Source organism: Salmo trutta, chromosome 22, assembly GCF_901001165.1.
Source record: "Salmo trutta chromosome 22, fSalTru1.1, whole genome shotgun sequence".
Classification (NCBI taxonomy): Eukaryota; Metazoa; Chordata; class Actinopteri; order Salmoniformes; family Salmonidae; genus Salmo; species Salmo trutta.
The window spans coordinates 11140586-11428943 of record NC_042978.1 but is presented as its reverse complement, the minus strand read 5'-3'; the positions used below and the strand labels follow the sequence as shown (position 1 = coordinate 11428943).

The 288358-nt window shown below is 42.5% G+C and overlaps 12 protein-coding genes, 2 long non-coding RNA genes and 2 other non-coding genes across 21 annotated transcripts in view; 6 read left to right on the top strand and 10 right to left on the bottom strand.

Annotated features, from left to right (window-relative positions):
- Positions 1-77278: 77278 nt before the first annotated feature.
- Positions 77279-94719, bottom strand: diras1a (DIRAS family, GTP-binding RAS-like 1a). Its single transcript, XM_029706585.1, has 2 exons — positions 94167-94719; positions 77279-78856 (listed from the first exon to the last, which is right to left on the bottom strand). Exon 2 carries the CDS (start codon positions 78809-78811, stop codon positions 78215-78217), a length of 597 nt encoding a protein of 198 aa, XP_029562445.1. The 5' UTR covers positions 78812-78856; positions 94167-94719; the 3' UTR covers positions 77279-78214.
- Positions 94720-96024: 1305 nt separating this feature from the next.
- On the top strand, positions 96025-130831 carry apc2 (APC regulator of WNT signaling pathway 2). Its single transcript, XM_029706584.1, has 15 exons — positions 96025-96096; positions 108372-108533; positions 110829-110919; positions 111076-111388; positions 111570-111678; positions 112137-112250; positions 112562-112648; positions 119864-119932; positions 120283-120670; positions 120794-120892; positions 121027-121166; positions 121284-121361; positions 121521-121637; positions 121772-121986; positions 123736-130831. Exons 2-15 carry the CDS (start codon positions 108393-108395, stop codon positions 129329-129331), a joined length of 7557 nt encoding a protein of 2518 aa, XP_029562444.1. The 5' UTR covers positions 96025-96096; positions 108372-108392; the 3' UTR covers positions 129332-130831.
- A 1682-nt stretch (positions 130832-132513) lies between these two features.
- c22h19orf25 (chromosome 22 C19orf25 homolog) lies at positions 132514-133991 on the bottom strand. Its single transcript, XM_029706583.1, has 2 exons — positions 133516-133991; positions 132514-132993 (listed from the first exon to the last, which is right to left on the bottom strand). The coding sequence occupies exons 1-2, from the start codon at positions 133661-133663 to the stop codon at positions 132809-132811; spliced, it is 333 nt and encodes a 110-aa protein (XP_029562443.1). The 5' UTR covers positions 133664-133991; the 3' UTR covers positions 132514-132808.
- A 1844-nt stretch (positions 133992-135835) lies between these two features.
- On the bottom strand, positions 135836-146817 carry LOC115158075 (receptor expression-enhancing protein 6-like). 6 transcript variants are annotated; one of them, XM_029706576.1, is made up of 7 exons: positions 146459-146817; positions 145139-145232; positions 144865-145003; positions 144314-144482; positions 141451-141569; positions 137808-137854; positions 135836-136968 (listed from the first exon to the last, which is right to left on the bottom strand). In XM_029706576.1, exons 1-6 carry the CDS (start codon positions 146589-146591, stop codon positions 137810-137812), a joined length of 699 nt encoding a protein of 232 aa, XP_029562436.1. In that variant the 5' UTR covers positions 146592-146817; the 3' UTR covers positions 135836-136968; positions 137808-137809. The 6 variants fall into 6 exon arrangements, with proteins under 6 accessions (XP_029562436.1, XP_029562437.1, XP_029562439.1 ...); XM_029706577.1 differs by having other exon boundaries at positions 137808-137851; XM_029706579.1 differs by lacking the exon at positions 146459-146817 and adding an exon at positions 145554-145713.
- Positions 146818-150037: 3220 nt separating this feature from the next.
- On the bottom strand, positions 150038-152450 carry LOC115158988 (uncharacterized). Its single transcript, XR_003868799.1, has 2 exons — positions 152300-152450; positions 150038-150874 (listed from the first exon to the last, which is right to left on the bottom strand). It is a non-coding gene; the product is annotated as an uncharacterized LOC115158988 (long non-coding RNA).
- Positions 152451-153793: 1343 nt separating this feature from the next.
- nwd1 (NACHT and WD repeat domain containing 1) lies at positions 153794-168914 on the bottom strand. Its single transcript, XM_029708384.1, has 20 exons — positions 168622-168914; positions 165112-165197; positions 164853-164969; positions 164092-164440; positions 162489-163833; positions 161829-162032; positions 161424-161583; positions 160434-160551; positions 160094-160258; positions 159559-159756; positions 159246-159368; positions 158895-159100; positions 158446-158709; positions 158199-158316; positions 156468-156616; positions 155619-155898; positions 154978-155354; positions 154688-154864; positions 154478-154583; positions 153794-154309 (listed from the first exon to the last, which is right to left on the bottom strand). Exons 1-20 carry the CDS (start codon positions 168728-168730, stop codon positions 154002-154004), a joined length of 4959 nt encoding a protein of 1652 aa, XP_029564244.1. The 5' UTR covers positions 168731-168914; the 3' UTR covers positions 153794-154001.
- A 1455-nt stretch (positions 168915-170369) lies between these two features.
- LOC115158073 (thimet oligopeptidase) lies at positions 170370-191634 on the bottom strand. The gene is made up of 14 exons (XM_029706574.1): positions 191544-191634; positions 186578-186784; positions 185783-185931; positions 185324-185431; positions 182083-182185; positions 181356-181513; positions 180944-181079; positions 178284-178426; positions 172713-172939; positions 172237-172438; positions 171617-171803; positions 171309-171437; positions 171020-171156; positions 170370-170768 (listed from the first exon to the last, which is right to left on the bottom strand). The coding sequence occupies exons 1-14, from the start codon at positions 191554-191556 to the stop codon at positions 170607-170609; spliced, it is 2061 nt and encodes a 686-aa protein (XP_029562434.1). The 5' UTR covers positions 191557-191634; the 3' UTR covers positions 170370-170606.
- On the bottom strand, positions 181680-181814 carry LOC115159027 (small nucleolar RNA SNORA16B/SNORA16A family). The gene has a single exon (XR_003868822.1). It is a non-coding gene; the product is annotated as a small nucleolar RNA SNORA16B/SNORA16A family (small nucleolar RNA).
- A 26-nt stretch (positions 191635-191660) lies between the features above and the next one.
- Positions 191661-197392, top strand: LOC115158074 (small glutamine-rich tetratricopeptide repeat-containing protein alpha). The gene is made up of 12 exons (XM_029706575.1): positions 191661-191775; positions 192378-192524; positions 192650-192753; positions 192833-192923; positions 193057-193156; positions 193330-193434; positions 193545-193680; positions 193761-193823; positions 195643-195680; positions 195832-196011; positions 196241-196363; positions 196487-197392. The coding sequence occupies exons 2-11, from the start codon at positions 192425-192427 to the stop codon at positions 196350-196352; spliced, it is 1029 nt and encodes a 342-aa protein (XP_029562435.1). The 5' UTR covers positions 191661-191775; positions 192378-192424; the 3' UTR covers positions 196353-196363; positions 196487-197392.
- Positions 197393-197819: 427 nt separating this feature from the next.
- Positions 197820-201678, top strand: LOC115158072 (zinc transporter ZIP3). The gene is made up of 3 exons (XM_029706573.1): positions 197820-198227; positions 198738-199077; positions 199310-201678. The coding sequence occupies exons 2-3, from the start codon at positions 198868-198870 to the stop codon at positions 200051-200053; spliced, it is 954 nt and encodes a 317-aa protein (XP_029562433.1). The 5' UTR covers positions 197820-198227; positions 198738-198867; the 3' UTR covers positions 200054-201678.
- Positions 201679-207203: 5525 nt separating this feature from the next.
- On the top strand, positions 207204-225062 carry LOC115158070 (excitatory amino acid transporter 5). The gene is made up of 11 exons (XM_029706571.1): positions 207204-207468; positions 209799-209878; positions 210785-211000; positions 215701-215743; positions 217861-218068; positions 219820-219919; positions 221771-222004; positions 222718-222912; positions 223289-223423; positions 223644-223746; positions 224203-225062. The coding sequence occupies exons 1-11, from the start codon at positions 207211-207213 to the stop codon at positions 224353-224355; spliced, it is 1725 nt and encodes a 574-aa protein (XP_029562431.1). The 5' UTR covers positions 207204-207210; the 3' UTR covers positions 224356-225062.
- Positions 214220-216385, bottom strand: LOC115158071 (uncharacterized). The gene is made up of 2 exons (XR_003868616.1): positions 216075-216385; positions 214220-214961 (listed from the first exon to the last, which is right to left on the bottom strand). It is a non-coding gene; the product is annotated as an uncharacterized LOC115158071 (long non-coding RNA).
- Positions 225063-235496: 10434 nt separating the features above from the next.
- Positions 235497-246175, top strand: LOC115158069 (hippocampus abundant transcript 1 protein). The gene is made up of 12 exons (XM_029706570.1): positions 235497-235772; positions 236440-236535; positions 236662-236724; positions 236814-236941; positions 237050-237164; positions 237404-237622; positions 241750-241863; positions 242190-242261; positions 243660-243772; positions 243877-243974; positions 244255-244421; positions 244751-246175. The coding sequence occupies exons 1-12, from the start codon at positions 235692-235694 to the stop codon at positions 244955-244957; spliced, it is 1473 nt and encodes a 490-aa protein (XP_029562430.1). The 5' UTR covers positions 235497-235691; the 3' UTR covers positions 244958-246175.
- A 5575-nt stretch (positions 246176-251750) lies between these two features.
- On the bottom strand, positions 251751-270918 carry dbt (dihydrolipoamide branched chain transacylase E2). The gene is made up of 11 exons (XM_029706569.1): positions 270845-270918; positions 261353-261479; positions 261136-261211; positions 260802-260983; positions 260453-260580; positions 260017-260269; positions 259511-259677; positions 257668-257745; positions 252974-253165; positions 252608-252679; positions 251751-252322 (listed from the first exon to the last, which is right to left on the bottom strand). The coding sequence occupies exons 1-11, from the start codon at positions 270887-270889 to the stop codon at positions 252155-252157; spliced, it is 1488 nt and encodes a 495-aa protein (XP_029562429.1). The 5' UTR covers positions 270890-270918; the 3' UTR covers positions 251751-252154.
- LOC115159033 (small nucleolar RNA SNORD94) lies at positions 252420-252558 on the bottom strand. The gene has a single exon (XR_003868828.1). It is a non-coding gene; the product is annotated as a small nucleolar RNA SNORD94 (small nucleolar RNA).
- Positions 270919-284621: 13703 nt separating the features above from the next.
- Positions 284622-288358, top strand: part of rtca (RNA 3'-terminal phosphate cyclase) — a 5350-nt gene continuing 1613 nt past the window's right edge. Inside the window, exons 1-8 of the mRNA XM_029706568.1 lie at positions 284622-285096; positions 285214-285314; positions 285830-285973; positions 286226-286349; positions 286585-286643; positions 286732-286873; positions 287096-287217; positions 287548-287606. Coding sequence (XP_029562428.1) covers positions 285055-285096; positions 285214-285314; positions 285830-285973; positions 286226-286349; positions 286585-286643; positions 286732-286873; positions 287096-287217; positions 287548-287606 — 793 coding nt within the window. The 5' untranslated portion in view covers positions 284622-285054. The remainder of the gene's footprint in view (positions 285097-285213; positions 285315-285829; positions 285974-286225; positions 286350-286584; positions 286644-286731; positions 286874-287095; positions 287218-287547; positions 287607-288358) is intronic.

Sequence of the window (288358 nt, the reverse complement as noted above, 5' to 3'; positions counted from 1 at the left end):
CTGTACAAGAAATCAGGAACTACAGTGCAATAAAAACAGTTCTGTACTGAGTTACTGTACTGTACTGTAAAAACAGTTCTGTACTGAGTTACTGTACTGTACTGTAAAAACAGTTCTGTACTGAGTTACTCTACAGTACTGTAAAAACAGTTCTGTACTGAGTTACTGTACTGTACTGTAAAAACAGTTCTGTACTGAGTTACTGTACTGTAAAAACAGTTCTGTACTGAGTTACTGTACTGTACTGTAAAAACAGTTCTGTACTGAGTTACTGTACTGTACTGTAAAAACAGTTCTGTACTGAGTTACTGTACTGTAAAAACAGTTCTGTACTGAGTTACTGTGCTGTACTGTAAAAACAGTTCTGTACTGAGTTACTGTACTGTAAAAACAGTTCTGTACTGAGTTACTGTACTGTACTGTAAAAACAGTTCTGTACTGAGTTACTGTACTGTACTGTAAAAACAGTTCTGTACTGAGTTACTGTACTGTAAAAACAGTTCTGTACTGAGTTACTGTACTGTACTGTAAAAACAGTTCTGTACTGAGTTACTGTACTGTAAAAACAGTTCTGTACTGAGTTACTGTACTGTACTGTAAAAACAGTTCTGTACTGAGTTACTGTACTGTAAAAACAGTTCTGTAATGAGTTACTGTACTGTACCCCTGAGACACCCCCAGGGAGTAGGGTAACAGCCAGGGTCACCATTGTACAGCACCCCTGGAGCAATTGGGGTTAAGTGCCTTGCTCCAGGGCACAGGGACAGATTTTTCACCTTGTGGGCTCTGTGATTCGAACGATCTTTCAGTTACTGTCCCAATGCTTTAACCTCAAGGCTCCCTGGGGACAGCTCACGAGAACCGGGGCTAGGGTGACAATGTCAGACGAATGCCAGTGTGGAAATAGAAATGCAACATGAGCGATAAGGGAGGAAGAAAACGTGCGCGGTCTCAACATGCAGCGGCTAAGAACAACAACCATCGGTAGAGAGAGAGGGGGAAAGCCCAACTGAAGCAGGCTCGGGGCTGGTGTGTATGCATGTGTGTGGTCTTTCACGTGTGATATGATGAAAACTCACTTCTACACACAGACACACACACACACACATATTATGCAATTCTTAAAATGCATTGGATAGGCAGAGGTTTGTTGCCAGGGTAACAACTCTAAGCTGTCCAGAACACTCTCTCTCTCTGGTATAGTGAAGGGGTGATTAAAGCCACTACCTGAATTCAAATTGCAGCCATGTCTCCCATTCATATCCATTCCTTTTCCTGGTTCATATGAACCGGTTGACTTATAGGTTAACACTGGCTGCTCATCCATACTGACCACAGATCAGCCTTACCCCCAGGGGCCCAGCAGGTCACAGAAGTCAATGGTCGTTTGAATTGACTGTAGGAGTATGTATTTCCTGGAGATACTTGGCATCCTGACTCTCTTGCATTATTTTTCAACCATTCTCTCATTTTTTTCCCTCTCTCCCCTGCTTTCTGCATGTCCCTCTCCATCTTACTCAATCTGTATCTCTCTCTGCCCCAGGTGTGACTCTCTCTCTAGTTCACACAAACACACACACGCCCACCTCCTCTTCTCTGAGTATGACAGTGAGCTGATGATGACGCTCCGACCCAAAGTCCCTCTCTGATGTAATCAATATTGGACAGAAGCGTTATCTGTATTAACTTGGGGAGCGGGGAGGTGGCCTAACTGCTTTAATACAAAAAAACTCAATAACCCTGTGCAGGCATTGTATGTTGCAGCCTTTTGTGTGATGCTCTTGAACCCATGAAACTGGTATGAATGCGAGTTTCATGAAAAGGTTGACGTCTCATTTTAGTTGTATTTTCAGAGGAACCATTTCATGGGAAATACCACTAGCAAACATTTTTTTTTACAGACTGGTAGAATTCCATTAGGCATAACAGGAAACATCAATCTATTGATAAACTGTTCATAATTTAATTGTAACCAAAAAAATAATAATAATAAAAAAATAATTTAAAAAATAATTTATTGTAACTAGCATTTAAGATGAAAGAATGAGCCCAACATGAAAAAGTGCCATCTGAAATAGATATCAGATAATACGTAGAAGGAACGGTGAGCTACAACACAATAATACTATGGCTCCCTCCTGGTCAGCTGGGACCTTTAAGGCTTTCTCTTAGTTGAATCACTGTGCACTCGAGTCTGAAAAGACGTCAGCGGCTGTGAGTAAATTCCTATCGGCAAAATTGTGGCCCTGAGTCACCGATATTACAACTGTATTGGAGCTCGGGATCTGTTATACCCCCGTATTGTGGGCACGGAGTGATTCAACAGCAATAGAACAGACACAGTGGACATTTGAGTGTGTCTTCAGGCTTGAGAGGAGGCACTGAGGCAGTGATATTGACTTGTAATGATCTGAGGGAGGGGGACTGTATTGACATGGGCTAGTAATAGAAGATGAGCACTTAAGATGGGGAGATGGGGAGGGAGGGAGAAAGAGAGAGAGGGAAACAGAAAGAGAGGGAGGGCTGTGGAGGGAAATTGTTGAAGAATGTGTGTCTTTTCTGCCACTCTGAACTGGCGGGAAGGGAGAGCGAGAGAGAAGGCGAGGGAGATCGAGACTGAGCCAAATTGGAAGTAACGCTTAAACAACAATATTCTTCAAGAGGTACTTGGAGACCACTCAATCAATCAAATCAGTCAAATGTATTTATAAAGCCCTTCTTACATCAGCCGATGTCACAAAGTGCTGTGATATTTACTACTGCTCATATTTACTACGACTGTAAAACATATTTACCACTGCATTTTAAACAAATAGGAGAATAGTTGAAATTAGCATTATTTAGGAGACCCCCCCAAAAGTTTGACTTATGTTGCATTTAGGGGAGCTAATGTCTCATTCAGGGGAGCTCCCCTGTAATTTGCACCATGGTCTGAAGACTCTACACTTTCTCTGCACACTTTGAGTTGAGTTGAATTGTATATTTTGAGTTGAGATTGTTCATTTACTATAAATTGTTAATTTAACATAGCCCTTACATTTCCAAAAGAGTTTTGATTGAAATGAAGCTCTCATTGATTCATTGCACACATAGAAAAAAAATGACCTTCTATCCACTTTCTGATTCTGTCAGACCAAGACAGTGTGATTTCCAGCATACAGACCATGGAAATCCCCTCAGGCTCAAGGTGCAAGGTGTTTAAACAAAAAAGAAGGGCGAGTAGAACTGGACAGATGTTTAGCTCCACGGTGTGAGTCAAAAAGGGAGAGTTACTTAAAGTCCCAATGCCATTTACTGGAATCCCCCCCCCCCCCCACACACACACACACACACACACACACTATAAGAACGACCGCGAGATGATGATTGACAAGTGCGGAAACAGAGCAAGGGACTTCTGCTGTGTGGTAATAATCTCCTTAAAGATGCTATCACTGGAGTAGCAGTTAGCTTTAGTAAAGGACTAGAGCAGGCTCGTTTTACGAGTCGGCCAACGGCCAGGGGGCTAGAGGTTATAGGTCAGGTGGAACAGTAGCCAGAAGGTTACTGGTTCAAGCCCCGGACATTACAATCATCCTATTTACACACACACTCCATGACTTCTGCAACTGGACTATTATTGCACAATCTATTGCAAAATACCCATATCCTACTTCAATTCTCAAGTCTTCTTCTATTATAACCTTTTTTTCTCCATTGAGCTTTTATTGTTTTGTACTCTTTTATTCACTTAAAGTGAAGCTCTATAACTTTTTTATAATTTCAGCCAATAGTTTTGAAAGGGGTGCGCACCATTTTACAAGATGGCGCCGAAGAACATGGCTGACGTTTTACATTCTCCCAACCAATTGTGCTATTTTGTTAGTTTTTTTGTGTAACTTATTTTTTTACTTATTGTGTACATACTGTTGCTGTTACCATCTCTTACGACCGGAAATAATTTCTGTACATCAGAACAGCGAGTACTCACCGCGGACTGGTAGAAACGTTTTCCTTTAACGAGTCCGATGAGAAGGATATCCTGCTTTCACTGGAACAGGCCCAGATCCACGCCTTTTGCGTGAAGAAAAGACGCAGGAAAAGGGGCCGCAGATCGGGCAGCCTTCTGAGAATCCACAGGCGAGCGAGTAAACTCCTACTGTCATCCGTTCTTCTTGCTAACGTGCAATCATTGGACAATAAAATGGATGACCTACGATTAAGATTATCCTACCAAAGGGACATCAAAAACTGTAACATCTTATGTTTCATAGAGATGTGGCTGAATGATGATACAGACAATATAGAGCTAGTGGGATTTTCCATGCACCGGCAGAACAGAGACGCTACCTCTGGTAAGACGAGGGGTGGGAGTGTGTGTCTATTTGTCAATAACAGCTGGTGCGCGATGTCTAATATTGAAGAAGTCTCGAGGTATTGCTCGCCTGAGGTAGAGTACCTTATGATAAGCTGTAGACCACACTATCTACCAAGAGAGTTCTCATCTATATTATTCGTAGCCATCTATTTACCACCACAGAACGAAGCTGGCACTAAGACCACTCTCAACCAACTCTATAAGGCCATAACCAAAGTAGAAAAAGGTCACCCAGAAGCGGCGCCGGGGACTTTAATGCAGGCAAACTTAAATCAGTTTTACCAAATTTTACCAGCATGTCACATGTGCAACCAGAGAAAAAAAAGTCCTAGACTACCTTTACTCCACACACAGAGATACATACAAAGCTCTCCCCCGCCCTACATTTGGCAAATATTACCATAATTCTATCCTCCTGATTCCCGCTTACAAGCTAAAACTAAAGCAGGAAGTACCAGTGACTCGCTCAAAACGGAAGTGGTCAGATGATGTTGATGGTACACTACAGGACTGTTTTGCTAGCACAGACTGGAATATGTTCAGGGATTCTTCCAATGGCATTGAGAGTACACCACCTCAGTCATCGGCTTCATCAATAAGTGCATCAACGACGTCGTCCCCACAGTGACTGTAAATACATATCCCAACCAGAAGCCATGGATTACAGGCAACATCCGCATCGAGCTAAAGGCTAGAACTGCCGCTTTCAAGGAGCGGGAGACTAATCCAGACGCTTATAAGAAATCCCGCTATGCCCTCAGACGAACCATCAAACAAGCACAGCGTCAATACAGGATTAAGATTGAATCCTACTACACCGGCTCTGATGCTCGTCGGATGTGGCAGGGCTTGAAAACTATTACAGACTATAAAGGGAAACCCAGACGCGAGCTGTCCAGTGACGCAAGCCTACCAGACAAGCTAAATGCCTTTTATGCTCGCTTCGAGGCAAGCAACACTGAAGCATGCACGAGAGCACCAGCTGATCTGGATGACTGTGATAATGCTCATCCGTAGTCGATGTCAACAAAACGTATAAACAGGTCAACATTCACAAAGCCGCTGGGCCAGACAGATTACCAGGACGTGTACTCAAAGCATGCGTGGACCAACTGTCAAGTGTCTTCACTGACATTTTCAACCTCTCCCTGACCGAGTCTGTAATACCTACATGTTTCAAGCAGACCTGCCTAAATGACTACCGACCTTTGGCATTCACGTCGGTAGCCATGAAGCCATGAAGTGCTTTGAAAGGCTGGTCATGGCTCATATCAACAGCATCCTCCCGGACAGCCTAAACCCACTCCAACAGATTCACACCAGCCCCAACAGATCCACAGATGACGCAATCTCAATCGCACTCCAGACTGCCCTTTCTCACCTGGACAAAAGGAACACATATGTGAGAATGCTGTTCATTGACTACAGCTCAGTGTTCAACACCATAGTGCCCACGAAGCTCATCACTAAGTTAAGGACTCTGGGACTAAACACCTCCCTCTGCAACTGGATCCTGGACTTCCTGACAGGCCGCCCCCAGGTGGTAAGAGTAGGCAACAACACGTCTTCCACGCTGATCCTTAACACTGGGACCCCTCAGGGGTGTGTACTTAGTTCCCTCCTGTATTCCCTGTTCACCCACGACTGCGTGGCCAAACACGACTCCAACACCATCATTAAGTTTGCTGATGACACAACAGTGGTAGGCCTGATCACCAACAATGATGAGGCGGCCTACAGGGAGGAGGTCAGAGAACTGGCATTGTGGTGCCAGGACAACAACCACTCCCTCAATGTGAGCAAGACAAAGGAGCTGATTGTGGACTACAGGAAAAGGAGGGCCGAACACACCACCATTCATATCGACGGGGCTGTAGTGGAGCGGTTTGAGAGTTTCAAGTTTCTTGGTGTCCACATCACCAACAAACTATCATGGTCCAAACATACCAAGACAGTCGTGAAGAGGGCACGACAAAACCTTTTCCCCCTAAGGAGACTGAAAATATTTGGCATGGGTCCCCAGATCCTCAAAAGGTTCTACAGCTGCACCATCGAGAGCATCCTGACCGGTTGCATCACCGCCTGGTATGGCAACTGCTCGGCATCTGACCGTAATGTGCTACAGAGGGTAGTGCGAACGGCCAAGTACATCACTGGGGCCAAGCTTCCTGCCATCCAGAACCTATACAATAGAGGGTGTCAGAGGAAAGCCCATAAAATTGTCAGAGAGACTCTAGTCACCCAAGTTATAGACTGTTTTCTCTGCTACCGCACGACAAGCGGTACCGGAGCACCAAGTATAGGACCTAAAGGCTCCTCAACAGCGTCTACCCCCAAGCCATCAGACTGCTGAACAAATAATAAAATCGCCACTGGACAATTTACATTGACCCCCCCCCCCCCCCCCCTTTTTGTACAATGCTGCTACTCGCTGTTTATTATCTATGCATAGTCACTTCACACCCACCTTCATGTACAAATTACCTCATCTAACCTGTACCCCCGCACACTGACTCGGTACCGGTGCCCCCTGTATATAGCCTCGTTATTGTTATTCTTATTGTGTTACTTTTTATTTTAGTCTACTTGTTAAATATTTTCTTAACTCTTCTTGAACTGCATTGCTGTTTAAGGGCTTGTAAGTAAGCATTTCACGGTAAAGTCTACACTTGTTGTATTCGGCGCATGTTTATTTTAATTTTATTTATTTCACCTTTATTTAACCAGGTTGGCTAGTTGAGAACAAGTTCTCATTTGCAACTGCGACCTGGCCAAGATAAAGCGTAGCAATTCGACACATACAACAACAAAGAGTTACACATGGAATAAACAAAACATACAGTCAAAAATACAGTAGAACAAAAGAAAACAAAAAGTCTATATACAGTGAGTGCAAATGAGGTAAGTTAAGGCAATAAATAGGCCATGGTGGCGAAGTAATTACAATATAGCAATTAAACACTGGAATGGTAGATGTGCAGAAGATGAATGTGCAGGTAGAGATAGTGGGGTGCAAAGGAGCAAGATAAATAAATAAATACAGTATGGGGATGAGGTAGGTAGATAGATGGGCTGTTTACAGATGGGCTATGTACAGGTGCAGTGATCTGTAGGCTGCTCTGACAGCTGGTGCTTAAAGCTATTGAGGGAGATATGAGTCTCCAGCTTCAGAGAATTTTGCAGTTCGTTCCAGTCATTGGCAGCAGAGAACTGGAAGGAAAGACGACCAAAGGAGGGGGTGGGGGTGACCAGTGAGATATACCTGCTGGAGCGTGTGCTACGAGTGGATGCTGCTATGGTGACCAGTGAGCTGAGATAAGGCGGGGCTTTACCTAGCAGAGACTTGTAGATAACCTGTAGCCAGTGGGTTTGGCGTTGAGTATGAAGCGAGGGCCAACCAATGAGAGCGTACAGGTCGCAATGGTGGGTAGTGTATGGGGCTTTGGTGACAAAACGGATGGCACTGTGATAGACTGCATCCAGTTTGTTGAGTAGAGTGTTGGAGGCTATTTTACAGATGACATCACCGAAGTCGAGGATCGGTAGGATGGTCAGTTTTACGAGGGTGTGTTTGGCAGCATGAGTGAAGGATGCTTTGTTGCGATATAGGAAGCCGATTCTAGATTTAATTTTGGATTGGGGATGCTTAATGTGAGTCTGGAAGGAGAGTTTACAGTCTAACCAGACACCCAGGTATTTCTAGTTGTCCACGTATTCTAAGTCAGAGCCGTCCAGAGTAGTGGTGCTGGACGGGCGAGCAGTGCGGGCAGTGATCGGTTGAAGAGCATGCATTTAGTTTTACCTGCGTTTAAGAGCAGTTGGAGGCCACGGAAGGAGAGTTGTATGGCATTGAAGCTCGTCTGGAGGTTAGTTAACACAGTGTCCAATGAGGGGCCAGAAGCATACAGAATGGTGTCGTCTGCGTAGAGGTGGATCAGAGAATCACCAGAAGCAAGAGCGACATCATTGATGTATACAGAGAAGAGAGTCGGCCCGAGAACTGAACCCTGTGACATGTGACAAATAAAGTTTGATTTGAGAGTTTGTGTTTACTCCTTGTTTTGTGTGTACTATGTCATCCAAGTTACGCCGTTTTTTTTGAGGGGGGGGGGGGTGCAATTTGTATTATATGTTACGAATCCAATTAGTACAAATAACGAATTTGTTGGGCTTAATATCTCAGACTGCATCTTTCATTACTTTTCTATTGCTGTTGCAGTGTCCAGAGGGGATCCTGCAAGTAAGCATTTTGTTGCGCTGCATACTCCACGTATATTATGTGATATGAATAATAAACAAGCTTTAACTAGAGGGCTGCTGGTTTATGATTTCAGGGACAATCCACTGCTGTGCCACTGTGCCCTTGAGAAAGGCACTTAACCCCACAGCTAGGGTGATGCAAGAAGCAAAGTCCTGCCTCATTCCACACACAAACTGACTGCGTCAAGTTGTATGAATCAAAAATGCATTCATTGTAAGAGAAGAATGCCCCCACAAAATAAGAAATATACACCAAAGTGTCTTTACTCTAAACAATATTCTAACCCTTGTTAGAATAAAGACACTCGGAAGTATATATTGCAGATGTGCATAATGTTCTTTGTTAAATATCTAACAGACAGAGTTAGAGTTAGGAGTGCAGTAGGCAAAGCTAACACAGAAAAAAAGATCAAGAGGGATCGGGACATCTTGTGCTCTATGGAATGGGCAACTGTGGGTAGGCACTGACTCATTATTCCAACGGGAGACCTTTAAACTGGGCCTGCAGTCCATACTGACTAGTATTGTTGGCTACAGTTGGGTTGTATGACACAGTTCACTCCTCTCCTCCTCCTCTCTCCCCTATACAATTGCTCTACCCCTCTGCTCTTTTTCACCCTGGCTCTCTGCAAAGAGTAGATGAGTCACACTGCCTGCCCCTGAGATTGGTGTCCTCCTTTACACGTCATCACTGACTGAACACATGAGTGAATACACACACACACACTCACTCTACGCACACACACACTACCTCTTTCCGGCAATCCCCTTTCACCCTCTCTTGCCCTTTCCCTCCACATTATTCTCTCTATCCTGCCTCTCCCCTCTCTTTTTCCTCGACCCACACTGCTCTCCCTTTCTTTCTTTCTTTCTCTTTCTTTCTTTCTTTTCTTCTTGCTCTTTGAATGCCAGACGTGCAGTCCAGTGAGACGTCCTTCTCATCAAGGTTATGGATAGGTTACTGTGTGCGTTTTTATTCCCCTTAAAACACCAGCTTCAGTTGTGACTAAGAACAATAATCTGTAGCCTACTCTGTAATTTAACCTGTTTCTGTTTCTACTCTGTGCATTAGGACCTACGTGTCATTTGTACTTATACTGTGCATTAATTGTATTGTGTACACACATCCAGACGCTCAGCTCGTTTGTGTGGTTTTGGGAGAGGTTCTCGGAATATTAATGTGGACAGGTTGAGGTTACCGGGACAGTATTATGCCCAGTTTTAAATAATCCCATAACCAAATTAGGCTGTAATGATGAGAGCATACAACTATTGACTATGAAAGTGTGCTGTTTTCTGTCGACAAAGACAGCTTGTGTCATAAAGCGGGTTGGATAATTGGCATACAGGGAGAGACCAGGGAATCTGGTCACAATGCAGACGCAGTGGGCGGATAAGAGACACATTTTATTACCGTGTGTAGATGCAACAAATCTGGATCACATACTGATCGGATCATCTTGATCAGATGACGTCAACCACATGTTAATGTAAAGTGTAACCACGGCTTCTGAAGCTTCTGCACTAATTAAGGGCCAAAGGTGAGGAAGTGATAGGTGACCTGTTACCTTTGAACCCCTGTAAATGGATGATGATTCAGGTGGAGAATTCTCGCACCAAAACACTAACCTGTCCTATAGCTAATTGAGGTCTTCTTCATTCAAGAGCATTTCAGAGAACCATGTCAATCTAGTCTTATGAATGATGAAAAAAATTGTAATTGATTGCATAGAAGTAACACATTTCACTGGGTCTCAAAGCACTTTACCTTGCAACAGAGGGCCTATCCTTGCTCACTACAAAGGCACGCCATTTTTAACATTTGAAATATCTAATTCTGTTTCCTACTGCATATGGGTGTGCATTGTGATCTTTCAGGGAGGCCAACATTTGTAGTGGTTATCTAATGTCAAATAAAGGGAGAGGAGGTTGAGATTGTTTGACTTGCACACATTCTGTTCTGATATTGATAATGGTCACATGATGGGGGCAATGACTTCATTCTACGTCCTGGATTGTTTGCTCTTAGTAGCCTATAAAAGGAGGCAGTGATAAATGCTAATTATCAATCCATTAAAGACACATTAGCTTAGAGACCTATGAGAAAGACCAGGCGAAGGGAAACTGTTTGGAAAAGAGCAAAATATGTCAAACCAACCAGTGTCTGTGGTGTATCACAGCTACTTTAAGCAACATAACTTAATCGTGAATAAGGAAGAGAGAGTAACATGTGAATTGCTTAGCTATATAAATAGGACAGGGAAACACAAGTTAAGCATATTAATTCATTATTCATTGCACTCACAGAAAATAAGCACCATTATCATTGAAAAATTAGCATCACCATTCAATTGTCTGCCCACGTGTTCTCGCATACCCCGAGAGCATCTGGCCAGCGGGGTGGTGGCACTGGAATCCTCATCTCTCCCAAGTGGACATTCTCTCTTTCTCCCCTGACCCATCTGTCTAGCGCCTCCTTTGAATTCCATGCTGTCACAGTTACCAGCCCTTTCAAGCTTAACATCCTTATCATTTATCGCCCTCCAGGTTCCCTTGGAGAGTTCATCAATGAGCTTGACGCCTTGATAAGTTCCTTTCCTGAGGATGGCTCACCTCTCACAGTTCTGAGTGACTTTAACCTCCCCACGTCTACCTTTGACTCATTCCTCTCTGCCTCCTTCTTTCCACTCCTCTCCTCTTTTGACCTCACCCTCTTACCTTCTCCCCCTACTCACAAGGCAGGCAATACGCTTGACCTCATCTTTACTAGATGCTGTTCTTCCGCTAATCTCATTGCAACTCCCCTCCAAGTCTCCGACCACTACCTTGTATCCTTTTCCCTCTCGCTCTCCTCCAACACTTCTCACTCTGCCCCTACTCGGATGGTATTGCGCCGTCGCAACCTTCGCTCTCTCTCTCCCGCTACTCTCTCCTCTTCCATCCTATCATCTCTTCCCTCTGCTCAAACCTTCTCCAACCTATCTCCTGATTCTGCCTCCTCAACCCTCCTCTCCTCCCTTTCTGCATCCTTTGACTCTCTATGTCCCCTATCCTCCAGGCCGGCTCGGTCCTCCCCTCCTGCTCCGTGGCTCGACGACTCATTGCGAGCTCACAGAACAGGGTTCCGGGCAGCCGAGCGGAAATGGAGGAAAACTCACCTCCCTGCGGACCTGGCATCCTTTCACTCCCTCCTCTCTACATTTTCCTCTTCTGTTTCTGCTGCTAAAGACACTTTCTACCACTCTAAATTCCAAGCACCTGCCTCTAACCCTAGGAAGCTCTTTGCCACCTTCTCCTCCCTCCTGAATCCTCCTCCCCCTCTCCCCCTCCTTCCTCTCTGCGGATGACTTCGTCAACCATTTTGAAAAGAAGGTCGACGACATCCGATCCTCGTTTGTTAAGTCAAACGACACCGCTGGTCCTGCTTACACTGCCCTACCCTGTGCTTTGACCTCTTTCTCCCCTCTCTCTCCAGATGAAATCTTGCGTCTTGTGACGGCCGGCCGCCCAACAACCTGCCCGCTTGACCCTATCCCCTCCTCTCTTCTCCAGACCATTTCCGGAGACCTTCTCCCTTACCTCACCTCGCTCATCAACTCATCCTTGACCGCTGGCTACGTCCCTTCCGTCTTCAAGAGAGCGAGAGTTGCACCCCTTCTGAAAAAACCTACACTCGATCCCTCCGATGGCAACAACTACAGACCAGTATCCCTTCTTTCTTTTCTCTCCAAAACTCTTGAACGTGCCGTCCTTGGCCAGCTCTCTTGCTATCTCTCTCAGAATGACCTTCTTGATCCAAATCAGTCAGGTTTCAAGACTGGTCATTCAACTGAGACTGCTCTTCTCTGTGTCACAGAAGCTCTCCGCACTGCTAAAGCTAACTCTCTCTCCTCTGCTCTCATCCTTCTAGACCTATCTGCTGCCTTTGATACTGTGAACCACCAGATCCTCCTCTCCACCCTCTCCGAGTTGGGCATCTCCGGCGCAGCCCATGCTTGGATTGCGTCCTACCTGACAGGTCGCTCCTACCAGGTGGCGTGGCGAGAATCTGTCTCCGCACCACGTGCTCTCACCACTGGTGTCCCCCAGGGCTCTGTTCTAGGCCCTCTCCTATTCTCGCTATACACCAAGATACTTGGCTCTGTCATATCCTCACATGGTCTCTCCTATCATTGCTATGCAGACGACACACAATTAATCTTCTCCTTTCCTCCTTCTGATAACCAGGTGGCGAATCGCATCTCTGCATGTCTGGCAGACATATCAGTGTGGATGACGGATCACCACCTCAAGCTGAACCTCGGCAAGACGGAGCTGCTTTTCCTCCCGGGGAAGGACTGCCCGTTCCATGATCTCGCCATCACGGTTGACAACTCCATTGTGTCCTCCTCCCAGAGTGCTAAGAACCTTGGCGTGACCCTGGACAACACCCTGTCGTTCTCCACTAACATCAAGGCGGTGACCCGATCCTGTAGGTTCATGCTCTACAACATTCGCAGAGTACGACCCTGCCTCACACAGGAAGCGGCGCAGGTCTAGATTACTGCAACTCGCTGTTGGCTGGGCTCCCTGCCTGTACCATTAAACCCCTACAACTCATCCAGAACGCCGCAGCCCGTCTGGTGTTCAACCTTCCCAAGTTCTCTCATGTCACCCCGCTCCTCCGCTCTCTCCACTGGCTTCCAGTTGAAGCTCGTATCCGCTACAAGACCACGGTGCTTGCCTACGGAGCCGTGAGGGGAACGGCACCTCCGTACCTTCAGGCTCTGATCAGTCCCTACACCCAAACGAGGGCACTGCGCTCATCCACCTCTGGCCTGCTGGCCCCCCTACCTCTGAGGAAGCACAGTTCCGCTCAGCCCAGTCAAAACTGTTCACTGCTCTGGCACCCCTATGGTGGAACAAGCTCCCTCACGATGCCAGGACAGCGGAGTCAATCACCACCTTCCGGAGACACCTGAAACCCCACCTCTTTAAGGAATACCTAGGATAGGATAAAGTAATCCTTCTAACCCCCCCGCCCCCCCCCCCCCCCCTAAAGATTTAGATGCACTATTGTAAAGTGGTTGTTCCACTGGATATCATAAGGTGAATGCACCAATTTGTAAGTCGCTCTGGATAAGAGCGTCTGCTAAATGACTTAAATGTAAAATGTAAATGTAATTGGGCACTCCGTAACACCACACACAACAAGTGTCTCAGAAGACAGCATAAGGTTTTTCAACAGAAGAGTCTGCAATTCCCATCAAGACAGACCAGCATTTCTCACACTTTTAGAAGTTTATTCACCATCATTTAGTCTAAGGGGTTTTCACACCTCTGCCCTGGAAGAGGCCAAAACACCCGTTCACACACCACGTCCAACCTACTTCTACCCTGAGCCCCTACTCTGACCTCCCTGGCAACCCCCCACCAGCTGCCCAGGTGTAAACATTTTGCACCTCTTCGCTCACTGAAGAATTTACCATTGGAGACATTACTTTTTACTCGGCCTGGGAAAACCCAACTGTAGTTTAACTGAACTTACAAAGGCAAAACAATATTGTCTGAAATAACAGCTTGACAACAACTTGAAAGAAAAGTGACTTTAACTGAAATAATCTAAATGCCTCATTCCTTTTTGTATGTTAGGCATTTAGCAGTAGCTCTTGTGCAGTGGTCATTTAGCTTGTATGAAAACAGGTCTGCTATTAATGCATTGGCTAAATCCAGCAAAAAAATACAAAAATACAAGTAGAATGGTTCTAGATGCGCAAGTGATTAACACAGGGAGTAAATTCAACATTAGGCATCCACGTATGTCTGCCCGGCCGGGGCATATATGTGGATTAGCTTGAAGGAAATAACTAGCGAATTAGCGTTAGCACTGATTAGCATTAGCATTAATATGCTCATTAGGTGATAATATATAGATGACTCTGACACTCTTGAATCCACTAAGGTTAAAGGCCGTAGAAATCCAATTGAGCCTCAAGGAGGGTATGCTAGCCATGCTACAAGGCCCAGGAGTTACACAAGCTAACATGCTGTTTGCACTCGAAAACTGTGAAGAGAAGTTAGGAAACTAGCCAGACCAGTCATTGCGGAGGGCTGTTGTGTTCTTGTGAATATTTTTCATAATTCATAGACATTGTTACTTTTCTCAAACGCCGAAAATACGGTGTTTCTATATCAAAGGGTTATGTTACATTTGAGTATTCTGTTATGTATATAAAGTGTAATACTGGGATGCAAACTCAAAATTGAATACATTTCAACTCTATATGTGACATGGTACAGGTGTCTTTTATTTAAAGACCATAACCATGCGTGTTAAAGTAGATTTGTTTAAGACTACCAAGAAACCCTCTGTGTGACCCTGATTTAGCCCACTACAGTAAAAGGTTAGGAGCTAGTAACTCAAGCATTTTGCTCCACCCGCTATAACATCTGCTAAACTGTGTACGTGACCAATAAACTTTGATTTGATTAGATTTCGAAGGTTATATATATTAATATGGGCTATTCTTAGCCCTTTTCTTGGTAGCTTATCATAGATCGACATAATATGGAGAAAAAAATATATATTTGTGTGTGTGTGTGTGTGTGTGTGTGTGGGTGTGTGTGTGATGTTGGGCTTAAGTTACTGACCCTGTGGCTTGGCTCTCTCATTCGTCCCAGGCTTTTGGGAGGGAGGGTGGACAATGAGCCAGATGTAAGCAATGTTCCCATGAATGAATGCATAAGAATGCATATTCCTACTGTATGCATTCAACCTCCATTCATCTATGCCAGAAGTGACACCAACAACACCCAAATGACACCATTCTAATTTCCTGGCAATGAGCTACGCAATGACTAAAAAGTGAAGTGGCTACATGTATTGCATCAGTAATCAAAGCCATCGTTGGCGAGATAATTTACTAAACATATAGGGGGCACGTAAGGACTAAGGTCGGACTAATACTCAGAAAAAAAGTCAGCTAGTAACATTAAAGAGAAGGCCGACTCCTTTCATCCAGAGCAGTGGTTCCCAAACTTTTTATAGTCCCGTACCCCTTCAAACATTCAACCTCTAGGGTAAGCGCACTCTCAATTTTAGTTTTTTGCCTTCATTGTAAGCCTGCCACACACACACTATACGATACATTTATTAAATATAAGAATGAGTGTGAGTTTGTGTCACAACCCGACTCGTGACAAGAGCTCTTATAGGACCAGGGCACAAATAATAATATAATAATAATCAGTAATTTTGCTCTTTATTTACATATAAAACCTTACTAGTTCATCAACAATTGTGAATAACTCACCACAGGTTAATGAGAAGGGTGTGCTTGAAAGGATGCACATAACTCTTCAATGTTAGGTTGTATTGGAGAGAGTGTCAGTCTTAAATCATTTAAAACACAGTCTGTGCCTGTATTTCATTTTCATGCTAATGAGGGCCGAGAATCCACTCTCACATAGGTACATGGTTGCAAAGGGCATCAGTGTCTTAACAGCACGATTTACCAAGGCAGGATACTCTGAACGCAGCCCTGTCCAGAAATCGGGCAATGGCTTCTGATTAAATTCAATTTTCACAGATCCGCTTGTTGCAATTTTGATGAGGCTCTCTTGTTCAGATATCGGTAAGTGGACTGGAGGCAGGGCATGAAAGGGATAACGAATCCAGTTGTTTGTGTCGTCCGTTTCGGGAAAGTACCTGCGTAATTGCGCACCCAACTCACTCAGGTGCTTCGCTATATCACATTTGACATTGTCCGTAAACTTGAGTTAATTTTCACACAAAAAATCATACAATGATGGAAAGACCTGTGTTGTCCTTGTTAATCCAGACAGAGAAGAGGTCCAACTTCTTAATCATAGCCTCAATTATGTCCCCCACATTGAATATAGTTGCAGAGAGTCCCTGTAATCCTATATTCAGATCATTCAGGTGAAAAAAAACATCACCCAGATAGGCCAGTCGTGTGAGAAACTTGTCATCATGCAAGCGGTCAGACAAGTGAAAAAGATGGTCAGTAAAGAAAACTTTAAGCTCGTCTCTCAATACTTTTCCCCTTGATAACCAGCGCACTTCTGTATGTTGTAAAAGCGTTACATGGTCGCTGCCCATATCATTGCATAATGCAGAAAATACGCGAGAGTTCAGGGGCCTTGCTTCAACAAAGTTAACCATTTTCACTGTAGTGTCCAAAACGTCTTTCAAGCTGTCAGGCATTCCCTTGGCAGTAAGAGCCTCTCATGGATGCTGCAGTGTACCCAAGTGGCGTCGGGAGCAACTGCTTGCACGTGCGTTACCACTCCACTATGTCTCCCTGTCATGGCTTTTGCACCATCAGTACAGATACCAACACATCTTGACCACCAAAGTCCATTTGATGTCACAAAGCTGTCCAGTACTTCAAAAATATCCTCTCCAGTAGTTTGCAGAAGAGGATCTCTTCCTTAATTGACCCCCCATAAACGTAACGGACATATACCAGGAGCTGTGCTTGGCCTGCCACGTCTGTTGATTCATCCAGCTGTAACGCATAGAATTCACTGGCTTGTATGCGAAGCAGTCATTGTTTCAAAACATCTCCTGCCATGTCACTGATGCGTCGTGAAACAGTGTTGTTTGATGAAGACATTGTCTGTATAGTTTTTTGGGCCTTTTCCCCCAGCATTGTACCAGCCATTTCTGAGGCAGCAGGAAGAATGAAGTCCTCCACAATAGTATGAGGCTTGCCTGTCCTAGCCGATCAGTAGCTCCCAATATAAGACGCTTCTAGCCCCTTCTTATTAATGGTATCTGTTGCTTTTATACATGTCTTACTACTCAAAAGTCATTGTAATTCTCGCTCAAAAAACTCCTGTGGCTTAATTTTGAAATTGGCATGTTTCGTTTCTAAATGTCTGCGCAAGAGTGAAGGTTTCATTGAGTTGTGAGATAGTACTTTTGCATATATAACACACTGTGGCTGAGGAAAGGCACTACTCCCAATATAAATGAGCCATAAATCAACGTAGTTCTCATTATATTTGCGCCTCTTCGATGGTCCAACGTCCCTGTCTGTTGTTCGGTGCTTTTCCGGGTAAGGGGTCAGTAGCTCTTTGGCTGCATCAGATTCACAACTGTCAGTGTCCATGCTAGCTGAGCTAGCAACAAATGTAGGATTTCTGATGCTGGCATTGGATGTGCTCGTGGAAGCAGAACAACTTGTGTTGTCGACAGGTGCAGGTGTAGTACTGCTGGTGGTAGCAGTACTACCAGTAGAGCTGGTATGTGTCTCTATGGACGCAGGCATTACCTTTTTTAGCCATTTATCCATTTGTGAGCAAACGGAATGAGCAGCAGCTATGTTTAGCTACACACGGACCGTTAGTGGAATTCCCGCGAGAGACTAACGGTTAATGTGATTAGATGTTAATTATTTGACATTGTGTTGTTATTTCGCTGAACACTAGATGGTTTAATTTTTGGCAGTGAAACGAGGCTACTCAGGCGAGAAGAAAACATCACCCAAATGTATAGCCCCGTTGGAAAATCTATATGGACTGTTTGAAAATGTGAATCACATTTTATTTGGCGTACCCCAGATTGGGAATAGCTGATCCAGAGGTTAGTAGGTGAGCAGCTAAAATGTCACGTTACACAGATGTCTACAGTGACATTTAATTAAGCAATAATGCCTTAGAAACCAGGAAATATTGTGTGATTCGAATTGTTCTAATGATTCGATGTTGCTATGCTAAACAAATCATTGGCATGTAGCTAGTGAGCAGAAACTCAATAATGATGAGACAAAAACTTCAATAAGTAATGATTTGATAAATATCCAATAGGCCTACATAGGCAACAATTATTATGGTTGACGAGTTTGACCTAACCAAGTTAGTCGGTGATGTTAATAGTGACGTTTCCGTTTAAGGCACACGAGTGGAAGAACTGTCCCTTGTCCTGGCACTGTTTGGTGACAGCCAATGCTTTCCTCTTCTTTGCTGTCATGGAAGAGATCGCATTTGTAAAATGATACATTGTTGCACAGGCCTTAGAGGTAGACAGGTATATTTATACAACCCCCAACTGTTGCAAACCAGATAGTAGCATGGAAATGTGTAGATGCTCTTTTCCCGCAAGAATATTAAGTTTATGAATTTCCTGACTTGGTTGCGGAAAAACATTAACACGTCATGGTATTTTGCAGGAGTTGTTGACCCACAACTCCAGCATATCAACCAATCAGCATCCGGGATCCAAACAACCTGTTTTATAATGAGTAACAACCTCCAAGCAATATCATATCGATTCCTCACTGATAATGCAGATGTAGTTCCCATGTACATGCAAACAAACAAGGACACTGGAGCCTAATCATACAGTGATATTGGGAAATGATTTCTGTGACAGTTTTACTGAAAACTTTCCACAATGAGGAGCCTAAAGAGAAAGGTCCTGTTGATATATATGATCTACTGTATTTATTTAATATTCAGGCATCTCTGAAATATCTTTCTGGGGAGATAAACACTTCAACGCTCTCAGGTCCACCACTCTTCTGAAGTCTTTCTTTTGTTTGTGTTCTTTTGTAAGAACATCTCGTACATAGGGGAACTTGAGGGGCCTTGAACATACATAGATACCGCCTGAGCTTCTGCACATTTCTTGAACCTAGAGTATTAGTCCTCGACACACACCATGTTTGTTCACATTGGTGAGAAAAGACTTCACGGAAAACAGGACGATAAAAAAAGCAAGGGCTTTCAGAGTTCAAGATGATAAAATAAGAATCCTTGTGGATGAAGATATCATTTGGATACTAACTTTGAAGCGGTCTTTGGGTAACGTAAAAAGTGCCATTTACAGAATAAGAAGTTCCAAAAATATGAACCTATACGCCGACCACCTCCACCACTAATGGGAGGCCATGAAAGGCCATGCTTTAAATATCAGAGCGAAACCCCTGGCGACTCCACTGTACAAATACCAGTCTGGCTGGAAACTCTGGAGCCCGCGGGGCAGTGATGCACAGACAGCAGTATTATTGGCTAACACCAACAACTGTCAGGCAGGCAGTTGTCAAATGCGGCACTATATTTACTCACACACACACACACACACACACACACACACACACACACACACACACACACACACACACACACACACACACACACACACACACACACACACACACACACACACACACACACACACACACACACACACACAGCCAGTGGTAAGGCCTACTGACTTGCGACCATGTTCGCGCCCGGGTGAAGTCTGCTCTGACGGTTTCCGGCTGCAAGCTTGAATCAGTGATCTACTGTATAAATGACAGCGCTGAATATTTCATGGCACTGTCTTAAACCTCAGGCATTGTAGTGGTAGCTGGACGTTTATCAAACTCTAAATGTTTCAGTGTGAGTTTGACCCTCCCCTCTTTCACTCCTGTTTAATTGGGGCATGGAGCAGGCAGTATCACCCACACACAGTTACCTATACCTACCCCCTAGTGTGTGTGTTTGTGCATGTACCCGTGGTAAAAATGTGTTTGTGTACGGAAGAGAGTGTGTCTATGTAAATAAGGGCAGAGAACACCATGTTAGCTAGTGTGTCATCTGGGAATACTTGGGGACAAACAGCTCTGTTCCATTGTTGATTGTTGGGGACACGATTGCTGCCAGGAAATTTCAACAGGTACACAAACATGAAGGAAGTTAACAAAACTACTACACTATAACTACACTTATCCGGGCCACCAAAGTGAATTGAGTGTTGTTAGTAGAGATCAGAAAAAAGCTGAATTAACTGAAACTTGAGGACACAGTGTTTTGTTGTCATCAACAACATCAGGGAGTATGCACACAGGCATACTCCTACCCACACACCCACACACCTGGTCTGCAGGGGAACCATGTTTTCAGCAAGTAAGGTCAGCTCACCCAGAGTTCACCATAGGGGATGGGGGAGGGGTGTCCACCCTGTGGCCAGTCCTGGGAAAAGTGCCTGCACCCTGGCTAGAGGGCGTCAAAATCAACCAGCCAGAGGCCCCCCTGCCTCCAGAGAGCGGACCCCTCAGGGTTTCACACCTCCAACTCTGGGTCAAGGGAGAGCCAGGGGAACACTACAGACCACCGTGACATCAGGGACTAACCAGGGCCTGTCTGAGAGAAGAAATTAAGTGCACTAACCTGACCTGACCTGAATCAGACAGGAGGGAGCGAGTGGGTGGGAGGGAGCAAGGAGGAGCTAAAGAGGAAGTGAATGATGGAGGGAACGTAGGAGGAGAGATGAAAGAAGGAAGGGAGAGGGGAGGGGAGCAGGGGGGATATTCTGCTAATGATGGAAGTGGGGGGCAGGGCACGCCAGGAGGGGACAGTGGGGGGGTTGAAGTGTGGGAACCAGCACCCCTCGAAGGAGGAGGGTGAAGCTTGACACGGAGGCCTGAGAAGAGACACGGCTTCTTGTTGATCTAGCTGATAGAGGCTATTAAGACTGGTAGCCGGATTTATGAGCAGGCAGGGCTGGACAGGCTTGATTGGGCTTGGCTAGGAAGGGCCCCTGGTCTTCTCATCAATCTCAGAGAAACAGAGAGAGGTACACACGAGACTCAGCAGGTTCAAGCTACTAAGGGTTTTTTCCCAAGCTCACTGATGTAGATTATAGATGTTTAGGGTGTCTCTGGGTGACATTTTCTGTTTGCTTGAATGCTCAAAAAAGAAGGCATTACTCACAATCCTTTCATCGGGATTAGTCATCAAAACTTCTCTTTTTACCATGTCACTGAAATGGTGGCACTGAAATGGTGGTGATAATTTACGCAGTAAATAGTTGAAGTAAATAGTGCAGTAAATAGTGCAGTAAATAGTGGATAAACCATAGGCGATGTGCACAATACAATCGTGAACTGCAACATTCGAAACTCATTTTCCCTTCCCCTCTTTTTAAATATGATGGTTGTTTTCACACAGGAAGGTTGAATGAGAACACATTCTCCGAGGGCGCTTATAGGTGGACATAATAAAGCAGTCTGTTGCACTAGTAACGGTTACAGGCACGGTGTTCTGCATGCCAGAACGCTTTTCAGTTCCACTTGGCATCACCATATGCCAGCTAAGTGGTGCCCACGCTTTGGGAGTGCCAGGCAGGCACTGTAAAGGAGAGTTGACACCTGTGCCATGGCCGTAAGCATTTACATTTTAGTCATTTAGCAGACGCTCTTATCCAGAGTGCATACATTTGAATGCATACATTTCTTTTTTTCATACTGGTCCCCCGTGGCAATCGAAACCACAACCCTGGCGTTGCAAACACCATGCTCTACCAACTGAGCCACACGGGACTATAAGCAGGCAGGAATGTCAGGCGGAGAGACGCGGTGCTCTATGTGCCAAGAGAGAGGGTGGGAAGAAAGTGAAAGACACACACACCCTGTACAGAATGTTCGTATAAAGGTTCCCAGATAAAGGAGCACCTGATACGAGCCTATGAGACTGTGGGTGTGGGTGTGCATGCGTGAGTGTACATAAGAGCATCAATTGAAAGTGGGTCAGAAGTGACTAATGCCCAGCCTGCATATAATTCTAGATCCATCTAAAAATAAAAGCCAATAAATGAGTCCTCGTGGAAATGAGATGCCCCTCTGACAGCTGAGCTGAGGTCAGTTTGGACAGTCTTGGCTGGGAGACGAAGGTCGGTGGGGGAGGATGGTCTGATTTGAGGTAAGTCTGTACACAGAGCCAGCCTCTGTGGGAAAGACGTTCCCAGAACCACCCAACATTGAACATAGAAAAATAGCTGTAAAATCCTGACTTTCTACAAAAAGGCAGGAGAGTAAGTAAGGGAGTATGACATAGACAGACCAACCTGGACTCATTGGTAGACGTAACATAGTATATTCAAAAGCCCCAATTAGTATAATATGTTAGGTTTCGCATGGTATGTATTAATTTGTGGATGTCCATCATCCATTTCGTATGATATGTTACGAATTACAATTCGTACAATATGTTACGAATTGCAATTCATACAATATGTTACAAATTTGCAAAATTATGATATGTCCAATTTGTTGTTGCTAACATTAGCTAGGTGGCTAATGCTAACATTTGCGAGGCTAGGGGTTAGGGTTAGGTGTTAAGGTTAGGAGTTAGGTTAAAGTGTTAGGGTTAGCTAACATGCTAAGTAGTCCCTGATGAGATTCAAACTCCCAACCTTTGGGTTACTAGACGTTCGCCCTTTGGGTTGTCGCATATCGACCCCGATCAACCACCCTACTTTCATTTAGCCGCAAGAAATCTTCTGTCTTATGTAACCATACCAAAAGTAACTGATTTGAGCTTTTCGGGCTTTACGTTTACTATGTTATGTCTAGTGTATGAGACCAGGCTGGACAGACACAGACAGACAGGCAAGCACACACACACAGAAGGGAATGAAGTTGAGTAACAAAAGATTCAAAGATGAGTAAAAACTACTGGAATTCTTCTCACACTGAAACTCCCTGTGGGTCAAGGAGCAGATTTACCGGTTGATACCACCCTCTAACCGACAACATAATTTCCCCCATTTTTTACCCTGCCTCTCTCTCTCCCTCCCTCAAACCCTGCCTTTTACAACCTTCCCTCCCTCCATGCCTCTCTGTCTTGTTCTAAGCTCTCTTTTCCTCCTCCCATCTCCTCTCTCCCCCCTTTCCGTCTCTCGTTGCCCGCCCAGTCCCAGCAGACCTTGCCCTAGCTGGCAGTGTTATGCCGCTCTGGACTTCCCGCGCCTTGCCTTTCCCGCTCCTGACGCTCTCGTGTCAGGTTTCCTTTCAGTCTCTAACCACTCACGTGGTTGGCTGTGCCGGCCGAACGGACGTTTGGAACGAGACAGGAATGAATGACGGGAGGGGAGAGGACTCGTGGAGCCAAGAGGCTAAGCGTCTCCACCGCTAAAATATTTGTCAGGAAGGCCACGCTTGTTAAAGTTCAAGGCCACGCCTGAGAAAGAACGAAACAAGTGAAGCCTGCCTGACAGAAGTTATCAGATCCAATACACCAATCACATACCACAAAACCGTAGTCTTCTGCTCAGGGGAATGCTAGCACCACTCGCAGTACCTGCATTCCGGCATTATCATATAGTCAACGAGATTTCACTTGCTATGACATGGGAAACGCTGTGCATTGTCAAATCTGCACTCTTCTCGTCACAAGACCAAAATAACATTCACAGTTTCAATGAAATGTCATGCAGCGTAATGACATTTCCCTCCAGCAATTTTTCTCCAGCTAGGGTTGATTCGTGACTGCTATTTCCAGTAATCTCACTCTACCTCCTGTTCCCCAAATCTGACCACTGCATCAGCGCTTTTATCTAGCCTACTACATTACTAGTCTGGCTAGCTACCATCCATTCTTTCCTGAAATATTTAACTTACAACTATTCCAGTCTAATGCAGCAGCCATTCTTTGGACAGGAGGTGGTCGCATTCCATTCTCATTAGACAATTCAAACAGCTCAAAACAAGTTGGCTTGCAACTGAACAAGACAATGCAGTCTTTTTTTAAGGCGACTGACTGACTTTGTCTTTCGAACATTATTCCAACAACATTACTCTGTGTCAGCGACATCATGTCACATGTTGCTAATAGCACAGGGTAAATGTCATTGCTTCCTTGGTATGCCAGGGCAGATGAGTGGAAAATGCTGATGTGTTGTTTAGTTCCGTAGAGCTTTGTTTCACTGCGTATGACTTCCTTCTGGGCATTCTATTCAAACCTTGCTAGGTATGCAAGATAGTGAGCTGAATTGACGAATCGGTGCTATGTAAGCAGGATGGCCATATTGTCCTTTAGGTGCACTGTAGATTTTACATTTTAGTTTGATTCTGGAGATACTCTACTGTATACTCTATGTCAACCAACATCATGTGCATATACAGTATAATGTCACTGCTTCTCGCTCTCAGAGCTTGTATGGATGTAGTGAAATCTCTTCCATACATTTTTTCCTTAGATGGACAATAACTTGACATAACAGACATTATAAGCAGACATGATAGCTGATGCTGGGTTTTCAGTATGGCTATGGACTAACCCCAAAGTATATAGACTAATCCTGCAATGACAACACTATGATGGCAGGTTCAAGTCCCTAGGCTCCCTACCATAGATTGGTTGAACAATACTACTTGGAAGTGCATAAGCTGTACTTTTTCACCCAAACCACAGGGGGGCTGAGTACATAGGAGAGGCATGCACAGATCAAGTTCAACCTGCCCCTCCATCCGTGCGAGCCAGGTAAGCGTTCTGCTCGGAATACGGCTCAACACGTGGCATGTAAGGAAAGAGTGAAAGAGAGGGAAAGAAACAAGTGTAGCCTGAAGCGGCTGGGGAGAGGATGTGAATGCAGCCTGCCTGACACCCTCTGGCTCACAACGTCCTCACATTCCCGCCAATAGAACACTAGGAATGCACACGCACTGCCTGTGTGGACCCAGGGCTTGTCAACGGACTCGCTTCATTAGAAACCACCACCACAATCCAAATAACGGTGCCTGGAGCAGGGACACACAGTTCTCTTGCTGATGCACTTAACAATAATGGCTGGAATGCATGCCATTCTTAAATAGGGTCATGTCTCTAGAGATTTCCCAGAGATTTAAAGAACAGTATATCTGTTCATATACACCCCCAGGAAGATGCCTTTTTTAATAGTAATTTTCACATTTTCATACTTTTATAGAATGTTTGGGAATGACGTAGAGTAAGGTATTTGTGAAAATTCTACAGCAATATAGAGTGGGAAAGCGGCCGTGAGGTTGGACAATTAATAGACACTGCAGTAAATAAAACTTAATAAAAATGTGTCAATCTTGTCCAGGACTGGATGCTACACAGACCGGTGCGCCATAGCCAATCAGAGCTACTGTAGGCCTATACGTAAATAAGCCATTTGCCACAAGGGCCTTGCCATCATACACTTTGACCTGGACGGTGTGTTTATAGGCAGTAGCAACAGCGCGACTTTAAACCATTACAATGCATTCGCCAAAAGCCACAAAATGCACCTGAATTGATTTCTGCAAATATATAAATACCACAGGAGACCTTTTACATTTGGGAACTTACAGCCCTATTGATCAACCAAGCATGAAAAGGTAGGCTCTCTCTCCCTCTCTAAGATCGACAATTAATGTTAGCCAGAGCTATTTGAGTTAATATCAAGCGAGGCAAGAGTAGATAAACCCTCAAACTTTTTCAGCTTGTATAGTGAAAACAAATATAAACACAACATGTAAAGTGTTGGTGCCATGTTTCGTGGGCTGAAATAAAAGATCCCCAAAAATGTCTATACACACAAAAAGCTTATTTCGCTCACATTTTGTAAAGAAATGTGTTTACATCCCTGTTAGTGAGCATTTCTCCTTTGTCAAGATAATCCATCCACCTGACAGGTGTGGCATAATAAGAATCTGATTAAACAGCATAATCTTTACACAGGTGCACCTTGTGCTGGGGGCAATAAAAGGCCACACTAAAATGGGCAGTTTTGTCACACAACACAATGCCACAGACCTCTCAGGTTCAGGGAGTGTGCAATTGGCATGCTGACTGCAGGAATTTTACCAGAGCTGTTGAGTGAGAATGTAATGTTAATTGCTCTACCATAAAAAGTTGTTTTAGAGAATTTGGCAATACGTCCAACCTGCCTCACAACTGTAGATGAAGTGTAACCACGCCAGCCCAGGACCTCCACATCCGGCTTCTTCACCTGTGGGATTGTCTGAGACCAGCCACCCAGACAGCTGATGAAACTGTGCACAACCAAAGGATTTCTGCACAAACTGTCAGAAACCGACTCAGGGAAGCTCATCTGCATTCTCGTTGTCCTCACCAGGGTCTTGACCTAACTGCAGTTCGGCATCGTAACCGACTTCAATAGGCAAATGCTCACCTTCGATGGCCACTGACACGCTGGAGAAGTGTGCTCTTCATGGTTGAATCCCGATTTCAACTGTACCGGGCAGATGGCAGACGGGGTGTGTGGCATCATGTGGGCAAGTGGTTTGCTGATGCCAATGTTGTGAAGAGTGTACCCCATAATGGAGGTGGGGTTATGGTATGGGAAGGCATAAGCTACGGACAACGAACACAATTGCATTTTATCAATGGCAATTTCAATGCACAGAGATACCATGACGATATCCTGAGGCCCATTGTCATGCCATTCATCCGCCATCATCACCTGTTTCAGCATGATAATGCACTGCCGCATGTCGCAAGGATCTCTACACAATTCCTGGAAGATGACAATGTCCCAGTTCTTCCATGGCCTGCTATCGCATTTCAAGGTAAGACCCAAATGCAGACTGTGTCGAACTAACAATTATTTACTACAGCAACAGGGGCTGGCAAACGACAGGTCAAGGCAGGCAGGGGTCGATAATCCAGAGTAGTGGGGCAAAGGTACAGGACGGCAGACAGGCTCAGGGTCAGGGCGGGCAGAAAAGGTCAAACCTGGGAAAAAACAGAAACAATCAAGAGACGGGAACAGAGGGGAAAACGCTGGTAGGCTTGACGAAACAGGAGACAAAGAGCTGTGAGACATGGGTTTAACCCTGGACACATGAAAGGTGGCATGTATACGAAGGGTACGGGGCAACAGAAGACGAACAGCAGAGGGGCTAATCATTTTGGAGATGGGGAACGGGCCGATAAACCGGGGGGAGAGTTTGCGGGATTCCTCCCGGAGGGGCAGATCCAGGGTGGATAGCCATACCTCTGCCCGAGGATCCGGGGTCCGATGGCGATCCGCTTGTCATCGATACCTGGAGGTGGTCTTAAGGAGGGCCGACCGGGCTCTCCTCCAGGTACAACGACAGCGACGGACAAACATCTTGGCAGAAGGTATGCCGACCTCTTCCTCCAGCTCAGGGAAGACTGGGGTGGAACCCAGAGGAAAGGCTGGCCGATGACCCAATGAGGGTGCTGAAACCTTTCCAGAACCTGGACGAGAACTGAGGACCCCGGTCGGAGACCATGTCCACGGGCAGTCCATGGATCCGGAAGACGTGCTGCACCATGAGCTGGGCCGTCTCCTTGGCCGAGGGTAGCTTGGGAAGAGGAATGAAGTGGGCGGCTTTGGAAAACCGTTCGACCACAGTCAGGATGGGAGTGTTGCCCTCAGACGAGGGGAGACCCGTGACAAAATCCTGGGATATGTGGGACCAGGGACGGTGAAGGACAGGCAGTGGTTGCAGAAGACCAGCCGGACTTGCTGAGGAGTCTTGTTCTGAGCACAAACCGTGCAGGCGGCGACAAACGCGGTGACATCTGGAACCATATTAGGCTACCAAAAGCGTTGTCGCACGAAGGTCAGGGTCTGACAGGAGCCCGGGTGGCAGGCAAGCCTGGAGGAATGGGCCCACTCCAGGACTGCGGAGTGGACAGCATCAGGCACAAACATCCGGTTATCTGGCCCTCCCAGGTTTTGGCTAGGACCGCTGCGCCTCCCGGACCTGTTTCCCTATACCCCAGCTGAGTGCCATCACCAGGCACGAAGGATGGTCTCGGGCTCCAGGGTGGCTATAGCGGCAAGACAGGGCATCCGGCTTGACGTTCTTGGACCCAGGCCAGTAAGAGAGGGAAAAGTTGAATGGGGCCCATCTCGCTTGCCTGGAGTTGAGGTACTTGGCGATGCGGAACTACTCCAGGTTTTTGTGGTCGGGCCACACAATGAACAGATGTTCCTCCCCTTCCAGCCAGTGCCTCTATTCCTCCAATGCCATCTTCACCGCGAGAAGCTCTCGATTCCCCACATCGTAGTTCCTCTCCGTGGCGTTGAGGCGGTGGGAGAAGAAGACGCAGGGATGCAGCTTAAGGTCCAGGGAAGAACGTTGGGACAGGACAGCCCTCACTCCGACATCCGAAGCATCGGCCTCCACCACAAACTGACAGGAAGGGTCAGGATGAACAAAGATAAGAGCAGTGGTGAAGCGGTGTTTGAGGTCCCGGAACACCCGGTTATTGACACGTGGAGCACGTGTTCTTGGGGGGAGCGGGAGAAGACAAGGATGTCATCAATGTCGACGAAGATGAACTGGTTCAACATGTCGCGGAGAACATCCTTTACCAGAGCCTGGAACACAGCATGGGCGTTGGTGAGGCCAAAAGGCAACACCAGACACTCGTAGTGGCCACTGGCCATGTTGAAGGCGGTCTTACACTCGTCCACCTCTCGTATCCACACCAGGTGGTAGGCGTTCCGTAGATCCAGCTTGGAAAACACAGTGGCCCCCTGCAGCGGTTCGAAGGCCAAGGAAATGAGTGGTAGTGGGTAACGGTTCTTAACAGTAATGTCATTTAGTCCCCGGTCGTTAATGCACAGGCGCAGGGTCTTGTCCTTTTTCTCCATGAAGAAGAACCCTGCGCCGGTGGGAGAGGAAGAGGGACGGATAAATCCTTCAGCTAGTGAGTCCCCAACGTAGGTCTCCATAGCCAGAGTAGCGTCCAAAAAGCTCTCATTGGCCCCAGAGTCAATGGGACCCGAAGAAATCTAGACTGGTTTCCCCACAGCAGAATGGCATGAAAAGGGATGCGAGCAAGGGAAGCAGAAAGGTTCTCCATATGGCCCACCAGAGTACTCGCTGCTACCGGCGAGCCTGGTCTTTTTAAAGGACAAGAGGACACAAAATTACCAAGAGTCCCGCAATACAGACAATTCTTTGTGTTGATCCTGTATTGCCGTTCCGCTGGCGATAGCCCAGCTCTGCCTAGTTGCATAGGCTCGGGAAGCGGTGAAAACCGGAGGTCAGGAAGCCTCGGGTTCTCTCGGCAACGGGACCATCAGGGACTTCCAGGATGACTCGAAGGCAAGGTGGAATCTCTGGATGTGCGAGCGAAATCAAATTTCCTTTCCCTCCATCGTTCCCGTAATCGCCCATTGATACAGATGGTCAACGTGATGAGGGAAGCGAGATCTTGGCCTCCTCTGAGACGCCGTGCAGGAACACATCAAACAGCACTTCCTGGTTCCGAGCACTCTCTGCTGCATAGTCTGCCACACTGCGGGAGTCCTGCCGAAGCTGGATTATCTTCCAGGTGGCTTCTCTCCCGGAGAACGTGGCATCAAAAACCTTCTTCACCTCTCCCACGAACCCCTCCAGACTAACACATATGGCCGGCTGTTGTTCCCATACAGCAGTAGCCCAGGTGAGAGCCCTCCCGGCCATCAGCGTGATGAGGTAGGCTATCTTGGAGTGAACTGAGGGTAAGGAAGAGGGCTGAAAGGGCACACTGAGCTAGAAACACCCGACAGGTGCTCGGCTCTCCGTTGAAGCGTTCCAGGGGAGGTAAGAGGGACTCCCGAGAAGGTGGAGTGACTGATGAAACGGCGATGCTCACAGCTGAGTTACTGAGGGGCTGTGGGGTTACCACCGTGGTAGGCTGCCTCCCAGACAAACAGCGTAATTGCTCCAGCAAAACGTCCAACGCCTGGTAATGGCGTTCAGCCAATGTTTGGACCCCCTCCATAAGATCACGAAGCAATTCCTCGTGCCTACTGATGGTGGCTCCTTGGGAGGAGATGGCGTTGCGCAGCTGGCCCGGGTCTGCTGGGTCAGTCAAGGCCAGTTCGTAGTATCGCATTTCAAGGTAAGACCTTTCTTTTTAAAGGTATCTGTGACCAATAGATGCATATCTGTATTCCCAGTCATGTGAAATCCATAGATTAGGGCCTAATTAATGTATTTAAGTTGACTGATTTCCTTATTGTAACTCAGTACACTTTAACTCAGTAAAATGTTTGAAATGGTTTCATGTTGCATTTATATTTTTGTTCAGTGTAGCTATAAAGGCCAATGTTTTTACTCTGAGTACTGTTTAAATGAGCTACAGTTGATATAAAAAGTCTACACACCCCTGTTAAAATGCCAGGTTTTTGTGATGTAACAGTACTTCTACTTAAGTAAGATATTTCAGTACTCTTTCCACCCCTGACCTTGAGGATTCAACCCTCACGGGATCTTCATGCACCATTGACCTCAAGAAGAAGATGATAAGTCAAGGGCCTATACCGGCCAAAATGGGTCTGGTACAGCCTATAGATCAGCATAATTTAAAAACGTGGTTTTGCCTTTTGGCATATTTAACACTGGTATGGGAGAAGCACACTTTTGAGAACAGCCATTATGATGACACTAAGCTGTCATTGTAATGATGCATCTATTAAGATACCTAAATATGAGCTCTTGCATAGCATGAATGCACGATAAATATGCTATGGATATATTTCATTAACCTTTTAATAATCAGACACAAAAGAGATTTTGTTTAACAAGTAATAACTTTTTATCAAAAAAGATAAGGATCAAAATTATTGGCACCCGTTTTCAATACTTTTTAATACCTCAACTTGCGAGGATCAAGTCACTGAACCTTTTTCTAAAATGTTTTATGAGATTGGAGAAGATATTGGGAGGAATCTTAGACCATTCCTCCATCCAAAATCTTTACAGATCTTTGATATCTTTCCTCTGTGCTCATGGACTGCCCTCTTCAATTCAAACCACAGGTCCAGATAATCAATTAACCATTTATTTGTGGATTTGTATGTGTGCATGCGGTTGTTGTCTTGCTGGAAGATCGACTTGTGCCCAAGTTTCAGCCTCCGTAATTTAACGGAGGGTCTAGCCCATTTCTCCTATTTGTCTGCCTGTTTAGCCCAGGGTGCATTGCATGGTGCCGTTGCCAGAGAAATTTTAGAAAGGAGATAGGAATCCAATGAATAAAGGAACATATGACGCCTCACCCAGCAAACTGTCGACCAACCACATTCACGTTGTCATGCTGCGCCACGCGGTTGATAAGCTAATCGTCACACAATCTCGTCTCAAGGTCAGTGTATCTGTCGAGAAAGGTGCCCATTTTCCTCTAAACTATGTAATTTCATAATTCATAAAATATATGATACTATAAACAGCAAGTTAATTATCTCACATCTTTTTTTGTATTAGCACCCAATAGACTCCCATTCACCCCTTGAAGGAGAACTGTTTGCTAGGTAGCCAGCCAGCCCATAGAGAGAGCATTGCATTGTGGATTTTGTAGTCGACTTGAGCTGCAACAGATTCCACAACGATTTACCATTTTGCTACCAACCTTATCACAGCAAAATTGAACATTTGTTCACAAAAAATATTGTTCTACATATTAGTGTTATTTAACACTGTAAATTAAAGGAATGAGTGGTTTTGAGTGGATTTTTGCTGAAGGGCCCCAGGACCAGTGGAAGCAAAATAGTCCCATAACAAAGATCCACCACCAGATTTTATAGTAGGTATGGGGTTTTTTTGTATTCTCATTTTAATGCCAAACCCACCACTGGTATGTATGGCATAATAGTGCTATGTTCATGTTATCCAACAAAGGTAAATGCCTGCAATTTGCTAAGCGGCATTGGCACTTGGATTGGTACCGGTGCTATAGGTATTTGGCCACACACCAGCGGTGGGTGTGGCCTTCGAAAGAACAATGCATATACAAAAAATACCTCATCCCTACTGTAAAATGTGGTGGATGATCTTCCGGTACAGCTACAAGGCCCTCCCCCACCCTCCCTTCGGCAAATCAGATCATGCCTCCATCCTGCTCTTCCCGCCTATAGGCAGAAAAAGGAAGTATCCATTGGGTAAGGACTGCTCAATGTTGGTCTGATTAATCGGAATCTATGCTTCAAGACTGCTTTGATCAAGAGGCAAAACGACAGTACAAGGGACAAAGTGGAGTTGCAATTCAATGGCTCAGACACGAGACGCATGTGGCAGGGACTCCAGACAATCACAAATTATAAAGAGAAAGCCAGCCACGTCGCGGACACTGATGACTCACTCCTGGTCAAGCTAAACACCTTCTTCACCCGCTTTGAGGAAAACAGAGTCGCCGACGTGGGCCCCTGTCGCTCACAAGGACTGTGTGCTCCCAATCTCCGTGGCCAACTTTCAAGATAGATATATTATTTAAAAATTGTCCACGCACACTACGTTGGAGAACCTGGAGCAGAGCTCCCAATAAGCAGTTTATAGGATTAAGTTCCTTGCTCAAGGGAGCATTAGCGGTAGGTGGCACCTGCGATATTGATGCCAGCAACCTTTCAATTGAGCACCCACCCGTTTGCACTGGGTTTTGAACTAGCAACCCTCTGGCACTGCTAGGGTTGCACATTTTTGGAAATATTCAGGAGGTGGAAACGTTCCGTGGTAATTAATGGAAATATATGCAAATTAATATTAATACCATTTCAATTAGGAAGTTTTTTGCATTATATTTACCATATCATATGGAGACAGAAACATAAACCTTTTACCTTATCATAAGTAGATGATTAAATCCTTCCAAAAAAAAGTAAATGATTAAATCCTTCCAAAATAAATGTTTTAAAAACAATTTAGTTACGAATTGAACTTTAATTAAATTAGATGACTCTTCACATGGGATGATTTCACTGAACAACAAAAGAAAGGGAATATTGAATGATCCCCAATGATCCATCGCATCTCCCAAAAATGTTTTCAACATACATCTGTAAAATGATAGTCTACAAACTAAAGCTTTGTTGTTTCTTCCTCTCAGGCTTCCATGTCTTCTCCCTGGACCTCCTCGATGTCCACCTCTTGAACATCAGACTCTGAGGCCTCATCTTCACGGTCACTTTCCAAACTTGTTGAGGATGGCTCGTTGTCAGGCTCAAAAAGCCTCAAATTTGCCAGGATGGCCACCAATTTTTCAACCCTTGTATTGGTCAGCCTGTTGCGTGCTTTGGTGTGTGCTCCCAAACAAAGACCAGTTGCGCTCTGAGGCAGCTGATGTTGGTGGGATTTGGAGGATGATGGAGGCAACAGGGGAAAGAGCGACAGATCCACAAAGTCCCTTTTACCAGGTGGCTGATGAGATATGTTGGCAAGACTGCCATATTGCATCTCCATCCCAAAGCCCTTGCTTGGAAGTGTACTTTGCCAGACTGCCAATAACCTTGCCCTCATCCAGGCCAAGGTGGCGAGACACGGTAGTGATGACAACATAAGCCTTGTTAATCTCTGCTCCAGACAGGATGCTCTTGCCAGCATACTTGGGGTCCAACATGTACACTGCGGCGTGTATGGGCTTCAGGCAGAAGTCTTCATGCTTTTTTATGTATTTCAGAACTGCAGTTTCCTTTGCTTGGAGCAACAGGGAAGTGGGCAAGGCAGTATGGACTTCTCTTACATCTGCAAGCAGAGTCTGAACATCAGACAGGATGGCATTGTCTCCCGCAATCCGTGCAATGGCTACTGCTATAGGTTTCAGGAGTTTCAGGCTGCCCCAAAATACATCATCCAGGAGGATCCTCTTGATGGGGCTGTCCATATAGGCAGACTGTGATATGGCCATTTCTTGGAGACTCCTTCCCCTTCAGGAGACGGTCAAACAATGGGTGTTGCTGGGCAGCTTCAATGTGGTGCTCTTATTCTTCTCACTTTGCTTGGTGAGGTAGATTGCTGCGATAACTTGATGACCCTTCACATACCTAACCATTTCCTTGGCTCTCTTGTAGAGTGTATCCATTGTTTTCAGTGCCATGATGTCCTTGTGGAGCAGATTCAATGCATGAGCAGCACAGCCAATGGGTGTGATGTGAGGGTAGGACTTCTCCACTTTAGACCAAGCAGCCTTCATGTTCGCAGCATTGTCTGTCACCAGTGCAAATACCTTCTGTGGTCCAAGGTCATTGATGACTGCCTTCAGCTCATCTGCAATGTAGAGACGGGTGTGTCTGTTGTCCCTTGTGTCTGTGCTCTTGTAGAATACTGGTTGAGGGGTGGAGATGATGTAGTTAATTATTCCTTGCCCACGAACATTCGACCACCCATCAGAGATGATTGCAATACAGTCTGCTTTCTCTATGATTTGCTTGACCTTCACTTGAACTCTGTTGAACTCTGCATCCAGCAAATGAGTATATAAATCATGTCTGGTTGGAGGGGTGTGTGCTGGGCAAAGAACATTCAGAAATCTTTTACAAAACACATTGCCTGTGAGTATCAGAGGTGAACCAGTTGCATACACAGCTCAAGCAAGACATTAATCAGCATTTCTCTTACTACGTTCCTCCATTGAGTCAAAAAAACTTTGATTCCAGGAGGACCATGAGCTGCTGCTATCGATAAGGTGTCTGATTATCATTTTAATCTCAAATAGAGGTAGAGTGACTTTTGTCAGAGGTTGCTTGTTGTGAGCGCAGAGGGAACTTCTTTGTTGCATTCTTCACATATGATTTGGCACAGTACTTGCAAATGTACACAGCTTTTCCTTCTACATTAGCTGCAGTGAAATGTCTCCACGTGGCATTTTCTTGTAAAGATGAGAAAAAAATAACAAATACAATTCCATGTACAGATGAATAGATAAGCAGTTAGAATAAACAACTCCTTTGTAAGATAAATGTTTTAAAATGAAACATGTATGGAAACAGGTGAATTAACACTCCTCAGTTAGCAGGCTCAAGCAAGCTAAAACCCACATGGTAGCAAAAACTAACTAGCAGAAATTGTTAACAAGTTAGAAATGAATTAAACACACTTTGCTGTAGGCTACTATTTACTAGTTAACAAAAAATAATGTATGTCATAAAATATATTCACCCCACCCAGTATTGTAATCAAAACTTACCAGAAAGCATGTAGTCTTTGGCTCAGACAGTGTTGTAGTGTGGGCTCAATAGCATTTCACTAGTGTGCAAGATCTTGAGAATCAGCTGTAGATGTAATGGAAGTGCACTGCACATGTGATGGAAGAACGCACTGTGCATGCAGAGGGTTGCAGTTCCATTGAATTGGGGATTGTTTAACCAAAATATGCCACAAGACATAGAATTGCCTTATGTGTATCCCACAAAAAAAGGTTAATGGTTATAAGCTAACTTGTTTGATGAATTTAAGCAAAATCCCCCAAATTCCAAGGCTTAACTTCCCATGGAAAATTTCCGGGAAAGTTTCCGACCCTTTGCAACCCTAGGCTCTGCTCACTGCCCGATCCCACCTGGACAAGAGGAATACCAACGTGAGAATGCTGTTCATCAACTACAGCTCAGTCTTCAACACCATAGTGCCCTCCAAGCTCATCACTAAGCTCGGGGTCCTGGGTCTGAACACCTCCCTGTGCAACTGGGTCCTAGACTTCCTGACGGGCCGACTCTAGTTGGTGAAGGCAGGCAACAACACCTCCGCCACACTGATCCTCAACACATGGGCCCCGCTGTTCACCCATGACTGCGTGGCTATGTACGTCTGCAACACAATGATCAAGTTTGCTGAAGACACAACAGTGATAGGCCTGATTACCAACAGCGATGAGACAGCCTACAGAGAGGAGGTGAGAGCCTTGGTGGAGTGGTGCCAGGAAAATAACCTCTCCCTCAACATCAGCAAAATGAAGGAGCTGACCGTGGACTACGGGAGACAGCAGAGAGAGCACACCCCCATCCACATCAACGGGTCCGCAGTGGAGAGAGTCAAAAGCTTCAAGTTCCTTGGCATGCATTCTGTCGAGCTGTATCCACGCCTGGTACGGCGACTGCACCGCCTGCAATCGCAGGGCTTTCCAGAAGGTGATGTGGTCAGACCAACGCGTCACCAGGGGCACACTGCCTGACTTCCAGGACATCTACAACACCTGGTGCCACATGAAGGCCAATAAGATCAAGGACTAGCCGAGCCATGGCCTGTTCACCCCGTTACCATGTAGAAGGCGGAGACAGTGCAGGTGCATCAAAGCTGGGACAGAGAGCACCAGTACTACCAATTACAAATGTTAATTTAAACCATGGGTGCACTGTAGATTTTCAATTGATTCTGTAGATACTCTATGGCTACACCGTGGTGCTAACCCAGAGAGGGCTACTAAGGCGACTGTAGACCTTCATTGCAAAACAGTGTGTGTTCTAATAAATTCTTTGGTGTGAATATATTTAGTTTAGTTTTATCTCCAAAGGATAACTTTTTCCATGTTTCAATCTTTTTATGAAATTCACGGAGAAGGATGGTCCTCCGAGGAGCCTCCACTGTTGTCAACACACCCGCTTCGTTCGAAACCACCCCCATGGCACATAGCCGTGGGAAGGAAGGGTGCTGAAGGTGCTTCAGAACCACCTGAAAAATGGGAATAAAAAAAGGAATAAAAGGGCACCATCCTAATGTCAGTGCCTGGAGCAGGGATACACATTGTTCTTGCTGATGTACTTAACAGTTATGGCTGGCATGCATGCCGATCTTTAATAGGGTGCTGTCTCAAGAGATTTCCCAGAGGTTTAACTTCCAGATATACACAGGGCTATTAGAATGCCCTTTTCACCGTGCAGTCACTCTCTGCAAATGGGTTGTAATGATTTAGGGTACTTTTCCTGGTAATACTGTTTTTTGAAGTGTGTGTGTGTGTGTGTGTGTGTGTGTGTGTGTGTGTGTGCGTGCGTGCGTGCGTGTGTGTGGAATTAGATTGATTAAGTCATGGTTCATACTAGACCTGCAAATGGTCAATAATACCACATGGTTGGTAGCAGTAGCATGTGGAAAGAGACATCTATAAATAGTTAGCCGTTAGCCACTGTGACTAGTAAAAATGGAAGGTATTTCCGCTAAAGCCCAGTTGCCAGGGAGAATATGTGGAAGCTCTGTGTGTTTGCCAGGTGGTCTGTCTAAGTCAGCTCCAGTCTTCATCTAGTCCCAGGGTAGACCCAAGCTTTGCAGGCTAGCTCAAACAGCATCAAAGCCACTCCAAGCACTGGAGCCGAGGGAACTAGCCTTAGCCTAACCGCTATGCTAATGCTACACAGGATACTATGAGCTCAGTCAAAAATTAGACGAGAGCACTGGCTCAACTGAGTCTAGCCAATTCATGTCAACACACTAAAATGTTTGCTTGGCTTAGCCTTAGCTCAGCTATTTTACTGCCACTAGTTTACTGCTATTCATTAAAACAAATGATGACAGTGTGAGAGTTATGGTTCTCAGGGATTAGACTGTCACACACATGCAATGTGACACGTTCTGGGCATTTATCTAAATAGCATGCCTTATATATGTGTGTAGATGCAGCTAAGTAGGGTACATACTCATCAATATCAGCACGACTCCTTACATGCAAATGGCTTGAGATTGTTAGGAATTATAAATGAAAGCATATAGATATGCAAAGCAAGTAAAAGCTGCATGTATTCGTTTTAATTAGGATTGGATTTTAATTGGGATTGGATATATTACACTGAAAACGGAGTTAGCCCCGTATCAAGGTGAACTGTATTCCTCACAAAGGATGACGATGCACATTTGGCCAAAACGTTAGCATGCTGACTAACAGTTATGCCTAACAACTCAGAAAGGAAACCGAAGCTGATAAGTGCAGCAGGAAGCAAATGACATAGAACAAATAGTTTATTCTGATGTACTTGGACACTTACAGTAAAGCTAATAGTGAATTGCCTTCTGTAGAAGGAAGGGTGTGCTTCCAGGAACTGAAACTGTTTGCTGGAGTGTTGTTGCATAAGACCATATCTTTTTCCTTGCAACCCAGTCTATGATTTGTCATGTCGACAGTCAGTTTCAGCGGCGGAGTGGAAAAATACTGCTGTATGAGGAAAAACAAACTCTGGCTTTTGTATATACATTTTATAATCAGAGTAACTACAGAGAAATAACCAATGTAATTATGCTGGGCTACAATAGAGTAGAAAGAGAGAGGGGATCCCTGTGAGAGTGATGTGTGTGTTCTGCAGGGATGCATTATTTGGCTCAGCAGATACCTAATATGTATGACTCTCTACCTGTGTGGTTGTGTATTGTGGGAGAGAGTGTGAGTGTGAAAGAGTGCGCGTGTAGGTGTGTGTGAGTATGCGCGTTGTAGCGATTAAATGAAAAACCGAAAGGTTAGATTACACATGTGGCTTGCCTCTCTTTCTCAAACACACACTGACCGACAAGCGTGGGCGGAAGTGCGAGCAAAGAACAGAGAGAACCGCGCAAAAGGGTAGAGAGGAGGAGGAGGAGGGAGAGGAGACGGTATCTGTTGCTGCATCCTGTATTCATATTAGTCCATCTTATCCATTATAACACAAGGCGAAGGAAGAAAGTGTCCAGCGCGTCTGTGAAGAATCTTACTTACGGCAATCCAGCACGTCGAATAAAAACAAAGAACCTGACTGATAGCGGAGAGCACACGGCCTCATCCACATCGACAGCACCACAGTGGAGACGGTCAAAAGTTCCTCGGCGTACACATCACTGAGGACCTGAAAATTGTCCCTCCACACTTATATTGTGGTAAAGAAGGTGCAACAGCGCCTCTTCCACCTCAGGAGGCTGAATAAATGTGGCTTGGCCCCTTAAGTCCCTCAAAAACTTCTACAGATGCACCATCAAGAAAATTCTGTCAGACTCTATCACCGCCTAGTACGACAACTCTGGCGCCTGCAGAGAAAAGACAGTACAGGTGCATCAAAGTTGGGACCGAGAGACTGAAATAAAGCGTCTATCTCCAGGCCATCAGAGAGTTGAACATCACTAGCCGGCTACCACCCGGTACTCTACCCTGCACCTTAGAGACTGCTTCTCTATGTACATGGAGTCATTGAACACTTTAATCATGTTTACATATTATTTTACCCACTTTACATGTACATGTATTCTAGTCATGGCTCATCCTATATAACTACTGCTGTGCACACCTTTTCTATTCATATACTGTCTATATTGTTTATACACACTATTTATTTAATATATATTATATATATTCCGGACTGTGACTATTTCTTATTTTGGGGGGTTAATGTATTGGCTAGATAGTACTGCACTGTTGGAGCTAGAGACATAAGCATTTCTCTGCACCTGCGATAACATCTGCAAACCTGTGTACGCGACCAATACAATACGATTCAATATTTTTTGTGATGAGGTAGGAAAATGCTGCCGACATATACGTGTAAACAAGTAGAGCAGAATTTTCAACTTGAAAGTCGTGGAGTCATCTCCTCACCAGGTGGGGTGGGAGGAAGGTGATATAGGTCAGAGCATACCAAGGTAAACAACCCTGGTAGTATCACTACCCAGACTATGAGGCAACTCAAGTGCAATGCACCAGAATCTGCCCTCAGCAACAGCTAGCGAATGAAAGGGGTTTCTCACTTAACCACACAGGAGAGTAATGGGTTTTTCCCCTTGAGAGAGCAAGAGCGGGAGAACTTATCTCCATCTTTCCCTTTCTGTAGTGATGTGACTGTGCAGCTTATTAACTGCTGCCTTCACCCTTTTCAATTCGCTCTCTCTGTGTTAATGTTTGTGTGTTGCGCAGCAGCTGCTGCTTGACAGTTTTTAAGGCTTGTTTGTTTAACCTGAGCGAGTGGTTCCAATTCAAAAGAAGGCTGTTGAAAGTATGCCTCGTTCGCTCTGTCTCTCCCGCTCTCCTGGGGGAATGTGCTTCCAAGAAGGGGTGATAGGGGAGTGTACACCCTACGCGGCTCACGTGCCCTCATTTCCATGAGGCCAGCCAGCCTTGGTAGTATGTGTGGTTCAAGTCAAGTGAAGGGGAGCCAGCCAGCCAGCGACCCTAGTATGTGTGAAAGGGAAAACAACATGCATTAATATGTGAGGAATCTAGATGGTACCTAGCTTGCACATATCATCCTGAGAGCTTTCTAAGAGCGTGGTTGTCCTATGGTTATTTTGCATACAACCTTCCTACAACGTTCTGGGAACCTTCCTACAACCTTCCTACAACGTTCTGGGAACGGCTTTTGAACATTCTCAGCATATTTAAGGAACTTCCCAAAAAAACATGGTTCTCTTGGTATTTCATTACTTTAACAGAATGTTTCCTACAAGTTCAAACGTGGTTACAATTAATTAAAATGTTGGTAATGTTCTAGGAATGTCCTCCAACTGGTTTGACATTGGGAATGTTCTCAAATAGTTCATAACGTTAAGAAACAATGTTCTTCTGTGGGAATTTCAGTACTTTTGCGTAACGTTTCCTACAGGTTTACTCATGGTTCTATTTAAAGTCTCCAGCTAGCACGTAACTTTCTGGTACCATACGTCTCTTAGAGCGTGGTTATCATTTGGTTATTTTGCATACAACCTTCTCAAAACATTCTTGGAATGTTGCAGGATACCCAGCTAGCATATAACGTTCTGAGAACCATATGTTTCTTAGCTGGCAATTTCAGTACTTCGGCATAAGGTTTTCTACAGGTTTCCTCATGGCTCTATTTAGTCATGTTCTCAGAACTTTCCATTAAAAAAACACAAGAAAACAGTAACGTTCTAAGAATGTTATTTATAAACGTAAACATTCCGTTCTCAGGATCAACCAAACTCTCTATAAGGAGTGTGCTCAGGTGTGTTGGCCACGCCCACTAATGGGCCACACTTGAGCTTGTTTCATTTAAAATGGAGTCGGTTTGAATAGACAAATGAACAGCTTTGTATGAGTTAAAGAATCATGGCATGCTAGCTCCATCCTGGTGGTGCAGTGGACTAATTCCATGGAGAGAAAACAGAATATCATACGTCTGAATCTAACCGATGCTGTGCCCCAATAATAATAGAAATGTGTTTGCATGATTAATGCCTAATCAAATTCATTTCCATGTGTCCTATCTGTGTTTGGAGTTCAAAACAGTTAATGTACGCTAGCAGCGTTTTTAAAAGTCTTCTTGAAATATTCAGTGAAAGTTTTAAGGAAGTTATTCAAAAACCTCCAAATAACCTTTATATTTTGTTCAAAACATTCACAACATTTATTGCACATTCTCAGAACGTTTTTAATTACCTTCACCAACCTATAATTTCCATTCTCAGAACGTTAAGAAAACCTCCCAGGGAAACTTTCGGGGAACCATAGTCAGGAAACGTATGGCTTAGTTCCCAGAACCAATGGGAATCCAAAAACATACAACCCCACAACTTCCAAGGAACCAAATGTGCTAGCTGGGTAGCTAAAGTCTCATCGCTAACCAGGCGTCTCCTTCACTCTCTCTCTCTCTCTCTCTCTCTCTGGGGGGATTGTTTCCTGTGGTGGGATTCTAGACGGGACCCCAAACCGTCTGTTAGTTGCCCCCGTTGAGTCACAGTCTACGGGTGAACTGATGTAATAGGGCAGGAATCCGGCCCATACACTGCCAGTCTAGACAGCCTGGCCCGCTCCCTCAACCTGAAGTGGAAAACAATAGTCTGGGAAACAAGCTCGGCCAGGGGGTTGCCATTTTGTGGTCTTATATCGCCCCCCTGTGGCAGCTAGGTGTATTCTGTTGGATGACCTCAGTTCTTGCAAAAACAGGTGAAATCATAAAACAGTCAAATTAATATCACCAATCATAAGGACACAGATCCATACTATAGAAATACAGATATATTCCCCCATTGTGGTTATGCATATTTTACAGTAACATTTGCCTTTTAAGGGAAAACCCATAATAATCCACCCTCCATCGCTCCTTAATTAAGGGGCAGTAGGTAGCCTAGTGGTTAGTGTTTGGGCCAGTATTTGTTCTTAACTGACTTGCCTAGTTAAAAAAATAACTCCAAAGACCTTTAAAAGGCCTATGTTAATGTCAGTAGCTGTGCATTCTGATGAGTCATTGTGACCATTATCCTGCAGCATCTGACTGGAACAGAGCTCTTACTGCAGAGAGAGCATCTCCATGTAATGCTTTCATTAACACCTTCCAGCTAACCCTCCTCCCTAACAGCCTACTGGAAAATTGATAACCCACATGTACAGTTCACACACACACTTCCTGGAAACTCAGAGCTGTCGGGAGAGGGGAGGGTTATGATGCTGGGCATTTCCTCAAATTCTTCCCCGCAATGCAATTGCAGCATCACGGGAGATAGCAGTGCACCATTGTGGAGTAAGCTGATAGGATGGAACCATCTTGTGGCTGGCCAATCCCTGTGCAATGCACAAACAATCAGAGAGCAGCTGATAGAATCCAAATCGGAGAGGGTGAGGAGTTTCCCGGTTATTGATGTCACTTGGCAGTTACTGCAGAGAATGCTGTGTGTTCTGCAGAGGCGGTGTTTGAGTTGAGGTGACAGATCAATATCCGTGTGTGTGTGTGTGTGTGTACTACGCAAGTATGTTTGTGTAGGCGTTTATGTGGGAAGACACTGTTATCACTGATAACAGTCTTGTTTTTTGTTTTGTGTTCCTGTACTAGTAGGGACATCACCTTGTTCTCTGGGTCAGGTCCACATGAACCAGGAACAAAACACACGACAGGCCTAGCAATTACAGTACATAAAAGTCAGCCTCTGCCAAACAAACCAACAGAGGAAAGCACTAAATTACAAAGCACTGGGCTGGAATTCAGGAAGAGTTGGGCAAATAAGGGTTTCACTGACTGAGGACAGAAAGAATAGTCCACGGCTCACAAATTTGGGTTGGTGTCAAATTACAAATTAAAACGAGGGGTGAAATCCTCATGGATAGATAAATGCACTTTTAAATAATTGAAATGGTTGAATTTAAATCAAATTGGCCTCGACTAAGGTTACAAAGAAAAGTATAAAGGGGCGGCAGGTAGCCTACTGGCTAGAACGTTGGGCCATTAACCGAAAGGTTGCTGGATCGAATCCCTGAGCTGACAAGGTAAAAATATGTAGCTCTCAACAGGGCTGTTAACCCACTGTTATGCTGTCATTGTAAAAAATAATTTGTTCTTAACTGACTTGCCTAGTTAAATTGTAAAAAATAAACAAACAATCTGACTTTTGGACAATGCATAGGCCTAATACAACAGCGCAATGCATTGGCCTGAGCCATTTGGATGGAAATGGTGTTAAGGTGTAGTCACCTCCAGCATGTGTACACAAAGCCAGTGGGCCTGCCTTTTACAGGTGGGGCTCCCCAACAAAGAGCCTGGTATATAGCCTCTCCCACCCCCTAACCACACCAACCCACCTCAGGAAAAAGAGCGAGGACAGTGGGCCACCAACAGACAGGGCAGGAGAGCACTTGCTTTGTGAGAAAGAGACAAAAAAGTAGAGGGTCAGAGTATAGTGAGAGGTAGGAGAAGGGGTGTTTTTCGTCCCCACCTCTGTTGTTTTTGAGGACTATCACAGGCTATCACAGGTTTATTCAGAATGTGTAGTATAATGCTATAGTAAAATGGAGAACCTACTGTGAATTGTTCCTAACAATTCCAAAAAACTTCAGTGCTGGGGACATGTAATGGTGTCCTAAATGAGTTGCAATATTTATTTTTTACATTAATCCATTTTCAATGTTTATGGCAATGGAATGCATCATCAATACAGAACTCTTCCAACATAACTTGACTTAGTTGGAGATGAACTTGTATTTTTTCTGCTGCTTTTCTGGACTGGTCTCGGATAGTGTCACATAACATGTGGGTTTTGAACAGCCTGCGAGTTTAAAAATGAGCAAATACGAGTTATGCAATAAGACAGAGGTGCTGTGTCTGACGTTGGAACTAAACTCTGTTGCCATGATACCACAGCCACATCAACACATTTTGAAAAAGGGGCACCTAGGCTTATACAGTAGCCTTAAGTGGTTGGCTTAATCCCAGAGCCTCCCACAAACATTTTAGGGGAAAAAAACACACAATAAACCATTTCTCTGACAGAAATCCTTGCCACACGTTGGGGTTTCTATGGCAAAAGCAACAACAAACTCATTTGCAGAGTTTGCAGTGGTCTCCCAAAATGACACAAAAACCTTTAAGAGTTTCCCCCACACTAAACTCTCCACAAGAGATAAACTCTGAGGTTGGTGGTATGACTCATTTTGCACACAGTAAAAGTGACCTGCATAGTCAGCTGACAGCCACATATTCCTATCATGACCAGAAATACTACACTTTTTCCTCAGCAAAAGCCTCCTTTTTTGGGAGAAACCCCAGTTTGCTAAATCAATTTCTGGGAATAGTGGAACAACCCACCAGAACACTCCCTAAAATGGGATGAGTGGTTTGTCTGGGCATTTGGGAGGGATGAAGGGGGGGGGGGGGGGGGGGGGGGGGCGTTAAAATAGGACCGATGTGTGTGTGTCACACTCATATTTGCCCCTCGTTAGGTCCCGTCTCTTGGCGCATGTCGGTGCCAGTTGATGCCCTGGTGCGACTTCTGGCCAGCGACGGCGAGTGTGTATTGTGACCCTGAGGCTCCTAGGCACGTGTGCTGGGGGGGGGGTCATGTTCACAGTTATCTGACCAGGCAGCAGCAGCCATACTGACGTCGGTGCAAGTCAAGGAGGAAATGGAAAAACACATCATGTACCTAATGGTCAATTCTTCTGAGGACAAACAGCTCTTTGTTACCATTTATGACCAAGATGTTATCAGCCAATGTTTACTCACTCCCATACATTTTGACCTTGTAGTCAGTAAAAATGTATTAAAATAAACTACACACACACACACACACACACACACACACACACACACACACACACACACACACACCCCTCTGAAAGAGCCTGAGTCACTGTATCCTACCTAAAGCTCAGCCTCTATCACCATCGACACACACATCAAAGCTAGAACACTCCAGAACACCAGCTTAGATTACTTACACTAAAGCCAATCCTCACAAACAAATAAACAAACATGGGTGTCTGTCCGGTCTGTCTGTCTTCATGACTCAGCACGGATCCATTAACACGCTGAGCATCGTGTCACTACAGGACACAGGACACTCAACAACACATCAGAAAACCTTGAGCAAGAGTCTAACAGGCTACATCAGCAAGTTCCCAACTGCCAAGAGAGAACGAGAGAGAGAGAAAGAGAGAGCAGGAGAGAAAGAGAAACAGAGGGAGAGCGAGAAAGAGAGGCTGACATGCTACAGACCTCCACCTTTGACATCATCCTCCATAAATTTCCTGGTTCCCTCCCCCTGAGTGACGACCAGCGTGCGCACAGCAACAACAACTCGAATGACAGGCCTCTCTCACGACTTACATACGTAATCTTCATCAAGGCCTGTTTCAAGCTCAAAACCTATTACAGAGACCTACTGGATGTGCAGGTTTTTATTCCAGCCATGCACTAACACACCCATTAGAGGTAATAGAGGTCTATGCGGCTGATTAGTAGAATCAGAGCAGGAATGGAACAAAATCCTGCACAACGGGTTGCGGTCCTTGAGGAGGACCCCCCGTTACAGTAAATGGTTGTAAAGGTCAGCAAAGGTCGAGAAACTCTTATAGATAAACTCTTGTCTCTTGTCTTGCCCTTCCCTTTTTTGTTGGGACTTTTACCCCCTTTCCTCCCCAATTTTCGTGATATCCAATTAATAGTTACAGTCTTGTCCCATCGCTGCAACTCCGCTATAAACTCGGGAGAGTTCGAAGGTCGAGAGCCATGCATCCTCCGAAACACGACCCGGCCAAGCCGCACTGCTTCTTGACACACTGCTTTCTTAACCTGGAAGCCAGCCGCACCAATGGGTCGGAGGAAACACCGTCCAGCTGGCAACCGGAAGTCAGCTTGCAGGCGCCCGGCTCACCACAAGGAGTCGCTAGAGCGTGATGGAACAAGGAAATCCCGGCCGGCCAAACTCTCCCCTAACCCGGACGACGCTGGGCCAATTGTGCACCGATTCATGGGTCTCCCGGTCACGGCGGGCTGTGACACAGCCTGGGATCACACCCAGTGACGCCCCAAGCACTGCGATGCAGTGCCTTAGACCGCTGCACCACTCAGGAGGCAAGAACGTTGTTTCTTAACCTTCTTGGAACAATTTCAGAACATCCCTTTAAATAGAACCATGAGGAAACATGTAGGAAACGTTATGCTGAAGTACTGAAATTCCCACAGAAGAACATTGTTTAACCTTTTCTGAAGTATTTTAGAACATTCCCAATGTCAAATCAGTTGGAGAACGTTCCTAGAACATTAGCAAAATTGAAATGAAATGTAACCACGTTTGAACTTCTGGTAAAGTAATGAAATACGTAGAAAATGATGTTTTTTTTGTCAAGTTTCTTAAATGTGCTGAGAATATTCCAAAGCCAAGCATGTATATATGCAAATGAACCGTAGCACAACCACGTTCTCACCATGTTCTAAGAAGCATGTGGTTCTCAGAACGTCACGTGCTAGCTCGGTTGATTTGCATCTCCGTCCTTATACTTCCAAATATTTCTTGCAGCTTCCTATCCTCATCTCCTTTTCTTTAGAGTTGACCATAAGAGCAGTGCAAAATAAAGGAGTTGCCTTCACCTACATAGCCCTTTGAAACCCACTGAGGAGAGGAGACGCTAAGGGGCCTTTTCAGACAGAGTTTGGAAAGCAGCCGAGCCCCCAGTCTGAGTAGAACTGGAACCCATCATGCTGTAATTGTCTCCGATTGCACACGGCTACTTCTTACGCCACTACCAAACATTAGATAATGCTGAGCAAAGTTAGTGAGGTCATCTCACACAGACACACACAAGCAGTGAGCACACACACACCCAGGGTGGCTAATAGAACAGCTGGCTTCCATTTAGCTCTGGCTTGGCCTCCCTGTACCCCACCCCGGGCTGTTCTACTGTGCCTGGCCCCTGATGGCTCAAAGATGTGGGTAATCACCAACTCCAAAACAGGGGGGGAAACACAATGCAAGACTGTATGTGTGTCGCAGAGAGTAGCTCCTTTCTCATCCTGCTGACACACAAAGCCTGCTCTCACAAGTGGAGAAACAATTTATGGGTTGTTGATTTTTCTTTGTTGCACTGCTCTGATGCAGATGTGTCTCCCAGACTCCCACAATGCAAAGCCCTCCTGGTGTGGAAAAAGAGAGCCTATGCTATAAATTCTAAGACACACACATAGACAGACACAGACAGTGGCGTCATGCCCATTTCAGTGTTGGAGAGTAGTGAACTACATATAGTTCAACTAGTAATTTAGCAACATTTTGCAATAGCTTGGTGGTAGTTGAACTAAATTAAAATCTTTGTAGTGTTTTCAGTAGTTAATTACTTTTTTTGCCATGTAGCGGTGTAGCTAACTACTGGAACTACACACAACTTTTTTTGCTAAAATGAAATATGCAGTGAAGTAGGCAATAACTTCAGACATGCCTAATTCTCACTTGAAACATATTTTGTATGTGTTTTAAAGGTTAAATTACACATTCTGTTAATATCTGACTCTGATCTGATCTACAATTTGTAGTCTATGACATTTCAGATTTAGATATGATAATTTATCGCAAGGTAGTTTGGATGTAGTGAACTACTTTTTAAAAGTAACTTTAGTTAAGTAAACCATATTCTTAAGGCGTTGCTTTAGTGTAGGTTAACTTCTTCCAGTGTGAAGTAATTGGTAGCTTGGTAAACTATATTTTCAGAGTAGTTTCCTCAACACTGGCCCATTTATCCACTCCACTCGTATGCTAAAAACATGTTTATTTTATGCCTAACTACCCAGTGCATGTTTCAGAAATGTTGAGTTTAGTAGCTGCACTATGTGTGTAGCTATGGTCTGCGTATTTCTATCTGTAGTATTTTTTCCAGTCTGTGTGATGGATAGCGAGTGCCTTTACTGAAGGGGGAAAATCATGCACTTGTTGTTTTTTCCTCTTGACAGAACAGCCAGGGCCCAGCCTTGTCTGTATGACATGTCCTTGCGTCACACTACCATCAACCGTGCTACCCTACTGTCACCCGAGTAACCGTGCTTGTATTATGCTGCAACAACAGTTACAGTTCATGAGGAGAAACATCTGAGAAAAATAAAGCCACTTGAAGCCTTCATATTTACTCAAACTGTCCTTACCCTAGGAACTAGCTGTGGATTGGAGCCATGTTTTTATGCGTTATGTAATGAACATGACAGGGAGGTAAACAAACATAAGCCTGTATCTCAATCTGCTTCTGGGAAGCTTTACAGTCCGAGTGGCGGGAGGCTCGTATACTAGGTAAGAATAGAGCAAGTGGAAGAGCACGTACCGTAGACTTAAGCCTTGGCCCTGATGCCAAGAGGTCTGAGACCAGTGATTGTAAAGCGCTTCATTCACGCCTCGTAGTTCATCTTGTTCACAACTAGCCACCACATACTGTATGTGCAGGGGAAGGATATTGATCACATCAAGACCGTTCGCATGGGGCTAAGGCAACGTAATGGTTATGAGTAATGAATTTGACCCTACTAGAGTTGCTGTAGGAATTGTGACGAATGCATTAAGGCACAATATTCAACATTGAAGTGTTGTAACAAGACAACACTTGAAACAATATTGACGTCGCCTGATGTCATTCAATTATTCGTTGCGACACATGATAGGGCAAACTGAAACGAAAGCAGACCAGAAAGTAAAACTGTCATTAATGCGACCCTCTCTTTTCCTGTATTTCCAATCATAGCATTAACGCACTCGTGAGAAGCAGGCACGGGCAACTAAACCCCAATGCTTCAGTTCAGCATTTACAGTAATCATTATCTACCGAGGGATTTCTCTGTGGACAGAGAGCACTTCCCTGAGCTGGGCTTGTATTTACTGCTTACTGTTTCTTTTTGCACCATAAACCCAATTCCCAGGAGTCCAAACCTTGAGCTTTCCCTCAATCAGAACAAACTGTACCAAGCCTCTGAGATAAAACACAACAGCATATCTGCATGGCTGTGTTGTAAGCAGAGGGGGAGAGCCAGTTAAGACGTGAGCTGAAACCGTATGCACTAGCAGGGTTGAGGTCCGTTTCACATTTTAACATCCAGCCTACTAGTTAGAGCTGAACTGAGTACAGAGTCAGCTGATCCTAGAGCTGTGATTGAGGGCAATTTCACACACACACACACACACACACACACACACACACACACACACACACACACACACACCCCTCTGAAAGAGCCTGAGTCACTGTATCCTACCTAAAGCTCAGCCTCTATCACCACCGACACACACATAGGAACTCTTCCTCTTTAATCATTACCACATCCTGGATGAAATGATATTCTCCTTCAACACAACGGGAGATAAGAGGCTACACTACACAATAGGACACACGTGCGCGTGCGCATGTGCGTGTGCGTCTGCACGCTTAAAGGGGCAATCAGCAGCTGCTACCTGCATTTTGGGACTTATAAAATGAATGATATGTACCCATTGATTCTTGAAGATATAACTTAAAAAGAACTGAGTTTAACTGTCGTACCCCATCAGAACCCAAAATATAAGCTTGTTTTGCTCCAATGTTTGTAAACAAAGTAAATGGAAACAAACACTGTGTAGCCTCAAAACATGGTTAAACCCATCCTGTTGACGTCATGGATGGTCAGTCCCTGCATCCATAGCTCTGTCTATGAATTTGAGAGTGGTTACATTTCTCCAGCGCCATCCCTCAGCTTTTTACCGAAACCGTAGTGGGGACGCACTTTGTTATTGTTTCAACTGCTGATTGGCCCTTTAAGTCAAGAGCCCAGGTGTGTGTGAGTTAGGCAATTACCCCTCTCTTCCTGAGCCCACTGGGCCTTTGTTGCCCACCGACACCATGATACCATGTGTTGTGGGATGCGTCAGCTAGACCTGAAAGACTTTATGCAACAGCCCTGGGTCTGAGATGAGTGTTAGCTGGTTAGCCACTTAGCGCCCCGCGCCGCACGCTAGTAGGCTAACTGAGAGATATCCGTCCGGATGTCTGTATTGTTTTGAAGTAGCTCCGAAAACAAGAGGGGCCCCTGTAGTGACGACATGATGAGATCACATGGGCAAGGGACAAGGCCCTGGGCATAGGACCAATTACACTCTCCTCTACAGCTCACTCCTCTACTCTCACTTACGCACACATGCGCACACACACAGACACAAACATGCACTGACACACACACACACACACACACACAGGGATATAGGTCACCTGGCCGAGGGCAATAGGCCAAACTACTAACACACTAATCACCAGAGAGTGAGATGTGACTGACGCCGTGAACCAGGAGAGGTTATGAAATGAAGAAGCTTGAGGCTGTGTGCAGAGGCTAACTGTGTCATTAATCATAGGCTGAGCGGAGATTTACGTAGCGCTGCACGGGAACAGCACAGAAATAATCCCATTACTCTGACTGTGTGCCAGATAATGCTGTGTCATCATCATGCCACGTTTACCATGCACAGCTTCCCTGTCAGAAGACTAGGACACACATGGATCTAGTCTATACCTAATGCAATTAAATTCATTGGGTAATTGCTAAAGTCCATTATTTAGGGTCTTGATCATAGGCCTGCTACGTGTCGTAAAAACCAGAGACAATTCAAACAAACATCACATCAGCAAGGCATACCCGACTCAGACGTAGTCAAACTGTATTGTAAATGAGAACTTGTTCTCAACTTGCCTACCTGGTTAAATAAAGGTGAAATAAAAATAAATAAATAAAAATAAACGCAGCAGAACAGTGGTACTCTGTAGAACAAGTAGACAACAGAATAGATTCAAAATGACAATGGCACCATCTTGTGGGGGCAATAAAAACAAATAGAGGGACGTGTTTATACTGCGTGACGTCTCCCATCAATTTGCATCACAAATGATTTCAAAAGCAAGTCATATTTCTTTTACACCAAGACATACAGTGTTTAAGATCATAAAACAAGCCCTGCTTATTTTACGTCCTAAAGGTGAACTCAAACGATTTGCAACTCGCAAGCTAACAGAAGCTAGTATTCAACCACTGATGGATTGCACTCTGACCTGAGAAGCAGATACCAGTCAGCCTGACTCTGTAGTATACGTCTTCTTGATTCACTTTCCTAAGGCCACATGCACGGAGGAAGAATTGGTGGACCACATAAGTAATTAAATGTCTTATTAAACCATCCCATTCAAGGTAGACTAAACTCTCCATTGGTTTATGTTCACGGTTCAAATCTTCATTTCAGATTCAGAATAAACTCTCAACTCTCAGGAATGATGCTTGTTAGTACTATGTTACTGTACTACTACAGTACAGGCCTTGCTGGGCAAGTTTTACAACATAAGGCAGGAATTATAAGGCAAGTACCACAAATGCAGACATTAAACAGCACAGTAATGTGAAAGTGGAAATGTGACAGATCGCCACAATACCGTGTTCTGGCCTGAAAACAAGGTAACCGTGACTGAAGGCTCCAACCTGTTATGAAACAGCCCTTAGCCGTGGTAAATTGGCCATATACCACACCCCCTCGGGCCTTATTGCTTAAGTAAACCATGCTGAAGTATGGATGCAAAAAACAATATCATCAAGTAAAACCATGCTGAAGAGAGCATGGATGCAAACCACAATATCATCATTTTGTGTTATTCCTACTCAGGGTTGTTGTGCACTGATATAGGTTAGGATGGCATGACACATCAACATCCTGGATCCTTGTGCTAGAGCAAACAATATTGAGAAGGATGTGCAGTGGCGACCCGTCATTCAGGGAAGGTTGCCTGTTTGCATGTTATTTTGCCATTAATACATGTCACATATCATGGTGGGGCAGCCAGCGGAAAATACAGAGCATAGGGGTTGGTGATGTTCTCTAGTTGCGCCATGATTTGCTCAGTGTTCTGTCACTCATGGGGACATTACGTCACCTCCAAATCTAAGGGTAGAGCTCGAAATTGAAGCCCCTTGGGTGCTGCCATAAAGTTACATTTGAAGTGCCCATCCAAGAAGGCTCAAGGTCATTGGCCACAGATAAAATGATGTCAAATCACGTCATATCTACAGTATTTTTGATTGGACTGATCATGTCAACATCATACTTTCTAAATCCATCCTGGAATGCTGTCAATTAACTTCTGGGCCACATCCTGACTGATGGCAGCCCATTCTTGCATAATCAATGCTTGGAGTTTGTCAGAATTTGTGGGGTTTTGTTTGTCCACCCGCTTCTTGAGGTTTGACCACAAATTCTCAATGGAATTAAGGTCTGGGGAGTTTCCTGGCCATGGACCAAAAATATTGATGTTTTGTTCCCCCAGGCACTTAGTTGTCACTTTTGCCTTATGGCAAGGTGCTCCATCATGCTGGAAAAGGCATTGTTAGTCACCAAACTGTTCCTGGGTGGTTGGGAGAAGTTGCTCTCGGAGGATGTGTTGGTACCATTCTTTATTCATGACTGTGTTCTTAGGCAAAATTGTGAGTGAGCCCACTCCCTTGGCCGAGAAGCAACCCCACACATGAACGGTCTCATGCATGACACAGGACTGATGGTAGCACTCACCTTGTCTTCTCCGGACAAGATTTTTTCCAGATGCCCCAAACAATTGGAAAGGGGATTCATCAGAGAAAATGACTTTACCCCAGTCCTCAGCAGTCCAATCCCTGTACCTTTTGCAGAATATCAGTTTGGCCCTGATGTTTTTCCTGGAGAGAAGTGGCTTCTTTGCTGCCTTTCTTGACACCAGGCCATCCTCCAAAAGTCTTCGCCTCACTGTGTGTGCAGATGCACTCACACCTGCCTGCTGCCATTCCTGAGCAAGCTCTGTACTGGTGGTGCCCCGATCCTGCAGCTGAATCAACTTCAGGAGACGGTCCTGGTACTTGCTGGATTTTCTTGGGCGCCCTGAAGCCTTCTTCACAACAATTGAACCGCTCTCCTTGAAGTTCTTGATAATTCAATAAATGGATGATTTAGGTGCAATCTTACTGGCAGCAATATCCTTGCCTGTGAAGCCCTTTTGTGCAAAGCAATGATGACGGCACGTGTTTCCTTGCAAGTAACCATGGTTGACAGAGGAAGAACAAGGATTCCAAGCACCACTCTCCTTTTGAAGCTTCCAGTCTGTTATTTGAACTCAATCAGCATGACAGAGTGATCTCCAGCCTTGTCCTCGTCAACACTGTGTTAACGAGAGAATCACTGACATGATGTCAGCTGGTCCTTTTGTGGCAGGGCTGAAATGCAGTGGAAATGTTTTTTGGGGGATTCAGTTCATTTGCAAGGCAAAGAGGGACTTTGCAATTAATTGCAATTCATCTGATCACTCTTCATAACATTTTGGAGTATATGCAAATTGCCATCATACAAACTGAGGCAGCAGACTTTGTGAAAATTCATATTTGTGTCACTCTCAAAACTTTTGGCCACGACTGTACATCAACAAGCCTGATGGAAAAAAACAAAGCTGAGCAGAGAAATATTCCCTGTCGATTATTGGAAATCCAGAGAGAGATTAATAGATACAAATACAGTAGTCCCTTTCCAGTTGTCTATCCCCAAATAAAAAAAACTGCAACGCAAACACAGTGGTTTGAGCAGGACTAGGTCAGCAGCAGCAGCACATCTTGAAGTTTCTTCATTTTTTCTGCTGAATCCAATGCGGCACAGTGCACCATAGCAACAGGATATAAACCTCATTGGACAGAGAAAGTGTTATGGGGAAAGCAGGCAGGATACTACAGTTAAACACGCGCAGTTGTGAGTTAACCCCAGCCAACATCATGAATTACACTTGCAAATCTAAATCAGATATACATGCAGCACATATGGCAAATTCAGTTTATAATAGTAGGGCTGCACTATTGACCAGAAATAGAAACCAGAAATAGAAGCCAGAGTGCGTGGTGACGTTAATGATGTAAATTAGTCGAATCTGGCTTACAGTGAGGTCAATAACTCTCAATAGCCTCATCACGGGCTAACAAAATGAGCTATAGGAGCGTCAAGTTAACAAAGTTAACCTTCAGTCCTCCTTCTCATCTTTGCGCTTTCACCCTCAGAGAATGAGCAGTCACCCGCGCCCGCCGAAATAGAATATATTTGGACAAATCCAAAATGATTTTGAAAACCACTTTGACTCCACCTCCTAAAGTGTCACCATACACATACATGCTGGTTTTAGGCATAACTAAAAAGGCAGGGCAAGCCGGGTCTCGTGTTTGGAGTATTCATTGTGTAATGAATGTGTAGCCTAGTTTATTTTACACGATCCCAGCAGGGCAAAAGACTCGGGGCTGAGACAAAATCATTCGGGGCTGAAACAAATTCATTCAGGGCAAAAGCCCGTGTCTGGTGACGCCGATGGCACTGCCCAAATCAACATGATTCTTATTGGACAAATTCAGATCTTACGCCTAGCTCAAAACTCTTAAGATTCAAACCGTTTTCTCTCATTTTGTGCCTACTGAAAGTCACCCATGGGCTGTTCAGAAAATCTTGAAATGTTTAGAACCTTGCTGAAATGTAAAGAGCTAACACGATTCCTGGTCTACATCACTAAGATAACTATCTGATAAACACAATACATTTCAATTTGGACTCTATACAACATCCCATACTCCTGAACACACCCCAGGTTTCCAGGTTTGGTTCGTGAATGAAGGCCAGTGGTGCTTGGCTATGGACCACCATGATTGATGACCTAGCTCTCGAGAACCCAAGGGTGTATTCATTAGTCCAAACAGAACGTAACGTTTTGTAACTAAAACAAGAGTTTCTATTAGGCCAATTCAGGTAGGTCCCTCCCCGTTTTGTTCCGTTTGCTTCTGTTTAAGAAATGGTGTGCAACAGAATCGGCTTAATGAATACGCCCCAAAGGTTCTCAGTTTATGGTATGGACCACAGCTGGCTCCATGTGAAGTGCAATCCCGACGCAATGTCTAGACGCAAATACGCCTCACTTGAGATACAGTTTTGGAAACCTTTGGAACTTAACTTTAATATAAGCGAGAAATAATCTTTCAAATACAACAGATACATTTACTGTGTGCAGTTTAGCAAGAGTTGTTTTCACACACTGTCTCTGCTAACACATCCTGTAACCTTGTGCTTGCGTTTCCATTGGACCATTCCATTCCACATTTCCGGTGTTTCTCAAATTACAGCGAGGTGCAACTTTCCTAAACTGCGTACAGTGTATCTTTTGTATTTGAAAAATAATATATTGCTTACAGTGACGATTTTAGCATGTAAATCTTGGTGGTGCAAACTACATTTTTTTTAAAAAGATGCATGCAGGCAAAGCCACTACACAACACAACACTAAACAATACATTCATTGCACTATAACAGTGACAAACGTTGCCCACAAAATGTTAGTGCCTACATAAAGCTGTCCCAACAGCAGAGCTTTCTTTTCAGCACCATGGAGTGAATTCTTACCACTGCTACACCTGGATATCAGCGGAGCGAAACAGTTCATTCAGCCTCATTTACTGCCTTTTCAAAAAACATAGCTGATATGGCTGACATGCTTAAACAAATGTTTCTACTGACAATTGAGATGTATAAACTATGGCATGAGGGTATGACGAGCAGATAAGAGGCAATCCGTAATTTCAATTAAGACATTAATGAGCGAGCTAGGACGGACGTAATCAATATAACTATTTGTTCAGCACCTTTGAAATGTACAGTGACAGAATTCAGAACATGGGCCGTTCTTACAGTATTCTCCCTGTACACCAAGTCAGAACCGTAGGATAAATAAAGGAGGCATATAAGCAGACAATGAAAGCTCTTACACTATTCAATGATTACATTTCTCTAAAACAGGCTATAGGCTACATGTGCACCCCCTTTAGTAAGATGGCGCCGACCAATATGGCAGTTCTGCTTCTAGCTCCTAAGCAACTTTGCAGTATTTTGTTTTTTTGTGTGTTATTTCTTACATTATTAGCTAGAATTTTTTTTGTGTTATTACAAACAGCCGGAAACAACTTGTGGATATCAGAGCGGCGGTAACTCACCAGCATTACAACCAGGAATACGACTTTCCCAAATTGGATCATTTGTTCGTACCTCCCAGGGCAATTGAACTTATTCCAGAGGCTGCTCCAAAACACCGCCGGCGGAGGAGAGGTATTCGGAGTGGACTTCTAGTCTGACTCAAGAGGCATGTATACCATCCACCGCTTCCGAGTATATTACTCGCTAATGTACAGTCTCTGGATAATAAAGTAGACGTGCTCAGGGCAAGGATCTCTTTCCAGAGAGACATCAGGGATTGTAACGTACTCTGTTTCACAGAAACATGGCTCTCTGGGGTCCCTGTCCATACAGCCATCTGGGTTCTCAGTACATCATGCAGACAGGAATAAAGAACTCTCCGGGAAGAAGAAAGGCAGGGGTGTATGATTCGTGATTAATTACTCATGGTGTGATTGTGATAACATACAGAAACTCAAGACCATTTGTTCACCCAACCTAGAATACCTCACGATCAAATGCCGACCGTATTACCACCCATGAGAATTCTGTTCGGTTATAGTCACAGCCGTGTATATTCAATACCGATACCACGACAGCCCTCAAAGAACTATACTGGACTTTGGGGAAACTGGAAACCACATATCCTGAGGCCACATTTATTGTAGCTGGGGATTTTAGCAAAGCAAATTTGAGAAAAACGCTATTGAAGTTCTACCAACACATTGACTGTAGTACTCGCACTGGTAAAACATTGGACCACTGCTACTCAACTTTTCGAAATCCCTACAAGGCGCTCCACTGCCCTCCCTTCAGCAAATCTGATCACGACTCCATTTTGCTCCTCCCTTCCTATAGGCAGAAACTCAAACAGGAAGTACCTGTGCTAAGGTCTATTCAACGCTGGTCTAACCAATTGGAATCCATGCTTCAAGATTGTTTTGATCACGTGGACTGGGATATGTTCCGGGTAGCCTTTGAGAATAACATTGAAGACTACACGGTTATGGTGACTGAGTTCATCAGGAAGTGTATAAGAGATGTTGTACCCACTCTGAATATTAAAGCCTACCCAAACCAGAAACCGTGGATAGATGGCAGCATTTGCACAAAATTGAAAGAGCGAACCATTGCAAGGTGACTGTGAGTATGGCTGAACACAAACACTGTAGTTATTCCCTGCGTAATCAATCAAACAGGCAAAATGTCAGTACAAAGACAAAGTGGAGTCGCAATTCAACGGCTCAGACACGAGACGTATGTGGCAGGGTCTACTGATAATCACTGACTACAAAGGGAAAACCAGCCACGTCGCGGACATCGATGTCTTGCTTCCGGACAAGCTAAACACCTTCTTCGCCCGCTTTGAGGATAACACAGTGCCACCAACGCGGCCTGCTACCAAGGACTGTGGGTTCTCCTTCTCCGTGGCCGATGTGAGTAAGACATTGAAGCGTGTTAACCCCCGCAAGGCTGCCGGCCTCCCTAGCCGCATCCTCAGATCATAAGCAGACCAGCTGGCTGGAGTGTTTACAGACATATTCAATCTCTCCATATCCCAGTCTGCTGTCCCCACTTGCTTCAAGATGTCCACCATTGTTCCTGTACCCAAGAAAGCAAAGGTAACTGAATTAAATGACTATCGCCCCACAGCACTCACTTCTGTCATCATGAAGTGCTTTGAGAGGCTAGTTAAGGATCATATCACCTCTACTTTACCTGACACCATAGACCCACTTCAATTTGCTTACCGACCCAATAGATCCACAGACAATGCAAGCGCCATCGCACTGCACACTGCCTTATCCCATATGGACAAGAGGAATACCTGTAAGAATGCTGTTAATGTATTATAGCTTAGAATTCAACACCATAGTACCCTCCAAGCTCATCATTAAGCTCGGGGCCCTGGGTCTGGACCCCTCCCTGTGCAACTAGGTCCTGGACTTCCTGACTGATCGCCCCCACGTGGTGAAGGTAGAAAACAACACCTCCACTACGGTGATCCTGAACACAGGGGCCCCACAAAGGTGCGTGCTCAGCCACCTCCTGTACTCCCTGTTCACCCATGACTGCGTGGCCACGCACGCCTCCAACTCAATCATCAAGTTTACAAACAACACAACAGCAGTAGGCCTGATTACCAACAATGATGAGACAGCCTACAGGGAGGAGGTGAGGGCCCTTGGAGAGTGGTGCCAGGAAAATAACCTCTCTCTCAATGTCAAAAAACAAAGGAGCTGATCATGGACTTCAGGAAACAGCAGAGGGAGCACGCCCCTATCCACATCGACGGGACTGCAGTGGAGGAGGTTGAAGCTTCAAGTTCCTCGGCGTACACATCACCGACGATCTGAAATGGTCCACCCACACAGACAGTGTGGTGAAGAAGGTGCAATAGCGCCTCTTCAACGTCAGGAGGCTGAAGAAATTTGGCTTGGCCCCTAAAACGCTCACAAACTTTTACAGATGCACAATTGAGAGCATCCTGTCGGGCTGTATCACCGCCTGATATGGCAACTGCCCTGCCCGCTACTGCAGGGCTCTCCAGAGGGGTGTGTGGTCTGCCCATCGCATCATCAGGGGCAAACTACCTGCCCTCCAGGACACCTACAGCACCCGATGTCACAGGAAGGCCAAAAAGATCATCAAGGACAACAACCACCCGAGCCACGGCCTGTTCAACCCGCTATCATCCAGAAGGCGAGGTCAGTACATGTGCATCAAAGCTGGGACCGAGAGACTGAAAAGCAGATTCTATCTCAAGGCCATCAGACTGTTAAATATCCATTAAATACCCATCGCTTCCACCCTGTTACGCAACCCTGCACCTTAGAGGCTGCTGCCATATATACATAGACTTGGAATCACTGGCTACTTTAATAATGGAACACTAGTCACTTTTATAATGTTTAAATAATGTTTACATACTGCTTTACTCATCTCACATGTATATACTGTATTCTATTCTACTGTATTTTATTTAATGCCACTCCGACATTGCTCAATCTAATATTTATATATTTCTTAATTCCATTCTTTTACTTTTAGATTTGTGTGTATTGTTGTGAATTGTTAGATACTACTGGACTGTTGGACCTAGGTGTCACAGGCGTCGTTGTAGGTAGACCAAAATGCAGCAGGTATATTTATCATCTTCTTTTCTTCAAGGAAAAACAAAACACTTCCACAAAACAAACGACGAAAACAGTCCCGTAAGGTGCTCAGACTAAACAGGAAACAACCACCCACAAACACAAGTGAAAACACACACAACTAAATATGGCCTCCAATCAGAGATAACAACAAACAGCTGCCTCTGATTGGAGGTCACTGACAAAACTAACATAGACATAGAAAAACTAGAAAAACCCCATAGAAATAGAAAACATAGAACATAAACCAAAAACCCCGAAGCACACTAAACAAACACCCCCCCTGCCACGCCCTGACCAAACTACAATAACAAACAACCCCTTTTACTGGTCAGGACGTGACATAGACAGAGCATTTGGGCAGCATAGGAATAGACATTATAATGTTTAACATTACTGTCTGTAGAATGGGCTACTGATGGCCATGGATGGTTAAGTAAACAACGCCTTATCCCTGACTCCTGACAGACACAACAATGTCCAGACACATTTTATAGGATCAAAGTTCTGGAACCAATGTTCTAGTGTCGGATAGGGTTATGAATACAGTTTTTACATAAATAATTAAAAAGAAAACAGTAAAGTAAAATGTTTCCCAAAAGTCCACCATCACAATGTTGTGTATAATTGCGGGCTATTCTTTGGGGGCTGAAGTCAGTTATTTTATTTTTTTGTACTTCTTTTTTTATGCGATGTCAGTGCTCCAGTCTGCCCACACTAGTCGCCGCTCAACTCCATCGTAAATCGTGGAGTTGAGTTTAATCGCCTATCCATCCCTATATCTAAACTAAAAAGCCCAAAAAGCCAAAAACAACTGGGTCTAAACGTGGTCATGGGCATGTGTCACGTCCTGACCATAGTAAGTTGTTATTTTCTATGGTAGAGTAGGTCAGGGCGTGACAGGGGGTGTTTGTCCGTTTTTGTATTTCTATGTTTAGTTTCTAGTTTTGTATTTCTAGGTTGGTTTTTGTTTGGCATGACCTCCAATTAGAGGCAGCTGGTTGTCGTTGTCTCTAATTGGAGGTCAGATTTAAGTTGATGTTTGTCCCACTTGTGCTTTGTGGGTGATTATCTTTTGAGAAGTGTGTTTTCCTCTCTGCGTCACGGTTTGTTGTTTTTGTATTTGGTGTTTTGCAACGTTTCACAATAAATATAAGTATGTGGAACCACAACCATGCTGTGCGTTGGTCCGATCATTTAAACAGCCGTGACAGCATGAGACATGGTAGTGGCAAAACAAATCTGTTTAGACTTTCTGACGACTTGTTATATTCCCACAAACCAAGCACTTCACACAATGAACGTTGTATCAGTAGTAGGCAATAACTACACAGTAATAGAAAAAGCAGCTGGTCATATAAAAACAACTGTTGAGACCAAATGCTCATGAAGAGCGAATAGTCTACTAAACATAGGCTAAATGTGTGCATAATGATTTCAGTTTAGAACACTGAACGCACATCTTGCTGCTGCGGATCTCACATGTTCATCAACAACAGTAGGCTAGGCCTACTCTTTGCTTTAGCGGCGAATATTGTTTATTTTCTTTATCACAAAACATATTTATTTTAGGCTATTTACGTGGATTAACTTGTGTATTGAGCTGCTTGAAAGTTAAACACTTGTTCTCTGTTCAAGGAGGGTCTTAGGGTGCCTGGCCCGCCCTACCTTGCCTGTCCAAATAACATTGAAATATTTGTTTTTTTACTTCACAGAAACTCGCGCCGACAGAAAGACATCAATCTCAGATAAAGCATCCAATCGAGCGAAACAGCACCCCTCTCTCTCTCTCAGTATATGTAGACCATGTATCTGATTCTGTCTGGCCCAAAAGAGTATGGCATGTCATACTATTTCTGGCCAGACAGCATCAGATGCATGGGCTACATTTAGTAAGACAGAGGGGTGCTGTTTCACTCACTGGGATGCTTTATCCAGTGAGAGAGTTTCAGAAGAGAGGAAGAGACGAAGCGAGAGGGTTCTCGCCAAAATTTGTCCAGAATAAGCCCAATGCTTTTCTATGGGCATAATATGCAGACCTAAACTTTTTGCCTGCCTTCCCGCCTTTTGGACAACGACTCCCATTGTTAGGGCGGAAACATGAGCATTTTGGCATTATATACATATCTCTGGTTTCAGACTTGTGAATTGGAAAGGAAAGTTGTCGGGTGTAGTGCACTGATAGGATAATATCTTCCCCTAAAGTAAACTGATGTTTTGCCAAAATTATGTAATTACTACTGTCTAAAGAAAAACATTCAAAATACTTCACCAGAGTGTCACGTCCTGACCAGTATAAGGGTTATTTGTTATTGTAGTTTGGTCAGGACGTGGCAGAGGGTATTTGTTTTATGTGGTTCGGGGTGGTGGTTCATTTAGTAGGGCGTTTGATTTATTATTTCCGGGTTTTTGGGTAATGTTCTATGTTTGTATTTCTATGTGGTCTCTGGTCTTTTGTATTTCTATGTCTGGTTTATTGGGGTTGGACTCTCAATTGGAGGCAGGTGTTTTCTCGTTGCCTCTGATTGGGAGTCCTATATATGGGTATGTGTTTGGTTTAGTGTTTGTGGGAGATTGTTTCTTGTTTTGCGTGTGTGAGCATGACAAGACTGTTTTGTTGTTCGTGAGTTCTTCTTTTGTTATTTTGGTGTTTTCTTGATTTAAATAAATACAAGATGAGCATCCACATTCCTGCTGCGTTTTGGTCCTCCATTCCAGACGACAACCGTTACACAGAGAGCATGACTTAGCCACAGAGGATCATTAGCTTGTTTAAAAAAATGTTTTGCTGTGGATTGTTTCAAATCACAAGTGTGTAAGCCTATGCTTATTTGGGAATCCCGCAATTTGGGCAGCATGAATAGCAATATGTCTAGCTGATTGAGTTGTAGCTGTCAGTGAAAAGATAATGATAATATGAAGATAACGTGTCCTGAAAATAATATAAAATGTTGCCACAAGAAGGTGACCGGTATGTGGCAAAGGTATGGCTTGTCTCTCTCCAGAATGCATGCACTCAGCTTTCCAGAATGCGCTCAGTGGTCTGCTAACCATTGCGCATTCATTGTTTCATTATGTGAATAGTTTTTTAAAATAAATTCCCCATTACATACATGTATGTTACCAGTAGGCCTAGTAAATATACATAGCGTTAATCCACCTTCATTTGGTTACATACATTTTCTGTTCATTCTTGTATTAATCATATAGTCATTTACCGTTTTCATTCTCGGAGTGGAAACATTGTTTGCAAAGTTCACAGTCTGTTACACTTGTGAGAAACAAGTTAATGTAGGAAAGTGCCCATTTGGCAATGTCTGATTTCTGATTGTCTTAACTCACCACGTCAACCACTAATAAGCTGAGCTTCTCAGTACATTTTTTCTTCAATGAAGTCTGTTTTTTTAACATCCATTATTGGAGAAAAAAAAATTGTAAAAATCTTTCCGACAGTCCCGGCCTCGATAATGATCTGATGATCCCATATATCCTGTGAAAATGTCACAAAAAAAACCTCTGTCTGTCCCAAGCTTGCTAGTGTGGGAAACTGAGCCCCCCCCCTCCCCGGCTAGTTGATACAATGTTGCAAGTTCGCTAGTGACAGTTTTCAGCCACACCCAGTTGATGATTTGATACAATTTTGCACTTCACTAGCAAGTCATGTAACTTTTAGATTTGCATCATTTAGCTTTTTTCTATTATTAACCACGTAACAATGATTAAAAAAAATGTTATTATTGATATTAAACTGCTCAACGAAAATGCACATGTAAAAATAATGACAACTGTCATGATGATCGGCAGAAATGGTAGGATAAATAAGCTTCCCCAAACTTGAAACCAGTGGCGGTTCTAGCTTGTTGTTGATTTGGCACTCAAGCATCAATACATTGCCCATCCCCCAGCACTGTCAACCAAGAGTCAAGACTAAACCAATTCACCTTGGTGGTGTGCAGACTGGTTTTATATTATTCTTAACGATTTCGCACAAACCAGAAAAAATGCAACAATATGTCTGTAAAACTATATATTCACAGTATTATGAATGAATTGTGGTTTATTTGGTAGCATTTGGTAGTGTGACTGATTTTACTAATTGCATTAGTACTGTACAAAGTTAGAGGTGCGCTTTTTGGTAGATTCCCCCACTCCCACTACCTCGGGCTTCCAGTGAGGAGACCTGAGGTCAACCTACCCCCGCCCCCTTCCCCATCTCGTACTTCTGAGTGGGAGACCTTCCCAGGCAGTAGCCTGCCTAGCTCACAAACTAGAATCAGGGCGCCCACTCTGACAAGGTTAATGGACCCACAGTCCCACATGATATCATTGACGTGACGTGCAAATGAGCGATAGAAAACCGATTGCGCAAATGTCACCATTCCACATTTTTCCCCCGGCAAGATGCCTCCCTGGGCGGCTGCCCATGTCGCCTATACCTAAATCCGCCACTGCTTTCGGTGATGGCTTTATGGGATAGTTAGCAACTTGTAAAAATGACCCATTCCTATAAGTGAATACTATTTTAATAGTAACGTTAAATAATACACATTGGCAGCTAGGCCAATTATATTATATGACTGTTGCCTCCTGTTGAAGTTTATTATGATGGTAATGACGTTTGTTTTTGATGATCATTATTAGGTGGAGATCGCTAGCTACAATGGTATCTTCAACCTAGCCTAGCTAGCTAGCTAGCTGATCTGCAGTGCAAGCTAGCTTGACTTACTATAAAGTTCGAGAAACGTAAAAAAGTAACTGTCCCCCTATCTCTCTCTACACCACACCCCAGTTGTTGAATGTACGGTCGTAAAGCTCTCCTCCATTGAGCTATGAACATAACCTACAAACCTCTTTGTTTCCTTAGAGTTGCCTATTTTCCTTACAGAGCCATGTACAGGAAAAGGCAGCCTTTATTCAATATTGGAACCCAATCATTTCATTTGAAAAACTCCTTGTCCTATGTGATTAAGCTGACTATGTGAACCATTACTAACTACAGAACTCCGCAAGCATTTTTGACCGTTAGGATTTGGGTTAAGTATTGTGTACTGGGATTTTAATCAGCCATTTATCATCACATAACAAGTTTCAGTTCAGTATAGTTGAGAACATACACAGTAGTAAATCAATTACGGGATAGCTGGTTTCTTATTGAAGACTTTACTGGTAAATAGAGAGCATTAACAATTTGCCCTTAATTAAGAAGAGTTCCAATATACTGATGTTGTAGTCTATATATTTTTTCTCCCTCTCCACAGATGTGTTGGCACTCTGAATAAGACACTCAAGGACAGCATCTCTGACCTGTATTGTTGCCATATTATCTTCTCAGTAAAAATGTTACATGCATTAAATATCAGGGGTTTTAGCAAAAAGCTATTAAACACTTGACAGAAAGCCCCTGAAACTTCAACTCATCAGTAACCCTCAGTGGTCAAGTAGAACAGAGAAAAGGTGAAAGTATGTCTTTATTTGTCAAATATTTTTGATTTCGGATATTTTTGTGGGCCATATCCAATCAAACCTGGTAAGAGGCCATTTGGATTCTTCACTTACACAACAAATAATGTGAAAGGGAGAAGAGCTCTGAATATATCAACTCAAAGGACCACTATAAAAAAAAATATTTTACAGAATCTGCAGAATCTAAATAAAGACAAATCTATGGTAATATATTTTGATGAAACCCTGGATGCAAAGGCAGACAGATCTTTTCTCTCACGTAATTAACATATTTCAGAGACAAAAGCCTAACAGGTCAACATGATCTCACCAACAAGTTGAATTGTAACATTTTAATGAGGTGAAGGAGATGAGGGAAAAGCAGACAGAATGTGAAAAAAAAAGGAAATTGGTGCATAAGGAGACATTGATTAACATGTCTATTACTTTCATGGTCACCTCAATTATAAAGGTTACTTTTAGCCGTAAGTGTTGTTCATCCCAAGACTAACCATGGAGAACTCTGAAACCCTGCATTGCTGGTTAAGGTCTCGTACGTTAGCATTTCATGGTAAGGTCCTGTTGTATTCGGCACACGTGACAAATAAAATTGGATTTGATTGATTTGAGAGTGTCAAGGTTGTCCTCTCATTTACCCCAGCTGTTCTATTTTGATGTTACCTACCCACATATGCTTGTGCAAAGGGATACATTTTGGGCTGCCTTTTAGAACCAGTTAGTGAAGCTTATACACTAGACCAGGGGTCTTCAAACCTCTCCTCAGGGACCCCCAGCCGTTACATGAATTTGAACTATTCCACAGCTAGCATACCTAATTCAACTTGTCAACGAATCAAGACCAACTGGAATGCTTTTCCAACAGTCTTGAAGGAGTTCCCACATGTTCCCACTGCTTTTCCTTCCCTCTGCAGTCCAACTCATCCCAAACCATCTCAATTGGGTTGAGGTCAGGTGATTAGTGAGGCCAGGTCATTTGATGCAGCACTCCATCACTCTCCTTCTTGATCAAATAGCCCTTACACAGCTTGGAGGTGTGTTGGGTCATTGTCCTGTAGAAAAACAAATGATAGTCCCACTAAGCGCAATGTAGGCACTCCACAGGTCCAGTTTGGTGAAAAACCGGGCCCCACGGAGCTGCTTGATGGCTGACGGCACCAGCGGGAGAGGGTACCGATAATGATATCACCACGAAGTGAGTCCACAGTAATCGATACAAGGGCGTAATCCTCCCTCCTTCTTGGCCATGAAGAAGAAACCAGCCGACGCAGGGAAACGTGGACCTGTGGATGAAACCCTGTTGGAGCGCCTCTTGAATTTAGTCCTCCATGGCCTGGGTCTCAGCCACTGACAGAGGGTAGATGCATCTGCGCGGAGGTGTAACACCGGAAAACAGGTCAACGGCACAGTCCCAGGGGCGATGAGGAGGGAGACAGGCAGCACGGGTCTTGGAGAATACCTTCCTTAGATCCTGATATTCCTCCGGGATGTTGGGCTGGAGGGCAACCACAGGACTCTCAACCAACGTGGAACCACAGGGGACAGGAAAGCAGGTCTTCCGGCATTCAGGTGACCAGGACCACAGGACTCTCAACCAACGTGGAACCACAGGGGACAGGAAAGCAGGTCTTCCGGCATTCAGGTGACCAGTCGGTGATTCTCATATTCGACCATGAGATGGTAGGGTTATGGCACTGAAGCCAAGGTAGGCCGAGGATGATCTTGTGAACTGGTGATGAAGAAGGGGATGTTTTCTTGATGATTGGGCTCCATGGTGAAGGGGAGTGGTTGGGTGAAGTGAGAGATTGTTCCGGATCCTAGAGGCCGACAGTCGAGACATTAAAAAAAAAGGAGAGGAGAGCGGGTAGGTAGTAATATTGAGAGAGGAGGCAAGGGTCTGATCCATAAAGTTCCCTGCGGCGCCGGAATCTTCTAAAGCTGTAGACAGAGCATGAGGGACAGTCAACCAGAGTGATGGGTACTAAAAATAGTCTAACAGGAAGAGCAGTAGATGGAGTACACACTCCTGGTCCAGGGGATGTAACATCACGTGACCGTCCCTCTGCTCTAGTGGATCCCAGATTCTGAAGAAATTCTGAAGCCCTCCCTGGCCACAGCACAGACAGAGCCCCAGCTGCGTCGTTCCGCCGCGGAAAGTGGCGGAACGATGCAGTAATATCTAACAAGTAATCTAACAAATTCACAACAACTACCTAATCCACACAAATACACACAAATGTAAAGGGATGAATAGAATATGTACATATAAATATATGGATGAGCGATAGAGTGCGGCATAGGCAAGATATAGTAGATGGTATAGAATACAGTAAATACATATGAGAAGAGTAATGAAGGATATGTAAACATTATTAAAGTGGCGTTATTTAAAGTGACTAGTGATACCTTTTATTACGTCCATTTATTTAAGTGGCCAGAGATTTGAGTCAGTATGTTGGCAGCAGCCTCTCTATGTTAGTGATGGCTGTTTAACAGTCTGATGGCTTTGAGATAGAAGCTGTTTTTCAGTCTCTCCCAGCTTTGATGCACCTGTACTGACCTTGCCTTCTGGATGATAGCGGGGTGAACAGGCAGTGGCTCAGGTGTTTGTTGTCCTTGATGATCTTTTTGGCCTTCCTGTGACATCAGAGGTGCTGTAGGTGTCCTGGAGGGCAGGTAGTTTGCCCCCGGTGATGCGTTGTGCGCCACCCTCTGGAGAGCCTTGCGGTTGAGGGCGGTGCAATCGCCGTACCGCCTGACAAGATGCTCTCGATTGTGCATCTGTAAAAGTTTGTGAGTGTTTTAGAAAACAAGCCAAATTTCTTCAGCCTCCTGAGGTTGAAGAGGCGCTGTTGCGCCTTCATCACCACGCTGTCTGTGTGGGTGGACCATTTCAGTTTGTCAGTGACGTGTACGCCGAGGAACTTAAAACTTTCCACCTTCTCCATTACTGTCCCGTCGATGTGGATGGGGGGGTGCTCCCTCTGCTGTTTCCTGTAGTCCACGATCATCTCCTTTGTTTTGTTGACGTTGAGTGAGAGGTTATTTTCCTGACACCACACTCCGAGGGCCCTCACCTCCTCCCTGTAGGCTGTCTCGTTGTTGTTGGTAATCAGGCCTACCACTGTAGTGTCGTCTGCAAACTTGATGATTGAGTTTGAAGCGTGCATGGCCACACAGTCATGGGTGAACAGGGAGTATAGGAGAGGGCTGAGAACGCACCCTTGTGGGGCCCCAGTGTTGAGGATCAGCGGGGTGGAGATGTTGTTTCCTACCTTCACCACCTGGGGGCTGCCCGTCAGAAAGTCCAGGACCCAGTTGCACAGAGCGGAGTTGAGACCCAGGGTCTCGAGCTTAATGATGAGTTTGGAGGGTACTATGGTGTTAAATGCTGAGCTGTAGTCAATGAACTGCATTTTTACATAGGTATTCCTCTTGTCCAGATGGGATAGGGCAGTGTGCAGTGTGATGGCGATTGCATCGTCAGTGGACCTATTGGGGCGGTAAGCAAATTGGAGTGGGTCTATGGTGTCAGGTAGGGTGGAGGTGATATGATCCATGACTAGTCTTGCAAAGCACTTCATGATGACAGAAGTCATTTTGTTTATTTACCTTGGCTTTCTTGGGAACAGGAACAATGGTGGCCATCTTGAAGCATGTGGGGACAACAGACTGGGATAGGGATTGGTTGAATATGTCCGTAAACACACCAGCCAGCTGGTCTACGCATGCTCTGAGGACACGGCTGGGGATGCCGTCTGGGACCGACAGCCTTGCGAGGGTTAACATGTTTAAAAGTTTTACTCGCATTGGCCAGGGAGAAGGAGAGCCCAAAGGCTTTGGTAGAGAGCCGTGTCAGTGGCACTGTATTGTCCTCAAAGCGAGCAAAGAACTTGTTTCATTTGTTTGGGAGCGAGACTTTGATGTCCGCAAAGGGCTGGTTTTCTTTTCATAATCCGTGATTGACTGTAGACCCTGTCACATACGTCTCGTGTTTGAGCCGTTGAATTGTGACTCTACTTTGTCTCTATACTGACGCTTTGCTTGTTTGATTGGCTTGCGGAGGGAATAGTTGGACTGTTTGTATTCGGTCATGTTTCCGGTCGCCTTGCCATGATTAAAAGCGGTGGTTCGTGCTTTCAGTTTAGCGTGAATGCTGCCATTAATCCACGGTTTCTGGTTAGGAAAGGTTTTAATAGTCACAGCGGGTACGACATCTCCGATGCACTTGCTAATAAACTCGCTCACCGTGTCAGCGTATACATCAATGTTGTTGTATGAGGCTATCCGGATCATATCCCAGTCCACGTGATCGAAGCATTCTTGAAGTGTGGAATCCGATTGGTCTGACCAGCATTGTATTGACCTGAGCACAGGCGTTTCCTGTTTTAGTTTCTGTCTATAAGCTGGGAGCAACAAAATTGATTCATGGTCAGATTTGCCGAAGGCAGGGCGCGGAAGGGCTTTGTATGCATTGCGGAAGTTCGAGTAGCAATGATCCAGAATTCTGCCAGCTCATGTTGCACATTCGATTTGCTGATAGAATTTAGGGAGTATTGATCTTAGGTTAGCTTTGTTAAAATCCCCAGCTACAATAAATGCAGCCTCAGGATGTATGGTTTCCAGTTAACATAGAGTCCAGTGAAGTTCTTTCAGGGCCAACAAGGTATCTGCTTGGGGGGATATACACGGCTGTGACTATAATCGAAGAGAATTCTCTTGGAAGATAAAGCGGTCGGCATTTGATTGTAAGGAATTCTAGGTCAGGTGAACAAAAAGACTTGAGTTCCTGTATGTTGTTGTGATTACACTATGAGTCATTAATCATAAGGCATACATCCCGCCCTTCTTCTTACCAGAGAGATGTGTGTTTCTGTCGGCACGATGCGTGAAGAAACCAGGTGGCTGTATCGACTCTGATAAAGTATCCCGAGTGAGCCACGTTTCCGTGAAACAGAGAATGTTACAATCTCTGATGTCTCTCTTGAAGGCAACTCGTGCCCTAATTTTGTCCACCTTGTTATCTAGAGATTGGACATTGGCGAGTAATATGCTAGAAAGCGGTGGATGGTGTGCTCGCCTTCTGTGTCTGACCAGTAGACCGCTCCGTCTGCCTCTCCTGCGGCGACCGCGTTGTTTTGAGGCGGCCTCTGGGATAAGATTGTACGTCCAGGGTGGAGGTCCGAACAAAGGATCCGCTTTGGGAAAGACGTATTCTTGGTCGTAATGATGGTAAGTTGACATCGCTATTATATCCAATAGTTCTTCCCGGCTGTATGTAATAACACTTGAGATTATCTGGGCTAACAGTGTAAGAAATAGTACATAAAAAACAAATAACTGCATAGTTTTGTAAGGACCTGAAGTGAGGCGACCATCTCTGTCAGCGCCATAATCTCTCGGTCCCAGCTTTGATGCACCTGTACTGACCTCGCCTTCTGGATGGTAGCGGGGTGAACAGGCCGGGTGGCTGAGGTCCTTGATGATCTTCTTGGCCTTCCTGTGACACTGGGTGCTGTAGATGTTAGCCTCTGAGGCTGATATTGAATCTGATCAGCCAGCCAGGAATAGAGCTCGCCCCCTGGATCAGATATGCATCTGCCTGTAAAGCACCTTGACAGCTAATCTGCCTGCAAAGAGCCTTAACTATAAAACAGCCTACAAGGCAGCACCCTGATTTATCAGCCTCTGAGGCTGAAATTTAATCTGATCAGCCTGTCAGGAATGGAGCTTACCCACTGTAAATGTAAATATTATCCACAAAACATGAAGTGTCCCTTATAATTATACACATATCAGTTATGAAAGCTAACAACCAGCATGTATAACAAGCTAACTTTCTAACTAACAAGACTACCGAGCTAACTAGCTAGCTCACAAGATTAGCCAAGTCTTGGGGGTCTTGGGGGCGGTATGCAGCCTGAGAAAGAGCTGCATTTCAGGCATAGTTCAGGGCATAAAAGCTGCAGGGCTCCTTGCTGAGGTGACTATAGTGCATCTGAACAAATTAATGGATGATGCGTGGTACTTTTGCTATGTCGAGATCACAAGAAAATTATCTTGTAGTGATCGTGAGATAAATACATTGTGATCTCGATGTAACGCGTGTACTATTTTCTTATTCATATGTCCTCTCTGGACTTCCATACCATTGAGTGCTTTTGACCAAGAAGTGACAGGTTGGAGTGAAATCTCCTCTGTGCTCTATCAGCACCATGGGCAGCGCCCTACACACTAAAGCAATGCCTTTGAAAACCTAGGCTGACTAAGGAATGTATTTTGTCATTCCATACACTACATTTTTGCTGAAACAACGCTACTGGCTATACCACCAAGGTTTTGAACAAAACCACCAGCTAGATTGTTTCATACCTTTTTAGAAGAGTTGCAGTCTCTTGATTCTCTATGGAACTTCCTGAGTAATAGATCATTCCATTCTCCCTGAAATCTTCTTGTAAGATCCCCCTCAAATGCCAATGGGATTAGTTGAGCTTTCCTCGGGTGTAGCATGCTTCTTCTGTGCTGACTGAACACGTTTGTAAAAATTGAAAATTAGTTCTCGCATGTAGCTGTGGACTCCCCACTCATGAGGCCATTGATTTCATTTTGAATATCGTGTGACGCGTATGTGCATTGTGGAGTATGGTGCTAAACACCTTGGCAAGTTCCTTGTCTTGTATATTCCATCACAGACAGAAAAACTCCACTGCCCCCATCCCCTCTTAACTCTATTGCATCTAATGTCCCCCTCAATGGTTGCTGGTTTGAAAAGGAATTCAATAATTTCCACAATTGCCGACAAAATACATATGATTACTTGCCAGCTAACAAGTGTTGACACCAATGTTCCCATAGCACTTCAAACTTGTTTTTCTTTCCACAGTGCAGTGCATTTCAAATGCTCTTTGCTTGATCCGTGTCTAGCGAATCCTTTGGTACTATCAATAGCATGCTTCAAGTTACAATACCCAGCTCTTTGTGAAGGCCTTGTCTGCGTTAGCATTGGACCCAACAAAATGCTGTATCTGCAGAAACCGAGTATTCCAGCCACTCTCTTCGTATTAACCAGCTGCTATTACATGAATACTTCTGGACAGAAAATCTGTGGCTAAGTTAGGCTGGCTTCTCTGTTCCAAGATTGTCAGGAACAGTCGGAGGTGGAAGGGGTTGTGGCGCCATTATCCTGGCAGCGCTTGTGGAAGAGTGGGTAGGCTCTGCTAGCTGGATCACGGCAGCATCGTTGCTGGTCTTGGCGGTGGCCTTGGTGGTTTAATGCTGCTGCTGCTCATCGCTCTCTTTCTCCATTGGCTTTGTTTGGGTACTTTGGCAAAGCCAATTTCTGATATCCACCCTGGCAGATTAGCTGGTTTGAGCTAGCTAAACAGGCTAAGGCTAATAACACTACTGCTTTTTTCAGCTAGCTAAGAAGCTAGCTAACTAAACTCTGTAGTGATGGGGAGTGAGGCAGAGTTGAGTGAAGCAGCTTCAACAGTAAACTTGACCCCGCCTGGAGGCATATCACTTTATTCACTTAGCCTACCACAGATGAGAAGCGTTTTCCCCCCACCTTTTTATGGAAACCCAAATGAGTCCTACATAACCACCCCAGTGGGTTTCCATAGCCTCCCTACACACACAACGGCACGCTCTGTCCATTGTGCTGACACTGTGTAGCTGAGATACAGATTTTGCGCCAACCTGTCACTCAATTGTTTGAACTTTTTGGCAATAAAACTAAAACGGAGGGGGCACAAGTTTCAACTGAGGGGGCTAAGCCCACTTTTGCCCCCTTGGGGAGCCAGGCCCAAGTAAAGTCCAGGAATGTTTTTTAGGTCATAATGACTGTGTTCAGATGGACCTACAAACAGTACTGTTAGGAGAGTAGGGAAAACAAGAACTATTAATCAATGGAAAAAATGATTATACTCTTAGGTAAAGTATTTATTTTTAGGGCAATCTCTGTAAAACATTTTAAATAGAGAGGTTCAAGACCCTCGTAAAACATCACAGTAAAATAGGATGTATTACAAAAGGAAATAGTAAAATGGTAGTGTACTGGGGAAGATGGGTTAGTCTGTGGCTGTAAATAGCAGTAGAAGAAGTGTTGTTGCGGTAGGGTAAAAAATAAGTAATATGGATATGTTAATAGGGGGATCAAAAAATTATTTGAAAAATAAAAAATAATAATACGGTTTTGATAAAACATGTAAACATCAGTGCCAGTCAAAGGATGCTGGCTTCATATTTTGCGCAATCTACAAATCCCACTGCTTCATTCTGTTTTAGTCACTACACAATCATTTTTCAGCAGGAATTGAAGGATTACTCATTTTTAGGCGAGGGTTTAATGAGGGATCACGCAAATGTGAGACATCTCTCCCCCCAAAAATATGACAACAGTAACAAATAGCAAAAATGGCTGCCAAGCATGACTAAATGAAAAATTATAACCGATTGTTGATAAATTAAGCACCTTTTTGTATAGTGGAAGAATCTATAATATTGAAAACTCAAGGTGTCAAGCATCCCAAATCCGGAAAAATGATTATGATAGAAAATTGCATGAGATTGTACGATTTTGAAAGCATAAGTCACTCCCGATCCTGTGTCGTGTGTGACCTGGATGTGGTGTCATTCTCACCCAGAAATACAGCGGCGCGTTACGATATATGCTACGTAGAACGAACATGCCTCTCTCTGAAATGTACAATAAGGACTCTCTCGCAGGGCAGGAAGAATGCTATTTTTGTCATGCCCTGAAAAGGATCTCATCATCTGATCAAATCAAAACAAATACAGAGGTAGCTACATTTAGGTGTTGCTCCTCTGTCCATAATATTGTATCTCTGGATGATGGCGTTAATATAAAGTAACACTGAAAAATGTCATGGGGAACATCTCTTCTTGACCCTTCCCCAGTCAGAGCACATTGGAGTCAGTCATGCGTTGCTAATGATAGGGTAAGACAGCCTTGAATCTGTATCTGTCGGTGAAAGAGTGACACTCTGTAACCCTGTATACTGTGGTGTACACATTGTCCTCCTGCCTAGGCTACTACTATGGCCCATTGGCCCTGTGTAATCCCCTTATAGCTGTCTGTTGGCTTCTTCCTCTCTCTCTCTCCTGCCTTCTACTTAGTAAGCATCCCGATGGCAGCTCGTGCTCGTTCTCTGCAGTGATCAAACACTGTTGCAACCTGTCCAATCCTCCGAGCAAATCCCCCCCATTGATTTCAGCCCGCTCCTTCCAACCGCCGGACTCGTGGGCTTTTTCGCCGCTAGCCAATCAATGAAGAAGACAGCTTGTTCGGTAGCCATCACCCATCCAGCTGCAGCTGCTGCACAGAATCTCCCTCTGCTTCAATAATGCATGACACGACGTGTCAGTATTCAGACAGAGTAGAATAACATCTACAATGTAATCATGGTGCTGTTATAACAACACTGTCTGGGAGGAAACAGTGAACATGTACAGGAACGACAGATGTCATTTTCTTTCTGGGAACTAACTGAATACAAAACAGTCAGGCTGTTGAAAAGATAGGGACATCTATTGGGATGAGGGGTTAGTGTTGGATAAATGTTCTATCATTCTATTCATATTAGGCCATGAATGAAATGGTACAGCACACCTAGGAGCAAGTATTTCTCTAAGTAAAATGATCATGTACTTACTCCTGCAGGACTCATTCTTTAAACTAGTGGTGTAGTGGAGTGTAAACGCAAGTAAAGGAAGTTTACCCACTTTTTTTGCACAACAGTTTTCCCGCCTTTTGGGGAAAAATGCATTGAAAATATAGGGAGAGTTACTTTTCTCACTGCGACTGGCAATCAGAGTTTACCTACCTATTTTATTACCACTACATCACTGCTTCAGACATTGCATGTAACAGTGTGCATGTAAATTGACCAATTACCAATCATATGTACATTTAGTTGTCTTTATTTGGCAGTTCCTTTATATGATTCAAATTGCAAAATACCCTCAAGTGAAATTATTCATCCAGAGCACGTCAAAGGGTTTACCAAAAGATCAAATGTCACTGTGCTCCAAATCCTCAAAGTGCTGTCATATTGCTAATGCAATGGCATGTGATTTTTGGATTGCAACAAATATTCAATAGGGAGGAGAGGCAAAGCAAGACAATATGAGCATTTGGAGCATAAAATATATTATTTACAGTATATTATACAGTATATTAACAGAAGATAGGAATATAATGTGATCAACATTGATATAGACACCTAATTTAATGATATGAGGGTTCAAATATTTGTGCTATAGAGATTAATTACATTTCTTCAAAAACGTTTACATTTCAAACGTGCATTGACTGCTTGTTGCTTTTGTTATTTGCTTGTGCTTTGTTTAGCTAAAGCTCACTTAAATGTTGAAATGATACAAAATGTCAAGTCAACTGGTAGGAAAGGCATTTCAAATGAACAGCAAAATGCAGAGACCACTTGCAGCTATATTTCCTATCTTTTTATTACTACACATGCTACCGTTAATTAGCAACCTTTGATAGGCCTAACCTGTACCTGCAATATACAGTGCATTCGGAAACTATTCAGACACTTTTACTTTTTCCACATTTTGTTACGTTACAGCCTTATTCTAAAATTGATTAAATAAATATTTTCCTCCTCAATCTACACACAATACCCCATAATGACAGAGCGAAAACAGGTTTTTAGACATTTTAGCAAATGTAATTCAAATAAAAAAATATAAGACATATATTTACAGAGACTCTAAATTGAGCTCAGGTACATCCTTTTTCCATTGATCATCCTTGAGATGTTTCTACAACTTGACTGGAGTCCACCTGTAGTAAATTCAATTGATTGGACATGATTTGGAAAGGCACACACCTGTCTATATAAGGTTGACAGTGCATGTCAGGGCAGAAACCAAGCAATGAGGTCGAAGGAATTGTCCGTAGCGCTCGGAGACAGGATTGTGTCGATGCACAGATCTGGGGAAGGACACCAAAAAATGTCTGCAGCATTGAAGGTCCCCAAGAACAAAGTTGCCTCCATCATTCTTAAATGCAAGAAGTTTGGAAATTCTTCCTAGAGCTGGCACCCGGCCAAACTGAGAAATCTGGGGAGAAGGGCCTTGGTCAGGGAGGTGACCAATATCCCGATGGTCACTCTGAAGGAGCTCCAGAGTTCCTCTGTTGAGATTGGAGAATCTTCTAGAAGGACAAACATCTCTGCGGCACTCCACCAACCAGGCCTTTATGGTGGCCAGACGGAAGCCACTCCTCAGTAAAAGGCACAGCCCACTTGGAGTTTTCCAAAAGGCACCTAAAGACTCTCAGACCATGAGAAACAAGATTCTCTAGTCTGCTGAAACCAAGATTGAACTCTTTGGCCTGAATCCCAAACGTTACGTCTGGAGGAAACCTGGCGCCATCCCTACGGTGAACCATGGTGGTGGCAGCATCATGCTGTGGGGATGTTTATCAGTGGCAGGGACTGGGAGACTAGTCAGGATCGAGGGAATAATGAACGGAGCAAACTACAGCGAGAGCCCTGATGAAAACCTGCTCCAGAGCACTCAGGACCTCCGACTGGACAACGACCTTAAGCACACAGCCAAGACAATGCAGGAGTGGCTTCGGGACAAGTTTCTGAATGTCCTTCAGTGGCCCAGCCAAAGCCTGGACTTGAACCTGATCTGGAGAGACATGAAAATAGCTGTGCAGTGACACTCCCCATCCAACCTGACAGAGCTTGAGAGGATCTGCACAAAAGAATGGGAGAAACTACCCAAATACAGGTGTGCCAAGCTTGTAGCGTCATACCCAAGAAGACTCAAGACTGTAATTGCTGCCAAAGGTCTTCAACAAAGTACTGAGTAAAGGGTCTGAATACCTATGTAAATGTGATATTTCACCTTTTTATTTTTAATAACATTGCTAAAATTTCTAAAAACCTATTTTAAATGTTTGAATACGGTTGTAACGTAACAAAAGGTGGATAAAGTCAAGGGGTCTGAAAAATGTCAGAATGCACTGTATAATGAATCAATAACTTTCAGTCAACAACTTGGGGCTCTATTCAATCTGTATCGCTGCAGCGATAGAAATGTAAAGGTCATTTCTGATTGAGCCAACATACAGTGCATTCGGAATGTATTCAGACCCCTTCACTTTTTCCACATTTTGTTACATTACAGCCTTATTCTAAAATGGAACACATAAATAAAAATCCTCATCAATCTACACGCAATGCTCCATAATGACAAAGTGAAAACAGGTTTTTAGACATTTTTGCAATGTAAATTGTAAATGTGATATTTCATATATTTTTTTTAACATTTGCAAGCAGTTCTAAAAATCTGTTTTTGCTTTGTCATTATGGGGTATTGTGTGTAGATTTATGTTTTTTTTTCATCCATTTTAGAATAAGGCTGTTACATACATTTTTGGGGAAAAAGTCAAGGGGTCAGAATACTTTCCGAATGCACTGTATGCAGTGTTTACCGTGAATGCAGTCTCCTCTAACGAGAGAACATTGCCTCTAAATTTAAATTATGCTGTAACGCTGAACTTCTGCTATACAGATTGAATAGAGCCCTTTATTGATGACAATGTCTAGTTCTCAACTCCCATCCAATTACCAGGTAAATACAGAGAGACTGAAGGGCGAAAGTCCAACTTGTGCTTATGGAAATGTACTTGAATTGATGAAAGTCATGTTTCCATTACTTTCACATTAAACTTGATACCCTCTCATCTCCCGCAAATCCACCCTATTACCTTTCACAATCATAAGAGTCATGTGGCTATCTCATATTAGCAGGAGACAGACAGCTATAGGGAAAAGAGGGCGCACGTGGAGTGAATAATATTGAAATGGGCACTGTGTAGGGAGTTCCCCTTTTTGTCATTATACCCTGAACAGGATATGAATTCTCAGGGCTCCATATTCTTTACTTTTTCCCATCACAGCAGAGATGCATCAATATTTGACCTTCTCTTAGAACTTGACTCTTGTGTCCCAAACTTTTCTATTTGGGCCTTCAGTGGCATACATTTTTTGATGGAGAGGCAAACCTCCAAATCAAAACCAGTGAGACAGACGGGTTGACTCTGCCCTAGGGGCGATTCCTGGTTAATGGTATGAGCAGAGTGGGGGAAAGGTGGAGATGGGGGTAGTGGTATAAAGTGGGGGGGGGGGTTGCCTCTTACAGGATAACAAAATCCCTCTCAGACGACCCCCATTCCACCCCCACCCCAACCTTCCCTCCATTCCTCAAAGTGAGTCTCTTCAAGAACGCCCACCCTTTCCACCACCACCACCACCACTACCCTCCCCAACCTCTGTCTTTCCTCCTAGGGGTCAGGCATCACCTCTCCCTCCCTACATGATGCTGCACTTGCCCTTAAGCTTGTCGGCATGCTTCTGCTTGCCGGAGCGCTTGCCGTCGACGCTCAGACTCATGTTCCTCTTCTTCTCCAGGGTGAGCAGCTCCTGGAAGAGCTCCTTGACGTTGCAGTTCATCTTGGCCGAGGTTTCCATGAAAGCACACTTCCATGCTGTTGCCTGCGCCTCACCCTCCTTGGTCTCCACCTCACGCTGGGTCTCGTCGCTCTTGTTGCCCACCAGCATGACGGGGATGGCGTCCACGCTGCCCTTGATGGCCAGCACCTGCTGGTAGATGGGCTTGAGCTCCTCCAGAGACTGGCGGCTGGTGACGGAGTAGACCAGGATGAAGGCGTGGCCCTTGGAGATAGACAGGCGCTGCATGGCGGGGAACTGGTGGCTGCCCGTGGTGTCGGTGATCTGGAGGGTGCACACGCTCTTGTCACAGCTGATCACCTGGCGGTAGGTGTCCTCCACGGTGGGGATGTAGGTGTCCCGGAAGGTTCCCTTGACAAACCGAAGGACCAAGGAGCTCTTGCCCACACCGCCAGCCCCAAACACCACAACACGGTAGTCATTGCTCTGCTCCGGCATGTTGGGTGGGGGTTGGGATCCCTGTTGTTATTTGTTTCCTAAGACCTGAGGAAGAGAAGGAAGAGAAGATCAGGAATGGTCATCGAAGGATGGGATCAGAAGCAGTATCAGAAAAAACATGAATGCCATTCGCTTTGTAGTTGTAGTTGAATCTACCCCAGCAGGAGTAGTTGGTTGACATGATGTCATGTTAATCACTTTTGCCAGCTGGGACAAGGCAATACAAATATCCCCACTACAATCACATTAGAGTGAGATCACACACAACACAATAGCATAATCATGACATACAGTGAGCTTGATCTCGAGAAAGCATACATTATCTTATCTAAATAGCATCCTCGCTATCTTCTAGTGCACTTGAACAATATCTCAGAGACCCTCGACTGAGATAAACAGTGAAACAAGCTGGTCCCTTTAAAGCCAAGCTTGCCATCATAGATTATCATTAACCTGAACAAGACACAGGAGAGGCAGTTAATTGATGGGCTCTCAGATCTATGAAAGCACTGTGCAGTGGGAAGCAGAGGCCAAGCACATTGTCATCAAAGGTGTGTTTGTGTAGCCTGGGCACACATCTGTTTGTGCTGTCTTGCCAACTCCTATGTAGATTGTCACGGCAAGCAAAAAAACACATCTCAGACTAGGCTATTGTTTGTGGGGTCCAATGTTCCATGAGGACTGCCTTGCAATAATGCCAGAGAACGGAAAGGTATGGAAAACATCGACACAATAGACTGATCCAAATAGCCATTGAAAATGTATTACATGTACCATTGATCTTAATGCTCAGTGGTAATGGATAAAAATGGATGTTAGGAAAAGCAATACTATAGCTTCACAGTTGGGGTGTTATGTAGGACTATTGCATTTCCAGATGTGAGCTCAGGTGCATGACAATGAGTGTAACAGAGGTGGTTCAGTAAGCTATGCTTGCATGATGAATAACCTTGCCTAGGCTTTAGCTCAGAGGGCTAACACAATCCTGAGGCGACAGATAACCCAGGTTCAATACCCAATCAGTCACATGAGAGCACTTTCAGACATGCAAATAAGAATTGCACTGCTGTGTGTGTGTGTGTGTGTGTGTGTGTGTGTGTGTGTGTGTGTGTGTGCGCGTGCGAGCGAGCGAGAGAGAGAGAGATTGTGTGTGTCATCTGCCATCAACACTATAGTCAGATTGCATTAGGGAGTCATTCATCTTGCTTTGGGTATGGAGGTTGTGGAGAAATAAGGTGAAATGGAAGGGGGCTAAGCCTGGGGAGGGCTGACAGATTGCCATTGTATGGGAGGATGACTGAGTGAGAGACTAAGAGGAAGAACAGTCCGGATCTCGAGTCAAAATGACCAATTCAAGGTTTTGGTTGGGGGATTTGCTCAAACATAGGGACATGGTCAAAAAAGCATTTTGCCAGCTATCTGTCACTTAATCAAGTGATTGGTATCAGTTCTGTGTCGTTAAAAACACTCAAAGCATCACCAACATAAAGTGTCTTAATAGGGCATGGGTCACCACGAGCTGCCAGAACAGCTTCAATGCGCCTTGGCATAGATTCTACAAGTGTCTGGAACTCTATTGCAGGTACGCGACACCATTCTTCCACAAGAAATTCCATAATTTGGTGTTTTGTTGATGGTTGTGGAATACGCTTTCTCAAGTGCCACTCTAGAATTTCCCATAAGTTTTCAATTGGGTTGAGATCTGATGACTGAGATGGCTATGGCATATGGTTTACATCGTTTTTATGCTCATCAAACCATTCAGTGACCACTCGTGCCCTGTGGATGGGGACATTGTCTTCCTGGAAGAGACCACTCCCATCAGGATAGAAATGCTTCACCATAGGTTGAAGGTTATCAATCAGAATGGCTGTGTATTTATTGGTGTTTACCTTGCCCTCTAGGGGTTGCGTGGACCTAAACCATGCCAGGAAAATGCACCCCACCCCATAACTGAGCCACCAGAGTTCTATGCCGTGCTTATCTTGTGAATATTTATCTTTAAACCTCTACAGGATTGGTGGGTCCCCCTCGGGACGGTTGAGCTAACGTAGGCTAATGCGATTAGCATGAGGTTGAATTTGAAAAGTTTTTAATAAACCAATTAGGCACATTTGGGCAGTCTTGATACAAAATTCTGAACAGAAATACAACTTTGCACATACACTTCTGCCATCTAGTGGCCAAAATATAAATTGCGCCTGGGCTGGAAGAATACATTATGGCCTTTCTCTTGCATTTCAAAGATGATGGTACAAAAAAGATACAAAAAAACACATTTTTTTTCTTTGTATTATCTTTTACCAGATCTAATGTGCTATATTCTCCTACATTCATTTCACATTTCCACAAAGTACAAAGTGTTTCCTTTCAAATTGTATTAAGAATATGCATATCCTTGCTTCAGGTCCTGAGCTACAGGCAGATTTGGGAATGTCATTTTAGGCGAAAATTGAAAAAAAAGGGGCGGACGTTTTAATAAGCCTGGGCAGGTAGAAACAATATTGTGAAACCCATTACTCTTTATGTTAAAGGGATAGTCCACTCTATCTTCACAAGCAAAATATCACTTGAATGTACTGTACTTCCAGACCCTGCCATGTTGTTCCCACCTATTAAGTGCTTTCAGATCATTGAGCAGCAGGAGACATATTTCCCCCTGTGGGTATCTGAGCCTTGTGTGTTACAGCCAAAGGATTCCCATGGACCAGACATATGCTAGCTGGAGCTCTGGCGAAAGTCTCTAGAGTAAGGCTCCTGTGGTACTCCATGCAGAGCATTCTGTTTGAAGTATGTGGGAGCCCTTGGAGTTTCCAAAGTAAGAGCAGACACCTCTCTGTGTTCATCTAAAAGAGGTGTTGATTTCTCTCTCTCTTCCTCTCTCTGTCTCTCTCTCTCACCCACTCACTCTATTTTTATCTTCCTTTCTCTCCCTTCCTCTCTTTCTCTCCTTCTCCCTCCCTCTCTCTGTCTCTCTTTCTCTCTCTCTATTGGAAGTTGGGCTTTAATAAGTACACCACACAGCTCTGTGATCACTGTATTGCTCTCTGAGGAGCTGCCAATGCTTCCCACCAACACCTGGTCCTGTCCAACATATCAAACAACACTCTGATTCATTCATGTTCGAGCAGAGCGGGAGGCCATCGCACACACACTGAGCTCTCCACTGCTTTACTGGGTCAAATATACTTGGCTATCATCATACACGTATGAGTACATTGTTATGTCTTTTGGGTTTCACAACCACATCTTTATAACAATTAAATGATGATGATACGGGAGAGAGGAATTCAGTTCAGCCATTTATACAGAACGTGATCGTCTCAACACGTACATGCCAATGATGCTCTGCGGCATAACCCCAAAATCACAACTCCTCACCTCCTACATAAATTGTCCCCATTATGAATAACAGTCCTGAGAAGGTGACTGTGAGCCTCCAGGGTCATGGTGTCATCCAGTAACAGTTCTGGACCGCTCATGACTGGTGGTTCTGTCAGTGTTGAGTTACTCAACAGGAACTGATCTGTGTGCCTTTTCCAGACAACGTCTTCTGCAGTGTGGACCGTGTAGGATACAAGACGAGCCTGAGTAATGACTGTGGCAGGAACCCTGAGGTAGTTCCTAGCTAAGGCAGTTTCTTCAGGATTGAAAGCTCTGTCCTTTGCTCTCAGTTCACAATGTTTGACATGACTCCCCTGTTGACGTCTACTTTGTGTTCAGAGGTTTGAGTAGGTCGAAGCTTGTACATAGCTCTTTCTTCATGAGTAGCGATGCAGGCGAGGCTTTGGTGGTTGCATGAGGAGTGTTCCTGTGGGATAGCAGGAAGCTTTTCAAGAGTTGCTGCAGTGTTCCTTGAGCTGCTTTTAAGTCATGTTTCATGGTCTGAATGAACCTCTCTGCTAGCCTGTTGGTAGATAGATGATACGGTGCAGACCTGATGTGTTGTATGCCATTCATCTGTAGGAACGTAGACATTTCTTGGGACACTAGCTGCAGTTTGTTGTCACAAACAAAATGGATTAGTGAACCGACTAAATACTTCTCCAAGCTCCTCGATGGTCTTCTCTTCAGTAGTAGACCTCTGGCCACTTGCTATGAGCATCCATGACCACGAGAAACCTTCTGTCTTTGAAAGGACCTGCGAAGTCGACGTGTATGTGTTGCCACGCTTCCTCAGGCCAATTCCACGGATGAAGAGGTGAAAGTTGAGGTACATTGCGAACCTTCTGACATGAGGAACGTGTTTTTGCTTTCTCCTCAATGCTTCCATCCAGTCCAGGCCACCAGAAGTAGCTTGTGCGATCTCTTTCATGCGAACCATTCCACAATTACCTGAGTGTAATTGGTGCAACACTGGTTTCCTCAGAGAAGGTGGAATGATAACTCTCCTCCCCCACAGCAGACAACCGGTCTGTACTGACAGCTCAGTTCTCATGGAAAGGTAGGGTTTTAGTTCCTCAGCATCTCCTGCGGTTCTGCCTTTGATGACGATGTCCATCACATCAGATAACACTGGGTCTTTCTGGTGTTCTCCGCACTTGTGTTGAAGTGACTGGTGCATTTCCATTTGTCTAAAGTAGAAGATGTCAACTTGACGTGACAACGGCTTAACCACAAGTAGTTGCAACCTGGAAAGTCCATCTGCGTTGCAGTGCAGTTCTGACTTGCAGTGCAGTTCTGACTTGCGATATTTGATGTCATAGGTGTGTGTTGACAATAACAAAGTCCACCTTTGCATTCTGCTCACTACAAGTGACGGAATCCCAGTATGATGTCCAAAGATGCTCGGAAGGCATGATATGGGACACTACTGCTCCCCCACCATTGGGACTAGCATCACAAGCTAGTTGGATGGGCAATGACGGGTCAAAGTGTGTCAATGCCTCAGATTTCATGAGTGTTTCCTTGGTTTTCACAAATGTTTTCTCGCATTGTTCTGTTCATTTCCATGTTTTGTCCTGACAAAGCAACTGATGCAGCGGCTTCAGCTTCATTGCTATGCTCGGGATAAAACGTCCGTAGTAATTCAATTAACCCAAGGAAAGAACGTAGCTGGCTAATGTTCTGAGGAGCTGGGGAGTCCAAGATAGTCTTGACCTTGGACAGAGCCTTGTGGAGGCCCCTAGCGTCAATGACGAAGTCGATTTTGCTGAACTTTTGACCCACAGCTAAACCTGCGAAAAGGTTGTCGATGTTTAGTAGCAGATACTGCTCAGCAGACAACTCATCGTCCCAAAATGTTTTGAATGTCAGCAATCACATTTTCAAGATATGTACCTTTCAAAATACAGATATCATCCCTGTATGATGTATTTTGCATCATATGATGCAAAACGCAGCATCGTATGATGCACAGTGCATCATACAGGGATGATTTCTGTATTTTGAGTCACATATCTTGCAAACTTTCTGACAAGCAAAACATTTTGGGACTATATCAACAATGGATATTTGTTGGGTGGATATAGTTGTTGGGTGGAGTTTTCCTTTAGGGACAGGTAAGATGGGTGTCGCCCATTCACTCACACTGATCGGCTCCAGTACTTTGTTCATGACTAAAGTGTCCAAGTCAGGCTAAACTTTTGGTCTGATAGCATAAGGTACGGGTCGTCCTTATGGAAACTTCGTTTTTTTGTCTGGCTTAATGCTAAGCTTCACTATTATGTCTTTCATGCTACCCAGCTCTCCATTAAATATTCCTCCATGTTTCTTTAAGATGGCGGGTAGGCCTGTGTCTCCATGTGTCATTGTAGGCGCTGATGGCCAGTCCAGTGTGATTTTCTCCAGCCACGAGTGTCCCAGTAGTGATGGATAGTCTCTTTTTATTACGTAGAGTGAAAGCTTCAGTTTGGCCATTTAACTGAACTGTGACCTCAGGGATGCCTCTTCGCCTGTGTAAGTCCTAAACGCGATGTGTACTGGCTGAAGTGGAAGGTGTTTCAGTGTCTTTTCGGAGACTGTGTCTGACACAGAGATACAGACCCCCCCTCCCCCCTCCCCCTCCCCACAGTCACTATTTTCAATGTGACTTCCTCATCTGAGTCACTCACCTCTGTGATCTCTTGCTCAACAGCATGAACATGTCTCTTTTGCTTTCGTAGGAACGTCTCTTTCTTTGATCTCTTTTTGTTTCTGCAGGCTTGTGCATAGTGGCCCTTTTTACCACAGGCTCAGCAATCCATGTCCTTACACCAGCATGTACTGTAGATGTCCCGCTTTGCCACAGTGGAAGCATGTGCCTTGATTTCCCTGTCTCTGATTTTCAGTTCCACTCGTGTGCACTCGTCCTGATTTCCCTGTCTGCTGAGCCTCTTTAGCAGCTAGTTCCACACTGACTTCAATAGTCTCTTTTGTGTAGCTTCACTCCGTAGGCCACATACTAGTCTGTCTCTAATGGTGTCATTTAAAACATCATTAAAGTTTCTTTAGCAAACATTTTCACTGATTCTCCCTCTTCCTGATTTCTTTTGTGGAACCTAAACCTTTCAGCAACAGTGGCGACCCGTCATTCAGGGCAGGTGAGTCAGAGCCCCACCTGTTTTGAGCCCCACACTTTTTTGCTACATTTTGTGGCTTGCCTGTTTTTTGCACGATATTTTGGCATTAATACGTGTCACATATCAGTTTGCAATGTAAAAAAGTAAATAAATAATTGAGTTAATAAAGCTGCATACAAACATGGTCTCTTTTTGCCTTATTGAGTAAGGCAGCTCCAAAATGCAGGTGTTTCAGCCTAGCTCAGTGCTTTCTGTGGTGGTGGGGCAGCCAGCGGAAAATACGGAGCGTAGGTGTTGGTCATGGTTCTGTCAAGGTTCTGTCACCGCCGAGTATAAGGATAGAGCACGAAAATTCAAGCCCCTTGGGTGCTGCCATAGAATTACATTAGAAGTGCCCATCCAAGAAAGCTCAAGGTCATTGGCCACAGATAAAATGACGTCAAATCACGTTATATCTACAGTAGCTTTGATTGGACTGATCATGTCAACATCATACTTTCTAAATCTTAGCTAGCAGTCATCATCATGAATCAAGTCGACAATCTACTGGCAAATCATTTTTAATCCTTGTCATATAAAGAGAAATAATGAACAGAAATTATAGATAAAACGTATCGGTGCTCATCGGCCATTGGACATAAACATTACAGAAGTTGGAAATCACAAATTGTACAGTGAGTGGTTGGGAAGTAATCAGTGGCTAACTGCAAGCATTGCATTTTTTACATTACATTTTAGTCATTTAGCAGACGCTCTTATCCAGAGCGACTTACAGTAATGAATGCATACATTTCATACAATTTCATACATATCATACATTTTTTTCTGTGCTGGCCCCCCGTGGGAATCGAACCCACAACCCTGGTGTTGCAGACACCATACTCTACCAACTGAGCTACAGGGAAGGCTGTAGCAAAGCGATTATTAGCAAAGCGATTATTATTCTGCTATTCATTGGAGTGGCAGTGTGGTCCCAAGTCTGGATTAAGGGTCTCTTTTCCAAGCTTAAAATGATAAACATTCAACATTGGCCATGCTGTCAATGAAGCAAGATTTGTGCCGCGCTCAAAACAACTGTTAACTCGGAACTGCGTTTTGAACAGTCATCCAACTAGGAATTGTAGGTTGGGAACTTGGGCCTCTTTCTAAAGCTATGACTTGAAGATCACAGTCATCATGATTCAACCTTGTTTTATCAGAGTTCCCAGTTGTCTTGAAAGCACCACAAATCCAGAGAATGACAGATTTTGATGACAAAGTTTGATGACAAAATTTGCCCATGGAGGACCGTCGCGCCTCCTTCCTGTTCAAGTGAGCACAACATACTAATTGTATGTTGTGTAGTAAGCTGTTAGTAGCCCATGTGCCTCACCCTAATAGTTTGGTCTATTTTCCCCTCTTAATGTCGCCTACTGTTCTGACTTGGTGGTGCACATGTAGCCTATAACCTGTTTTAGAGAAATATAATCATTGAATATTGTAAGAGCTTTCATTGTCTGCTTATATGCCCCCTTTATTTATCCTACAGTTCTGACTTGGTGTACAGGGAGAACACTGTAAGAAAGGCACATGTTCTGAATTCTGTTGCTGTACATTTCAAAAGTGCTGAACAAATAGTTTGTGGCAGACGGCAGGGAGAGGTGAGGGGAGTGGTTATTGAGGGGAGATATCTTGCAGACCGCCGGCCCCACCCCCGAGCCTTATATGGACTTCCTGCCCCAACGAGGCAAGGCTGTGGTTCGTTAAGCCAGGGAGAACTTGGGGATAAAGGAGGGAGCAGCCTGCACAAAGGGGCAGAGTAAGGAGAGAACAAAGTGTGATATGAAGAGTGGGAGAAGAGAGAACAATAGCTGTGTGATTAGCTGTTGTGACCTGGACTGTGGGACTACCCCCCTTGTGTACCGGATTGGCTGAGGACCCGAGTGTGAGGATTACCCCTGAAAAATGGAATGGACAACAAGAACGGCTTGTGGACTGAGGTGATTGGTGAATTCCCCCTTCTTCCCCAGTGTACCAAAATCCCAAATAATCTCCATTTGCATTCTATTTATGCTACTGGTGCATGTTTTGTTATTAAACCTGGTGACGTGGAAACCATTTTACATTTCTCAATAGGCTCCTGATTGTCACTCGCTTCAATATTGTCTTCAAGCACAGCAATATCTTCCTCAGTCACGATCTTCAATCACTTCACTCACTGACGTTTCATCCTCAAGTTTGCCCATTTAGCAATTTTTTTTATTCTAAAGTTTGTCTTCACAGCTGAATATATGCCCGTTCCATACTGTATTTTCCTGCCTTAAAATGTTTTTTCTCCCACTCCGACGTCCGCCTCGACTCCTTTTCTGCAGTCCATGATGCTAACTCTCTCTTAGCTAGCTCGACTATGCACTTGTCTCTGCTAGCAATCCACTGTGCTAACATTAGCCTAGACTGTACCATGAAAAATAAATGTTTTAATTAAACTTGTAAAACCAGACTTTTTACAGACAGAATAGTTACCGTAGGTTCAGACCTACTCGTCTCCAATCTTTTGTAATGCCTTGAGACAGTAATTCAGTTGAACCATTTGTCCAGAATGTGATCATCTCAACACATACAACCTCCATGATGCTATGCGGCACAACCCCACTACACAACATGCATAATACACAAATATTTAGTCTTTACAGTATCTTGTGATCTGCTGCCCAATTACTATCCATACATACATATGTAGGATCTGAATTTGAACTAGTTTGATAAAGAAGGAAAATAATCCTGCAGCAAGAGGAAATGTGGATTATAATTAATGGATATTTTTGTAGGGATTGATACATTTTTTGGCAAATCAAGTCTGACATTTTAAAGTGGAAATTATAAAGGTTAGAAGCCTTTTTAAACATTGAATATACTACCAGTTTTCATTTCCTGCTGTGCAGGAAAATTCTCAGCAAAAATAGTGATAAAATTAAGATCCTACATCTAACTGTTCTTATAAAGCTAACGGCTAATTTCAGTTTTGGTTGACGCAAAGAAATATTGACCTCATGCTACTGTGGCAAACAGTGAAAAGCATTGGTTCTTGCTTACAGCATTGTTAATGCCCTGTATGAACATCAAAACAAGTCCAAATGTTTTGTCAGGTTTGCTATATAATTAAATGGTGCTAGGTCACTCCTAGGGTTTGAGTTATTGCTCTGTCTCTGTCCGTTTCCCCCAGTGGCTGCTGTACAGCTGTGTCCAGACGCTACTGGGTTGGTTATGATGGACATGTGGAGCGATTGGGTCCCTCATCAGAGACATTTCCACACTTCCACCCCCATCTGTCTGCCTGTGATATCATGCATAGTGACAGCCTGGACACTGCTGCATGTCTGGTGGCCATTTCAAGTGGCGGGGTGATTGTCAGATCATATAGCCCAGGAGGCCACTGTTCAACATTTAGACGGGAACTATAATCCGGTTATAATTCAATTGATTTTTTAATTATATGTGTCGTTATTGCTTGAGTTCAGGCTTGATTGAAACTGCTTTCAATGGGGAAAGATTGGAAACCCCTCTTCTGGCGTGTGAACCTATGGCTACATTATCATTTGTGATGATTTATATGAGGAAACTAACCACGTAGCTTGTTTTTCCCAGTTAGACTAAAAATAATAGACATCTAATATTGTTTCCCTGACACGTGCTTCGTGTTTTAAAAAAAAATCTATAAGTACCTTACAAAATAAATCAAATAAATCACTCACTCTGGTCTTAAAGGGAGACTGTTTGTGATTCTAGTTATATTGATTTACTGTATGAACGGAGCGTCAAAGTAATTTCACACAATGTAGCATTTCCAGAAGGAGCTTTTGTCGCTCATGTTTGACATCAGTCCTTTTCCCCCGGTGAGAGACAGATTTAGAAGAGTGACTAATTGAAGGTCTGCTAATCGATCTAGTCCCCGGATTTGGTCCATGTATGCTCTCCCTCGGTGACAACTGCAAACCACTTGACGACAGCAGACGAGCTGGGTGGGCAGGTGTTCTTGCTGTGTTGGTGTATCTTGCTATTATGTATAGGTGTGTGCGTGCATGTTCCCTCCCTCTGCAGCTCTGGGATTTCTCTGTTGTGTTTTTTTTTCTACATATCTCTGGGAGTTCTCTGGTTACTGTGGCAACAGGGCCCAGAGGAAAATCTATGACAGAGGAAGAGAGTGTGTGTTGCGCGCGTGGGTGCGCACACATAAGGGAGATAGACAAAGGGAGGGGGTAATGACTTTTGTATTTGGGGACGGGGGCATAAACATGTCATCACCCCTGTCAGCATTCAGTTGCCGTGGATACCTGCCCACACCCTTCTATGTCACATCCTTTTTCAGAGAGGTCAACAACACAACAGGACAATTTTAAGGATTTACACCAAACTCTTCCTCACTAACAGCTTTCTGACATTGACAGTTTGGTAATTCCTATGTTTGGACCACTACCGAGATTTGACAACTTGCTAGCCACATTGTCTTATCTCTGAAGGCATCTGTAAGCTTGAATAAAGGAGGACTTTGAATTAGTATGCACTAATGTATGTTGGTTACTCCCACAAGACCATTCAAACATTTGGAGATGGGCCATCTGCACAGACACACACACAAGCACCCACTCAGATCTATAAGAGACATTAAGTGCCGTACATACCAGTATTGCCAGAATGGTGTGGGGGAGGTAAGTAGACAGACCAAAATGTCTGATAAACAACATTATGTCAAGAGAGGGGGATTTCGAATGTTATGAGAATAGCAAAAATAATTCCAACCTCAAATCTCTTGATTCCTGTGCATTTCAGCAAGGAATAACTGCCAAACCATGGCAACGCACGCACGCACGCACGCACACACACACACACACACACACACACACACAGTTTGATATAGAGGGTAGTTACTCTTTGATGGAAATGAGTATGAACAATATCTCTAGATCTATGAATTACAGTTGAATTTCCTAAAGAACAAAGACAATGCTGACATGACATACTGTATTATATTCTATGCTACCATTACTACAGATCTCGGGTGAAGGTTGAGCCAGATGTTGCCATACAACACTTAGGTGGTGGCCTTGAGAAAAGTGGGCAGAAGACATGAGAGAAGAGCGATGGACTCCTGGCTAGATGAATCCACTGTCTTTTCTCAGTTTGTGTGTGTGTGTGTGTGTATGTGTGTGTGTGTGTGTGTGTTTCTCCTTTTTCAATCGTTGGACCGATTGCTCCTCTGGGTCTACATTTCGGTGCTTTTGAAAGCTCCCCTGTGATACCCTACTACAGGTTCATAGTGGCAACCACCCCCTGCCCCATGACACGATAGACCCATCTAGAAACATGAACAACCCCTAGTTCCTCCATACCTCTCAATGTTTAGACCTGAAAGGATTGGATATGGTAAAAAAAAAAGTCACATCAACCAAAAGTTAACAGGGGACAAGTAATTGTAATATGATGTAGGCCGTCATTGTAAATAAGAATTTGTTCTTAACTGACTTGCCTAGTTAAATAAAGGCTAAATGAAAAACATTAAATCAGTAAATGGTTAAAACATTCATAGATTCTTAACATCTGGTGACGTCTGAGGAAAGGTTTCCATGCAGGGGTCATTGATGTGAAGCTGGTTCCCTATTGGCTGGAGGTGGTAAAAATGGTTGATAATTCCCTGGACGCTGGCGATCAAGCTGTGACGATTGCCCCACTACTTTCCTAACACATGCTAATGCTAGCAGCTATAGAGTCAGGCTCTTTATCATTCACTTCAAGAGGGTCTCACCCCCTACAATACATAATTAATGCCTCTCACATGCCACCATTGTTCTTGCAATGTAGAAATGTTTACCTTGAAAATCTCTTTCTGTTTCTCAAAATAATTACATTGATTTCCAATGTAAAATGTCCAAGTGTAGTATACAAGTTCAAATGATTGATTGTAGTTCTAGCAGTAAGGCTACATCTTCGGAGTGGTCTATAATGTTGTAGCCTATATCCACTACCTAGAACCATAAAGGGTTATTCGGCTTTACCTGCAGAACAGCCCTTGTTGTCAGGTAAGAACCTTTTCACTCAACAAAGAACCCTTTTAGAACCCTGTCTTTCGAACCATTCTCAGATGAAAAGGTTCCCCTGCTGAACCCTGGAAGAAATTGAGAACCTTTTCATTTTCTAAGAGTGTACTGTGCAAACACTGTGCTACAAAGCTATGAGAAAAGAAAATGAGCTCCCTGTATTTGGCTACTTTCTTTGAGTAAGAATAAGAAATTATACCATTACTTCAAGGAAACAGTTTAATTTGCTAGAATGAGTTCTGTCCCAATGCAACACAGGTGAACATTGCAGAAAATTTTTTAAATTCCTCAGTCTCCGCATTGTATTATTTTGCTTTGTGTTATCTGCACAGATTTGCTCAGGTAACCTTGAATGCCTTCAGAAAGTATTCACACCACTTGACTTTTTCCACATTTTGTTGTGTTACAAAGTGGGATTAAAATTGATTTATTTGCCATTTTTTGTCAACGACCTACACAAAATACTTTAACGTCAAAGTGGAAGAAAAATTCTAACATTTGTGAAAAATGTATGAACAATAATACACTAATATCTTGATTAGATAAGTATTAAACCCCTTGAGTCACCTTTGGCAGTGATAACAGATGTGAGCCTTTCTGGGTAAGTCTCTAAGAGCTTTCCACACCTGGATTGAGCAACATTCGCCTATTATTATTTTCAAAATTCTTCAAGCTCTGTCATATTGGTTGTTGATCATTGCTAAACAACCATGTTCAGGTCTTGTCATAGATTTTCAAACAGATTTAAGTCAAAACTTTAACTTGGCCCCTCAGGAACATTCACTGTCTTCTACATTCACTGTCTTCTTAGTAAGCAACTTTAGTGTAGATTTGGCCTTGTGTTTTAGGTTATTGTGCTGCTGAAAGGTGAATTCATCTCCCAGGGTCTGGTGGAAAGCAGACTGAACCATGTTTTCCTCTAGGATTTTGCCGGTGCTTAGCTCCATTCTGTTTATTTTTTATCCCAAAAAAACTCCCCAGTACTTAATAATGATTACAAGCATACTCATAACATGATGCAGCCACCACTATGCTTGAAAATATGAAGAGTGGTACTCAGTAACGTGTTGTATTGGATTTGCCCCAAACATAACACTTAGTATTCAGGACAAAAAGTTATATTGCTTTGCCACTTTTTTACAGTATTACTTTAGTGCCTTGTTGCGAACAGTACACGTTTTGGAATATTTTTATTCGGCACAGGCTTCCTTCTTTTCACTCTGTAAATTAGCTTAGTTGGTTATTGTGGAGTAACTACAATGTTGTTGATCCATCCTCAGTTTTCTCCTGTCCCAGTCATTAAACTTTGTAACTGTTTTAAAGTCACAATCCCTGAGCGGTTTCCTTCCTCTCTGGCAGCTGAGTTAGGAAGTGCGCCTGTACCATGGTAGTGACTGGGTGTATTGATACACCATCCAAAGTGTAATTAATTTTGTATTTTTACCCATCTACCAATAGGTGCCCTTTCTTTGAGAGACATTGGAAAACATTCCTGGTATTTGTGGTTGAATCTGTGTTTGAAGTAGTCATTCAAAAATCATGTTAAACAATATTATTGCACACAGAGTGAGTCCATGCAACTTATTATGTGACTTTTACTCCTGAACTTATTTAAGCTTGCCATAACAAACGGGTTGAATACTTATCGACTCAAAACATTTCAGCCTTTCATTTTGAATTAATTTGTAAAAAATATAATTCCACTTTGACATTATGGGGTATTGTGTGTAGGCCAGTTAAACAAAAATATATCTAATACATTTTAAATACAGGCTGTAACACAAAAAAAAATTAAAGTCAAGAGATGTGAATACTTTATGAAGGCACTGTAAACCTCATCGAATATATGCAGACATTATAGCCCACAAACATAAACGTATTATGTACGTCACAACATTCTTATACAACAAAGACGTGGGTATACTACAGAGTAGCTTACGTCAAAGCAGCATTGCTCAGGCTTGCCCCCTTCTATGCCATGCCCACGCAAATAACGAAGTGTCAGTCTCCCACGGCTTTTTAGAAGACTGACATAATTGCTACCACGCATCTTGGATAATCACACAGGAATTTGACTTAACGGGCCCGCGATACCGACTTAACGGCATTAAATCAAAGCATCAATCACTCATTCCCTGGCATAATGCTTGGCGGCGACATCCACACTGTTGAATGAATGAACGAAACATTGATAGCCCTTCCTCCCGAGTCCCACACACGCTTGTAGGCTACACAAACACACACTCCACATTGTAGCACATCCCATATGGATGACCATATCATACTATAGCAGCGATATGCCTATACAACAGCACAATGGTAAACTATGGGAAGTCAGAAATGAAATATCATTCCAAACCCTATTGAGAAAATAGGATTATCTGTGCAAAGTGTATTGTGGGGTTAACTTTGAGAAAGAGATGCAGGGTTTCGAGTCCTGTATACCACAAACACACATTTGAAAGCGAAGGTGGTTGTCGGTCAGACCTTAATCAGACGCATCTGAGTACTTTTTGTATTCATAAAGAGGGTATGTTAACCCACACTTGTCTTGAAAGCGTCGCTACAGTGTCTCATCCTATGGCCAGGTTGGATATTATCACACAGTAAAGGACTGGCCTCACTATTATTGCTGTAAAATGTAACCTAAGGCAAATATACATTTCCACCAGATACTGAACAATGGAGAGAATGTTGAATGAGTCAGTAGGATAGATGAGTGAGGGAATGAAGAGTGAATGAATGAATGGATGAACGTGTTGAGTTGAAATGAATCGAACTTACCTCAAGTTTACTTTCCCCAGATCCGTTGTGATGATGCGGATTTAAATATGCCCGCATGTAACGCGTGCAAGTAAATACATTGACGCTAGAGTTCTTCTATAGCAATAACATTTTACAATTTACGTGATGTGTTGATGTAGCCAGGTCCTCCCCTTTTCACTGCAGCTCGCTCGCTCTCTCTGTTTTTCTGATTTAAAGCCCTTGATGCCAAAGATAGGAGGTGCTTTCCTTTCTATTCAGTCGCTCATCGAATACTGACGCAAGCGAATGGGCAGTTATAGAGAAATGTTGACACTCCTTATCCTGCTTTTGCTGAAGATGTGTGCGCTCCCTCCATCATTCAGCTACGCCTCTGAGACACGCCTTTCATTCGGCTCCGTCTTTATCTTGAATCTTTTTTACATTTATTTTCAATGCCTAATATGATTGCCAAATGTAATCATTTGGGTTATTTTTGATCGTTTCTTTCCTCTCACTAATCGATTATTAGATTATAGCCTGTTTGTGAAACCAATCCGTTTATTTTGGAGTGAAGCTGGAATAGTATCATGTCAATCCCAAAAATATATGATTGCTTTTGATTAGATCTGGTTCTTCCAGTCAGTCAATGTAATATACTGTTACATGCGGTGCTTTAGGCTTGCATCATTTGTGTCATTGAGTAGACGCTATTTTCTGCCTGTTTAATAGCATAGGGGCTCCCCGGCGTGCTAGTCCATATAGCTTCTTGAATCTGTGTAGCCCTACTGTAGGCTATATGTGGCATGTCATGTGTCCTAGGGCTAGGCTACACCTCCTTTTCAGTTTTTACCCCGTGTTTCAAAATCAAATTCACACATGAAATGTCAAAAGAATATTACTTTTTTTTTAACACGTCAATACTTCCCAAACTTTGTTAGCAAGATGCAAGAGCCACCATAAACTGTATTGTGAGGTACGTCATGGACTTCACACAAATTTCCCACATTGGTGTCAGGAGAGTAATGGCGCCACTGTCTGGCCATTAAAAATGTTCCCACAAACGCATTCCCACTTCCCAGCCAGCCTTTCTTTGGTGCAGCTGACACTATAGACGAGCTTTTGTCTCGCTCCAGTGGTAAACTGAGAAACTGAGAGAGACAACACCCACCTCCATCACAACGGGCCATGGTTAACCAATGATGAACGGGGTCATGCGCACTTCTTTAATGTTTATCTTCACTGTGTTCGGTCAGGTGAATGAATAAGAATAAATAATACCTGGGAGGCAAAGTGCACTGGGGATCTGTCCGTTCAGCACCTCGGCATCCTGGACAGCAACCTCTGAAAAGGCAGCAGCGACATCCACCTGTTCAGCACCATGGACAACAGCCCATGGCAAGCCTGTAGCAGGACACGTCAAAACGACTAAGCCTTGATTCAATAAAAGTGTGCACGGTATTATAATTCACAGATGCACAAATTATAGGTGGGTACAAAATCTGACGTCTGTTTGCTTGTCCCGCACTTCCATATACACGTTTTAAGTTGAAGTTAAAGTTCAGACTTTGATGACCATTCTTTACGCCGAACGTCTGAACTAAATCATTTTAACCCATATGCCTATGTTTCTTGCATTTGTGCTTTGGTGCTTTGTAGAGTTTCTAAAGTTTCCATTGAATGCAGCTGATGCAATACTTTAAGAAATATACATTGGATAGAGGTCAAACGTATTTCAAAAATAGTTCTAATACTTTCTATAGTCAACATTTGCCTGCCAAGAGAAATAAAACGCTTTCTTATGTGGAATTGAGAGAGAGAGAGAGAGAGAGAGAGAGAGAGAGAGGCTGTGGTATGTGACATCAGACTATAGCGTCACAGCACGCAGCTAGTGGTGAATTCAGCATCCATCCCACAGAGTCCGCTCTCTCATTCCACGCCCTACTGAAATCAACACTGCTCGGGAAATGAGGTAAGAATCCAACGCAATTGTAAAGCTTAGAATTGTCTTACATGCCAACATTTTAAATCTACGATTATTGTTTATACTATTTCTATCTACGATGCTGCATATTAGATTGGTTGCGTCGCGAGCTGCGCGGAGGGAGAGTGGTCCTGATGTGAATAGAATGTTAAACAGGCAAACGCATGAAAGAGGGTTTGTTTAAGATATACATGACGCTTTTATAATTAAATACATTTTATGTTCAATCTTTTGGAGCCCCCCCCAAATATTTTGGACACCCAATTATCCAATGTATTTGGATAGTGTAGGCTATAGGTTAGTAGCCTAATACCTGAAAATGTGTGGGGTTGTAGTAGGCAAGGTCGATTGAAATAGGTAGGCTTATCCAGGTAACTTAATTTGATGGTTTATCCTAAAGGGTAAGTGGCAGACTATTTATCAAACCGATAACAAACCCTCCATTTGAAGACAATAAATCGTGGACATATTTTGCATTGAAATTAATTCGTGCATGTTGGTGCATTTTGTTCGACGGTGGCCTATTTGGAGGGTGAATGATTGACGTCGTCAATGGAAGAAAAACGAGACCATCGCTGTTGTGTGATGTCCTCCTTCATAGATGCAGTTTATCTTCGGTATATCTAGTTGGAGCCTTTTTTATAAAGTTGTCGGGCTAAGCAATAGTGGATTGACATTTATTACCTACGCTGGTTGATGAGAAGTAGGCTCCATTGTCTGTCATTGTTTTTAGCCTATGGATTACAAAATGTATCATCGCATTTACATTAGAATGTTTGCACACACGTTTTCATGAAATGTCATTTTAGTCATTTGTTTGAATCAATCACCTGAACCTCATCGGGGTAAAGTAGAATTGATTGTGACATTTCTGGGGAAAAATATCCCACCGCATAAGAAAAATAGATATGGTATGAGAAAAAGGAAAGCAGTAGACACATAGAGCTAAATACTACAGGCTTCATATAACACATGAAACATGGGGATTAAACCCAGCAGCAGAAAAGAACATAGCATCATTGATCTTATTCTCACACACACACACACACACACACACACACACACACACACACACACACACACACACACACACACACACACACACACACACAGAGAGAGAGAGCAATGGTAACCAGTGCAGATCCTACACTAATGAGTCTCTTAGGGACTGGCCACTCACTGTGCCCATGGCTTTGATTATACTGTGAGTGACTTCAATCATACAACTACCGGGTGTGTCTGTGCCCTATTAGGTCTTTTACCATCTGTGTAGGCCTATGTCTCCTATCAGGCCTTCACACCAACATCCAGGAATCCAATATTACTATTTCCCTCACAGTTTTCACTTCCTCACTGCAGTTGGCTAAACTGTCCAGGGGAACTGAACTGGACCACAGAGAGAACTGCCAGGTCTGGAATCTTGGGCCTGGAATCTTCCAAGAGCTTTGGGCCAGTAACCGAAATGTCGCTGGGTCAAATCCCAGAGCCGACTAGGTGAAAAATATGCCAATGTGCCCTTGAGCAAGGCACTTAACTCGAATTGCTCCTGTAAGTTGCACTGAATAACATCGTCTGCTAAATGACTAAAATGTAAATGTAATCCCCAGGCCTGAAAGTCCCAACAAAATGGAAAGCGCTTATGTAATATTACATAACGTGATGATTTTTTTAGGGAAGGGATGGGCTACTAACTGACACGCCAGATTTTGTGGAGGAAAACAGCTGAGCCCTGATGTCGTTGGCATCGCTATTTATTCTGTGTATGGATGTCTATGGACAACGACAAGCCTTGAATTGAGATTCAATAAGGTTGACAAGTCAATTTGCTTTAACCAAGAGAGCGTTAATTGGCCTGCCTCCCATAACTTCACATCATTCTCTAGTCCTGAGAAGAAGGGAGAAGGGCTTTATTGACAGGTCCAAAACATTTGACATCATATTTGAAGGGAGATTAGGATATAGACCTATCTTGAGCATTTCATGAGCGGTCTATGTGAATTGACATGGGCAACCACGCCCAGAGAATAAGTACGAAGAATTGTCAGCATTTTTCTTTGTGTGACTTTGTTACTGAGGGAAGCATTTGCCAGTCTAGTGTAGCTGTGATATATTTGTTTTCCTAATGATGTGTGTTTATCTTGACGCGCTCAAGGGAATATCCAAGTTTAGCAATGTCGGTAGATTACAAATGTATAACACCTAATCAGAGATATTTCTATTTTCAGACTATTTTGACAGTCGGTTACAGAACCTCAGATCAAATGCATGTCTATGGTTCTCTCTTCAATGTCACTGATAGGGAAGAATCCCTGTCATCTACATTGAGGAAACAACCATATAAGACATGCGTTTGCCAGTTTCCCTTTAAAAATAAATAGCCGACTGCAATAGACATTTCCAATGATTGGGAGGCAGGAACGATCATTCGTTTGTTTTCCTCCTCTGCTTCGTCACTCCTACAGTTAAGGGCCTTATTTCCTCTAATGGATGCTGAAATGCTTCTCCTGTTACTGCTTCAAATACAATCTCTGAGGCACTGCCTTTCATCTCTGAGCCAAAGTTATTGACAGAATTAGCTGAAGTGAACAAAAGCCTGCCCTGCTCACCATTTGAATGCACGTCATTACAAGATCTCTTATCCACAGAGGATATAGTGGGATGATGTTGACCTCTGTCACTTGAACAATGGGAAATTTCCTCCGTTCTACCAATGGAAGCCTACCACCTCTCTACATTGTACATTGCTGACCTCCTCTCTTGATTCATCGTTACTGTATTAGTTGCTATGGGAGACCCACTTAGGTTAAAGATCACAGCGTTAGTCTATAATGTGTCTGACATTGGGACCCATGAATGGTTTGGAACCTGGAGACAGCTATAGCTAGCGAAAGCCTTTCCCTTCATGATGTAAGCTTGTATAAACGAAGGGCCAACGGCAGGTCACTAATTATGCAGTCTTCTTGAGTTGTTTTTACCACACGCATATCACCCTTTACATCTAGCATCCACATAATTGATGGAAACAAAATGTTGCGGTCACTTTTGAAGGACGTGTCCCCAGAGAGACGGATCATTTTGTGTCTGGGTCATTTGAGAACTTGTGCACAGAGTCGAAGACTGTCGATGAGAGGCTTTTTGGCAAGTGAATTCTAGTCAACTCCAATGCTAACACCGTATTGATTCCTCACTTAATGAACATGTACAGAATAGTCAGTTCCAGCTGTGACAAGCTGATGGAAACACTCTAGCTCTCACAGTCCAGTTCCAGGCTAGCAATGATCTGTGCTGTTAGCATTAGCTGTAACGTTAGCAATGAGCTAGCTAGGTAGGTCAACTGACTACATGTATGTTGTGTTAGCTATGTGTTAGACCCAGAAAACTCGATACACATCTACAAATCTACAAATAACGCTGCTCTGTCTTATTTTCCCATGCAAGGACAATCCCTCTGTAAGCTTCGGATGTGTCCAATTGCCATGAAAGGAGAAAACATATCTGTGTCTGGAAACCTCACAAAACCTCACCATTAGGAAATTACATTTTGATCAGATTGCAGGACTTCCTCGGCCGTTCGCAATATCTGAATAATTGATGTTCTGGATTTCATTTTGGATGAGCGTCTACAGTAGATGCTCCTCCTACCTGGCTCACTCTAAGAATATTGGTATGACAGTATATTACCTGGCCTTTTGACCCCATAAGCTCCGTCACTGTCAGTATGGGCTGGTCTGACCCCATGCTCAATCCATGGAAGTGGGTTTCTCCATTAATGAAAAATGGCGGTGTGGTGACGCATTTCTCAAAAGATGGGAAATGTCCTTTAATACTGTGTCATACATTTAGGAACTCACTTTCATTCAACACCTCTGTGTTTGACTGTATATTTTTGACCAAAGCGACCATATTAATAGCTAGGATTAAACAACCATAGCACTGCTGCATTGTTGATCCGTAGACTATATTATTTCATTGCACTTTATACTAGAAAAAGACTTAGCAACGGTTCAGGCATTTATCAACACCTTGAATGCACCTGAGCTACTGCGCTACTCTGAGAGCATTGTACGTCTTTCACCTACACCTACTACAGCATAATACTATTGATTCCACCTAATAGTGCACAAAGAACGAGACAGTCTGGTTGAGGAGAGAGAGATCCTCAGGCTCGCCATCTTCACTGGTAGGTGCCGTTGCCGTGGTAACCAGACGGTCTTGGAGGGAAAGGGTGGTGGAGGAAGAAATAATGCAGCAGTGTTGGTTGCGGGGAGAATCCTAGCTGTATGCTACGCGTGTTCTTTGTTCTGGCCTCACACTCGGCGTAGCCATTCATGGCCTACTTTCACTGTACAGAATGAGCTGCGGACTGTTGGACTGTACCGATATGACTCACCCTGTAAACAATGTAATGATAACGTAATGATAACGTAATGATAACGTAATGATAGCGTGAAAATAAACATATATGATGATCATGATAATGCAAATCTATTACTTACCTACTGTTTTTTGGACTGAAATACATTTATAAACTCAGTAATGTTAAAAAAATTGTAGCCTATTATTATTTGATATTATAATATGATTATTATTAATTAATATATATTAGAATTATTATTATTATATTATAATTGTTTTATTAGTAATATAATTAGTATTATTACTACAGTATCCTTGCTATTAGTGGCTAATTATTTAACCATATGACCATAATTAGGACAAACAAGATGGGAGAGGCAACAAAAAGCTTATTTGGCTCCTACAAACCCTCATGGACCTCTGAACTTGAGCCCTTGACTGTTTGAACACAACAAGACAACACAAACCATGATGTCTGCTTGTTTCCTGTCAAACCCAGAACCCCCTTTTCCCTTTTATGCCCACACAGCCTTTGAGTCATCGTCCGTCGTCAGGGGACAGTGCTCTTGATTAGCCTTTTTGTTTCGCCTGACTTAGTTCGCTGACTTCACAAGCGCCGGTTGCAGCCAGTGGATGTGGCTCAGACCTTTAGCTCCTATTGTGTTTGCATGACTGGAGAGAGAGAGAGCCTGCAGTACAGAGCTGACTAGCTAATCACAGCACGGCTCGTTCCCCAGCCCACTGCTGCTGAAGGGCATTTATGCTCTAGCGTGGCTAATGTTCAGCCTGACCTTATAGGCGTGGAACAAGGCTTTGTTTGCGTTGTGTTTGTTTACATTGTCTAAACATGGGTATTACTTCATCCTAAACATGGTTATTCTGAAATCCGAAAATGGCCATATATCAGTTCGGGATCATCTTGCCACATTTCTCTATAAAGTGTAGGTGTGTAATGTGTTACTCACAGTAGAGAAGTCGAAGATAGCCTCCCGGGCCAAGGGTTGTGTAAGCTCTGGTTACTGCATATACACTATATATACAAAAGTATGTGGAAAACCCATCAAATTTGTGGATTCGGCTATTTCAGCCACACTCGTTGCTGACAGGTGTATAAAATCAAGCACACAGCCATAAAATCTCCATAGACCAACATTGTCAGTAGAATGACCTTACTGAAGAGCTCAGTGACTTTTAATATGGCACCGTCATAGGATGCCACCTTTCCAACAAGTCAGTGCGCCAAATTTCTGCACTGCTAGAGCTGCCCCGGTCTACTGTAAATGCTGTGAAGTGGAAACGTCTAGAAGCAACAACGGCTCAGCCGCGAAGTGGTAGGCCACATAACCTCACAGAACGGGACTGCCTCGGTTGCAACACTCACTACCGAGTTTCAAACTTCCTCTGAAAGCAACGTCAGCACAATAACTGTTGGTCGGGAGCTTCATGAAATGGGTTTCCATGGCCGAGCTGCTGCACACAAGCCTAAGATCACCATGCACAATACCAAGCATCGGCTGGAGTGGTGTAAAGCTCGCCGTCATTGGACTCTGGAGCAGTGGAAACACGTTCTCTGGAGTGATGAATCACACTTCACCATCTGGCAGTCCAATGGACGAATCTGGGTTTGGCAGATGCCAGGAGAACACTACCTGCCCCAATGCATAGTGCCAACTGTAAAGTTTGGTGGAGGAGGAATAATGGTCTGGGGCTGTTTTTCACAGTTTGGGCTAGGCCTCTTAGTTCCAGTGAAGGGAAATCTTAATGCTACAGCATACAATGACATTCTAGACGATTCTGTGCTTCCAACTTCGTGTCAACAGTTTGGGGAAGGCCCTTTGCTGTTTCAGCATGACAATGCCCCCATGCACAAAGTGAGGTCCATACAGAAATGGTTTGTCGAGATGGTTGTGGAAGAATTTGACTGTCCTGCACAGAACCCTGACCTCAACCCCATCGAACACCTTTGGGATGAATTGGAACGCCGACTGCAAGCCAGGCCTAATCGCCCAACATCAGTACCCGACCTCACTAATGTTCTTGCAGCTAACTGAATGGAAACAAGTCCCTGCAGCAATGTTCCAACATCTAGTGGAAAGCTTTCCCAGAAGAGTGGAGGCTGTTATAGCAGCAAAAGGAGGACCAACTCCATATTAATGTCCATGATTTTAGAATCAGATGTTTGACGAGCAGGTGTCCAGATACTTTTGATGATGTAGTGTTTTAGTCACTCACTGATAGAAATAAACAGTAATTCAACCTCAGATTGTGGTTCTGAGTGGAAACTGCACAAGCCAGTTGTGAAGTACGCAGTACATCATCTCAATAGCATTCTATTTGGCTGGTATCAATAGACTTGCACTATATGAGTTGCTTTCTTAACCACACACAACAGGGATGTGCCGTCCAACATAGCTGCAGGATAGAGAATATAATATAGAGTTGTTTGGCTCTGCTACATCGATTACCCCTACCCCCTATTACCCCTTCTGATTGGTTCGCCTTTATTCATCTCATCCTCACTTTTACCACCTTTTCCAGAGCGTGAAAGGGGATTGGCTGTTTCCATAGAAACAGTCTCGAACTGTAGCACTCCGTTGGCAGGCTCACTAACACTCACACGGCTTCGTCTGAATTATATTCCTCTGGGGGACAATTTCCTCACAGATTACCCAGCATGCATTGCGGCCCCACCAGCAGCAAATAGGACACAACAGAAAGAGCCATGTTGGGGATAAAAAGAGAGAGGAAAAAATGCAAGAGAAATAGCCATCACCTGACATAAATATGTCACCGCAATTAATGCTTTTGCCACAAGGGCAATTAAGATGGAAGGACGTTGCGATAACGTTGAACCGTGAGCCAGCTCATGAATATATTCCTTTGATGGAAGAAACCTAATTGGAAAAATCAACCAGCTGTATTGAATTCCCTAAGGACCACAATCCAACACACCCCCCTCAGTACCTACTCCCTATCCAGCATTGCTCAAGCATCAGTGGCTGGCCTTCAACAACAGACTGCCACACTGCCTTCAATGCTGTCCGGCAGAATAATGAATGTGTTTCATGTCCCCCACTTTGAAATGATAAAGAGCTGTGTGTTCAAGGCATGGGCATTGATGTGTCCCCATATGTCCACAGCCATTAGATAGACACGCTAAGGCTGCTTTGTGAAAGGCTGGATGCATATCATCACCCGCCTAATTGTAGTAACATACACAGATAACAACGTGTGAGAGAATGTGACTCACTGATGGAAACATTTGGAAAAATACCACCACTCTCATTGCTCCAACCCATTGGATTTTCAGTATTGATTCGCGAGTCTGTATTTGAGTTACATTGATTTTTCCAAGCTTGTGGATGTCCTTTGCATAACAAACTCTGGCCTGACATTCACTTTAAATGAACAGCCATCTGTTCATTACGTAATTGCTCAGTTTGCTTGTTGAGAGAGAAATGATGTGATTTGACTTTAGCGGAATAAGGCAACAGAGTACACAGACAGGACAACAAAAGAACGGACCGAGTTCAATCAAACCCACACTTTGGAAAAATAATTGTTGCAATCAAAATGAGATTTTTTTCTGTTTTACCAATAAATATTGTACAATTAATCACATACAAATGTGCATTGATGTTGCGTAATAACAATTCTGTTTTTCTCAATGCAAATCAGATTGAGCTTGAGTATATGCCAGTCCTCTATTTTCTACTATAAAACATTTCAACACGTTCAATCCAATACTACATCAGCCCTATCTCCTCCATTTTGTTCCACTGTGAATTCCCTAAGGGGTGAAAGACAGACACAAGGTAATGAAATGCAGCACTATTCCAGCGGAGGGTTTGCCGCACTGACATTGCCTGTCTGCTCCCAGAGCACCGTGGTCCATAGCCTGACCTTTGTGATGCGCCCGAGCCGCAGACGCCCTCCACCGGTAATATCGAAGGGGGCTGGATTGCACCTCCCCCTTATCAACGCTACTGCTGCGGGAAGGGAATCTCATCACTAGGGCTAACAAAGACTGGCCGAGGTCCTTTAGCAATTCAGATGGCTGCACTGTGCAGGAATGAACGTTTGTTCAAGTGAAATGAAGTGTCATCAAAATCCATTGAAATTCATTGAATAAGACTTATCTTTTCTGTATGCCTCGGTATGTATTCATATGGGGATTTGATGACGAGTAATTCTTCAACAAGTAATATTTCTAACTGTTAATTACCCCAAAAATGTATGCATTTCAATTCTGTGTTATCTTTCATTTCTTTGTTAAAAATAGCAACCATTGTAATTCCATAATAGAGCAGACGATTGCTCTTGCTCTCTCTGAAAAGCAAACATCCTCAAATAGTCAAAATGTCACACCAAGTCTTACACATAAAAATGATGTGTCAAATTACAGACCCAGGGGAATCACTGTCGCAGTTGTTGTCATCACCAGTCATGAAGAGCAGGAAGGCTTTAATAATGTAAATCTGTCACTGCCGTCGGAGTCTCCATAAAAAGCAGAGCGAATGACTGCTTCAGGCATTATGCACAAATGAGTACTGGCTTCATTTGGTTTCATTGATGTCAAGGTGACTAGGGATGAAATTGTGAATTTGATTTGCTACTATAAAATTGCATCAAAGCCACCAGTAGTGAGATTGGAGTCAAATTTGATTTATTGTACCATATATTTATGAAACACTTCCACTCCTTCAAACCTCAGAAAATGGCTCCCTGCAGCCCATTTGTCAAAACGGCTGCATTGTTTTTCCTCACTGACAACATTTCTTATCTAGTAAAAAGAGTAACAAATGATCAAATAACATGTGCAGGATCTTAATCTGATCACTCTTTTGTTGCTGAACATTTCCTGCACCACAGGAAGTGCAGATAAGCTTTATGATTTACATAAATTCACTGAAAACCCACACTAACACACAGTTATATTAATAGTATTGCACCTTTCATGTACCCTAATTTTAATAAACTAATAGCTTAACCACTGCTCAAGTAACATTATGGGAGAAACGTTCAAATCCTGTTGCTGCAGGATTACTTTACTGTGAAAGTACTGGTCAAATTAAGATCCTACATCTGTACCACAGACAAAACGTATGAGTTACAATATGATGTATACACAAATGATGCACAAAAGTTTCAAATGATCAGAAACTATAATAAATACTGTATGCTGCAATGTCATTTTGATATGGTTTTATATTCAACTGCTGTAACCTGCGGTATCAAATACCATAATATTATCAAATATCCGTAACAATCATAGACTCTAAAACCAGATTAATGCGTTGCTTATTAAACAAACCTCAGAGCACATTGCCAATATTGAATGGCCACACAGAGAGTGTGTTCAGGCTCGGCCAAGCACAAAGATTGATCAAAACAGAGCTAAACTTGATTTGACAGATGATTAGGTTCTCTGTGTACCATCTGCTGCCAACCTTACACTGCAGAGAGGAGAGAGAAGGGATGTAGCCGGAGGAGCCCATCGCATGTTCTACGTTGTTTATATCGACACTACCGCTCAAAAGTTTGGGGTCACTAAGAAATGTCCTTGTTTTTGAAAGAAAATCCAATTTCTTGTCCATTGAAATAGCATAAAATTGATCAGAAATACAGTGTAAACATTGTTAATGTCGTAAATGACTATTGTAGCTGGAAACAGCAGATTTGTTATGGAATATCTACAGTCGTGGCCAAAAGTTGTGAGAATGACACAAATATTAATTTTCACAAAGTTTGCTGCTTCAGTGTCTTTAGATATTTTTGTCAGATGTTACTATGGAATACTGAAGTATAATTACAAGCATTTCCTAAGTGTCAAAAGCTTTTATTGACAATTACATGAAGTTGATGCAAAGAGTCAATATTTGCAGTGTTGACCCTTCTTTTTCAAGACCTCTGCAATCCGCCCTGGCATGCTATCAATTAACTTCTGGGCCACATCCTGACTTATGGCAGCCCATTCTTGCATAATCAATGCTTGGAGTTTGTTAGAATTTGTGGGTTTTTGTTTGTCCACCCGCCTCTTGAGGATTGACCACAAGTTCTCAATGGGATTAAGGTCTGGGGAGTTTCCTGGCCATGGACCCAAAATATCGATGTTTTGTTCCCCGACCCACTTAGTTGTCACTTTTGCCTTATGGCAAGTTGCTCCATCATGCTGGAAAAGGCATTGTTCATCACCAAACTGTTCCTGGATGGTTGGAAGAAGCTGCTCTCGGAGGATGTGTTGGTACCATTCTTTATTCATGGCTGTGTTCTTAGGCAAAATTGTGAGTGAGTCCACTCCCTTGGCTGAGAAGCAAACCCAAACATGAATGGTCTCATGCATGACACAGAACTGATGGTAGCGCTCACCTTGTCTTCTCCGGAAGACAAAGTGCCCCAAACAATGCACCAAACAATTGGAAAAGGGATACATCAGAGAAAATGACTTTACCCCAGTCCTCAGCAGTCCAATCCCTGTACCTTTTGCAGAATATCAGTCTGTCCCTGATGTTTTTCCTGGAGAGAAGTGGCTTCTTTGCTGCCCTTCTTGACACCAGGCCACCCTCCAAAAGTCTTCGCCTCAGATGCACTCACACCTGCCTGCTGCCATTCCTGAGCAAGTTCTGCACTGGTGGTGCCCCGATCCCGCAGCTGAATCAACTTTAGGAGACGGTCCTGGTGCTTGCTGGACTTTCTTGGGCGCCCTGAAGCCTTCTTCACAACAATTGAACCGCTCTCCTTGAAGTTCTTGATGATCCGATAAATGGTTGATTTAGGTGCAATCTTACTGGCAGGAATATCCTTGCTTGTGAAGCCCTTTTTGTGCAAAGCAATGATGACGGCACGTGTTACCTTGCAGGTAACCATGATTGACAGAGGAAGAACAATGATTCCAAGCATCACCCTCCTTTTGAAGCTTCCAGTCTGTTATTCGAACTCAATCAGCATGACAGAGTGATCTCTGTTTTTATTGCTTCTTTAATCAGAACAACAGTTTTCAGCTGTGCTAACATAATTGCAAAAGGGTGTTCTAATGATCAATTAGCCTTTTAAAATGATAAACTTGGATTAGCTAACACAACGTGCCATTGGAACACAGGAGTGATGGTTGCTGATAATGGGCCTCTGTACGCCTATGTAGATATTCCATTACAAATCAGCCGTTTCCAGCTACAATAGTCATTTAGAACATTAACAATGCCTACACTGTAAGGGGTGCGTACTGGCGGCAGAGAAGTCAGGCGCAGAAGAGCAAAAGAGCACTGGCGCAGGAGAGCACTGTGTTTACAACGGCGCAGTTTAATAATAAAAACCACTGGAAACAGTACAATAAATCAATGGGTACAAAACCCGTCGCACACCAGAAAAATGTGCACAAGCACTTACAAACAATTCCGGACAAGGACATGGGGGGAACAGAGGGTTAAATACACAACATGTAATGATGGAATTGAAACCAGGCGTGTGGGAAGACAAAACAAATGGAAAATGAAAAGTTGATCGATGATGGCTAGAAGACCGGCGATGCCGACCGCCAAACGCCGCCCGAACAAGGAGAGGAACGAACTTCGGCGGAAGTCGTGACATACACTGTATTTCTGATCTATTTGATGCTATTTTAATGGACAAGAAATGTGCTGTTCTTTCAAAAACAAGGACATTTCTAAGTGACCCCAAACTTTTGAACGGTAGTGTATGTATGGAGGAGCCCTGAGCATCTCTTTTTATCTATGTGCTGTATGAGTATCATTTGTGAAATAAAACGGGCAGTTTTCCTATAAATGATTCTGCAAAGACACAATGGAATAACCTTATAATAGGAAATGCATGATATGCCAGAGTTTGCCAAGAAGCTAACCTCCACACCACACTAACCTTCAATCTCACTTGTTTCTCCTTCCTTGCAGGGACCATAACACTGCCTGAAGATGGCGAACTCCACGGCTTCCTATGACCAGCTGGTCTACCAGGTGGAAGCTCTCCGCCAGGAGAACTCCCATCTGCGTAGAGAGCTGGAGGACAACTCCAACCACCTGTCTAAGCTCGAGAACGAGACCACCGACATGAAGGTGAGAGAGGGCAAAGGGATGACCCCAGGGCTATGGGAGAAATAATAATAGGATGAGATTTGAGTGTTGATTTGATGTCGCAAAGATAGAAGTTCAACCATTGCATTGACCTTATAGTTTGTTATTTCGTTGCATATAGACCAAAGATTTTAAAACGTTTAAGACAGATGATTAAGTGTTGCTAAGATAAAGTGTTGCTTTGGTTTCTAAAAGACAATGTTTTCATTTTGGAATTTCTCTATGCCTACAGATGTAGGCTCTTAATGTGATCACCATGTTGCAGGAGCTTTCCTGCAATGCATGAAATGTAAAACCTGTAGTGTATTTGAGCTTTTAAAAAGGCTTCTGATGTTTGTAATTTCCACATTGAAATTTCAGACGATTCTCCCTTACGAAAAATGTATCAACCACTACATAAATGTCCATTAATTATAATCCACATAATTCACATTTCCTGTTGCTGCAGGATTATTCTCCTGCAGTAGCAAACAGGCTCAAATTAAGATGTAGGATCCTTCCCTCCATTTTGTCAAGTCGTGGCTAATAGCATGATTGAGACACAGATAGGACGTATTCCAATTCAAAATCCACTCAGTTCTGCCTGAGATGGATAGAGTTCAGCCCCAATTCTGAAGGATGCTGTAGACTTCATGTAACTCCTTCACTAGTGACCCGGTTTCTCTCCTGAGTGACTGGAGACGCTCATGCTTCATGGCTAGCATCCCTAGCCTAGATAGACGAGGCACTGGGCCACACTTGAATCATTCCTCTTTCTGCACGGATCCATCCAGTTGTCTTTGTTACAGTAATGATGCCAGCAGGGATTGAGACAAGCTGCTGAGGAAGAAGGAAATCATTAGACCATTCAGTCCATAAGATGTTTTCTCATTATAGATTTTTTGGCTGTTTGAAATCCCTGCGTGTCTGACAGGATAGTCCTTTTTTTCCCCTCTGTGGCCAATCCTCTCCCTGGATTCCAGGAAAGAATCCGCTTCAAGTTTCCGTCACACCATGTGTCATTGCAAGGATGGTTTACTGTTTGGGATCCGTCTGTCTATCAACGAAACGGTTGGCCTTTATAGACATTCATCATAATATGATATCTGTGTGGATTAATATGATCGGGATCCGATGAAGATTAAATGGCACACCCCGACTCTCAGTGTGTACCATTTCATCTCCTGCAGAACATTGCAGAGTCCTTGCTTTACCTCAGGAATAAATCAGCTCGATCCTGCATAATCACCACCGATCCATGCATAATCAGCTCGATCCTGTGTTATTTGGAAAATGATTTCCTTCTTCAAAAGACAGAGAGGAAAGCTGATGAAAGAGATAGTAAGGACTTCTGCCTTGGCATATTTTATTCACAGGGAGGAATAGACCTATTGGTTCTCTACTGGCTCTGAATAGAGATTTGTATTCCCAATGATGTGCCATCATTTGAAAATGGAGAGAACAAACCATAGACCTATTTCATTGCTTTGTCGTGCTACTTCTGACCCCATTACTGGTAGAATTAGGGACCATCCCAAGAGGGGTGGAATCAGGGTTTCCATTGTACTTTAGAGTGGCTTTAGCCTAAATTCTGTGTACTGTGGACTACCACTAAAATACTGTGCACCTGATTCTAAGGGGCATGAGCAGAAAGGTCAAAACACGTAACATAATCTGGTTATTAAAAAAGCCCCACTCATCCTTCTTTCATAATGAATTATTTCAAATCCAAATTTTACGAAATGAACAACAAAACATACCGAAATACGATTTCTCCGTTCCATAGCTGCAGCCAGCAACATCAATCACAGTCTTGATAGTTCTCAATCTGAAACTGTAATCGTAGGTGCCAACCCCAATGCACGTGGGTTTGTCCTATTACTCCTCTGGCACATGTGCCCAGATGCTGAGCACAGCTGGATAATCCCCAGCTAAAGCCTTTATATTCCTGAGGTCGGCTTTAGCTATCAGCAGAAAACCAAGATTCTCTGTAGAGAGCTCACGCTGCCGGATACTGGTGGCAAACAGACCTAACCGTCCATCTGAAAAAAAAACCAAAGAAAATGTATCTTTTCCAGTAAGAGGACATTCATTCGAAGAAAGGCTGTGATTTCAGGGAAGAGGATAAAAAGGAGAGGAGAGGAATAGGAGGCATATACAGTGTTTTCACTGCTTGGTTTATTTCCTCTCTAGGTCATCAGAGACCCAACAGGTTGTGACTCTTTTTTTGGTTTTTACTGTGGCCACAACAGCATTTTCAGTTGACACAGTAATTATGAATTGCTTTCTCCACTCTAGGGTGTATTGAAGGGCCTGCAGAATAAACTGGAGCTGGAGGCTGGCACTTTGGCCTCCTCAGGGAGGACTGACGTGCTGGATCAGCTCAAAGGTACGTCTGATGTAGTTTTCCATCTATTTTCTCACCTTTTAATGTCTGTCTTGCATTAAACTGATATTGTACACAGCTCATTCAATAATAGGCTATTTCAATGGTTCATAAAAATTTAAAATAATCTCTCTCTCTTTCTCTCTCTCTCTCTCTCAGAGTTGCACATGGACCTGACCAACTACTATGAGCTGAAGTACCAGCCGCACAATCTGCGCGTCCTCCCGGACAGTCTAGCCAGTCTGGCAGCTCAGTCGAGTGACATGGACGATCGTCTGGCCTGCTTGCCTCCCTCCTCCTCCAGAGCCAGGAGCCCCCTACGGCCTACATCCCGCCAGAGCTCCTCTCTGTCAGGGGAGGGCACGGCCGTGCACCCTGGACACCCCCACCTCATGGATGGAGCCCTGGCCAAAGCCATGCTGGGAGACGGACGTATCACGGCCCAGCATCTGGAAGACCTCTACAAAGAGAGGTAAGCGCTTTGCCATTGTTCAATCAGATGCATGTATTACTTGTAATACTACCTTAAACATCATCATTCACTGTAAATCTGTAGTCCCCCCCACCCTAAAAAAGGTGAGGTACTATGAATCCTGTGATGTTGCGGATGGTAGTCTATGTGTTAAGGGTTTGTGTGGCTGTGTGTGTTCCAGGGCTATGCTGGTGAGTGAGATAGACAAGGAGGAGAGGGAGCGTCACTGGTACTACAGCCAGCTCCAGGGCCTGTCTCAGCGGCTGAACCAACTGCCACGCATCGACACGGTGAGAGCAAACTCAATATACTTTAAAATGCCTAAAACCAAATTGAAACCGTGTAGAAATTAGAATGGACCTACATTCATACAGTTTCTTGACTGTGTCCAGCTCGTTAAAAATCAGGGAATGAAAGCTAAACAGTCAGGGAGCATTTGAAAATTCCAAAACCGATGGATAGAGGACTACTTTTTGACAATTTTGACAGCGAGGAAATATAACTAATTTTCAGTGCGGTGCTCCGGACCTTGTTGAAGACCGAAAAGGAATGAGTTTGACACCCCTGGTTTACATAGATATACAAAAAAAAATATTTTGTTGGTGTGCTCATTGTCATGAAATCAACTCATTATTGTTTATTAAACAGGTGCGCAGGTGAGATTCGGTAGAGAAACTAGCAGCCATTTTGTTTCAAAATTGATTCTTGTGTTGCATGGGAACTAACCTCCTCTTCCTTATCTTCATAGTTCTCCATACAGATGGACCTCATTCGCCAGCAGCTGGAGTTCGAGGCGCAGCAGTTGCGTTCTGTCATGGAGGAACGCTTCGGAACCAGCGATGAAATGGTCCAGCGGACTCAGGTAAGGAGAAGGACTCTCTGCCAAGTCTGTCTCTGGAATGGCAACACAGACAGTGACATTTGGCAGCTGTTGTCAAAGCATTCACTTACATTATCGAGTGTGGTCCTTCTTCCTGAAACGTGTTTGGGATGCAACAGATGGCCCAGTTCGCCCTGCATATCCACACACAGTTGACATGTAAAACCGCAGAAATTAAAACTGTGCTGTTATGGAGGGTGTTGTACAATGTTTGTCACCTCACAAAATGTCTGCGGCGACTAAAGTCTCTCGCTCTCTCACTTGCTCATCCCTCTCTCTGTCTCCCCTCGCAGATCCGTGTGGCTCGTCTGGAACAGCTAGAGAAAGAGCTACAGGAGGCCCAGGAGTCCAGAGTCACCCAGGAGAAGAACCTGTGTGAGGTGAAATAAACAACACACACACACACACACACACACACACGAGATACAGGTAAAACAAAGGGACTTGTGTTGACTGTCCAACAGAGGCAGCACAGATGAATTGGTTTTCTGAAGTAGATACATATGACTTCAACTGCAGAGGCCGCTATGAACAATGAATACACACAGAGATTGAGACAAGGTAGATCCTCCTGTGTTCTGTTTTCACAAAATGATTTTGTACTGTAAAACATGAAAGATGACAAGGATTAGTTTCCCTCCAATGTGATTTATTTCACATTGTCCCTCGCCATAGCAGCTGTCGGTGAATTTAAATCATATTGTCAGTTTTCCTCGTCCTGTGAATGGTTTAATATTTCCCTCTCTAATTCCTCTCCTGTGTCTTGTCAGCACTGCGCTGAATGTTTTATAGGTGCTTTGAGGCTATGCGATCACTAGGGGGCCTGTACACAAACAGGCGCAGTGCCACACTGCTGCCTTCAACCCCAACACATGCTGAAACTGAGTGATGTTTGACGTGTCTTCAAGAAGCATCTTTATTGATGATTTGGGAGAGCACGCAGGCACACCACCATATTGGATTTAAAATAAATGTTTAATGCTATGCAGGGGCGCAGGCAGAAATCTGTTGATGGCAGGGCCAGAAAAAAAATGTAGGTGGGGCAAAATTTGGGCACTCAAATCATCATTAAATGATCATAAAAGCATCGCCGACCTTATGCCCTACTGTAATCGATCACACACAACAAACCATCTAACATGTGATTTCGCGTTACAGACCAAATAGTCTTGTAGGCCTACATAAATCCATGACTTGCATTTAACATGCGACTCACACAGACCTACACGCAGGCATATAAATAACCATAGACATATAATTAATAGACAATGAGACTATAATATAATGCCCTTATATAACAGTAATGATTGCAAGAGGCTTGGCAACCTCTCACTGGCTCAGATACAAGGAGATAGTAGGCTAAGCTAGGCTAGGCTAAGCTAGGCTAGGCGGCCACAAATGTAAGCATTTTAACACTAGGAGAGCCGAGAGTGTCATATTGACTAAAAACAAATGTACTTTTTTAGCAGTTTAAAGAGGACACGTCTTTTTTTTCATGCCCATCAAACCTGTGAAGCTGATGATGACCCGTCGAAACTACACCGAAACTAATTTCACACATAACAATAGAGTTAGCCTAAAGACCAGATTAAATTGACAATAGTTTGATAGGTAAGAATATTATCAATTGTTATATTGTATATGAAGAATTTAATGAACAGTGAAGCTTGGAATTGACACAGAGGCAGGGAAATGAATTGGAGTGCCAAAAAAGGGTATTTTGCAAATTCTCCTACAGTCGCAAGCAGGTAAGATGTTTTGATGTCTATATAGTAACAGAAAGAGCAGACTTAGAATGTTGATTTTCAAAAGACACGTCATTGGCCCGAAGGGGGTGTCCAACGAGGCCTGTTTAGTGTTAATCACTGGCACGGAGGCCAATCAAAGTAGACCCGGTTTGCATTAGACATCATCAAAGGAAACTTAAATTATAGCCTAGCAGTATGCTAATAAACATAAAACTAGGCCATAGCCTATATAGACTAAAACAGTGGTCACCAACCTTTTCTTAACCAAGATCACTTTATGAGTCAAAATGCAAGCAGAGTGCAATTCTCTGCTGGGTGCGGAAGATGGAGTGTGCCTACAATGTATTGTTTGATATCAATGAAATGATCAATAGCCTATAGGGCCTAACTACAGGGCAGTTTTACCCCCCCCCACAATTTTTTTTTTTTAATAAATAAATTATAGGCTATTTATGTTGACTGGAAATAAATATTGTTTCATGCATTTGCCTATTTTCATATACAGTATAATAAGAGATGTAGAGTCCCTTATATTTTTCTAAACTCAATTCTCAAGCTAGGCTATATGATAACACTGGTAATGGGTCAGTTGTTATAGCCTATTACTTGAAAAGCACATCGGAGCATAAGTTGAAATAACTTGTTTATTTTTTCTGTATCTTTTTTTATTTCACTGGACTGATGGTCATGTTACAGTGGCGGGAGCTTTCATGATTTCTAACTGTGTTGAATAAAAACAGCTCTGTAGTGCTGATCATTGTCTCTGAATGTACTGAAACTGTCTTTAAGGCCCTCCATTAGATCACTGCAATCAGTGATTGATATAGAGGGTGGAGGCCATTCATGGCGAAATCACTGATATCAAATAACTTGGCAAATGCTCCAACATTCTCGTCTATACACGGCCTCTTGAAAAAAGTCTCATAGTGAGCGATTGCTACTATTTACTGCACTTGGTATCTATCAGTGCAAAGTGACACGTGCCAGAACCCTGCCATTATTTTGAAATTGATACGCTTTACATATTCAAATTCATTACCTAGGCCTAAATTAAATTAATTGTATGTACAGCACTCGATTTTGTGTCCTAAAAGAGTGTCCTGAAAGACATCTGCCAAATAAAATGTATTACTATTATTGTCAATATATATCCCTTTCGTTTTCCCAGCACCCCCTTCTGATTGCTATGAATTCTATCTGACGGTGAATGCATGTTTAGACCAGTGCTTGAGTTGGGTACCGGTTGCGTTTATATTTAGGTGCAGGAACTCCTCAATACTTTTGAGCTAATATTCTATAGGATGTGCCGGGTACTCAGTTCCGGTGAGCTCCTGCCCAAGTCAAGTAAAGACACATCATGTCCCATTTAGAACACTGACAGGTAAAGAATAAAACTGTAATAAAAATGATTTATGTATATTACCAAATCTGATTGGATGGGCCTGGCTCCCCATGTCTACGCCTGATAAACCACAAGCTGCTCCAGTTCATTTAATATTGATGAGAAACACAGATGAGATCATTTTGTTTTCGGTTGAAAAGCAACACTCGATAATTGTGAATTTGAAAATGGTAATTAACTGGTTACACCAGGTTTGGACATTTCAAGGTTTTAAATTAGTCCATCTTCATATATTTATTCACATAATCAGTTATTTGTAGTTTTACTTGAGGGGGTTCCACTTCGGGTTAATTAATTATGAACTAGTTTAAATAAATCATTGTAGACAATTCGATTGAGGCAATTTCATAATTTATCAGATTCAACCTGGGCGAACCTTTGGCCTAGAAAAACAGGGATAAACCAAAAAAGATCTGTTGGTTAACCCGAACAATATATTGTACATTTTATGAAGTGACAGTTTGATTGGGCCTTAGTACTATTCTGTTATCAGTTCAAACTAAAATTATAATACAGAATCACCTGTTTTACACAAGTATAATATTTTATTAGTATTTAGTGTATATGCCAATGATGTTTATTCCATCCTATATGGTTTTTATGAGGGGTTAATGCTTGAACATATGATTCTAATAAGGTCAGTGCACTGTGACTGTATACAGAATACCTATTACACAGTAGGATCGAATCTAATCCTGTAGAGTGTGGAATGCTATTATCTTGTAATATATTGAAAATCCACTTTTATATTAACCTTGAGCTGACTGAGCTTAGCTGCTGCACTGCGCAGCAGGCCCAGCCGTATCTCTCTCTCTCTCTCTCTCTCTCTCTATCCCCCTCACCTTGTGTCGCTCCCTGCCTGTGCTCTCCAGTGCTGCCGTGCTGCTATGCAGAACGCAGGCTTTACCCCTCTTTAGCTCGGCTCCAATTGGTCGCTCCTCCCAGAAAGTATAGAGTTGCTTAGGGACTGCAAACTTGGCAAAGAAGGGAGGTGTGTTTCGGTTGCCTAAAACAACATTACCTGAGTCCCAGACTGGCCCGTCTATGTGTCTGTGTTTCTGTCTGTGGGTGTTCAATAGGAGAATAGCATCAAGCTCTATAGTACCAGGATGCAGGGAGAATGAGAAATAAAAGGGGCTACAACAAAGATTTCTTAATGTCCAACAAGCTTTCTCTGCCCTTAACCTTGTTCTGAATACCTCCAAAACAAAGGTCATGTGGTTTGGTAAGAAGAATGCTCCTCTCCCCACTGGTGTGATTACTACCCCTGAGGGTTTAGAGCTTGAGGTAGTCACCTCATTATAGTAATTAGGAGTATGGCTAGACGGTACACTGTCCTTCTCTCAGCACATATCAAAGCTGCAGGCTAAGGTAAAATCTAGAGTTGGTTTCCTCTATCGTAATCGCTCCTCTTTCAAACTAACCCTGATTCAGATGACCATCCTACCCATGCTAGATTACAGAGACGTAATTAATAGACCGGCAGGTAAGGGTGCTCTCGAGCGGCCATCAGATTTGCCACCAATGTTCCTTATAGGACACATCACTGCCCTCTATACTCCTCTGTAAACTGGTCATCTCTGTATACGCGTCGCAAGACCCACTGGTTGATGCTTATTTATAAAACCCTCTTAGGCCTCACTCCCTCCATCTGAGATATCTACTGCAGCCCTCATCCTCCACATACAACACTCGTTCTGCCAGTCACATTCGGTTAAAGGTCCCCAAAGCACACACATCCCTGGGTCGCTCCTCTTTTCATGTCACGTCCTGACCATAGTAAGAGGTTATTTTCTATGGTAGAGTAGGTCAGAGCGTATTTCTATGTTTAAGTTCTAGTTTTTCTATTTCTATGTTTTTGGGGGGGGGTTGATCTCCAATTGGAGGCAGCTGGTCCTCGTTGTCTCTAATTGGAGATCGTATTTAAGTAGGGGTTTTTCTTCTAGTGGGTTATATATATTTTGAGTAGTGTTTGTTTCTCTCTGCGTCACGGTTTGTTGTTTTGTCATTTCAGTTATTTATGTATTGCAAAGTTTCACGGATTAAATAAAAATGTGGAACTACAACCACGCTGCACTTTGGTCTGCTCCTTTCGACAGCCGTGACATTTCAGTTCGCTGCAGCTAGCGACTGGAACGAGCTGCAAAAAACACTCAAACTGGACAGTTTTATCTCCATCTCTTCATTCAAAGACTCAATCATGGACACTCTTACTGACAGTTTGGCTGCTTCTTGTGATGTATTGTTGTCTCTACCTTCTTGCCCTTTGTGCTGTTGTCTGTGCCCAATAATGTTGGTACCAAGTTTTGTGCTGCTACCATGTTGTGCTGCTGCCATGTTGTGTTGTCGTCTTAGGTCTCTCTTTATGTGGTGTTGTGTTGTCTCTCTTGTCGTGATGTGTGTTTTGTCTTATATTTTTATTTTAATCCCAGCCCTCGTCCCCGCAGGAGGCCTTTTGCCTTTTGGTAGGCTGTCACTGTAACTGACTTGCCTAGTTTTTTTTTTTTTATACAATAGACACATTGTTCTATGTTTTTCAGGGCTATTGTCATCCATCTTGTAGCACACAGCAGGTTCCTGGTCAATACATTGTAAGCTATTGATTATGTATTTGAACTGCGACAATTAATGGGGTAAAAGCTACTGCAGATTCAATCCATCAAAACACAGACACATTTAGCATGGTTGTCTTGTTATTGGCGAGATAACACTTTATTTCTTACATGGAGCTATTCAGACAAGCATATGTCTATAGCCCTCCCCCTTTGTCTGAGAGTGAGTCTTTGGTGTGATCAGGCACAGGCTCACACACACACACACACACTGCAGCACCATGGGTTACCATGGTGATGGGTTGGGAGGATAAAAGAGTGGATTGATATTCTCTGATGATTTGTGATGTAGCCAATTGGTATATTGAATGTAAATGGAGTGCCTCTGTATGCTTGGAGTGTGCAGCTGGTACCTGATGAAGAGTATGTCTGTCTGCAGGGCCAAGATATTATAGAGTTGAAATTAAATGAGCTGAAATTAAATGTATTTATAGAGTGCCTTCAGAAAGTATTCACACCGCTTTGTCCACATTTTGTTGTATTACAGCCTGAATATACAATGGATTACACATTGAGATTTTTTGTCACTGGCCTACACACAATTTTTTGGACATTTTTACAAATTAAAAATTAAAAGCTGAAATTGGGTCAATAAGTATTCAACCCCTTAATCATGGCAAGCCTTAAGTTCAGGAGTAAAAATATGCTTAACAAGGCACAATAAGCTGCATGGACTGTGTGCAATAAGTGTTTAACATGATTTTTTAAATCATTACCTCATCTATGTACCCAACGCATACAATTCTCTGTCAGGTTCATTAGTCGAGCAGTGAATTTTAAACACAGATTCAACCACAAAGACCAGGGAGGTTTTCCAATGGTCGCAAAGAAGGGCACCTAGAAAAAGCAGACATTGAATATCCATTTGAGCATGGTGAAGTTATTAATTACACTTTGGATGGTGTATCAATACTTCCCGTCACTACAAAGATACAGGCGTCCTTCCTAACTCAGTTACCGGAGAGGAAGGAAACAGATCAGGGATTTCACCAGTTACAGAGTTTAATATTGTAGTTCCTCCACAATAAAAACATAATTGACAAGAATGAAGCCTGTACAGAATAAAAAATATTCCAAAACATTCATTCTGTTTGCAACAAGGCACTAAAGCACCATTTCACAGACTTGTAATCGTTAAGGACTAGAACGTTTTTCAGGATAAAAAAATAAATGAAATAGAAAACCTGGTGCAGTCTGCTTTCCACCAGACACTGGGAGATTAATTCACCTTTCAGTAGGACAATAACCAAAAACACAAGGCCAAATCTACACTGGAATGTTTTACCAAGAAGACAGTGACTGTTCCTGAATGGCCGAATTACAGTTTTGACTTAAATCTACTTAAATCTATGGCAAGACCTGAAAATGGTTGTCAAGCAATGATCAACAACCAATTTGACAAAGTTTGCAAATCAATTTATAACATTTTTGCCATGCGTTTTTCTGGATATTTTTGTTGTTATTCTGTCTCTCACTGTTCAAATAAACCTACCATTAAAATTATAGACTGATCCTTTCTTTGTCAGTGGGCAAACGTACAAAATCAGCAGGGGATCAAATACTTTTTTCCCCCACTGTACAAAGATTTTGTTCTAATTTACATAACTTATAGGATTGAGCCATACATCTCTACGTATTTTAGAGATTTAGTCTGCAATTAATAACAGAATACATTTTCTCAAGGGCACTTGGGGACTGTCTGAAAGTTCAAAGCAAACAGCCTTCTATTGACTTTCATGCTGCAAAACAAGAAATAATGCACGTTACTTGACCCTCATTGACATGAAGCGTCTTAAAACCATTGCCATTTCCTATCCCTTTCTGTATTTGCAGATCTCAAGCTGTGAAACAGAAAATGCATCGTCTTCTTCTGCAATTGATGCACAAGGAGATGGAAGCAAAGTAAGGGCACCGTTACATATTAAGTATGATGAATGTCGGTACAGATGTACAATGCAGTTTTGCATTACTGGCTTTGCATTATCTAGATGAATATTTGTTTAGGTGGACAATAATGGTCCCATTGCCCTGCCATGTGTAGCAAAAGTAGAGCTTACATGCATATGATATTATCCAACCACCATTTTCCGATTCGTTGGTCATGCATGTCAATGTTATAATATCAAACATTCTTCTCAAGTCGTTGTTGTAAAATATTGTAGTAAAATACAAATATTTCAAATACAAAAGTCTAAATAAAGGTGAATTAAATACGTACTCACCACGGCCATTTTGTATTTTATCTGGATTAGGTGGAGATGGTGTTCTGGCTGCTCTCCATGTTGGCCAACCGGGACAGGGAGGAGATGTCCCGCACTCTGCTGACCATGTCCAGCTCTCAAGACAGCTGCATCGCCATGCGCAAGTCAGGCTGTGTCCCCCTGCTGGTGCAGATCCTTCACGACGGCCCAGGGGGCGCCGGAGAGGCGGACGGAAGTACAGGGTGCAGCCGGGAGGCCCGATCCAGAGCCAGCGCTGCCCTGCACAACATAGTGTACTCCCAGCCAGACGAGGGCCAAGCCCGGCGGGAGATGAGGGTGCTGCACGTGCTGGAGCAGATCCGCTCGCACTGTGACAGCGGCTGGGACTGGATCGAGAGCCACGTGGGGAGGCCCTCCCCCGGAGGTACTACAACCACAGGTTAGTAGTAGAGGGAAGGAGGATTATTTTTGGCGATTAATGCCATCTCTATAGCACACTGTGGATTATTATACTGTGAATGTGAAAAGTAATTCCAGCTGTACTTGTCTGTGTTGTATTCAGACATCCCTGAGACATTGGAGCCCCAGATCTGCCAGGCCATGTGTGCTGTCATGAAGCTCTCCTTTGAGGAGGAGTACCGACAAGCCATGAATGAACTAGGTTAGTGAACAACATGTCAATGGGAAATATACTTCCAGCAAAGATGATAAAGCATAACCTTACTGACAAATATTATATGTGAATGAACTGATTGTTCAGTTTGTGATGTGCATGGCTGGTGTGTCTCTGTTTAGGGGGGTTGCAGGTAGTTGCAGAGCTAATGCACTTGGACCAGGAGCTGTACGGAATGAAGAACGATCCCATCAATATGGCGCTTCGACGCTACGCAGGCATGGCGCTGACAAACCTCACTTTCGGAGATGTCGTCAACAAGGTAATGTATCATGAGAAAAGCATTGAAAAAACTGAGAGGGATACATATTTATCCCAATTGTAAGAATATTTTTTTATTCAAGATAAATGACTTCTGTCTGACCTCTCTTTTACACAGGCCACTCTCTGCACAAAGAAAAGCTGCCTGCAGGCCATTGTTGCCCAACTTGCATCTGATAGTGAGGAACTACATCAGGTACAACATGGTTAATACTATCCTTATCTACTTGAGAATGTTTTATTTTTGTCAACATTTCAGGACCATGAGACATTACTCTTTTCAGTTTCAGTGGTTTAAGTCAATGTTTCCAGTACCACATGGCTAAAGAGGTTATATCTATTTTTCCCCTCACAGGTAGTGTCCAGTATTCTGAGAAATCTGTCATGGCGTGCAGACATCAACAGCAAGAGGGTCCTTAGAGACATAGGGAGTGTAACAGGATTGATAACATGTGCTCTTCAAGCCACAAAAGTAAGATCATACCGAGATGATGTAATCGATGCATGGTGGCAATTGTAACCAAAGCAATAACCAAAGGAAACAATGGCAAAATATCTGCACAATTCTAATCTCTAATGCAATGTAAATGCAAAATCCCATTTTAGGAATCCACTTTGAAGAGCCTCCTCAGCGCTCTGTGGAACCTGTCAGCACACAGTCCTGAGAACAAGGTGGCCATTTGCTCAGTAGATGGGGCTCTGGGCTTCTTGGTCAGCACCCTCACCTACAGATGTCAGACCAACTCACTGGCAATCATTGAGAGTGGAGGTGGCATCCTGCGCAATGTTTCCAGTCTTGTGGCCACACGAGATGATTACAGGTATTTACTTCAATTGAATTCTACTGTATATCAGTGCAGTTCAATAGTTATTGCCATACAGTTGAAGTCGGAAGTGTACATACACCTTAGCCAAATACATTTAAACTCAGTTTTTCACAATTCCTGACATTTAATCCTAGTAAAAATTCCCTGTTTTAGGTCAGTTAGGATCACCACTTTATTTTAGGAATGTGAAATGTCAGAATGTAGTAGAGAGAATGATTTATTTGAGCTTTTATTTCTTTCATCACATTCCCAGTGGGTCAGAAGTTCACATACACTCAATTAGTATTTGGGAGCATTGCCTTTAAATTGTTTAAAAACTTGGGTCAAACGTTTCGGGTAGCCTTCCAAAAGCTTCCCACAATAAGTTGGGTGAATTTTGGCCCATTCCTCCTGACAGAGCTGGTGTAACTGAGTCAGGTTTGTAGGCCTCCTTGCTCGCACACGCTTTTTAAGTTCTGCCCACAAATTTTCTATGGGATTGAGGTCAGGGCTTTGTGATGACCACTCCAATACCTTGTCTTTGTTGTCCTTAAGCCATTTTGCCACAACTTTGGAAGTATGCTTGTTGTCATTGTCCATTTGGAAGACCCATTTGCGAACAAGCTTTAACTTCTTGACCGATGTCTTGAGATGTTGCTTCAATATACCCACATAACTTTCCCTCTTCATGATGCCATCTATTTTGTGAAGTGCATCAGACCCTCCTGCAGCAAAGCACCCCCACAACATGATGCTGCCATCCCCGTGCTTCCCGGTTGGGATGGTGTTCTTCGGCTTGCAAGCCTCCCCCTTTTTCCTACAAACATAACATGGTCATTATGGCCAAACAGTTCTACTTTTGTTTCATCAAACCAGAGGACATTTCTCCAAAAAGTACGATCTTTGTCCCCATGTGCAGTAGTCTGGCTTTTTTATGGAGGTTTTGGAGCAGTGGCTTCTGCCTTGCTGAGCGGCTTCTCAGGTTACGTCGATATATGACTCGTTTTACTGTGGATGTAGATACTTTTGAACCCGTTTCCTCCAGCATCTTCACAAGGTCCTTTGCTGTTGTTCTGGGATTGATTTGCACTTTTCGCACCAAAGTACGTTCATCTCTAGGAGACAGAACACAAATCCTTCCTGAGCGGTATGACGGCTGCATGGTCCCATGGTGTTTATACTTGCGTACTGTTGTTTGTACAGATGAACGTGGTACCTTCAGGCGTTTGGAAATTTCTCCCAAGGATGAAACAGACTTGTGGAGGTCTCCAATATGTTTCTGAGGTCTTGGCGGATTTATTTTGCTTTTCCCATGATGTCAAGCAAAGAGGCACTGAGTTTGAAGGTAGGCCTTGAAATACATCCACAGGTGCACCTCCAATTGACTCAAACGATGTCAATTAGCCTATCAGAAGCTTCTAAAGCCATGACATAATTTTCTGGAATTTTCCAAGCTGTTTAAAGGCACATTCTACTTAGTGTATGTAAACTTCTGACCCACTGGAATTGTGATACAGTGAATTATAAGTGAAATAATCTGTCTGTAAACAATTGTTGGAAAAATTACTTGCGTCATGCACAAAGTAGATGTCCTAACCGACTTGCCAAAACTATAGTTTGTTAACAAGAAATGTGTGTAGTGGTTGAAAAACGAGTTTTAATGACTCCAACCTGAGTGTATGTAATCTTCCGACTTCAACTGTAAATATCCACAAAATTCATTCTAACATGCTTGAATAAGGATTTTTTTCTCTTTCAATTCAGACAAATCCTCAGGGACCACAACTGCCTCCAAACGTTGCTTCAGCACCTGCGCTCTCACAGCCTGACGATTGTGAGCAACGCTTGTGGGACCCTCTGGAACCTCTCTGCCCGCAGTCCCAAGGACCAGGAGCTGCTGTGGGACCTGGGAGCAGTCAGCATGTTGCGCAACCTCATCCACTCCAAGCACAAAATGATAGCCATGGGAAGTGCCGCAGCTCTACGGAACCTGCTCACGAATCGGCCCCTCAAGTATAAGGATGCTGCGGTCATATCCCCTGGTTCCTGCATGCCCTCGCTCTACATGAGGAAGCAGAAAGCACTGGAGGCTGAGCTCGATGCAAAGCACCTTGCTGAAACATTTGATTCCATTGAAAAACAAAGCAGCCCCAAGCATCCAAGCATCAACAAGCCGCTGCGGCATATCGAGAGCCTGGCAAAGGATTATGCATCTGACTCAGGCTGCTTTGACGATGATGAGGCCCCTAATGTTTCCAGTAGTCTGGATACAGGGAGTTTCTCCATGCTCTCCATGTTCCTGACCAATTCCAACTTTCTTCAAAACCAGCCTCGCAAGAAGGACAGTGAACCGGAGAGAGACGTGGAGCCACCACAGACAGAGGATAAGAGGCTAGCGCCTCCAGAAGACGAGGTGTCTGTTGCAGCAGGAAAATTAGCAAAAAAGATCACCAACACTGTGGCCAAGATTGATAAGCTCGTGGAGGACATTACCATGCATACATCTTCGGAGGACAGCTTCAGCCTTAGCTCAGAGGACCATTTCGCAGACTGGCCTTATGGATCAGATGAACTCCATGAGGCCCGGGCCAAGTCATGCTCCCCCTGCCGCCTCTCTGATACCAGCAGCTTTGCACACAGAGAACGTCTAAACAGAGCCTATGCTCTCTTACGTCTCAAAACCACCCATGCAAGTTTGTCCACTGACAGTCTCAACAGTGGCAGTACCAGTGATGGCTATTGTGGTAGCAAGGACCAGATTAGGCCCTCAGCGAGATCAGCAACAGCTCAAAGACGACCTAACAAGCTTGATCTTAAGGTGGCCCATCAAGAATATCTTAACATCAGAGCTCATGTTCTCAATGCGACAAGTCCGATCGATGTGCCAGAGAGAGATTCTGTGGACAACAAAGAGGTTCAATTGCTTGAACTAAATAGCACAGAAACAGAGAAGAGCCAAGAGCTGCCCCCGCACACACCAGCTAGTGCATCAACTAAACTCTCTTCTGATGTCAGCATGACTTCCATAAAGCTGTCCCCTTCCTACCAACATGTCCCTCTAATTCAAAGTGTCACTAAGTTTGGTGTTGCAAAAAGTGCCATCAATGTGCAGGCAGCTCAAGCAATGAGGAGACAAGCCTGGGTCCCAACTGTGATGACTGGAGGGAGTTTAGGCAAGTTTTCTCCAATGAGCTCTGCTAGAAGTCCAACCATTGGCCCAATGGAGACACTGCAGAAGTATTCAGTGGAGAACACACCAATATGTTTCTCCCGTTGCAGTTCCCTGTCCTCCCTCTCCTCTGGTGATGGAGCTCTTGACGGACAGAGTCAAAGTGAAAATGAGTTGGAGAGTGACTCATCACTTGAGATCATTGAAATGGAAGATGGGGATCTGGTCAATAGGGAGGAGGAGAATGAGACCCTGGAGGATTTAAGTGATAGCCAACTGCTAGTCACTGATTCAAAAACCTGTCTGAGCATTGGGTCTGATCCTATTGAAATTCCCTGCCCCACCAAACGTGAAAAGGTGTTCCTCAGGGGTGTATCACCAGGCATACTTGAGGACAGATCACCTTCAAGTTCATCAGAGAACTACATCCATGAGACCCCACTTGTGATGAGCCGTTGTAGCTCAGTCAGCTCACTGGGTAGCTTTGAGTCTCATTCAATTGCCAGCTCCATACTTAGTGATCCATGCAGCGGAATGATCAGTGGAACCATAAGTCCAAGTGATCTTCCTGACAGTCCAGGGCAAACCATGCCCCCCAGTCGAAGCAAAACCCCATGCTTTGCTGAATCAAATGGACCAGAAACCCAAAATGCTGGGACAGCAGGGCAGTGGGAAAGCAGCTTACGCAAGTTCATGGAAATTGCAGACCTTAAGGAAAGGATCAACTTACCTCCAGATTTGGACACCATGATCTACTTTACAGTGGAAAAACCCACAGAGAACTTTTCATGTGCCTCCAGCTTGAGTGCTCTACCTCTTCACGAGCACTACATTCAGAAGGATGTGGAACTGAAATTGACTCCCTTACTCCAGCAAAAGGACAACAATCCATCATTCCCAAGGGCTCATGGAGATAGAGATGACAATGAGCATCCTTCTTTTATGGACCAAGGGGAGAGATATAGTGAGGGCAATTCAGATGATGATATAGAAATTCTCAAAGAATGCATCAATTCAGCAATGCCCTCCAAGTTCAGGAAAGTAATGCCCTCCCTGATCTCCACTTTACCCACCCATGTTCTAAACTCCCAAACCAGAAAACCTATACCTGTTTATATGATGGTTCCTAACAATGCCAATCAAATGTGCTCAGGGAGAAGGATTGTGATGCAACAAAAGGACTTATATCTTGATGATTCATCATACACTGATTCTGCTGAGGGCACCCCTGTCAACTTTTCCAGCACGACATCGTTAAGTGACGAAACACTTCAGTACCCAGTGAGGGACAAGGGGGCAAAAGATTGGAAGGTTAGAAGTATGAACAAACAGGAATTGTTGGATCAAGAGGCAAAGAGAATTGAAGACCTTCGGGTTTTCTCGCACTTCCACAAGCCCACTAAAATTACCAGTCAGCCTGACATACCAGTCAATCAAATGAACAGGTCAATCAAACATGTCATTCCCACTCAAAGAGTACTGATGCAAAGCAAAGAAGTGGCTGATAGAGTGGCTAATCAGAGAAACCGTGATCAATCACCCAATCAACAAAGACAAAAGCATGGACAGGTCCTGACAAGGAAACTGGATCTACCCATCATAAAGCCAAACACAGAAGGAAACCAAAATCAGAGAGCACTAGAGGGAAATAAGGCTTTTCAGTCCATGCACCATCCAATACCTTCAGGGGAAGCCATTTACTGCTTGAATGATGACCAGACAGACAAAGAGGAGGGAGTGATGAAAAGGACAGGGAGAAAACAGATGAGAGAGTCCAGCAGAAACACTCTCTCCCGAAGTATGACTAATATTGGTCGGATTGACAATTCCCAGATAAGACCCAAAGGCTTTAATAGGATCAAGCACAAACTAATCATGGAGGAAACACCCCCATGTTACTCTCTTAGTTCATCTCTTAGCTCTTTGAGTGATGCAGAATTTGAGGAACACCAATCAAAATCCCAGCAAGTATGGGTGAAAAACAAACACAACAAGATATCTAACCAGGTCCAACAAACAAGACCAATGCACATCCACAATCAGTATGAGGAACAAAGCTCACCAAGCTCAGTCAGTATGGATTCAGAGGATGATCTTCTGCAAAAATGTATAACATCTGCAATGCCCAAGCAGAGGAAGAAGCTCTCTGCAAGAAAGAAAGCAGAGAAGAAGCAGAAACAAAGAAACGACATGCAGAAAGTGTCCGGTGGATGGAACAATGAACAAGACTTTGACAGTGACGATATAGCATCTGACAAAGACTCAGACCTCAACAGTGTTGAATGGAGAGTAATACAAGAAGGTGCTAATTCTGTTGTCACGAGGTTACAAGCATCAAAGTCTCAAGAACATTCCTCTGAAGAGACTGAATCTGTCCTCTCATTTATGTCTGGATCTAGCTTTACGCCTAAAGAAAAGAAGATCTTTAAAGACAAAAAAGCAAACAAACCACTGGACTTTAACCAACGTAAACCAGTTCCAAATCTGCCAGTGGTCTTCAGAGGTAGAACAGTGACATACACGCCTAAGAAAGAGACAAATCTTTCGCAAAGGCCGCCTCCTAATAAAGAATCCCCCAAAACAGATGCGCCAAAGAATCCAAACCTTGCTCAACAGAGGTCAAAGAGTCTCCACCGTTTGGGACAACCCCTGGACTCCACACAGTGGTGTTTGCCGAAAAGAAGCTCAACCCCGCCTCCGAGGATACCAAAGAGCTCATCCTCTGGATCATCTCAAAGCTCTACTCCATCGAGACAGCCACAGAAGAAAATAATCTCCCCCTCACAAACAAGTAAATTTGTTCCCCATAAAGATACCACACCAGCAAGTAGTCCACCTGAAAGGAAGGGACGTTCCACTGTTCCTTCAAATCAGAGCCCAATATCTCCAGGACACAAAACACAGAAGTCACCCGTCCGAATACCCTTCATGCAGAATGCAGCAAGACAGTCCAGAACTCTATCGCCATTGGTAACCAATCAACCCACAAGTATTAGCAGACAAAACAGTCAGGTGGCTGGGAAAATGATCCCTCCAGCCAATCGTTTTGACTTAGTCCGCATGACATCTACCCATTCAAGCAGCAGCGAGTCTGACCGCAATGGGTTCCTGAGGCAATTGACCTTTATCAAGGAATCGAAGACAAGAATGAGACGTGACGTTTCGTCCTCACGCTCTGTGCCTACCTCGCAGCACGTATCGCCCAGAAAAGCAATTCCAGGTGCTCCTGCAGTCTTCCTATGCTCATCTCGATGCCAAGAGCTAAAGGCAGTTGCTCAGGGACCAAGAAGGATGCAAGGAAAGGGCCCCGGGCAAAGGCAAGAGCCAATGCAGGAGCAGGGGCTTCAAAGGCAGACCGTGACTCTGTCCAGAGCCTGCTCTAGTGACCGAGACCTCTCAACAAGGCGTCCAGCCAGGAGAACCAGCTCAGAGAGTCCCTGTAGGGTACCTCCGAGAAACGTCTCTGCAACCAAGCAGCAGGCAAGAGACAACATCAAGCGCCATTCCTCATCGCCCAGCATAAACATACTAAGCAGAGTAACCAGCCGCTCCTCCCTCCGCTCCTCGTCCTCTGACTCAAGTGGGCGAGCCAAGAGTGAGGACGATACAAAGAAGAAGCAGCAGAGAACTGGATCACACCTCAATGACAGAGTCACCTGGAGGAGGATTCGGGATGAGGATGTGCCTCAAATCTTGAAGAGCACTCTGCCATCTACTGCATTGCCTCTGTTGCCTGTTCCTGAAGGGCCAAAACCAAAACCACCAGCACTGCCAAGGAAACTGACGACCATTTTACTTAAGTCAAGAAAGACGAGCGACGCTACAGTCCAAACAGAGGATTTCTCGTCCAACAAGACCAACTCAAGCACTTCTCCAACTGTTGAGACAGCTCCAATCATCTCAGAGGAGGCAGCGAGACTAGCCCTCCTTAGAAAGATCAGCATTGGCTCCGGCCAAGATGGAGACTCTGATGGATCCCTAAAGAGTTACAGCACAGCATCCTCTGGAAACACTCACTCTGTGGAAACTCACACAGGTGGCGTTGGCCATTTCCGTCAGAGCTCCCCCAGCAAGGCAGTTCGGGTCACCCCATTCAACTACATACCCAGCCCCATGGCCTGCTGCCTGCAAGACGCACAGAGCCAAGCAACAACAATCAATGAGAAGTCATGTGAAAAATTTGAAGCCTAGTACCTACTACGTAGTACCGTATGTAATTCTGTACAATTGAGATGAGAAAAATCCTACTGTGTTCCTGATTGAAACTAACACAAATACTTGTGTATATCAATCCTTTTACCTCGGGTATTGAACCTTCTTTTTCCTCACTGCATCAGAAACATGTCTTCAAAAAAGAACACTTGTCATTTCAAATCATCTGATCCCACATGTCATTCATACAAGTTGGATGTATGCATTAAGACAGGACTTCATTGGATAGAATAACACTATCCTATATTTAGAGAGGAGTTACGGAGAGTAGCCTAATCTCATACAAAATGCACATTTTTGTACTTTTTGTATTTGTATATAAACCATTGCTTGTTAGAAGATTAGTGTAGACATGACAACATACAAAAAATACAATTGTCTGTGGATTTCAAGACATACAGCACCATCATCAAAATGAAGGAACAACCATTATTGAAAAACAATATGCAAATCATTGAGTGAAAACCCAGCTGGAAGACTTGTGTGTTTTTGAAAAGGTACTACTGTGGCTCCAAACTTATTTGAAAAAGACTTGAAATACGTCAAAATATGGACATAATATTATGTAAAGTATTTACTATGTACCCACATGTTACTGCTTCGCCTTTGCCACACTATTTACTACTGAGGATACCACACTGTTAGCCTTCACTTTAGAACCACTGCAGGAATTATTATTGCCAATAGTTAACGTTAAATAATCAGCACTGCTGGAACACTATGTTATGTGTATTCTGTCTTAAAAGCGGTATTGTAAATGCATGCAGACCAATGTTCCCTCTAAACTGAGCGCATGCGCAGCCGTGCACCTCCTCCAGGACTGCCACGCAGAAAAAAAAGCCAGGTGGCTCAGAGATTCAAGAGTTTGAACTTCACTGAGTTCACATTATATAGAGCAACATTTTCTGTGATCGAATCAACATTATATCATCTCCGTGTGTGATTTTGTTGTAGGCAGAGCCAGAGCGCAACGGAGTAGATTTCTATTGGCCGGTGTAGCCCACGAGCGGTCTGTCAATCACCCGCGAGTGAATGCGCTTTTCAGATCAGAGCCGCGCGAGTGGACATTTGTTGATATTCTTTGCTAGTTAGCGAGTTTTTAGCCCAGTTATAGATAATTATAGTTCAGCAATGGAGAGTTACTGCTTCATACAAGAGCACAAAACGTGTAGGCTACATTTCAAGCTTTATTTGAAAAGCCTGTCAGGTTTTAATTAAAGGGGCTGTGTTGTATTTTGAGACAGGCATGAATATGCACATAAACCAATAGGAAGAGGGGTAGCCTACACGGTCTAAGTCGCTGTATGGTAATAATAATTAATTGAATTTTGTAAAGTGGTTTCTTGCATCATATAACACAATACGATGCAATTTACAGTCACCTGTTTTATCCATGGTGTTACAGAATAAGTAAAAAAAAAATGAATTAATGTCAAGCCCTTCATAATGTAAAAACGTTTTTAAAAAAGTCTCATGCAATGTAGGCCTGCATTGAACATATAGGCTACTGTAGGCTATTTCATAGAAATCAAAAGCTATTTCCATGTGAATGTTATGTGATTTGCGCCATTGGTTTTGTTGGTAGGCCTACATTATGCTCAAATAGCCACAATAGCCTATTGGTTACTGTCTAAAACTGTAAACACACGCCGGAAGATGGACAAAATTCTCACAACATTCAAGTTTCCGCTCACAAGACCTAAAATTTGATTTGCGCAGCGCACCAAAAAAATTGAGGGAACATTGGTGCAGACATGCAGTAGAACTCTATAAGCTTCCCAGTGAGCAAAAACACCTCTTTGTGTTGCTCCTTACAGCATGCTAAATACACCTGTATTACACCTGTTAATATTGTAGATGTTGAACTAAAATTAACTTGAAGGTGGATAATGGTCGTTAAGAAACAACTGTTGGGTTCTACACAAGAGTACACGTACAGAAATTATTCTGTAGAAATATTTACAGAAATGTGTTAATATCCGCTTAAACGTCTAGCTGTCAGTAGTGATAGGTCAAAGAACTCGAGCATAAAGACCTTAGAAATAAAAATGCATATTCTCTGTAGTTGTAACATCATCTGTTCATATGTTCTCTTAACTAAGAGATGTAACCAAGACAACTCGATTGAGAGAAGTGCTTGACAGAAATGAAACTAATCTGGCGTGATTTCCATGGAATTTAAGAGCTGTTTATTCTCATTTAATGTACAATGTTAAATTGAGTCTGGTAACATTTCCAAAGCATTTGAGTAATGCAATGAACCAAGCCCCTTTGTCACAATGGCCATTGATAATGTATAAACAGCCCTTAAAGACTAGTAGTGACAATGGAGTACATAGGAAAGTTGTCAAAGATCAAGACAGTATTCTTGAAATCTTTTGTAAAGGTTCTTACAACGGAAATGTTGTATAATGTATGTTACGAATCAGATTAAAAGATCCAAGGTTGTACACCATGAATGTCATAGACCCTGTTTATACCTGGCATTAAATTACGTAAAGTTAGATTCAATGCTTGAACGCACCGGAAAGATTTGTGAACGAGTCTAGTGAAATCCCCTCCCAAGGTGGAACAGAAAGCCGATTTGGATCGGCCATGACTCGGAATTGGAATACTGTATTAGCAATTAGGTATCCTGTGAGACCAGTGTCATTTTGATATTACTCACTTTGCTACAACTAGGATAGGCTAAATTAAGTTGGACCATGGGGTGAAAGGAAAGAAGGATTATAGCAGATCAGTTATGGGGTAGAAGAAATCTCATGCCATGTATGAACAGGGCCATAGGCAAATGGTACCATGTGATATAGGCCAAGGAATGAAAGTCATCATAATACATTTTCTCATCAAATAAATTGTGGACGTGTATCATTTACCTGGCTGACTTAAAGCTTCATTTGACTTTTTCTTGAATATATCAAAGCAATATAATATGAGCTTTCAATTATATCGACTAAACATGCATTCATGCCAATGAAATGTGGACATAGCCTGACAGTTTTCTGAGCTAATTAAGATAAACAAATATATAGTCTACACTGACATGTACTTAATCATTGTATTAACTACAGAATGACCTTTAAGTTCAAATATAACATTCGTATGAGCCGTAGCCTGACTCCTGCACATGTCAGTGTGATTGAACATTAAAAACCAAGTTATATTTGTTCACAAATAATTATTTTATTAATTGTCATTATAGAACATGTAGACAATACACATAACTAATTTGCGTTAACATTTCGTGAAAAGTCACACCAATTTATGGAGACAATTTTCAACTCCAACAATGATTCGGAACAACAATCTGTTATGTCCAATTTCTATTTTCTGCTATGAGACCCTCCTCTGCGAGATTGAGGTGGCATGACTCAAGGAAGCCAAGTTCATTCCTGATTAATCTGTTTAAGCTGAGGTAATGTGCTCCCCCAGCCCTGAGTTGTGAGTGAAGACTGGTCAGAGGGCTCTCCCTTTGACCTCGGCAACACTGATCTCCAACTGCTCTTTGGCCACCCACAGTTCCTCCCTCTGCTGTACAAGTTCACCTCTAACCTCCTGAAGCCGCTCGTTCATCTCCAAGTACCTGCGGCTCTGAAGGTACTTTGTCTCTGCTTCATTGTCTGAGGACCCCCTCTTGGCATCTGTGGAAGGGGACAACATCCAGTTTAGTTCTATAGGTTTGTTACAGCATACAGGCTGTCTAATCAAGAAGACCATTTGCTGAAAGTTCAACATTACATTAGGTGAAATAAAGTGAAAGTGTCTGTTTGAATTCACAGTAATAAGGCAGGCTACCATGGCAATGAACAGGCTACTTAAAGGTAGACTCAGCGATGATGTAGATGCAGAATGTATACATAGTTGGTAAATTTCCGAAACAACTGTGAAGCGCGAGGTTCAACCTTTCCTCGCTGTTTTGATACTACTCGTGGCAACGTAATTTCACTGAGCCTACCTTTAATGACTTGCCACCTGTTTGACTGATGAACTGGGGTGTTTTCATTCGTAGGATTCTTTGCCGTTTACTCTAGGAACTAAACGAAAGCAAACGGAACGAAACGGGAAGTGACCTAACCGAATTTGTCCTATAGAAACTCGTTTTCGTTGTAAAATATTTTGCAACGAATGAATACAACCCTGATTCAAAGGCGCTTAGTGCGTACCTTGGTTGCCACCTTCCAGGACGCTGAAGACTGGATCATTTGAAAAGGCTCTGTTGATGTCCTCAAGAATTTGCTCCACAGTGGGCGGATCTGGTCGACTTGGAAGTACCACTCGCTTCTTATTTTTGGCACCCATGCTGATATTCATTCTGCAGTGCGTACTATATGGAATAATGATACCGTGGAATATTATGTCTATACATGTAGCTAGCTACGAAACAGTTTGCATCAGAGTCCTGTTGTCAGATCTTCTAAGCAAGCCAATGGTGTTGCGGGGTCTTCTAAACGTACCACTTCTCTGTTGGTAGCTAACTGAAGACTTTCTACGGTGCAATTTCACCAAGCTGTCGGGCAAACGTCGCTAACTCTACATACAACATAACTTGAAACAATATTCATAGCTAGCTAGCTACAAAGGTAGAGGCAAAACAACGGATTGTGCGTGGAGCTGAAATTGACACGTCATTCGTGTGAGACAGACACGTCATTGCTCATATTTTATTTTTTACCTTGTTCGCTGTATTTTTAATCCTATGTTTTTATCAAGAAACACATTAATTCATAATAATAATACATTCAATTGTATTTATTGCCCTCGTGCAATTTAGAAGCCGTTTTTGATTGGGGTTGAACCAATAATGACGATGACGACTAGAGAGCACCCTTTCCTCTAAAATGCTTTTGCCGAGTTCAGGCGCTAATCGGAACTAGGAAATGTCGGACATTTCCGATTTTCTAGTTCTGACAAGCAGACGCCGCGTTCAAAACTCTCGTACTGCCGATTTCAGTGCGGTCAAAACAACTGGGAACTCAGAAAGAAACAAGCTCCGACCGGAAAACATCGATTTGAACGGTCTTTCAACTCGGGGGCTCTTTTAAAATATATATATATAATGTAGAATAGTCTCTATACATACAAGAAGTACATAAATAGACAATGATAACATGCTAGGGGGTACAGCAAATTACAGATTATACAAAGACCTTAAAAGAAGCACACACATTGATTGTTTTAACAACTTCCTTATTAGAAGAATGTTGAATGGTCTTATTGTACTTCTCGAATTCCTTATAGAAAACACGGAAATGTTTTTTTTATTAGAGAATTTACATTTATGAATATGACATTTTTCCATTAGCACAATTATATTTGAGGTAAAAGTGTTTCTTTATCTTTATTATGGTTAAGGAAACCGAGCAGTACATTCTCCCATAACAAAAGTCATGAAGAATATTAACAATTATAAAACTGAATATCTTTCCATAATTGTTTTACATGTAGACAATGCCAAAGTAAATGTGAAACTGTTTCTGGATGCTCAACACAAAAGTACAATCAATGTTAATGTCTTTTTTGAGTTTCTTCAGGTAATGATTCGCAGGGTTATACTTATGGATCATTCTGAAAGAGACCTCATTGACCTTGTTAACAAGCAAGTATTTGTGTGGTAATAACCAGACTTTTTTCCAACAGATATTAGTGACCAATGTATTCCAGTAACTTGTGACATAAGGAATGGAGACAATATCCCTTTGAAATAAAGCACGTATAGATCTGTTGTTCTGAGGGAGGAAGGAGAAACATATTTTCCCTATTGGTGAGTCAACTGGATTAAGTGAGGGTAGGTCAAGAAGGTGAGGTCTGGCTACCCCTCTAAATTACATGAGGGTTCCAGATGGAATAGCATCAAAGACTATGGCGAACTCTCTAGGTGTTACAGGGATATTGTAACGAGATAAAAATTCCTCATAATTGAGTGACAATCCTTCTGCATTAAAAAGTTGACTCACCAGCAGGATATGATTATTGAACCAGTTTTCTATACAAAATGTCCTTATTGTTCCAAATGAAATACCTATGCGGGGAAAAATTGTTTATATATTAACGACCACGCTAAGAATACTTCTCTATGAAAAGCATATCATTTTGCAGGAATCTTATCAATGTTACAGTTACAAAGTAACAAATTGAGGCCACCAAAACAGGAAAAGATATAATGAAGGATGAAATTCCAAATTTAAGTTGGATTCTTTAAAAAATGTTTAGTCCAATTTATCTTATTTATTTTATTATTCAAAGTAGGAAAATCAAAAAAATTGAGACCGCCATATTCATATGAGTTCATAACGACAGATTTCCTAATATAATGTGTACGATTTTTCCAGATGAAGTTGAAAAGCACCGGGTCAACTGCTTTACCTATTTTGTTGTCAAGATATAAGGACTGGGCTGCATAAGTAAGTCTGGAGATACCTTCAGCTTTAGAAAGCAATACTCAACCTTTCAAGGATAAATCCCTCTGCAACCAATGGTTCAACTAATAATAGGTATACAATTTAATGAGCATCTTTCCTGTTGATCCTTAGATATGGTAATCCCAAGGTATGTTACTTTTTCCTTGACTGGAATATTGCATATAGAGGGTATCACACAGTCTTTTACAGCAAACAATTCACACAATTCTTTTTAGAGCTCTGACTCATCAACCGGAAGATCACTGACGTCATGATTTGTCTCGTATTTTTCAGAGTTCCCAGTTGCTTTGAACACGGCATTAGTTCCTTTGATCCATGCCAAAGAATCAGTGATCATCATAATGACAAGCAATACACTGAATAAGAAGGGGACACTTTTATTGATACACAAGGTACAACTTACTTTACGTCCTTTTGAGAGTACAACATGTGTACATGTATAATAAAAGGAATAAAGGAATGTTTTTGAAATAACTTAATTGCATAACTCATGACGTACCATTTATTACCCTTTTTCCTTCAACTTAAATGATTGGTTAAATACACAGTACTAGTATTTACCATTGGACAATATCACTAGGATTCTAAGACCCAATGTATTTCTAACTTACAGTAGAGGTATGCGTCAATTTCATTTTCATATGGCCTAGATCCGACTATACAAAACTGTTACAAGACACAAAGAGAGAAAAACATGTCCAAAAAGAAACAAAGAACAACGGTGAAAACTAAAGCAATGAAGTCCAAGACCAGAACACTGTGGGCTATTGTTGAAGCAATGAGCCCACACACTCCTGCGGACAAGGACACTGCATTGATTGTAAACCAAAGATCAGTTAAATTCAGTTACTCTAATCAGGTGATGAGAAGGTCAAAATATCAGACGTTGCATACCATTCAACTAACCACCCCACAACCTTGCGGATGGGAAGTGTTTTTCAGTTGCAATGGTTTTGGTCGATATAAAGCAGAATTTTACCTTGGTTATTTTTTTTTCCTGTCCCGTTATCTGCCTGTGTAATGGTATCCCAATCTCTGTCAGACTTGTGTCATTGTTTTCCAATCATAAGTATTAGTGGTTCAGCAGTTTGCAAGTCAACCCGAAGTCTTTCCTGTGAATCTGGCATGGTTTGGTTTGCTGTCATCAGTAGTACCATCACTGAGACTTGTCTTGGTTGGATGCCTCTACCTGTTGGTCTGTAAAGATAATGAAATACACTTGTTCAAAGTTCACTCATAGTTGCTCATATTTCACTCGTAGCTGCTCGTAGTTCACAAAATAAAATGTAAGACACTCAAAGTAGTTATGTCAAAATGACATGAGAAATATAGGCACAGTATACACTCCCCTTCATATGTTTTGGACAGTGAAGATACCATTTCAAATTTGGTCCTATACTCCACCGTTTTGGATTTGTGATCAAATGTTTCACATGAGTCCACAGTACAGAATGTCACCTTTCATTTGAGGATACATATCTGTTTGACCATTTAGAAATGAAAGCACTTCATGCATCTAGCCTCCCCAGTTGAGGAAGTCATAAGTATTTGGACAAATTCACATAAAGAGGCAATCTGCAGTTGTTACATACATTTTTGGACTTATAAATGAATGATATGCTCCCGTTGATTCTTGAAGAAATGTACAACGTTTGCTTCCCTGTCCAAATACACATGGAGGGGAGTGTACAGAAAGTAGACGGTGCCCATATCTTTCTCATTCATTTGGGAAAACGGCATCGCTGGATCTACACAACAAATGGCATGGGACATGGACTCATACAACGTGAGATGAATTTGGAAGTCTAAAACCATCTGACAAACTTTAGTAATTAACTATTCATTTAGGAGGTTAGAGCACTTGGTTTATGCAAATAGAAATCTATGCCACCAGATTCACCCACTGCCCACAAAACCTTGTGGTTGACCAGGTGAATACAGTGAGTGATACTGTATACACACACACAGTGTGACTGTGTGACACTTACATTTACATTTATGTCATTTAGCAGACGCTCTTATCCAGAGCGACTTACCATTAGTCTACAGTGGGTTCAGTGTAGATCAACTCATTGATAATCTTCTGAATAGCCATGGAATAGGAACAGACACGACAGTGAGGAAGAATTACTTTCAAAAGAGCTTCACAACCATTTTATGAAAGGGAAGCGCAAAGCAGTGGGAAGCATACATTTAGAATCCTTGAAATATCGGCTAATTGGCTGATGGTCGACTACCTCTTTTCACAGTTCAGGTAATGCCTGCTGTAGTGGGTCTAGAGGAGGGAAGCCTAGCAGAAGCTTTAATCCAGCCATGTGTTCTTCTCACAAGTCGGATTTGCTGACTTACATCCTCGTTTTCATTCTTGAGAAAACAGTTGGCGAGGAGAGCCCTCAACTACAGACGTTGCCATCTGTTGCTGTGCTAAAATCTCTGACAAAACATTTTGAAAGCTTATTTTGTGTTGAGGCTGTGCTTTCTACTGCATTTCCTCCAACAAGACACTCACAAAATTAAACAATAGACCCAGATTCCAAGCTTGCAGAAAGTGACTATGTGAAAATAACTAATGGCAGCTTTATCAATATCCATTGTCTACAGATTGCATTGGAGTGGGATTAGTTAGTTAGCACCCATTAACTTCCACATGACTGTACAGAGTATCAGCTTGGGAATGATCCCACCAACAACATTTACCAGCCAGAGAGAAAATACTGGTCCACAGAGTGAGTAAGAGGCTTGACACATGCTCCATAAAATACATATCTGTATTCTATTTTGATGACATGCATTTCAATAGTGTTGGCACTTTCAATCACACTGTGTTGTCATCTTCTGTTGTTCAATTAAACCATTGAATTATTTCTGACAAATAATAGCAATCAAATGAGATATTAAAACTAAGAGCTGATACTTGCTACTAGAATGAAGGAGTGGTTTCTTAGAGGCTACAACAGGGGTTAGAAATGATTCACACCTCTTGACTTGTCCCACATTATGTTGTGTTACAGCCTGAATTTAAAATTGATTAAATGTAGATTTTTTTGTCACTGGCCTACACACAATACCCCATAATGTCAAAGTGGAATTATGTTTTTCAAAATGTTTACAAATTAAGAAAACATTTAAAGCTGAAATGTCGAGTCAATAAGTATTCAACCCCTTTGTTTAGGGGTTGAATAGGCAAGCCTAAATAAGTTCAGAATTAAAATGTGCTTAACAAGTCACATAATAAGCGCAAATAGAGTTTAGCATGATTTTTTAATGAATCTCTATACCCCAAACATACAATTATCTGTAAGGTCCCTCAGTCGAGCAGTGAATTTCAAACACAGATTCAACCAGTGCCATCCGTTTTGTCACCAAAGCCCCATATTCTACCCACCACTGCGACCTGTACGCTCTCGTTGGCTGGCCCTCGCTTCATACTTGTCGCCAAACCCACTGGCTCCAGGTCATCTACAAGTCTCTGTTAGGTAAAGCCCCGCTTTATCTCAGTTCACTGGTCACCATAGCAGCACCCACCCGTAGCACGCGCTCCAGCAGGTATATCTCACTGGTCACCCCCAAAGCCAATTCCTCCTTTGGCCGCCTTTCCTTCCAGTTCTCTGCTGCCAATGACTCGAACGAACTGCAAAAATCACTGAAGCTGGAGACTCATATCTCCCTCACTAGCTTTAAGCACCAGCTGTCTGAGCAGCTCACAGATCACTGCACCTGTACATAGCCCATCCAACTACCTCATCCCCATTCTGTATTTATTTATTTTTCTCCTTTGCACCCCAGTATCTCTACTTGCACATTAATCTTCTGCACATCTACCATTCCAGTGTTTAATTTCTATATTGTAATTACTTCACCACCATGGCCTATTTATTGCCTTACCTCCCTTATCTTACCTCATTAGCACTCACTGTATTTATACTTTTTTTCCCTAATGTATTATTGACTGTATGTTTGTTTAATCCATGTGTAACTCTGTGTTGTTGTATGTGTCGAACTGCAGTGCTTTATCTTGGCCAGGTCACAGTTGTAAATGAGAACTTGTTCTCAACTAGCCTACCTTGTTAAATAAAGGTGAAATTAAAAAAAAAATGTTAAACCATAAAGCCCATGGAGGTTTTCCAAGGCCTCGCAAAGAAGGACACCTATTGGCAGATGAGTAAAAAAAAAAGCAGACATTGAATATCCCTTTGAGCATGGTGAAGTTATTAATTACACTTTGGATGGTGTATCAATACACCCAGTCACTACAAAGATACAGGCGTCCTTCCTAACTCAATTGCCGGAGAAGAAGGAAACAGCTCAGGGATTTCACCATGAGGATGGATCAACAACATTGTAGTTATTCCACAATACTAACCTAATTGACAGAGTGAAAAGAAGGAAGCCTGTACAGAACACAAATATTCCAAAGCATGTATCCTGTTTGCAACAAGGCACTAAAGTAGTACTGCAAAAAATGTGGCAAAGCAATTCACTTTTTGTCCTGAATACAAAGTATTATGTTTGGGGCACTCTCCATATTTTCAAGCATAGTTGTGGCAAAATCCTAGAGGACAACCTGTTTCAGTCTGCTTTCCAACAGACACTGGGAAAGGAAAGGACAATAACCTAAAACACAAGGCCAAATCTACACTGGAGTTTCTGACCAATAAGACAGGGAATCAAATTATATGAAATCAATGAATATTTCTGAGTGGCCGAGTTACAGTTTTGACTTAAATCTACTTGAAAATCTACGGCAAGACCTGAAAATGTTTGTTTAGCAATGGTCAACAACCAATTTGACAGAGCTTGAATGATTTTTTAAAGAATAATGGGCAAATGTTGCAAAATCCAGGTATGAAAAGCTCTTAGAGACATACAGTACCAGTCAAAGGTTTGGACACACCTACTCGTTCAAGTTTTTTTTGCAGCACCCCCTGAAAAATCTTTTTTAAAAAGGAATGAAAAGAATACAAATATATATTAGTAGTGCTCTGGGCCTTTACTAGTCCTGTTAGCAGACCGATATAGGTGTCTGTAGCACGGGTAAAAAAAAGTGCAGCACTCTGAAACATCTTCCCGCTGCTATGGAGACATACCCAGAAAGTCTCACAGCTGTAATCGCTGCAAAAGGTGCTTCTATAAAGAATTGGGGCGGCAGGTAGCCTAGAGGTTAAGAGTTTGGGCCAGTAAACGAAAGGTCACTGATTCAAATTCCTGAGCCAACTAGGTGAAAAATCTGTCGAAGTGCCCTTGAGCAAGGCACTTAACCCTAATTGCTTTTGTAAGTCGCTCTGTTAAATGTCTAAAATGTTAAATGTATTGACTTATGAAAATGAGATATCGCTGTATTTCATTTTCTATACATTTGCAAAAATGTCTAAAAACTTGTCTTCACTTTGTCATTATGGGGTATGGTGTGTAGATGGGTTAGAAAGAAATCTAGTTAATCAATTTTGAATTCAGGCTGTAACACAACAAAATGTGGAATAAGTCAAGGGGTATGAATAATTTCTGAAGGCACTATATAGACAACACATACTCTAGGGAAACAACACACAGTTAACATGCAAACAATCTAATAGTGAGACTATATTAGCTTAGCTGGAGCAGTATTAGGGACTAACTAATGGCAAAGGAAATCAAGTAATAAAGAGTTTGTTACAGAAATAAAGAGTTTGTTTTACATACAGCTGATTCTGATGTGCTGAGTAAGCCTTTGGCCCCTGATGCATCTGATGTGCTGGGTAAGCCTTTGGCCCCTGATGCTTGTGGCACTATAGACTTGTTTTTCACCAGTGATTGAAGGACTGAGGGACGACAGGAAAGAGAGAAAGAGACAAGCCCCATGCAAACAAAGATACATGAAGGTTCCTTCAGAAACAAGTAAGCGATCTGTGCACATGAAATTGCAAAAGCAGTTGGAAAGGATGTATACAAACAATCAAGGCTGAAACACACATGCATGTACACACGCACACACACAAACAGACACACACACACACACACACAAAAGTATATCTCAGTTTTTACTGAAACTTAAATGGATAGCAATATTTAGGCTAATTTGTTTATTCTGTATACTTTGCATTATTTTCACAGTAAGAATGCATTCTTTCACAGATTGAAAATAGCTACCTCTATATCAGCTGACCTGGTTCCTGCCATCTACCTTTTGTAAGCTGTCTATGACCTCAGTTGACATCATTAATCCCTGCTGGACCATTTGCCAGTTTATGAAATCCATCACTGGTGTGACCTCATAACTAACAGCACATGAAATATATCCTCATTGTTTTCTCAATAGATGCCATAAAGAGTTCAAAGATACTCAACCAAAACAATGGAAATTACATGGAAACTTGTGGGGGAACGATCCTGAATATCCTCATTGCCCCCAGCAAAATTAGCCTACATTTAGGCTATTGATTATATATGTACATTTCACACTACGTTGAGGTAAAAATCGGAGTATAATGTTCGTATGGACGTCAACCCCAATACATTTCCATGTCATCGTCACCAATCAACTGCATTACAGTTAAAAACGACTGACTACCACCACCCATATCTGTATGCTAGCTATGCTACCAGCTTATACGAACAGGCGTTAGCATTTAGCAGTCACTTCTTCTAAACCTGAAAAGGGATAACTTCTAAATGTTATTCAATCGAAAACAGAGAAATATATCCTAATCGAACTTTAGTAATCACATTGTGGGCCTGTTACAATACATCAATCATGACAGATTTGACCAATATCCACTTTGTCAGATCTGATTGGCTGAATCTGCACCAACACGGCGTCCTTCTATCCCCCACGGCCAGCACTCCATTGACCTCTTTACCGCATCTATATGGTTGCAGTGTTACACACAGCTCTCTAATAGGATTTATACAATGAAATACCAAGCCATTTGGGGACTTCAGAGGGAAATTAGCTATGCAGCTAAATCAGGTACAATATTTGTTGGGCATGCTTTTGAATGTACTGACCGCAAAATGATATAATCCATTTCCACTGGCATTGATTGCTACAGTGCATTTGGAAAGTATTCAGACCACTTGAATTCTTCCACATTTGTTACGTTCCAGTCTTTTTCAAAAATGTATACAATTGTTTTTTTCCCCTCATAAATCTACACACAATAAATACACCATAACGACAAAGCAAAAACAGGTTTTTAGAAATGTTTGAAAATGTATTAAAAATAAGAAACTGAAATATCATATTTACATAAATATTCAGACCCTTTACTCAGTACTTTGTTGAAGGACCTTTTGTAGCGATTACAGCCTCGAGTCTTCTTGGGTCTGACGCTAAGCATCTCTCTGTACTTTGCTCCATTAATCTTTCCCTCGATCCTGACTAATCTTCTAGTCCCTGCTGCTGAAAAACATCCCCACAGAATGATGCTGCCACCACCATGCTTCACCGTAGGGATGGTGTCAGGCTTCCTCCAGACATGACGTTTGGCATTCAGGCCAAAGAGTTCAATCTTGGTTTCATCAGACCAGAGAATCTTGTTTCTCATGGTCTGCGAGTTCTTTAGGTGCCTTTTGGCAAACTCCAAGTTGGCTGTCATGTGCCTTTCACTGAGGAGTGGCTTCTGTCTGGCCACTCTACCATAAAGGCCTGATTAGTGGAGTGCTGCAGAGATGGTTGTCCTTCTGGAAGGTTCTCCCATCTCCACAGAGGAACTCTGGAGTTCTGTCAGAATAAACATTGGGCTCTTGGTCACCTCCCTGAACAAGGCCCTTCTCGCCCGAGTGCTCAGGTTGGCCGGGTGGCCAGCTCTAGGATGAGTCTTGGTGGTTCCAAACTTCTTCCATTTAAGAATGATGGAGGCCACTGTGTTCTTGGGAATCCTTCACTGCTGCAGACATTTTTTGGTACCCTTCCCCAGAGCTGTGCATCGACCCAATCCTGTCTTGGAGCTTTACGAACAATTCCTTCGACCTCATGGCTTGATTTTTGATCTGACATCCACTGTCAGCTGTGAGACCTTATATAGACAGGTGTGTGCCTTTCCAAATCATGTCCAATCAATTGAATTTACCACAGGTGGACTCCAATCAAGTTGTAGAAACATCTCAAGGATGATCAATGGAAACAGGATGCACCTAAGTTTAATTTTCGAGTCTCATAGCAAAGGGTCTGAATACTTATGTAAATAAGGTATTTCTGTTATTTATTTTTTATAATTTGCAAAAACCTATTTTCAATTTGTCATTATGGGGTATTGTGTGTAGATTGATGAGGATCTTTATTTATTTAATCAATTTTAGAATAAGGATGGAATGTAACAAAATGTGGAAAAAGGGAAGGGGTTTGAATACTTTCCGAACGCAATGTACATTCTCCAAACATGCTTACAAGGACATTTTGGACATTGGTAAATAACCTACTAACGTATTTTAAAACAGTTTGTAGGGAACGACAACACCCTAGGAAAGTCGAAAATAAGATAATACTTCACTTTAAGGTGTACATGAAATGCATTGGGGCTAGGAGCTAGCTGTTTCTGGACTGGGCCGTCAGGGGCCCCTGTACCTTCTCTGGTGACGGACTCGGCTGCGTTCATGGCCTTCCCGCTGAGGTCATTGACCATGCTGTCCACGGTGGCCTCGTGCTTGAGGAAGAAGGGCCGCACCACCCGGTTGTACAGAATCTGAGAGCCGTTCCATGTGATGGGGGCCATGCACCACAACAAGAACAGGCACTGGCAAAGAGGGAGGGAAAAAAACAAGAACATGATTGACACATGTTGAAGGGCACCACATACTGCCATAACCACATAAGCAAAGCATGACACCTCCATGAGCCCAATAAACCATAAATACAGGTGTTTGATCACCGGTATTTCACAGCATACCGTGAATTTATTATATGAATGTTTAAGTATAGCAAGCGTATAATAGCTTGTTAATTGCTTATTAAGTGTTATGTGCTGCTATATTCCGTAGCCTATAGTGATTTTGAATTATATTGTAACTGTAAGGTCAGCGGTTGGTCACAATGAGTGAGTTGAAGCAGTTTTCAGTTTGCTTAGGATATAAGGCACACAGTCCGTCTGTGTGATACACATCTGATTATCACCTTACCTTGAAAGCATAGTAGAAAGGAAACCAGTAGAGGAAGATGTCAGAGAAGAATTCTGCCAAACTGAAGATTCCGTAGACTACCCAATAGGTCAGCCATTTTGTGTCATCTTCTTTGTTTGTGCTCTCGATGGCTTTGATTCTACATGGAAGAGGAAACAGTACCCAACATTACATAGCCCTAATTGAGGTAAGGTACTACATAACATAAAATGGCAACACGTAAACGGTCTAGCTTAAACATATATCTTTAAAGCTAGTTTGCTACTGTTCTTACGAGTAATATGCAGGATACACAAATCCAATCATGTTACAGAGGAGGGAGGCGCCATAGCCGTACACCAAATACAGTCCCGTCAGAGACACTGCACCTGTTGATAACACAAGAGACATGACGAGAGGTCAAACATTACACTGCACAAAGATCCTAATCAAGCAGTGCACTGCTACTTCATGAGAATGTAAGTAGTCTCTGGGAAATTGCGAGAGGAGTCTCGTTTAGAATGTCATGCAAAATGCATAATTGTCTCGATAGCAACACATAACTGATTTCATAATTCTGGGGAAATAGAGAGAGGGAGCGAGAGAGAGAGAATGCCATGTTACAGCTGCAGAAGAAACATTTAAGAAATTATAACTTGAGAATAGTCCAATCTACAAAAGGACGTGTTTGCCAGTGATGATATACTTACATCGGCCTACTCTCATATTTACGTCTACAGGTGACTACAGCTGTTCTATGGCATTGTTGATTCCTCGTTCACCTCCACACCCAGAGACAACTCTCTAGTCTCGTGCATGCTTGTAGCGATTCATTCCTTGTCGAATAAAACAGTATTGAGAATTTGCTGGAAGCAACTGTGGGTTCACGGAAGTATGTGGGTATCATTGGGCACCAGGCACGGGTAATTACATCATCACAACTGAACCCATGGCACAAGGGCACATGGCTCTCTATGGTGGCGCTGTCTAGGGCTAATACCAACATGTGACATGGAACGGTATACAGTAAGTGCAACCCACTGGTATGGACGCACTCCTGGCCCATGCCTTGCCAAAGTCCTCTGGAGGGTGACAATGAATCATTCAACATAACGGGCAGTCTGAAACTACCAAGACGTGGCACTGTGGTTGGATTTGTGACAGTGAAGTACCTGAAGGAAGTTTAGTTGTTTTTGTTTACATACGGTAATTGCAGTAGTGTGTTCAATTATAATACTGCACCATTCGAAAATGTATGTAAAAATCTAATGAAAATAATCTTTCATTACAATATTATTATTAGGTAGATCTAATATTTATAATTTATACAATGTAGGTAGAGGTACATCTGAAGAGTGTGCGTCTAAAGAAACACACCTGTTGGTCAATACCAAACTGTGCGCCATAGCATAACCTACTTATAGGCCTTCCAATTGGCTGCGGTTCGTGTTCACAGCAAGGACTACAAGTGTGCCGCGCATTCGACGAATGTGGGCTTCCAATGAATTAATAGCCTACAGGTTTCCACCTTTGACATAATGGCATTTAAACATGTACATCAAATTAACATGACATCAAATGCGTCCTCCGAATAGGCTACACAAAAATGACATACCTACGGCAATAATTTTTTTCTTGATTCCCGTTTTCTCCTCCAGTTTTCCAAGGAAATCTGTCACCATGTTTTTCTCATTTAGAAATTTATCTGCGCGATCTCGAAGTTTGTTAAGTACTTCTGAGATACCCATGGTGACGTGACGGGTTACAGAGTTCGGGGTTTCTTAACGCCAAATTCGAATAATAAACATATAAATAAACTATAATTTTCCCTGTGGAAATCTGAGTCCTCGTGCAGTTCAAATCCGCTGACGGGACAGATTTCGTCTCCTTAATCCGCTTTACTGGAGAGTCCCCCGGTGCGTCATTTGGCGGCGGAGAGGGAATGGTCAAGGATCATGACTGGCTAGAAGGAAACCAATAGGAATACAGATTATAATTATCTGAAGTTGTACAGTGCCAAATTCCAACAGTTGTTTATCTGCAACACTGTATACATTTCAACAGGTAAAACAGCCTATATGGGTGTGTGCCTATAATGTGTCTATATTTCTAACGGGAATCATATGTGTTGCTGTGTAGAATTTATTAGGATGCCCAGCAGGTGTCAGTGTATTCATAGTGATCCCTCCAGGAGTGTAATGAAGTTGCCCTTAGACAATGATCTAAGGTCAGTTTTGCGTTCACACAAATTGTTACGTTTAGGGAAAGGTACACTTACGCCTCCCGAGTAGCGCAGCGGTCTACCAGAGGCGTCACTACAGACCCGGGTTCGATCCCGGGCTGTGTTACAACCGGCCGTGATCTGGAGTCCCATAGGGCGGCACACAATTGGCCCAGCGTAGTCCGGGTTAGGAAACCAATAGGAGGAATACAGGTTATTCGACGTCAGTTAAAGGGAGGGTTTGGCCGGGGGGCTTTACAACTAGGCCGTTATTGACTTGCCTAGTTAATAAAATCAAATCCAGTACCTAATTGCAACTTTAAATGATTTTACACAGGCTATGTTTGAAAGTTTAAATGGTTTTAAAAGTTATTAAATCTTACACAGGCTAGTATCAAACTTTGCATTGGCCGGGGCTTTGTAAGCACAGTAGGCACGGTGATTTGAGCTATCCGATTGGCCAGGACAGTATGCGCACTCGATTTAGCCACAGATCTCCCGGTCTGCAGGGTAGGCGGAGTTTGTCATTTCAGATTTCAGATAAGTGAAATGGTTAAAAAAGGGAACACTTTCACGGTGCGTAGGGCTTCTGAATCAAGTGCACTTACTGGCAAGAGCTCAACACAAATACAAAAAAAGGAGTGCAGGCTTTTATCATTGGCTTTTGTACAGAAATGTTTGATGATCGACAAGGAATTAACATATGATTAACGTATGATGACAAACTATAGCAACAAGCCTGATGTGTTTATTGATTATTCTGTGAATTACAGCCCACCTACACGGAATTCAAAATGATTGGCCGTTCTAAATGATTACTTTCATTAGTCACATGCACCTAGTGGGGCTATAATGGACGTACTGTAATACAAGTTTGTAAACATAACTGCATGCTGTACATATGACAATGATTTTAACACTCCTTTTCCCAGGCATCCAGTGCTGTTCTTATAGCAGTAGGAATCTATGCCAAGGTTGCCAAAGAGAAAAGTCAGGCGTCAATCTAAATAATAGGTAGTGAAATGTACATTTTCAATGGCAAAATAAACTCAATGATGGGCGACTATTAAATAGGTGTGTGTGTTTTGCCACAGATGTTGTGGACACTGACCACTGACCCAGCAATCTTGCTGATCATCGTTGCCTCAATGTTTAGATTCACCTTCTTTGGGCGTTTTGGATCATTGCGCAATCGAAGCTGCCTACTGAAGACAGTGAGTCGCTCCTTGCTTAAGACCATTGTTTACAATATCACTGTGACCTAGCCATACATACAATATTGCTTTCTGTATATTGGAAAGCCATAGATAGACGATGGTAAATAGTAGTACCTGTAATTATCTCAACACTGTAGTTGTCTTTATGGTGATTGCAGAAAGTAAGTAATGCCATCATGTCTTGCAACTGTCCTAGCCTACTACAAGGTTGAAATATCATTTCTGTTGTCCGTTTTTAGGGATATTGGTTTCAATCCTCCTGCAGATTGCAGCTGCAGTGCTTGGATTCCTATTCACTGACAAGGTAATGTTAGGACCCTGAAAGCCGGTATTTTGCTGAGAATTGCATCCCCTGCAATTCTCTGCATGCCACCATTTAGTATAAAAGTTCCACCAAAATGAAATGAATTTGCTTGTAGGTATCAGAGATCACTGAGATGTTTTCTGATGTTCTTTCAGGTTTTGGAGAGGACTGAAAAGTTGATGAAAAAGGCAATCGGGATGATTTGGACTTGAAACAGGTTAATTACACTGGTTCAGTTGGTTGGAGCATGGTACTGGCCATATAAATAGAATTACTAGAATTGTGGATTTGATTTCGTTATGGGCCTCATATACAGAGTATTTGTGTATTGGTGTGTTCGGATAAAAGAGTCCGCTAAATGAAAATATTACTATATTATAACATGATCATTAAATGGGGAGAGGGGCATCACATTAATCATTAATAATGTACTAATTACTAAAGAATTACAGTATATAAATGACCTTTGGGAACAACCTTTGCTATGATAATGAAATTAGAAGAAATAGAGCACAACACTACGCACTGCATACTGACAGAACAATGGACAGCGGACTGCTGAAATACTTCCTGTATTAGCTGAATCCAAGAGCAATTTAGCACAACCTACTATCATAGAACAGAATGACGGAACTGCAGTGAAGCAACTCAATCTAAACCTGGAAATGTTTAAATCAAGTTTATTCACTATAATTCATGAGTTGGCTTTGTATCAGAATCAGGGGTTTTAGAGCAAGACCGGAACAAAATTCTGCACACCCAACAGTCATGCTTACGACTGTTATATCCACGGTATTTCCACAGACAGTGTTCAACACCATGTGTGGCTATGAGGCCCAGAGTATGGAGCGGAGTTTGGCAGGGGCGAGCGTGTACACCGCTGGCTGCCTGGATAAGGTTGTGTGGTAGGGGAGACAGAACCTCTTCTTAATGGGGGGATTACCGTGGTCTGCTCTGCTTAGGGGTAAGACATGGCTCAGTAGTTCACATTTGAATATGATTGAGAAAAACATGTTTAGTTTGCTTGGCTGGATATTCCAAACATAGTCGATCCCAGAGAAGTGCAGATCAGGCAAGTGCAAATCCCTTTCGAGTGCAATACAATTTAGCAGTCCAATTTAAATATATTTGTTTTTACTTGCTCTGGATGTCTTTATGCCCCAGTTAAGGCAACAAATGTCAATTTCAAGTCATTAGGAATCAACTGTATGCAGGACCATTCCCTGTGGCTCAGTTGGTAGAGCATGGTGTTTGCAACGGCAGCATGGTGTGTGCAACGCCAGGGTTATGGGTTCGATTCCCACGGGGGCATGCATTCACTACTGTAAGTCGCTCTGGATAAGAGTGTCTGCTAAATGACTAAAATGTAAGATGGCATGTACAAATATACAATTATATCATGTACATTTTTAATGAATTGTCAGCTGCAGAGGGGCCATAAACACAATTAGATTAGCTCTCCAATAATATATTTAATCACATTTCAAGATATACAGTATAAGTTCAGTTGAGAACAAGCAGAAACACATAGGAAGCTACACAAGTCACAGAGAACAGGAAGGCAATGCTTTACATTGGAAAAGCACTAATGAGCTAGTGTTTACGGAGTGGATGAACATGTTGATTAAAACATTGCATGAAATCATGTTAGCAAAGAGGCTGGAGAAAAATAATACAGACTCCAAAAAGATATGGGAACGAGTCTTGTGTTTCTTTAAGGACACTTAAAATAATCATGACCATGAAAAAGCATATAATTTAAATATGTATTTGAGTTTTGCATGTGTGTTTTTTTGTAATATGTTGGTTATCTTATGTTAAAGATGATTTTTTTTTTGGTAAATTGTCTATACAAAAAAAGAAAGGCGATGCTTTCTAAATAAACAGAAAGACGGTGCTTTCAAAAGGACTTGAAAATATGAGTGATTGTAGGCATGTTTGTAGAATGCCCATACTTATTTCTCATCACGTAGCAAGTTTTTGTGCCTTTTTCTTGCAAGCCATGTATGATCACCTTGGCATCTTGCCAGGTGTTTCCATAAAGAAGGTCCAACAGAGGGGAAAACAAGATGGTGGAAGAGAGCCTTCCTTCACTAGAGAAAGACGAGACAGTAATGTTTGGTACCCTGCTTCCTGGGACTTCAATAACAAATGAGAGGGCCCTCCTCTTGGTCCATTGGAGTTGTTTAGCAACAACTTTGAACAGAAGTAGTCTGTACGCACTGTGAATCTCTGTACTTTAATGTCAAAAGGTTGTTCAAGAGAGCGCCGGAAGGCAAAGACATTAACCTGTTGGGGCTAGGGGGCAGTATTTTCACGGCCGGATAAAAAACTCACCCGATTTAAACTGGTTACTACTCTTGCCCAGAAACGAGAATATGCATATTATTAGTCGATTTGGATAGAAAACACTCTACAGTTTCTGAAACTGTTTGAATGTTGTCTGTGAGTATAACAGAACTCATATGGCAGGCCAAAACCTGAGAAGATTCCATACAGGAAGTGCCCTGTCTGACAATTTGTTGTCCTTCTGTTGCATCTCTATCAAAAATACAGCATCTGTGCTGTAACGTGACACTTTCTAAGGCTTCCATTGGCTCTCTAAAGCCACCAGAAAGTGGAATGGGGTGTCTGCTGTCTCTGGGCAAAGTACAGCAGCAGAGTTTGTAAGTGGTCAGCCTGGGGACAGTGAGACTGAGATGCGCGTTCACGAGACTTCTCCATTTTTTTCATTCAGCCTTTGAATGAATACAACGTTGCCCGGTTGGAATATTATCGCTATTTTACGAGAAAAATAGCATAAAAATGTATTTTAAACAGCGTTTGACATGCTTCTAAGTACGGTAATGGAATATTTTGAATTTTTTTGTCACGAAATGCGCTTGCGCGTTACCCTTTGGATAGTGACCTGAACGCACAAACAAAACTGAGGTATTTGGATATAACTATGGATTATTTGGAACCAAAACATCATTTGTTGTTGAAGTCCTGGGAGTGCATGCTGACGAAGAACAGCAAAGGTAATCCAATTTTTCTGAGTTTAGTAAGCCCCAAACTTGGTGGGTGTCAAATTAGCTAGCCTGTGATGGCCGAGCTATGTACTCAGAATATTCTAAAATGTGCTTTCGCCGAAAAGCTATTTTAAAATCGGGCATAGCGTTTGCATAAAGGAGTTCTGTATCTATAATTCTTAAAATAATTGTTATGTATTTTGTCAACGTTTATCATGAGTAATTTAGTAAATTCACCGGAAGTCTTCGGTGGGTATGCTAGTTCTGAACATCACATGCTAATGTAAAAAGCAGTTTTTTGATATAAATATGAACTTGATTGAACAAAACATGCATGTATTGTATAACATAATGTCCTAGGAGTGTCATCTGATGAAGATCATCAAAGGTTAGTGCTGCATTTAGCTGTGGTTTTGGTTTTTGTGACATATATGCTTGCTTTGAAAATGGCTGTGTGATTATTTTTGACAGGGTACACTCCTGACATAATCTAATGTTTTGCTTTCGCTGTAAAGCCTTTTTGAAATTGGACAATGTGGTTAGATTAACGAGAGTCTTGTCTTTAAAATGGTGTAAAATAGTCATATGTTTGAGAAATTGAAGTTATAGCATTTTTGAGGTATTTGTATTTCACGCCACGTGATTCCACTGGCTGTTGACTAGGGTGGGACACAAACGTCCCACCTAGCCCATAGAAGTTAACTATTAAATATATGATTTCCAACATCAGGAAATGTCAGATTATTTTATTTTAGCATTCTACAATATATGAACCTTTCTACACAGAGTGTACAAAACATTAGGAACACCTTCCTAATATTGAGACACACCCCCTTTTGACCTCAGAACATCCTCAATTTGTCGGGGCATGGACTCTACAAGGTGTCGAAAGCATTCCACAGGGATGTTGGCCCATGTTGACTCCAATGCTTCCCACAGTTGTGTCAAGTTGGCTGGATGTCCTTTGGGCGGTGGACCATTCTCGATACACACAGGAAACTGTTGAGCATGAAAAAACCAGCAACATTGCAGTTCTTGATACCCTCACACAAGTGAGCTTGGCACCTACTTACCCCGTTCAAAGGCAAGACAATCTTTTGTCTTGCCCATTCACCCTCAATGGCACACATACACAATCCATGTCTCAATTGTCTCAAGGCTTAAAAATCCTTATATAACCTCTCTCCTCCCCTTCATCTACACTGATTTAAGTGTGTGAAGGAACATTTTATGGTTTGCTTTTCTAAGAACCAATTTGACTGATTGATCGTGCCTGGGAGGTATCCTCACAATCAGTATAAGCAATTTGGCAGTATGCCCAGAACATTGCTTTGAGAATCGAAAGGGGTATCTCAGTTTCAAGGTCTTAGCTTGGTGAGAAGAAGCCTTGTGAGGTATTGGTCGGTCACATGCATGAACTAAACGTTAATGATGAATTAATTATGAATAAGCTAAATCATGCAAATATAACTAATAGAGAACTAACGGGACTGCCCCGGCAGATCTCCCGACCAACGTGTACTATGGTGCATTAAGTTGGTTGGAACCTCTCCAGCTTGCTGATAATAAAGAATGAGTAATTTAATGTTTGACTGAGTCCCTGGTGGTAATTTCCATGACAAGTGGATTTAACAAGTGTCACGCCCTGACCATAGAGAGCCCTTGGTTCTCTATGGTGTAGTAGGTCAGGGCGTGACTAGGGGGTGTTCTATTTCAATATTTCTATGTTGGTGTTTTGTATGGTTCCCAATTAGAGGCAGCTGGTAATCGTTGCCTCTAATTGGGGATCATATTTAGGTAGCCATTTTTCCAACCTGTGTTTGTGGGATATTGTTTATGTTGGTGCTTGTTTCACCACGTAGTGTTGCTTGTTTATTGTTTTGGTTGAAGTAGTTTCACTTTAAATAAATATGTGGAACTCAACAAATGCTGCGCCTTGGTCCATCTCTTACAACAACCGTGACATCAATAAGGAATCACAGCTTAAACCTGGATTAACCTGGTCAGTCTATGTCATGGAAGGAGCAGGTGTTCCTAATGTTTTGTACACTCGGTGTATATGTGTGCTTTGTACAGCAACTAGCCCTTAAATGTTCTGTATATTGATGCTTTTACACATAATCACTGCATTTTGTAACAGTTTGTATATTTGTCATCTCTACGTGCCATGTGATGAACATGTGCTAATACAAATTCCTACATTTCATAGAATGTTTTATAATAAGTAATGTGCATAGCTGATTTAAAGCAAGTGAATTGAGCTGACAGACATAGCCCCTATTTTCATATAATTCAGTGTGGGAAACTAAACTCAACTTACTGTATACAGTGGCAGCACACCTTAGAACCTTATATGACGCTAGATCTCTACAATTGACACTATGTCTTATGTTATGTCAGTTTCCTTACAACAGCTGGCATGAGTGAGAGGGTTTGCTCTTGAGCATCAGGGCCATGAAGTTAAACTGAGCAGGATTGTACTCAGGGATCTCTGTGATGACGCTGTGAGGGCTGTCTGCACTCTTCTGCCGGGACGTGACCCTGTACTGTGCGTTGACGTTCCGGAGTGGGTTGTATTCCGGACAGACGTCATCCGGACAGCGGAATCCTTCCTTGATGACGTAGCCCAGCTGGGAGATTGCCACGAAGCCATTCCTGTAGGTCAACATTTTGGTGACAGGAGCGTAGACGTACTGGACGAATAACAGACTCCCTGGGACAAAAAAAGGATACATAATATTTAGTGTTCATTTGTGTATACCAATATGGGTTTGATATATGGTTTGAAATAGCAGCGAGCAACATTTATTCCTAATAGTAGTAAACAAACAATGTAAAATTCTCAAAAAAACTCAAATAGAAAAATGTTGTGAGCACATACCACTAGCAACATCCCAGACTTTAATAGTTCTATCCTGTGATCCAGTGAAGACGTGCTTGTCACTCTCAGAGAACGCTGCACAGAGAACCCCTTCAAACAAGAACCCCTATATTTCAAAAGGTACAAACACATTTATGTCAATGAGTCAACCTGAGGTGTGTCTGAAAAATAGATTCTCCCTGACTAGACCGTTGACCTTCAACCTCTGACCTTGTACTCCATGGTGTGATCCAGCACCAGGGGGGTCAGCCCCCACAGCCTCTGCACGGCGTCCTCTGAGCCCACTAGGGCGTGCGTCCCCCAGTTGCTGGTCGTCACGCAGTTGACCCTGCTGCGGTGGCTATCCAGGGTGGCGGTTGAGGCGGACTTGAAGTCGTACATGGTGACCTTATATTAAATAAGGAGACAGGACACAATGTTAGCTTCAGCAACATCTTTACTAAGTTAAAACCAAATATCTTGTAGGCCTACAGAGCATCATGGGTAATCATGCTACAGACCTCCCCGCAGGCTGTCCCGTACAGCAGCCTACAGTCTGGAAGCAGGGCCATGGAGGAGACGGGTGAGTGGAGCAGGGAGAGGGCAAACCTCGCGGAGGGCCCCTCCACGCTGGGGAAACTGTCCCTGGTCGTGATCTCGAACAGACACACTGAGTCCTCGTAGGCCACGGCCATGTGCTTCTCCTGGCCGCCGATGGCCATGCAGCGCACCGTGGGCAGGTTCTCAGGAGGTGGGATGCACAGGGTCTCTTTGGGGAAGGCTAGGGGGTAGATGAGGACCGTGCCAGTCGTGAGGCCACAGAAGAGGAGTTTCTTGTGCTGGGCCAGCTCTAGGCAGCACACCTCAGCAGAGACGGCCATGGTGTCAGTGGAAGAGCCTGAGACAAACAGGAGAGAGATTCTCTTTAACAGACCCCCATTGTCAAATGCAAGCAATTATTCTCCATGTTGCATGTGGATATTGAAAACATACAATGAGACATGGCTGTTAGCCCCTCTAGGTTCACATTATACACTCACATTTGTAACATTATTTCTTATTCTTTCTCTATGATAAATATATCCCTATGAACTTTTGCTTGACAATTTTCACGTAGTTCATATTTTTCACCCAAACATAAGGTGCACATATGCATTTTTACCTGTGTGACAATTCCATGTAATCACTTCTTTCTGGCCTACATTTCTAACATAGTACACCGTGTCGCCATCTTTAGTGAGGGCAACCTGAGGGCATCCGGCTGGAATGCAGCCTTTGGGTCTCTGCTGAGGGTCGTTGGGTGAGGGCAGATGCCACAGCTTCAGGTAGTAGGCTGAGGAGGAGGCTGAGACGACAGTGCCCTCATACAGAGCCAGAGTGGTGACAGGCGCATCCATGCCAAGGAAAAAGTCAAGGAGGTTTCCCGTGGTTATAGACCACACCTGTAAAAAGCAGAGCGGATCAATGTTAGCCCGGTCCCAGATCTGTTTGTGCTGTCTTACCAAATAGTAGGTGCCAGGCGCACCGGTTTGTGTCAAGAACTGCAACGCTGCTGTGTTTTTCACGCTCAACAGTTTCCCGTGTTTATCAAGAATGATCCACCGCCCAAAGGACATCCAGCTAACTTGACACAACTATGGGAAGCATTGGCAGTGCAACTCAATATACTCAGTGTATATTTGGGGCACAATTTAGAAACGTAGGATTTCACAAAGCCACATTATCTAGGGATGTTTCATCAAAGTTATAGCTATACCAATGACCATAGCAGTTGGCAAAAACGCACAAACAGATCTGAGATCAAGCTAAGACATTTAGTTCAAAGTTCATCATTGTGAACAAGTGACTTCTTTGAATAAGCCCAGTATGTGACTTGCCATCTATATCATCTATATTGCCATCTATATCAATGCCATCTATTATCAATAATAATCAATAACTACATTACAGTCTAGAAACAAGTTTTATACAAGTGCATCATTTTCATGGGTACCAATAAACCAATACTGACCCGTATTGTCTGGTCCTCAGAGCCTGAGACGACCACTCTGCTGTCGCTCGACACACAGGCACACAACACCGTGTCCTCATGGTGCAGATCCAGGAAGCTCTGGACACAGTCTGACTCTCTATGGAAAAGGACCAGTGTCCTCTCACAGCCTGTAATGATATGAATATTACTGTATATAATAGTCATTTGCCAGACACTTTTACAGTTAGCACATTCAGTATATGTGGCCTAGCCTGGTCCCAGATCTGTTTGTGCTGTCTTGCTAATTCCCATAGTCAAGAAGTCAGCAAGACAGCAAGACAGCATGAGCTAATCTAGGACCAGGCTATACAGTGCATTCGTAAAGTATTCAAACCCCTGGACTTTTTCCACATTTTGTTACGTTACAGCCTTATTCTAGAACGGATGAAATATGTTTTTTTCCTCATCAATCTACACACAATACCCCATAATGACAAAGCAAAAACAGGTTTTTAGACATTTTTGCTAATTTATAAAAAAGCAGAAATACCTTATTTACATAAGTATTCAGACCCTTTGCTATGAGACTCGATTTGATCTCAGGTGCATCCTGTTTCCATTGTTCATCCTTGAGGTGTTTCTACAACTTGATTGGAGTCCACCTGTGGTAAATTCAATTGATTGGACATGATTTGGAAAGGCACACACCTGTCTATATAAGGTCCCACAGCTGACAGTGCATGTCAGAGCAAAAACCAAGCCATGAGGTCGAAGGAATTGTCCGTAGAGCTCCGAGACAGGATTGTGTCAAGGTGCAGATCTGGGGAAGGGTACCCAAACATTTCTGCAGAATTGAAGGTCCCCAAGAACACAGTGGCTTCCATCATTCTTAAATGGAAGAAGTTTGTAACCACCAAGATTCTTCCTAGAGCTAGCCGCCCGGCCAAGCTGAGCAATCGGGGGAGAAGGGCCTTGGTCAGTGAGATGACCAAGAACCCGATGGTCACTCTGAAAGGGCTCCTGAGTTCCTCTGTGGAAATGTGAGAACCTTTCAGAAGAACAACCATCTCTGCAACACTCCACCAATCAGGCCTTTATGGTAGAGTGGCCAGATGGAAGCCACTCCTCAGTAAAAGGCATGTTTGCCAAAAGGCACCTAAAGGACACTGACCACGAGAAACAAGATTCTCTTGTCTGATGAAACCAAGATTGAACTCTTTGGCCTGAATGCCCAGTGTCACGTCTGGAGGAAACCTGCCACAATCCCTAAGGGGCAACATGGTGGTGGAAGCATCATGCTGTGGGGATGTTTTTCAGCAGCAGGGACTGGGAGACTAGTCAGGATCAAGGGAAAGATGAATGGAGCAAAGTACAGAGAGATCCTTGATGAAAACCTGCTCCAGAGTGTTTAGGATCTCAGACTGGGGCGAAGGTTCACCTTCCAACAAGACAACGACCCTAAGCACACAGCCACACATTTTCAAACATTTCAAAAAAACTATTTTTGTTTTGTCATTATGGGGTATTGTGTTTAGATCGATGAGGGGGAAAAAACGATTTAAATCAATTTTAGAATAAGGCTTTATTGTATCAAAATGTGGAAAAAGTAAAGTAGTCTGAATACTTACCGAATGCACGGTATGTGGCCCATATGGGAATGAAACTCTACTCCAACCCGATGAACCATAGAGACACAAAGGTAGGCTACATAGGAGGAACCCCATGAATGGCATTGACACTAAGGTCCTCCTGTACTTATAGTAATGCTACCTGCCAAAAGTATCCCTTCGTCATCTGAGGCAGAGAGGAAGGTTGCACAGACTGGAAGCTCTGTGACTGTCTGTCTCAGAGTCCACTGTGACTGTCTGCCCTGTACAGTGCTGGAAACCTACAAATGACAGATGGTCGAACAGAATGCGATGAGAAACCAATTATGCCATTAAAATCAGAAATATAGTTTATCTATCTATAGGAAATTGAATCATCCTCCTCCAGGACATGTTTCGACAATCTGTACCTGATAGAGGAAGCCCTCCTTTGATGCTATAAGTAGTCGGCCATGTTTTTGCAGTGTAAGGGTTGCCGTCAGGGTCAAACTATGTGAAGAGTTTTCCAAATGTATCTGCGCTGTCTTGTCCTCGGCGGACGGGTGGGAAAATGTGACAAGTCCTCCGTCTGAGAGGGAGACGACCATTCCGTTCAATAACCCAAGAATAATGGAGACACCGGTATCTTTGACTTGGAAGAGTAGTTCTGTGGTGTTAAGATGCCATACTTTCACCTGCAGGTAAAGCAGAAGCTTTACTTTGGTTAAATGGCAGATGATCATATTTGTGGGGAGTACATACTGTAAATATAAAAAAAGGTTGGAAACAGAATGATTGAAAAGATGCATTTGAAGGAAAATTCCTCAAAGAAAATGTATTTGATAGAAACACAATTAACCCCTTCACATGTATGTCATACTTGGCCTCCAGAGTGGGTGAAGATAAGCGCCCTCTCCTCGGACACATGGATGTGTGTGGTGGAAGGTAAGGAGTTAATGGACACCGCCTCCTGGGTACAGTACAGCTGCCTGCCACTCAGCAGGCTCCACCTCCTCAGAGTGCCGTCAGCAGCCAATGAGAGACAGTGAGCACCGCTGTCAATCACTCTCACTGATAGCACCTTAGCTGAAGAGCATAAATAAGTAGACACACAGAGAAAGAATTTGCAAGAATAAGCAGAATGTGGATACGCTTGACAGTGATTAATTACAAACTCAAATACCTTTCCTTAGAAATACACACATGCGCACACACACACACTCGCCCTCACCTGTGTGTCCCACTAAGGTTTGGATGACCTCTAGATCATTGAGGTCCCAGGCAATCACCATCCCACCCTCTGAGCCTGCCAGCAGGAGCCCTCTCTCTGGGCAAACATCCAGAGCTGTGACCCCTTCAGATAGACAGACAAGAAGTTGCCCTTAAGCATAGACGTAAGATCAGCTTACCTATCCCATATCCTAACTTAAACCATTGGAGATGTGAAATACAGACTGACCTTAGATCAGCATCTGGTGGCTTCGTCATCCTACTCCTGGACTCAATTGCAATGAACAGGCATATTCTACACTATGTGTACAAACCTTTCTGGAAACCAGCAAGCGTTGTCTTTAGCGCTCCCCCTGGAGGCTGGAGGAAGGTGCACTTGGGGACCAGGATGGGGTCGGGACAGCATGAGAGCCAGTCGTGACACTGGCAGCAGAGTCGTCCTATCAGTGAAGGGTACATCTCAGCGAAGGAGTGGAGCCTGGCCAAGACCTCTGTGTAGAAGAGGGAGGGGTCTTTGGAGAGGAAACATAGTATTAGAACGGAGTGAGATGTTTGGTGAGACAGTGTGAAGAGAAGGCTCTCCTGATACAGTATCACCCAACCACTCACCCATCCAAGTATAATGTCAATGTTTCTGGTTCCAAGCCAGAGGGACTAGAATCATCAATAACCTACCCTACAGTTAGCACTCGTTCTCTTTTGATCTATGAATTTTTGCATTGCTCGTAAATCTGTGAAATAGTGATCCAGCTACTTTATCTGGAACCGGGCAGATTTAAACCCAACAGAACATGCATTAACTGAACATGTAGCACTCGTCTACGATACCACCCCCCCGACCCATCTGACCCATCTGTCCATCTAGAAAGTCCAGGGTGGGCTTGAGGAGAATGAAAGTGTCTCGGATCAGTTGAGTCTCGGGGCAGTCCATGAGCTCGGTGCAGAGGGTCAGGTCCTCAATGACACTGGCCACGCCACAGGTCAGAGTCTTACAGTACAGCCACTCACTACTGCCTGTGGGGCAAAGAGTCGCAGCTTAAAGGTAGACTTCGTAATATGACATCATCATACACAGTAAGACAACTTGCTGACATCAACAATAAGAGAATTCAAATCAGCCAAGTCTGTCTGCCAGTATTGGCTCTTCCCACCATTGACTTTTGCACTCCCTTGGGGCATGTGGCCTTACCAATGACCTCCTGGCGCAGCTCCTCCCAGAGGCCTGCGTGGAGGAGGTGGTAGGGCAGCTCCTGCAGCTTCTTGACATTTGCCACTCCTTCAGCGAACCACAGGGGCTGAGGGGGCACCTTGGCAACATGCCAGGGGAGAGAGTAGACAGGTGTACGTTAATGATTCAACACGACACAACTAACCCGCGGAAACATTTTCACTATGGAAACACGTTCGGTTAGCTTCACGGTGGTATCAAAAGCGTCGTCCATTTCATTAAGTGGAAAACATGTCCTCTTGTGCGTCTCTATCAATTTTTCTTCCTTCGCTTCAGTTCTTATTTATTTTTGTTGTTGTATTGTGCTCCCTGTAAAAAGGCCCTGAGCATCCGAGACTTCTATCCAGCTCAAATGGGCCACACACACCGCAACGAATGTTGATCTACCGTTCATCTGCCGTTTGTTCGGGGAAGTCCGTTTTAGTTGACCAGCCTGGTGGACGTCTGAATGCAGACATTTTCGCGCGATTCTACCTGTAAAATCAGTTTGCACTTGGTTTGCAAATCATGGCCGGCACTCTGTTAAGGTGCTAAGGCCTTGTTCACATGGCGCGACAGAGGGTGGTGCGGACAGCCCAGTACATCACTGGGGCTGAGCTCCCTGCCATCCTGGACCTCTATATCAGGCGGTGTAAAAGGAAGGTCAGAAAAATTGTTCATGATTCCAGCCACTCAAGCCATAGACTGTTCTCTCTGCTTCCGCATGGCAAGCGGTACCGGTGCATCAAGTCTGACACCAACAGGCTCCTGAACAGCTTCTATCCCCCAAGCAATAAGGCTGCTAAATAGCTAACAAAATGGCTACAAGGACTATCTGAGTTGGCCCTTTTATTTTACACTGTAATGACTAGAGGAGTACACCAATTATTATTGAAAACACATCTAAGGGTACTTTGAGGTGCTATTCTATGTCATCATAGGAACTGATCTGAAATTCCATCATTCTGTTACCTTGCGGTCAGCGTCCAATGTGGTCTTCAGTGGAGGTAGGAGGACAGCTTTGAATCGGCCTTGGCTCCAGCTACCCAAGAAGTACTCAGCAAGGATCCTGTGTCTGTCAGCCTGCTGCTCTGACCTCTGGTACCTCTCTCGCACAGTTTCAGTCAACAGCCTATTACCATATTAAATTACACAGACAAAGTACAGGATTGGAAGTTCTGCCATAAGTAGATCAATACAAGAAGTATTGGCCGGTTTCCCGGACATGGATTAGGCCTACGACTGGACTGGAAGCATGCTCAATGGAAAATCTACATTACTAAAATAGATTTTTAGCCCAAAAAAATGGTCTTAATCTGGGTTTGGAACACTAGCCCCTAAACCTGTTTGGCTGAGATATATAGAGAGGATCTTTACTTGTGGTGGAAGCCGAGCACCGTGACGCCATTGGCCTGTCCCTCCACGAGGAGTTCTCCCAAGTCGTGCCTGAGGCGCACCCACAGTAGAGGGGGGAGGCGGATGAGGGAGTGGTTGGGGGGAAGCCAGTACTGGTAGACTTCAGCCAGGACATTGTTATCAAGGGACAAGATATCACGCAGCTCTGCCTCTGATAGACTACCCCTGGAGAACAGAATGAGTAATAATCATTTGGAAAAGAAATCATTATGAATAGAAGGATGGATTTTAATTTCTAACCCCAATGTATGAGCCTATGATAAGGGGGAGAAATACGGCAGCTTTTGATCTGGGAATTTGTGATATGGATTGTCTGTAGGTTAAAGTATGACTCTGGCTTGATATTCCAGCTGTCTATTGATTGAAATATCAATGTTGTATTGTAGGTTAATGCAACAGGTGTGTGTGGGTGTGTGTATGTGTGTCACAGGTGGCTGGTGGCATCTTAATTGTGGAGGACGGGCTCATAATAATGGCTGGAATGGAAATAAATGGAATCAAACACATCAAACATATGTGTTTGATACCATTCCATTCACTCCATTCCAGCTATTATGAGCCATCCTCCCCTCACAAGCCTTCTGTGGACTGTGCATCTGTGTGTGCACACGAACACCTCACCTCGCAGAAACGATATATCCCAAAGCTGCGCCGACCAGTTGCTTCCCATGCCTCTCCTCAAGGGCCTGGAGTAGCTGTGACATCACTTCCTGTGCACTGCTGCTCAGAGCCAGGTCAGTCACGGTGGTATAGGACGCCCATCGCCTGGCCATGTCCAGCAGTAGCTTCAGATGCAGAGGATTTCCACTCAGCTGAAAGCTACACAGTACCACTTCACACTGTTCTGGAGTCAGGCTTCGTTGCGCTTCCCTCATGTAGGCATTCATGATCTCTCTACCCTGGTCACATGATAGGGGTTCTACTTCAAAGAAATTTCCAGGAACCTCGACTGTTCTCCGAAGGTTAGCCAAAACTGGAGAGCCTGTATCTGTGGTGGACACCACCAAATGGACATTGGGGGGGATGTCTTTGGGTAGCCAGTGGAGTTTCTGGCCCTGGGTGGCCGAGGACAATTGGTCCAGGGAGTCTAGTATGAGAAGAAGTGTGTCTCCTCGCTCCGACACCTCAGCTAGAAGGCCATGGAAAAACCTCACCAGGTCCTCACGCGTGTGTGCTGTTATCGGGGTGGGAGGTGGCAAACTGAACACAGAGCAGATCTGGAAACAGACACTCTGGAGGACACGGCCCAGGTCGGAGCTCTCTGCCGACGTCCCCAGCAACCTGAGCACCACCACAGCCCTGGGGTCCAGGAGGCCACGCATCTCCTGTGCCAGCTTGCAGAGCAGCGTTGTCTTGCCCACACCCGGTGGTCCATGCACCACCAGGGGCGCGTGGCGGGTGTTGGTGTGCTCCCACATGGCCAGGCAGATCTTCCCAAGGAGCCCCTCCCTGCCACGAAACACGCCCAAACACTTCCCGGCACTCAAAGCCATGTGGTGACTAAGCTCCTGGAGCACCCAGCCTCTGTCCTCTTCCCCCTTCCTCTGACTTGCATCTCCTCCTGTTGCCCCATTGGTCCTCACTGTACCAGCCTCCACTGGCGAACCAGCACCAACCCTCCTGGCAATGCGGGCCTTCGTCTGGGACACGAGCTGCTCGCAGAGGCTCTCCAGGTACTGGGCATGCTCCTTGCAGCTGGGCTCGATGGCTCCCTTGCACAACTCCACACTGTGCAGGTTGAGGATGCCCGGCGAGGCAGCGAAGAGACGCGACTTGAGACCCGAGAGGAGGTCCTGAGCCTCGGTATCCAGCAGGCCATCAGCCGTCACATCCATGTACTGGGCCAGCCGCTTCGGGCCGTCCTTCTTACGCAAGTGAGGTAGCTCCCGCACAAAGAGGATGGCGGAGGGCTCACTCTCGTCCCCATCTGGCATTCGCAGACCCTCTTCTATCTCATGCTCCGCCACTATGGAGGAGGGAGAACACCAGAAAATGGGTTGATTGGTTCTACAAAATGTGGATTTTCTACAATAAGTTACAGCTAATGAGCAAATAAGCTACCAAGTCATTGCGAATAAATAGTAGTTTAAGTGGAAATGTAACTAGAAAGCCACCAAGACTCAATCTAGCAACACTTGTCTACACATCACAAGGCAGAACATAACAGGTTTTTAACTCGCTCCTATTCTAACATGACTGGTCCAAGACATTGGCAAGCTCTGACCAGATTTGAAGAATTGGTGTTTTTGTTCAACAGTTATATCCCCGTCTTCTTCAGCCTGCACTGCCGCAGAGCGTAGGAGCTGCAATAATCGAGCCTCTGTGTAGCGCCAGGAAATGACACTGTCATCCTGCAGCGGCCTTCTCTCAGGCTGAAGGTCATTGTAGTGGGGCAACAGAGTTGTGATTGGCTGAAGAACGTAGACGGGCGGAACGGCGTTGTTGTCTTTCCTGAACCATTGGTGGAGAAGCCCCACCTGGTCCTGTGGTAGCTTGGACAGCAGCACCTCAAATTGTTTTCCTGGGAGGACACGGGGGATAGGGCGGTGGCCATACCGGTTTCCCAGCAGAGCCTTGAGAACAAGGAGACATGTCGAATCAAATTAAATCAAAACACATAACACCCTGCTGGGATTATATATTTCAAGAACCATTGAATTCAAGGAAAAGAAGAGCCAATTAACATTTGTGCAGGGTTCTCCAACTCCTGTCCTGGCGAGCTAGTAGGTGTGCAGGTTTTTGATCCAGCACAGCAGACAGCACTTACATCCCACTGGGCACACTAGTTGAATCAGCATTGTTTGCGCATCATTTCAATGGAATTACATTGAACCAACGTGGAACAAATGGGATACTGGTTTCAAATGATCAGTCTTCAGTCTGGGCCACAGTTATTTCATGTCATGGGTTAGAAGAAAAGCCTGTAGCTCTCCAGGATCGGAGTTGGACCCCTGTGCTAGAGGAACAGTATTGAACAACACTTACAATGAAACTTGGTCCTACGGATACTTTCTTGCAAGCCTCGATTTCCAGAAGACACAGTTCTGTGGTCATGTGGTCCACAGCAATTGCATCCTGGAGACCCCATCTCATATCCACAACCTTTAAGGATATAGAACTAAATACAAAAGTTCCTCCAACAACACTAATATCACACTTCTCCGAATAATGATCTCTGAATTCATATGAAATTAGAATTAATTGACATGTGTCTGATGGCGGTCCGTAATGTACTGCTACTCACCTCAAACACTAAGCCCAGACTGTGACAAAAAGCTTGAAGTTCAGGATAGGTTTTGTCCAATAAGGCATTCCTTTCACTGCTCATATCTGCCAACGGTCACATCAGGTCAGAAAACACACTAGGTTTGCAGTGTTACCCAAAACTAAACACAAGGCTATTCACTGAAAGATTACAAATTAGCAGGGGCACAACTTTCACTGGGGACAGGGCCCCACATTCTGAAATTGCATTTTTGTCCCCCCCAGTTTACTTGGAATGTGATACAAAACGAGGCAACGGTGTGCTTCAGGACCATGCGGACGCCTCTGAACGGTCGGTTAGGTTGTTATGTCCTCCCAACTTCTAAAACCAAAGTTGCGCCCCTACAAACTAGGGATATGATTATTTCAAAACAGATACAATGGCTGGGCCGTTGTAGTGATGATGTAGCATCTGCTAAATAAGGAATAATCACATCTCTGATAAATTCAGTTGTGGCCAAATATATTGGCACCCTTGCACTTTTCTTAAATAATTCACTATTTCTTTTAAAATAAGTTACCATTGAAAAAAACTGTCTCCATATCTTATTGGATTTTCAACATTGCAGAACGAATTGTATTTTTGTAAACTTAAGTTTTAATTGAGAAAATAAAGACAAATGCATGGACAAAGTTATTGGCACTCCGGAGCTTGTATTTGGTTGCACAGCCTTTGGCCTAGATAACTGCCAACCAAATGCTTTTTGGAGCTACCAATGAGCTTGCTGTACCTTTCTACTGCATATTTGCCCACTTTCAGCAGCAAAGTGCTTTAATTCTTTAATGTTTGAGGGATACCCTCCAACTGCTGTTTTCAGCCTTCACCATAAGTTATGGATGTGATACGTCTTCGAAATATGGGTGTGGCTATGATCCGTAAATTGAAAGCAGACCACTACCTGAAATCTACTTTGGATAATTTAAATAATCCATCCAAATTTTGGCAAGTAGTGAAAGGTTTGGAGTGCTAAAGAGATACACAGCTATCCAAACAATTGTTGGTAGACACACAGATTGTAACTGGGAGAACCTCCACTCTGACAGCCTTAAAATCAGCATTTTCTAGATGCAGGCAGTTTATTTGAGAAGGTCAAAAGGTATAATTGAGCCTCCAATGAATTTACCTGACACCCCTGTGCACTCCTTCACCAGGTTCTCCTTTTCATCCTTCTCTGTTTCAGGAGTGCGTAAAGCCCTGAAATAAATTGATAGAAAAAATCCCCTGGCCCTGATGATCTAGACCCCTGCTTCCTACACCTAGCTGCAGGCATCATTGCTCCCCCTTAACATGTATTTTTAACCTCACGCTTGACGTTAAGGAAATCCCCAAGTTATGGAAATCTGCTTTTGTACTGCCTCTTTTGAAAGGTGGAGATCCTTCGCTACTTGACAACTATCGACCCATATAAAAATTGTCTGTACTGTCAAAGATACTGAAGTCCTTAGTAGGCAGCTGAAGGCCTACCTCCAAGAAAACATCTTAAATGGAATGCAATCAGGCTTTAGGTCTGGCCACAGCACTGATTCAGCAACATTGAAGGTTTTAAATGACATCCACTGTGCTCTTGACAAGAAGTTACATTGTTTGTCTGTCTTTACTGATTTGTCGAAGGCATTTGACACTGTGGACCATGCTGTGTTAGTGCAAAGGTTAAAATGTTGTGGAATTACTGGTCATGCTATAGATTGTTTTATAAATTACCTATCAAATTGTACACAATGTGTAATGGCGGATGGTTGTAAATCTGAGTCCATAGAGTTGTGCTCAGGCGTTCCGCAAGGTTCTATTTTGGGCCTACTGTTGTTCATTTTGCATATCAACAACATTGGGGATCATATTGAAACAGCGGATGTTCATTTTTATGCAGATGATACTGATCTTTATTCAAGTGGTAGTAGTTTATCTTCAGCTTTTGAAAATGCCCAAAGAGCATTTAACATCATACAACAGAATCTGTATGACTTAAAGCTGGTTCTGGTTTCAGGTAAAACAAAATGCCAGGCATGTTACTAATCATGTCATTGCTACATTGGCTGGGCATACTATAGAGCAAGTCAAAGTGTACAAATATTTGGGTGTGTGGGTTGACGATAAGCTGAGCTTCACTGTTCATGTGGAGAACTTGATAAGGAAGCTCAAGCTGAGAATAGGTTTTTATTACCGGCATAAGGCTTGTTTTTCTCTGGAGGCCAGGATGGAGCTGGTACTATGTACATTACTGCCGGTTTTAGATTTTAGTGATGTTATATATATATATATATATATATATATATATATATGCAGGCCTCAACCACTACCATGAGAGCACCTGATTCAGTATATCATGCGGCCCTTAGGTTCATTACAAATCAAAAACGTCTAACACATCATTGTGATCTCTACAGCGCTGTTGGCTCGTCGTCATTGACCTTGCGTAGGCTTCAACACTGGTATACACTGATTTATAAGGCCATATTGGGTGAAATACTATTTTATCTCTGTTCTTTTTTTAAATAAATATAAATTACAGTCCCATTCTCATTTTCTTTTAACAGTACCAAGAAATAGAACAGGTCTTGGTAGAAATAGTTTTAGTTACTCAGGTCCTGGAATTCTCTTCTGAACATTAAAAAAATGTGATGATCTAGTCTCGTTGGTGGAGTTTAAACACTTCATCGATGTAAATATCATAGAACAGTGTAATTGACTTTAGGACAACTGTTTTTTAGTCAAGACATTTGTGTTTTTAATTGTTTTACTGTATGTGTATATAGTTTTGTTTCATGTTGTTAGGGTATGTAAGTTGTTTTGTCTGAAGCTTTGTTCCCCCTGCTGCTATTGGACCAGGTCTCTCTTGAAAAAGAGATGTTATCTCAATGAGGAAAAACCTGTATACATTTAGGTTAAAAAAAAGTCCTGTGTCCTGTGTTTCATAATGAACCATCCCCAGGGTGCACACATCAATAAAGACGCAGGAATGGTTCAAATAAGAGATGCTGGACTGTTCTGGACTGGCCAGATCTGAATCACAGAAGAATTGGAGCAGTTTGCTGCTGAAAAGTGGGCAAAATCGCCAGTGGAAAGGTGCAGCAAGCTCATTGACGGCTACAAGAAGAGTTTGTCTGAAGTTCTTGGCCAAAGGCCGTGCAACCAAATACTAGCTCCAGGGATCCAATCATTTTGTCAATGCCATGTCTTTATTTTCTATTTTAAGTTTACAAAAAATAAAATTGGTTATGCAATGTTGAAAATCCAATAAGGTGTGGGGACCAAAGGTTTTCTTCAATTTCAACTTATTTTAGAATAGAAAATTATTTATGTGCAAGCGTGCCAATATATTTGGCCGCAACTGTATTTGCCTTGTGTTATAACGCGAGGTTGAGCCCGTGTTCCAATGAAAATACTGAACCCATACCTTTACGAAAATACTGAACCCATACCTTTACGAAAATACTGAACCCATACCTTTACGAAAATACTGAGCCCATGCCGTTATGAAAATACACCCACCTGTAAATGTGGAGCTGACAAAGACTCGGACCACGTTGGACCTGAGCTTCAGTCCTTCAGTTGACTGGCCTCTGAGCACCTCCATCAGTGCTCCTCTTGGCGATGCCATGGTCCTCCTCACCTAGCACTGTCCCAGGCTAAAACCGCCCTCTCATCTCACAATGACCCACAATAATTTCTCAGCTTCCAAAAGTAATCAGAGAAGCATGCGAGCAGACTTATCTATTCTGACTGTAAGCATGTACTGGTGTTACAGTTTTTAGATAATTATTTAAGCATCCAATCCAATTGCCCCTTGTGCTTCATGTTGCAAAGTGAAATTAGATTGAGATACACACCTGAATGTTTTTTTCCCCCCCTCTCCCGTTGAATCCTATGTCATATCCTTGGAGATCAAGCTCTCCAAGACAACCTTAGGCCCTGTTCAAATACTTTCAAATTGCACCCTTCGTTCCTCTTTTCCTTGAGGTAATCACTGGTGTAACACTAGTGGGTAGGTGAAAGCCAAGGTTTTTCTAAATAGCTCTCCCCCACCCAGTCTGATCAGTGATTGCATTGAGGGGAGGAAGGTAGGATGCCCTTTCAAAGTATTGGAGCAGGGCCTTTGTTTACGAATGGTGCCTTCCTGGGACTGGAGGTCCCTTAGGGTAAGGAAAGGAGACGAGGGAGTTGGCTGTTGCCTTGCAGCTGAGGCTCACCTTTAATGACATGGGGGAGAAGGGGCGAGACTAATAGAGCGTTTTAATATATACAGTCATTGGTTTCAACTTATCAGACTGTAGCATTCACCAAGCACTTTTAGGAGCTGATGGGCTTGATGCCACTAAACAAATCAATTATCAGATATCTCCGAAACTGAGCTTTTATTTTATGGTGGGACACTTAAGAATATTCTGCAACAAGGGTAGCTTTGGATTATATTTAAGCATAACATTTATTTAACGCTTTATGAAGCTTTTCTGAAATATTCCATGATTTATACTTAATAGAAATAAGATATTTCAGAAAAGCTTTATACAGAAGTATAACCTGGTTATAGTTGCTTGCCTCTCAAATAAGTTAGAGATCTGAGATATTGTATTAATGTACTTAATTTTCAGAATGACTAGGCATTCCAGCTCATTACCCTGACCATACATCATGATGTTTGTTCCCCAGTACTGTACTACCCTTAAGCTGTTTTGACACTGGCTCCATTTTACCAAACGGAATCCTCAGAACACGACAGCAATCTCCCTGGAGTTCATTTGATCATCAGGGTATTTAACTACAGAGCTTATAAAGTGAGTCAAGCCTGAGTTTGCCTCTGGCTATGACTGGCAACATCTACGACAATATTCCTGGTAGTGCAAGTTAAAAAACACCTAACAAAACATTTATAATACGAGGTTATACTTCATTTGGAATGTACTACTGCTATACAACCATGAGGACTGCCGTTGTAACAGCTTTATGGCAGCGAGTGTACTTCAAGGATACAGACTCATTCTCAGGGGAGTTAATATTATGTAATACTAATGAGACACAGTATTATGCCTTGTTTCACCAGAAAGAATACTGAATCTATATGAGATATTGGCTCCATGCCTCTATATCAGGGCCTCAAACATGCGGCCTAAGAGCCAAATGCGGCCAGCGAGCTGTTTTAATGTGGCCTGTGAACGTCTTAGTATAAAATTAACAAAATAAGTTTGAAACCCCTCAAGAGCTACTTATTTTGAGAAAACTGACAGAAGGCGACAAATGGGTCAAGTCAATTCTTTGTTAATGTATTTTGTTCAACCTTACTTGCATACAACAGTTTAAAACATCTCCAAACTAAAAAAAACACAGCACAAAAGGGTGAAATAGCATGCATCAATTCTTGTTTTCATTGTTTTTTCTCGAACATGTATGTCCCTTGTGCCCGTGTTCTAAGTGTATGATTGGTTGGGGGGGGGGGGGGGGGGGGGGGGGGGTGTTTACACTGAGCTGGTTGTGATTGGTCAACAGGCACATGGAGTGTCAGCCTCCAGCTCTACCGTTAATCCTTTGCTCAGGAGGAAAGCTTCTTGCTTTGGCTCCCTCCCCAGGAAGTTCTTGAGCATAATTTCAGCGTCCTCCGAGCCTCCGGGCTTTAGGATACAGTTTCTGTAGCCCAGCCCCACCTAGAAGAGATGGGAATGTACTTCATCAGCATCAAGCAGATGACCATAGAAGCTGACAATGACATTTCTGCCATGGTGAAATCATTTGGAGTTCAAAAAGGCCAGTCAGACTATATAACTCCAGTTCTGGAGGGCTGCAGGTAGTCACTGCTCACTAGCATCAATAACCAATGATGCCTGATACGACTCGATAAGAGAGGATGGTCGAGTGTAAAAACAGCATTGTAAATAACTAGCTCAGCTGTGCCAACCTTGGGGTTCATGATGCCCTCCTGCTTGAAGCGGGCGTAGAACATGTCCATGGAGTAGACCTCGCTCCAGAGGTAACCGTAGTACTGGGCATCGTAACCACCTGCCAGGTGGCCAAATGTGGCTGGCATGTTGGTTCCTATGGGCACAATGGCGAAGAATAAAAGGATTTGTTTTAAAAGCGGACAATGACTAAAGAAGTTGGCAAGACTGCACAAACAGATCTGGGAACAGGCTCCCAAACTATAGCTGTGATAGTGCTATGGCCCATTGGTTGAGGTCGTCTCTGACCTGAGGATGCAGGCACGCCCAGGATCTCCTGGCTCAGCCGTGCGTACTCCTCGGCCGGGTCCAGCCCATTCTTGGTGTGTAAGGCCTGGTCCACTTTGGCCAGGACGATCTGACGCAGGTTAAACAGACCTGCATGGGAGGGAGAGGGTTAACACAGTAACACACCGAAGCATTTAAACCCAGTAGCTCTTCAGGAGTCGTGTTGGTGACCACTGCCCAATAACCTCAACTCCAGCACTGGTGTAAAAGGTGTTATTAAGCTGGGGTGTTCTATGAAAGAGCCAGGGCGTTGTTTCATGGTGACCCACCCGTGTTGGCCAAGCGGGACTTCATGAGTTTGTCCAGCAGGTCGTCAGGGATTGGGGCGCCCGTCTTGTAGTGTTTGGACATGCGCTGCAGGGGCTCCTTCTCCCACACCCAGTTCTCCAGCATCTGGGACGGCGCCTCCACAAAGTCCCGCTCCACGTGTGTCCCGCTGAACATGGCAAAGTCCGCCTGGGAGCAGCAGAGGAGAAGAGATACATGCATCTGTTAATCCCTGCATCCTGTGGTATAACTACTATTAGACATCAAACTGGACAGTAAAGGGGAGGGATATACATTTTTGGTGTTCCTATAGGTTTGATTACATTTTGTATACCATATCAAATATATATTTGATGCTGAATGGTCATTGAGGAGTACACTGCCCTCTCAGGTATTAAAACTGGCAAAAAGTCACTGCTTACAAACGTGTTTAGGTTGATTTTACAGGTATTAAATAGCCAATTTATAGCCAATTTTAGGTATTGAGAGCAGGAAATAAATTAACCATCACACTAAAATGCCTTTACTCAGTCAAACATTCATTTCAGTGATTAGGAATTAAACAACAATGTATACTCTATACTAGCAATGACACCACACACACACACGTATACATCCACACCTGAGCGCAGAGCTGGTGCATGACGTGGCCAAACTCGTGGAAGTAGGTCTCCACCTCGTCGTGCTGCAGCAGGGAGGGGGCGTCGGCCGTGGGCTTGCTGAAATTGGCCACCATGGCCGCCACCGCCATCTGGCGGGTCCCGTCCGACAGCAGACAGCCGGGCTGCAGGCCAAAGCAGGCCGCGTGGCCGTACTTCCCCTCTCTAGGAAGGGTTACACACAATCACCATGACTGGCTAAACATTTTTATTTTATTGTCTCCCCCATAATGTGGAGGAGCAAAGGTGGGCTCTTCTCTGTTTCAATTGCTGTAGACAAATTCAGGGCAATGAAATAAAGACTTTCCCCCAAAAACTATAAAATCCTCATAAAAAAAGATGGTTATATCAAAACAATCTTCATACATAACTAATTGTATGCGGCCATCTTTAAAAATCCTCTGCCCTTTTCAAACTCTTCCGTTTTCCTCTGACTCACCGTGGGAAGAGGTCCAGGTAGAACTGGCCCACCACCGTGCCCTTGGTGCGGTCCTTGACGGAGTAGAGGGTGACGTCGTCGTGCCACACGGGGGCGCCCCCCTCCACCAGGTCAAAGGTGAGGTTCAGCAACTCCTGGTAGATGTCCAGCAGGCCCCGGGTCACAACCTCCATGGGGAAGTACTCCTTCAGCTGGTTCTGGTCCACCGCGTATTGGGTCTCCTCCACCTACAGGGGGGAAGAGCCAAGGACAGATTCAATTCATCACTTCAAAACATTATCCCTTCAAGGGCAAATATAGACCACACAGCCCACAGGGTCATCTCTAACACCGCAGTGAAAAATACAGAACTATGATTTTTTTTAAACTATGTTATATATTTTGAGTAGGGATTGATTGATGCTCAATTTCAATCTTCCTACCATCATATCTAAGCTAGTATGACACCAATGTCAATGAAACTTTGCAAATAAATTTGAAAGTACACAACACACTCTTGACACACACACACACACTCGACATGATCCGTTCAGCCGATTTTTCACAAAGTCGTAAGCATTAGCATTATTGCCCAAACCTAGCTCAAATTCTAGACACCGGATTAAAACAAGACTACAGCATCCATAAAATGACCATCAGACTTGGTTTTATTTGGATGGAATAAGTTGAGATGCAACAGCTTGTACAACGTACAATTTATCCCTCTCACGTGCCCAATAAGAACCAACAATGTGACACCTTTTTGAAGCATTTCCAACAGACACTGGGAGACAAATTCACCTTTCAGCAGCACAATCACCTAAAATACAAGGCCAAATATACACTGCCGAGATGCTTACCAAGACGACATTGAATGTTCCTGAGTGGTCTAGTTACAGTTTTGACTTAAATTGACTTAGAAATCTATGGTAAGACTTGAAAATGGCTGTCTAACAATGATCACCAACCAAAGTGACAGCACTTGAAGAATTTTAAAAAGAATGTGCAAATATTGTACAATGCAGGTGTGCAAAGCGACTTACCCAGGAAGACTCAAAGCTGCAAATCGCTGCCAAAAGGTGATTCTAACATGTATTGACTCAGGGGTGTGAATGCTTAGATATTTCTGTACTTCATTTCCAAAAAATCTGCTAAAATAAATGTAATCCATTTTGAATTCAGGCTGCAACGCAACAAAATGTGGAATAAGGGGTATGAATACTTTCTGAAGGCCCTGTAAATATCATGGCTGTTTTTTTAGATATAGGCATATTGTAAATTTGTTTTATTGTGGCGTGACCATCTTACTACAATTTTTATTTTTTTATTTTATTTTTTTAAATACAAACATAATATTAAGCTGCATATTAAATTTGACAAGAGGTAATGAACTGGCCATTGATCAGAACAGCAAATGATAAAACAGGACCATATTTTCAAAACAAGTGGTTCTGAGTTTATGTCAATATTGCACAGATTAGATAATGGTTACAGAAATCAGGAAGGCAGAAAGGCTCTAAAGACCTCTATATCTATATGAATGACTCTGTCCAACACAACCTGTTATGTTAAGCACCTACGGACAAAAAAAAAAATCTGATTTCCCCCCCAATGACATGCAGTGCATTCGGAAAGTATTCAGACCCCTTGACTTTTTCCACATTTTGTTACGTTACAGCCTTATTCAAAACTGATTGATGAGGGGGGAAAAAAAATAACAATCTACACACCATACCCCGTAATGACAAAGCAAAAAAAAATTGTTTAGAAATGTATTAAAACATAAAAAAACAGAAATACCTTATTTACATACAGTGGGGCAAAAAAGTATTTAGTCAGCCACCAATTGTGCAAGTTCTCCCACTTAAAAAGATGAGAGAGGCCTGTAATTTTCATCATAGGTACACTTCAACTATGACAGACAAAAATTAGCAAAATCCAGAAAATCACATTGTAGGATTTTTAATGAATTTATTTGCAAATTATGGTGGAAAATAAGTATTTGGTCAATAACAAAAGTTTATCTCAATACTTTGTTATATACCCTTTGTTGGCAATGACACAGGTCAAACGTTTTCTGTAAGTCTTCACAAGGTTTTCACACACTGTTGCTGGTATTTTGGCCCATTCCTCCATGCAGATCTCCTCTAGAGCAGTGATGTTTTGGGGCTGTCGCTGGGCAACACGGACTTTCAACTCCCTCCAAAGATTTTCTATGGGGTTGAGATCTGGAGACTGGCTAGGCCACTCCAGGACCTTGAAATGCTTCTTACGAAGCCACTCCTTCGTTGCCCGGGCGGTGTGTTTGGGATCATTGTCATGCTGAAAGACCCAGCCACGTTTCATCTTCAATGCAATTGCTGATGGAAGGAGGTTTTCACTCAAAATGTCACGATACATGGACCCATTCATTCTTTCCTTTACACGGATCAGTCGTCCTGGTCCCTTTGCAGAAAACAGCCCCAAAGCATGATGTTTCCACCCCCATGCTTCACAGTAGGTATGGTGTTCTTTGGATGCAACTCAGCATTCTTTGTCCTCCAAACACAACGAGTTGAGTTTTTACCAAAAAGTAATATTTTGGTTTCATCTGACCATATGACATTCTCCCAATCCTCTTCTGGATCACCAAATGCTCTCTAGCAAACTTAAGACGGGCCTGGACATGTACTGGCTTAAGCGGGGGGGACACGTCTGGCACTGCAGGATTTGAGTCCCTGGCGGCGTAGTGTGTTACTGATGGTAGGCTTTGTTACTTTGGTCCCAGCTCTCTGCAGGTCATTCACTCGGTCCCCCCCGTGTGCTTCTGGGATTTTTGCTCACCGTTCTTGTGATCATTTTGACCCCACGGGGTGAGATCTTGCGTGGAGCCCCAGATCGAGGGAGATTATCAGTGGTCTTGTATGTCTTCCATTTCCTAATAATTGCGCCCACGGTTGATTTCTTCAAACCAAGCTGCTTACCTATTGCAGATTCAGTCTTCCCAGCCTGGTGCAGGTCTACAATTTTGTTTCTGGTGTCCTTTGACAGCTCTTTGGTCTTGGCCATAGTGGAGTTTGGAGTGTGACTGAGGTTGTGGACAGGTGTCTTTTATACTGATAACAAGTTCAAACAGGTGCCATTAATACAGGTAACGAGTGGAGGGCGGAGGAGCCTCTTAAAGAAGAAGTTACAGGTCTGTGAGAGCCAGAAATCTTGCTTGTTTGTAGGTGACCAAATACTTATTTTCCACCATAATTTGCAAATAAATTCATTAAAAATTCTATAATGTGATTTTCTGGATTTTTCCCCCTCATTTTGTCTGTCATAGTTGACATGTACCTATGATGAAAATTACAGGCCTCTCTCATCTTTTTAAGTGGGAGAACTTGCACAATTGGTGGCTGACTAAATACTTTTTTGCCCCACTGTAAGAATTCATACCCTTTGCTAAGAGACTCGAAATTGAGCTCAGGTGCATCCAGTTTCCATTGATCATCCTTGAGATGTTTCTACAACTTGATTGGAGTACACCTGTGGTGAAGTCAATTGATTGGACATAATTTAGAAAGGCACACACACACCAGTCTATATAACGTCCCACTGCATGTCAGAACAAAAACCAAGCCATGAGGTCAAAGGAATTGTCCGGAGAGCTCTGAGACAGGATTGTGTCGAGGCATAGATCTGGGGAAGGGTACCAAAACAATTCTGCAGCATTGAAGGTCCCCAAAAACACAGTGGCCTCAATCATTCTTAAATGGAAGAAGTTTGGAACCACCAAGACTCTTCCTAGAGCTGGCCGTCCGGCAAAACTGAGCAATCATGGGAGAAGGGCCTTGGTCAAGGGAGGTGGCCACGAAGACAATGGTCACTGACAGAGCACCAGAGTTCCTCTGTAGAGATGGGAGAACCTTCCAGAAGGACAACCATCTCTGCAGCACTTCACTAAATCAGGCCTTTATGGTAGAGTGGATAGTCGGAAGCCACTCCTCAGTAAAAGGCACATGACAGCCCGCTTGGAGTTTGCCAAGAGGCACCTAAAGGACTCTCAGACCATGAGAAACAAGATTCTCTGATCTGATGAAACCAAGATGGAATGCCAAGCATCACATCTTGAGGAAACCTGGCACCATCCCTACAGTGAAGCATGGTAGTGGCAGCATCATGCTGTGGGGATGTTTTTCAGCATCAGGGACTGGGAGACTAGTCAGGATCGAGGGAAACATGAACGGAGCAAAGTACAGAGAGATCCTTTATTATATGTGTTATTGTTTTTAACCATTGAGGACCACTTTGGAAACAAGTGTTTTAATTAATACTTTCAAGTGATATCCTCTGGGTCCACATTGTACATTTTGTTGTACATGTCTGTTACCCAAAATAAATTAAATTCTTGATGAAATCCTGCTCCAGACTGCTCAGGACCTCAGACTGGGGCGAAGTTTCACCTTCCAACAGGACAACGACCTTAAGCACACAGCCAAGACTACACAGGAGTGGCATTGGGACAAGTCTCTGAATGACCTTGAGTGGCCCAGCCAGAGCCCGGACTTGAACCCGATCGAACATCTGAAGACAGCTGAGCAGCGATGCTCCCCATCCAACCTGACAGAGCTTGAGAGGATATGCAGAGAAGAATGGGAGAAACACACCAAATACTGGTGTGCCCAGCTTGCAGCGTCATACCCAAGAAGACTCGAGGCTGTAATCGCTGCCAAAAGGGGCTTCAACAAAGTACTGAATAAAGGGTCTGAATACATATGTAAACAATCAGTTTGAAAAAAATATATACATTTGCAAAAATGTCTAAAAACTTGTTTTGGCTTTGTTATTACGGGGGTATTGTGTGTAGATTAATGAGGGGAAAACAAATGTAATCCTTTTTAGAATAAGGCTGTAACATACATTTTTTTGAAAAAAGTCAAAGGGTCTGAGTACTTCCCGAAAACATTTTATATTGCTAAAATAAAGCTTTAAAAAAAAAAAATACAGGCAAGCACCACATACATTGCGACAAGACAAAAAAGTTCACGTGATCAAGCCTAATGGTCTTTTTAATTATAAAAGCAAAGCTTACTTACATATACATTTTAAAAAGCAGCTTGAAAAGGGTAGTGGAATGGGATAATGTGTGGGTTGGGAAGAACGCAATACATGATCTTGCATGCGGTACAAACCACATTATTGTGGGAGCCCGTCTATGAGTATAAATTAGGCTGTTTGAGAAGGTTTCAATCCTAAGTAACCTGCCGACACATTGTTTGAAGTACAACAGACCAACATACATATAGTTAATCTAGTAGGTGCCAAAGCTGTGTGATGGAAAACCTTGGTAGTGTATGGGTGGAGTAGGCATTGTGGTGCTTGTGAACTTCCTTTCTTTTTTGGGCTTCAGACCAATCCTTGCTTCTCACATTAAACTGTTTTTAGTTTTTAATAAATATAGGCTTTGCACATACTGGTATAGCAATTATGTAATACAACAGCAGAATAACTTTTGCATTCTGCAATCCCCCCATGCCAATGTATTTATGTGTGTTAAAAAAAATTACTGTTGGGTCCCCAGAAAAATAGAGCTGCAGACATTTGTCGTTTTTACCTATGGCCTACCTGGGTCATGAAGTAACGTGTGTCCCAGGCGTATAACTCGCCCTTGAAGGGCAGACCCCTCCTCTGGCACTCCTCCTTCTTCAGCTTGAGGATGACATTTCGCTCCACCTCCCCCAGGGGCTTCAGCTTACAGGCCAGTTCCTCTGGAGAAAAGGAAGATTACCTTATTGTCAAATGTACCCAAAGGAAATGTGTCTTCTGCTTTATCCCAATCCCTCCCAAACACAGAGAGACACACACACACACACACACACACACACACACACACACACACACACACACACACACACACTGGAGCATTGACGTGAGGGGTGGAAACCGTGTGTGTAAGATTTTTTGTCTGGATCAAAATGGACTTTAGGTGGCGTGACAGGGGCATAGCAGTGTGTGGTCAATGGCAGTCACCGACTGAACACTTTAGAGGCCCTCTTGGCCGCTGAGACAAAATGTTGCTGTTTTAAAGGAATACTTTGAGATTTTGGCAATGGGGCCCTTTATCTATTTCCCCCGAGTCAGATGAACACGTGGACACCATTTTTATGTCTCTGCATGCAGTTTGTGGCATTAATATCAGTCAAACATTTTTTCTAGTGTCAAAATTGACTACAAACTGTAAGTAGGATAACTGGTCATAAAGTAAGACTCGTCCAAAACAGAGTTTTGTAAGTGCGTTTGTCACAACTAACTTGAGGGTTGGGTATGAATTACTTACATGCCCACATTTGCCAATGATGCCCAATTGCCCAGAGACAATGCTTTGTGGTCAGCCCCCAGCTGCCATGTGGAGTTAGTGGACAATGTTGTCAAGTCTGTATATGGTTGCAACGCACGCACATTTCGCTCAACAAATAGGAGTGAAAATGGGCTTCCATAAAGTTGGTGCAAACTTCCAATGCATTTAAACAATATTGCCTGATGGCCAGGAATGGATTATATATGTTGAAATGCATTGGAAGTTTGCTAGCTAAGTACAAGATGGCTAGCTAAGTACAAGATAGCTGGTACTACTTAGCTAGTAGCTACCTTTGGCTATACAACATAATGCTAGCGAGGCAGGGTTAATTTGCTAAATTGTAATTACTTTGCTACTATGGCCAATTTATTGCCTTACCTCCTCCCGCCATTTTCACACACTGTATATAGACTTTTTTCCCCTATTATGTTATTGACTGTACATTTGTTTATTCCATGTGTAACTCTGTGTTGTTGTTTGTGTCGCACTGCTTTGATTTATCTTGGCCAGGTCGCAGTTGTAAATGAGAACTTGTTCTCAACTGGCCTACCTGGTTAAATAAAGGTGAAATATATACATTTTTTAAAAGGCTAGCTATGATACCACATATGAAAGGGGACGGATACTGTAGCTTGCTAAATACACCAAGCTAACGTGTAATGTGATGTAGCATGTCACGTTAGCTAGCTACCTTGCTAACAATAGCTAACTTCATTTCCATTTAGGGTCAATGCAGGGCAGGCATTGGATACTAGCTTTCTAGCTAATCATATGATGTAGCCAGCTTGCTTTCAATAATGTTGACTCAAACTGGCTCACTAGCTAGCCAATTCATTTCAACTCAGACAAAGATATTAATAGTGCCTTCAGAAAGTATTTATACCCTTGCCTTATTTCACATTTTGTTGCGGTACAGCCCAAACTATTTTCTCACCCATCTACACATAACACCCCATAATTACAAAGCGAAAACATGTTTTTAGATTTTTTTTGCAAATGTATTGAAAATTAAATACAAAAATCTAAATTACATAAGTATTCACAACCCTGAGTCAATACTTTTGTAGAAGCACCTTTGGTAGAGATTACAACTGTGAGTCTTTCTAGGTATGAGCTTTAGACACCTGGATTGTGCAACAATTGCCCATTCTTTTTTTAAGCTCTGTCAAATTGGTTTTTGATCATTGCTAGCCAACCATTTTCAGGTCTTGCCATAGATTTTGCAAGTAGACTTAAGTCAAAACTGTACTCCGGAACATTCACCGTCTTCTTGGTATGCAACTCCTGTGTAGATTTAGCCTTGTGTATTAGGTTATTGTCCTGCTGAAAAGGTGAATTCATCTCCCTGTGTCTGATGGAAAGCAAACTGAACTAGGTTTTCCTCTAGGATGTTGCGTGTGCTTAGCTCCATTGCGTTACTTTTTTATCCTGAAAAACTCCCCAGTCCTTAACAATTACAATTGCTGATTGTTAGCTCTCAAAGATGATCTTTCTACATACTTTATACATTTACACTGAAAACGTTTTTTCCATCTCGAAAATGATGAAACATTTAAATAAAAAAAACACTTAGGTTGGCTGGCCCAATACTTTTCTATGCAGAAATAAACGTGTACGTGAACTGCTGTCATTCCATTTTTGCAATATGAACCATTTTGTGTTGTAGCAGTTGTGTTTGTTAATGCATAGTTGAGTGTGAGCAATGCCCTTAACAAATACAATATGACAACAATACTTTTACTAAAATGGAACAGGGTGGTTACGGCCAGGGGGGTCAGGGCAGTATAGTGAAGCAGCTGAAGCACTACATTGTTTCTGATACAACTGACAGCAGCCTCTGCAGCTAAGAATGGTCAGTTGGAAATGGAACAACGGACCAGAACAACCTGTCAGATAGTTGTACCCCATCTTGGTCAGTAACACCCACCTAGGAAGCCGGCCACCTTCTTGCCAGACTTGGCCATGTTCATCTCCAGGACAAAGTCAGCATGGGTAGCGAAGCCCAGCAGGGAGCTCTTCTGGGCCCTCAACTGCACTAGCTCCTTCAGGATGGCAGAGTTCTTCTACACCAGGGGAAAAGACAGAGGGTGAGGGCTGAAATTAATTCCAGGGGACCATTTTAAGTAACTTTAAAGGTTATCCTTGGTCCTTGGTTTTCAGAGAGAGAAAAAAAAAATGTCTTTGTTGTCTATTATCAATTTTGGCGGACATAAAGTAAACGTTCATTTCGGGCAGCAGTTAGACTTTGAGTTTCTCAGGGGCTCAGCGATTTTCTCTGGTCAATGCTCTCCCAGTACAGGATAGTATCACGGTCTCACACAAAACAGACAACGGCTCACCTCTTTGCACCGAGAGTTGAAGGCCTCCTCCAGCTTCTTGCGGGTCTCGGGGATGAAGCACTTCTTCATGGTGGGGAAGTAGTGGGGGTACTTGAGAGTGATTTTCAGCTTGTCCCCATCCTTCTCCAGCGAGCTCAGGAAGTCCTCAGGGAGACCGCCTAAAGTGCATCGTCAGACATGTAAGAAGTCCTACTTATGGATTTACTTTCAATGTTAGTGATTTTTGATTCTTCTTTTTTTTAAGCAATCAAATTAGAAACCTGAAAACACATTAGATCTTTCATATAGCTAAGAATGAAACATTGAAATTCTACAAGTTTCCATAAGTGTCCTTCCCCTTAATGTTGTGGAATCAGTTAAGGTCGAACAACACAGCAACTGTCGTAGGAAGTTATGTTTTTACATCCTTTTGATCGTGACTGCTACATGAGAACAGGGACGGGTTCGATAGGTGCCTGGGAGCTTATAGTTTGTAAAAAGCCAGGTTGGAATGAATTTCACTTTGGTTACTTCGACTCAATTCAGTAGATCGTATACTGAAATTCCAATTCAGAGGGCCATCTATTTTTAATGATGATATTTTAACAAATTGTAATTGATACCAATACTATTAAGTAATATTTAGTTACTATTAGTGGATAGTACCCATTATTTCTATGAGCAAAGGTCCAATAACAGAAATGGGGTCTCAGAACAGAACCGTTAGACCACGTGAACATGGTCTCACCCAGCTCCTCTCTGGTGAAAACCAGACTAGTGGTGTCTTCATTCAGGTGCTTGTTGAAGTCAATGCACAGGTTGCTCAGCTTCTTCTTGATCCTCTTGACTTCCTGTTTGGATTAGATAGGTAAAGTCAATAAGTTGACAACAATGAACCTACTGTAGATCGTTCCACCTCAAAAAGCACAAGAAAGAAGATTGACACCCACCATCTCAGATTGTTCTGAAATCATTTGTTAGGAACAGATCAGATTAGCATTCCTGAAACACTATTTTGTTTTAAGAATATTTGAACTGTGAGAAATCAAGCTAAATCGACTGCACCCAAAATTGGCCATTTCAATTTATAGGATTTATATACTATTCAATAAATATAGTATATGAAACCTCTTAACGATTAAGACGTAATCCAAAACCCACAGACCACCCCAAAGGCAAGTATACAGTATTAATTCTGTATGTTTGACAAGTAGTATGAAGCTGCGGCTTAGAGTATTCTTTATTCATTCTGTCATGTATTCATTTATGCTGCAGTAGTTTATGTGTCAGGGGGCTAGGGTCAGTCTGTTACATCTGGAGTATTTCTCTTGTCTTATCCGGTGTCCTGTGTGAATTTAAATATGCTCTCTCTAATTCTCTCTCTCTCTTTCTTTCTTCCTCTCGGAGGACCTGAGCCCTAGGACCATGCCTCAGGACTACCTGGCATGAGGACTCCTTGCTGTCCCCAGTCCACCTGGCCATGCTGCTGCTCCAGTTTCAACTGTTCTGCCTGCGGCTATGGAACCCTGACCTGTTCACCGGACGTGCTTGTTGCACCCTTGACAACTACTATGATTATTATTATTTGACCATGCTGGTCATTTATGAACATTTTAACATCTTGACCATGTTCTGTTATAATATCCACCCGGCACAGCCAGAAGAGGACTGGCCACCCCTCATAGCCTGGTTCCTCTCTAGGTTTCTTCCTAGGTTTTTGGCCATTCTAGGGAGTTTTTCCTAAGGAGTTTTTCCTAGCCACCGTGCTTCTTTCACATGCATTGCTTGCTGTTTGGGGTTTTAGGCTGGGTTTCTGTACAGCACTTTGAGATTTCAGCTGATATACGAAGGGCTATATAAATAAATTTGATTTGATTTATTCAGTGAATTTGGTGGATTTTTCCCCGCTGTTCAGAAAAATTTGCCATTGAAGTCACTTCCATTCCACCCTATAAATTACAGTGAAAATACCCGATTTTTCCTCACTAGATGCCACTGTTCCTGCTGTAACTGCCACACACTTCTACCCGTGTTGCTTGTCTCTTGTGTTTCTTAAATGGATCACAAAAATGCTTGTGCAACTTTGGGTAGACAATCAATAGTTTTTGCTCATGATGAAAATAAATAGTGTGGTCATCCTCACAAACCAAGGCAGTCCTCAATGAAAGCAATTCAGTTTGTCTCTTAGCAACCCAACTCCTCTCAAATAATCCAACAAATGGCAGCTCTCAGAGGGTTATCCCTATGGTGCAATTCTCATATGAAGACTTTTCCTACAAGTCCAAAAATGTGATGGAGAAATGGGCTAGTGACTAAAATGTTGTGACATCCCTAATAAAATAATACAATTATAAACCATTAGATAGCAGTCTGTTTTTCAATAAAATGGTTAGAAAACATTTCTATGTTGTTTGATTAGTGACATTTACCATTAAACCCAAACCAATACCATTACAAAGCAATATACAGTGTGTATTTGGGACTTTTACCATTAGAAACCATAACATTGAAACCATTAGAACTGCTGTTAGTTTGCTTGTTCACCAGGAATGGTGAATCCAGACATTTTTGGAAGGGAATAAACTAATCATACATTGGCCGTTTCCTGGACACAGGTTAAGCCTAAGAGATGGACAGTTTGAGTGTGCTTGAATTGCTTTCATGGAGGACTGGCTTGAATTGTACGGATGACCACACCTTTTATTTTCATCATGGGCAAAAGCTATTGGTTTTCTACCCAAATTTGCAAAAGGGTCCATTTAATAAACACAAGAAATCAGCTAAATGGATAAAAGGGTGTGGCAGTAACAGCAGGAACAGCTGCATCTATGGTCAAAAGTGGTACTTTCACAGTCATTTTTGGGGGGGAAATGCAAGACTTCAAAATGGCTAATTTCTCTGAACGGGGGAAAGAAACATCACCAACTTCACTGAGAATACATTACATAGTGTGAATAAACAATACTCCAAGCCGCAGTTTCATACTACCTTTCTATGTCGAACATAGAGAACTGATACTGTATACTGGCCATTGGGGGGTGTTCCGTGGCTTTTGACCATTTATTTGGATTCCTCGCGTCACTGTTAACCCCCTAAGGTCGATGTCCGCGCCCCGAGGTAATCTAAATAGCATAATACAAAAATCCCCTTAAAAGTCTGTCAGTTTAAGAGATATCAGTTTTTACATTTCATCTTCAGTGAAATGTGACAGAGCTAGAGCGGTGTTTGTCAGACCATGAGACATCCTGAAAATCGGTCGTCACAAAATCGTCTGTAGAGTCTGAATAGTTTAGCTTGCAAACTATTATGACCCCTCTATGGAAAGATGACTCTCACAAACACAATGGTGTTCTCTGTTTTGCTCTATGACCTCCACAAGTCAGTACAGCCGATCTGCCTACTTCTTGTCTGTAGCGTCCGAACACTCTAGGCCTCACAAGTCTATCTGAAGGTCAGCCGGTACCCGTTGAAAAAAAAAGATGGAAGTATATATGGAGACTGTTCAGGGCCAAAAAATAAGGAGTTAAACACATGTAAAAAAAATATATATATAAAAAAATACATGTTTCCTGATCTTTATTACATCGCTCAGATATAGGACAGACACTTAAACTTCCTTTTGATTTTCTTTGGAAGCATCTGTTATTCAATGCGTTTGTATGAGCTAATAGCAATAAGGTCAAAAATCATTTTTCATCAAATAATTATTTTAAATATTTTCTCAAGGAGTCTTCTAATTCTAAATCAAACAGCTAAATGATCCTTGGTATGACCTTAAAAAGTGGTGTGGTCCAAATCAGATGTTGGGTATTATATTTAATGAATATTATATAAATCCTATAAATTGAAAAGGCCAATTTGGGCGCAATCAATTAGCTTAATTTCTCAAGAGATAAAATTTGAAATCAAATGAAACGATCCACTTGGAATTGAGAGTGGCCGTGATATCCATCAAGGTCACTTCCTTTGAAAACGGTAAAGTCTCTTACATCCTGTGTTTCTTTGGGCAGGTGGAGGCCATTCCTTTGACCCAGCTTGATCAGCCTCTCCATGTACCTCTTGGATTCCTGAGTAAGCGTGTCATCGTCAACCTTCCGCTGTGAGAGGTTAAAAGCAGAACTCAGCCAATGAGAATGATACTCCACGCAACCTTTACGTAGCCAAAGAATAATTCTGAAGACAACATGAGGCAATAGCAGGTAAAAACATACAGGCTATAGAGATCTTCCTAGGTACAGCTCAATAGGTCAAAGTGGATCACCTTTTCCTCTCCTTTATTAGTACTGATATAATGAAGCGGGAAGATGAAAGCATATCCACTGCGTGCATTTTCAGATCAGTGTAGATGAAGAATAAGGATATTAGGAGGAAGCAACTACAGAATATTGACATCTTTTATCTATGGACTATTGGGAACTTCCGTATTGATCTCATACAGCCCTCCTCACCTCCAGTGCCACGATCCTCTGGTAGACGTCCTCCCTCATGCTCATCTCCACATCGAACTCCGACAGCTTCTTGTCGGCGTCGGTGCTGGCCGTGCGCACGTCCTTGGAGGAGGACACATGCTGGGGGAAGTCCAGCATGTTGCGCTCAACTGGAATAACATGTCAAAATGTAAAAGTGAGCAGGTATTATGAGTGTCATTTTTATTGTAAGTGATGCTATGTATCATGATGATTATATATATCGTGCTTTTTCAGTGGTCAAAGTGCTTTCATACTGAAATGGGGGGTGGGGGGGGGCCTCAATCCATTACCAATGTGTAGCACGCACCAACAGTTTATAAAACCAGTATAAACTGATTTTTGAAACATAGGCTTAGGTTTTGGAGATTGTGCGTAGTGATGAAACAGTCTTAACAAAAGGCCTAAAATGATGAAAAGCAGTAAAGCGATGATAAAAACAAGCTCTTTTGGATTAGATTATGTGCTGCCTTGAGTCTATAAAAGGCTACAACTGACTGATTTAACATGTACAGTCCAGTGTCCACTGCCTTTTGTAGGGAGCATAGGCTTGTCAGCTAGTTTTTATGTAAAAAGTGCTGATTTGTCTATACCATTGCATTCCTCTTTCGTGCCAACTCAGACATTTTCCCAATCGCTTTCAAGGCCAGTGGAGTAAATGCTAGGTGTGGTTGCTATGGACTGAACCGCTAGACATCATAACGTATTCATTTCAATCCACTGTGGTCATACAGGAAAGGGGTTGAAGAAATTATGCTATTTTGGAGTCACACCCACCTGTGTACTCCACCTCCACATCAGCGAGAGTCTTCAGGGTGTTCTCATAGGAAACACTGGCCAGGTCCAGGGCCCCGACACAGTCATATACCTTTTTGGTCTTGTCAATAAGCTCATCTGAGAGCTGATTGATTTGCTCAGGGGTCAGGTCCCAGCGCAGGCGGTTGTCAGCACAGACTGGCGCACCACTGCCAGATGCCAACTCTTCTGTTGGGTGAAAGAAAGGTTGGTCATGAGTTGGATGGTTCGTCTTGGAAAAGGCCTACTTCTAAAGTGTATGAGGAAATGCTTTGTTTCACTATGCAGGGGATGATTCATGGCATGTGGTATGAACTAGGTATCGTTTCAGCATTGCTCATGTGTGGCAGGTGTACTATCAGATGTACAGTCGTGGACAAAAGTTTTGAGAATGACACAAATATTAATTTTCACAAAGTTTGCCGCTTCAGTGTCTTTAGATATTTTTGTCAGATGTTACTATGGAATACTGAAGTATAATTACAAGCATTTCCTAAGTGTCAAAGGCTTTTATTGACAATTACATGAAGTTGAGGCAAAGAGTCAATATTTGCAGTGTTGACCCTTCTTTTTTAAGACCTCTGCAATCCGCCCTGGTATGCTGTCAATTAACTTCTGGGCCACATCCTGACTGATGGCAGCCCATTCTTGCATAATCAATGCTTGGAGTTTGTCAGAATTTGTGGGTTTTTGTTTGTCCACCCGCCTCTTGAGGATTGACCACAAGTTTTCAATGGGATTAAGGTCTGGGGAGTTTCCTGGCCATGGACCCAAAATGTCGATGTTTTGTTCCCCGAGCCACTTAGTTGTCACTTTTGCCTTATGGCAAGGTGCTCCTTCATGCTGGAAAAGGCATTGTTCGTCACCAAACTGTTCCTGGATGGTTGGGAGAAGTTGCTCTCGGAGGATGTGTTGGTACCATTCTTTATTCATGGCCGTGTTCTTAGGCACAATTGTGAGTGAGCCCACTCCCTTGGCTGAGAAGCAAACCCAAACATGAATGGTCGCCCCAAACAATTGGAAAAGGGATTCATCAGAGAAAACGACTTTACCCCAGTCCTCAGCTGTCCAATCCCTGTACCTTTTGCAGAATATCAGTCTGTCCCTGATGTTTTTCCTGGAGAGAAGTGGCTTCTTTGCTGCCCTTCTTGACACCAGGCCATCCTCCAAAAGTCTTCGCCTCATTGTGCGTGCAGATGCACTCACACCTGCCTGCTGCCATTCCTGAGCAAGCTCTGTACTGGTGGTGCCCCAATCCCACAGCTGAATCAACTTCAGGAGACTGTCCTGGCGCTTGCTGGACTTTCTTGGGTGCCCTGAAGCCTTCTTCACAACAATTGAACCACTCTCCTTGAAGTTCTTGATGATCCAATAAATGGTTGATTTAGGTGCAATCTTACTGGCAGTAATATCCTTGCCTGCGAAGCCCTTTTTGTGCAAAGCAATGGTGACGGCACATGTTTCCTTGCAGGTAACCATGGTTGACAGAGGAAGAACAATGATTTCAAGCACCACCCTCCTTTTGAGTTCGAATAACAGACTGGAAGCTTCAATCAGCATGACAGAGTGATCTCCAGCCTTGTCCTCGTCAACACTGTGTTAACGAGAGAATCACTGACATGATGTCAGCTGGTCCTTTTGTGGCAGGGCTGAAATGCAGTGGAAATGTTTTTGGGGGAGTCAGTTCATTTGCATGGCAAAGAGGGACTTTGTAATTAATTGCAATTCATCTGATCACTCTTCATAACATTCGGGAATATATGCAAATTTCCATCATACAAACTGAGGCAGCAGACTTGGTGAAAATTAATATTTGTGTAATTCTCAAAACATTTGGCCACGAATGTACAGAGTCATTCCACTCGTGGTGCTGTTGCACCCAATTGAAACCTCATGTTGTAAGTTCTAGCTTTCAGCTTGCTCGTGTACAGTTGAAATTCTGTGTTACCTGTTGGGTAATTATATTCTGTTGCATCCTGTGGTGGATTCAAGGACGTCCCAGGGACTCATCTGGACTAAGTTAAATGGTGAGTTCTCACTCTGTTGTTCGAACGACCTCTTTGGTACAGCCTCTCCCATAGGTCGTTTGGCAACCCGTTACGAAAACAGAAGAGAACGTTGGGTTATGGATGTAACCTTGGTTCTCTGAGTAGAGTAACAGGTCGCCAAGCTTTCATGTCGTTCCTCCACCTCTGTGGGTTTCGAGTGAAGTAATGGACAGTGTGTCACACCACGTCTTTTATAGTAACAGGTCACGTGGGTACAGTAAGGGTGTGGCGTGTCTGTAAACATCTTTGATATTAAGCATCTCAAAAACATTGCGTGAAGGGAAAGGAGTTCCCATAGGTCGTCAGGCGACCCTTTTACTCTACTCAGAGAACCAAGGTTACATCCTTAACCCAAAGTTTTGTACCACTGATTTTGTCACAAATGGCTGAGATGTGCAGGACTTAAAATGTAGAGTTAATGAAATGGCACAGGAAAATTTGAGGCATTCTCTATAAAAGTTGCTGGCCACACAACAATAAATGGATTTGACAGTCAAACTATCACTTAAAGATGCACTATGCAGAAATCTCTCTGCCATTTCCTGGTTGTTCAAATTCTAATAGTTCGCCTGATTTCAGATTGTGACAAAACAAGCTAGTGTAGAGAATCAATGTACCATCTAAACCACTGTAAAATATATTTTCAATAACCAAAAATATCGTATTTTCAGATGTTTGAAGCTGGTGAACAAAACCTTAAGTAAAAGAAGCAAAACAAAACTTAAGATAGGAATAGTGCACATAGAAACAGATCTACCTCTTCTTAGACATGCTTTAAATGAGAATGACAGTTCTAAAACATAGGGTTTGGTAGGGTCGCCCAAAAAGTTACATATTGCAGCTTCAAATAGCAGCCAACCATTGTCACTGTTGATTACTATGCCACGTCATGATTGGTTTAAGTTTACTAACAGAAAAAGTTATTCTTAGAGCCGGCCGCCCAGCCAAACTGAACAATCGGGGGAGAAAGGCCTTGGTCAGAGAGGTGACCAAGAACCCAATGGTCACTCTAACAGAGCTCCAGAGTTATTCTGTGGAGATGGGAGAACCTTCCAGAAGGACAACCATCTCTGCAGCAGTCCACCAATCAGGCCTTTATGGTAGAGACGGAAGCCACTCCTCAGTAAAAAGGCACATGACAACCCGCTTGGAGTTTGCCAAAAGGCACCTGAAGACCATCAGGCCATGAGAAACAAGATTCTCTGGTCTGATGAAACCAAGATTGAACTTTTTGGCCTGAATGCCAAGCGTCACATCTGGAAGAAACCTGGCACCATCCCTACGGTGAAGCAAGGTGGTGGCAGCATCATGCTGTGGGGATTTTTTTCAGCAGCAGGGACTGGGAGACCAGTCAGGATTGAGGGAAAGATGAACAGAGCAAAGTACAGAGAGATTGTTGATGAAAACCTGCTCAGGACCTCAGATTGGGGCGAAGGTTCATCTTCCAACAGGACAACGACCATACCATAAGCACACAGCCAAGACAATGTAGGAGTGGCTTCGGGACAAGTTTTTGAATGTCCTTGAGTGGCCCAGCCAGAGCCTGACTTGAACCCGATCATACATCTCTGGAGAGACCTGAAAATAGCTGTGCAAAAACGCTTCCCATTCAACCTGACAGAGCTTCAGAGGATCTGCAGAGAAGGATGGGAGAAACTCCCAAAATACAGGTGTGCCAAGCTTGTAGCGTCATACCCAAGAATACTTGAGGCTGTAATCACTCCCAAAGGTTCTTTAAGAAAGTACTGATTAAAGGGTCTGAATACTTATGTAAATTGGATATTTCAGGGGGTTTTAAATGATAAATTAGCAAACATTTCTAAAAAAACAGTTTTTTCTTCTCATTATGGGGTATTGTGTGTAGATTGAGGGGGGGAAAAACGATGTAAATTAATTTTAGAATAAGGCTAAGGTAACAAAATGTGGAATAAGGGTCTGAATACTTTCTGAAGGCACTGTAAGTGATTCATTGCCACTTGTCAAAACGAGTTTTTAGTGCTTGTGCCGATTATAAGTGTCTCGTCAAAAAATGTTTTTACAAGTAATACTATTGTTGCACATGTATGAGTAGATGAACATAACATTTGCTATGTTTTCATTATAATCACGAACTGTTTCTGCATATTGGTTAGGACGCCGTTAACTGTGTTTTGGCATTGGGCTATTTATCAAAATGTCTTGTCAACAGGAAGCAGCATAGGAATAATTTTGTTTCTTTCTGTTTTAGTCATATAAAATTGAACTTTCAACATTAATTTCCAATGGTAACTGCAACTCCAAAAACGTGCTGCGATTGGTTTATTTTGATGATATACCAGAAATCACCAAAAAGGGTTTGCCCTGCCTTCTAATGGCACATATAATTAAACATAATTTTCAAACATGAGTCGTTTGAAGACTCACGCAGTTCCTCGGGAGGTCAGTTCCTCTCTGCTTATCCCATGTCAAAATAAAAGTCCCCCACAGCACAAGTGCTTGCTTTTTTGTGCAGGTATAGCACACGTTCAGGACTTTTATTTTGACAGTGAGCGGGAAAGGAAGTGGGTCTACAACAGACCCAGGTTTGGAAAGGCTGATTTATGTTTTATTAGACGTTTATGTCAATCCCCCCGGCCCCGCATAATAACCAACCCTATGGACAATCGGCAAAGTTTAACTTTACTTGTATTTGACGTCTGCCTTCCGGCGGACTATTCCGTTATTTTGTAAGCTAATTCCTTGTAAAACTAGTGTGTAACGTTGAATACTAGCTAACGTTGCTAAAAAGCAGGTAGCATTCAGAAAACCAGAAAGCGTTAGAAAGCCAAGCACAGACGTATTAATATGTATAACTTTAGAGTTTGTATTCATTTGGCAATGAAGTGTTAGGAAAGACTAACATGGATGCATTTCGTACTCACCTGTCGGTGCCATCTTTCAAAAAACCAAGTAGTAACGTTTTCAGAGCGCTTTGCAATCTGTGTTTGCCGATAAAGCGACTGTAGTGCGGGCATGCTTCAACTACGCACTTATGACGTCTAACACTTGCGACGAAAGTCGACACCTTTTTGCTATCATCACCAGACCCATCAGCAGAGATAGCTTTCTAATATCTCTGGCACCACCAGCTACTGCAAGAAGCAAAGGCAACTGGTAAGGATCATTTTTGCTAGCTAACATCTGTTGTGTGCCATAACGTATCGTTTGTTAAACCACACGTCAATGTCAACGAAAGTCGAGTAAATCGAGGTAAAGTGCTCAAAGCATTTTGTTATTGGCGTCATGTCAGTAAAGCTAATGTGCTAAGTAGGCTAGATAACTAACGTTATTTAGCTACACGCAGCTAGATAGTTCTAGCTAAGATATCCACGTAACTAAGCTTAATCAGTTCTCATGCACTTCAGCGAAACTAGACACCTAACTTTAACGAATACACGGGCAGAGTGTTTTCACATTGTAGGCCAACTGTTAGCTCTGTTAGCCTTATTAGCTAACAGCAGCCGACCGTAAGCAACTTGCTAGAACATTCTAGCTAGCTGGCGACGTCTTGTCAAGTTATCAAACTTACTAGCTAACAAGCTAGCTAGTTATTAGCCTAGGATTAAGAAGTTATCTAATCAGATGACATGGTAACATAGGTTTATTTGTTATATCGGTATGTGTAAATGTTACTGTTATAGCTACCTACAATCTATCCCAATCAGTTTACAATGGAGACATAATATAACAATCATATTCCTTTCTTTCTTCTTCAGGGTCCCTCATAATACACATTCTACTAAGGTTTGGACCTCAATCCAAAATGACTGACACAAAACGTCTTGCCTTCTCCATCATTCACTTTCTTCATGATCAACTGAGCTCTGGGAGTCTATCATCAGATGCTCAGGAAAGTTTAGAAGGTAAGTTTGAGTTGGGAAGCCAAGATTCAGTAAAAGGAGATGGGCTCTTAGCCCATATTGGAAGATGGTCAGAGACTCAACTGTGTCCAGTCATTGCCATTTCTCAACATCTGATGCTTTCCCAGTTGCAGTCCAATGCCTGGAGACCGCCTTCAATGTCTCGACCGACGACCAGACCCTAGCTGTCACTCAAACGTTACCAGAGATTTTTGCCTCTGCGACAATGAAGGTAAATTTAAGACATCTGTTTTATATGAAGGTGAATGTGGTCAATAGTTTGTCTCAAATGTGTTGACTGTCTGTTGCAGCATCCAAACACCCTCCACGTGAATATAAACACAGCCACAGATTCCCCCACTGAGGAGGAAGAGGCAGAGGCTGAGCGACTCAAAACTGATGGTAGGACCTTCCCTGTAAATAGTTTGTACATTACTCAGTCTTAAATATCAGCTCTCTTCAAATGGGTCTATGGTTAAGAGCTGTTGATAGGCCTATACATTCTTCTGGCAAATAATTGTGTTTTTCACGGTAGGGAATGATCAAATGAGGGTTGAGAACTATGGGGCAGCTGTGGAATTCTACTCAAAGGCTATTGCCATAAACCCCCAGAATGGAGTTTACTACTGCAACAGGTATTGACCAACAAACTCCTGAACTTGGAGGATAATGTGACAATTATTTACACATTAGGTATATCCAAGTGTATATTGTCGATTTAAGCATGTATGGAGTTTGTCAAGCAATGAAAATTAATTCACATTTGTTTTTGTAAGGTACTGCTAATTGTATGGTTTGCTTTTGCTAGGGCTGCTGCATACAGCAAACTAGGCAACTATGCTGGAGCAGTGCAGGACTGTGAACTTGCCATTGGGATTGACCCAAACTACAGCAAAGCGTATGGAAGAATGGGGTATGTTAGACACTAGTGTTCAATATTACAGTGGACATGGGCCAGTGTGTTGCTGATTTGTTATTAACTGATGGTTGACTTACATTGACTTCAACGTCCCATGCTTCCAGTTTGGCTCTAGCCAGTTTAAACAAACACACAGAAGCTGTAAGTTATTACAAAAAAGCCCTGGAGTTGGACCCAGAGAACGACACCTACAAATCCAACCTGAAAATAGCAGAGCAGAAAATGGAGACTCCAAGCCCAGTAAGTTGATAACATCTCAGCCACTATTGATGTGGAATGAATCATTGTTGATCATGTTGTTCTTAAATTATCTCCTTCAGACAGGGGGAGTGGGAGGAGTTGATCTGGCTGGTTTGCTCAGTAACCCTGGTTTCATGAACATGGTGAGTTCCAATGAACTAAAACTGGCCCTTTTCAAATGAAAGATACTAGGAACAACCAGGCTGATCCAGTATACTACTATAATGCTGTGTGCATGACAAATGGGAAACTCTGAAAATACTACTTGTCAACTGTAAGCAACAAGTTGTGTGCATTCAAGTGCTTTGAACTTGTAGAGAATGTCGATTGGCTAGTGGCATACAAGCTACTCAACCATAAACTAAAATTACAGCTATCATACTAGTAAACAAATGTTAAAAACCCATATAAATAGATTGTTTAATATGATTTGTTGTTGGAATTAACTGCTGAAAATGCTATTATCAAGTCTATTTCCTTAATTGGTGATGTCAGAGTTCAGCATGTGGGAGAAGTCTTGAGTTTAGGGATGATAGACGTTTCTCAATAGGCGGGCTGGGCGATATGGCAAATAAATGATCACGATATCTATATTTTCATTCGATAGCTATCACGATATTAAGCAAATAATGTTTAAACGGTGCATATCTGCTTCAGTCAGACTCAATAATGCCTAATGCCTGAACAAACCATAAATACATTGTGAGCTACACAAAATTATACTTTAAGGAAAATTGTACCATGTTTGCGGCCAGGGAGCACGTACCTGGGGTCAATTAAATTGATAAGCCTCTTGAAACCTTCCTTTTCGACTGTGCTAATTGATGTAGCATGTCCTTAGCAATGCATAATATCATTTGTGACGTCTTTAAGATGTTTGCTTGTAGGGCATAAACGCTGTCAGTGTTGACTGCTTCGGGCAAACATCCCTAGATTGGCTGGTGCTTGAGGGGCGTTTATCAATACCGTGACTCAAACTCAAACTTCCTGCATGTTCCAAAGAGTGATTTTGCTTCAGATGATGAAAAAAGGTTTTGTCGTATTACCAGACTTCGTAGCCACTTGTCTACGGCACAATTGGTACCGAACATTGCTGTGCTCTTTGTCGGACTTCAAAAAGCCAAACCACTTCCCAATTACTGAAACAGTTTAACCCATTTTATCAATAATTTCTTCGTTGGAAGCTGCTCCTTCTCCATGGCTATCACTGCCACTGTTTTCGCCTACATCGCTGTGCTAAGTGGAATTTAGTGGGCGTATATCTCTCCACGTGCATATTGTCACTTCTCTCACGCAGCAGGAACGTGAGGAGGTGAAATGGACTGCTGTACCTAATTATTCTATATCGCCTGTTAGCGAAAATGAATCTGAACGTTTTTATATCGATATTGAGGGAAGTAATTACCTCTAATTATTGATTTATCGCCCAGCCCTACTCAATAGTGATTACGAGTTGGAGGGGGGTTCAAGTGGACATTTACTAGTTGTATGCTCGTATTTAAAAATCCAAGACAACTTGGAACTGTGGAAAAACATGCTCCAAGTGGGATAAATAGATTTGAACGGTCATCCAACTCGGAATTACAAGTAGGAAATTCGGGCATCATCTTAGAGCTCCGACTTCTCCGTCATGCAGATCACTGACGTCACAGCAACAAAAAACATGGCGTCCTTCGTCGTTTATGGTAAAAAAAATATATGTATTGTCACCTTATGCATTTCTTCTCTTCTTCAAAATTTTTGCAGAAAGCTTAAAGAATCTCTGCAGATGTTTTTGGTGCTCTGCAAGAAGCCAAACTAACAAAAGTTTTAGTAATTACGAGTTGGAGGGGCATTCAAGTGGATTTTTCCCAGTCGTATGCTCATATTTACGAGATGTCATATGCACCAGCATATGTAGAAAAGGTTTACCAAAGAGTAGAACTCGTATTTATATTCATTGTTACGGCTGCTTTATCCTAGGCATCTGGTTTGATGAACAACCCACAAGTACAGCAACTGTAAGTTATCCATTTATTTTCTATAAAATACATTCTCTTTTTAGATGTAGCACAAGGACTTTGTAAATGCACTCTGAGATTCCATACTTGTGAACTAGCTTTGAGTTTAATGCATGTAGAATATACCACCTTTCTTGTCTGTGTTGTACAGGATGTCGGGGATGATGTCAGGGGCTTACGGGCCAATGGGACCTCCAGCAGCACCTGGAGTAGGGCCTGGCTTAGGTGCAGGACCAGGGCCTGTACCAGGGTTAGGGTTGGGAGCTGGACCGGCAGCAGGAGTTGGAGTAGGGGGAGCGGGTCCGGGTGACATCTCTGGTCTCATCCAAGCGTAAGTCGACTACTAGCTCTACTCAGTCTGTGCCAAATATGACTTGTGTATTGTATTATTTGTTATTCATTAGGCTATATTATTGTATGTTATACCAATGACATCAGTGATAGACATGAAAGCATTTGACATGTATGAGTATTAATAAAATCCCTTAATGTATGACCTTTTTGTGACTTGTACTTGGTAACAGCCATTCCATCACCTTGCTGTAACCATGTCCATTTAGGGGCCAACAATTTGCGCAGCAGATGCAACAGCAGAACCCAGAGCTAATTGAACAGCTGAGGAGTCAAATTCGCAGCCGGCCGTCTAGCGCTAGCAACGATGAGCAACCTTGACCCTCAGACGGGTAAGATGAACATTTTAAAATGACATTTGATGGATTGGTCCATGTATTGTAGAGTTGTTTTTCTTTTGTACAAACTGCTCATGTAGCTAATCCTAAAATGGTCTGCTCTTTGTTTTTTGACAGAGAAAGATTTGTGTGTGGAAAAGTGAAGACGGCCTGTGTCCTTTTTTTTTGTTGTTGTAATTTGTATTATTCTCGCAACTCCGGGGACAGAAAGCTTTTCTTCACTGAGTAATTATTGCATGTGCAGCCCCTCCCTCCCCTCCAAGGAAACCAGTCAGTGAAACTTTGATCAAATTTGATAAACCCACTGTCAACAGATATCTAGTCTGAAGTGTATGGATGGGTGGATCTGTTGTACTCCAATCTGCAATGTCACGCCAGTATCGCACTTGGTTTAACTGTTTAATGTTACTAATCCTTGCCAGTGAACTGAATCACTACACCCCCAGTGGATTAAATGCAGTTGCATCACTTGAATTTTGTCATTTCAGGTACACAACAACAGATTATTATGTGATATAGTTCAGCAGCCACCTTAATTTGAGAAGCATCTATTTGTACAAAGATATACTGGTAGGCAGAGATGGCATGTAGAGTACTGTCAACATTATGGGAATTAAATGGACAATTTCAAATAGGACCTTTATGGTTGTTGACTTGTCTAGTGTAATCCAGGAGTTTTTTTTCAGCAATTTTTCTTGAGTTGCACGATAACACCTACAGTCCACTTTGTTCTAATTTTGTCTTGAGAAATTTTGTTTTTTCTAACAACATGGGTGGCTGTCTGTTTTTGTTCCCAATCTTTGATTAAATCGTACTGGTAACTTAGCCTAACATGTTTACTTGATTGTAAACCTGTTTATTTCAACTCAGGAAGTGAGTTGAAATTCAATTCATGAATATATTTTCTAAATGGAATTGAATTCATCAATTGAAGTTCAACTCTTTCTTTGAATTGACTGAAGATTGAATTGATGCCAAGTACCCTATGTGCACTGAAACATAAATAAAAAAAACTGCATTGCATGGTGAGATTGATACATTTAGAAAAGCTGAAGAACATATGCACATCCAGGTACTTTTCACAAGTGCTGGAGTTGTAGGCAAACTCATGGAAAACAGAAAGGAAACACTGCTCATGCTTCCAGGTGATATTTATAACAACATTTTGACCCGTAGGTCTTCATCGGGCATCCATATCCCAGATGGGGGTGGAGGGTCATATATATATATATATATATGTATATATATGTATGTGTATATATATGTATGTGTGTATATATGTATGTGTGTATATATATGTATGTGTGTATATATATGTGTGTATATATATATATATTTATATATATTTATATATTTATATATATATTTATATTTATATATATATATATATATATATATATATATATATATATATATATATATGGGCAGTACTCAGTGACATCACTTCCTGAATCAGGAGGGGGAAAAAATGTATAACAGGTTCACAATATTAACATTCAATGTATCAAAATATATGATCATACACCAGGAATGTGATCAACATTTAAAGTAATATACATATATTCAATTTGGACATTTTGAAACTATAAAAAAAATATTTTTGGGCCTCCTGAGCAGCAGTGTGCTGCTTTCTGTTTTCCAGTGATATATTTAACAAATAAAAAATGTATATTCAGGGGCTTAGCATTTAACTTACAGCAGAGAACTCGCTCAAATGGAGACCTCTGTTTACAAAAGCTTTCAACGAAACGTCATCACATAATGATATGTTCTCCACCAATCAAACGTTTACGTCGTGTGAACACGAAGTGTCACCAGAACAAGGAGTACAGCTGGGAAGGAAAGGTGTTCTACAGAGGTATTTCATATTTCTCATCAAAAAGCTCGATAGAAACAAGCTATATTCATTGTATTATTATTCAGTCGTGTACAATTTAGCTGCTGACAAAGATTGCACTGTGATCCAAATGATTCATTATACCGACTGTAGCATCCACATGGAAAGCTGTGTTTCATCAACGGGTTGCTCAGATAATTGACTAACGTTATGTTGCCATGAGTGCAACGTTAGCTAGCTAAATTAGCAACAGTCTCACATTTTGATTGTATCATGGTAACGTTACATGCCGTCGGATATGTACATATCTGTACTTGTGCAGTATTAAAGATTGTGCTTTGCATCATTCAAGATTGCACATCTAGCTAGTTATCGCAGCTGTGATGAGATGTAATCAATTCAAACCAGTCAAGGTGGTCATAGCTTAGCTATCTGTTCTAGTTTGTAACGGACTGTCACCACAGATACATCTCACGGTTGACCTAGTTAGTTTGTTTGCACATACTTAACTGTTTATTTTATCATTTGTAGTTGATGTCACAGCCTCTCGGACCAGGACCGGCGTGACAAGACAAATCTCTGTTTCTGACAGAAAATAGGAGAAGAGGCTTTGAGGGTTATGTGCCACTAATATTACTGAGCAATACCATATCTGGACATCATGGAGCTTGTAGTGGCCAAGGTCCTTTGCCTTCTGGGAGTGTTTGCCCTCATGTTGGCTGGGATTCTTGTCCCAGTGCGACTCATGATTCAGGTGGACTATGAAAAAGCCCAAAGGTACAGGAAGGCTCTTGCGCTCTGCAATTCTTTTGGAGGGGGTGTATTTCTGGCCACTTGCTTCAATGCTCTTTTGCCTGCCGTACGAGACAAGGTAAGTAGCCATGTCTTGAAAATATTAGATTTTGTAGAGGAAAAGGTTGATTGGTTTATAAAACCTCCCATAATCATCTCCTCTCAGAAGTAGTTTGGAAGACCGAAGCCATGTTGAGAAGCCCCCAAAAAATGTATTCTGACAATACGTGAAAGCCTCAACTTTTTTGCTGTTGTAGAATAGAAGAAAAATGTTTATGCTGATGTTCATTTACTGAGTGTCTCTTCCTTAGGTGGATGAGGTCCTTAAACTGGTGAATATCACCACAGACTACCCACTGGCAGAGACCATGATGATGCTGGGCTTCTTCCTCACAGTCTTTGTGGAGCAGGCAGTGCTCACCTTTAAGAAGGAGAAGCCATCATTCATTGACCTGGAAACTTTCAACGCAAGGGGTTCAGAGGCTGGTAGCGACTCTGAGTACGACGCTCCATTCATCTCCCCCACCCGGGCCTCCCCTGTGGTCCGCCACCAACACCATGGGCATCACCATGGACACCTCAGCCCCACCGAGCTGGCCAGAGCTGGGCCTCTACGGCTGGCCAGCCTGGTCCTGGCTCTCTCTGCCCATTCTGTGTTCGAGGGACTGGCACTGGGCCTCCAGGAGGACGGGGCCAAGCTTGGAAGCCTCTTCCTGGGGGTGGGCATCCACGAGACTCTGGCTGCCGTGGCTCTGGGGGTGAGTGTTGCCAAAGCTGCTTTGCCCATGAGGGATGCCATCAAACTGGGTGTGACGGTCAGCCTCATGATCCCCATTGGCATCGGACTGGGCATGTGCATCAATAGTGCCCAGAACCTGGCAGGCAGTATTGCCTCTGTGGTGCTCCAAGGCCTGGCTGCTGGTACTTTCCTCTTTGTCACCTTCTTTGAGATCCTGTCTCGGGAGCTGGAGGATAAACATGACAGACTGCTTAAGGTGCTCTTTCTCATACTGGGCTATGGAGTTCTAGCAGGCCTAATGTTCATCAAATGGTGATAGAAGGAAGAAGCATTTTAATGCAATGAGTTGTCTGATTATCACACTGACCGCCATTTATATTGTGTGCACTACCAAAGTACAGTTTTTATTTGGTAAAGGGGAACTGTAAATCAAGTATCATAGTTTTTTTTTCTTTGCACTGGAACATGTTTGCTTACCAAGTCAGGGTATGTTACTGTGTTAGTTTCTGCCAAAGGGAATGCATGCTCCTGACATTGATTAGTAATGGTAAAGCTAGTCACTTTGATAGTATATGTTTCCAGAGACCGGATTAAAACTGATGTAGAGAGATCCAGAAAACGAATTTATAGCGTTTATAGTGAAGACTCATTTTGGCAGTGAAGTGAATGACTTGCAACATAAAGGAAACCTTTTTATTGAAGAAAATGTGCTACTTGCGGTGATATGTTACTGATATTAACATGTTGATGTTTGTGGTTGAAGGATATAATGGTGGTTAGTATGAAGTGGTTCATATTGTCCCCTGTCTGGTCTATGTACCTGCTGTTTCCATGATCAGTAAGCTATGTGTTCAAATATGTGCATATTTCAATGTACAATTTTCATATGAAAACGTTTTGTTTTTGTCTGTTGGGGTAAGTGTTTCCTAGAATGAATAGCCCAATACGGAGTTGAGAGGAAATGTGTGCAAGACTTTTGCGTTAAATCGTTCGTTGAATTCAAGTCAGAATACCTTCCTAATTGTGTAATTTTAGTTGGATACTTTAGCTTTTTACAATTATTACCCCAACTCCCTAATCAAATAAGAGTCAATTCACTGGAAACCGTTTGTGTAGCCTGGTGTATGGTCCTGATATTTGTCACAGAGAGAGATATATATATATATATATATATATCCAGCTTTTCAAGATGTTATTTTTATGTTTTTTTGTTTATGTTAACAGGGAGTCACATTGAGACCCATGTCTCTCTTTATGAATTATGGAGTACAGATATCATATCAGCAGTAGTCTGTCTATTTTTGTTATTTATTCGTCTTTGCCACAGTTAGCTTTGACAGATCATTTTACACAGCTTAGAGGAATTCCATTTTCACCTAAATATGTTTTAATTTTTTGTGTATTTTTATTTTTTTATTTGTGAAAAATGTTTTGCTCCTAATGTGAATGTGTAGTACTTAACATGTTTTGCAGAAGACACTTACTGGAGGAAGCCTACTGTAAAAGGTACATTTGTAAAGTTCAACCCTTATTGTGCTCCCTAAAATCTACATAAGATCAGTTGTTCAAATGTATAGTAGGGCAGTTATATATTGGATGTGTCCATATCAATTTGTGCTTTTAGGGTCTTAAAACAAAGGAAACTTTCATTATTGTGAAAATAGTTTTAATGCAACAAAAAAAACAATATTCTGTGGCAACCAGCTTTCCTTTTATATAATGAACAGTGAAATGCAAATAAGTAATGACTTCTATTACAACATGGGGTAGGTGATGGATAAATACTTTATTAATATGAAAACTCTCTGCAATGTTGTGACAAATGTTTAACTCTTAAACTATTTTTATATATATATGTACTGTATATTACATGTTTTGGCGGTGAGGTTTTCCATTTGAATTTGATTGAATTGAGCATTAAAGGAAACCTTACTCACACCATGGCCAGAAATCTTTGCCTTTATCATATTTGGTTCATGTTTTAGAAACAAGTTGCAATCAGATGAACAGTACCACAAACTATTTTGACATTGGATGGCTTAGGTGTGATTTCCGAATTTTAGCTCTGTTTTCGAAAGGAAACGCCCATATACACTTAGTGTACAAAACATAAAGAACACATACCCCTCCCCCCTTTGCCCTCAGAGCCTCAATTCGTCGGGGCATAGAATCTACAAGGTGTTGAAAGCATTCCATAGGGACGCTGGTCATTGTGTCCCACAGTTGTGTCAAGAATGGTCCACCACCGTAGGACATCAAGCATTCTTGATAAACACAAGAAACCGTTGAGTGTGAAAAACCCAGCAGCGGTGCAGTTCTTGACACAAACCAGTGTGCCTGGCACCTACTACCATACCCTGTTCAAAGGCACTTAAATATGTTGTTTTGCCCATTCACCCTTTGAATGGCACACATATACAAACCATGTCTCTTGTCTTAACTCTTCTTTAACCTAACTCCTCCCTTTCATCTACATTGATTGGAGTCGATTTAACAAGTGACATAAATAATGGATCATAAGATTTGTCCTGGATTCATATGGTCAGTCTATGTGATGGAAAGAGCATGTGTTCTTACTGTTTTGTGAACTCAATGTATATTTAGATGAACTAGCAACTGGCCAAACCATTGCGTCTAACCTGTAGTGCAACCTAACTGTTTACGTTCACACCTTCAATAACATGTTCCAAAAGGCTCTCTTCCAAGTAAGGAGATGTCAGGACGTAGCCTGTGTATTTGGTATTATATTAGGTTTCCCATTAGCTGTTGCAAAAGCAGCAGCTTCTCTTCCTGGGGTCCACATGAAACATGACATATTACAGAACTAGGCAAGAACAGCTCTGTGATAACTAGAATTGGCAGTTCTACAGTAGGATAATTTACAAAGATAGTTTGAGCCCTAAATATGTCTACAGGGTCAAAGGTCTGAGTTTGAGACAACGCCCTGTTCAGCATGTCAAAAGTTAATCTTGGGTCTTACTGAAGGTTCTGAGTATTCCCCTAGGTAAATGGTTCCTAAGTAAACCATGAACAGTAAACAGTGATTCAAATCTAGTACTGTAACAGATACAGTGGGGTCTGAAGTTATTGACACCCTTGATAACGATGAGCAGAAATGACTAAAATAAATTATTCAAATACTGAGCTGTATTGTAAGCTCAAAAAATTGGGAAATTAGATTGTCTTACACTAATACAATTGATCAGAGAAAGAGATTTTGTTAAACAAGTACTAATTATTTTCTCAAAGGCAGGGATTATTGACACCCCTGTTTTCAATATCTCACCTTGCGAGAATAACCGCACTGAGCCATTTTCAAAAATGTTTTATGGGTTGGAGAACACATTGGGAGGGATCTTAAACGATTCCTCCATACAGAATCCTTCCAGGTCCTTAGTCTGTGCTTATGGACTGCTCTCTTCAATTCAAACCACAGGTTTTACATTTGTCATTTAGCAGACTCTTTTATCCAGAGTGACTTACAGGAGCAATTATGGTTAAGTGCCTTGCTCAAGTGCACATAAGCAGCTTTTTCATTTATTCTGCTCGGGGATTCGAACCAGCAACCTTTCACTCTGGCCCAACGCTCTTAACCGCTAGGCTACCTGCTGCCCATTTTCAATAGATTTCAAGTCAGGAGACTGAGATGGTCATTTTGTGGCCAATTAACCATGTCTTTGTGGGTTTTGATGTGTGCTTGAGGTTATTGTCTTGCTGGAATATAACCTTGCGGACAATTTTCAGCAACCTGTTTTTTTAGCTAAAATGTCCTGGTACTGGGTAAAGTTCATGATGCTGTTGACCTTTCGGGGGAATTCAACCAAATTACAAATTCACCTCACCATATTAATACTGGAAATCATCATCAGTCACTGATTCTCCAGGTCCATACATTCTATCCATGAGATATTGTTTACTCCAATCCTCATAACTTAATGCAAATGTGGCTGTATAGATCGGCAACAGGAAATATTACTGCTGTCCTGTGCTGGACCAAAGTATACCAAAATGCTTGCATTTGACAATAAATACTGTCACTTAGTTGCACTCAGCTGAAGATCGAGCCCATGTAGACTACATTCTAGGAGTCCATGAGATTAGGTAAATGTATAGCTAAATTGGATAAAGCATCCCTTTTTAAACTTAATATTGCTTGATTCTGTCAGTATAGGTCAATGCCAACAGAATATGAAATGTATTAACATTAGGATGTTATAATATGTTAATAGAATGTTATAATACGTTAATTATTATGTCGCGTTTGTAGATAATAAAGATACAGTGCCTTGTGTAAGTCGACACTCCCTTTGCACAGTCTTCACATTTTCTGCCTTAAATTAAACCTAAAAAGGATTACATTTTTTTCCTATTCGACACAACCTACTCCATATTTTTAAAGTGAAAGAAAATTATAGAACATTTTCATACACAAAAAATGAAGCTGTCTTGATTGCGTATGTCTTCACACCCCAGAGTTATTACTTGGTGGAAACACCTTTGGAAGGCATTTCAGTTGTGAATCGTTTTGAAAAAGATTCTTCCAATTTTGCACAACTCTTAGGGCAACATTATTATATCCATTGTTTTTGGCTTTGCTCCTTTCATATTTATTTTGATCTTGACAAACTCCCCAGTCCTTGCCGGTGACAAGCATACCCACAACATGATGATGCCACCGCAATACATAAAATACAGAGGGTTTCACTCTGTGTTGTATTGGATTTGACCCAAACCTGTAGTATTTAATTTAGGCAAAAAAGTTAATTTCTTTGCTGTGTTGTCTTGCAGTATTACTTGACGGCCTTGTTGCAAACAGAGTGGTTGATTTGGAGTGGGTTTCATAATACAGGCTTCCGTCTTTTCACTTTGTCATACAGGCCAGTAATGTGGAGTTTATGCAATGTTGTTGATCCTCTGTTTTTTCAAGTATTGTGATGGCAGCATCATGTTATGGGAATGCTTGTCACCGGAAGGGACTGGGGAGTTTGTCAGGTTCAAAATAAACATAAAAGGAGCTAAGCCGGTTGTGTAGATCGGTAAGGGGAAAAAAATAGAATGTAATCTCTTTGATTAAAATTTAAGGCAGCAGAATGTGAAGACTGCTAGGGCTGTGTAGACGTTCACTAGCGACTGTAACTGTAAATCCACAGACAACATTCAGGGACACAGCCACCTTCCAGGCCTCTCAAACCCGTTTTCAGTTGCATTTTCCATCACTTACCTGTTGGCTGACCTTTTCTCCTATTGACCCACCAAATATATGTTCCTCACAGTAATTTCCGTTCCCTTCTCTCCCTCACCTATGACAATTGGGCTCAATACTCAAATGCATCAAGCTTCTAATAGGATTTGACTGGTTTGCAGCCGTGCATTTGTTTTGTTAACTAGAACAAAATTACAATCAAACCTTATGAGATTGACCTTAAAAAATATTCATCTACTGATCCTTAAAAGTCCGAGATTGGGTCAGTTCCATTGGGAACCATTTCATCTCAGTTGATAAATTCAATTTTAATTACAATTTGGATAAGATATGGCCCTGGTACAGAATTGTTCAGTTTGGCAGTGTATGTGAGATGTAGTTTTCTTTGATAAGAGGCTACTACAATGACAACTTCGAATTGGAGCAAATTTGGGGTGAAGCTGGCAGGGCTGGAACCATGAGGGACCTCATACAGTAGCAGGGGTGTCATGCACCCCAAATATCTGAGGGGGCACAAAGTACGTGAAGATGGCTGGAGGGTGGCTAGGCCACTCGACTGTAAATTGTAGGATTTAGCATTTTAGCATCCTAACCCTAATACCTGAAACAGCTTTTTCCTCCAATCTAGAGCCATTAAGCCAATGTATTGTTCTGCATATCTAAGCTCTTGAGCTGTCTGTATCCTCCTGACTAATGGTTCTTTTCATACTTTTTTGTTGTATTTTACCCCCTTTTCTCCCCAATTTTAAATCTTGTCTCATCGCTGCAACTCCCCAACGGGCTCGGGAGAAGCGAAGGTGGAGTCATGCGTCCTCCGAAACATGACCCACCTATCCGCGCTCCTTAACACTCGTCAGCTTAACCCAGAAGCCAGCCGCACCAATGTGTCGGACGAACCACCGTTCAACTGGCGACCGGGGTCAGCCCGCAGGCACCTGGCCCGCCACAAGGAGTCACTAGAGCGTGATGAGCCCTAACCCGGACGACACTGGGACAATTGTGCGCTGTCCTATGGCACTCCCGGCCACGGCTGGTTGTGGCACAGCCCGGGAAATGAACCCGGGTCTGTAGTAACACCTCTAGCACTGCATGCGATGAGGTGCCTTAGACCGCTGTGCCACTCGGGTTCTTTTTTTAAGGAAACTAAATATGTTTCTCTGAATCCTTGCTCAAATCTGGGTAAAATATTGAAAGGAACTTGAGTCTTATTCAGTATATTTTTGCTTTTGCTTGCTTTTCTGAAGTCGACCAACCTTGCAATAAGGCATGCCAGCTAAGATAGTTCGACAAGCTAGCTACTCTAACTTGACTGATAGCCTTAAATGGCTTCTTGGTAGTTAGTTATGAGGTTGGGAACCTATCTGGTCTAGCTAAAGCCAACTTCCTAAAATTGCTAGGTGGCTAGTAGTATTACATTTGACCAATGACAATAGAGGACATATTGTATTGAAGTAAATCTAGCCATGACGACGATCAGGAGCCATTTCCAAACAAGGGGAAATCTCATTAAGCTGTGAAGTTAGCGCCGGCATGGGAGCCTTCTGCATTCTAAGAATAGCAGGTTCATTAGAGAGACATCAGCATAGAGGCTGTTCAAACAGCAAAATAAAGAGGCCAGATGGTGGTGAAAGGGTTGTGAGAACCATGGACCAATCTCAGCTCTATGCTGCTTTCCACCAGGTAATGTTCTGGATAAGTTGGGACAGACTTCATGTCATCCTTGAATCCTTTTACACTATTACTACATGAAATCCATGATTCATGGGATGTCAAATCTTTTCCCTCAGTAGCCTATAACTCGTCCAAGAAAGTGAAAGGTTTTGCGAAAAGCAAGGTTGTAGCAGGTGACCCGGAAGACTACCCAGAACAGCTAGAAGAGGATGAATCCTCCATTATCAGCCTAATTTTTCCACTGTGCTTCTGCTTCCACCTCTGCTTGCTCTTTGAGGTCTAGGCTGTGTTACTGTAATACAGCACTTTGTGACAACTGAAGTAAAAGGGACTTTATAAGTAAATGTGATGATTGATTGAGATGACAAGATATAAACAATGAAGTTCAAAAGCATGGCAGCCTGCTACCGAACAACAAATACTTGTTAGATGTTATTACATGCTTGTAAGCCTCTTAGTCCCACATTCTCCCTAACTGTGGGCTTTGGCTGGCTGCCATTCACTCTTCACAATCCATGATGGCTTAATCCCCATGTAAGCTAAATGAATTGCCCCCTCCAGAAGAAGTTGACTGTCTTCCCAGTGAAGGACTTGGCACTATGGAGGAGCTACTACTGCCCACAGATGGAAAGGAAACACGGTACAACAATAGTTCCTATTCTCCAAGAGGAGACTCTGGGGGGAAACCCATGTACGAACGTGTCAAGACATCTTTACATGGGACTTTCGTCGTTGACTTGAAACAGTGGCTGAGGGGGTACCTGAAGCTCAACGGCTTGCTGACGCTCTCGGTTTTTGCCGTGTTGGCCGGCTGTCTCCTGGGGTTCATGTTGAGAGGGAGCCATCTCTCTACCCAGGTACGTGGTTCTTTATCACAAAGTCGGATGCATGTGCAAATGCTCCTTGATTATTTGAAGTGCCAGCCTGCCAGGTCCATATGTCTCCCTTGGCAGTGCATACATTTCTGTGTTTGAATATATCTCTCTCTTTTCGGATGAGGCGGATCCGTGAAAGTGTTCCACTTAAACGCCCGATAGAGCTCCTGTTTGCATTGGAGAACATCAACCGGCAGACGTAATGGACCATTGAGAGAAGCTTCTAGTGCACGACACCATCAGCAAATGATGGGACTGGAACCTGAAAAGTGGTGTGCGTTAATTGTTATAGCAACAGAGAGCCAGCGCACCGCTAGAAGAGCAGCCCTGGTAGCATGCATTCATCCCCTTGATTGAAAAAGTGGTTGTTAGGGAAGGAGTTAATGACCTCTACTCAGCAACGTGTTTCAGTTCCTGAGAGGAAAGTTCTCCGCTGATGCAAATGTAGCAGTTTCAACGCATTTTGTGGCAGAATAAATTCTAATCTAGACCATTGATGGTGAACCGATTACTGGCTTCAGAAAAATAAATGCAGCATATTGTTGGAGAGCAACAGTAGACACCTAGAGAGTTATAGGCCATCTATGGTGCTCATAAGGTAAAGAAGGATAGGTATCGCATGCCCACATTATCACGCCCTTCCTGTCCACTTTTACATGAAGACAAAAGGAATGCAATGTTCAGAACAGTAGATATTTGGGGTCAATCCAAGCTCAGTCCTGTCAGGAGAAGAGGGGATTATTTGATCTCAGACAGACTTGGCTTGCGAAAGCAAACATGGCCTAAAGTGTACTCGATAATCATAGGTGTGAGGTGACGCATGACCCAAAGCTGATGTTTGTAAGTCAGTGGAGGTTTAACCTGAGGAAATTACTGTGCGTGTTACTACCAAGAACTACACTCAACAAACATATAAACACAACATGTAAAGTGCTGGTCCCATGTGCTGAATAAAGTATCCCAGAAATGTTCCATATGTACAAAAAGCTTATTTCTCTCACATTTTGTGGACAAATTTGTTTACTGTACATCCCTGTTTGTGAGCATCTTATCCTTTGTCAAGATAATCCATCCACCTGACAGGTGTGGTATATCAAGAAGCTGATTAAACCGCATGATCATTACACAGATGCACCTTGTGCTGGGGGCGATAAAAGGCCACTAAAATGTGCAGTTTTGTCACACAACACAATGCCACAGACGTCTCAAGTTTTGAGGGAGCGTGCAATTGGCATGCTGACTGCAAGAATGTCCACCAGAGTGGTTGTCAGAGAACGCCATTTTAAAGAATTTGGCAGTATGTCCAACCGACCTTAAAACTGAAGACCACGTGTAACCACGCCAGCTCAGGACCTCCACATTCAGCTTCTTCATCTGCGGGATCATCAGAGGGGGGGGAGTATTTCTGTCTGTAATAAAGCTCTTTTGAGGGGGAAAACAGATTCTGATTGGCTGAGCCTGGCTGTCAAGTGGGTGGGCCTATGCCCCCCCCCCCAGGCTCACCCATGGCGGTGCCCCTGCCCTGTCATGTGAAATGCATAGATTAGGGCCTAATCAATGTATTTATATTGACTGATTTCCTTATGTGAACTGCAACTCAGGAAAAACGTTGAAATTGTTGCATGTTGCGTTTATATTTTTGTTCAGTATATCTGAGTCACTTATAGTCATAGATGGCTCTGAGACCCATCAGTGCCATCCAAACATTTTAAACCACGTTGATTTATCATTTTTATCAACACCAATGACTGATGTAAAGCAGTGTTGTGATATTGTAATGCAAAAGGTAATAGTCCATACCTATGAACCAGATTGAATCAACCAATATTATTCACAGTTATTTCTTTACTATTTTGAAAACCAAGAACAACCTTCCACCTTTTCACAAGGGGTGAATCTGAAAAGCCTTTTCCTCAATTTCCCTTCTCAAAACATTGAAGGAGAAGGAGCATTGGAGGAGAAGGAACATTTGATCTTCTATCATGTTCTCCTGACCTTCTTTTGGTGGTTTGAGAAGGAATCTAGGAGAGAGGACACGAAGAATCAAGCAAAAGGCTTTTGACATTCACCCAAGTGTGTGCTGATGGGCACTTTTTTCTAGAAGAAAGGAATACTTGAAACAAAAATATCTGTCCAACTATTGTAAAGGGTCTCCTGTGGAAAGAGAAGTTTTGGAATATGTTTGAAGGTGCCATTTTTTTCCCAACAATCATCCTCCTCAAATGTGTTAAGTCACCAGCTGCCACTGCTTTGGAGTGAGTGCTTCATCCCTACTTAATTAACATGAATGTTTCTTCTGATTTCCCCTCCAGGCTAAGATTTATTTTTCATTCCCTGGAGAACTTCTCATGAGAGTGCTCAAAATGCTGATCCTCCCCCTCATCACGTCCAGGTAACATCTTTAATGTCAACTCCTTTCCATTAATATGGTTGCATATTCAACCAGTAATATAGTAATAAAAGTATAATTTGATGTTCACTGTGAATTCCTCTTGTTGATTGAATATACTTCACACACCACAAAAAAGAACCCGCCTCAAAAGTGACTTTTGAGAAAAATGCATAACTGGACTAGGTGTTAAATGAATTGGAGAGAATGCTGACTGCAGGACGACTTTTGATGTTGTCATCACACCGCACCCAATGATAGTAGCTACCCCATATAGACAGGTAATGATATCACATCTTCATTCAAGTTGAATGGGGCCTAAAACATTACAACAAAACAAGACTTTAGAAGCCAGATTTCAGTAGATTCCATATGGTCGACATAATATGACAGGTTCCAGTTATATTACAACTGTCAGATAGTATATAGCCTCTGCCAATTCCCCAAAAACCAGATATTCCGGTTTTCAGGGGAAATGGAAACAAGGCGACGCTCAAGGCGACGCTTCATCTTAACTCCTCCTCCACATTTACTGGATTGGTTGAACAGTGCAGAAGAGAACCTCCCCCCACAGTTTTTTCTTCTTCTTGTCAATACCAGTATGTAGGGGATCTAGTTTCAGGCATTTATTTTATGCCTGCTATGTTTGGTTAGGTAGTATAGGAAGTAGTACTTACAACAAACACTTGAAAAGGTGTCCTTCTGCCACTTCAATAGAAATGTTCACTAGATCTCACTTAGGTCCACACTCTCTCCCGGTCATTCTCCTTAGTTTCCTTTAATCACTCACTAGAATGGAACCATATTTGAGTACCAATTTAGGCACCTGAGCAATTATTGGGCCATTTTTATTGCATGTTTTCATTATTTCGCCCTAACCAATCCTCTCTCTCCTTTCTCTCTCTACAGTTTAATGTCAGGCCTGTCGTCTATGGAGTCCAAAGCCTGTTGTCGTGTGGGTGTTCTCACTGTGACCTACTACCTGTGGACCACCTTCATTGCGGTGGTGGTGGGTATCCTGCTGGTGATCATCATCAAGCCCGGGGTGGGCACTGAGATGGACAGCATCAGGCTAGGAGGAGGGCCCGTCATGACTTCTGCTGATGCCTTGCTAGATCTCATTAGGTGAGTGACCAATAAAGATAAACCAGAAGCAAAACTGAAGCGCGATTTCTACTTCAAATATCAAAGGGACGTGGAATGGCCCTGCTACAGTGCATTTGGAAAGTATTCAGACCCCATTCATTTTTACACATTTTGTTACGTTACAGCCTTATTTTAAAATGGATTAAATAAGAATACAATTCTCATCCATCTACACACCATACCCCATAATGACAAAGCGAAAACAGGTTAAGACATTTCTACCAATTTCTAAAAATCAAAAATAGAAATGTATTCAGCCCTTTTACTATGAGACTCAAAATTGAGCTCATTTGCATCCTGTTTCCATTGATCATTGATCATCCTTGAGATGTTTCTACAACTTCCTGGGAGTACACCTGTGGTAAATTCAATTGATTGGACATAATTTGGAAAGGCACACACCTTTCTATATAAGGTCCCACAGTTGGCAGTACATGTCAGAGCAAAAACCATGCCATGAGGTTGAAGGAATTGTCCGTAGAGCTCCGGGACAGGATTGTGTCAAGGCACAGATCTGAGGAAGAGTACAAAAACATTTCTGCAGCATTGAAGGTCCCCAAGAACACAGTGACCTCCATCATTCCTAGATGGAAGAAGTTTGGAACCACCAAGACTCTTCCTAGAGCTGGCCGCCTGGCCAAACTGAGCAATCTGGGGAGAAGGGCCTTGGTCAGGGAGGTGACCAAGAACCCAATGGTCACTCTGACAGAGCTCCAGAGTTCCTCTGTGGAGATGGGAGAACCTTCCAGAAGGACAACCATCTCTGCAGCGCTCCACCAATCAGGCCTTTATGGTAGAGTGGCCAGTTGGAAGCCTCTCCTCAGTAAAAGGCACATGACAACCCACTTGGAGTTTGCCAAAAGTCACCTAAAGGACTCTCAGACCATGAGAAACAATATTCTCTGGTCTAATGAAACCAAGATTGAACTATTTGGCCTAAATGCCAAGTGTCACGTCTGGAGGAAACCTGGTACCACCCCTACTGTGAAGCGTGGTGGTGGCAGAATCATGATGTGGGTATGTTTTTCAGCAGGTGGGACTGGTAGACTAGTCAGGATCGAGGGAAAGATGGACGGAGCAAAGTACAGAGAGATCCTTGATGAAAATCTGCTCCAGAGCGCTCAGGACCTCAGACTGGGGTGAAGGTTCACCTTCTAACAGGACAACGACCCTAAGTACACAGCCAAGACCACGCAGGAGTGGCTTCGAGACAAGTCTCTGAATGTCCTTGAGTGGCCCAGCCAGAGCCCGGACTTGAACCCGATCGAACATCTCTGGAGAGACCTTAAAATAGCTGTGCAGCAAAGCTCCTCTCCAACCTGATCGAGCTTGAGAGGATCTGCAGAGAAGAATGGGAGAAACTCCCCAAATGCAGGTGTGCCAACCTTGTAGCGTTTACTTATGTAAATGTGATATTTCAGTTTTTTTATTTTATACATTTGCAAACAGTTCTGAAAACCTGTTTTTGCTTTCTCATTATTGAGTATTGTGTGTAGATTGATGAGGAAAAACAAACAATTTAATCAATTTTAGAATAGGGCTGTAACATAACAAAATGTGGAAAAGGCCAAGGGGTCTGAATACTTTCTGAATGCACTGTATATCTTCAGTTTAGGGACAAACAATATACAATACATATAGTCTAGGAACAACCAATATCTTCAGACTTATTGGACGCAAAACCTAAGACAGTATTCAATCAATTGCAGACATAGCCACGGGAAGTCGGGGTGCTGAAGGTGCTGCAGCACCCCCTGAAAAATTTGAATATATTATTTTTATTAATACAAAAATATATATATATATTTTTGAACATTTAATTTTTCTCTTAAGTAGTGCACTTGGCCTTTACTAGTCCTGCATTAGCGGACCAATGTAGCCCTATGTAGCCCTATGTAGCGCGGGCAAAAAAATCACAGCACCCTCACCCCCAAACATCATCCCCTTTATGGTAGAGTGGCCAGATGGAAGGCAGTCCTCAGTCACAGACTCCAGATATTGATTTCCAGAAAGTGCTTTCTGCAGTAAGTTGGATTTGTTACAGCAGTGTGTCTTGGATGAAGGGAGTTGAGACTAGATTTAGAAACCGGCAGTCCTGTGGCATGGCCCCATTCAGTGCTGGCGGCAAATCTAGCACCCACAACCAGACTGCCAGTTTCTACAGTGAGCTCCACTGTATTGGGACAGTGACAATTGTGTTGTTGTTTTGGCTCTGTACTCCAGCACTTTGGATTTGAAGTGATATAATGACTAAAAGGTTAAAGTGGAGACTGTCAGCTTTAATTTCACTGTATTTTCATCCATATCGGGTAAACCATTTAGAAATGACAGAGTCCCCCCCATTTTACTGTACCAAAAGTATTGGGACAAATTCACTTACATGTATATTAGAGTAGTAAAAACTTAAGTATTTGGTCCCATATTCCTAGCACGCAATGACTACATCAAGCTTGTGACTCTACAAATTTGTTAGATGCATTTGCTGTTTGTTTTGGTTGTGTTTCAGATTATTTTGTGCCCAATAGAAATGAATGGTAAATAATGTATTGTGTCATTTTGGAGTCACTTTTATTGTAAATAAGAATACAATATGTTTCTAAACACTTCTACATTAATGTGGATGCTACCATGAATAATGATGAGTGAAAAAGTTAGAGGCATAAATACCATTCATTTCTATTGGGAACAAAATGATCTGAAACACAATCAAAACAAACAGCAAATGCATCCAAGTTGGTAGAGTCACAAGCTTGATGGAGTCATTGCGTGCTAGGATTATGGGACCAAATACTAAACTTTTGACTAATTCAATACACATAAGTGAATTTGTCCCAATACTTTTGGTCCTCTAAAACGGGGGGGGGTTATGTACAAAAAGTGACGTAATTTCTAAACTGTTCACCCGATATGGATGAAAATACCCTCAAATTAAAGCTGACAGTCTGCACTTTAACCTCATATTCATTGTATCATTTCAAATCCAAAGTGCTGGAGTACAGAGCCAAAACAACAACAACATTTTCACTGTTCTAATACTTTTGGAGCTCACTGTATGTCAAGTGTCAACTCCCTCCATACAGAAGTGCTGTGCAAATCCAACACAATTCCTACAGCATTAACCGGAAATCCACTGTCTACAATTGCTTGAATACCGGCTTCAGTTTAGTTACAACGTACATCTAGAGTCTCACACCAGCATTCTCAAGCAAAAAAAAAGTATCTGTAGTTTTAAAAACAGCCTATACTGTATATCCAGTCTAACAACAATACATTACCAGAATCTCACATCAAACTCATATCTAAAGTCAGTCCAAATCACAGTGGGGTTTGAATGTTCTGAAATAACCAAGACATGCTGAAGTCCAAGCCTATATCTTAAAGTGAGATCTATTGTTTGGGTGTTAATCAAAATTTTCATTTTCTTCGCTAAAATTAAGAACTTCAGTAGGCATTCCAGTCCAAATACCTACTTCTGGTAATTATTCAATTTAAAAATGTAAATGAATACAAATAAATAAATATGATAAAGACATGTAACTTTGTCATGTAAATTCAAAGCGTTTTTTCGCCCTGTTTTTTTTTATCGAATTAGGATATATTGACTCCAGTCCTGTTAAGTACAGTACTATAGGCCTGAAAGGCATGCTACTAGCTATTGTTGTCTATGCTTGGTAGTACTATGCAGTAGAAACAACCATCTCAGGAGGTTGGGACGTAAACACACAATCCAGTTAAAATGACAGTAGTCCAAAAGGGATGATTTACAGATTAACCCAGTCATGAACAGTGGGGATACAAATGATCTTGGTGGAGGATTGCTTCACCGGCATACGTCAGGAGGGCTTCTGGCTCGTGCCTGTCTGAAAGTACTTCCCTCTTTTAAGGGCCCTCACAGGAGTCGTCTGCCCTCTTCGTCCACTTATATATTCGACCTCTGACACTGCAGAGTAAAGAGAGGAATAGAGGAGAGCCAGAGTAAAAACTGATAAACGGGGGGGGGGGCAAATTGCCTCTACTGTGTTCACTGATGTAAAACGAAGACACTTCACAAGTTCTTCATTTCTTTGCAGAGGCATAGTAATAGTTTGGCCCATGTGAACACTTTAAACCTTAAAATACTTCATTTCATAAAATTTGTTTGTATTGTCAAAAAGCTGCACTTTATGCAGACATACATCAAAAGGTGTATTCATCACTTATATACATTCTGTGGAATACACATCAATGATTAGACTGCAGGGGACCACTTTCCTTTGCACGGCTCACAAATTACAAATGGCTCACAAATGACTGTAACAATACTTCTATAGCCTCGCTACTGTATATAGCCTGTCTTTTTACTGTCGTTTTATTTCTTTACTTACCTATTGTTCACCTAACACCTTTTTTGCACGATTAGTTAGAGCCTGTAAGTAAGCATTTCGCTGTAAGGTCTACACCTGTTGTATTCGGCGCACATGTCAAATAAACTTTGATTTAATTTGATTCAAAAGGTTGAAAAAGCATGTTATTCATGATCATACTTATCAAGTTGGTATTATTATGATTCCCTCTTATACGGAAATAATTACCCTTGACCCTTGACCTTGATCAGGAATGATTGGCCATGCGTTTTACCCTTACTGTATGCTCCAACATATCAACATGCTAAGCTAAATCATAACATTGTCTTTTTACAGGAATATGGTTCCTTCCAATCTTATTGAGGCGACATTTCAACAGGTAACACCAGACCAATGCTAATGTACAGTATGACACATATAGAGTCACTTCAGGAAGTATTCACACCCCCTGACTTTTTCTATATTTTATTGTGCTACAGCCTGAATTTTAAATATATTAAATTAAGATTGTGTGTCACCATACCTCATAATGTCAAAGTGGAATTATGTTTTTAGACATTTTTACAAATTCATTAAAAATGAAAAGCTGAAATGTCTTTAGTCAATAAGTATTCAACCCCTTTGTTATGGCGAGCCTAAATAAGTTCAGGGGGAAAGATTTGTTTAATAGAGCAATACAACCGACATGTAGATGCTTGTGAGAGTCTCACCTTTCCACAGAGTGTGTTAGTGTGTATCCCAAACTGTTCGTACACTGCACACAGATGTTGGCAGAAGAGGCTGTACCAACTTCAGATGAGTCCCGTGACGCTTGTGGGGGTCGTAGAGAACATCCACCACCGTGTTCGTGAGAGTTTGTAGGCCAAACAGTTCGGACGCTACAGACTTTTCGTGAGAAGACCGATTTTCGGGAAGTCTCATGGTCTGACAAACACCGCTCCAGCTCTGCCACCTTTCACCGTAGATGCGGAAGGGCGATATCGGCAGATGCGATGGATTGAGCCCATGGCAGATATCGATAGTTTAAACAGACGGATTTTGATGGGGATTTTTGAATTAGGTTAATTAGGTTTCCGCGGGGCCGTAGAATTGTACGCTAACTGTTAACATGCATTTTGGATGATTACCTCATCTCTGTACCCCAAACATAAAATGATCTGTAAGGTCCCTCAGTTGAGTAGTGAATTTCAAACACAGATTCAACTACAAAGACCAGGGAGGTTTTCCAATGCCTCGCAAAGAAGGGCACTTATAGGTAGATGGGTAAAAATAAAATAAAAATCAGCCATTGAATATCACTTTGAGTATGGTGAAGTTATTAATTACACTTTGGGTGGTGTATAAATAAACCCAGTCACTACAAAGATGCAGGTGTTTTTCCTTACTCAGTTTCCGGAAAGGAAGGAAACTTTTAATGGCTGTTATAGGAGAAAACTGGGGATGGATCAACAACATTGTAGTTACTCCACAATACTAACCCACATGTCAGTGAAAAGAAGGAAGCCTCCACAGAATAACAAATATTCCAAAACATGCATCCTATTTGCAATAAGGCACTAAAGTAAAACTGCAAAAAATGTGGGCAAGAAATTAACTTTATATCCTGAATACAAAGCGTTATGTTTTGGGAAAATCCAACACAACACATCACTGAGTGCCACTCTTCATATTTTCAAGCATGGTGGTGGCTGCATCATGTTATGGATATGCTTGTAATCGGCAAGGGCTAGGGAGATTTTTAAGATAAAAAGAAACCGAATAGAGCTAAGCGCAGGCAAAATTTTAGAGGAAAAGCTTTCTCAGTGTGCTTTCCAACAGACACTGATAGACAAATTCACCTTTCAGCAGGACAATAACCTAAAATACAAGGCCAAATATACATAGGAGTTGCTTACCAAGACGTCATTGAATGTTCTTGAGTGGCCTAGTTACAGTTTTGACTTAAATCGTCTTGAAAGCCTATGACAAGACTTGAAAATGGCAGTCTAGCAATGATCAACAACCAACTTGACAGAGCTTGAAGAATTCTTTAAAGAATAATGTACAAATATTGTACAATTTAGGTGTGCAAAGCTCTTACAGACTTACCTCTTAAAAGACTCACAGCTGTAATCGCTGCAAAAGGTGATTCTAACATGTATTGACTCAGGGGTGTGAATACTTATGTAAATGAGATATTTCTGTATTTCATTTTCAATAAATTTGCAAACATTTCTAAAAACTGGTTTTCACTTTGTTATGGGGTATTGTGTAGATGGGTGAGATTTTTTATTTATCTAATTCATTTTGAATTCAAGTTGTAACACAAGAAAATGTGCAACACGTCAAGGGGTATGAATACTTTCTATAGGCACTGTACCATTGTTTATTTAATAATATGCCAGACATAGAAGATCTTCCATTGGTAGTGATTAACAAGTCAAGACAAATCCCTACAGCTCATGGGTATTGGACTTTAAATCACCTTCGTCATCTGTAATGTTCTTATTGATCCAGTACAAAACAGATCTGGTCCGTATCCTGAAAGTCCCCAGGGTCACAGTGCAGCCCAACTTTGTGTACATCATGCCTGACGATAGTGGTCCCACTGGTCGGACCGTGTTCCTGGAGCTCACTCCACCCCCTGACATTCACTACAAGACCAGAGCTGGCAGCAACCAACAGATGAACGTGCTGGGGATCGTCATCTTCTCTGCCACCATGGGTAAAGACAGTTTATCTTCTGTTTTCTTTTTTCTTCTTTTCTGTATCAATGCTACAGTTGAAGTTGGGAGTTTACATACACCTTAGCCAAATACATTTAAACTCAGTTTTTCACAATTCCTGACATTTAATCCTAGTAGAAATTCCCTGATTTAGGTCAGTTAGGATCACCACTTTATGTTAAGAATGTAAATAGTAGAGAGAATGATTTATTTCAGCTTTTATTTCTTTCATCACATTCCCAGTGGGTCAGAAGTTAACATATACTCAATTAGTATTTGGTAGCATTGCCTTTAAATTGTTTAACTTGGGTCAAACGTTTTGGGTAGCCTTCCACAAGCTTCCCACAATAATTTGGGTGAATTTTGGCCCATTCCTCCTGACAGAGCTGGTGTAACTGAGTCAGGTTTGTAGGCCTCATTGCTCGCACACGTTTTTTCAGTTTTGCCCACAAATTTTCTATAGGATTGAGATCAGGGCTTTGTGATGGCCACTCCAGTACCTTGACTTTGTTGTTCTTAAGCCATTTTACCACAACTTTGAAAGTCTGCTTGGCGTCATTGTCCATTTGGAAGACCCATTTGCGACCAAGCTTTAACTTCCTGATTGATGTCTTGAGATGTTGCTTCAATATATCCACATAATTTTACTTTCTCATGATGCCATCTATTTTGTGAAGTGCACCAGTCCCTCCTACAGCAAAGCACCCCCACAACATGATGCTGCCACCCCCATGCTTCACGGTTGGAATGGTGTTCTTCGGCTTGGAAACCTCCCCCTTTTTCCTCCAAACATAATGATGGTCATTATGACCAAACAGTTCTATTTTTGTTTCATCAGACCAGGGACATTTCTCCAAAAAGTACGATCTTTGTCCCCATGTGCAGTTGCAAACCGTAGTCTGGCTTTTTTTTGGCGGTTTTGGAGCAGTGGCTTCTTCCTTGCTGAGTGGCCTTTCAGGTTTTGTCGATATAGGACTCGTTTTACTGTGGATATACATACTTTTGTACCTGTTTCCTCCAGCATCTTCACAAGGTCCTTTGCTGTTGTCCTGGGATTGATTTGCACTTTTCGCATTAAAGTACGTTCATCTCCAGGAGACAGAACGCGTCTCCTTCCTGAGTGGTATGACGCCTGCGTGGTCCCATGGTGTTTATACTTGCGTACTATTGTTTGTACAGATGAACGTAGTACCTTCAGGCATTTGGAAATTGCTCCCAAGGATGAACCAGACTTGTGGAGGTCTACAATTTTTTTTCTGAGGTCTTGGCTGATTTCTTTTGATTTCCCCATGAAGCAAAGAGGCACTGAGTTTGAAGGTAGGCCTTGAAATACATCCACAGGTACACCTCCAATTGACTGAAATTATGTCAGTTAGCCTATCAGAAGCTTCTAAAGCCATGACATATTTTTCTGGAATTTTACAAGTTGTTTAAAGGCAAAGTCAACTTAGTGTATGTAAACTTGTGACCCACTGGAATTGTGATACAGTAAGTGAAATAATTGTGATAAAATAAGTGAAATAATCTGTCTGTAAACATTTGTTGGAAAAATTCCTTGTGTCATGCACAAAGTAGATGTCCTAACCGACTTGTCAAAGCTATAGTTTGTTAACAACAAATTTGTGGAGTGGTTGTAAAACGAGTTTTAATGACTCCAACCTAAGTGTATGTAAACTTCCGACTTCAACTGTATATGTATCCATCTCTAATCCATCTCCATCTCTAAATCATTTTAATTTTGCTTTTTTAGGGCTGTTACTGGGGAAAATAGGCGAGAGAGGAGCACCACTAGTTAACTTGTGTCAGTGTATCAACGAATGTGTCATGAAAATCATCAACACTGCTGTTTGGTAAGTGGGGGACGAGCTTTGTAAATAGTTTACATTATCATGGTTCCACTGGCTCAGTGGGTTAGAGAATGGCAACACCAGGTTTGTGGATTTGATGTCCATTCAGTGTGATTTTCTGAGGTTACGACCTGTACACGGGCATGTGGTGAGAAAGGGGTCATTGTCTTGTGGTCAAGCTGTGGTGGAGAAGTCAGGCGACGGGTCTTGCTTCGTTCCACCCAGCAGTGAACTGCACATGCCAAGGATTAGTCGAGCAGGAGTAGCTCACCCTGTGCTCAGGGTCAACAGTGACCTATCCCAGGGACCTCTGGCACCACCAGGGCAGAATGAATGGCCCCTCTCATTGAAGCCACAGCGGTTCAAGGTCGACCGCGATACTGTAGGCATTGTTTGCAGAAAACAGGATCCCCCATTATAGTGACTGGAAAAAATGACAATCTTCGGGGTCAATCTTTGGGTAAAATCGAATACAACCATGGTACCAATAATTGATCATTTAGTTGCTAATGGCAGCTTGCAGTACCCCAGTCGGCCTTCAACTTGAGTAACTCAATGAGAGGGGCACTAAAGCTAGCCTGCAACGTCACTTCCTTGAGTATTTCAAACTGTGCCGTCACTAGTTACCACAGCCACATAGTCAGAATTATGGCTAAACCCTGCCTATTTCTAAAATGTATCTTCTTAAAATCAGATTTTAAACCTAACCTTAACCACAATGTTTAACCCTAACCTTAAATTAGAATCAAAAAGCAACAAAATAAATCATGAATTTTTATGATATAGCCAGTTTTGACTTTGTGGCTATGGTAACTAGTGACAACAATATTATGTCTCCATGAGACGCCATCTTAACCAATTTCATTTGGCTTCAATGTGCTATTGAGTCTTCACATAAGTGAATGGTGTCATGTGATCGATGGCTTTGTCCATTTATTTATATATATATATATACAGTCATTAGGCACATTGCATGCAGCTCAGGTTTACCTGAAACTGGCCCGGCCATATTGGATGATGTCACTTACCACAGAGGTTCTGCTGATATAGGACCGACCTCAAAGACTTGAATGGCTCTTGGCTCTGACATGTTTTTAGAGGCAGGAATAAACTCACATGAGACAACAGGGCAATTTTTGTTTTCTTTTTTTGTGAATACAGTTTTCACAATACATAGCATGATATAAATTACAATTTATTTATTTTTATTCTGTTTTACTGGGTGGAAACTGCTCATTAGGAAAAACACATTTGACCTATAGGTAACTGCCCAAATGATGGAAACACTTGAGTAAATGAGGGATATATTGAAAGCAGGTGCTTCCACACAGGTGTGGTTTCTGAGTTAATTAAGCAGTTAACATCCCTTCATGCTTAGTGTGTATAAATGGTATAAAAATGCTGGGCAGGCCACTATTTTGTCTGTCATGGCTATGACCCCATAGGATGACAGTGCCCCCATCCCCAGGCCACGAGTGGTCACTGAATGGTTTGATGAGCATTTAAACGATATAAACCATATGCCATGGCCACCTACGTCACCAGCTCTTAACCCAATTGAACCCTTATGGGAGATTCTTTAATAGCGCCTGAGATATCCTTTTCCACCACCATCAACAAAACACAAAATTATGGAATTTCTTGTGGAAGAATGGTGTTACATCCGTCCAATAGAATCTATGCTAAGGTGCATTGAAGCTATTCTGGCTCATGGTGGCCCAACGCCCTATTAAGACACTTTATGTTGGTGTTTCCTTTATTTTGGCAGTTACATGTAGGTTGTATAGAAAGTCTTTGGAGGTGTTTCTTGACCAACAGTGAAACACAGTTCTTCCTTTTTTAATTTCCGGACAGGTATTTTCCATTTGGGATCATATTCCTCGTAGCTGGAAAAATCCTGGACATGCAGGACCCATCTACTCTTGGGAAGAAGCTGGGCTGGTACACCGTCACTGTTCTTGCCGGGCTTTTTGTCCACGGCCTCATCCTCCTCCCCTTCTTCTACCTCATCCTGACTCGGAAAAACCCTTTCACTTTCATCAGAGGCCTGCTTCAAGCCTTGGTCATAGCACTGGCCACCTCCTCAAGGTCTGTCTGTGTCCTATTTTCTCATTAAACAATGACCTTTTTCACTGTCCTGGAGGGCTGTAGTGTGCAGGGCTGCAGTGTGCAACCAACAACCTGGGTTGGGGTCAATTCCTTTCTTAATTCAGGAAGTGAATTGACATTAAACTCATGTTGAATCGGAAATTGACTTTTTTCAATTTGTGATTAGAATTTCAGTTCACCCCCTGATTTGAAATTAAAGTGACCCCCCCCCCCCCCCCCCCATTCAGCTGAGTCATATAACACCTGATTCATTTGATTCAGGTGTGTTAGTGCTGGGTTGGGACAAAATCTTGCAAACACTGTGGCCCTCCAGGTCTAGGTGTGAAGAACACTGTCCCAGAGGGTTGAGCTGAATGCATGAAAAAGGTTCCTTATAAACATTGTAATGTTTGATTGATCATCTCCAGTTTCAAACACTTTCTTTGAAACTCTTAAAACTTACTCAAATGCATCTGCATCATGTTGCTATTGATCCACGGTATGGTGTTTAGAGGCGAACAGTCAAGAACAGAAATGCATTAAGAGAATAATAGCCTAAATGTACAAAAAAAAGCATGAAAGCTGATTGTTGTAATTAAGTACCGGTAGTGTAAACGAAACTATTCCCAAAGGAGGAAAACAAACAATAATATATCCAGAGGATATCAGTTAGAATGGTAAAAGTCCCTTAACTCAACTCTCTCCCTCTTAAGTTCTGCCACTCTGCCCATTACTATGAAGTGCTTGCTGGAGAACTGCAATGTGGATCGGCAGATAGCGCGTTTCGTGCTGCCTGTGGGCGCCACCATTAACATGGACGGAACAGCTCTTTACGAGGCCGTGGCGGCCATCTTTATCGCCCAGGTCAACGATTATGAGCTGGACTTTAGCCAGCTGGTCACCATTAGGTATGTATGGGGTTTCAAATCACTCCAATTCTCATGTAAACTTTCTCATAAAGCTACCCAGTCCATATACTGGGTGAAACTTTGAGTCCTAACTCAAATGCAGTAACCGTTCGGTGTAGTCTGCCATGACAGTCTTGGTTCTGGGTGCCATCATTATAACCATTTCACAAAAAGTAACATCCTGATATGACCTGTTTCACACAACTACATGGGAATGTCACTGTACAAAATGAATGTGATGTTTTTCATGATGAGATTTGGTCACTGTTTTTGAACTTTTTAAAGGGTATAGCTCATATCATATTAACCATAGCAGGACAATATTGTAATGCACCTTCTTAGCTGAGTAATTGATTGTGTTGGTCTCTGTTCGAAGTATAACAGCTACAGCTGCCAGCATAGGTGCTGCTGGGATCCCCCAGGCCGGCCTCGTCACCATGGTGATTGTGCTGACATCAGTGGGTCTGCCACCTGATGACATCACTCTCATTGTGACCATCGACTGGGTACTGTAAGTTCACTATGACAACAATTACTCATCCAATATCTACATAGTGGAACAAATACCACATGTTAATAGTGACTGAAACAGCAGAACATTTTATGTTAAAAAAGTGAATTCATTCATATGTCAAAGGAAACCTTAAATTATTTCTGCATTCAGAAGCAAACGTTTTTTGGTTGGAGTGAGAGGGTTACCTCTGGAGCCTTTGTATTCCCTGTCCTCTCAGGGACAGATTCCGAACCATGATCAACGTGCTGGGAGACGCCCTGGCAGCAGGAATCATCGGCCACTTATGTCAGAAAGACTTTCCTCGCAGACCTACTGGCAAGGTAGGCAGCTGTCACTGTCTAGCCACAACCCCATCATAACAATTGAGCTATAGTCCTAAGCTAATGTCGAACTGTTTTCATGGGAGGTATCAGAGGCCCTACACATTTGAGGCCCTGCACACAATAATGATTGTCTTAAATTGATTTAATGTGTCTGCCAGCCAGGGTTACACATTTAACAGTCTGAAATCAATATGTCATGTGAATCTAGACCTCAAAGTCTGCGCAGTTTGTCACTTATTACAGAGATACTGATCTGTGTGTGTGCGTGTGCATGTGTGTGCGTGTGTGTGTGTGTATGTGTGTGTGTGTGTGTGTGTGTGTGTGTGTGTGTGTGTGTGTGTGTGTGTGTGTGTGTGTGTGTGTGTGTGTGTGTGTGTGTGTGTGTGTGTGTGTGTGTGTGTGTGTGTGTGTGTGTGTGTGTGTGTGTGTGTGTGTGTGTGTGTTCCTCCCTAGTCACAACCTTCATATGGCACACAGAACTCTCACAACATGCAGAACGGTGTGCCTATGACTGAGCTGCCTCTGCACAAGCAGGACTGCTGCTATGATGTGATGGGGGACACAGTCAACGAGAGGCCTACCATCTACAACATCTGTCAAGTTTAACTCCCGGAAAGACATTAACCTCAAATGATGGATACATTTGGTGTACTTTTCCCCTGCTCGTGCCATGAAACGGTACTGAAAGAACCTGCTCCTGCTGTCACCTATCCAGTCTTTTTGTGACAAAACTTTTTGGGACCGAACATTTTCGCTTTGTCGGTGACACACTGCAATGGACAAATCAGGGTTTTCCACAAAGACCTTTTATTTAAAAAAAAATAATTTAAACAGTGATGAGTTAGGAATCGCCCAAATGTACTACTACGATCTTGTCTATGTGGTATTGACTCTTGCTATTAACTCGAGTCGTATAACGTCCTGTGGATTCACTGGATGTTTTTTTCCACTGTTCCTCACCATGGTTTCTATGGTCCATGTGACAGTCATAATAACAGCATGCAGGTATGCATTTTGAACAACTTGTTTGGCTTGATTTTATTTTTTTGCATGCAAAGGAAGTAGGTCTACTGTCGGGTCATAATGGACATTCTGGGTCAATGGCAATAAACTCATTTCACTCAACTTCGTCTTCTATTTAATGCGCCTAACATTTATTGGCAGTTTCAACAATCTAAAGGGAAAGTACAAGGGGGGGAATGTTGTAGAATTCAAAACACGTCCTCTGATGATCTTTTTTTGTAGTTGACCCCGCTTTTTTTGTATTCAAAAACCTAAATGCAATGTTGCCTTAAATAAAAAATGTCACTTGTTTTCAAGATTAAGTCATTTATCTACACAGACACCAACCATTTTGTTTGCCAATGCACACAGACGAACTACCATATCATTCTTCCCTTAATCATAGCAACATAGTACTCAAGGAATTACATTGTTTCTTCAGACTCATTTATTGTAGTTATTTGAAAAATAATTTGTTTGTTTTAAGTTGCTTGATTTCTGGTGTATTTATATTCTGTAATCAAATACCTTCCCCGTAGCTCAGTTGGTAGAGCATGGTGTTTGCAACACCAGGGTTGTGGGTTCAATTCCCACAGGGGGCCAAGTACGAAGAAAAAAAAAAAATGTATGAAATGAAAATGAAATGTATGCATTCACTACTGTAAGTCGCTGTGGATAAGAGCGTCTGCTAAATGACTAAAATGTAAATGTAAATACAACGTCATGGATGTGAGTTCCTTTCAGTGATTAATCCAGTTAGTTAGGACATGAGGAAGCCATGAGTATGAAGCCCTTGAACGGCATGCACACACATGTGCCTCTGGTGTTAGTGAGAGATTAAGTCACGGTGAAGACTTGTACAAAGAAGAAGGATTACGGAGGAGGGTCTTTTGGCTTTAAGTGCTTGAGTTTACAGTGCTTGAGTTTACAGTGCCTTTGTCATCCACAAGGACATTACTGACCTACTAGCCATTTGGGTATGGAAGATAAACTTGTTGTAAATGGCATGCTTTTGACTGGTTTGCAAATCTTGTTTGGTTATCTAACAAGGCTGAGGGTTGCCTAAAACTGTCTCAGATTGACCTATCAGGTAGGCATAAAACCTTCTCTCCTACTTTTTTGATTTGTTTTATTTTATTTCACCTTTATTTAACCAGGTAGGCTAGTTGAGAACAAGTTCTCATTTACAACTGCAACCTGGCCAAGATAAAGCAAAGCAGTGCGACAAAAACAACAACAGAGTTACACATGGGATAAACAAACGTACAGTCAATAACACCATAGAAAATCTGTATACAGTGTGCGCAAATGAAACTCCGTGTTGTTCCATTTAATTTCAGCAAGCCATGACACTCACCATCTCAAATCGTTCTGAAATGGTTTCTGTAGTTAGAGACAGATAAGCATTTCTGCCAAATTATTTTGTTGAAAAGCAATTTAAACTCTGAGAAAATAAGCTAATTGATTGCACCCAAATTTGCCATTTCAATTTATATTATTCATATAATATTCATACCCAACATACCCAAATACCTCATACCCCTGCACATTGTACTGGTACTCCCTGATTGTAGGTCCATTTTTGTGTACTTTATTCCATGTGTTATTATTTGTCTTTTTAGTATTATTTTATTGGGCTCGTAAGCAAGCATTTCACGGTAAAGTCTACACCTGTTGTATTTGGCGCATGTGATTAATATAGTTTGATTTGAACCTAACCACTTAACAATGGCTCAGATGTGAGGAATCCAAATAAATGGTGAAAAGCCACCCATGGACTCCCCATACCGCACACCAAGCCCACCCCAAAAGTCAGTATACAGTATCAGTTCTCTATGTTTGACAAGTAGTATGAAGCTGCGGCTTAGAGTATTGTTTATTCATTCTATGCCATGTATTCTCAGTGAATTTGGTGATGATTTTGTTCCCTTGTTCAGAGAAGTTAGCCTTTGAAGTCGCTTGCGTTTTCTTCTATAAATGAGTGTTATCCACATTGCTGGTGTCCTGTGTTTCTTAAATGGGCCCTTTTGCAACTGAGTGGAAAGCCCAATAGCTTTTGCTCATGATGAAAATAAAGGATGTGGCCATCCTTTCAATTCAAGCCAGTCCTCAATGAAACCACCATTGGGGAGTGGTCAGGCTCACTTGAACATTCCGTTGGCCCAGCAACAAATCTTTTGAAAAACCTGTTCTAGCTGTGTGTTCACAATCAAATGTATTTATCAAGCCCTTCTTACATCAGCTGTGTGTCACAAAATGCTGTACTGTACAGAAACCCAGCCTAAAACCCCAAACAGCAAGCAATGCAGTATAAATTGGTGCTTCTATCACCAAAGTTACAATCCCACAACATGGAATTCTATCGCTAAGCTTCCAAAATTCTAATGTCAATATGGGTGATTTACAATTGTTTACTTAACTAGGTAAGTCAGTTAAGAACACATTCTTATTTACAATGACAGCCAAACCCTAACAACACATACCAATTGTGCACCGTCCTATGGGACTCCCTATCACGGCTGGTTGTTATACAGCCTGGATCCCCAGTGACACCTCTAGCCCTGAGATGCAGTGCCTTAGACCACTGCGCCACTCAGGAGCCACTAGTTGTAGCTGGTGCTTTCAAAGTTGGTTATATTATATATCATTTGAAAAGGTAATGTCATGACTATTCAGAACCACTTGTCAAACAAAGTTTCAAATGTAACAATGTTTCCTTTTTAAAGCAATTTATACTGGTAATTCTGATACAGTATGTACCCTAGAGGTCAAAGATCTATTGACCTGAACATACCGAATATGTGTCTGATGGATATCTGTGAATCTAACTTGATGGTTAGTCGAAATGAATAGAAATGAAGAGCGGGCTGGCATGGCTGAGAGTCATACAGTATAAAAAACAACCATGACAGCTGTTTTTTTTTGTTTTTTTTTAACCTTTATTTAACTAGGCAAATCAGTTAAGAACAAATTCTTATTTTCAATGATGGCCTACCGGGGAACAGTGGGTTAACTGTCTTGTTCAGGGGCAGAAAGACAGATTTTAACCTTGTCAGTTCGGGGATTCGATTTTGCAACCTTTCGGTTACGCTCTAACCACTAGGCTACCTGCCGCCCCTGTGATGGAAACAGGAAGTTTCAATACAATTGAATAAATGCAGACAGATCACTTTGACATGGTGGAATCTTGTTGTGTAGGTAAAATTAATGAAGTGAGAAATGGCAGTGGAAACGCCTTCATGCGCAAATATTGATATAACAACCATCATCATATCAAAGTAAACTTGGAGTCACCCGAAGACAGTGTGTGGTCCTCCCACTACAGACTCAGTGTGTGGTCCTCCCACTACAGACTGGGGGAGCCATGCCGTTCATTAGGCTACAGATTAAATAAATGATGATGAACTTCACAGGGTGGTGAAAGTGCACGTGATCTTGATGCTCCTATTCAAGGGTCTTATTCTGGTGACATGATGATCGATGCTTGAATGCAGTTTGACAAATACACATATTCTTATCTATAATAATCTCATCGTGTAGACTAGCCTATCTGCACTGTCTCTGCGATCTGTTGGCTAGAGTGCACATGCCAAGACCAGAGTAGGCACATTTGATATTTAGCGCAACAGTTTTTATGACAAATCTATAGGTAGAGGTTGAAAATGCGATGGAATTTTAGATTTTTATTCAGTACATGAAAACTTAAGGGAAAAGGTACATTTTCAGGACTACGTCATCACGCGCTGATTTTTATCTGCAACAAGACAGTTAGATGGAAACACACCACTGGTGGGGAAAGGCACATGTTTTCTTTACATGGATTTTAGAATATTCGTATGAAAATCTCCCGCCAATTAGAAGGAAACCTAGCTACAGGAATTTTTTGTTGTTGTTTTGGCTCTGCACTCCACCACTTTGGATTTGAAATGATACAATGACTGAGTTTAAAGTGCAGACTGTCAGCTTTAGTTTGAGGGGATTTTCATCCATGTTGGGTGAACCATTTAGAAAGTTCTTTTTTTTTTACCTTTATTTAACTAGGCAAGTCAGTTAAGAGCAAATTCTTATTTTCAATGACGGTTCTACGGGGGAACAGTGGGTTAACTGCCTTGTTCAGGGGCAGAACGACAGATTTGTACCTTGGTCAGCTCGGGGATTCAAAACTTGTGAACAGGGTGCTCCATGGTGGCGGTGGGGTTAAGATACAGACAACGACCATAAGCTACGGACAATGAACACAATTGCATTTTATTGATGGCAATTTGTTTGCACAGAGATACCGTGACAAGATCCTGAGTCTCATTGTCGTGCCATTCATCCGCCGCCATCAACTCGTGTTTCAGCAATATAATGCACGGCCCCATGTTGCAAGGATCTGTACACAATTCCTGGATGCTGAAAATGTACCAGTTCTTCTATGGCCTGTATACTCACCAGACATGTCACCCATTGAGCATGTTTAGGTATGCTCTGGATCGACATTTACGACAGAGTGTTCCAGTTCCCACCAATATCCAGCAACTTCGCACAGCCATTGAAGAGGAGTAGGACACCAATCCACAGGCCACAATCAACAGTCTGATCAACTCTATGCGAAGGAGATGTGTCGCGCTGCATGATGCAAATGGTGGTCACAACAGATACCGACTGGTTTTCTGATTCACCCTCCTACATCTTTTTAAGGTATCTGTGACCAACAGATGCATATATGTATTCCAAGTCATATGAAATCCATAGATTAGGGGCTAATGAATTTACACTAAATGACCAAAAGTATATGGACACCTGCTCGTCGATCATCTCATTCCAAAATCATGGGCATTAATATGGAGTTGGTCCCCCCTTTGCTGCTATAACAGCCTCCACTCTTCCGGGAAGGCTTTCCACTAGATGTTGGAACATTGCTGCGGGGACTTGCTTCCATTCATCCACAAGAGCATTAGTGAGGTCGGGCACTGATGTTGGGCGATTAGGCTTGGGTCGCAGTCGGTGTTCCAATTCAACCCAAAGCTGTTCGATGGGGTTGAGGTCAGGGCTCTGTGCAGGCCAGTCAAGTTCTTCCAAACCAATCTTTACAAACCATTTCTGTATGGACCTCGCTTTGTGCACATGGGCATTGTCATGCTGAAACAGCAAAGGGCCTTCCCCAAACTGTTGCCACAAAGTTGGAAGCACAGAATCATCTAGAATGTCATTGTAGCGTTAAGATTTCCCTTCATTGGAACTAAGGGGCCTAGCACGAACCATGAAAAATAGCCCAAGACCATTATTCCTCCTCCACCAAACTTTACAGGTGGCACTATGCATTGGGGCAGGTAGTGTTCTCCTGGCATCCATGTAACCCAGATTCGTCCGTCAGACTGCCAGATCGTGAAGTGTGATTCGTCACTCCATAGAACGCGTTTCCACTGCAGAGTCCAAAGGCAACGAGCTTTACACTACTCCAGCCGACGCGTGGCATTGCACATGGTGATCTTAGGCTTGTGTGCGGCTGCTTGGCCATGGAAACCCATTTCATGAAGCTCCTGAAGAACGATTATTGTGCTTGCGTTGCTTCCAGAGGTTGTTTGGAACTCTGTAGTGAGTGTTGCAACCGAGGACAGACAATTTTTACGTGCTACACGCTTCAGCACTCACCAGTCATGTTTTGTGAGCTTGTGTGGCGGCCTACTACTTTGTGGCTGAGCCGTTGTTGCTCCTAGACGTTTCCTCTTCACAACATCAGCACTTACAGTTGACCAGGGTACCTCTAGCAGGGCAGAAATTTGACAAACTGACTTGTTGGAAAGGTGGCATCCTATGACGGTGCCCCCTTGAAAGTCACTGAGCTCTTCAGTAAGGCTAATGTTTGTCTTTGGAGATTGCATGGCTATGTGCTCAATTTTATACACCTGTCTGCAACGGGTGTAGCTGAAATAGCCAAATCCACAAATTTGAAAGGTTGTCCACATACTTTTGTGTATATGTAGTGTATCTACACAGTATAAAACACAATAAGCATGAGTGATCTACAACAGAAAATAGCCTAGTAGCACCACAGAAAAAAACGAATCGCTAATAATCATGCTAAATTGTAATGGCTTCCGGATGGCAATGTTAATGCTAGCGCTAACGCTAGCGGGAGTATGCAAGCTAGCATACAGACACCATTTGACTCCAAACAACAAGACACCAAATATGGTGATGAGTGGAAGCCCAGTGGCCAGCAGTTGGAGAAGCTAGAGCGAGACGGATTTTGGACCAGACTCTGCACATTTTCTAATCAATGAAACATTTGATCTCAATACAACTTTTCCCAAATCTTGAATCTGTTATAAACAGAGTGGACACATTTTGGGGTAGACTTGAACCTTTGCCAAAGTTTATTAAAATGGCATTGTTTAGAAGGAGTACAAGTAGGTGTTCCCTAACGGAATAAAAAATAAAGTTATTTGTCACATGCTTCGTAGACAAGCCGTGTAGACTAAGAGTGAAATGCTTACTTATTGGTGATTTTCCAACAATACAGAGTTAAAGATAATATAGAAATAAAACAGAAATAGTTGACACGAGGATAAAATACACAGTGAATAATGAATAGAAATAACAAGTAAAAATACATGGCTATACACAGGGAGTAGAAAATAACATGGCTATACACAGGGAGTAGAAAATAACATGGCAATATATAGGGAGTCAATGTGCAGGGGTACGAGGTAATTGAGGTAACTATGTACTGTGCATATAGGTAGGGATAAAGTGACAAGGCAACATAATATATTATAGACAGTAGCAGCAGCAAAAAAAATGGGCAATGTATATAGTACGGGTAGCCATTTGATTAGCTACTTAGTAATCCTGTTTAGAAATCTTATGGCTTAGGGGTAGAAGCTGTTCAGGGTCCTGTTGGGTCCAGACTTGGTGCATTTGTACCGCTTGCTGTGCGATATCAGATGGAACAGTCTGGCTTGGGTGGCTGCAGTCTTTGACAATATTTAGTGCCTTCCACTGACACCACCTGATATAGAGGTCCTGGATGGCAGGGAGCGCAGCCCAGTGATGTACTGGGCCATACGCACTGATCTCTGTAGCGGCTTGTGGTCAGATGCCAAGCAGTTGCCTTAGCAAGCGGTGATGCAGACAGTCAAGATGATCTCAATGGTGCAGTTGTAGAACTTTTTAAGGATCTGAGGCCCCAATTGTCTCAAGGCTTAAAAATCCTTCTTTAACATGTCTCCCCCCATTCATCTAAACTGATTGGAGTGGATTTAACCAGTGACATCAATAAGAGATCATAGCATTCACCTGGATTCACCTGGTCAGTTTATGTCATGGAAAGAGCATTTTTGTGTACACTCAGTGTATATGTGTGTGTGTCTATGTCTGTGTGGGTATGGACATGAGTGAGCGCGTGCATGTGTGCTAAGGTGTGGTGAATCCGAGCAGTTGGTCAGTCCAGTTCAAGTGTTCAGCAGTCTGATGGCTTGTAGATAGAAACTGTCTCTGAGCCTGTTGGTATCAGACCTCATGCTCCGATACGTCTAACCGACGGTAAGGGGGGAAACAACTCGTGGCTGGGGTGTGTGGGGTCCTTGATGATGCTGAGTGCCTTCCCAGGCACCATTTAGAGTAGATGTTCTGTATGGCCTTCATATAATCTCATCATTATATACAGTATCTCTGAGAAGTGTAAATTAGTTAGTAGGCGAATGGAGGAGTCTCCTCGCCTCCTCAATAGCCTTCTCCCACCGAGGAAGCACAAGAGTATCCTACCTGAGTCCTTCGTGGAAGAGTTTTGAGATACGCCACACACCCTTTGAATCAGCTGTTGTTTACTCAGAGGAGGAAAGCATACACATATTTAAAAACATTATGCTACTTATCCTTTTATCTATAAATGTCACAACTAGCTAAATGTCTTTTTACAACTTTACACATTTAATTTGGGATTCCACCCCTATAAACGTAATTTGCATGAGTGAGTCTCATTTCATACATTTGTTTCCACATTTCCTCTCCTCCCCTCCCCGGTTACCTTTGACCTTTTTCAATAGGAGGCGAGGAGAGAACGGAAGATGAATTTTAGTATACCAATTGAGAATCTCCCATTTAAAGGGCAGCAGCCATACTGACAGTGTTCCCCAACCCCTCTCTGTTTTTTAACTGGTCGTTCAGAACAGCACCGATTCTGTGTAATTGAAGGTTAAACACTGTTTTTTTGTACTGAACGCAGCTCAGGCTGAAGTGCATTGGCAGGTCACTGAAACAGTTACTTGCTGCCTTTTCCACATGCCAGGACAAAACAGCTCTGTTTTTACTGCAATCTGACTTTTTTTAATGCTGCATCTGTCAGAGGCCTGGGCTTTTGGGATAGGTGGTTCATCTCTCGTTTCTGGATTGCTGGATCATCAGATGCCTTGAGATGCATCCACCTGCAGTCTCGGAGGCACGCCGCCTGTCACTAAAACCTGCCTGTCACTAAACGTATTATTCTGTACGTAAATCCGTGCCACTCCATTTAGCATTATACAGTATGTTATGTTATGTTGGCCAAAACTTATCCACACTTAGCTACCTTTTGTCATTTCATTATTTTTGGGCTCATAACCAATGACGGTACTAGCAAAGAGGATTTAAATAACTTAGTGTGAAAACTCTGTGATACTAGCACATTTCACGGGTAAGACTTTTTTTGATTGTTGATTTATTGATAATGGCAGCCTTCAATTGGATCATTATTTTCCAGCTCTCCAGGTAGCTGGCTAAAAGGTGTGCATTTTTACTATGTGACTTTTTGCATGTGTGTGTGTGTGCTCACAGACTGTTCTTTCTCCCCAGTACCAGTGGTGAGGCGTCCATGGAGAGTCCATCCTCTACCAACAAGGTGCCCATCTCCAGCTCTGCTGGTTAGTACAGCTGTCACACATGTGGACACATCATTCTCTAACACATACACACCCTCTCTGCATCTTGTATCTATCTCCTAGTCTCTTTCATGGCCTCTCCCAAACGCACACATTCTCTTTCGCGGTCTGTCTAATGTATTATTCCTTTGTTTTTCTGTTCCTGTCTTTCTATCTCTACCTCCTGCTACTCATTCTCTTTCCTTCTGTCTCCTTTTCTCCTCTGACATCAATAGTAGCATGCAGCTCAAAGTAGTAGCATGCATCAGGCCGCCCCATGCCAATGTTTTAAGAGGCTTAGGCCAGCAATCTAAATGCCTGATCAAGGGAGCGTTATCCATGGTTTTTAGACTGTACTTTTAATTTTCCAACTTAATAACATTGTAATTTTTCTTTGTTGTTCCCAGTGCTATATCAATAGTTTTGTCAAGAGGTGGCCCCAATCCCGTTGGATGACAGTCCCCCATCCCATTTACACCCCCTATAGATCCCTCCCTGTAGATCCCTACACTGTTTAACATATATCCTGATGCCTAGTCCCCTTACCCCTATACATATCTAACCCTACCACTCTAGTATCCCTGCACATTGTAAATATGGGTATTGGCACTGACCCTGCAACTGACCCTGTATATAGCTTACTTACTTTCTCGTGTGTTTTTGTTCTACTTGTCTTTTTATTCTTTTTTTATTGTACAACTGATATAGATCACTGAATTGTTGGGATTGCGCAAGCAAGAAAGGCATTTCACTGTACATGTGAACGTGACAATAAAAACCTGATTATCTTTCTGAATTTTGTTAATGCTACAACCCTTACATTTTTCATACACAGTTAACTTTGTATATCACATTTTTGTTTATGCTGAATAATTTCAAATTGCCTATTCAGTCTTATCAGTTGAGATTGCTCTCAGGTACGGTATACATCCTCTACAAATATAACCCAAACACAACTACTGACTTATTAAGTCAGAGCCACAGTATGTAGTTTGTGTCACTTGTTGTATCATACTATGGATTGGGCAGAAATGACTCTTGATTGTCGTGTAACTAGTATATACATCATGCATTGCTTTATTCAATTTGTTCTAAGTATTTGTATGTGTGAAATCAAGCTGTAGGATACTGTATATCCTACAATTCGTTTGTTATTGTATGACCGCAGCTCAATTGGTAGCCTAATGTAATCTAACGTAAGGTATCATATCATACTAAAGCAGTCGAACTTAATATATTATAAATGGGCCAAAACATACTGGTGCAATCAAGACTTTGGATACTATACGTCTTACAATTTGGATTATATTGTACGACAGCTATTCCATCAATAGCCTAATGTAATGTAACCTAACGTAAGGTAGCATATCATACTAAATGGAGTGGCACGGCTTTACGTACAGAATAATATGTTTAGTGACAGATACTACTGCAGTGTTGGAGCTAGGAACACTAAGCATTTCGCTACACCCGCAATAACATCGGCTAAATATGTGTATGTGACCAATAAAATGTGATTTGATAGGCGGGTTTTAGTGCCAGGAGGCTCGACTTCAGAGCTGCAGTTAGATACTAGGATAGGATGTATAGGATGTAGTACGGGATGCATTCAGGGCCTTTCAGGAAGATCCTGTGTCACCTATGGGGTCTTTGTTCGTGGACGGTTCTAGAGTGAGGGGGAATACTGTAGTGCTTAATACATGAGAGTAAATTAGAAATGTAATGCAGATATGGTCCGCAGATTTTTCTACTATTCTCTAATTAAATGTATACTGAGATGTAGTAACTGTTCAAAAAAGAAGTCATACCAGTACCCGTCCTAGCAGGTACACGGATGTCAGAAAGAATATCGTATGATGTGACGTCATTACGTTGTAACAATGTTTTTGCAAAGATGGCGGTGGTTGAGTGAATGGGACGAAACAGCCCTTTTAGTTTGAAAAATAGATTTATTCTAAGGTATTTCAGTTTATTTTCCGACAATCTGATTTAAATAGTTTAATTTCTGAAATTCCTTAATAAATAGATTCTTATTAAACGAAGAACTAGAATGGTAATATGACACAGAGCAAAAAGAAGAAACGGGCGAATCGCAGTCTCCTGCTGGCGAAAAAAATTATTATCAAGGATGGAGGAACGGTGAGTTTCCACCTAAATGACAGTATTTGCCATCGTATTTCTTGAGATTAACTAGCAGCATGTGGTATGTCTACAATATGTCACATTTCGCGAGCTAGCTAGCTCCTGCTTGCGGGCGTCCGGGAAGTTCATCATATGCCTCTTCATAGTCCTCTCAAATAACAACATAGCTAACGTTAGCTAGTTGGCTGGCTAGCACCAGATGTGTGGCACTAGCTAGCTAGCATATCAGTATCTTAGACAGTAATTTAGCTAGATGCCATCTGAGATGGACAAGTATTAGCTAGCTGACTAGCTAGTGAAGTAACTTTAAACGCTATTGTTAAAAAGGTGGCTAGGCTAATAGAGTTCCATAACTATGGGCACGCTTTCTTGCTAGCCGTTTGTTTAGTTCGATGTTATAGTTATTCAGCAATATGGTAGCTAGCTAAATTCCTACTTACTGAAATCAACAACAACTAAAGTGAAATTTGCCAAGACTACAACACCGCTACTGGCTCTAGTGTCAATTAAGAATTATGTGCAAGCAGGAAGATGCCCCACTGTGTATTATGGTGACTTATTGCTGAGTTGACCTTTTTAATATATCTTCTTTGAAAGTAAGACAGTTGAGTATTACTTGTTTCTTGTTGACATACTTACATAGTTATTCCACTCTGTTCACCAGGCACAAGGTTTCGGAGCTCCCAGCGTGTACCATGCTGTAATTGTCATCTTTTTGGAATTTTTTGCCTGGGGCCTGCTTACAGCACCCACGTTGGTGGTATGTTGTCTTGTTTATGACCTATTATTTAATATCGTATGATTTGTTGGCTGCTGATGAAACTATGTTGAAGACCTTCTCCAATTAACAGTCTCCACTCTCTGTCCCTGTCCCCTTCCAATCCAGGTCCTACATGAGACGTTTCCGAAGCATACGTTTCTGATGAATGGCTTGATCCAGGGGGTAAAGGTATGGTGTTTGAACATGTGCTATTATTTTTGAACAGTTATCTTTCAATTCTGTTACAAATTCTGTGGGTGTGTCTTGTTGTATTACAGGGCCTGCTGTCTTTCCTGAGTGCTCCGCTGATTGGTGCCCTGTCTGATGTGTGGGGTCGGAAGTCTTTTCTCCTGCTCACCGTTTTCTTCACCTGCGCTCCCATTCCACTGATGAAGATAAGCCCGTGGTACGATGGCTCCCAACCTGAGAGAGTTCATAGTTACTGAGAACACCATTTTAAAAGCTGAATCAAGTGTATTATTAACTGAGTGCCATATCCTGCCTCGGGTTTCAGGTGGTACTTTGCAGTTATCTCGGTGTCCGGTGTGTTCGCTGTTACATTCTCTGTGGTCTTTGCCTATGTGGCTGACATCACGCAGGAGCATGAGCGCAGCATGGCCTATGGACTGGTGTGTATCGAACCTTACCTCCACAGTTTCTTCTAATCTTGTTTACCACAGCACCTTTTTTGATTCAGGGATTTGTGGTTCAATGCTAAAATAGTACATCATTCAGAACCTATTTGCAGATTTGTCCTACTTAAACAAAGCAGAAATGATGTGCAAAAAAAGGTAAACTACAATTTAATTCAAAGAGTAGTAGTAGCAAAGCTTGGCAGTAGTAAACCTCGTCTACTCTTGTTCGTTAGGTGTCGGCCACCTTTGCTGCTAGCCTGGTGACGAGCCCGGCCATTGGCGCCTACTTGGGCCGTGTGTACGGGGACGGCCTGGTGGTGGTGCTGGCCTCGGCCATCGCTATGCTGGACATCTGCTTCATCCTGGTGGCCGTGCCTGAGTCTCTGCCTGAGAAGATGAGGCCAGCGTCCTGGGGGGCTCCCATCTCCTGGGAACAAGCCGACCCCTTTGCTGTGAGTACCTGTCCACCTCTAAAGGCTCAGTTAGTCGGTGTTATTATTTTGTGTAGCCATTATTAGTGTGCTTTCAGAACGCAAAATGATTTGGATTAGGCAGATGAGATGACCTTCTCTTCAGAGTGCAGGCTTAGCGTAGGCTAAGCTGTATGGCAAATTACATTTGAATTCAAGAAGTGAAGGGTTAGTCTACCAATATACAAATATATTGGCTTGTTAGGGAAACATTCTCAAACCTCTTGAAAATGTGTGCTTCACTTTGGCACTGTGATCAGTGGTAGCAGCTAGAAATTTGGTGGGTCTCAGAGACTGAGGCGGAATATGGACATTTTGATTTCTGTTACATCATAGTCCTTCTGACTGCTGATGTTGGGGTCATTTTAGAAATCCAAAAGGTTATAGGGGTAATGTGTGTCTGTTTTCAACTGCTGGAAGGGACAATGGTATCAACGTAATTGGTGGCGGGGGGTGGAGGCAGGTATTGTTTATGATTTAAAAGAGGGCTTAGGAATAGAATGTGGTGAGAATGGCTGTGCTGCAAGACCTCGCCCCCCCTGGCTGACGCCCATGGTTCCCCTTAGGGAAACATTATAGCATCTGTTTTTGTGTTGACACTTTCAACTAGCTACTCGTGTTACAAGTGGTCCTCTTCAGTCTTCCCATTTCCCTACAATAGCTCTATCACTTAGGCTACTGTTTTCATTCGATTTCGTAAAAGAACAAGGCCACCTGAGATGTCGTATGCATTTGGGAAGAGAAACTCGACAAGTTCCAATGTGGTTAGTTGTAAATGTAACGATTCGTTTATTTGGACCAACTTGTTTGGTACAGGCCATGTTAGTGTACCTTGTCTTTAATTTATGCGCACTGTTTTCATAATTCCTCTATAGTAGGCTTTCAGCGAGTGGTGGTGGCTCTAATTGCGCATTGAAACCAACGGGGCCCAAAACAGTGCAGGAATAGTACACAAAAAAGAATATTTGAAAAACACAATTGGATTTACCCAGCATAAGGAACAAACATTCATGCCGCATTTAGACCAGGATGTGGTCTTTGTCAGCCAAGTCTGAACTTCCCCTAAGGCGAGTTGTTTGAAGGGGCCAAGGTGGTATGTTAGACAGAGGCCAAATAGGGGAACAATTAACCTTTCATAATTCTCTATATTGCTGAGGGGCTGTACAACAACCGTTAAAGCTACATGACACAATGTACAGCAGCTACTCATGGCACAACGAAACCGGTCTCCCTCAGGCAATGTTGAGGGGGAAGGCTGACGTGTCGCTGAAATACATCAACATCACATGATATAGCAATGATGATTGCAGGGTACTTAGTGTCTTCAGAAAGTATTCACACCCCTTGACTTTTTCCATATTTTCTTATTACAGCCTGAATTTAAAATGGATTCAATTGAGATTTTTTTTGTCACTGTCCTGCACATAATGTCAACGTGGAATTATGTTTTTCTACATTTTTACAGAAATGTAAAGATGCAATATGTAGAACTTGCTCCACCATTTCCTGGTTGCAAAAATTCGAATAGTTTGTCTAATTTCAGTTTGTGACAAAACAAGTAGTCATTGTGTAGAGAATCATTGTAGATCTACCGCTTCTTAGACTTGCTTTCGATACGAATGACAGATTTATAACATAGATTTCTATGTGAATTTGGTCAGGTCGCCCCAAAAATGACATATTATAGCTTTAAAGCTGAAATGTCTTGAGTCAATAAGTATTCAACCCCTTTGTTATGGCAAGCCTAAATAGGTTAAGGAGTAAAAATGTGCTTAACAAGTCAAATGATAAGTTGCATGGACTCTGTGTGCAATGATAGTGTTTAACATGACTACCTCATCTCTGTACCCCACACATACAATTATCTGTAAGGTCCCTCAGTCGAGCAGTGAATTTCAAACACAGATTCAACCACAAAGACCAGGGGGAGTTTCAAGTGCCTCGCAAACAAGAGCACCTATTGGTAGATGGGTAAAAAATGTAAAAGCAGACATTGAATGTCCTTTGAACATGGTAAAGTTGTTAAACTTTGGATGGTGTATCAATACACCCAGTCACTTCAAAGATGCAGGCGTCAGGGATTTCACCATGAGGCCAATGGTGACTTAAAAAAACACTTAGAGTTTAATGGTTGTGATAGGAGAAATCTGAGGAGGGATCAACAACATTGTAGTTACTCCACAATACTAATGTAATTGACAGAATGAAAAGAAGGAAGCCTGTACAGAATATGCATCCTGTTTTTGACAATGCTCTGAAGTGATACTGGGAATAAATGTGGCAAAGAAATCTACTTTTTGTCCTGAATAGAAAGTGTTATGTTTGGGGGAAAATACAACTCATTACTGAGTACAACTCTCCGTATTTGCAAGCATAGTGGTGGCTGCATCATGTTATAGGTATGCTTGTAAACGTTACGGACTGGGGAGTTTTTCAGGTTATAAAGTAAACAGAATTGAGCTAAGCACAGGCAAAACCTAGAGGAAAACCTGGTTCAGTCTGCTTTCCACCAGACACTGGAAGATGAATTCACCTTTTCAGCAGGACAATAACTTAAAACACAAGGCTAAATCTACACCGGAGGTGCTTACCAAGAAGACAGTGGATGTTCCTGGGTGGCCGAGTTACAGTTATGACTTAAATCTACTTGAAAATCTATGGCAAGACCTGAAAATGGTTGTCTAGCAATGATCAACAACAAATATGACAGAGCTTGAAGAATTTTGAAAAGAATGATGGGCGAATGTTGCTCAATCCAGGTGTGTAAAGCTCTTAAAGACTTACCCAGAAAGACTGTAATTGCTGCCAAAGGTACTCCGACAAAGTATTGACTCAGGGGTGTAAATACTTATGTAAATGAGATATTTCTGTATTTCATTTTCAAAAAATTTGCTACAAATTCCAAAAACATGTTTTTACTTTGTCATTGTGGGGTATTGCATCAATTTAATCCATTTTGAATTCAGGCTGTAACACAACAAAATGTGGAATAAGTTGAGGGGTATGTATAGTTTCTGAAGGCGCTGCGAAGATAATATCAAGATTGTGTAAATAAATGTAAGTGTGTTATGATGATCGACCCAGGGAAATAAGCATCATCAAACGATTGACCTACAAAACTTAGGCTAAAGGAGTATTTATTTTGAGTCCGAGTGAAGTCTCTCTTCTTTTGCTCTTAACACAATCATCACGATTGACGCTGTATAACGCTGAAGGCCCTAGTCACTGATATTGTAGCATAACAATACAGTATGGGGTGTTTGCAGGTCAGAGGCTCCCAACCTTTGTTCCCCAATGCCACCTTTTTCACATACAAAAAAAGTTATTTATTTATTATTGTTTATTAAGGTGGCCTATATTAAATACAACACCAGCTTGACATTGTTTAATTTGAGAGACCTAAGAAAAGTGTTGTTTTGAAGCTAATTTCCTGCAATTCTACGTAGTTTTAACAAGACTCATGAGTTAGGCAATTTAATTATGATAATAATGGATAAGGAAAATATTGGTTTATTGTAATGTATATGAACCCTCAATGTAATTATACATAATATAAAAAAAATTCGGAAAGTGATTCGATCAGTTGATAGCAACAATCACGCATTGTATGAGATTACATCCCGAGCACTTTAGGTCGTAGCTCAGCTTATGAATGTCATAGAGACAAACCAACGATATTCCCACGTGCACCAGAATTGCGTCTTACTCTTGCATTTCACCACTTGTTTCTATCCTAAAGCATTGAGGATTTATGCGTAGTTTTAGATCTGTATAAACAATCGCGAATTGTACAAAAATTATCCCCCCCCCCCAAAATCAAGGAACAGGGGGTTCCCGCACACCGCCATGAAACGTTGGCGCCCCATATGGGGTGTGTGTGGGAACCCCTGTTGTAGGCAGTTATGTGTTGGTTTAATTCTAGGTCTCCTGACTCTCCGAAGCAGACCACAGCTGTTTTGTAACTCTACTTCTCTAGTTTACTCTCTTGGGTTGTGGCCCAGTTCTCACAATAGGCCTCCTTTCCAGGAGTGGTTGGGTCTTCTTGCACATCCATATCGTTAACACTTGTTATCACCTACCATCCTAACCCTTTTTCTTTCTGTCTCCAGTCTCTAAGGAAAGTGGGCCAGGATTCCACTGTGCTGCTCATCTGTATAACAGTGTTCCTGTCCTATCTCCCCGAGGCTGGCCAGTACTCCAGCTTCTTCCTCTACTTACGACAGGTCGGTTATGTATACTGTCAAATATATAAACAGACGTGTGAGATGCGTGTCAGATGTCAGCCCATCCCCCTATTTCCATTATCAATGTAACTGAGGTCAAGTCCCCTTCATAGTGAGAATATCATTTGGTGGACTTGTCGAGGGGGTTTGACTATGTAGCTCATTCAAAGTATACAACCAAGTTATCATATTTTGCTTGGACCCCTGCTCTTTGCTGCTCATAGCTAGGCCTGTATATAGCTAAATCATTGTCTTTCCTTGATGATAGGCATGCTCATTTTGTCTCACGGGCAGTACGATCACATTTCCGCTCTCCCTTTTTTCAGATTATGGGATTTTCACCTGAAAATGTTGCAGCTTTCATAGCTGTTCTAGGACTGCTTTCAATCATTGCACAGGTTAGTTGTCATTACATTTAATTATATATATATATATACATACATACATACATGCATACATACACACACACACACACACACACACACACAAAAGTATATGGACACCCCTTCAAATTAGTGGATTCGGCTATTTCAGCCACACCCGTTGCTGACAGGTGTATAATATCGAGCACACAGCCATGCAATTGCCGTAGACAAACATTGGCAGTAGAATGGCCTTACTGAAGATCTCAGTGACATTCAACGTGGCACCGTCATAGGATGCCACCTTTCCAACAAGTCAGTTTGTCAAATTTCTGCCCTGCTAGAGCTGCTGTTGCTGCTGTTATTGTGAAGTGGTAACGTCTAGGAGCAACAACGGCTCAGCCGCGAAGTGGTAGGCCACGCAAGCTCACAGAACAGGACCACCGAGCGCTGTAGCACGTAAACATAGTCTTTCCTCGATTGTAACACTCACTACCGAGTTCCAAACTGCCTCTGGAAGCAACGTCAGCACAAGAACTGTTCTTTGGGAGCTTCATGAAGTGGGTTTCCATGGCCGAGCAGCCGCACACAAGCCTAAAATTACCATGCGCAATGCCAACCGTCGGTTGGAGTGGTGTAAAGCTCGCCGCCATTGTACTCTGGAGAAGTGGAAACTCGTTTTCTGGAGTGATGAATCACGCTTCACCATCTGGCAGTCTGACGGACGAGTTTGGGTTTTGCGGATGCCAAGAGAACACTACCTGCCCTAATGCATAGTTCCAACTGGAAAGTTTGGTGGAGGGGGAATAATGGTCTGGGGCTGTTTTTCATGGTTCGGGCTAGGCCCCTTAGTTCCAGTAAAGGGAAATCTTAATGCTACAATGACATTCTAGATGATTCTGTGCTCCCAACTTTGTGGCAACAGTTTGGTGAAGGCCCTTTGCTGTTTCAACATGACAATGCCCCCCGTGCACAAAGTGAGGTCCATACAGAAATGGTTTGTTGAGATTGGTGTGGAAGAACTTGACTGGCTTGTACAGAGCCCTGACCTCAACTCCATCGAACACCTTTGGGATGAATTGGAACGCCGACTGCGAAGCCAGGCCTAATCGCCCAACATCAGTGCCCGACCACACTAATGCTCTTGTGGCTGAGTGGAAGCAAGTCCCCGCAGCAATGTTCCAACATCCTAGTGGAAAGCCTTCCCAGAAGAGTGGAGGCTGTTATAATATATTAATGCCCATGATTTTGGAATGAGATGTTAGACAAGCAGGTGTCCACATACTTTTGGTCGTGTATCTATACAGTTATTCCATTCTCTGCCATGTTATAACGACCTTTGGTTTGGCCATATAACAATAACTTTCATTATAGCCACTATGAACATTCCAATAAAGTGTTTCTAATTATGTTCTTTTTTGTTCCCTTTGTAAGACTGTAGTATTGAGTTTACTCATGCGTTCCATCGGGAATAAGAACACCATCTTGCTCGGCCTCGGGTTCCAGATACTGCAGCTCGCCTGGTATGGGTTTGGCTCCGAGCCATGGTAAGCTTTTTCAAGGCGACTCAAACCATGAACGCATCTGATCATTCAGTTCAGTGATACTCTTTAAAGTGACTATCTATCTGTTTTCTCTCATCTCTCTACAGGATGATGTGGGCAGCAGGGGCTGTAGCAGCCATGTCAAGCATCACTTTCCCAGCAATCAGTGCGTTGGTTTCCCGCACCGCTGAGCCAGACCAACAAGGTTTGTACTTAGTTATAACTTTATTTTGCAACTTTCTTTGATTTGTCTTTTGGCCGGGTCATAAATGCAAATGAGAAATGGTTCTGTTAAAGGGGCAGTTAATCAAAATGACTTATTTTTTCCTTACCTTGAAACCAGTTAATTCTTAGCCATAGACCGCTTTTCAAGGTAAGGAAATAAATATGTACTTTTGCAGAACTATCCCTTTAACTTACCTTGTGAATTAAAAGTTGAATAAAATCCAACTAATACGAAATAAATGTTGGTGCTCATCCCACAGGGGTGGGCCAGGGGATGGTGACGGGGATCCGGGGTCTGTGTAACGGCCTGGGGCCGGCGCTCTACGGCTTCATCTTCTACATCTTCCACGTGGAGCTGGATGCGCCCCCAGACGGCAGCCAGGACACTCCGGTCCACACTCAACCCCACCTTCAGCACCTCCCACAGGTTAGCCCCCAACCTTTTCTCCTCCTCATAGTTTTGATACACAGCCTGAACCCCGACGAGGCTTGAATGTGGGTGGAGTTCAACAGCCAGTATACCTCCTCAAAAGTGACCAAGCAGTTCAACAAGGCTCTATCGCTGTCTTAAAAGTGGCTATCATTATTTAGGCACTATGCAATCTTAGAGGTTTGTGGCCACTATTTAACGTTAACTAGTTACCAAGTATTTCCGTGACTGTTTTTGAATATGCTTTGTACAAGTGTAACCCTAATTTTGTTAAGCATTTTCCTAATTTAGTCAAATTCTCTTGTACCTTTTTATTCCCGCCTCAGACGTCCATCATTCCTGGCCCACCCTTTCTCTTCGGAGCATGCTCAGTGCTGCTAGCACTCTTGGTGGCCCTCTTCATACCAGAGCACCCCCACCTGGGCCCCCGGCCTGGCAGCTGGAAGAAGCACAGCTCGCCCCACGGGCACCCCCACAGCCCGCAGCCGCCCGGGGAGGCCAAAGAGCCCTTACTGCAGGACACAAATGTGTAACACGGACCTGGCTACTCGGACCTGACTCCCCCCTCTTCAAAACCACACAAAGCAAGAGAGCTCATGTGTAGGTGTAGTAAACAATCAAAAAGCTATATTAAGAGTTACCACTATATATGTATACATAGGAGTATGTTTTTTTAAAGAAAGTTCTATCCAAAGGCACTATTTGCAATGGCTTATTTATTCATTTTTGTTTTTCCTCAAACTTTTACTTTTTGTTTTTCTTCAACCGTTGTTTTGATGATATTGGACAGGGCAAAGCTCAACTCAGGGACATACCTGTTGGGCTGTTTCTGAACACAGTGTGTTCCACAATCAGAAGAGGGAGTCTCTGCACAATAAAAACAACCTAGAAAGAAAAAGAAGCATAAAAAATGACTGGTTAGTCCTCCTAGAGTTGGGCCTTCAGCTTTACGGAACTGTGTGTGAGAAAATGACAATGCGGGGCTGAATCGGAAATCCAGTTGAAATTTCCCCAGATCTCTGCATAAAAAAGCCTTAATCCACAAACTAACCACGGAATGTGAAGACGTGATGGACTTGGAATGGTACAGCTGAATTTTTAAAGCACCTTTTGTTTTGACGCTTATATCAAACTGCTGCCTATATGAATTCCTACTACCACTTCTTCAGACTGACTGGTGCCTCAATTGGGGTGGGATACTTTTTGGCGGGACCACAAGGAGATATCGTATCAACCCCTGCTTACTCTTTGACATCACAGAATGTGACAGATTGGCTTGATATTTAGTCTTTTGTTCTCATTTGTTCATGTACACGGCCAAGTCCCTGACATGTATGGATCGTACAGTTACAGAAAATGATCATACAAGAAGGGTTTGCCTTTAAAAAAAAATATCTAATTTACACGAAGGACATCCTATGTCAGACATGTTGCATAGTTACGGAATCCGTAGATCCATCTCGTGGCCTTCTAAAAACCTTTTCACTTGTACAAACAAAATATGTTCTTGTTTTAACTTGCTTATTGACCAAATACCAAAAGTACATATTGAATCATGAAAGTTGTGAAAGTGTGCTCTAGCTATTTATGAGTTGGTGTTCTGTAAAACAGCAATTTCTTGAAATACTGTATGCAGTTTTCTTTTCCATGTATTGTCATTGTTTTGCTGCCTTTTTATTTTCAATATTACATTTGTTGACTGACCTTGTAAGTATACAACCATGCATTTCAATAAAGTGGAATATTTTGGATGGTGGATTTATGGTTGAAACTTAGGTAAAGGGAACATTGAGCTAAATCCAAACATGAGATACCAGTATGATGAATCTCGTAGTCAACACATTTTAGGGTTCCACCCCCAGAGCTTTTTATTGTATCTGATAGGGTACACACTTATCAATATAGTTTTGCTGTAATTGACGACCGGTGAGATGGACAGTTATTTCACCGTCAAGCTATATTTCTAGTTTGTCTTCGAATGGTTCTGTAAGCTTGATTTGGCAATGCAACTATTTGAGATCCAGAAGATGCAACGTCTGTTTAAAGACAAACCAACAGATTTAATTGCAGTTGATCAGAGGCTTGACCACTGACATTTTGGGAAAACAAAACTTTAATACACAGAATAAATATATACATACAATGATTTATTTCATACAGTTTTTACACAGCAAAACACTTCAGTAGCAATCCTATTGACATTCAAGTGGTGCAATAACCATAGTAAAAGGTGTTAAGACTGTTCAATGAGCTGGTGATTAGCACGTTAACCAATGAAAAGGGTAACTTCTCAAATGGTTGCACAATGTAAACAAATGGCAGCTTTTCTTGGGAAACACTATTAGGAATGTTTTCACACTGGCTCAAGTGTCATTTGGACCAGGGCTTGAGTATTTATTTTACATTTTATTTAACCAGGAAGGGCTCATTGAGATTTGGAATCTCATTTTCAAGAGATTCCTGGATAAGATATGCAGCACCAAGTCATTAAACAATTACAGACAGACATGAACAACTACAGGTAATCTAGTAAAAAAAACAATTCACAGGAGAATAACAAAATCTTACAACAGCAAATTAAAAATATTGACAGGTCAAGGAATAAGCCTCAATCCTTCATCAATGTTTTAAAACCACCAATCGGAACAAGTTCTTCCAGTTTAAAAGTATTTTGTAAGGCATTCCAAGCTGATGGCGCAGAGTACATAAAAGCCCTTTTGACAAATTCCGTTCAGACATTTGGAACAGTTAGCAGGATAGAGTCCTGCGGACGAAGAGAGTACCCACCACATTTCTGAACAAAAATGGCCAAATAAAATGGTAGTAAACCCAAAATGGCTTTGTAAATAAAAGTATACCAGTGACTGAGCCTGTGATTAACTAGAGAAGGCCAGCCAACCCTGGTATACAAAGTGCAGTGGTGCGTAAGGGTTTTGCAGTTTAAAATAAATCTCAGTGCTCCATGGTAAAGGGTGTCAATTGATCCCAAACACTGAGCGGAAGCATTCATATTCTTTGGTACCTTTCCGCAGATCTATGCCTTGACACAATCCTGTCTCGGAGCTCTATGGACAATTCCTTTGTCCTCATGGCTTGATTTTTGCACTGAGATGCACTGTCAACAGTGGGACCTTATATAGACAGGTGTGTGTTTTTCCAAATCATGTCCAACCAATTGAATTTACCACAGGTGGACTCCAATCAAGTTGTAGAAACATCTCAAGGATGATCAATGGAAACAGGATGCACCTGAGCTCAATTTCGAGTCTCATAGCAAAGGGTCTGAATACTTAAGGTATTTCTGCTTTTAATATATTTGCAAAAATGTCTAAACATGTTTTCGCTTTGTCATTATGGGTTATTGTGTGTAGATTGCTGAAGATTTTTTTAAATCCATTTTAGAATAAGTCTGTGATGTAACAAAATGTGGAAAAAGTCAAAGGGTCTGAATACTGTCCGAAGGCACAATTGGGCACTTACATTCCAGGGTCTTACATTCCAGGGTACTTACATTCCATGTTAATGTGCTGTTTTTCCAAGTATTTATTAAAAGGGATCGTTATCAAGCCACTTGATTGGTTTGCCAAAAATGTAGTTTGTTGGTTGGTTAAAAAAATCACTTACCACATTTTACTTGCAATTACACTCAATTCTCTGGGTTGGGTTAAATGCAGAAGACACATTTCAGTTGAAGGCATTCAGTTGTACAACTGACTAGGTATCCCCCTTTCCCTTTCCCTTACATATCTATTCAATTTAACCCTGGAATGTAACGAAATTCCAAAGATCTGGAAATCAGCATTTGTCCTAGGATATTTTTAAATCCATTTTAGAATAAGGCTGTAATGTAACAAAAGGTGGAAAAAGTCAAGGGGTCTGAATAACTTCCGAAGGCACTGTATCTACTAGCATGCTAGCAGATACCATAGACTTCCAGTCATTACTCTAATGCTAGTTAGCAACTTCCTTCAAGCTGCACGCAGGCATAAAAATGGTATCTACAAGTTCATCTGACTCTGGGGAAGTAGATAATCCTGAAATATCCCTTTAAGCCTATTGGGTTTTGAACCTATGGGTATTCAATATTCCATAAAATTATCAAGGATAAACATCACTCACCTACCTACACCGGCCCTTTGATCTTGTTGCTTCTGCATATATTGTTTAGTTTTCTTAATTCTAGTCTCCCAAAGGGACTTGATAGAGGTGACGGTGCCACTGCCACCCCAGTCATGGTGACCCTGATCAAATGCAGCTCCCAAAACAGTCAACTCAAAACGGGACTGAAGTCTGCCTGCTCACTGCTTCCTCAATTAGACAGATAGGGCTTGTCAAGGACAGAGGCAGGAACATGTCTGCTTAGATTTCTTCACTGCAGAAGAAAACGCATTGGTCCTCATAATGATTGACAACATGATTAGCCTTTTTTCCATTTGGACCTCAATTATTATTCTTTATCAAGCTAAACTGCATGTAGTAAATAACTCACATAATTGACAAAAAGGATTAAATACATCTCACCCCAAATAGACTGTGAAGTTCATGGAAGCACCAACAGTCAATGTATATGTTCAAAACAGATGGGAGCACAGCTGTAGTAGTCCTGTAACAAACGGTCAAATCCTGTTGCCGGGCGGTCGCAGCCAAATTAAATAGTACCTTCTAAATTGGACTACTTTGCATGAAGTAAACCCATGTGCTAAATTCCTGAGACATGTCCTCAGTGTATGTTATTGTGTTGATGGAATAGCTTCTTTGCTTTGAAAATCTTGTAACAGAGTAGCAATAGAGCTCATACCTTGTCAGTAGTGTTCCTAGATGAAGCGTGACTCCAGAGGTTTCATTTTAGTCAGGGGTGGAACGCTGAAAATAGTGGTGGTCACAAGCTAAACTTGCCACATGGACTACAGTCCCTCTGACAACACATACCTTCAGAAGACAGTAGGAAGAATGTGAAATAAGGGTGGAAAACGTTCAATGGTCATGCAACGTTTGTCCTCTGTTTAACGCGGTGGGAAATTAGAAGCATTTTAGGACCGGCTCTATTCATTCCAAGTCCTGGAGACAAAAACATTGAGCAATGGTCAATGGAAAGATGGTTACTCAGTTAACTAAATATTTTAAATTAACTTTAGGGATATATATTACAGACCTTAAATGTCACCATTAAAATAATTCCCATGGGAAAAATGACTGGGAATTTCCAACATGAACCTGTATCTCTCCCATACTTCCAGGTTACGACAATTATTTAGCTCCTATAGACTGAAGGCTTTATTTTGCCAAAATAGTGAGTGTCAGAATTCTTGGGGAACATAACCCACAACACTCAGCAAAGCCAATAAATCTTTACACCTCAAATTTATTAAAACTTGTTTTCAGGATCCACACAATATCAGAAACGGTGATTAAGTCAGACAGGCATTTCTCACACATCTTCAAATAGTACAATCTCCCTAAAATACAGAGACCACAGTACGCATTCCCAAAATCCTACACTAAGGTTGTGTTTGAATACTCATACTAACCGCACTATTTGTGACGTAGGTAGTATACGGTATGTTAGTATGGGAACACAGCTTAAGTGTTCACTTCCACCCATAACTTAATATTTTCCTTAAAAAAAAAAAAAACATGATCAAAACAGCAAGAAAAGCAGCAACTTGGTAACACAAATTGATCAAACTAACAATTGGGGAACCATTGGAGTGTTTTGTCCAGTAGCTGCTGACATCATACAGTGCCTTCAGAAAGTATTCATACCCCTTGACTTTTTCCACATTTTGTTGTGTTACAGCCTGAATTTAAAATTGAGATTTGTTATCACTGGCCTACACACAATACACACTCATAATGTCAAAGTTTTTTTACAAATTAAAATTGAAAAACTGAAATATCTTGAGTCAATAAGTATTCAACCCCCTTTTTTATGGCAAGCCTAAATAAGTTCAGGAGTAAAAATGTACTGAACAAGTCACATAATAAGGTACATGGACTCATTGTGTGCAAAAATCACATTTAACATGATTTTTGAATGACTACCTCACCTCTGTACCCCACACATACAGATAATAAGGTCCCTCAGTCGAGCAGTGAATTTTAAATAGTTTCAACCAAAACACCTGGGAGTTTTTCCAATGCCTCACAAAGAAGGGCACCCATTGGTGGATGGGTAAAAACAAAAAGCAGACATTGAATATCCCTTTGAACATGAAGTTATTAATTACACTTTGGATGGTGTATCAATACACCCAGTCACTACAAAGATACAGGTGTCCTTCCTAACGCAGTTGCCGGAGAGGAAGGAAACCGCTCAGGGATTTCACCATGAGGCCAATGGTGACTTTAAAACAGAGTTTAATGGCTGTGATAGGAGAAAACTGAAGATGGATCAACATTGTTGTTACTCCACAATACTAACCTAATTGACAGAGTGAAAAGGAAGCCTGTACCGAATAAATAATTTTCAAAACATGCCTCCTGTTTGCAACAAAGCACTCAAGTAATACTGCAAAAGATGTGGCAAAGTAATTCACATTTTGTCCTGAATACAAAGTGTTATGTTTGGGGCAAATCCAATGCAACACATTGAGTACCACTCTCAATATTTTCAAGCATAGTGGTGGCTGCATCATGTGTTGCTTGTAATTGTTAAGGACTGAGAAGTTTCAGGATAAAAATAAAATGGCGCTCAGCACAGGCAAAATTCTAGAGGAAAACATGGTTTAGTCTGCTTTCCACCAGACACAGGATAATAACCTAAAACACAAGGCCAAAATCTACACTGGAGTTCCTTACCATGAAGACAGTTTTGACTTAAATCTACGGCAAGACCTGGAAATGGTTGTCTAGCTTCGATCAACAACCAATTTCAGTTTGGAGAATTTTGACAAGAGTAATGGGCAAATGTTGCACAATGCTGGTGTGGAAAGTTCTTAGAGACTTACCCAGAAAGATTAACAGCTGAAATTCCTGCCAAAACGTTGCTACAAAGTATTGACTCAATGGTGTGAATACTTACATAAATGAGATCTGTATTTCATTTTCAATACATTCTAAAAACCTGTTTTCACTTTGTCATTGTAGGGTATTGCATCGATTTAATCAATTTTGAATTCAGGCTGTAACACAACAAAATGTGGAATAAGTCAAGGGGTATGAATACTTTCTGAAGGCACTGTAGCTGATATGAACACTAACAAGCGCATGCTGTGCAATGACACTTTTCATAGGGAATCACTAAACCGCACATTCTCTTGAAAATAGCTTTCTAGCATTGATGAGGGAATGTGTGGGGCTGTAAAACAAAAAAAAGGTGCAAAGACATTTTTTTTTACAGGGTTATACAGTATTTCAGAAATACAACACGTTTACTAAAAAGGTTTGTTTTCCAACATTCTGCTCTTCAGGAGAAAGCGCTACTGTTCATACCCATCCTATGTCAGTAAGGCAACCAGAAGAGAGCAATCAAACTAAGGCCACACACACAGATAAAAACAGCCAGCAACTAGAGATTAGTTTTACAACGTCGAGTAGTAGGGAACTTGTGGTGTCCGTGGCGTGAGCAGCCATCCATGTTCGGAGGAAGAAAGGTTTGGAAGGCCAAGGGGGCAGTATGGTGACCAGTAACACCCAGTCAAAGTGACTACCCAAAGAGTCAGAGTACAGTAGACCAACTTCACATCATCATGGGGGCTGGTTTTGCGTCGCTGGGCCAGGGTACTGCAGGCTCATTTCAGATCCAGGACCATAGAGGCCGGGTTCTCCAAGTAGTCCCTCCACAGGTTGGAAAACCGCGCCATGGTGGCCCCGTCGATGATCCGGTGGTCTGCCGACCAGCTGACGTTCATGACGTGAGCTTTCACCACCTCGTCCCTCGAGTTAAACCTTGGCAGGACCTGGACGGGGCATAAACATGTCAGGAGATTATTATTCATAAAGCAATCCAGACATCCATAACTATCAAACAAATGTAACAAGTCCAGACAACGTCATGAGGCTCAGTCAGGCGTCTGTATCGTGTTGACACCTCCCAGTCAGCTGGCCACATGCCCACTGAGCTGAGAACTAGCACCAACACTCAGCTCCCATTATCAGCTGAGGTCCGTACCCCTGCGCCACTCATCATAGCCAGCATTGACAACATAGCTGATAATGTTAAAGTAATATACATTTTCACAAACCTGGATCTTTCCAAGAGCGCCAATCGCCACCTCAGGAGGCAGAATTACTGGCTTTGCATAAGTGCCTCCAATCTGATTCAATGGAAAACACAAATACATGACATGTAAAGACTGAACAAGCGGCTTAAGCAAGCACAGGTCCCAAATAATGCAACCGCTAGCTGTCAATTACTATTCAAGTTAGCATTAGATGGCTACTAAAATAGCATTCGATGGCTACTAAAAAATGCCAACACGGCTTTTAATTATGAAAACGGCAACATTATCAAATCACACAAGGTTTAAAAAAATATATAAATCTGTTTGACTTATCAGTATCACTTTAAGCTCATACTCCCAGCCACTAGTTTCCCCTCCCCAGCTCACCGAGCCGATGTTGGAGAGGGTGAAGGTGCCTCCTGTGAGGTCAGCCGTGCCCAGCTGGCCCGTGGCGCCCAGGATCTGCATGCGGTTGAGCTCCACTGCGATCTCAAACACACTCAGCAACTGCACATTCTTCACATTGGGCACCAGCAGGCCCTGGCTCGTGTCCATGGCCAGGCCAATATTATGGGATGCCTGGTGGTGGAGGAGGAGGAGATAAAGCAGCACATCTCAGAACCAGCTCGGGTTCTCAATCACTTTGAAGAAAGGATGAGAGAAATGTCATGTCCATGTTCATGAGTCATTCTATTTCTACGTCCAGCATTCTGGCGTTTAGATTTCCCTTCACTGGAACTAAGGGGACTAGCACGAATAATGAAATTCAAGATGTAGGATGGGACAAACCTAAACTTTAAATTAGTAGTTTCTCTGAACGGGGGGGGGGACAACCAAATTCACTGAGAACACATTACATAGGATGAAGAAACAATACTCAGAGCCGCAGCTCTTAACTGCTTGTTAAACATAGAACTGATACTGTATACTCGTTGTTGGGGTGGTCCGTGGATGGCTTTATACCATTTCTATGGATCCCTCATGTCCTACTCGTTCTTAGGAAAAAATACGTTTGGTCCAAATCGGATGTTAGGTACTATAATTTATTGAATATTATGAATCCTATAATAAAAAATTAAAAAATAAGGGCCAACTTGGGTGCAATCAATTAGCTTACATTTCTCACAGATTTAAATTATATTTGAACAAAATAATGTTGCGGGAATGCTAATCTTATCAGTTTCTAACTACAGGAACAATTTCAGAACAAAATCAGGTTGTGGGTGTCATGGCTTGTTGAAATGACATGGAACGACCCAGCTGTATCCACACTGGGAGCAGTGACAGCCAAGCGATGAAACCTCACAAAAGTGTTTGGCGTAGCCCAATATCCCCTACAGTCAACCCTTTAAATAACACCCAAGACGTTGCCAGACCCCTGGTGGAGTTGGCGCGTACACCACTAGATAAACACACTGAATCTCTGAAGGGTTAACAGTCACATGTACAGGGTTGCAGGGGTGATTGCAGGGTACAGTGAAAATCTTAAGCTCCGATATGCAGGACTAAGTGAAATAAAATGAAAATGCTAATAAATAAAAAACAATAGAACTATATACACATAACTTTAGCAGTGATTAATACATGTCTATTACGGTGGAGGCAGAGTATAGACTTGAGGTGGTGGGGGGGACCAAGTGAAATAAAAACAAACATAATAAAATAAGAAAAAAAAAATATATAGAAAACAAACAAAGTAGAACTCTGCAATGTTTTATCGGAGCTTGAGGCGAGGCGCCCTCATTAGCTTGCTGCTACATGCCAGGTTGATAGCGTCTGCATTTGGACGCGACGTCACCTCAGAATCGCCTTGGGCAAACTAAGTACCGGAACTGTGTATGGATAAGTTGGAGGTCCTCAACATGTTTAGCCGAGGCTAAAGCCACGAGAAAGGAGGTGTCACAGGAGAGGATCTTCAGATCCAGACTCCAGTGATTCAAAAGGAGGCCTCTCGCAGAGCATCCAAAACCAAATCCCAAGTGGGCGCAATAGGTTGAGAAACCGTAATCTAATTCCTAGGAAAGAAAAGTGTTGATCTGGAAAGAGACAGCTCATTTTGGGGTTAATTTGAACCAGAGACCGTGTGTTGGATAATAGCATGGTTGTGTCCAACCTAGCTTGTTCCCTCGACTCTGCTTCCAACCACCAACCGCCTAAGGGCCCATAACCTGTATCACTAGACACCTCATTAGGTACTAGTGAACTACAGACAGGAAGCAGCAATGAATCCCAGTAATGCACAACCTATGGGAGGGGTGCCCCCTTGTGGAATCATCATAGGGTTTGGTTTCAATACTTCAAAACCAAATGGTAGGTCCAGGTAGTCACAAAAATAGATGGGGGATGGTTTAAATGGTGATTTTAATGAATGGAGCGAATTTGGAGCGGCAGTTTAAGAGAGCGGTTGGAAAGGACGTGGAGCGCTGGGATTTTTGACCGCTCAACTCCAATCATATACTCTGCTCCCACCCTGGGGAGATTCAGATGCCCCTCTGGTACCACTCGTTCAAGGGGTACCAGAGGGGCATTAAACATGGAAAGCTTCCAATACACGTTATGCTTCCGTGAGATCGCATGACGCCCGGCCCCCTAATGGGCACAGAAGGCTCCTGAAATGGCTGACGTGGTACCCCATTTGTAACAAAACATAGGGGCACGGTCGTACCAGTAATGTTATCGTGGAGCGGCGCACTAGTCAACCAGACCCATGCCAAGGCCCTCCTAACCCAAACTAGCTGCTCGGGGGCTGCTTCCTCAGAGGAGCATACAGTGTGCCCACGGAGAGGGAATTCCTTATCCAAAACAGAGTAAATACGGCCTCAAGAGCACGCCTTCTTGAGGACAAAGTAACAAGGCTGATGCGAATCGCAAGCTGCTCCAAGGAGTAGTACAGTTTTGACTTCCCAACCGCAGCGGCTCACTTTGAGCAGGCCAAGGTTCGCCGCAAACACAAGTAAATTAGAGGCAAATTGTGTTCGTCACGCCTGGTCTAAGCAGCTCTGCTGCCGCCCTGGGCAAGATCAACATATGCCGCCCGTGTCTTGTATAGTATAAAGATTTGGAATGGATTGACAGAGTAATGATGTGTGTCTGGTGCATTTCAGTTGAGCCTACTCAGTAGCACTTGGAAACAAAACATAGTTGCCAACTATTCACAGAGAGTTACAATGTTGCAATCACTAGGCAGCCAACTGTCTATACTAGGAAACAGAGTTGGTGTCAATAAGCCACATATATATCACACGACACGATTCACGACCTCATAGTTCAAATTACAATAAACATAATCCAGAAGAACTGTAAAAAGGGATATCATATGAGTTTTTGAAACAAGTGCTTTCATAAAATGCATGACGCGTGCCTCGTTTCACAGGAGCATTATAAAAATAATCCTTAACTCAATGAACCAGCCTTAACGAATTTTGTTTACTTACATTTGATTGTCCAACATCAGTATATAATTTATTCATTTTGTGGCCACCTAGTGTCCTCTTTCCACTGCTGTGGTGCTGAATCGCAGCGGGAATGGTGAGTGGGGCGGGCCTGCCCGGTCATGCCTAGAAGGAATCCAGCTTTTGTCAAATTAAGACCAAGTTCAATTTTAGCTAACACAAACCCTTTTTCCTAAGCTTAACCTAATTCTCCTAAACTGCTACAAAAAGTCAAATCTGACATATTTGACAAATGCTGGATCCCTTCTAGCCATGACCGGCTGGCCCTGGTGTTCGTAGACAGCCATGTTTTGTTATTTATTACTCCTAATTAAAATGTTCATGCCTAGGCTAAATTAAATTACAGAGGCCGGAAAACAGCTGTGTTTCGTTCTTTATTCATTTAAAATGTTCATACAAATAGCCTATTGGACAGGTCGCTCGCAAATTATATAAATATACTTCGGCATTGTGTTTTATTACTGTGTAGGTGACTTGTTCAAGGCAAAATGTTTCTTTAAAAAAATATATAATACATTTAATATCCGTTTAAGCATGGTGAAGTTATTAATTACACTTTGGATGGTGTATCAATACACCCAGTCACTAAAGATACAGGCATCCTTCCTAACTCAGTTGCCAGAAAGGAAGGAAACTGTTCAGGGATTTCACCATGAGGCCAATGGTGACTTTAAAAACAGTTAGGAGTTTAATGGCTGTGATAATCACATTGAATTTTTCTACTTACCCAGACGGAAAGGGGATACCTAATGCATTCAACCGAAATGTGTCTTCCATATTTAACCCAACCTCTGAATCAGAGGAGGTGAGGGGGGGTGCCTTAAAATCGACGTCATCAGCGACTGGGAGCAAGTCTTGTGGGGGTTAACTGCTTGCTCAAGGGCAGAACGGACAATTTCTTTCCCACCTCGCCGGCTTGGTGACTCGAACAAGCAACCTTTCAGTCGAATTAACTCATGACGTGCAACTGTGTATTTCTCCGCTTGCATCTGAGGAAATGACCATTTATTTTTTTTATTGGTTTTTAATAAGCAAATTACATTAGGCCTCACTCCAGAACTTCACTACCATTCCTGTTCCCGTGTCAACCTCTGACTTACAAAGACAACAAACCTGAGTATCTCTTTATTCATTTGGGCATGGTTATGAACCCAAACCCAGCTTAGCCGTCGTCATCTAGGTCACATTTTTAGCAATCTTAACTCATTGCTATAGCCAGGCAAAACAATCCGAAGAATAACAAAACAATTTGTGATTAGGAAACTAGAAGAACCATACAAACTCCAGCACACAACGTCCAGGGGTGAGCACACTCTACCACAAAGGGACAGTTCAGTTGGCTCAACGTAAGACAGACAGTCTCGTGTTCCAATTGTTTGTTTTAGTAGCGTGAATCGTTCCTGTCCACACCGAGATGAAGAGCGGAATAATGGAAGGAATTCATTCTAGCCTCACACTTATCACCTGTGGAAGGCGGGGCTTCCAGTGAGGAAAGGATTTCATTGGCCTTGTCAGGAGTGATTTTAGATTGTCAGAGCGCGACTCCCCATAGTATGTTGTACCGACGTTGACTGACTGAAAGGGAAGCAATGTCTCCCCAAAACCATCCCCCCCTTCCTGCAGCCTTACCTTGTAGGTGATGTTCTGAACAGCCTCGTCCACCGAGGCGTTGAGGATAGGGAAATGGAGAAGGCCCAGTGAAGCAGCCTGCTCAAACAGAGAAGATTATGATTATCTTCAAATAACATTTTATTTGTCACATGCGCTGAATACAACAGGTCTAGGCCTTACCGTGCAATGCTTTACCGTGTAACTAAAGTTAAAATAATAATAACACAAAATACCAATAACGAGGCTATATACAGGGGTCAGTGTGCGGAGTCAGTGTGCGGGGGAACAGGTTAGTCGAGGTAATTTGTACATGTAGCTAGGGGTAAAGTCACTATGCATTGATAAACAGCGAGTAGCAGCAGTGTAAAAACGAAGGGGGGTGTCAACGCAAATAATCCGGGTAGCCATTTGATTAATTGTTCAGCTGTCTTACGGCTTGGGGTAGAAGCTGTTAAGGAGCCTTTTGGACCTAGATTTGGAACTCCGGTACTGCTTGCCGAGAACAGTCTATGACTTGGGTGACTAGAGTCTTTGACAATTTTTTGGGCCTTCCTCCGACACCACTTAGTACATAGGTCCTGGATGGCAGGAAGCTTGGCCCCAGTGATGTACTGGGCCGCACGCACTACCCTCTGTAGCACCTTACGGTCGGATGCAGAACAGTTTCCATACCAGCCGGTGATGCAACCAGTCAGGATGCTCTCGATGGTGCAGCTGTAGAACTTTGAGGATCCGGGGACCCATGCCAAATCTTTTCAGTCTCCTGAGGGGGAAAAGGCGTTGTCGTGCCCGGACCATGATAGTTTGTTGGTGATGGGGACATCAAGGAACTTGAAACTTTCAACCTGCTCCACTACAACCCCATCGATGTGAATTGGGGCGTGCTCGGCCCTCCTTTTCCTGTATGTAGTCCGCGATCAGCTCCTTTGTCTTGAGCACGTTGAAGGAGTTGTTGTCCTGGCACCACACTGCCAGGTCTCTGACGACCTCCATATAGGCGGTCTCATCGTTGTTGGTGATCAGGCCTACCACTGTTGTGACGACAGCAAATGTAATGTTGGAGTTGGAGTCGTGCTTGGCCACGCAGTCGTGGTTGAACAGGGAGTACACGAGGGGCCAACGTGTTGAGGATCAGCGTAGCAGATGTGTTGTTGCCTACCCTTACCACCTGGGGACGGCCAGTCAGGAAGTCCAGGATCCAGTTGCAGAGGGAGGTGTTTAGTCCCAGGATCCTTAGCTTAGTGATGAGCTTTGTGGGCACTATGGTGTTGAACGCTGAGCTGTAGTCAATGAACAGCATTCTCACATAAGGTTACTTTTGCCCAGGTGGGGAAGGGCAGTGTGGAGTGCGATTGCGTCATCTGTGGATCTGTTGGGGCGGTATGCAAATTGGAGTGGGTCTAGGGTTTCCGGGATGATGGCGCAGATGTAAGCCATGACCAGCCTTTCAAAGCACTTCCTGGCTACCGACATGAGTGCTAAGGGGCGTTAAGTCAGTTACCTTCGCTTTCTTGGGCACAGGGACAATGGTGTGAACCAAACCGCAGCCAGCAGGCCATTTACCCAAATCCTCTGGCATAGTACTTCAGGTATGATGTGCAATGATTCTTTCATGACACCCCTGTAATAATGAAGTTTCTGTGCAGGGCATTATAACACTTCAGTCACATAACACAAGCTGCTACCTCTGTCAGAACAACAGTACATGATCTGGCATGAGCGTATAACGCTGACATTTCAACGTCATAACGAACACATCTTATTAGGTGTTACCCCATGCATTTTGGCAATAGCGTCACTTTGCCACTAGACATGTCACCTCACAACTTCATATTATATCATGCCAGGAGTCAAAGGTCACCTTGATGAAGAAGGGCATGTAGCTGAGCTTGACCCCGCGACCCTCTGACAGGCCCTTCAGCTCCTTGCGCAGCTGCACCAGCCTCGTCAAATCCACTTCATCTTTATAACCAAAGTGGGGGATCTTCAAAGCGGCAGTCATGGTCTTCACCATTGCTTTGTGGAAACCTGGTCGTTCAGAAGAACACATTGGAAAAAAGGGATATGTTTTGATGAAGCCAGTACTATATTGCAAAGTTAACACCTGTCCGGTCAGGTCACTTCAGACTGTTGCAAACAAAGCCAGAAGGAAGTTGTTTGGAACCTGGACTGAACATAGATTGGGAATTTAAATACAGTGACTAGCTTTTTGAAACCCGTTCAAAACATCACTGCTACTCTAATTATAATAGACTATATTTAACCTGTCTAGCTAATACTACGGGTTATTCTCTGAATCAGAAATGTATCCCAGAAAGCAAACACATTTATTGGAACCATTAACCATCTCTGTAATGCTCCCTCTACCTTTCAGGGGCTCAGTGCTGTCCTTGCCCGTGAAGACGGGCCTGGAGATGACAGGGAGCGGGACACTTGGTGAGGGCTTCATCTTGGGCATGGAGGCCGAGGAGGGGGCGGACACTGCGGGAGGGGGTGGCTGGATCTCATGGAATGGGGTCGGGGGTAAGATGGCCCCTGTCTGTTTGGCCAGGAAGTTGAGGATGTCCTCTTTGAGGATCCGTCCGTCTCTCCCGGTACCGACCACTTCACTCAGCTTGATCTAAGGAGGAATGGAAAGTAAGCGGCAAAGAGGTAAATAGACTGAATCATCACAAAAGCCTGGACACCCAGTAGTTGGCCATTCCAGGTTTAAAGGGGTGGTGCTAAATCTTGTGCTATAGTGCCATCTTGCAGTGAATGCATGCTTGCATGTGTATGTGTCTGTCTTTTAATAACCACTCACATTGTTCTCCATGGCTAAACGACGGACTGCAGGTGTGGCCTGGGTCTTGTGTCCCTTGATTTCCTGGTGTGTGTGCTCATCGTTTGACATCGCCGGCGTCTCCACAACATCCTCCTCATGGGCCACCTCTGAAAGATCGACCAAAGTCACTATCCCCACCTTCCAACAGAAGCCAGCATTGTTTTTGAACTTAGATATTTTGGTGTGCTCCAAAATGTTTTTATTATAAACGTGACCCAGGTAATATGAACTGGCTTCAAGTTTCAGTTCTATTGTTGTACACATTTGATACATAAAAAGTTGGGAGATTTCCATTACGCCATTGTTGGTGCTTTGGCGGCATACCTACCCAGACCGGGCTCTGTCTCAATATCCACCAGGGGTGTGCCCACTAAGGCTGTGGCATCAACCTCATAGTAGAGCTTTTTAATGACACCGTCATAGCGACTTGTGATGGTGACAGACGCCTTGTCACTCTGTACCTCACAGATGCTGTCAAACTGGGAGACTTTGTCTCCTTCCTTCACATACCTATGGGAACAGAAAGACAACCTTAACATCTTTCTCTTGGAGTAGCTATGCTTAGTAATCAATGAACTTGTGTGGCCTCTAGTGGCAACTCTTAACAAAACGGAATTCATGTACAGCTTTGCATGTTGCTGTACTATATTTTGAAATCATACCATTCCTTCACCGTCACCTCCATGATGCCCTCGCCAATATCTGAGAGTTTGAATGGCACAATCGGTCCTGATGTGACTAAAGAAAGCAAATGATCATTAAAAATGACACATCCATTCTTCAACCTATAACTTCCGCATAGCCTTTCGTGCATTTAAGATTGTTTAGTTTACTGTCTGTACGGAGTGTACACTGTCAGCAGTAGCATCTTCCTCATACCATAACTTGTGTGGAAAAACCTCGAGCTGCACAGCTGAGGGATGAAGACAGTGTGGGGATGACGGGTGTAGTCTGGTCGGCCAGTTTGGACCCTGGAGCAGCAACGCTTGTACCGATGTGCCAAGAGCTGCGATGATAAACGAGAAATAGATCCATGTCATGATCAGTCATTAGATGGGGGTCGCGTTTCAGGACAAGGCTTCGTTAATGGATACTTCTATACCGTTTCAGCATCTAAAGATATAGCTAGCATGACTTCGTAGCTTTCAACAGTTGACAAGCTGCAGAGCAAGTTTAGTTTAACAATCTAATGTTACACACACACAGTACCAGTCAAAAGTTGACGCCTTCTCATTCAAGGGTTTTTCTTTATTTTGACTATTTTCTACATTGTAGAATAATAGTTAGGACATCAAAACTATGAAATAACACATATGGAATCGTGTAGTAACCAAAAAGATGTGTTAAACAAATCTAAATATATTTTATATTTGTGATTCTTCAAAGTAGCCACCCTTTGCCTTGATGACAGCTTTGCACACTCTTGGCATTTTCTCACACTTGTATTTGTTATAATTATTTGTGTATACATGTTATTTTCATGTACACATATTTGGATAAAGCCCAAATCAGATTCATCCAAAATTACTAAACGTATACATTTTATTTTTCCTAATATATCCTAAATATCAGTGCATTATGGTAATGAATAGCATGTTTCAGTAATGTGTTTCATAGTTTGCCATTGGAAAGCTGTACTGAGCTCTATTAAAAATTCGGTAACCCAATACATGAAACTGTCATTTGTTAATGCCAAATGACTTGCATAAAACAACCCTTATTTTACCACAAGTACTGTAATTATGTGCATGCATTTTAAAAAGTGGATTTTTTTACAGTTAACACTGGTGTATTAGGATACAGATGTGTGGTTCTAAGATATTTTAGATGTATTACTAAATTGAATGGGATTCTATGCACAAATGGCATAACATGATATGAAGTACCTAAATATGTCGGATATGGACCAAAAACTTTGTTGGGATATCAAAGAGTATAACTAAAACAGGTACATGTCAAAAATGGGGGATATCCTCTTTTAAGTGGCGGTTGCTCTTTGCTGAAAAACAAACTCCAGATTGTCACTTAGTAAATTAAATGGGGTTTATAAACCCATATTTCATGACAACCCTGCTTAATGAAATACCAGATTTTTACAAAACAATCTATACAAAAAGGTGAAAGCATTGATCCTAGTAATTAATTAAAGTCACCAGCACAGCACACCCATTGAATATACATTAGAATTAGCTTATTATCATTGCCTTATTTAATTAAGGATCTCATTACCGAAACTGACATAAAATATGGTAATGATTAGGGCTGTTGCGGTGACCGTATTACCGCCACATCGGAGGTCATTAGTCATGAAGGCAGTCAAATTCCACATGACCGTTCAGTCACGGTAATTAGGCTTCTCCAAGCTCTGATGCTGCTGATGGTCATTAGTAGCCTACCAAACCTGCCTGGTACTCAGCACTCTATTGTCCCTCTAATCACACACTTCATGAGAGCCCATGAGCTCATGTTGTGCAACATTTCTATAGGCTATGCAATTGCGGGAGAAAACAGAGTGATGGCTGCTAATAAAAAGAGGAGGATCCCATCAGCTTTCTATAGGCTAGGCCTACTATATTTATTTCTCAACTTTCCTAATATTAAGCACATTGCTTATATTTACAACAGGAGAATAGCCTACCTGGCTGGCATGAAAATGAACCACGGGGAAAAGCGTCCTCCATTCGCTATTTAAGTGCATAGATGACATGTTTCAATACAGGTGCATGATAAATGTCCATTCTAAATCAAAACAAATGTGTCACATATATTATTTAGTATATGTAAAGACAAGATTAAATCAAGAATAGTCCGATGGGTGATAATATTAGCCTATCACTTGTGAATTATATATTAATCACTTGTGAATGATGCCCAGCATAAGAAACAATACCTGTTTATTTTTGTCTTTTTCCAATCAGTTGCACACCTCATGTAGCCCAGCCCATAGAAACCTTATTAAAACATATAGGCCTATTAAGCAAATTAATTCGCTTTACAAGTGGTGTAGAGCCTAACCGGCACATATAAGCAACGAGTAAGTTTCAATTTTGGGGAAGATCATTTTCACCATAAAAATTCACCTTTATAACAAAAGCATTACATGCATAATTGTATTTGAGGTCCCTTTTGATAAATGGTGTTTTGCGCTAATGGAACATTTGCGCTTATAGCCTACTACCATGTGCGCATTGCTGCGCTTATAATATGAAGAAATAGCCTAATAGTTTATCAACATGTTAAGCTAAACGTTCTGATCTGTTGCGTCAGCCACATTAAATAAAAAAAGGGTTTTTGATGCTAGTGGTTGTATTCATTTGGGATCTCTCATCCCACAACTGTCCCAGACTATGTATGGAATATTTATTTCACAGAATAGGTTTACTTTTGTACTATGGGGGATAATAGATTGACATAGGCTAGTGCTTTTGCTGTTTGTTAGGCCTACTAAGTAACTGATGAAAAGTAAATGTGGAGAGTTCTTCCAATATCTTCAATATGCACCTCGGAATTGTAAAGGACGCACACAGTTGTGTCCCCGATATGTCTGTCTTCACTTGTAGCCTGTGAGAAAGACCTCATCACGTGACTGAGAGCCGAGCCGTGTGAGTGAGAGATGCTTCGGATTGTGCAGCACACTCGGGGAGAAAGGCACAACGCAGCACTCCGGGCATGGACTTTTTTAAGTTGCATTACAGCCACAAAGGGGATGCCACCGTGAAATTCGAGCCAATATCAAGTGCTTGTCAAATTGTGAATGAGAGACTAATGAAGTGTGTACAGCCTGCGCAAAAAAACAAAGCAGAGCTCATGCCTTTCTAGCGTCTTTTTTCAAATCCTCATTGGAGTCACATCATGCAGCCTTACGATGTATTAAAAATCAAAACATATAGCCCAACGTTTGTAGAACAACTAAAGTTACATTAATAATTCTAAATTAAGCATATAGGAATACCTATTTCTTTGTTAACCGCTCAGAATAGCCGCATGTGCACTCTCCCTCAAATCGTTTGGAGGAAAATATTGATATTTTATTCAGCTTTGTTCAATTGTATTTTTTATTACTATAAAATAATGCCACGGAATTCTAAGCAAATCTTGTCTGCTAAATTAACTAGTGTAGCCCACAGCCATATGGCATAGCCAGATCAGGACCTAACATAAGGACAACTTAGAGTATGCTATTCTGTTCTTCTGAAATAGACTACATTTTCTTCATATCATGCTTCTTTAGACCTGTCTAAAATACAAAATGGATTAATGGTGAAGGTGTAGGCTTTATTACATGGATTTAGTAGACTTTTTAAAATGGCTTCTTGGCTATGAATGTAAAATCCAGGAGAAGCTAATTGTGTTTGTTAATTAAGGGTCAATTACTGTGAGACCGACAGTTATTTGCTTGACAATCATCGGCTGACGAAGTTCTGTGACCGCCACAGCCCTAGTTAATGATACATTTGTGTTTCGGTAATGAGAGGACCTTAGCTCAATATGCAAGTAATAGGAGATAGCCATTATGAATTAGCAAATAATTGACCCCATCACTAATGTCCATTCATGCCTTCAAGATGGTTCTAAGTTCTTCTCAATTTGAGGTTTAGTCATATCGGTGATGAGAACGCTAAGTGTCGTAAAGGGGGTGTTGAGAATAAGACCCTCATTCTGAAGGCATATAAGTGTAGAAATTAAATTAACTTGTGCTCGTCTAAAGGCGTCCCTGCATGCTTCCGAGCTGAAACAGTTCAGAGGGGTTTGTGCATATATTATGATGAAATGTTGTGATGTTTTTGTTCGTTTTGGACTTCAGTAAGGGTTTTTCAGTTCGGGCACACATTTTTTTCCTCGAGGCCAGCTGAAGTTCGGGAGACAAAGTCTACGCCCCTTCATCCGTGATTGGTCAACAGTAAAAACTCTTCAATAAAAAGTCTGTTGTCATTCAACGAGAGACTACTTGTTATCATGCACATTTTTTCATTGAGAAATACTGCAAACATCTTAGTTGGATGTAAAATTGTGTGACTAAGATCTTGGAAAAAACATTAAAATTAAGGACAGATTTCTTGAGTTATCTTGGATTAATTCTGACTATTTTGTGGAAGTGTATACTGGCTACGGCATCTAAAAATGGACAAACAGTACTATTGCAGCCTTTTTGTTGTTTTTCAAGTGAAGGTCTTAATGGAGTATGCGAGCACATTTGTTCATTAGCCGCCCGCCGAACTGAAGCATGCTGACGCCTTAAGGACTGCTCCTTTAGATGATGCATCATGGGTGAATAAAACATTTTTTTTTTAAATGAGTTACTACACCAACTTGAAAAAGTGTTACAGTAACGAGAAACATGTCCACGAAGTGTTTTTACTAATAAATATTAAGTAAACTTCAACTAGTATACAATTTGTATGATTTACTCACCAACTACAGCAACAGAGTGTTTTCTTCAAATAAGTTAGGTTTTTCTAAAGTAAAAATTGTATAAAATGACTTAAGAATTTAATTTGGATGCATTTCATTAATGAGAATTTGGAGAGAAAATGTATAAAATTCAGGCAAAAATGTAAAATGTATTTAAAATGAGACACTGTGCTATAAACTAAGCATTGTAGTCTTCAGAATGATAGTTGAAGGTGCATTATGGTTTTTTAACTCAATTTTCTACTGCCATGGTTTCATGAGAATCACCCAGCCATGTGGGAAAGTTGTTTAGCTATTTAAAGTGGAAACTTTTGTTGCAAAGTAGGGCTGGGCGATACGGCCAAAATATCATATGTTATTTTTCACATTTTTGACGGTATTTTATGTTTTTGATTAATAAAAGTTCTAAATTTGCTTTACGAGTAGTGCGTAACCGTAGGGTGGCAAAACACATTCTAAATGATTTCAATGGGTCTTTCTCCATTCTGATTGTTTTATACTGTTCAATTCAACTTCAACCTAAAATAATTTCCTGCATTTCCATAAATTTCTACATTTCCTGCACTCATTTGAAATCATTTCCACACTGCCACAATATAGCTAGCCAGCTAACTAGCGATTAGCATTAGAGCCTAACATGATTTAGCTTAACTTGCTAAGAAAATACAAAGTAGCTGTTTGCAGATGTAAGAAACACAAACTAATAACGTGTATATTAAGATCAAATTGGAAACAACATTGTTGTCATCAACATTGTTGCATTAAACATCCAGACTGAACGAAAGTGTCTTGTGGTCAAGCAACAACAAATGCGCTCCTTAAGTGACAGGGGGGTGGGAATAGGTCTGTGTGGAACGCACAAAATGAGTATCAGCCATTGAAAAGTGTAAATTTACTAAATTGTAGCTGGTCCCATCAGATAACATGGCAAACGTTAGCCCTATGCTAACCTCAACAGGTCGTACCGATTATAACTTCTTCAGCCTATGAAAGATTTTAGACTTTATATCCACCAACCAATAGCATTTCTTAAAATTAGGGATGCACGAAACAGTAAAAAAAAAATAATAATAATAATAATAAATTGGTGAACATAACAGAATCTGCTGATATTTGCGTAAAATGCCAACATCGGTATCGGCCGGTGTCTAATTTAACGGCGATGTTAAAAACCGATGTCAAAGCTACCGTGCATACCTATATAACGTAGGTACATCACGTAATAACGCCACGTAAAATGTTGCGCTACACGTGCAACACAGCATTCCTAACCTAGCCACACAATGTCTGCTGTGTGAATCGAGCAGTCAACAAGTCGAGCAGTGATTTGAAAGAGTAAGAACTTCAGCGACACAACTCAAAGGCGAAATCCATTAAAGCCAAGATAATGGAATTCATTGCCCTTGACAATCAACCGTTCTGTCGTAGGTGATGTTGGCTTTCGCCGACTGGTCGAGCACCGGTACACACTACCAAATGCGCTATTTTTCAGATGTTGCCTTACCGGAGTTACACAGTAATAGTGTCACTGCTATTAGCTTCACGACATACATACTATGGAACACCGTTTGCATCTTTGTGTGTCAAAAAAGATACAGTAGCCCTGTCAAAGCTGTACAAAAAAAAAGTCTGCAAACAAGCAAACACTGGCCACGAACGATGTGTTTATAATACCGCGTTGGTAATAAAGCATCATTTGTTCAACCGCAACTTCTGGGGTTGCTAGCTTTAGCTTGGTACCTAGTTAGCACCAATACAACCAGCCTGAAAACAATGACCAGCAGAAGCTGCAGTTATTTTCATTATTCTTAGCAATGATTTAGGAATCCTTGTGAGTAAGTATTAGCTAGGTTGCCACTTGTTTGCCTATTGAAATTGAACTGCAGTTCATGAAAATAAATAACTAGCCAGCTGTTGCTCAAAGCTAACGTTATAAGCAGCCAGCTAGCTTCATCTGGCTAGTGAGGCTCGACCGGACTGGGTTGTGTTGTGAAGCTAGCCACAATAAGCATTAGGCAAAATAGTGACATTTGCAGTTTGCCTTCAAATTTAGTGTCATTGACAGTGATGCAAATTAATACTAATAGTAGAATTATGCCATACCTTTATTTTGAAGGCAAAGTCCACTATTGTGGCTAATCCTTAGTGGCTAGCTTCACATAGATAGGTCTGACCATCATTAATCAAATAAGAACTGTCTCATAAATTAGGGTTATTTTAGATGATGACACCTAGCTATATAGTTAGCTGGCTAACTATAGCTACTGAAACAGATTATGTCGTGTTATTTGACGTGCATCTTTTTTGACACGCAAAGACCCAAACGGCGTTCCATAGAAATCCTGGTTGAGAATGACACAACTGAACAACAAAACAGCACAGCAAGTAAGTAAAATAAATTGGGTTTGATTATGTTTTACTGGTAATGGGGACATAAGTAAATGGCAACAAAACTTTTTGGTCAGTGTGGTGTGTGTGTAACCTTTATTTAACTAGGCAAGTCATTTAAGAAATTGTTATTTACAATGACGGCATACCCCGGCCAAATCCGGACAACCCTGGGCCAATTGTGCGCCGCCCTATGGGACTCCCAATCACGGCCGGATGTGATACAGCCTGGATTCAAACCAGGGACTGTAGTGACGCCTCTTGCACTGAGATGCAGTGCCTTAGACCGCTGCACCCATGTGTGTGTGTTAATTAACTATTTAACTGTACTAGAATGCTTAAAAAGGCCGCTAAAATTTTAAATATCGGTATCGTTTTTTAAGCAAGGAAAATATTGGATATCGGCCAAAAACGTCATATCAGTGCATCACGACCTAAAATAGGTCAGCACTGGCCACTAGAAGGATATTTTGAACCTACAAATTCAAGGTTAACTTGTTTCGTTGGTCTGTAACAAAATGTGAGTCAACATTGCACCGATGCATCCTTGACTAGGCAACTACCTACTACTGTTAAACATTTTCACTTCTTCATATACACATGACAAAATCCCACGTTATCAGTTTCACACACACATCCATGTGCTTTTATGGGGAAATTAGGTCCTTACATGTAAGTTCATCGTAAAAAAAAGAAGCTAAGAGCCTTATGGAAATAGCAGTCTTGTACTGTGGGCCATCATCGCTTCTCAGTAGCAGACACTGCTAAAGCGGTTGACTAGCAATTGATGGTGCACTTTAACCATGGGTTCGAGCCAACTTGGCAGCAAGCTTTTTTAAATGACGGGGGATAAAAAAAATCTTCACTGCCCGTCCTTAATGTTCGATTCAAAACGCATGTGACGAGCTGGATGATAATAATAACGCATAGCCTACAAAACCTTGTAGCCCTACATTTTGGCATACACATCAATGTAATACAGCCTCTGCAATATGATTATTAGGCAAAAGTGTGTGTGCTAGGCTGAAGAAAGAGAAAGCTCCTTATTAAATTCCTTCATAATCTTCATTTTCAAGCTGTTGGCTGTAGGCATCCCTTTTCAACACCTTTAACAGTGCTGGACTTGAGCAGGCGCTCACCAGAACGGAGTTTCTGCACCTCTTATAAAATATTAGCTCAAAAGTATTGTACAGTTCCTGCACCTAAATAAACAGTACCGGCACCCAAAATGAGTACTGATACCTATTTTATTCCAAGTCAAGCACTGCACAGTGTCTTATTTACTTTGAAGAACTACTAAAATAGTGATTGTCAGACAACAGCTCTATAGAGATGAAATGACTTGGAATTAAATAATAAAGTCATCATATAAAACAAATGTAATATACACAACTGAAATATTTTATTAATTTGAATAACTGATGGGCAGTCACTACCATCATGTGACTTTTAATCATTTATTGTGTATTGTTACAGCATTCACCCCGCATAATGCATGGTCCATTTAATTAAAAAAGAACATTTAATAATCGTATTTTTTTTATTCAATCGGACCGACCTCAAAATATTATCACCAATGTGATTCCGACGTTCACCAAAAATATCATCACTAGTGAAACCCCTTTAACTTTAAAATGTTTGCAAGTATGGCCCCATTTTCACCAACTATCCATAGGTTTTTAAGCGGCCACGGTTGGCTGCGTGTGAACTACAATTCCGACACAGTTTTAACGTTTTCGAAACGTCAATAATCACGTACTGAAATGCCCCTTAACTTTCATATGAATGAGAAAGCATCTTTCAAATAACAAAGATAAACTGCTACAGTAAGTGTTGCACAAATCCATACGCAAGTGTATGCCTCCAGTTGACGAACTACACTTCCTCCCCAGTTAAGTTTACACACAGGTGTTCGGAGAACGCTAAATAGCCAATTAGCACAGGTGGCCGCCTGTCTTCCGTAAACAAACGTTGTAATATAACATAGAGATGGCCGTATGGGAACCCTGTCACAAACCCTAACCCTATAAAAAGTGTCGTAATTTAACCTTTTGATTTTAGAAATGTATTTGTCGCTGATATGAAAAAAAACGTAACTTGATTCCAAAACCATACCGCAAGCGATGCGTTGTAAGGTTCAGAACGAGCGTAGAAACTCTTAAAATATTACAGTACTATCGTCGGGCGCAAAAGGTAACGTTAGTTACAGTAGTCTATGAATGGGTTAGGGATGACATTGTATCTTCATTCAAGTTCAATTATTTCAGACACACACATCGTCAACCGTTTGAGTCAAATAAACAGTTGACTATCTGGGTAGTAGTAACCAACAGATAGCAATTATTCAAAACTACAAAACAATTAGGAAATATTGTCAATTTCAATCCCACTTCACTGTAACATAGACTAAAATTTGCTTGTTTGCTAGTCAGGCTAGCAGCTGCATGGGAAACGTCTCTAAATTGATGTACAGTAGCAGTATTTGTAAATGCATGATCCTTGTGCATCATCAACTATCTCGCAAAGCTTTCACGTCGGTATACACATTTGGAAAAACTTTAACAAACCTACCAATCGTCTCATAAATGTGAATGAGCCTCTGGTAACTGCCGCCATCTTTGTTTCTCTTCGTCCGGATCCAACGCACGCCCCTTTCAATGGCCAATCAGAGATCAGTCACTATAGATATTTTACTGCGTTCATGAGCCAGCCGGAACTAGGAAACACGTGCCATGTTCAACTAGTTAGCAAGTCAGAATATCCGAGTTTCCTAGTTTCAACGGGGTTGTGAACGCGGCATAAATCCACTAAATGAGCCAGACATACTTTTGAAGAGATGGGCGCAAGTACCCCTGACTGAGAATAAATAATATTTCCCGTCGGGTGGGAAAGGTGTCACATTGTTCCAGGTCAGACAGGTAAAATGGTAGAAGTGGATGCTGAGTTCGAATCAAGCAGCACGTTGAACAAAGTTGGTGAAGATGCATGTCCTGAATGGACAACAGTATTGTCGAAAACTGGAACAAAAAGGAAATTGTCTGAAATTGGAGTGGAGGAAACGTCTGAATGATAATGAATCGCTTCTTGTTGAGTAAGAATGCATGTGTGGGGAAACCCATTTGAGGTGTCAAATGGTGATGTACACGCTGGGAAAAGTGGAGTGTCAGTGACCAGGAGTGGTCTTATTTTCATTCATTGTATTTCTGAAGAACAAAGGAAGATTGCAGTGGGCCTCAACAGACCCACTGGGGGAATGGAGAAAAATAATAAAGTCTGTTCCACTTATGCCGCTTCCATGAGCCGTCTTCCCCAACCTCCTGTGCTACGCATGTGAAGCTTGGTTATGTAAGACACGCTGTGAGAGCTTTAGTCCCCAAACCACTGCAGTGTAAGAACTGTAAAGGATTTGTTTCAAGTGTGGGCAGACGGACGGAGTATACTGAAGAAAAACAGTGTTGTACTTGTGGGGATCATGATCCTGATTTCCTGGAGTGCCCGGTAAGGGTGAAGGAGATTGAGGTGGCAAAATAATTGAGAAAACAAGTGATGCTCGTGAAGATATGGTAGTGAAGTAAATGTTTGCTACGAGTCAAAAGATAACCCAAATGTTTAACACACAGGGTTTGTGGCATTCATTGCCACAGTTCTAAACTGTACAACTCAAGCCTCAAGGGAGAAACTGGACATTGTGGTTGCGGCAGAAAAGTTGTTGGGACTTGTAAAAACGTTTTACTGGCGCTGGAAGACGGCCCACCTTCCCAGGCTCCCCTTGAGCATGTGTAGTGATCAAATCGGTTTATTTTTAAATAGTAAAGTTGTTTGGTTTATTTTATTTTGGTCGTCTATACAATAGAAGAAGTAGATCAGATGGGGAAGGGAAACTCGTATTAACGTGTGTACTTTGACCATGCGTCGTCAATGGACCGCGCAATGCATCCTGGACGTTTCTAGGACGAGCTCTCCTTCAAGGGGTGAATGAGAGTCAATTGGGCGCTAGCTCAAAAACCCAACATTAGCATAAATTTCGTCAACATTACAAATCTTTTCCGAGATAATGATCTGTTATATCTGTTATATCGTATAGCTGGGGAATCGTGACTACGTACTTTCGAGGGAAATATGCAGGTTTCTCGACTCGCACTGATTTTGAGACGGGATTTCGTGACGATTAGTTTAGCAACCGCGTGACGCAGCATGACAACGGGAACGCGATTGGTCGACCATCTGCTGTGTGAGCCGTGACACGATCGTCAATTCATTGCCTAATGGCATTCCGATATATCCTCCTTTCTCTGGTTTTTATGTGTAGGGTGACCACATCTCCCGGATTGTGCAGGACAGTCTTGCGTTTTTGCCCTTTGTCCCGCAACCAAACAATCAAGTCCCGCATTCTATCAACAAATTCAAACACCACTAATACCAAATAATAAAAAAAATGTTAATGTGTTCCGTATTTCAGTCAGACATTCCAACCTGTCTCTTGGAGTCACGTTGCGCTTAGGAAAATAAATAAGGATGTGGTAGCCTAAGCCTACTGGTGACAAAGCCGCTGGGAGTAGTTTGGGGGTGGGGGTGCTGTAATTTTTTTCGCCAAAGGGGGCTCTCCATGCTCATTAGTTTCTCATTTAACATACACTACATGACCAAAAGTATGTGGACACTTGCTCGTCAAACATCTCATTCCAAAATCATGGGCATAGAGCTGGCAGCAAGTGTATAGGTCTGCTGTTAGAACCAGTAAATGCCACTTTACCAATCTTGGGTAGCGGAATTACTTTGGCTTCCCTCCAGGCCTGAGGACAAAGACTTTCCTCTAGGCTCAGATTAGATATATGACAGATAGGAGTGGCTATAGAGTCAGCTACCATCCTCAGTAGCTCTCCATCCAAGTTGTCATTGGCAGAAGGTTTGCCATTATTGATCAATAACAATATTTTTTCCACTTTACAAAATTCAAACTTGCAATGATTTTCTTTCATTATTTGTTTTTTTTATGCATGAATACGATAGCTCATTGTTGTTGGCAATTCCTGCCTAAGTTTGACCACTTTGCCAGTGAAGTAATCATTAAAATTATTGGCAGCATCAAATGGTTTTGTGATGAATAAGCCATCTGATTCAATGGAAGATGGAGTTAAATTTGTTTTTCTGCCCATAATTTCATTTAAAGTACTCCAATCTTTATATCATTGATCTTGTCTTCATAATACAATTTCTTATTTTTGTTGAGTTTAGTCACATAATTTCTCAATTCGCAGTAAGTCAGCCAGTCAGATGTGCAGCCAGACTTAGCCACTCCTTTTGCCCCATCTTTCAACCATATCGTTTTTCAATTCCTCATCAATCCATGGAGCCTTAAGTTCTAACAGTCAGTTTCTTAATAGGTGCATGTTTATCAATGATTGGAAGAAGCAATTTCATAAATTCATCAAGTGCAGCATCTCAATGCTCCTTATTAATCACATCAGGCCAACAAATATTTTTAACATCATCCACATGAGCCACAGCAAAATCCTTTGTATGATCTCTTATACACTATTTTAGGCCCAGCTGTTGGAACTTTGGCTTTCCTGGATCTTACGTTCTCCCCTCGGGTGTAGCTCGTCTGAGGAGGAGACGTAAATGCCTGGGCCTAAACACACCAGGTAACACGGATGAAATGGGAAGAAATGTGGGGTGCAATGGGCGATAAATAAATCAGACCACAACTCAATTTTAACCCTCAGGGGATGTTTAGTGAATTATTTAAATAAACAATATAAATAATCAGTAAGAAACAAAACAACAGGGGAAGGTAAGAGAAGGGAATGTTTGGGACCGGGGTCCAAGTAATGAAAATAAACAAAAAGTCCCTCCTCTTCTACACACCTAATCCTTCCTAACACATTCTAAACCCTAACCCACTGTCCTACCTGGTTCCAAGAAAATACAAGGGTGACACCCGCCCGGCTAACCTAGTGTATAAAACAATGGGTTATCTACGTGAGAATGTACACCCATGGGCAGATCTACCTTTTCCCTTCTCCAGGACCTAGGTAGGGTGGAGCACCTCAGGAGGACAGGCTGAAACACAAACAAAGAAATTAACACAAATAATCAAACAAAAAACAAGTGTCCTCTCTCTCCCCCCCCCTCTCTTCTTCTCACACGGCAAACAGATATCCTCTCTGTAATCAGCTACAGCCACGCCCACCATCGTTAGCCGCAACTCGGTACACCTGTAATGCCCAGGACACAAACACACTAACGGGAAAAATGGGGAACAAGAAAAACGTAACACGTAACACTGGATATAGCCACTATATTGTGATCACTGCATCCAAAGTTCTACAGTATTTGTAAAAATGTGATTGATACATGTGGATGATCTTGTTCCTGTAGTGTTTGTAAACACCCTGGAAGGTTGATTAATAATCTGAACCAGACTTCAGGCACTGGTTACAGTAAGAAGCTTCCTCTTGAGTGGACAGCTTGATGAAAACCAGTTAATATTCAGGTCCCCAAGAAAGTAGACCTCTTTGTTTACATCACATACACTATCAAGCATTTCAAAAATATTATTTAGATACTGATTGTTAGCGCTTGGTGGCCTATAGCAACACCCCAAAAGAAAATGCTTTAGATGTGCCAAGTGAACCTGCAACCACCACACTTCAATAACACTTGACATAAGATCTTCTCTAAGCATTACAGAGATATGGCTATATACAGAAGTATATACAGCAACACCTCCCCCATAAGCATTCCTGTATCTTCTATAGATGTAATATCCTTGTATTGCTACTGCTGTATCATCAAATGAATTATCTAGATGAGTCTCAGAAATGGCTACTATATGAATGTTATCTGATGTTAGCAAGTTATTAATTTCATGAGCCTTATTTCTAAGGCTACACATATATGAATATGTGCTATTTTCAGCCCATTCCTGGGTAGCTTATCAGATATAGACATAATATAGAAAAGAGCAAACAAAGCAAGATTTAAAAATTCTACATTCAGCAGTCCATTAATCAATTGGTGTGTGTGTGTGTTCTGCGGGGTTGAAGCAACAAACCCATAGGCTTGGTTTGCTCATCCCTTCCAGTCTTCTGGGAGGAAGGGTGGAAAATGAGCCTGTCATAGCAGATGTAAGCAATGTCCCCACTCACTCTGGCAGCTTTCATGGCTGGGATCAGTTATTTCCTCTTTTGGCGCACAGCTTCTGGATAGTCCTTGTTGAGGAAGATATACGTTCCTCTCAAGTTATTGGCTCGTTCCAGAACATCTATCGTGTCCTTGAACCTTAGGAACTTGACCACTATCGGCCTGGGCCTATCACCTGGGCCGGTGGTGGGTTTTCCAGTCCTGTGGGCGCTCTCCACCTAAATCTTCCTGTGGTCCATCTTCAATTTCTCAGAGATAATTTCTCTCACTTTGTCCTCAGACTCTGTCCAGGTCTCATGTGGAGATTCTGCATGGAGGCATTGTCAGGCTGAAACAGTAAAGGACTTTCCTCAAACTGTTGCCACAAAGTTGGAAGCACAGAATCGTCTAAAATGTCATTGAATGCTGTAGCTTTAAGATTTTCCTTCACTGCAACTAAGGGGCCTAGCTAGAACCATGAAAAACAGCTCCAGACCATTATTCCTCCTCCACCAAACATGTGAGTATGCATTGGGGCAGGTAGTGTTCTCCTGGAATCCGCCAAACCAAGATTCGTCCATCGGACTGCCAGATGGTGAAGCGTGATTCGTCACTCCAGGGAGTCCAATGGCGACGAGCTTTATACCATTCCAGCCGACGCTTGGCATTGCACATGGTAATCTTAGGCTTGTGTACGGCTGCTCGGCAATGGAAACCCATTTCATGAAGCTCCCAACAAACATTTCTTGTGCTGAAGTTGCTTCCAGAGGCAGTTTGGAACTCTGTAGTTAGTGTTGCAACCGAGGACAGACAATTTTTTACGTGCTACGTGCTAGCACTCAGCGGTCTAGTTCTGTGAGCTTGTGTGGCCTATCACATCCTGGCTGAGCCGTTGTTGCTCCTAGAAGTTTCCTCTTCACAATAACAGCACAGTTGACCGGGGCAGCTCTAGCAGGGCAGAAATTTGACAAACTGACTTGTTGGAAAGCTGGCATCCTATGACGGTGCCACATTGAAAGTCACTGAGCTCTTCAGTAAGGCCATTCTACAGACAATGTTTGTCTGTGGAGATTGCATGGCTGTGTGCTCGATTTTATACACCTGTCAGCAACGGGTGTGGCTGAAATAGCCGAATCCACTAATTTGAAAGGTTGTCCACATACTTTTGTATATATATATATACTACAGTGTGTAGTGTATTTGCTGATACTTCATTTAAAAGTCCCTTCTAGTGGAGGCTGGTGAGGGGAGAACGGCTCATAATAATGGCCGCAACAGAGCAAATGGAATGGCATCAAACACCTGGAAACTATGTGTTTGATGTATTTGATACCGTTACACTGATTACGCTCCAGCCATTATGGTGCCACCAACCTCCTGTGTTTAATACACATATAACTGAATTTGTCCCAATACCTTTTCTCCCCTAAAATGGGGGGGACTATGTACAAAATGTGCTGTAATTTCTAAACGGTCCACCTGGAAATCATGTGTTTGATGTACAGTACTAGTCAAAAGTTTGGACAGACCTACTCATTCAAGGGATTTTCTTTATTTTTATAGTACATTTTTTTATAGTAAAAATAAAGAAAAACCCTGGAATGAGTAGGTGTGTCCAAACTTGTATATATACATATTAGCTAAACAGCCCCACCTGCCCTGAATGATGGGTCGCCACTGTCCAAGACATTGATTCAGCTTTGATCTAAACTTTACTAAAGGAGCACCATTGTAAGAAGTGGCGGAGGTGCTACGACACCCCTGCAGTCTATGCACCTAATGAGCAATTGAAGTGCACCCAGCCTGCTCCTTTGCCTGTGCAAAATTTGGCGATGCAGAAACGAGAGAGCACAACATCTGGGAATATTTGGCCTAGGAACATTTTCTGGTTGGTCTCAGGGAATGTAAAACAGTTAGGAAGGGTGCACTGGAGGTTGGTGGCACCTTAATTGGGAGAACAGGCTTGTGGTAATGACTGGAGCGGAATCAGTGAAATGGTATCAAATACAGTACCAGTCAAAAGTTTGGACACACCTACTTATTCCGGGGTTTTTCTGTATTTTTCTATTTTCTACACTGTAGAATAATAGTGAAGACATCAAAACTATGAAATAACACATATGGAATCATGTAGTAACCAAAAAAAGTGTTAAACAAATCTAAATATATTTGAGATTCTTCAAAGTAGCCACCCTTTGCCTTGATGACAGCTTTGCACACTCTTGGCATTCTCTCGACCAGCTTCATGAGGTATTCACCTGGAATGCTTTTAAATTAGTAGGTGTGCCTTGTTAAAAGTCAATTTGTGGAATTTCTTTCCTTAATGCGTTTGAGCTAATCAGTTGTGTTGTGACAAGGTAGGGGTAGTATACAGAAGATGGCCCTATTTCGTAAAAGACCATGTCTTGTGGCAAAAACAGTTCAAATAAGCAAAGAGAAACGACAGTCCATCATTACTTTAAGACATGACGGTCAGTCAATTCGGAGCATTTCAAGATCTTTGAAAGTTTCTTCAAGTGCAGTCGCAAAAACCATCAAGTCCTATGATGAAACTGGTTCTCATGAGGACCGCTACTGGAAAGGAAGACCCAGAGTTACCTCTGCTGCAGAGGATAAGTTCATTAGAGTTACCATCCTCTGTAATAAGGGCCGCCAAAATGCGGCATGTGAAGTGCTCATATTTACTTTTAATGAAAACACTTTGCAAATTAACAAAACGACCAACAACAGTCCCATCAGGTACAAACAACGAAACGGAAAACAACCACCCACAAAACCCCATGAAAAACAGGCTGCCTAAGTATGGCTTCCAATTAGAGACAACGAAAAACACCTGCCTCTGATTGGAAACCATACCCGGTCACAACATAGAAAATACAACATAGAACGACAATCTAGACAACCCACATAGAAAACAGAAAACCCAAAATACATAGACAATAAACACCCCCCTGTCACGCCCTGACCAATCTACTATGGAAAAATGACCTCATACTAAGGTCAGAACGTGACATCCTCAGAAATTGCAGCCCAAATAAATGCTTCATAGAGTTCAAGTAACAGACACATCTCAACTGTTCAGAGGAGACTGCTTGAATCAGGCCTTCATGGTCGAATTGCGGCAAAGAAACCACTACTAAAGGACACCAATAATAAGAAGAGACTTGCTTGGGCCAAGAAACACGACTAATGGACATTAGACTGGTGTAAATCTGTTTTTTGGTCTGATGAGTCCAAATTTGAGATTTTTGGTTCCAAGTGCTGTGTCTTTGTGAGACGCAGAGTAGTTGAACGGATGATCTCCCCATGTGTGGTTCCCACCGTGAAGCATGGAGGAGGAGGTGTGATGGTACTTTGCTGGTGACACTGTCAGTGATTTATTTACAATTCAAGGCACACTTAACCAGCATGGCTATCACAGCATTCTGCAGCGATACACCATCCCATCTGGTTTGCGCTTCGTGGGACTATCATTTGTTTTTCAACAGGACGATGACCCAACACACCTCCAGGCTGTATAAGGGCTATTTGACCAAGAAGGAGAGTGATGGAGTGCTGCATCAGATGTCCTGGCCTCCACAATCACCCGACCTCAACCCAATTGAGATGGTTTGGGATGAGTTGGACCGCAGAGTGAAGGAAAAGCAGCCAACAAGTGCTCAGCATGTGGGAACTCCTTCAAGACTGGAAAAGCATTCCAGGTGAAGCTGGTTGAGAGAATGCCAAGAGTGTGCAAAGCTGTCATAAAGGGTGGTTACTTTGAAGAATCTAATCTAGGTAAAATGTTTGTTTCATACTTTTTTGGTTACTACATTGTACATTAATTATACTGTCATAGCCTAAATGAACAACTCATAATACTTTTATTTCCCTTTTAGACCCACATTTTAATCGCATAGACAAGTAGGGGAAATCCAGAATATAAAAAGTGTCACTTAAACAAAAGCCACATGCAGGAACCATTGGGATGCTTGAGGAGGGGAGTTCTTGCTGACTCATGAATGGCCACATGCAGGAACATCCAAATTGAGGGCCGCAATCACACACTATTGGAGCGGTCCGGACATTCGGAATTCAATCAGGGTCTCAATTTACTGTGAGAATGCTGTTCATAGATTACAGCTCAGCGTTCAATACCATAGTCCCCTCCAAGCTCATCACCAAGCTAGGGACCCTGGAACTGAACCCCTCCCTCTCCATCTAGTAGGGCTGAGCGTTTAGTGCTTTTTGAGGTTGGTTCGGTTTTGGTTCGATTCTTAAAAAATAATCACCGTTTTTCGATTATTTTTTTACATTAAAATGCACTATGCATTATGTGGGTTGAATGCTGTAACAACGCTGAATTAAACAATTCATAAAAGTCCCATGACGGTAGTGGCTGCCCATTACTGCTTATCACTTATCATTATTTATTTATCATTTATTCATATTACTTTACTTTAATAAAATATTTGTTTTATTTGATGACTTTATTCTTTCCTTCCAAGTCATCATCTCATCTCTATAGAACTGTTGCCTATGCTGTCTGACAAAATCACTATTTTAATAGTTCTTCAAAGTAAATAAGGCATACATTTATGACTGTTGAGTACCAACTATCAATCACTTAGATCATGTATTTTCAGGCTTGCGAAGCAATGGCTTTCTATCCCTCTCCATCGTGCATGCTCTCTTCTCTCAGTCTGTCTGCTCCGCACAGACCGGACAAGTTTAAGTGGGCGCGCAATGGATTATGGTCAATATAGTTAATTACCGTGTGTTCTGAGCTAAACTATGTAGAATATTGGCCTGTTGGAAACTACAACTTCCTACTACATTGCACGGTTCAGGCTCTACAGAAACTGCTCATCGAGCTCACGTAAAAAAAACGAACAAACTGGAATAATTAATAATTTAACCAACTTCTGTCAATTAGTTATTTAAAAAATGAAAAATAACCAACATTTCGGTTAATTGCTCAGCACTAGCAACTGGATCCTGGACTTCCTGACGCACTGGCCCCAGGTGGTGAGGGTAGGCAACAACACCTCCACCACGCTGACCCTCAACATGGGGGCTTTTCAGGGATGTGTGCTTAGTTCCATCTTGTACTCCCTGTTCACTCACGACTGCGTGGCCATGCACGACTCCAACACCATCATCAAGTTTGCTGGCGACACAACGGTGATAGACCTGATCACCGACGGCGATGAGACCGTGTACAGGAAGGAGGTCAGAGACTTAGCAGTGTGGTGCCAGGACAACAACGTCTCCCTCAATGTCAGTAAGACCAGAGAGCTGATCGTGGACTATAGGAGAAAGAGGGGAGAGCACACCCCCATCCACATCGACTGGGCCGTTGTGGAGCGGGTCAAGAGCTTCAAGTTCTTTGGCGTCCACATCACTAAGGACCTAACATGGTCCGCACACACCCACAGTCGTGAAAATGGCACCTCTTCCCCATTTAGGCTGAAAAGATTTGGCAGTGACCCTCAGATACTCAAAACGTTATACAGCTGCACCATTGAGAGCATCTTGGTATAGCAAATGCACCGCCCTCGACCGCAAAGCACTATAGGGGGTGGTGCGGAAAGCCCAGTACATCACTGGGGCTGAGCTTCCTGCCATCCAGGTCCTGTCAGAGGAAGGCCTGGAGAAATGGCCAAAAACTCCAGCCACCCAAGCCATAGACTGGTCACTCTGCTTAAAGTCCGGCAAATGGTACGGGAGCATCAGCTCTCGGACCAACAGGCTCCAAGACTACTTTTACCCCCAAGCCATAGCCAGACTTCTAAATACTCAATTAATGGTACCCAAAGGATCTGCACTGACCCTACACACACTCACTAGACTAAACAGTACACACTATATACACACTCACTCACACACATAACATTTACACACATTCACATACAGGTACACTACGTACGCACACACAACACAAACGCACACACATACATGCACATTACATGCAAACACAAACAAAAACACTTTTACACGTATCATTTGCTGCTGCTACTCTGTTCTTTATTTTACTCTTATTATCTATCCTGATGCCTAGTCACTTTACCCTGCCTTCATGTACATACAGTATCTACCTGAAATACCTCGTACCTCTGCACATTGATCTGGTACTTCCTGTATACAGCTCCATTCTTGTGTATTTTATTTTATTCCTATTGTTACTATTTAATTTTACCCTGCATCGTTGGGAAGGACTCATAAGCAAGCATTTCACGGTAAAGTCTACACCAGTTGAATTCGGCGCATGTGACAAATAACATTTGATTCAATTTGAGTTAGAATAGCAGAATACACAAGGTGCAATTTCGAAACGTGGTTGGGCATCAGCAGTTTTCCTCTTCTAATGTCACTCAATGACAGTCACTCAATTAGCCCATGTCAACAACAAAAAATGTTGATTGGTAAATTAGCTGGCTAGACAAACACTAAACTATCTAAACTTGTACAGTCGTGGCCAAAAGTTTTGAGAATGACACAAATATACATTTTCACAAAGTCTGCTGCCTCAGTTTGTATGATGGCAATTTGCATATGCTCCAGAATGTTATGAAGAGTGATCAGATGAATTGCAAAGTCCCTCTTTGCCATGCAAATGAACTGAATTCCCAAAAAACATTTCCACTGCATTTCAGCCCTGCCACAAAAGGACCAGCTGATATCATCTCAGTGATTCTCTCGTTAACACAAGTGTGAGTGTTGATGAGGACAAGGCTGGAGATCACGCTGTCATGCTGATTGAGTTTGAATAACAGACTGGAAGCTTCAAAAGGAGGTTGGTGCTTGGAATCATTGTTCTTCCTCTGTCAACCATGGTTACCTGGAAGGAAACACGTGCCGTCATCGTTGCTTTGCACAAAAAGGGCTTCACAGGCAAGGATATTGCTGCCAGTAAGATTGCACCTAAATCAACCATTTATTGGATCATCAAGAACTTCAAGGAGAGCGGTTCAATTGTTGTGAAGAAGGCTTCAGGGCGCCCAAGAAAGTCCAGCAAGTGCCAGGACAGTCTCCTAAAGTTGATTCAGCTGCGGGATCAGGGCACCATCAGTGCAGAACTTGCTCAGGAATGGCAGCAGGCAGGTGTGAGTGCATTTGAGGCGAAGACTTTTGGAGGATGGCCTGGTGTCAAGAAGGGCAGCAAAGAAGCCACTTTTCTCCAGGAAAAACATCAGGGACAGACTGATATTCTGTAAAAGGTACAGGGATTGGACTGCTGAGGACTGGGGTAAAGTCATTTTCTCTGATGAATCCCCTTTCCGATTGTTTGGGGCATCCGGATAAAAGCTTGTCCGGAGAAGACAATTTGAGCACTATCATCAGTCCTGTGTCATACCAACAGTAAAGCATCCTGAGACCATTCATGTGTGGGGTTGCTTCTCAGCCAAGGGAGTGGGCTCACTCACAATTTTGCCTAAGAACACAGCCATGAATAAAGAATGGTACCAACACATCCTCCGAGAGCAGCTTCTTCCAACCATCCAGGAACAGTTTGGTAACGAACAATGCCTTTTCCAGCATGATGGAGCACCTTGCCATAAGGCAAAAGTGACAACTAAGTGGCTCGGGGAACAAAACATCGATATTTTGGTTATTTCATACTCCACATTTAGGGGGGCCACAAAGGGGTCCAAAATTGTTGTCACAGGGGCACTGGGGCACAAGCAGCTCTATACAACACTGGTGCACTAGTCATTTGCACTGGCAAATGGTGGCAACAAACCTGCTGAATTAACTGATTCGCTTTCCATACACTCACTCCTATCGACACACTGACTCGCCTATAGTCCGGTCGCCATATTGGGCTGCAGCTACCCATACTTGCACCACACATAAAACAGTGCCCTCTGTAATTATTGGGACAGTGAAGCATTTGTTCTTCTCTTGGCTCTATACTCCACAAGTTTGGATTTGAAATTAAACATTTACTTTGAAGTTAAAGTGCATACTGTAATTTTAAATTTTAGGGTATTTTCATCCACATCGGGTGAACCGTTTAAAAAGTACAGCACTTTTTGTACATAGTGTTAACATTACAGTAACGGCAGGTTAGCATTTGGGGGGGGGGGGGGGGGCGGGGGGCGTTATGATATTTTTTGAGAGGAAATCCATTGATGGGAAGTGGGAGAAGATAGAGCTAGATGAAACTTGGCCAACATTCTTCTATTTTTGTTATTGATGAAACATTCGATCTCAAAACAGTTTTCCGTTCCCAAAACTGTAATACGTTACTAACAGAGTGCACTAAGTTTTGTAGACTTTACCCTTTCTAAAAGTTTCAATTTTTGTTTTTGTTTAGAAGGGCAAGGGCAAATAGCGTTATTGCACACATGCGCTTCACAGAGTAGGCGTTCCTAACGGAAATATGCAAATACTTGCTAGAACGCTAGCTCGTGTTGGCCCTGCCCACCTCCTTGCTTTTTCTTCCCACTCTGCTGGGGTGTCAAATGACACCTTCTGGTCTATCTTGGGTTAGTTAACAAAATCTTTGCTTGCACTGAGTGGCGAATCAAGTTTATTTGACTGGAGTTATTGGACTAGTGGTCCACTAGTATATTCAGACTGGGCTACTAGTCCGTAAATCCAGTCAAAATAACCAACTTGATTTGCCACTTACCTTGGCTGTTGATTCACCAAGAACGTTTGGTTACACTTTATTTGACAAGAAATTAATAACACATTCCCTTCATAACATAGTTACACACAGTACAACAATCGCACGTTGATAATTCCGATATGTCACTTGCGATGAGATCATTTCGTGCCACTTTTTTCTGGGACTCCCTAAAAACACGCCACTTCATTATAAGTTACTTTTCACTAACCCTTTCCCTAACCTTAACCTGTAGCTCCTAACCTTATACGTTAATTATCCTAACCTGCGACGAAAAAGTCGTAGCTGTATGGAAGTGGTTTGTTTTTCGGGTATCTCTTCTTTTCTAGGCTTTTTTTTTCCAGCCATGGCTAGAAGGCATCCAGCTTTTGTCCAATTACGGTCAAAAGTGTATTTTTTTTCTTCATTTTTGCTAACCCAAACTCTTTTCCTAACCTTAACGTAGCAGGTTATGAGAATTAGGTTAGGGCTAGGAAAAGGGTTAGCTAAAATGCAAGAACAAAACAACTTTTGACCTTAATTTGACTAAAACTGGAGTCCTTCTAGCCATGACCCTTTCCCCCCCCACTACCAAGTTTGAACAGGGAGAGTGTGGGGTTCATTGCGTTGCTTGCTGATCACTAGTGCGCATGTGCTAACTATCAACAGACTCAAGAGTAGCAGCTCTGTGGTGGCAGCCTATGCTGAGCAATATATTCCATGGACATTTTTGAATAACATGTGAACATCCCAGTTCAAATATAACCCGTTTTTGGGACCATTGCGGATGTAACTTTTTTCTCAGTGATAAGAAATTGCTTTAATTGATTAGGCCTAAGTACTACCGCACTGCGCAGTGACTGTTGGGGGAAGTTCGCGGCTGGACTTGCTGTATTGTCTGCCCCAGACACCGCCGAGTGTCTTCTACAAGCGCTGTCCAAGGCTACTTCAGAGCAGACAATCCACATTGGCGTGTTTTCGCATCATTAAAGACCGCAATAATACATTTCGTAGAGCGGTGAAGTCATTGAAAAGTATAAATATTTGTCTTGTTTTTTCAAAAATGGCCGCAGCAGTGGAAATGGACGGAAGTATAATGGAGGGTGTGAGTATTTCACACGATTAAAATACACTTTCTACTACATATTTTATAAAAATGGTTTGACAGTAAACTTAGGATATGTATTTACTGTGTACATTGTCATGTTTTGTCCTCTTTCAGGGCGGGCAAATTTTGAGAGTAACCGCCGCACTGAGTTGCATCAACGGCGCATCCATCAGAATACACAAAATCCGCGCAGGTAGAAGTACACCAGGATTAAGGTAATTAATTTAATAAATCTTGGCCATAATATCATAGAGAGTATGTATAACAACAAACGCCACATGTCATTACTAATAAATGAAAGCTTCACTCTAGTCGCAGTCTATAGCCCTGGGGCGATCCCCGGCGACCCGATAGAAGTTTAGTGAATCAGAAAACAAAGCAAAGTTGGTCTAAAGGACCTTTCTTCTCAAAGCAGATGTAGCATTAACGTACGTCTCCGATAAACAATTGATAACAGTTTTACAGCCTTTATTTGTAACTTGTCTAATTTGTTTTATATTTAACGGCAGATGCCCTCGTACATTTTTCATGTGATCCTTTGTTGGTTAATGCGCAAGCACATGGCTGTTCACTTATTCCTATCAACAACTGAGCTAGCCTACTCAAATTTTCCTTCATTGCCTATGTTATTCTGCACAGATAATATCAAAGCCTACATATTTTTCTAGTGAAATAAGACGTTTGTTCCTTTTCATTGTTAACCCGCCGCCCCCCTTCCCCTTTTCACAAGACCACAACATCTGTCAGGGTTGGAGTTGGTGAGAGACATTTGTTGTGGAAATCTAGAGGGTGGCACAGTGGGATCTACTGAAGTCACACTCATCCCTGGGAAAATAAAGTCTGGGAAGCACACCGCAGACCCCCAAACAGCAGGGTAAATCATGTCAGGCTGCTTCTCTGTTTTTCCAAACTACACATTCAAATTGAGTATGGGACAGACAGTTTGTGTTAAAAACCTTGTAGTTACTATCAACCTGACATATTTGATACCCGTAGAAACACTATCCAAAACAATATCTGGAAGTGTCTATAGAATTTAATACTTAATTTCACCAAACAAATAGGGGAGAAAAGGTACTACATTAGTCTCCTATCTAACTCGTACTTCCGTGTCGCTCTGCGCCAGGAGTGTTGGGCTGCTGCTGCAGGTCTCTCTACCCTGTGCCCTGTATGCTGACGGACCCTCAGAGCTCTGTCTGAAGGGGGGCACCAACGCAGACATGGCCCCGCAGATTGACTACACCATAAAGGTATGGTTAACCTAACCTGTGTTTGTAGAGGTGCCAGTGGTTGTAATGGGGGCTTGTGTATATGGGAAATCATGAATTGGACTTCTCTCAAGTTGTTATATACCCTGTGTCTATAGATAAGCCCGCTGATGGACGGCTTGGTATATGACTGTCACTCGACATCCTCTTATTTGCCATTCTCTTATTGTTGTTAAATGCCATTGGAAATACTTTAATACATACAAATGTCTTCCAGGTTTTCAAGCCCATCGTGGAGAAGTTTGGAGTACATTTTGACTGTGATTTGAGAATGAGGTTAGTATCCCTTCCCGTGTTGGAGAATTGTTGGTAGGATAATACTGCCTGGCCCCCCAGAAAAGGACTGTTCTTCTGTCTCGAATAGGGGCTACTACCCCAAAGGTGGAGGTGAGGTGGTGGCCAAGGTAAACCCAGTGAGTGAGCTGAGCCCCGTCACCATGACCGAACGAGGGACCATCACCAAGATATATGGCAGGTCCTTTGTTGCTGGGGTGCTACCCTATAAGGTACAGCACAAAGGAATGGCTTTGGGTTAGAATTGCCTAGGAATTGTACATTTAAGTTAATGTTTTACCTGTGTAATAATGTAGTACTCAAGTAATGGAGTTGAAGTTTGCACCACAGAGCAGTTCCTTCCACCGATCCATGTGCTACCCTCTATGCACGTGGGAGAAAAAAATTACATTTTGAGTGCAGTTTTGAGTGAGCTCATACTTGTTTCCCTCCAGCTCGCCAAGGACATGGCAACGACGGCGACAAGAGTTATCAGGAGAGAGATAAAGGACCTGTACATAAACATCCAAACGCTGCAGGAGAAGGACATGGCCTGTGGGAGCGGCAACGGCATCATGTGAGCTTATACCTGACGTTTTACCGTTACGTGAACCCTCTGACTGTAAACGCTGTCAAAAGACGCCAATACCCGTATGACCTCAATAAACCTGTATCAGTCACTATGCCAATGTTTTCGGTGACGATCCTTGTCAAACCACTTGCACTAGTAGAGGGTGTATTGATGGTGTCATCTGAAATAATGTTGTCCCTAGTTTGGTGGATAGACGAGAGAAGGGTACTTTTAAATTATTATTACACCATTTTTTTTTTACTGCCATGGGCGATCTGCCATCTTAAATGCTTTGCAGTTCTACCTCATTTTTGACATGCTGTCTACCCTCACCAGAATCATCGCAGAGTCTTCCACGGGCTGTATATTTGCAGGGTCAGCTCTTGGGAAGAAAGGTGAGAAATCCACTGTTCTTGTGCTTGCTTGGTCTGTTAAGTGTACAGTACACGGTGTGCCACTAGTCGGCAACATCCGACAGAGAATGCCTAGCATGTCTGCCCGGATGTGAAACTGTAATATCTGATTGGATGGTGAGTGAAGTAGTGCTTCAACATGAACATTTCTAAGGCCATACAGGGAAGTTGTCAACGGTGGAGAAATAGGAAAATATAGAGAAAAGGGAAAATCTTGCTCATTGTATTTTGTTTGGCTATAGTGGCTACTATTTTCAAATTGCCATCAGCAGATGCATCCGTAGGTCGTTTTTTTTGTTTTTTAGATTGTCTGTTTCTGCAACAACAGTTTGTTCTCTTGGGAGCAGAGTTAGGAGGCGTATGCAGTGCACCTGTTAAGGGAAACAAATGACTCAAGCTTAGAGTAAAGGCGTTGGCATGCTTTGAGCTCAGCTAAGCGAACCGAACGAGTGTGCTCACATACTCCCTTAGGCAATATTACTGTTTGTACGTTTTGAGACGCAGTAGCCAGTATACACTTCCTGAAAATAGTCAGAATTAATCTAAGATGACTCAAGAAATCTGTCGGTTAATTTTGACGTTTTTGCAGAGGAGATCTTAGTCGCACAATTTTACAGTAAACAAAGATGTTTGGTACAGTATTTCTCAATGAAAAAATTTGAATGAAAACGAGTTCTCTCGTTGAATGACAAGTGCTTTATTGAATAATCCCTACTGTGGACCAATCAGACGAA

Bases quoted from the DNA above. Each gene is read 5' to 3' on its own strand.
- diras1a (XM_029706585.1), bottom strand. From the start codon at position 78,811: ATGCCGGAGCAGAGCAATGACTACCGTGTTGTGGTGTTTGGGGCTGGC.
- apc2 (XM_029706584.1), top strand. From the start codon at position 108,393: ATGGCGAACTCCACGGCTTCCTATGACCAGCTGGTCTACCAGGTGGAA. The intron at 111,389-111,569 runs GTAAGCGCTTTG...TGTGTGTTCCAG, and splicing joins GAAGACCTCTACAAAGAGAG to GGCTATGCTGGTGAGTGAGA. The intron at 121,987-123,735 runs GTATTTACTTCA...CTTTCAATTCAG, and splicing joins GCCACACGAGATGATTACAG to ACAAATCCTCAGGGACCACA.
- c22h19orf25 (XM_029706583.1), bottom strand. From the start codon at position 133,663: ATGAATATCAGCATGGGTGCCAAAAATAAGAAGCGAGTGGTACTTCCA. The intron at 132,994-133,515 runs GTACGCACTAAG...CCCCTTCCACAG, and splicing joins CCTGGAAGGTGGCAACCAAG to ATGCCAAGAGGGGGTCCTCA.
- LOC115158075 (XM_029706576.1), bottom strand. From the start codon at position 146,591: ATGGGTATCTCAGAAGTACTTAACAAACTTCGAGATCGCGCAGATAAA. The intron at 145,233-146,458 runs GTATGTCATTTT...TGTTATCAACAG, and splicing joins GAAAAAAATTATTGCCGTAG to GTGCAGTGTCTCTGACGGGA. The intron at 141,570-144,313 runs GTACAGGGGCCC...GTCGTCCCTCAG, and splicing joins CGAGTCCGTCACCAGAGAAG to TCCTTCAATCACTGGTGAAA.
- nwd1 (XM_029708384.1), bottom strand. From the start codon at position 168,730: ATGGCATCGCCAAGAGGAGCACTGATGGAGGTGCTCAGAGGCCAGTCA. The intron at 158,710-158,894 runs GTATGACATACA...CTTTACCTGCAG, and splicing joins TCACCCACTCTGGAGGCCAA to GTGAAAGTATGGCATCTTAA. The intron at 158,317-158,445 runs GTACAGATTGTC...TGTCATTTGTAG, and splicing joins AGGAGGGCTTCCTCTATCAG to GTTTCCAGCACTGTACAGGG.
- LOC115158073 (XM_029706574.1), bottom strand. The intron at 185,932-186,577 runs GTGGGTGTGACT...ATGTTATTCCAG, and splicing joins TGTGGAGGTGGAGTACACAG to TTGAGCGCAACATGCTGGAC. The intron at 170,769-171,019 runs GTTGGCACAGCT...CATCTCTTCTAG, and splicing joins AGGGCATCATGAACCCCAAG to GTGGGGCTGGGCTACAGAAA.
- LOC115158074 (XM_029706575.1), top strand. From the start codon at position 192,425: ATGACTGACACAAAACGTCTTGCCTTCTCCATCATTCACTTTCTTCAT. The intron at 192,525-192,649 runs GTAAGTTTGAGT...ATGCTTTCCCAG, and splicing joins TGCTCAGGAAAGTTTAGAAG to TTGCAGTCCAATGCCTGGAG. The intron at 193,157-193,329 runs GTATTGACCAAC...TGCTTTTGCTAG, and splicing joins GGAGTTTACTACTGCAACAG to GGCTGCTGCATACAGCAAAC.
- LOC115158072 (XM_029706573.1), top strand. From the start codon at position 198,868: ATGGAGCTTGTAGTGGCCAAGGTCCTTTGCCTTCTGGGAGTGTTTGCC. The intron at 199,078-199,309 runs GTAAGTAGCCAT...TCTCTTCCTTAG, and splicing joins TGCCTGCCGTACGAGACAAG to GTGGATGAGGTCCTTAAACT.
- LOC115158070 (XM_029706571.1), top strand. From the start codon at position 207,211: ATGGAGGAGCTACTACTGCCCACAGATGGAAAGGAAACACGGTACAAC. The intron at 209,879-210,784 runs GTAACATCTTTA...CTCTCTCTACAG, and splicing joins CTCCCCCTCATCACGTCCAG to TTTAATGTCAGGCCTGTCGT. The intron at 215,744-217,860 runs GTAACACCAGAC...TTATTGATCCAG, and splicing joins TTGAGGCGACATTTCAACAG to TACAAAACAGATCTGGTCCG.
- LOC115158069 (XM_029706570.1), top strand. From the start codon at position 235,692: ATGACACAGAGCAAAAAGAAGAAACGGGCGAATCGCAGTCTCCTGCTG. The intron at 237,623-241,749 runs GTGAGTACCTGT...TTCTGTCTCCAG, and splicing joins AACAAGCCGACCCCTTTGCT to TCTCTAAGGAAAGTGGGCCA. The intron at 243,773-243,876 runs GTAAGCTTTTTC...ATCTCTCTACAG, and splicing joins GGGTTTGGCTCCGAGCCATG to GATGATGTGGGCAGCAGGGG.
- dbt (XM_029706569.1), bottom strand. From the start codon at position 270,889: ATGGCGGCAGTTACCAGAGGCTCATTCACATTTATGAGACGATTG. The intron at 261,212-261,352 runs GTATGAGGAAGA...TGCTTTCTTTAG, and splicing joins GTTTTTCCACACAAGTTATG to TCACATCAGGACCGATTGTG. The intron at 252,680-252,973 runs GTGAGCTGGGGA...CCATTGAATCAG, and splicing joins CCCTCTCCAACATCGGCTCG to ATTGGAGGCACTTATGCAAA.